Source organism: Diadema antillarum, unplaced genomic scaffold, assembly GCF_040938485.1.
Source record: "Diadema antillarum isolate AM-2024a unplaced genomic scaffold, OU_Dant_1.0 seq00000876_RagTag, whole genome shotgun sequence".
NCBI classification, from domain to species: Eukaryota; Metazoa; Echinodermata; class Echinoidea; order Diadematoida; family Diadematidae; genus Diadema; species Diadema antillarum.
In genome coordinates, this window is record NW_027271740.1 from 312,215 (window position 1) to 600,572 (window position 288,358).

The 288,358-nt window shown below is 37.8% G+C and overlaps 7 protein-coding genes across 8 annotated transcripts; 3 read left to right on the top strand and 4 right to left on the bottom strand.

Annotated features, from left to right (window-relative positions):
* Positions 1-3,509: 3,509 nt before the first annotated feature.
* LOC139740703 (uncharacterized) lies at positions 3,510-90,194 on the bottom strand. The gene is made up of 34 exons (XM_071651271.1): positions 89,930-90,194; positions 86,961-87,052; positions 69,098-69,160; positions 64,162-64,219; positions 60,218-60,310; positions 58,013-58,129; positions 45,352-45,444; positions 44,642-44,824; positions 43,927-44,087; positions 43,472-43,547; positions 42,752-43,009; positions 41,750-41,916; positions 40,596-40,702; positions 39,863-39,988; positions 38,917-39,106; positions 38,128-38,315; positions 37,046-37,109; positions 36,396-36,506; positions 35,309-35,466; positions 34,525-34,595; positions 33,923-34,076; positions 26,392-26,462; positions 19,935-19,964; positions 19,094-19,180; positions 17,920-18,164; positions 17,296-17,447; positions 16,642-16,816; positions 15,353-15,511; positions 13,666-13,723; positions 10,463-10,528; positions 7,454-8,186; positions 5,739-6,821; positions 4,959-5,053; positions 3,510-4,523 (listed from the first exon to the last, which is right to left on the bottom strand). Exons 1-34 carry the CDS (start codon positions 90,038-90,040, stop codon positions 4,101-4,103), a joined length of 6,018 nt encoding a protein of 2,005 aa, XP_071507372.1. The 5' UTR covers positions 90,041-90,194; the 3' UTR covers positions 3,510-4,100.
* Positions 90,195-90,900: 706 nt separating this feature from the next.
* Positions 90,901-102,137, top strand: LOC139740728 (serine racemase-like). Its single transcript, XM_071651296.1, has 9 exons — positions 90,901-91,188; positions 94,905-94,946; positions 95,330-95,496; positions 97,396-97,480; positions 98,107-98,233; positions 99,599-99,649; positions 100,017-100,144; positions 101,229-101,279; positions 101,861-102,137. The coding sequence occupies exons 1-9, from the start codon at positions 91,000-91,002 to the stop codon at positions 101,996-101,998; spliced, it is 978 nt and encodes a 325-aa protein (XP_071507397.1). The 5' UTR covers positions 90,901-90,999; the 3' UTR covers positions 101,999-102,137.
* Positions 102,138-105,584: 3,447 nt separating this feature from the next.
* Positions 105,585-130,225, bottom strand: LOC139740730 (tetratricopeptide repeat protein 7B-like). Its single transcript, XM_071651297.1, has 20 exons — positions 130,017-130,225; positions 129,117-129,262; positions 128,327-128,495; positions 127,682-127,797; positions 126,975-127,105; positions 126,337-126,609; positions 121,432-121,495; positions 117,137-117,274; positions 116,482-116,565; positions 115,850-115,954; positions 115,313-115,427; positions 114,410-114,540; positions 113,764-113,924; positions 113,262-113,378; positions 112,611-112,708; positions 111,184-111,210; positions 108,275-108,412; positions 107,541-107,638; positions 106,551-106,747; positions 105,585-105,996 (listed from the first exon to the last, which is right to left on the bottom strand). The coding sequence occupies exons 1-20, from the start codon at positions 130,138-130,140 to the stop codon at positions 105,867-105,869; spliced, it is 2,562 nt and encodes an 853-aa protein (XP_071507398.1). The 5' UTR covers positions 130,141-130,225; the 3' UTR covers positions 105,585-105,866.
* Positions 130,226-133,707: 3,482 nt separating this feature from the next.
* LOC139740731 (intraflagellar transport protein 43 homolog A-like) lies at positions 133,708-161,380 on the top strand. Its single transcript, XM_071651298.1, has 6 exons — positions 133,708-133,847; positions 150,726-150,851; positions 153,480-153,565; positions 158,382-158,428; positions 159,489-159,637; positions 160,264-161,380. The coding sequence occupies exons 1-6, from the start codon at positions 133,749-133,751 to the stop codon at positions 160,441-160,443; spliced, it is 687 nt and encodes a 228-aa protein (XP_071507399.1). The 5' UTR covers positions 133,708-133,748; the 3' UTR covers positions 160,444-161,380.
* Positions 161,381-170,906: 9,526 nt separating this feature from the next.
* LOC139740717 (F-box only protein 11-like) lies at positions 170,907-238,579 on the bottom strand. Of its 2 annotated transcripts, none has more exons than XM_071651283.1 (19): positions 238,376-238,579; positions 200,802-200,914; positions 191,243-191,324; positions 189,084-189,231; positions 188,483-188,612; positions 187,070-187,280; positions 186,115-186,221; positions 183,908-184,019; positions 180,071-180,177; positions 179,262-179,399; positions 178,354-178,571; positions 177,789-177,969; positions 176,964-177,086; positions 176,408-176,570; positions 175,308-175,451; positions 173,867-174,085; positions 173,106-173,214; positions 172,020-172,118; positions 170,907-171,307 (listed from the first exon to the last, which is right to left on the bottom strand). In XM_071651283.1, the coding sequence occupies exons 1-19, from the start codon at positions 238,464-238,466 to the stop codon at positions 171,178-171,180; spliced, it is 2,625 nt and encodes an 874-aa protein (XP_071507384.1). In that variant the 5' UTR covers positions 238,467-238,579; the 3' UTR covers positions 170,907-171,177. The 2 variants fall into 2 exon arrangements, with proteins under 2 accessions (XP_071507384.1, XP_071507385.1); XM_071651284.1 differs by lacking the exon at positions 238,376-238,579 and adding an exon at positions 203,379-203,619.
* A 9,096-nt stretch (positions 238,580-247,675) lies between these two features.
* LOC139740704 (EF-hand calcium-binding domain-containing protein 11-like) lies at positions 247,676-254,789 on the top strand. Its single transcript, XM_071651272.1, has 6 exons — positions 247,676-247,732; positions 250,571-250,666; positions 251,319-251,358; positions 252,674-252,775; positions 253,704-253,794; positions 254,698-254,789. The coding sequence occupies exons 1-6, from the start codon at positions 247,676-247,678 to the stop codon at positions 254,780-254,782; spliced, it is 471 nt and encodes a 156-aa protein (XP_071507373.1). The 3' UTR covers positions 254,783-254,789.
* An 18,990-nt stretch (positions 254,790-273,779) lies between these two features.
* On the bottom strand, positions 273,780-274,331 carry LOC139740705 (paraneoplastic antigen Ma1 homolog). Its single transcript, XM_071651273.1, has one exon. It carries the CDS (start codon positions 274,329-274,331, stop codon positions 273,780-273,782), a length of 552 nt encoding a protein of 183 aa, XP_071507374.1.
* Between the last annotated feature and the right edge of the window lie 14,027 nt (positions 274,332-288,358).

Below are 288,358 nucleotides of genomic sequence, written 5' to 3' on the forward strand. Positions count from 1 at the left end.
TGATTACTAGGCTCTGTGGATTTTGCACATATGAGATATTAAGTGATCATGTGCCGACATTTGTTCCCACTTTGATTCAGGTATTACGAATAGAAAGAGCAAGGAATTTAATGATGCAATGCATAAAACACTGTGCAGTAAAGATTACTTCACAGAAACTGAGAGCTCAGAAGGTTGATTATCAGAAAAGATGTTTTACAAGTTTTGAAATATAATAACTGTAGTTCAAATACTAAAGAATTGCAACAGTCAACAATCTTTATATGCAAATTTGCTAAATCTTCCGTCATTATGACAATTAATCAATGTTACCCAACTGTCGTATGAAGCTGGTGAGTGCTATCTCCAGCAGACCAGTTTTACACAACTTTTCATTATACATGTACCACCAAGAATTACATCTAAATTGCCTTGCGGTAATTATGACACATGCATAAAATCTCTGAATATCAATTCTGTTTGGACTCATAACCACTTCTTCATTTACAAATTCTTGGAAGAAAAGTGAGGGGAAGCACAATACACAATTGTTCTGAAAAGAATAAAAAATCATATACATGTATTTTAGTATCAAACACCAACCATTGGGTAGGTCACATTTTCATTAAATTGTTATATGCCAAATTTCCTGTTTTCCTTGATACATCTTTCAGAAATAGAATCTGTGGCTTCAATTGAGTGCATATTTGCTCTCTCCACTAAGAAGAACTGCTCCATGATAACAATCATTTGTTAGCAAGCCCATTCCTAATGCCTGAATTCAAAATAAAAGAGATACACTTTTGATGACAAAATTGTGGGATCTTTTACACTCACCAGGTCAGTATCTTTGTGTATTTCACTTACACCACGAAACCACAATATTCTTGTACTATCAAAACAGTCAGCTGTGATTACTAAAATTGTTAACCTTAGCTATTAACCATAAAACAGAACAAGCAAGGTGCTAAAGCCTGTGATATTTCAAGAACATTGGAAGCTGTGGAGTAAGTGTATGTTTACATTACCAAATGGATACTAGCTAGGTCATATTTCAGAGAATTCCCTCATTCATGTATAAACTGTTAAAGGACATTTCATTGATTTCAAAACTACCATTTCTGGATAGCACGTTAGGGTATTTGGCTCAGGTGTGACTTTTGCAAACAATGCAAATGAATGCAAAATGTGGAAGCACATACTTAGAAAACATGAACATTGTGCAATACTGTGCCAATTTTTGAACATGAACAATACTATGAAAAAACAAAAACATCATTGAATATCAACAACCAGTTAAACATGATTGAAAGGAGAGTAATCTGTGTCAAGTAGAAAAAGACTTGAATATGACAGGACAACCCCAAAAGGAGTGTGTATTTAGACCACTTCACCATTTACACAAACTGGGTTTATTTTCAGCCACACATTGAACTTGCTGAGAAGCAGTTACATACATCTAGGAGCTTGTAGCTTACCTCCTTCACACAAATAAAATACATGCACAAATACATGGTTCTGAAAACATCTCGAAACAGTACGTATACTATAATATCAGACTCCTCTTAAAAGACTTGTATGCTCTCACACTCTTTGCTCTGGTGCATTATGATATTTTCCAGCATGAAATGCAATTCCAAGAAATGTATCATATCTGACAGAAAACAAACCCTATTTTCAATCTGTACATACAATAAATTAGAAGATTTTAGTCAGCTTTTTTGGTTTTTTGTTTGTTTGTTTTGTTTAACATTGCTCACTCTTTTTTGTGAGAGGAGGATGTAGCATATAATAAATTTTCAATCGGAGGAAAAACAATGGAATTGACTATCTGGCATGTGGACAACACTATACCATGCCTGTACACTTTGGTATGCATCATATTCCTCTATCACAAAATTCTTTGCATTTTACAAATAATTCCAAAGGCAATACTATGATTTGAGCTCCTAACACTAAGCTCCTAACTGTTGAAGGCTGGTAAGAGTAAACAGCATCTCCGCACAAGCTTATCTGCAATCATGCCCTTGTGTATGAAATCTAGGTCTGAAATATCTCTCCATGACGCAAACCCATGCATTCAACACACCAGTAGCATAGACAGACGACACAGATCACGGCACAATAGCAACAAAATAAAGGATCTGATCTGACTTTCCAAATATATATCTAAATATTTACAATTTCCATAGAATCACTGCTTATCACAATGAATGAAATACATCACCTGGGTTTGGCAGGTTAATCATCTCAAGCTAAATATACATATATCACATCCCTCCATCTCTTTATTATTCTTTCTTCTCAGCGAGATATCAAGCAAGATGGTGAGAACGCACAAAATAATACTGCTTTTTAATTTTTTTCTCAAAAAAATATATCAGTGATTGTATGTACAGTGCGATATTTTGTGAATAGTACTAGCAAAAAGAAGTCTGCTTGGCAGCTTTTGTACAAGAGAGGGTGCACTTGATCTGGAATGTAGACAAGACATAAAATGCTGTGATAGACAAACTATGCAAGCTTGGTACTTTGTCACCTGCTATCAATAGTGATGTCCAGTGATGAGACTGTGGACATCACTGACTCAACAGGTACACACAAACAGTGCATTATGCAGCTACACATACACACATACATACACAATTGTAGGTCTGCAAACATGTGTATAAAAGACAATACTAATTGTGACTTCAGATTCTTTGTAATAATGGAGCTTCTGCCCAATTCGTCTTTTATAGTTCTTTCCAAATAATTTTAGGATCTCATAAACATTACATGTGGTATTCACAGTCATTGAACCAACTTGCCATCTTTGCATCTCATATAAACCTCATACTGCTTTAGGAATACATCACAGCCGAAGTATGAATGATGTTGGTTTGAGGACCATTCCAGGCATGGTGTCAAGCCCAAATTTCAGTGACCTCTTACACACCGAATGATTTTCCCTTAGAATACATGTATGTGAAAATATGCCCCTTTGTCACAGCTGTTGTTTGTATGTAATGCTTTGATGCACCTAGAATAATTACACCAAAATTGGCACCAAAAAAGAAAGTTCACATGAATCTAAGATGACTGATGAAAAAAAAATGCTCACACCCAAAACTCCAAAGTTCTACTTTTTTATTATTATATACACATAATCACTAATTTTTGCTTTTCATGCCCCCCAACAATTTTCTAGACACAAGTACTCACATGGATATCATCTGCGACAAGAGTTATGTAACAGTTTTTTTTGCCCTTTCTGCTTACTTTTTACAAATATCCACCCATACTGACCCTGCATTATGGCTGCGTTGAATTGAAATATAATTTCAATAATAATAATAAACAATTTACATTGTTACATCAACTTCTAATTTCACAATTTTTTTTTTGTATCTACAGCCTGATACATCATGTAACATACTTATACACACACACACACACACGTGAAACACTGGCATATTTTGACCTGCGAAAATCTATACCGTCTTTTACGCATTTTTGGTGCTATAAACACATTACAATCTGCTTTCTTATCGAATATTAGTAATCACTCTTTACCCCAGCATTATACCATTATCATATTGTTTGTGATGAAAGATAACACTGTGTTTTTCAATCTGACTTTTAGTTCTAATGGGACTACAATAACAGCTTGTGGTAGGTTACTGGTCTGAAGGTCACTAGTGTAGCTTGCTATCTACTCTGTAGTAGTAAACTGAAGTGGGTTTTTCACTCATGTCTTGGCTTACAGCAACAAAACCTATGAAATGCTGCCTCATCCATTATCATGTGTATATACTCTATGATCCTAAATTGGGACCAAGACTAATGTGTAGGCAGATGGAATGATTATTCAAGGTGGGTTCAAGTCTATCTGTATGCTACACAAGAGATACTCATTTCTGTTTGCACATCATCTCACTTTTCAAACAATCAAATTCAAAAACAAAATCGTATATTTCTGCCAGCAGGAGAGTGTACATGAATCTACAACAACAAAATCAAATGTGGTCTTGTTGATACTTTTCCTAACTACTAAAGTTTGGCAGTGCTGAGAAAGTGGGAAGTCCCCTGGAGTTCCTTCCCTTCCAGATGGGGACAAGGAATCCCTCCTGGAAGACTCCTTAAACCTCAGGCTCTAGGTCTGCTGATGAGGCTCTGCTTCGCCCCGTCAAGAGGAGGTCATCCCCATCCTCCATCTTGGTCCTCACCATGGAGACCAACATGTCTGAGTAATGCTGGAGTAAGGCCAGGGCTTGGGGGGATGAGGCATCCAGCGACCCCGCCCGGTCTGGCCTCCTTCCTCGTGAAGTGGCTCCACCCTGGCTGGACAGCAGGTCGGACAGTGACGGCATGCTGCGGGAAGTCTGTGACCCATGACCCTGAAGGGCGCCCTCGCTAACGTCGGATAGAGTGTTTTCTGGAGAGTGGGAGTCACTGATACTTTGGGTCAGAGGATGCACCCTTGCCGTGTAGGTCTTATCAATGGTGGAGAATGCAGACTGGAAGAAGCGGAGGTCTTCCAGGTGGTTGCCAGTCTTTTCAATCTTTATGCGAACAAATTAAAGACAGACATTAGTCTTCTTTCAAGACTGCTAATACAAATCTGTAAATGACGGTACTTCACGATAATCATGGTAAAAGTTGCCCCATCTACTGTCAAAGCAAACATTTAAATGTGTCCCTCTTAAACCAAAACTTGGTGGAAAAAAGTAAGAATACTTCATAAGCAGCCATCAGATGTCACATTAGCTGTCATCATTCCTCCAAGATTGAGAAATTTTAATATTCATTGCTCAATGAAACAAAAAGAGTGAGATAATTTTGCTGAATGTCTGTCCAAATTCTGCAATAACATTTTTGTCATTTACACACTAGTGAAGTTGCAATCAGGAGCATGGTAAAACATAAAAGTCAAAACGAGTTACATCACAAAACAATCTGATAAATCAAGGTTTGGGGGGTCCTAGAAAAACACTTACCACTGAGACATACTGAAGACACTGGTCAAAGGCAGTCTTCATAGCCTCCACACTCCGCCTTAGACCCGCCCCAGGATCTTCCTCTGCACCTGTAACTACAACCAGGGCAACACAAGACATTCTGAGCATTCTCTCACACTTGCGCAGTATCTGAGCAATTAGCCAAGTAGTGTTGGAAAGGGCATGACAAAAAAATGCCTCCATTTTTTTTTTCCAGCACATGTATTTCTTATACTGAACAATAAAAGATGTTGCCAAAGCATGAAACTTGCAGCCACTCCTATACCACAATTCTTTCAGGCAAATTGATGATGTATTACTATTTGTTACAACTAGCTGAAAACTGTTGATGTTGTACTTTCTGAATATTTTGGATATTGGATGTTTAAGATTGGGACTGATCAAAACATGACTATATGCTATAGGCATGATCAGTGCTATCTTTCACTGTTTGAACAGACCACATCTAACCTTTCCTAGAAACCTTTAATCTTGGTCTAATAATCTAAAGAATCAAACTTCTGCTCTTCATATGCTGTATTACTTAGCATGGGTTCATAGCATTGCATTTTAATTTTCTTCATCTTTCAACATCAGCATAATCTCAGATTTGTAGTTAGATACATCAGTAACTCTTCACCTGCATAAAGGAAGAATCATCATGACAGTGTTCACTTGGCTCTACTTCAGTTTTTGAGTCTTTGTAAGTGACACCTGTGAAAGCATGTGTTGAGAAGGGTACATGGTTGACAAGAGGTATTTAATCAACGGTGTTCTCACCTGTGATATCATCCAGGTCAATCCTGAGATCTGCCCGCATGGCTTTCTCCTCTTCTGATGTTGCCCCTTCACTGGTATAATTGCTATCAGCTGCTTTCTCTGACTCTACACCCCTCAGATCACCGTCCTGCCCTGCCCCCTTCTTGGAGTCTAACACCATGGTGTCCTCACTGCTGCTACTAGCCTCATCCTTTCTATCATTTATTTGAAGACTACCTGCATCTTTCTTGACATCATCCACTGGCTCACTCCTCGGTGACTTTGCTCTTCCTAAGTCCTTCGACTCTTTAGCAGCTTTCTGTACCTTTGATGCATCATCTGCTTTTGACCCACTTCCTTTTTCACCTCTCCCTGCCACATTAGAAACTTTTCCTATTGCACTTGAACTTGTAGCTTTGTTCTCAGCATTACTGTTCTTTTTGCTCTCAGCAGCAGCACCCTTTGGTCTTTGGTTTGAAGGCTTGGCTTTGCTCTCTGAGGAGTCTGGGGGTAGAGATGACGTGGATGCTCGCCGAGCCCGACCCGACGCTGAAGACGATGTTGACTGGCTCCTCCTCCGGCCCCTGTCAGACATCTTACTGGCAGAATTCTTCTTGGAGGGCTTTGTCTTGCTGACATGGGTTGATGCTGGTGGTGGCATGGCCAACTTATCGGCCGCATCCTTGGAGGTGGGTTTGGCTCCAACATCTTCTCCAGTCCTCGTACTCTCCACAGAGTCTTCACTGTTCAGGTCATCATTCACATCAGCTGCTGCTGTAAAGCTAGGATCTATGGCCTTCATAGGACCCAGCTTAGGACTTCCTGTGTTGGTATTGACGCTACGCTTCCTCAAGGTGTTAGGGGATGGTGGAGGAGACTCACTGATCCTCCTCACTACCTTGGCCATGGAGCTCTCCGTCCTCGCCTCATACGATTTGGTCTTAGGCATTGGGAGAAGGGGTAGCATACGGTCCACTGCTCGATCCCGCCTCTTCTGCCTCGCTGGACTATCCCTGCTTGGTTTCCTCTCCCGCTCAGTGCTGGAGCTCCTCCCACTGGGCTGACTTGGAGCTGTCAGGACTGGAGATGATTCATTCTTGTCCACTGGAAGGTGTATGAAAATAATTTGACCAAAGACAGAAACATTAGTCTAGATTAGAGAAAATTGAAAACCTGAGACAAACAAGTTTACAAACATCTTTCTTTTTACAACACACTTTACGCTCATAAGATGCATGAGGGTTGGTAAAATTTGACTGCTGTATGAGCACAATATACTTTCTTTTTTTTTGGGGGGGGGGGGGGGGGGGGGGGAAGGGGTAGAGATTAATCCACTAAGGACAGACTGATGTTGCTGTAACACGTAATTCCCATAAACACCTGGATGAGTATTCTTGGGACTTGTCTTCAATGGATTACCGTATACGCCGAATATTTCGCGAGGTTTTTATTTTCGCAAATTTAGCAAGTCAGATGCTATTCACCAAATTAAAAACACACAAAGATATTGATTCTGATCCCGATGTGGATCCTGATGTGGATATGACGTATGTGTGTGTACATTATCTCCGTTTAGTACAGGACTCCACGATCGCGAATTTAACCACTCACGAAATCGTCAAGAATTCCCGATTCGCGAAAATTTAGACTTGCGAAATATATGCCGTATACAGTAAGTAAAGCTTTGAACATTTTATTATTCTGCCATCGTTATCCTCTAAGCTACTGATACTTACGACTCTCCTTCCTGAGATCATTGAGAGAGGCCACCCTCCTCATGTTACTCTTCTTGCCAGCAGGTTTAGACCTCTCTCCACCACTCTGGGATTTAGTACCAGCCCCACCACCGCTAATCTCAGCTGTCTTCTTGTTCAGCAGGGACACACTGCTCAGATTCTCCTTATTAGAATCCAGCTCAGCATCATTATCACAGCTCTGGGTCTCCTCGGAAGAGAAGGAAGCCTGCCGCTTTAGACTCTCAGGAGTTTTGGGATCAATGGCTGGTCTGTTGACTTCATCAAGCACAGTGTTCTTGGGACCTGCCTTAGAGTCTGTGATCTTTGCTGCTTTGGTGCTGCTGTTTTTATTGTTCTTGCCCGTATCTGGACTGGAGTCCTGAGAATTCTCCTTGCTGGCAAACCTATTCTTGTCTGCATGAACCTCAGAACATTTTTCCTCTTCTTCAGTCACTTTGACAGCACCATCCTCGGATGTACCACTACTCTCTGCTGCTGGTGATTCGATGCTGACATTATCCGTCGATTCCTTTGGAATGGGGGATGCGGCTCGGGTGTCATTGTTATTGGTTTCACTAGTACTGGCAGAAGACTTTGGAGCGGAGTCTGCCTGGTGTGTTGGGGAAGCTACAGTGGGTGGCTCGGTGGGCTTCGTAGCCATGACACCTGTTAGAGATGATGCCTTGGCTGAAGGATTGAGTCCAAGTTTCTTTTCTCCCACGTTCCATCCAAGCTAGAATGGAAGAAGGAAAGAAAATTATCTAGTATCATTTCCTATTCGAGATGGTGTCATTGGACTACACACAATGTCATAAATGTATTTCTGTGAGTTTGTTCTTGGTAAACTATCTTGGTCGTTAGATGACAACACGGTAAAATACGGAAAACTTTAGCCTTTTAACAAGAACATTCATACGAACAAATGTTCCCCTCATCAAATATGGGTCTAGATTGTAGATTTTCGTGGACTATGCAGGAACAAAATGTTGATTCTTACGATGGACATTGACCAGAATTGCTCCAGTTATTACAGATTTAGTTCTGCTCTTCCAAATTATTTCTGTCCCAAAAATGAGAGAAAAGCAGAGACAAACATAAAGACATGAAAATAAGCACAACCACATCTCTTAAAGGTAGGGGATACCTTTTACAGACCTCCCAAAATGCAGCAAAACATTAAATATGAACCTCAGGGGACTTGTTTAGGCCACTGCTGAGAAATTTGGAAGTCAACAGTTATCTACAATTTGAATAATGCACAAAACTCAACTACTCAGTAGTTCTTTGTGTCAGCCACACTTCAGCCTTTTTGTTGCAGTCTTCTGTATGTTTTTATCTATAAACACAAATCTAAAAGTATAAGAGCTGATGTAATAACATATAGAGTGTGTGGCAAGAATGTATATAGAAATTTTTGTAAGTTTTGATGAACTTTCTTCGCAAAATATACATGATGGACACACATGCAGTGCATGGGTCTGCAAAGGTAGCCTAGTAATGTACTGGAATTTACGGTGAGCCCCGAAAAAAATTCAATTCAAAATCTAACGGTCAATAAAAGTGTACTAAATGTTACCCTCCACTTTCAATACTTTATGGGAGTTTCTAAAATGATACTCTCTTCAACATACCATTGTATTTGTACAACTCTTCATTTAAGGCATGCAAATGGGATTCCCTACCTTTAACTCTGATTATATGTTTGATTTTTGGCTGATCACTGGTGTTGGATTATTGCTCAGCAAACTTATTTGCATGCATTATCTCTTAGCTAGACATGGCAAGAGAGGTAGTGATCATACAAACTTTCAATACTGATGGTAAAACCCTCATCCTTGCAGATTTCCAAACTATGATAATAACATTCACAAGAAAGACTCCAACCCAAGATCTTTTCTGATATAATTATTAATGTCCCTCAGCTAGAAAATTATGACTGAATTTGAGTGCTTGAGGACTACTCTGGGGCTGAAATTGATAGAACTTTGTCACAAGTTTTGGGTAATAGTGGCAATATGTTTTGCATCAGAAATTTCCACATGAAGTTCAAGAAAATTTGCTATTCTCTTTAAACCATTTCTTCAACAAAGGTAGCTGAAACAGAAAACAGGAAATGAATAATATCGAATATCTGATGTGAGGTAGTTAAAAATATGCTGACCCATATTCAAGAAGTATTTGGTAATATGCACCTTTGAGCCATATTATGATAGTAGTCAAGAAGCAAGTGAGTATTATTGCTGTACATGGTTGGTGAAAAAAGCTCCTTGGTTTTTCAACTGCAGATAAACCATTGAAGTATGCTAAACTGTATATCTGGGATATTTCTCATGATATTAAAACAACTAGAAATCAGAATAAAATTGACAAACATCATTTGAGGAGCTGCATGTGCTATAGTGTTAGACTTTGTACAGTGTGCATGCCATTTTGCTTCTAAAAAGATAATTTAATAGAGGACAGACCAAAGATCTTGTAGGTGAAGACAGAGTATCATACTGTTTCTATTAGTCAAAGAAGGTAAAAGTGCGCTGGCAATTTGCCTGTTAGCAAACTTACAATCAATGCTGACTTGCCCAAATCATTGGTAATGCTATGGTATGCAACTTTACCACTAGCCTCTGGACCTTCTTTGTAAGCAGATTTACAATAAGTGGGAAGACAATCGTCAAACTGGAAAGAATAATTCATATTCATTGTAAATATTTCAATAAAAAAAAACAACAACAACAACAAACCCGAACACAATTTGGGCTAATATTTTTTTGGATTTCCTTTTCATTTGTGTAAAATGCAGAACAAGAAAGGAAAAATGTACCAGGACAATGGAAAAAAAAAAAAGGGGAATGAAAGAAGAAAGACCACCTGAGATTTCATGCTTCAAAGCAGCCTTTTTTTTTTTTTTTTTTTTTTTTTTGCTTGTTTGATGTCAGACTTAATAGCACTGATTTGGACAATCAAGAATTGAGAGTAAGTGTAGGAGTTTCTCACTGAACCATGCAATCTTACTGAGGTTAGCCTCTTTCTCGTTTCCTCCACTGCTCTGGCCACCTCTTCTTTACGTCGTCTCAGGTACTACAAAGCAATACACCAGAAGGAAGTGTAAGCAATACACCAGAGGGAAGTGTAAGGAATACACCAGAGGGAAGTGTACGCAATACACCAGAGGGAAGTGTAAGGAATACACAAGAGGGAAGTGTAAGCAATACACCAGAGGGAAGTGTAAGGAATACCCTAAGCTCTGTAAGAGTGTGAATCTAACTGAATACACCAAGTGTAAAGCCAGCTCCCATTTTCATGCTGGAGTAAGTGATGCTGCATGCTGTCTGGGTTTAACCCTAACTAGGCCGGGGGGGGGGGGGGGGCCTCCGAGGCCCCCCCCTCGACGTTCCGCGCGATGTATTGCAATCGCAAAAAGCTATCACCGCGACGTTTCATGACTTTTTTCTATCGAGTCTCCCGCATCTTTTGACACCAAATTTGCGACACCCGGGAGCGCGGTTCCGAAGTTACGCATAAATATGTACATGCATGTCAGACCAAAAATTGCTCAAAAACGTGAATTCGTGTACAATTTCAATGCAAACTGTGCTTACTGGCAAATTTCATAAAAGCATGATTATTTGGGTGTTTTATTGGTTAAAATCAATGAATAACATATTTTCTTGTTCGGAACGATGTCGCGGACAAATTTCATTGAAAAAACAATGAAAAACATAAAGTCGAAAAAACAAGGAAATACATAAGAAATTCAAAAAAACAATAAAATACTTAAGAATTTTTTCTGATATCACAATTTTTTTTAATTACATTTGCTAAGGACACTAAAAAGAATATTTACACAAAAAATGTGCCTGTTTTGAGCTTATTTTTGTGATTTATACCAAATAGTCTGATTTTATGCATCATCATGCATAAATTAGCATAATTTAGCATAAATTATGATTTTTTTTTTGAAAAATTAACTTCATGGTATTTTAGATTACATCATAAGCAGTGTGTGTGCCAATTTTCGTCGCGATCGCGCGGTCGACGGCCGAGATCTGGAGGGGGGGGGGGGGGTCTAGGAGCACCCCCCCCCCCCCCCCCGGCTCTATCAATCAACTACCTAAATAGCCCGGCCTAGTTAGGGTTAAAACAATGCACAGCCAGCCTTCCATCTGTCAATACACGGTCTCGACTGCTATATGACCATACATTGACTTTGGTTTCACATGAACATAGTACAAGTCAAAGCTGCATCTTCTTTTTATTTTGTAACAGAATTCACTCAGGCCAGGCTGACTGTACGTCACTGTACAGTGCACTCCTACCACAAAGAACATGGTTACACCAAAATTTGGGTCTAAAAATTACTATCTATATGGATCTATACACATTATTTGTTTGGCTTTAACAAAATTTTGATATCATTAAAGAAAACCGTTGTTCCTAAGGATTTTGTTACAACAGGAGTCAAATGTACTAATATGCTCAATGTGAAAGAACATACCGTTCGCACAATGTATATACCAAAGTAGGAGAATACATCTGTATATCGGTAAACTACCTAAAATTGTGAGTAAGCAAATATAAAGCATGACATTTGTGTAAACTGGATGGAGTAGTAAATGCGCTGGGATAATCACTATCATGATTAGGTTCCCCTGTCTGGCATTTTGTGCCTCTTTCAAAGGGCAAAGACAGGATGTAAATAATAGTAAATAAACTTTATATTACACAGTTAAACTGTCTTCGTTTAAATGTTACCCCTTGGCTCCAGCTTCATATTGCAATCAATACATAGAGAACATTTGACAGGAACTCATAGAGATTTTTCTGTGGTGAACGGGTAATTTTTCAGTCATACTTAATGATCTCTGTCAGGCATGACTAAGTAGCCATACTGTTGGTGAGAATGAAAAGTAACTTTGGGAGGGCATCTAATTTGTTCTGCATTTGAAAATCCAAATGTTCAATTAATCTGCGTTTAAAAATCCAAATGTTTAATTATGTCTGTAAACGCTCCCCCCCAAAAAAAAAAAAAAATCAAAAATCAATTTAATCTTTCAAACAAAATTAGTGAAACAACACTTGTTTTTTATTTGTGCGCATGTGTGTCTGTGTGTGTCGTAACACATACATTGTAATTACAACAAAAATTACTTTATGATCAAGAGTATGACGTCAAGTTTTATCTGTTAATTGGATACCTTGATAAGTCACCATCTAAAATTCTATCAATGTTTTCATACTGCTAGTAAAACATCACAAAACTCTTTGCTAATCCAGCACTCCTATACTACTGCTTTCATTTGATCTATTTTCCAAGAGTTAATCTTACTCAATGCAATGAATATTTATTTGTGCTTAATATCCTTATCACCAGTGTTAGTGTATTTCATAACTGTGAATAATATATCATTGAAGGAAGAATAGGCAATTAGGTTTACGAGTATTTATAGTATGCTTACTATCTTAAATTGAGCAAGGCAACAGTACAGGCATATGATGTTGCAAATGGCATTGTACACAAAGAATAATGGAGCACGGCATTGCAATATAACTATAATAAGGTGCATGCATGACACATCATCAATAATATTGCATATAATTTTTCCAATAATGCATCTTATTACAACTCTTTGAAAGGGTTATCAAATGTGCTGAATTCATATTGATATTGAATATACAATAAAAAATACTTTTTGTCAGATTAGATTCAATGAATAAATACAAAATTTTCATCTAAATAACATTATTTTGTAGGAAAAAGTGAAATTAGAGCAACATAGTAGAAAATTAACATAAAACATGGACGAGAGTATTGAAAATCACAATGGTTTGGGTGCCTGGTTGGTAAGTTATGATATCTGGTATTCGAAGAAAACTTCAAAACAGTTAAAGAAACAGTTGCTAACATATGACTATGACTAATGACAAACAATGTTCACAGACATGAACATCTTATTAGGCATAAGTTTCTTTTGATATGTCATAATTTTCCTCAAATTGTTGTTAATAATACGTTGCCTTTATTTCACTTTGTTCACGCAATATGAATACTACTCACAAAAAATGTGTATATAAAAATACAGACTTGACTTTCTATCGTAATTGACGTACAATAAAAAACAAGTGACTCTTTTAAATTTGTGCATTTCAGAATGAACTTGCCATATCAACGACAGGAAGGTGAATGTTTGCACAAAGAAAGTTGTTCATTAGCTTACCTCTTCTGCACTCATACTCGGAGTTGAAGTACAACTTTGTGAGGAAACTGCAGGAAGTCTATAACACACAATTCAAGGAAGATACCAAGCATGAATTCTCAGGAGAAAAGTATCGCTACTAATCACGCTATCAGACATGGCCCATTCTCCATATTGGTTCACATATACATACACACATTGCACTGTCTATCTCCTCTAGCATCAGTCAGTCTCACAGAATTTTTTCTAAAGTTGGTTACTTGCAGCTTCCCTGCCAACATTTGCCAATCAATAAATGATGGTTGAGAATGATCTGAAGCTAAAATCAGCTTTCCTTGTGCACAGAGTAGGTCTCTTTAACGGAAGGTCTATCTAGCAGAAACATTTCTCTGTTATCAGGAGTATATGACTGAAACTAATGCGTCGAGGTGTGAGAAAGAAATCGTGTCACATGACTCTACTGCTTAGACTACCTTCTGTGCAGGAAACATCAATTTGTAAGGACTTCTTTATATGCCATGTGATAAGGGCCTCGCACTCTGATGCAAGACATGATATGAGTCATCACAGAATCTTGATCGCATCAAACCATCCACAAGCATGTCATTAAAATATGACCTGAAATGTCGTGGACAACCTTCACTTTCACTAACTTCTTATTTTCAATTACATTACAGATATTAAACACTTGGCTTGCTCTGTAAATGGCTTGCTTTAATCTTATCAATCTAACTCTTGCTGAAATCCAGTCTTGGCAAATTTTTAGTTGTATCAGTGTAATGGCTCAAATTCAAGTTGAAACTTTGACGTTGGGATCAAATGGCAAAAATGCAAACTTAATAAATGCAGGTGTAAGTGAAGCTCAAACAGTGTAAGCATAGTTCTTTTGAACTTCAGAAATATACTTCTATACTTTTCATACAAGTTTGAATAAAAACGTTCAACTGCTTCTCATTGTTTCATATTTTGCCATCATGCTCATGCGATCATTGATCTGCTCTCTGTGATCATTAAAGACACCTTATATCCTTAATATGTCTCTTGTATCTCATTGTGGAATGGGACAAGCTACAATTGTTAAATCATATTAACCCGTTGAGGACGAACTGATTTTGCTATAATACACATTTCCCATAGACACCTGCCCGAGTATACTCGGGACTAGTCTTAAATGGGTTAATAATCAAAGACACAGATCACATTTCCTCTCTTGTTGACAGTCTACATCATTCCAGCAAATGACACAGAGAAGCTAGTATGGTGTGCATTGGTTAGGACTATGATTGGATATGTAGCACTGTATGGCAGTCAGAAATTATATATTTGATCTTCAAGTACATTGTAAAAACAAAATTGCGTAAATATTCACATGACAAAACAAAACTTAAAGAATGGTTGCAAAAAATATAATAAAACCAATCCCTATAAAAACTGTGAATAACGAAAAGCATCTCATCGTCATACTGACTGGGATACAATCACTCTTTATCATCTTATGTCTCTTCTAGAAGCTACCTGTATAATAACTTTTTGATATGCCTGATAAGAAGTTGACTATACTTATTTGGGAAAATCAAAAATTTGTGTAGATTACGAAGGGAAACACACAGGAATGGCTTGCCAGCATGCCGTTAAGTTCACGTCACATCAAGAGAGAATGAGAGGAAGCAAAAGAAAGCTGAGAGACTCGTGAGCTGAGGCTAGTCACCTGCTGATCGATTGCTGAGATCGTGACAGGAATCGAGAGGAGATGCTCAGTCTCCCACAGCTGACGTCCGCCGACGCAAAGCGGGACTGCAGCTGCTCCAGACACCGGCCAAACTTCTCCTGCTCCGTGAAATCCCCAATTTTCTCCTTTTCAGCAAAACTACATGCAAAATGGAGGGTGGGTGGGGCCATTATTAATTGAGGGCAGGGGGATTGAGGGTGGGGAAATTGGTGGAACATGGGGGAAGGGGGTAGGTATAGTGGATGACATTGGGTCAGGTAGAAAACTGTGTGTGAAGTGATAGGCAGCTACCAGCATCTCACAAAAGTAAATCTATCGATTGCTGTGACTAAACTCCCTTCTCAATGTAAACTACACTTGATTAGACACAATACAGACAATGCATACACAGAATTTTGGGTGTAACATTTACTCAGCAACCCTATGATAATGCAGCACTATCAGGATTTCAACTGGAGTTCTGGAATTCAACAGACGTTATTAAAATCCAAACACCAATGTAAAAAGCTTATGGGTCAGCCGAAATACCTGTAATGTTTCTTCTATAGCACTCTGTGTTGACATAACTGTCAGATACTTTCCATACAAACCCCGTTGTTTGTAGCTTGCTCTCAAATGAATTACATTCACTTAGTCATTCATATTTTGAATAAACACCATCAAAGTCTGATACAAAAAGAGGGAAAACGCCTGCACTGGTTTTCCGCCATCCACTTTTTCTTACATCTTTACAACTTTCTTCATTAGCTAATCAGCTTAGCCCAAATCATATGAAACGTTGAATGGAAGAGCAACACATCAAATCAAAACAGAACATCCTAAACATGCTGTAAATGTCAATCAAATACATTGTAATGCAACAAAACAAATCCTGTATACCAGTAAATGTTTTGAATACAGTGTCATGCATGTGAACTGATTTCTGAATGAGTTAATTCTAACAAATGCAAGATTAGTGATCAAATGCGTACACACAATATACACGCTGTCATCTCAAATCTATGTCACAGGACTGTGCAACAAACGATACATTCCTCATCTTCAGCACACACTGGGAACACATACAAGTAACCTCAGTAATCTCAGAGCAGATTTTGACTGAAAGTGAAATAGATTCACTTTGCAGTCAGCATCTTTTTTCTTTCAAAAAAAAAAGCAATTTCTGCAACAAGATTTGTGGAAGGTTCTTCCACAGTAAATACAGAATATAGGCTCTAAGAAATCACACCCCTCCCCCCCCCATAAAAAAAATAGTAAGAAATTCTTACCTGAAGTTAGTGTGAAGAAACTTCTCTTCATCTGGTGTGGTGGTTGGTGATGGAGGCTCCATGGGATGAAGCTTTCGGGTTGGAGACCCTGATGGGGTGATGTTCTCAACCTCCTCCTCATCCTCCTCATCATCCTCATCACTTTCATCTTCCCCCCGATCATCCTCGGTATTGCCTGGATATGGTTTAAAGTATAACAAGCTGAGTGTCTGATCCAGGCTTTTGTTGATATACTGTAATATTTTTTTACACATATCACAGAAGTACATTCTAAGTTGCAAATCACAACAAAGACACATTTCTCTGCAGAAATGTAATTTAATGTCTCTTTACACACCAATTGATGACTTTCTATGTGGTAGATTACATACATAAAGCATAAAATACAAAACATCAAGAACTTGCATACATGAATCCATAAATCAAATAAATACAAGCCAAAGAACTTGTATACTGGTACATAAATCCATGAATCAATCAATATACTAGTAAGCCACAGAATCAGGTTATACACATAAATAATGAACAATTGAAAAGTCAAAGAAAGCTTGATTATTTCACTCTACCTGTGCTGGTTATTGGTAAATACTGGTAGTCTTGATATGTATTCACAAGTAAATAACACTCCACTCCTATGATAAGACAGGTACTCACTAGTACTGGTGTCTGTGTGTGTTCCTTCGTCTTTCTTCTCATCTCTCAAACTTGCTAAATTCTCTCTGCTGCCATCTTTTGACCGGTGTCTGCTATGTCGCTTGGCCAGTTCCTCATGACTCTGTGTAGACTCTGTCACTTGGAATTTCAAGCTTGATAGTGAAGGGAAGAAAAAGTCAGGTGAGGATTACAATATACCAACAAACCTCTTTTCTCCCTCCCCCCCCCCCAACAAACAAAGGATGGAGCACTCCTGCATATATCATACATTACAATTGTGAGCATTTCTGCATTTACTGAAACCTACAATCATATACAAGTCACATATACCAAAACTTGCAGATTTTAAAGGCTGCGAATTGATCTCATGTCTATGGAAATTGTGAGAAATTAAAACTTCAAATCTAAAAGCAAACTTCCTGCACATCCAATAAATCTCTGTAATCAATGTCTTCCTGTAGAGATAAATACATGCACACAAATTTAACTATAAAATGTTAAGTATATTTTGTGGAAATGACTTACTACTATAATTACTGTAACACTTCACACATGGGATTCTTTAATCAAGTAAAGAATTCTCCACGATAGAGCTATCAGCATCACTCTGTAGGGGGTTAATACCTCTCTGGTGAGGATGATGCCTCCTCCTCCGGTGGGTAAAAGATAATCTGCTTCTCCTCTGCATCATCATCCTTCTCCTCTTCTTCCTCCTCCTCATCTTCCTCATCATCTCCTTCAATGTCCTCCACAACAGCCCCATCTCCCACATCATGGTTGCCATCGGTGACGGTGGCACCTTGAGCTCTTAGGGACATTGGTGGGACAAATGGGTCACTTCCCCGAGCGGTGGTCACAAAGCCTGTCATCTGTTTGTGAGGTACAATAAAAAGAGCTCGTCCATTCTACATTGTAAGGTTACATTTCATGAGTCTTGAGAGTAAAATGCAAAGGATTACCCTATATCTTAATTTTCCAAACCACGACAAAATGACACATTCTTCTATCATTCAGTGGGCACTGTGTGTTCCTGTATTGGTGAAAAAATCAGCAGATCGAAGCCACTTCTGATACAAATCAAACATAAGTAAATTTTGAATCCTTCTGTACACTAATGCTTACAGGTGCATTAAAGGGATGGTACAGTTTCGGTTGAGACCTAATTTCAGGTTTCTAACATTTTTTTGTGAGATAATGAGAAACCTCTTACAAAATATGAAAGAGCATGTAATTCTATGAGGAATTCAACATTTATTTCATGAAAATTGGTTTTGAAATGGCTGAGATATCCAATAAAGAGCATTTGTAATAAAGTGTGGGACCCACACTTTATTACCATCGCTTTGTTTTACTTTGTTTTTGGATGTTTCAGTCATCCCAAACCCGATTTTCATCAAATAAACTTTGAATTCCTCTTAAAATGGTATGCTCTGTACTATATCATGAGTGTTTTCTTGGTATCTCGCAAAAAGTTAAAAGCCCAATTCTCATCTCCACCAATACTGTACTATCCCTTTAAACTGTAAAAACGCAAGGTTGACATACAACACGCAGGGCATACAAGATACAGTGAATTGTAATAGTCAAATAATTAATTTTGTAATAACTGACATGAGAGCAGAGATCTCAGCAATTAGCAGTGCTCAATTGTCTAGACTGCATCACAAGAGAAAAAAGGAAAATGATTTCATATGAGATAGTGCCTTGGTATAATCATGATCTTTTGCGCGTCATTGCTTCTATGATATCACACTGACTTGGAGATGCACTGTCAAACAATGAGCTTTTCATTCTGTACCTTTTCATCACCATCAAACTGATCTTGTGCTTGCAGGCCAAACTTCTGGGATGCAGGAACAAATTCATCACCACAAATCTTGGCAATCTATTCAACACACACACAAACATAGAAACATAGAAATAGATATAAACAGACATTGACATATTTTCAGAATAGCTTAGAAATGGGAAAGACTTTGGTTCTCTTTCCAACGTCCTGATAAATGAAAGAGTAGAAAACATTCCTGCTAACCAAGAAACAGGTGAAACCTATGTTATAAACACTTACAAGGTAACAGCATATAGTCTGTGAGAGTTATTGTGAGAGTTAGAATCAGCTCTCTTACTTCTATTTAGCTGAAATGATAGCATGGACACTCCTAATGGAGTAGTTTGCATCAGAACAGGTATTGACTTAAAAGAGTTGCAATGGCATACCACTATCACTATCACAATCACTGATATCTGACAACGTATAGTTTTAAGAGGTAAAAGGTCATCAATGCTCTTTCTGACTTTAGTGTATCAGTTAAGTACTTTGTTAAGTAATATTATTCATTACAAGGCCCTTGAAGCATTTCTTACTTCTTATTAAAAAAGTTCAACATGGAAATAGAGAATTTATCATCTATTTCATTAGTATCACATGAGCCTTTTTTTTTTTTTTGCATGGAGAAATATGAAAGATATGCAAGTACCCTTAGTTGCTTATTTTCCTGAAATCTACACAAAATGACAAAACAGAATAATTTCAACAGGTATATAGATTCCTTGACTATCATGACTTAGTTTTGGAACAGATGAAATATCACCCCTCAGCACTGTTCGCATCAAGAAGAATGATTACTTGATATTCTCACCTCTTCAGCATCCATCCCAGCAAATGGACCCTGAGGAAGAAAAATCAAATCAAACTAACGTTAATCTTTTACAAAAAAAAGTATGTACAATGTACATACTAACAAATCCATGATATCTACACAAATGTATGTCACACTTACCTGACAAGCAATAATGTTCTCTCTTTTTTTCAGATAGTTTCATTTTGATTATAAACCATAGTTGGTGTGAATGGCAAGTCATTATAAAACACTCAGAAATCAAACAATGGTATTCATAAATGAAATGATACAATAGCAAAGGAATTCCTTAACGTTCTCACAAGAATGTGAGTAGTTCACAAATGCTGCCCAAGGTTATCAATGCTTGTAGAATGTCAGCTTACCCAAAATTGTCACAACACATCAAAATTTGCATAAAAAACAAGATACTCCAAAGTATAAACAAGAAAATCATCTCCCAAAGTCAAACTATCATCAACACATTATCTATGGCTGCTTTGACATTTATCAACATCTGAAGCTGCAAACAGAAAAGTCTTCCAAGAATAAGTATCAAATGCAGACAGAATGGTTAAATCTGTTTAAGCAAACCTTGTCAGCATAGAAGCAGTTGGCCGATTAGTAAAGAGATACCATAATCTACATTATAGTGTAGTTTCTATACTATCTTGACATATTAAAATCTTCATCAGCATTAATGACATAAGCAGTTACAGTTAACATTATGTAATGTCACATTTGAGAATACTAAATGTACATATTTTCGAATTGGGCTTTGTAATGAATACATAAATTGTAATCATTAAATTTATATTTCATATTGGGAACTGACCATCATAATAAGAATATTAGTCATTAATGAAATATTTATTCTTTGTTAATAAATGTACAATTTAAGTTGTCATGTTAGCAAACAACATTCAGAACACTCAAAGTTTGAAAATTATTACATAAATAAAATGACCACAAAGTAATTACGATTTATTCACTCTTCAAAATCAGATATGCATTCATAAAGTGGTGAAAATTAGATGAAATGAAATCGGTTCCTCCAGATTCAAATCATAGAAACAAAAAACCCCAAAACAAAAACAAAAACAAAAAACCACCACCAACAACAAAAAACCACCACCAACAACAAAAAACCCCAGCATGTTCAAATATAACTCCATGAAAACAGAATGCCATTACAAATTGAATATTGATAAGACATGTTTTATACACTTTCATACGTTGCAATCCCAACCCACCCTTCCTCAAAGTATTTTTATTGATGATATAAACATTGCTGAGAAACATTCAACCAAGTTCCTTGGAGTAACCCTAGATAGCAATCTAACTTGGAATACTCATGTTCAGAATATTACAACAGCAATATCTAAAGCAACTGGTGTTTTAAGAAGAATAAAATATTTAATTAATGATCAAACTTTAATTATGTTATACAACATTTTATTTTTACCATATGTAATGTACTGTAATATTGTATGGGGCAACAGTAGCAAAACAAAATTGAACACAATTTTTCTTCTCCAGAAAAAGGCTCTTCGTATACGCACACATTCAAATTTTTTGGCTCACACTGATCCCATATTTTATCGCCTAAAAACTTTGAAGGCCCATGATATACATCTATACCTAACTGCCATATTTATGTATAAACACACTCGAAATTTATTACCATTTTTTCATAATGACCATATTCACTCATACCCTACCCGTCGTTCCCAAGATTTTCACTTAAGTAATCCGAAGCTTTTACTTGCTCAAAAGTCGATTAGACATCAAGGTCCGGATACATGGAACACTCTTCCTGAGGAGTTGAAACAGTGTGCCTCCTTGTTTTCATTTAAAGCAAACTTAAAGAAGTACATTTTATTACAGTATACTTCAAATATGAACTAAAAAACAAATAAATTATATAACTAATGTTGGTCTCCTGATAGCAACAGCGCATATCGTCCCCTCTTTCAGTAAACCAATTTCATTATACTAAATTCCAGCCTATCTGCTATTGTGCACCCTCAAGCACCTGCACACACATTCACCACCACCACCATCACACACCAGAGTTTATTTTCCCCTGCTACCTTCGCAGCAGAATTTATATTGTTACGAATTTAGTACGTCCTTATCTTTTCCTCGGGCCGGCCATCTTTTCGAGCAATGCTTATAATGGCGGCCCTCTGCATAATAATTTCTTAACTATAAATGTTATTCTTATCACTGCTGCATAGACATGCATACTGTATATTAAATTTCTTTCATATCGTTGTTTATGCAAGTCAAAAGACTGTGTTAAATTTATTTTACATATTTCCTACATGTTCATGATTATGTACTTATATGTATTGTGGTTTATGCAAGTCAAACGACTCTGCGTTGAATTTACTTTGTATATTTCCTGCATTTCCATGATTATGTAACTTATGTATATTGATTTGCAGAAAATAAAGTATCTATCAAACAAACTCAGCTGCTCTCAATACGAAAATTATCATGAGGATCACAGATACAATTCTTGGGATCTCTGAGGTCACTGCACTTTTATATTGGAATAGTTCTGTACTAAAGAATAAAGGGGAGGATCCTTTGCACTTCAAGTGAGAATGTCAGGTTATCTCTCACATTACTGAAATGAATGGTGCCAGTATTCTTACGAAATTAATCATCTTGGAATTAAAATCTCAATATTAATATCACTTACAGATGGTATCAGTTACTAGTAATGCTCTGCAATAGGATTATAATAATTAGGACATTATGATAATTAGAACATGCAATTATCAACACGCAGAAAGTAGACTGCAGTGAATAATGATGTGACTAATCAATGCAGCATGGATGTTGTGGGGAGGCTTTCTGTCACTGCATCATTCCATGGCTCCCAGTGCACGTAGGATGTTCTTGCGCTCAAACAAGTCACATGAGATTGACTTTGAGGGGAAACTGACACATACACAGTACATATAACAGATCACATTTCTGGTGTCTGTCTTACTTAAGACATCTGGCATAAGTTACTGCACAGACATCTACAACATGTAAAACATCAATTAAGTGCATGTTACTCAAACTTGTGTGATTAATGTTGTGACAGTGCAAGTGACCCTATCTTACTGTTAGAGAATTAGCAATGATGTCCACAGCAAGTTTACCAAGACTAGTATATACATATAAGTACTACAAAATCCATCAAAAACATATGTGTCAGTCATATTATAGGAGATCAAACATTCAGTGTTTTGCTATTCATCATATGACATCCAGCAACTCATGTCATATTATCCAGATAAATTAGGTATGGCACAAGTTTGGGTTGGAAAAGAAATTGTTCCATTTCTTTGCACAGAGGAAATGTTTCTCTATTCATTTCATCTCACACAGTTTATATGAAATGCAAACAACATGGCTAGTCAATACCCCTATATCTAAATATGTTCTACAGTAAAACATTCTCATCAAAGGTTAATTTAGTTTCCTAAACCTACTTCATATTTTTCACATGTCTCTTGTACTGTCAACAGAATGTATTACAAGCCACTTTTCATCTAATGAATTATTCAGGTCTGAAAGCAGCAAGACCAATTTTCCATGGCACCAATTATAATAAACAGAGTCATTTTGAGCACTCCTCTCAAACCAACACAATTACCTCTAACCAACACATATCTATCAGCTGTTACAATGAGAATTGAGAACATTTGCTTCCTTATCTTGCAAGATTCTACAGTGAGTTTAAAACAAGCAAGGCATACATCTTGAATGCTGGAAAGAAGGCAAATTCTTAAAGTGTTAACCCTATTCTAACTGGGGGGGTCAAATTGACCCCCCCCTCGACATTTCGCGCCACGATTCCGCAACGCATAAAAATTTTGCCGCGGCGTTTCATGACTTTTTTCATTGAAGTCTCCCGCATATTTTGAGACCAAATTTGCGACGTCCAGGTGCACCGTTCTGAAGTTACGCAATGTTTTGCATATGCATGTCAACCCAAAAACAGCTCAAATTCATGATTTTGTGTGCAAATCCAATGCAAATTGTGTTTTTTTGTTTAATTGATATAAATCAGATTATTTCAACTTTTAACCATTGAAATTAATCAATTCTAATGTAGATCAGCTTGGAAAAGTGTCTGCAAGAAATTTTGGCAAAAAAACAATAGAAAACAAAAGGTCGAAAAAACAATAAAATACATAAGAAATTAACAAAACAATACAAAACAAAAGAAACTGATTTTGATTGCGCTATTTTTTTGTAAGAAAATTGTTTGATATGTCTTGAGGAACTCTGACACAAAAATTTAGCAATCTTTCAATCTTTTTAATGGAGTTATAGGTGAAAATATGATTTCATGCGTAAATTTGCATAATTAATTTATTAAAAAATATAAAATCACATTTTTTCTATTGTATGACCATACAATCTTGTAGTTGACATCCGGCTCTATGTACAGGCAAAATTTTGCGGCGATCGCGCAATCGGCGGCCGAGATTTGAAGGGGGGGTCAAATTGACCCCCCCCCCCCCCCCCCAGTAAAAACTAGGTCTCAAATAGCCCAGTTAGAATAGGGTTAAAGGAAGTAGCCCTCTACATAGCTTTTCACAAATTTCTTCATATAATATCTAATACTATTACAAACATTTCAAATCAAATTGCTTTTTGATTTGGTAATGATGAATGTTAGTATTTCTGAAACGTAATACTTTTAAAATTGATTCTCTTGTGTTAGACACAGATGTTTACATTTAGTTGTTGCACGAAGAAGGCAATTAAAGGCACATGCAGGTGTTTAATAATGACTGAGAAATAGATACTGCTAGAGCTTTCTTTTAACCCCGTACAATTCCAACACACAATATAAGTATTTTGTTTGAGGACTGTAGAATGCCCTGCAAAAGCCTGTTATAAGGTTTATATTTGGAGAAATTCGTGATTAGGTAGTCAAGGTTTTCAGAGAGCTTTTTAGAGAATTTGCATTAATTGTTGATACTTGCCACGCGACCTTGCCATCGTTTTCTGAGGGATTTGTGCTTTTGGCAGGAAAAAAAACCACAGATATCATTGACGAGAAAGGCATTAGAATAGGGTGCATGGAAGAGGGCTTGTGCTAGATTGTACTTCACACTTGATGTGCTTTTGAAAACTGGTACCTCACAGCACTCCAAGAGGAAAACACACAAAATTTATGATTCCATAGAAGAAAAAAAGAGAAGCAGGAATGGGCTGAAAGAAGATGACAGAGTGGAGCTGGAAACTCAGGAACAGTGAAAAGGTTGACAGCTGCAGAGAAGGAGGCTGGAAAATATCTCTAGAATCAGAACTTGATTTGGTAGAACATAATGAGAGAAAGTTCACACTGAAGATAGAAGGATAGTATTCTGCTGTACAGCAATAATTTTCACTTCAACTGTGCACAAAGTATCAATGAAAGTATACCTACTGTCTTCAAACCGAACATTTTTTGGACAAGGCGTCTCTTTGTAACGCAAGGTAGCAGGAGAAGTGGAAGCAAAGGACAAAATGAGATTTAAAGAAAAGGTTTTGTTTGGCAAATTAGATCGTAGTTTGGCGCAGAAAGCTGCTTGCAATCAAATCTTGAGTAATACCTGAAACATTGGGCTGAATCCATTATCCATAAAGGAAAAGGTCTACAGTGAGGTGACAGGGAGACAGTGTATTAGGTGGTCTGGGAGACATTTACCATTATCGAATTCTCTGCATTCATACATACATGTTGTTTGATTTAGAGCCATACACACCAATAGTCAGAGCTGTGTGGAGCTAGGGAAAGTTTAAGTTGTCATTTGTGTGTAGACAGGATTTGAGTGCATACAAGAGATGCATTCAGTGCTCTCTGCTGAACTGAATGCAAATTATACTGCATTATACCATTTTTGGTCTGTGAGGTGATGAGGTATAAGAAGAGGTGATGAGGTATAAGAAAAGATGAATGATACTTAAATTTGACATATTGTAAAACATTTTCATGAATGTCTGAATTACCTGGTGATTTCTATCTAAAGCACATATTCCATGCTTTATAATTACACCAGTAAATCATTTCATTCTAAGGTCAGAAGAGTCTTAGTTATGCTCTTCCTTTCTCAACATATGAGTGATTGTAGTGTTAAGCTTTTTGTACTGCTATCTGGGGAAACCACAACATGACAACTTACATTACAATAAAACAAAAAACATGACACCAGATCAAATGTTTACCAAACTAAACAGCCACACAGCCACAGTACTTACTGTGTTATGAACCAACCATGACTACATCCAAATACAGATGGCTATATATCAAATGCACACCATGCTTTGAATTTAGATGTGTTATTCCCATGTAGCCATGGTGACGGGTAAGTTGTGAGTCATGGAGCAGCAGAGGATCACATGCGGCTGGTTATCAGATGGCTTTTGATCATGAGCTCTTCATGGTGTGGTGGGAAAAATCTGAAAGAAAGGTACTTACTCGAGAACGACTAGCAAATGGTCTTACTTGCTCTAGGAGGACGTCTGGCTCAACCGTGTAGCGCCTTCGATCTGACAGAAAGACAAAAATCACCACAGGTAAGTGCTAATGTGATTTCAATAATTCTGCAATATATCCTGATATTCATAAATATTTCATTTAACAAATGACTGTCACACCAATACCATTACTACTAAATCTTTGAAGGTTTCTGTGGGGGTAGAATGTTGGGTGGTAGAAGGTTGAACAGTGCACCACATATTCTTTCTAGGGTATGTGTTGTAAGTTACATGTACAAAATGCATGTGCGAGACTCATCTGCAACTCTTCTAAATTTTCACATGTAAGTCCATTACTATATGAATTGCACTGGCTCCCAGTACGTCAGAGAATTAAGTTTAAGCTACTTCTTATTACATACAAAGTTATTCATGGTTTGGCTCCCACTTATCTCAGTGAACTTCTCACCATAAAAACAACCCAGTTTTACAGACTGCTTTTGTTAGTGCTGCACCAAGATTCTGGAATAACCTCTCTTCCTCAATCACAAATACATCATCAATCGACAGCTTAAAAAATCTTCTTAAAACACATCTATTTCAAGAAAGTTTCCCATAGTCACAGTTCAGTACATTATCTGCATGATTCCAAGATATCAGATATCCTTTATGAATTATGATTATGCAATTACTAGTCATTTAATTCCATAATTTCAATATATTGTATGATCTTCAATTAAGAATGGGATTGTGTTACTTTCTTATTAATCTATTTGTTGTTTTTCTTTTGATTATATCATATTGTTATGCGCAGTTGAGTATATATATATATGCTTCATAGAAACTGCGTGATGTAAATTCTCAATTATTATTATTACTATCATTAGGTGATACGCTATCAGCGTATCACCTATTGTGATTGCCAAAATTTCTCTTTTTTTTTATTCTTCTTTCTTTCTGCCACATTTTGTGTCGTCAATATCTCAACAATGACATTACGGAATAACATGACATTTTCAGTCAACATGTCTCATAACAATATCTAGCCACAATAAGGTTTTCATGACAGTAACATATCTATGACGTCATCTAGGCGCCATTTTGTGATTTTCGGACCTTGTCACATGATCGATCATAACTTCATAACTAGATATCATTTCTGTATCATTTTCGGTGGACACAAAGTTCAGGTCACGCTCTATCTTACATTTTAACGCTAGTTACCAAGGTCATCATTACGCGCGCGTTTGCGCGCGTCAAAATTTTAAAAGGCTCAAAACGACTTCCCAATGGGAAATCTCGAAGTTTCAGACAATTTTAAGCGTTTCAAACATTTTCTCGCGTTCGCGTCCGTCCGCGCAATTTCGCGCGCAGAGGGCGTAACTAACATGAAAATGCAATTTTTTTGACTGATTTGGATTTCTGATACTTTGAGTAACAATATCCATTGATTTCCGATCGATTTTGACCTATAACAAAGGAATGCACTGGCGTCAAAGTTGAAATTCCGCGCGCGCGTCTTTCTGCAAATATAGTGAAAAAACATGTTTTTGTTTATGTCGCCATAGCTCTTTAAATCGTCCATTGACCCTATATTTGTATTGCATATTACAAAAGCATATGAATTGGAAATAACGTTTCAAGTACCAATATTGCCAGGAAAACTCATGACGTCATCATATCATCATCTGAAATCAAAAAAGTGGAATTAATTTTTTTGAGGTACTCTTTCTGACATTCATTTACTCGTATCTCTATTGTTTAAGCTTAATATCACCCCAAATTCAGATATGTTTTACTTTGAACATTTGCCTTTCAAGTCCATGTCATGGTTTTGAAATTTGATGACGTCATCATACTTTAAATTGTGTTTAAAGGTAAAGACGCAAAATCGGACAAGTTTACGTGTTATGTCTATGGGAGGTGATTTTTTTAAAAACCATACATTGACTTGACAACGTTTAAGCACCTTTATCTCAGATGATTTTGCTTCATTTCCTCTGAAAATTAAGTATATTGTAGCTGTGACAATAAGCTGCAGTAATCATGCATTTTATTCTTTGAAATCTCCTCATCAGGTTGACAATTTTGCAATTTAAAACTGAAAATGAGAATGGAATGCGGACGAAACGATTCCTGATTCATCTTTCACGTACATAAGTTTACGTTCCTCTAATTTTCTCGTCGAGACGTATGGCCGAGTGGTTAGAGGTGTCGTCACAGAAACGTGAGGTTGCACACGTACGGGTTCGAACCTCACAAGAGCACGAAAGAAAATAATAATTTTTTTTTTACTTTTTTTCTTCAATGGAGTACTACACCTTCGTCCATGTAGAAGTCACGTTCGCATGTAAACACACCTATACGCACACACTCCCACAGTATCCCTTTGTTTATCGTTGGAGACTGCATTGCTTCGACTGCTGCAAAATATTGCAGGCTGGGCTTTTCAAGCTGATCATGGTATATTGTAACAAAATGAAATTTGTTCATATCAATTCAGTAACACAATGAAGTCGTGGTTACTTTGTGCTGATTTTATACATGTAAGAAGCTATACATTGTAAAAAAAGGTATTTGAATTGTTCCTTTAAGTCAGTCTTCTGTATTGATGATTATTTGTCAATTAGTGGTTTTTGTGGAGTTTCAGATAATGATAAAAAGTATGTATGATAAGTGCAGCGATACTTTCTACAGTTAGTTCAAAGTTGTGTTACAGAGGTTTGATACATACATTTAGCATTGTGTTTGTGTGTCCACGTGTGTATACAGGTTGGCCATATGGCACATTCTAGACAATAAATCTTAATTAATTAGCAAACGCGATCAGCTATGGAACTGAATATGGTACTAATGTATGATGTTCATGATTCTCATTAAACTGTGACGAGTTTAAAGAGATAGCTTAACTGTGTGTAAAAATAAAGCAATAATAAGGAAATTTTACGGGAATTTGATAACCATGCCTATAATAATTTCATACAGGTACTAATAGCTGCCTCATATTCATGTGACTGATCGTCATGTCAATAGCAAACTGACAACGTACGGTTAATATATTATACATTAAACAACTGTCTTTCAAATCCATATCGATGTTTTCTAGTTTGATGACGTCATCATACTTTAAATTGTGATAAAAGTAAAGACACAAAATCGGACAAGTTTACGTGTTATGTCTATGGGAGGTGATTTTTTTTAAAACCATGCATTGACTTGACAACGTTTAAGCACCTCTATCTCAGCTGATTTTGCTTCATTTCCTCTGAAACTTTAGTATGTTGTAGCTGAGACAATAAGCTGCAGTAATCATGCATTTTATTCTTTGAAATCTCCTCATCAGATTGACAATTTTGCAGTTTAAAACTGAAAATGAAAATGGAATGTGGACAAAACGATTCCTCATGTATCTTTCACATACATAAGTTTACGTTCCCCATATTTTCTCGTCGAGACGTATGGCCGAGTGGCTAAAGGCGACGTCTCAGAGACGTAAGGTTGCGGGTTGGAACCCCACAAGATCACGAAACAAAATACTTAGCTATTTTACTTTTTTTTCTTCAATTTTGTATTACATATTCGTCCATGTAGAAATCACGTACGTATATAAACGCACCTATACACACACACAGACACACACACACACGCCATATCCCTCTTTTTTGTGTGTTGGAGACCACATTGCTTCGACTGCAGCACAATTTTGCAGGTTGACTTTGTCAAACCGATCATAGTATGTAATGACGACGACTGAGGTGTTGTACTTTGAACAATTGTCTTTCAAGACGATGTCATTGTTTTGTAATTTGATGACGTCATTACACTGAAAATTGTGATTAAAGGCAAGGTATCAAAACCAGCCGATTATAGGTTTTATGTCTGCGGGACGTATTTTTCCCAAGTTGCCAGAAATGGCATAGCGACCTCAGTCGTTACAAGGCCGCTTTTCCGTCTAGCAATGCAATAGATGTTCACACGGCCACGTTGGTTGAGTGGGCATTGACTTTCCCCCTGTTATATCTATACATTGTTTTTTTTTGTCTTACCATTTCCGTGGATGACCCGTGGCCGAGTGGTTACAGAAACGGTTTCGCATGTACGCTCAATATAACTTCAAGGTGCCTATATCACATTCTTTTCTTTGTCGATCACAGATGACTGTCATCTGATGACCACAAGCGTATCACCTAACTCGTCCTCAATGTGACGAGTTTTCATGTCTCGTTTTTTATTCTTCTTTCTTTCTGCCACATTTTGTGTCGTCAATATCTCAACAATGACATTACGGAATAACATGACATTTTCAGTCAACATGTCTCATAACAATATCTAGCCACAATAAGGTTTTCATGACAGTAACATATCTATGACGTCATCTAGGCGCCATTTTGTGATTTTCGGACCTTGTCACATGATCGATCATAACTTCATAACTAGATATCATTTCTGTATCATTTTCGGTGGACATAAAGTTCAGGTCACGCTCTATCTTACTTTTTAACGCTAGTTACCCAGGTCTTCATTACGCGCGCGTTTGCGCGCGTCAAAATTTTAAAAGGCTCAAAACGACTTCCCAATGGGAAATCTCGAAGTTTCAGACAATTTTAAGCGTTTCAAACATTTTCTCGCGTGCGCGTCCGTCCGCGCAATTTCGCGCGCAGAGGGCGTAAGCAACATGAAAATGCATTTTTTTTTGACTGATTTGGATTCCTGATACTTTGAGTAACAATATCCATTGATTTCCGATCGATGTTGACCTATAACAAAGAAATGCACTGGCGTCAAAGTTGAAATTCCGCGCGCGCGTCTTTCTGCAAATATAGTGAAAAAACATGTCTTTGTTTATTTCGGCATAGCTCTTTAAATCGTCCATTGACCCTATATTTGTATTGCATATTACAAAAGCATATGAATTGGAAATAACGTTTCAAGTACCAATATTGCCAGGAAAACTCATGACGTCATCATATCATCATCTGAAATCAAAAAAGTGGAATTAATTTTTTTGAGGTACTGTTTCTGTCATTCATTTACTCGTATCTCTGTTGTTTAAGCTCAATATTATCCCAAATTCAGATATGTTGTACTTTGAACATTTGCCTTTTAAGTCCATATCATGCTTTTGATATTTGATGATGTCATCATACCTTAAATTGTGATTAAAGGTAAAGACGCAAAATCGGACAAGTTTACGTGTATTGTCTATGGGAGGTGAGTTTTTTTAAAACCATGCATTGACTTAACAACGTTTAAGCACCTTTATCTCAGCTGATTTTGTTTCATTTCCTCGGAAACTTAAGTATGTTGTAGCTGTGACAATAAGCTGCAGTAATCATGCATTTTATTCTTTGAAATCTCCTCATGAGGTTGACAATTTTGCAATTTAAAACTGAAAATGAGAATGGAATGTGGACGAAACGATTCCTGATTCATCTTTCACGTACATAAATCTACGTTCCTCTAATTTTCTCGTCGAGACGTATGGCCGAGTGGTTAGAGGCGTCGTCTCAGAAACGTGAGGTTGCACACGTACGGGTTCGAACCTCACAAGAGCACGAAAGAAAATAATTATTTTTTTAATTTGTTTTTTCTTCAATGGAGTACTACACCTTCGTCCATGTAGAAATCACGTTCGCATGTAAACACAACTATACGCTCACACTCACATAGTATCCCTTTGTTTTGCGTTGGAGACTGCATTACTTCGACTGCTGCAAAATTTTGCAGGCTGGGCTTTTTAAACTGATTTAAAATATTGTAATAAAATGAAATTTGTTCATATCAATTCAGTAACACAATGTAGTCGTGGTTACTTTGTGCTGATTTATACATGGAACAAGCTATACATTGTAAAAAAGGTATTTGAATTGTTCCTTTAAGTCAGTCTTCTGTATTGATGATTATTTGTCAATTAGTGGTTTTTGTGGAGTTTCAGATAGTGATAAAAAGTATAGATGATAAGTACAGCGATAATTCCTACAGTTAGTTCAAAGTTGTGTTACAGAGGTTTGATACATACATTTAGCATTGTGTGTGTGTGTACGTGTGTATACAGGTTGGCCATATGACACATTCTAGACAATTAATCTTAATTAATTAGCAAACGTGATGAGCTATGGAACTGAATATGGTACTAATGTATGATGTTAATGATTCTAATTAAACTGTGACGAGTTTAAAGGGATAGCTTAACTGTGTGTAAAAATAAAGCAATTATAAGGAAATTTTAGGGGAATTTGATAACCATGCCTATAATAATTTCATACAGGTACTAATAGCTGCCTCATGTTCATGTAATCGATCGTCATGTCAATAGCAAACTGACAACGTACGATGAATATGTTATACATTGAACAACTTTCAAGTCCATATCGTTATTTTCTAATTTGATGACGTCATCATGCTAGAAGGTATGGTTAAAGGCGAGATATCGAAATCAGCGAAGATTGTACGTTATGTCTATGAAAGGGGATTTTTGTTTTTTATCCATGCATTGACTCGATAACGCTCGAGCACCTTTACCTCACTTGATTTTGATTTCCTCTGAAACTTAAGTATGTTGTAGCTGAGACAATAAGCTGCAGTAATCATACATTTTATTATTTTTTTTTTTATCTTCTCACCAGGTTGAGTATTTTGCAGCATAAAACTGAAAATGAGAATGGAAGATGGACGAAACGATTCCTGAGTCATCTTTCACATATAAGTTTACGTTCCTCATATTTTCTCGTCGAGACGTATGACTGAGAGGTTAAAGGCGACGTCTCAGAGACGTAAGGTTGCACACGTGCGTGATTAAAGGCAAGGTATCAAAAACCAGCCGATTATAGGTTTTATGTCTGCGGGACGTATTTTTCCCAAGTTGCCAGAAATGGCATAGCGACCTCAGTCGTTACAAGGCCGCTTTTCCGTCTAGCAATGCAATAGATGTTCACACGGCCACGTTTAATAGTTGAGTGGGCATTGACTTTCCCCCTGTTATATCTATACATTGTTGTGTGTATTTTTTTTTTGTCTTACCATTTCCGTGGATGACCCGTGGCCGAGTGGTTACAGAAACGGTTTGGCATGCACGCTCAATATATTTTCAAGGTGCCTATATCACATTCTTTTCTTTGTCGATCGCAGATGACCGTCATCTGATGACCACAAGCGTATCACCTAACTCGTCCTCAATGTGACGAGTTTTCATGTCTCGTTATTATTATGTGTTTGGCCCTGAAAAGGGCCTATCCAGTCCTAGGGTCCTAGGGACTGGGTAGGCCCTTTCCAGGGCCAAACACATACCCTAGAAAGAATATGTGGTGCACTGTTAAGCCTTCTACCACTCAACATTACTACTAACACTATCAATATCACTCCTGCAAATTTATTGCTGCTGCTGTCACTACTATTATTACTACTGCTACTGCTATTACTACTACTTCTAATTCTACAAGATATGCTGTCAAATATTTCTCAGAGTTGTGGTATCATAAATTGAGGGGGAAAAGGGAGATATATCCTTGAACTGATGCATCCATCCAACCCACCAAAGCAGTCCTCAAGTCTGAGCTCAATGCTCTGATTCATCTCCATCTGAGATTTGACTTTGATTGGTCCATCGTTGATGTTTTGGGCCCAGCGCCCTCTAGGGTGGGTGGGACTGCTGTAGTTGGTGGGACTAGGGGCCTCGTTTGTTGTCTCCTACACAGAACAGACAGAGAGAATAAGATGACTTAATGCAGGTATTAGCCTATCTGTGTCTATGCAATATATTCCCAAACACATGACTTATCACAAATTCATGATTTGAAGAATGATGCATGTATGTATTGGTATACATGTCTGCCCCAAAACAACAACAATCACCAAATCGAAGTACACCTGGTCAATGATTTTACATTCTTCTAAGCTTCTAGAGCAGTTTTCTGACACAAATTGACAAATATCTCTGATATCATGAAAGGGATATCTTAACTACATTCTCGAATTCTTGTTCAGCAACTCTGGCAAAACATAATGACAACATATAACACAAACATGGATATAGATTATTGCAAACAATTGATAATCAGCTCTTATATATTTCTTAAAGCGTGTTTATCTGGTAACAAAGCATGTAAAGGGTAACAGAGACATAAACTCTGCATACCTGGTTGACTTGCTTCTGAGCCCAGAGAGGTAATAATCCAGCATCAAAATTGCATTCCTCAGGGGAAGAACCTGAAATGAAGTGAGATAAAATACTGCGTAAAACAGAAACCAGATGGTGAATGATTGTAGTGGTTCACTTGAGTCTTAAGCTCAGGTGAGCTAAAAAAAGACCCCGAAAGGACTCACTTGCACTTTATACAGCAGGCTCTTAATATTCATTTGGTTGGTATACAGAAACATACTGTGTTGCAGTTCTAATAAATTCAACATGAACAATATGCATGCCCCACTGAAACAAAGTAGAGGGAAATCATAAAAATCTTTCAGTCTACTTCACTGTTATTGCAGTAGCGTTGCCCTTTTGATATTGGATATGGAACTTCTAATAGTACAGTAAAACTCAATCACAATATACAACTGTATAAATCAATATGAATTATTGTGAAAGAAATTATTCCACATGATGAACACACAAAGAAACAAGCAAAAAAACACATAAAAAAGGAACAATAGCTACATAGAAAGAAAAAGTCTGAATGACATCTAGTTGGAACAGTCTATTACTTGAGAAGAGTTTTTTAACTTTGTGAGATATACTGAAATCTAAATATACGAAAGTAGTGTGCTATACATGGAGATTGATATGGAGATCATATGAATACACTGTTCTTGTACAGGTAATACATAAAATGCTTTCCCGTACAATTGAAAACAACGACATTCAACTGCAGCCTTCTGTTCACAGTGATGCACAAAACTACTTCCATCAGCCCAGTTCTCACCTTCATCTGGTTGTCTTTCTTCCATCTCATCCTCCGTGTCCGGTCTCGACTGCATGGCTGGCTTGAATTCCGTCCCAGCATGCATTGCCTGCCAGGCGTTGATGATGGCTGCCTTGGGTTCTGGGGTTAAGTCTGGTGGGACGACGTACGTGCCTCTCCTACCAAATAGGATTCAGTGGAAGTAGTCAGATCTCTGCATATCATGAACACACTACGTTTGGGCAGTGCTCATAATGACCGTGCCTGATTTCCTGTTACCATTGAACAATCCTTGATTGCATGGACTCTATAAACAGGATGTCGTTCCATCAATCTCAGGTGTTTCCATTAAAGGGATTGTATACACTTGTAGTATTGGTTGAGGTGAGGATTCAGCCTAAAACTTTTTGTGAGATACCTTGGAAACCACTTCATGAAATGTTAAAGAGCATTCAATTCTAAGAGGAATTCAAACTTTATTTGATGAAAATCGTTTTTGAAATGGATGTGATATCCAAAAACAAAGTAAAATAAAGTGAACCTAATAAAAGGGGGGTCTCACCTTTCATTAGGATCACTTTGTATGGGATTTCTCAGCCATTTCAAAACCAATTTTCATCAAATCATCTTTTAATTCCTTTAATACTTATAATCAAATGCTCTTTCATTCTCATTATCTAAAAAATCATCATGAAAAACATTTGAAATGTGAAGCCCCAGCTAAACCAAAACTATATCACCCCTTTAAGGCCATGGTACAAGGGTAATACATTACTAACATCACATACTATCATGTGCAACTTGGTCTGGGTATTAAAAAGTTTTGACAGGAAACTGATAGTTGGATTTGAAAATCGTAGCAAGATGCTAAAGCTATCATGATAATCAAAACGATTGTGCTACTGTGTAAGGGATCCATGTTCATCCATGTGGAATCAGTTTGAATCGATGGAGAACTGAATGATTACTGTAAAAGCTCTTATTTTCGCGTACAGATATTTTTGCACATGAGGAGGTAACAGACATTTTCCCAAGGTGTTGTGTTTGTGATTTGACACTTTGGCTGTTGTAACTGCACTAAACGCATCATGTTTCCTGGTGTACTCACCTGAGGATGTTGTACTCTGGTGGTGGCTCCACCACCTTCTCTCCCATCTCTCTCAGTCTCTCCTTCATATTGTGTGTCAGCTCCCAGGGTAGCTTCCACACAAAGATGCACCTGTTAAGGGTGTGAGGTGGACACAGGGGGTGTATGACAGGTTTAGGGGGTCTTTCATGTGTCACGGCAGGCATGCTTTAATCAAGTAGTATGTGTGTTTTCCATCTATGTCAATTGTGCATGTGAATGGCCCCACCTATAGAAGACCGATCATGTGTATGCAACTCAAAACATACTAGCAAGAATGACTGTAGCAAGAATGACTGTACATTGCTAACCTTTTTGTAAAGCATCACGTTTTAGGACATGGAAACATATTATATAGCGGTCAATGATATCACTTTGGTCATGTGTAACAAGTCTTTCATAGAAAGACACCACTCTCAGCAACAGACACTGGTTAATCCTTCTCATTCTCACCAGTTTATAAACTTGAACTGAGTTATCACCACATGGCTATTAGAAATCACAATTATTATTGTTGTGATGATAACTGAAACATGCTAACTGAGAGTCTTCCTCAATGCAGCTACAATTACAGAAAAAAAATCCCTAGATATGCAAATAGGAATGAATCTTTGAACTACTACAAAACTCACCCATCCCCTGACACTGAAATCAGCTGCTTGCAGTCACTTGTAAACTTGATTCCTGTTACCAGCTCTGTTTAACATGAACAATTCAAAATATCTATTGAGAGTGTATGATTATGAAAACATTCAAACACAACATTAGAATCATGTACATCATTATTGATCTGACTCCCATAACATGACTGACCTCGTATCTCTATTGTTTCTATTGAAACAATGTGTTTAGGAATAAAGGCAAGTGATATCCTCCGTTACAATCCAACACTTCTTGCAGTTAGAAACAGGATGACATGAGGTGGTTATGGAACAAAGACACACATTTAGGTACAAGATTATCTGATTCAATAAGCACTCTACTGATTAGGGGATTTTCACATTGTGCAGGAGTTTGTCACTGTAATGATGTTACTGTAAGACCAGAATTTTTCATGCGCATTAAACTTTTGCAAATTTTGCAAGGAGCCAAGATTTGCAAAAGTAAAATGCACATGAAAGGATTTGTTTACACAGTGCACTAAATGCCAGTGGCAATTTGCAAAAGCTACATGCCATGAGGGAGGTCGTCGGCTCCAATTTGTTGAAGTTTAATGCTATGAATGTTTCTGGCTTTACAGTATGTGGGTAGCATTGTTGTATTGTAGTGTGACTACTCAATAGTGATTTGACTACCAGGACATACCAGGCACAGGATTAAACTTATGCAAAGTCCTCATTTGTAAGTGTTGTATATTATCTACTCTACACACAGATAATGTGCAACATGCAATCAGGGTAGTGAGCCTTTCTTAAATAGCTTTGAGTAGTGAAGTACAGACAACCAACCAGATAAATTTGTACACAGTGTGACTTCAACATCTCAGCCCAACTTTCATAAATGCCTAGTCATTGTTGCCAAATACTCTATGAAGTTATTCCTCAAATAGATCATCAAATTGGCAACATACTGTAGGTGACTACTCAGTATTTGGTGAGGGAATGATTTTCCCATCATTGCATAGCAATAGCGACTAAAATTGTTATCAAATTTCAGGAAGGGAAATTATTATCATTATTATTTTTTTGTACTACAGACAACACTGCCATCTTACCTGAGTGGCCCATCATGGTGGCCACACACTCCCCTGAGTAGAAGTCATAGATGGAAAGACTCTTGTCAGAGCAGCTGGTAGCAGCATAGATCCCTGAAGGATCTAACTCTACCCTGATGAGTGTTCCTTCATCACTCTGGGCTCCTTTGTATGTCCTCTTTAACTTCCCACTCACCACATTGTAGATCCTGACACAGACAAGGACACATAAACAATACATGAAGACATTCAGGATACAGTCTGTCTGTTCTAACAAGTCCAATTCTTGACTTGAATTGCATGTCCCAACTTGTTACTGTACACCAAAGAATTAAATTGGGTGGGTAAAGTGAATGTGGATAAAAAATTGTTGGCTTTTCAACTTTTGTTCTCAATATACAATATATTCTGCATTCTGATCAAACTGAATGCACATTACATTCTTACAATTTTACTTACATTCTTAAAGAAATTAAATATTTGTATTGGCCTGCAATTCATTTGTAATCATGAGGTATGACCATTATTGTTGCTTATGCTAATTAGGTAAATAAACTAAAAAAACCCACAAACAAACCAAGATATTTCACAAATCAAATTACACATATGAAAGACTCTTACACTGTGCCAGATGTAAGCCAAGCACAAGTTGGATTGCTATTTTGATAAATGCTATCCATCATAGATGTACACATATTTAACATCAGAATATAGTTTGACTAAAAGTGACATTATGTTGATACAGTACCTATACAGGACTTTTGATCATTCCATGTAGTAATATGAAATCTCAGAGCTTAGAATACATACCTGAGACTTCTATCCTGACACGCAGTGGTGATGTATTTCTGTGTGGTGTCTATAGCCAGGTCATAGAGGGTAGTCTTGCTCACAACATGGTGGTTGCGGACAAACTGAAGGTCTGGGTTGAAGACGGCCATCCTAAACATGAGAGCCTTGTCGGCTCCACAGCTGATCATCTGGAGTTGCTCTCCATTTTCTGAAAGGGAAAAATGAGCCATGATTAATTCCCTACCAACTCATCCATTCATAAATAATATTGGGGCTTGACATTATTCTTTGAATTGGACATTTTGGTGGCCCTAATAAGAAATGTAATGGTGTGAAATAACATTTTGAAATCTAGCTTCCTCATTGGGTCACCAAAAGATAGTCTTTTTGAAGATTTGATGGCCAGACATCATTTCTTTTTTTGTTTTTGTTTAAATTTTGTGGCCCCGGACCACTGCTAATGTCAAGCCATGCATAAACCTATATGCATGTCAAATTTATACTTTTTTTTTGTATATTCTGTCGAAAGAAGTGAAAATAAAACCTTTGAATTGAATTGAATTGAATGTATAGCATTGTATAGGCCTTTGGGTTAAATGTCAGACTATGACTTCAGCATTGTTGAGTTTGTGCCGATACAGGGATGCAAAATTTTCCCAAGTGATACACAAACCACATCACTAACCTCCATCAAGATGTAGAAGGGTATCAGGCGATGCTAGGGGTTCATCTGTGATGGGGTCAGTCTCACAACCTCCTACATACATGTATATTCTAAGCCACAGGACACTAAATATTCCCTAACACTGATTTCAAGAGTGTCCTAATCTCCCTCAACTCTGGACAAACAGAAACAAACAAATCACAATGAACCAAAGCAATTTTACAATAAACAAATGCCAAAATGAAGATATAGCAAATGTATGGAATTGGTCTGAAAATAAAAGTTGAAGGCAAAACTCACTGTTAAACTTGACTGATGTGATGGAGGATGAGTGGTCATCCAGGGTCTGAACAAGAGAACAATTCTTGTCCATGTCAAAGACATGGATCAATCTGTCCCTACTGGCTGATGCTAAAAGATTGTAGCCTGTCATTGGGAGACAGAGGAAACAAAGAGGGTCATCAGGAAACCTATTTACATGTATCTTTGCATTACTATGCTGATGAACATCAATACTAGGAATATGATTGCCTGCAGAATACAACAAATTCATGAGTTGACTATTAGTAATACTCTTATGCACAACTATATCTCTCAAGTCATAAAAGTGCATTAATCTAGACTTTGTGCAATTTCAATTTACTTAACTCAACGACAAAAGGGAGATTATGTTTTCAAAATTGTATGCTAAATTTAAAACAATGTTAATCCAGGTCAAGAATAGATAAGAATAAATAAAAAAACTACATAAAATGAAATTCATTACAGAAATAAAAATTATTTGCTGGTACATTATATGTGCTTGTGTGTGTCTCCGTCAGCGCTTGTGTTTGTCTGTCTGTGTGTCTGTTGTATCTGGGTAATGTGTATGAATATTTTAACTCTTGGTTCAACTCTTGGGTAAACTCTTGGCATTACGGACATGGTGGCAAACCCTTGATTCTTAAATTAGATATGGATGTAATAAATGAAGAATGCAGGACCCGTTGGTAAACTCCACTGTGGGGTAATAAGTATGGCAAAACCTGCTCACCAGTACTTGGCTGTGTGTATTCCAGACACAGGACCTCCGAGTCATGAGCCTCTATCTCATGCACCTTATCCCAGAATTGGAGGTCATGAACTCTCACGTTGCCAGATCTGTGGAGAGGTCATATCAAGGCTACAGTGAGATAACTCAAAGTAATCCATTTATAATTAGTACATGTAGTCTATGGTACGCGTCCTTCCTTGAGGTCTAAATACACCATTGTGTGTTAATGATGTACACTGAGAATTGTATAGGGATTAAGGTATGGTGTACAGAAAAGCACATTTAACATACTCCAGTGTACATTAAACTCTATTGCTCTGTGTGTTTGTTTTGAAGGTGGGGGTTAGATATAGATGAAGTCTAGAACTATAAAATTATAATATCATACCTATCATGCAAATGAGATATTCATAAGATCTAATCTGTCACATGCAGAAAAAGTTGCCTATTGTAAATCTTATCAGGCACTGTTCTCTAAACAATGTGTTCACATACCTTCTTGGTACATCGATCACATTTTATCGTGTTCTATTCTTTGGACCCTTGACAATAACAAGCCAAAGGTCTGACGGCTTGTGAAGTGTATAGACATGAACTATGTACATATCAATACTTCAATACTCAGAAGGGATGGCAAACTACATGTTTTTATTGCAAAGAACTCATGATTTTATTTCAATCATTTACATGTTAGGCAGCCAAGCATATAACATATAAGGCTATGACAGGTAGTACAGAGGAAATAAAATTCTCTGTAGGTAGATCATCCTAGGCCATTGTCTCTGACATGGGGTATCATCTATACATTTCTTTATCATTCATAACAGAAAAAAACAACAACAATGAAAGGCATAGAGAATTTATGTACATGAGTTAAAGGGAGGGAATAGGTTTAAATTTCTTGCTATATATATATATATATATTAAAAATGAATAGTCATACCATAATAACTTTGAATTGATGTTCTGACAAATCATATGATCAACATACTTAAATTCTTAATCAGATATTCTGTGGCAAATATGATAGCTGTTTCCCATAGTGTTATGCACTGTATGTAGTGTATGGTGGAAGTGCCCCCAGATGGCAGCAAGGCATGCCATGACCATATATGCGTATGAAAGGACATGAGGATGGTCAATGGTCATCTCACCTGTCACCAGAGGCCAGTGTCTGACCGTCAGGACTGACCCTCACACATCTGATGCCCGTCTTGCCCTTCTCTGTATCCACCTTATCAGTGTTTCCTGCTTGGCTTGGTTCTCCATCCTGGAGGCTCTCCAAGGAATCCTCACCCACATAGAGCACTTTGAGGAGCTCCTGGACATGGGGTGACATCAAATGTCATGAATTCTCTGAGACTATTCAGTATCATTCATGCACATCATAATTAAAATCATTACATTATTATCTTCTAATCTGATCAAATCTATACCTCATTTGCACACCTACTAATTGTGCCTATTTACGAAGTTCATTTATTTCATTCATTCATTATTTTTCCATTAAGGAAAGTACTACATCATCCATGAAGTATTACATCATTTGAGCAATTAATTATAAACTAAAACTCTGAACACAATAAATTGTGGTATGCATTTGTGAATTTCAATAAGACTATATTGCACAAAACACAGGTGTCGAAAACAAGTTCTCTATTTTGCAGTAGAAGCACTAGTACAGGGAAACCCTGTTGTAAAGAGCTAGCTTACAAGGAGTAACTACTTTTTATAAGGTGAATTCACAAGACCGAGCTTACCATTGCTGTGTTTCAGCTAGTCTCTTTGTTACTACATTCACAAGCTAAAATTGGGGCAGCTAGTGACCTCGCTATATAGTGGTTTCCCTGTTGCAGCAGCAGTAGAAGTAGTAGTAGTAGTTGTAGTAGTAGTAGCAGTAGTAGTAGCAGTAGCAGTAGTAGTAGTAGTAGTTGTTGTTGTTGCAGTAGAAGTATTGTTCGTAGTAGTTGTAGTAGTAGTAGTTATAGTAGTTGCCATAGTAGTAGGAGTTGTTGCTGCTGTTGTTGTAGCAGTGGCAGTAGTAGTAGTAGTCGTAGTAGTAGTTGTTGTTGTTGTTGTTGTAGGAGTAGCAGCAGTAGAAGTAGTAGTAGCAGTGTTTGTTTTAGCTGCATCCCTCTTCGATTTCTGTGACTCACATGACTGTATATGTTGCGTTTGTAGATGTTAGTATTCATGGTGGGATCAACGTTCCAAATCCGAATGGTGCAATCAGAGGAGCAGGTGAGGAAAGACCCAGCTGGGAGAGCCGCCCGGTTACCGTCGCTAAGCTCTGGGTACATATCCAGATCAAAGATGCAGGCCGAGTGGTAGAGGAAAGACCACTGCTTGCCAATCTTCCTCAGGTCATGGAGGTCCCACATGTACAGACTGTGATCATTGTACACACAGGTCAACTGCGAGGGAGACAAACATTGACTCCATTCACTGCTAAGACATCAAAAGACCATTTAAGAGTTCTATGGAGAGTACAGATCAGCTCTCTGTCAAATTATTTCCATAATACATCTCTTTTTCAAAATTTGTATCCATGTTAGTTCCTTACTGAGATGAGGACAAATAAATACTAACATCTTGATATAGAGGAAAACAAAATACCTTGTACATGTACCAATATTGACCAATATGCAATAAAATGAGAGCGACATTATGAGCAAATACAATTTGTGACTTAGCAGTACTCCTATTTTTGTGCCAATAACAAAATACAAAATGATAAATAGCAACACAAGGAAAGAAAGCACAAGATAAATAAAGGAAATATACCATTTAATATAATAAACTCTCCACTCTTCAAGTGCAGGCAATAGCAAAGGCTGAAACTGAATAGATGTACATGTATAGTGTGCTGTACTCACCTTCTTGTTGATGTCATCAAATGTTATGGCTATGGCATCAGGGTACTTGGCATTGTCCTTGTGTGCTAGCATGTGGCTGGGGAGATTACCAAATGAAGAGGACCAAAATCATTTTCAGAACAATTATGGAATTACAAAGGGTCAATTAGACAAATATGATGAGGTGGGTAAGATGAATGGCTGTGTGGATATGAGTAGAGACAGCTCGTAAAATGAGAAATATATGGTTAAGAGTGTAATGTACTTGTCTCCCTGTTCTCACAGAAAGAGTGCAGTGTCAATGTACTTTGATATTTGAATGGCAGAGCAATGTCTTTTGACATTCTGAGGATCAACTTAGCATTTGTGTGCAATGCCATATGAAAATTATGACTTGGCAAACTTTGGAATAACAACCTGTTTTTGAGCTCAATCATAATTCACTATATCTGGGGTGGCTGATAAGCTGCCTGTACCTTGCATCGATGCCAGCACTAACATTGACCCCTAGATAGTGAGGCCTGGGTAGAGTGGCGATGAAGTGTAGTGTGGAGGCATTGAATAGACGGATGACTCCAGAGTCACAGGCAACAAAGACATACTCCTCAGTGGCCACTATGCCATGTGCACCAGTTGTCTGAAAGTGAACACAAAAAATAGTTTTATATTCATCATGCCATAAATCATTGGTCTTCTCTTTTAGGATGTTCTGGATCAGGGTTTGAAATTAAGAGGCATGGTGGACAAATCTTGCAAATTTGTTAACTGCATGGCAGACTTATTAAAGCTGACTGTATATTTAGGCTCTATGACATTTGCTTCTGCAACAATTACTCCCATGAAATATCTGCAAGCTAAGCCAAACATAAATTCTACCCTCAAACATAATCCAAATCCTAATACTAATTCTCAAATCAAACTAGACAAATACCCTATCACAACCCTAACCCTAACCCTATTTCTCAGAGAAAATAAGACCAGAGCAACTGTCGGAGGAGCAAATGTCATGTCACTGTATATTTAACAGCCCATGTGTTTGGAAAAGACAAATTATAAATTAATGCAACCACTGCACATGATAAAGATTATAGTACTTCTTCACTGTATTCAAATCATTTTATGATATTATTTGTTCACTTTCTTTTTTTCTTCAGTAATAAACACTGTTGATATTCTTCTCTATGCACTCACCCTGACTTCCACCCATTTGTCTAGGAGTCTCTTGCTGTTGATTTCACAGAGGAAGCCAGACTTAGTGATGACGTACACCTTGTCCCTGTTCTCTCCTCGTCCATGCGCTATGCTGCAGAAGAAGTTGTTCCTCTGTTCTCCCAGGATTCCTGATCTACCGCTAAGGGCGTGGATCTGTCTTGTCTGAACAGACAAAGGAACAAACATCTATATCAATTTTTGTTTTTCCCACACAGAAGTTATCAGGAGGTATAATGTGAGTTACAAGTACACATGCAGAGTATTGTCTAGATCTGGTATGGAATTAATGACTTTTAGAGACAGTCATTTAAGAGTTACGTAAAAAATAATACAAAGGTGACATTATGCAAAATGAAATACTAGTAATCTGCACTTACAGTATGTGCATGCATTGTACATCTATACATCTATCCAAATCTATCTATGTATCTGTCTATCTATCTATCTATCTATCTAGCCATCTATCTATCTATCCATCCATCCATCTATCTATCTAGCCATCTATCTATCTATCTATCTATATATCCATCTATCTTCAGCCATGAATATTATCATAGCTCTGTATGCATTAAACATTTTTTGTCCCTTTTCAGAAGATATCATCCGCTTAAATTCATAGAAAGAAGGCATACATATTCCCCTTAACATTTCAATTATGGCATTTATATATTTTATCACACAAAACTTACTTTGCTCTTGGCTGCAAGATACCAGAACTTGACACATCTGTTGCCAACAGCAACAAAGGAGCTTCCATCTTCAGAGAAGGAAAGTCCAGTTATCTGTGTGCACATAAATGATGATGAAAAGGAGAAAGAAAATATACTTATTAAGAACATTCCTCCCAGAAAACAAGAAAACTAATGGCACATTCACATTGATTCTGAATGTTGAATTGGCTGAAGAAAAAAAAAAGATGAAAGACAAATTTGATAAATTTCAAAATTCAAAATACTGACAAGATTTAGGTAGTTTGGTGACTTGCAAAGTCAGATTATTTATGACAGGTGGAAAGTCTGGATAGGAATCAATGCAACAGGTAAATTAGATTTAATTGATCAAATACAGGTGCTAAGGGTATGTCATTTTATTCAGCCAATGTAAAACACTATCACCATGATGTGGCAATCGAGAACCAGAGTGCCCGGAATGAGAAATAGGTATTTCCAGTTGAGTTTTGTTCAGACAGCTCCAGGTCCATGCTTGCCAAGTGTGACCCTTGACCTCACAGTACATGCCTCTTACAGCAGTCACATGTCACTCAATATCCACAGAACACTGGACAACACAGCATGGTCTATGCCAACTGAGAAAAGTTCATACAATCTGTGAGCCAGATGGGAGGGAAGATTGACTGATGGACATACAGAATGACAGACATACATGCACTGACATGTATTCAATGCGTTTGGATAGCAAACGATTTCACATCATTCACGATGAAATGCATCCCAAACTATCTTGTATTGAGTTGTAAAATGTGTGGAATATAATTTATTTCATTTAATTCATCATGATTTTATATGCAATACAAATTTCACTTGATACTTCTGGTAAAAAAATCTAGTTTTCTCCTGCCAAGAAGATACCTCTATTGACAGATTTCAAGACCTAAAGAAGTTCTAAGGAAGCTGCAGAAGACAGATAAGGTTATCCCAAAGACAGGAGATTGAGGGAGCCATAGGCCTCAGGCAATGAGACAGAGATTGTATCTGCAAGCAAAATTGATCCCATGATTCGAAACTTGGGAGGGACAACTCTCGCCTCCTTTGTAGGTCAAAGAGTTATATTTTAAGTGAGGGGATATTGATCATAAACAAAGTGTTTTCCCTCGGGAACTTGGGCACACCACTAAATTTTGCTACAAGCTGACGGTTTTGACTATGCTGTTTTGTTATGATCTAGTTGTTGTACACTTGTATAAGGAGAGAAATATGATATGTCCATAAGTCATAAGTTGTCTATGAGCTTTACTGGAAAACATACTTTTTTTTTGTTCAAAATTGAACTAATTATAATTAAGAGTGTTATTTTCTAGACAGCCCCCACCATCTCCTCAAAAAAACAACAACAAACACATACACCACCAACCAAACAAAACGAAACAAAAAAAATCCAAAGAATAATTTCAAATTGAAAAGCCTTTATTTGCATGGAATCATGGTACAAGTACCTAGATTTGTCAGTCAGTAAATAAAGAAAGACTACTGGTGGCCATAAGTAATAGCTCAGTGGCAAACTTATCTTACTTAGAGTCCCTAGTCACAGCTTGTGAATTCCCAGTCATAAATCAGTGACCCAAGATAAGCAAGAAATTAGCATTTTAGGGTGACTAGAAGATGTCTACAGATGTCAAAATAATAGAAAAAAAAATTTGAATGCTTCTATTTCCCCATACAAAACTCACTGGTAGTTTAAGATGATCGCACTGAGAGCATTTTCCTACCATGGAAGCTTGAGAACACTGAAATAACCTATAGAAACATTGAACTTCAATTGCGAACTTGATATAAAAATACACACAAACATATGCTTCCACATAAGATGGATAAAAATGACAAATTCTGTTGTGAGAGAAACTGATATATACTACACAGTGACTTATAATCAGAGTAGGAGAGTAATTCTCCTTGCTGACCCCAAAGAGGCTGGCATGTGACAGTGCACTGAACTCTATCTTTATACTGTACACTGTACTTCCTGCAGGAGTCTATGTGGGATAATTTCCATCCCTAAAAACAATCAAATTTGCTCTTCAAAAGCAGACAAAGACCAAAAAGAAAAAAAGAGAAGTCACTTTGTAACTTCGCATGTTTATACTCAAGGTTTTAAGAGCACTGAATACCTACTACCAGCTGCAACAATTCAAATGCCATCCCTGATATCAATAGGAAAAGCCTATGTTCCAGCTGATGGACTTGATAAGTTTGGATCATATCACAAAAATGCAAATGTCATGCATTGTCCAACAGCTTCAAAAGCATTCCAATCTATTCTATCCATTCCATTTTTAGATGCCACACTGATTGGTTGTCTTGATGGGGAAAGGGTTGTGAGTAACCATAGCAACGATTACATCTCTTGAGATCATTATCCTATTGAGGACTTTTCAATCTCAAGGGTGAGACAACACCTCATTATCAAGAACATCCATTCACGGAACCTTAGAGAGGAACTTTGTCTGAGCACAAATCTCTTGATCCTTCCCTCTTATATCTTTACTGGAATGAATTTCTCCCGCCGTATTCCCTCATCTTCGATAACCATCATCATGAGAAATGATACTAACAGTTTGCAAAAAAAAAAAAAAAAAAAAAACCAGGTTGCAGGCAAAAGACCAATCAAACTTTTTTTATTTTTAAAAATATTATATTATTTCTTCTTAATTCTTGCTATTGTAATTGTATTGTATTGAATTGTATTGTATTGTTTTATAGTTACCTGTATCTTTTCAATTTTCTATTTAATATGATATGTTATAGGAGTTTTTAAAATTTGTTTTTCCCCTAGTTAGGTTTGTTAGAAATATTTTTTGCTTAATATCAACATGCTGGAGAGAGCTGCAAGTGCTCTGAGTAGTTTGTAATAGTGCTATATAGGAAATTACTTACTACCACTAATAGTAAAAACAAAAAACAAAACAAAAATAAAACAAGTTAACCACATTTTGCATGTTTCTCATGAAAAAAAGGATGCATATTTAATGTCATTTAGGAGGGAATGCAAATTGCCACTTGATGAAATCACAGCTTGCATGATGTCATTGTTTAGTTTCTCACTTCTTATGCGTTTAGTTGATTGATAGATCATACAAATCATATACACAACTGCAGCTTCAAAATATTTTTGCTTTGCAGTTGAACAGCCACAGATTATGGATACCATTTGTTTAGTTTTACTAAATATAATTCTATCAGTGGAAAAATATGTGCAGAATATGGACATCATCTGTTTATTTTACCGCAGAATCAAACCCTTGAAAGCAGCCATATGTAACCTTTAATGTCTTTATGAGATCACAACAGAATTCGTGATCATGATTCTAGAAAGCACTTGACAAGAATATAATCCCTACATGAGCAGTCTACAGTGTTAACTCCCAGTTTAATGCCAACTCAAAACAGAACTCAGCAATTGATATGAACAATTGTATCATCCTTTAATTTGACACCTCTTGTCTTAATTACAAGCAAGGAACAAAACCACCTTTAAGGTTATTACAAAGCTAATCACATCAACTGTTCACAGACAATAACAACATGGTTATCCTGTCCTATATCAATATTAAAAGCCACTGAAAGATGACTTTGACATTGCAATGTATTTATAGCCACTGTACACAATGCTCTCATTAAATATCTAATCCTTATATCTAACTGACCTGATCTCATCGAAACCCAGACTGGCTACACGCATGGACCTCAGATCATCATCTACAGCTCAGCTCAAACTTGGCCCTCACACCCACAACTGTTATGGTGACTTTACTTTCTCTGTTTGTGCCCCCTTCTTTGGAACAACCTCCCTACTCATATTCATTACTCTCCCTCCATTGACATTTTCAAAACGAAACTTAAAACCCATTTATTTTTAGAACAGAACTGATGATTATGTATAGTTGATTACTTGTATTTGAGCTGATTTATATGTTTGTTTGTTTGTTTGTTTGTTTTGATAATTGTAAAGCACTTCGGAACATACTTTATTAAGCACTATATAAATATTTCATATTATTACTATTATTCTTATATGGCTCTTTATACTCTCATCTGTTACTGAATGATCTGTTAAAACTAAAATACCCATACAATTCACTGAGAAGAGAGGTACACATCATACAAATTAAGTACACTGCCCTAAAATGGATTTGGAGTTCATTTTTGTAATGTACATGATATTGATCATGTTTGACTTTACTGTCTCATGGTAGCCCCAATAAACCTCCATCATCACTAAGTACTCTCAATACCTCTCTGACAATTAATGCCTGAATTCGTGCATTTTTTTTTCTTTTCAATGCCGCCATAAAAATGAAGTTTCAATTTATGCAATTTAATCTTCTCCCACAGGTGGAATAAAACAAGGGATAAGAAGTGAAACTAGAAATAACATAGTTATGGATGCCTCTATGTACATGTAGCTGCTTTCCACACGCTCCTTAATAATCTCTCTGCACTGGGATATCTTTTTGTCTTCTCAAATTCTTTCGTAGTTATGTGTGACCAAATGATCTATGCTTCTTCTCCCTATCTCAAACAAAGAGAAAATACATGTAATCATGATTTTAAAAAAGCTTCTATAGGATGTTACAATGTACTGTGAAACCAGAAATTTTCATGTGAATGAAACTTTCACGAGATGTCAAGATTTGTGAAAGTGAGATGTATGCGAAAGGTTTTGTCTACACAGTGCACTGAATGCAGAGTAATGCTGCTACACCACACAAGTACTCATATTAGTACACATAGAAGTAGTGCAAATCCTTTTTTTGGGCTTTATTTCTAACTTCACATTTAGTAGTACACATTCCGTTTTATTCTGCGTTTTATATTATCCAGCAGTGTGTGCTTAAAAAATCCATGTAAATAATACTAGTACATGAAGTATACTCATAATTTTATCATGGTCTACAAGTCACAAAAGTTTCATGCCGCAAAAATGGCCATTGGCTACAATTTGCACAAGCTTTATGCCAATATTTGCTTTGGTTTTACAGTACTCTTTAATATTCAAAGTACAGGCTTATATAATTATATTTATACGAAAAAAAAAGGTATGTATTGAAAAAGAAAGAAAACTGAAAAATGGGGCAGGGGAAAGCATATTTCATGCATAAAGCGGGTAGATAGCATTGTGCATAAAGAATGAATTACTCACTGTGTGATACATAGAAAATATTATGTGCCTAGATGGTATCATGGCTGCTCCTGCTATTTACAAAGGCTAGGATTTCCATTCCCAGGTTTGTATGTCTACACAGTCTGATGCACAGCTTGGGGAAAGGCATGCATTATTTCTCCATGGTAGTCTGACTTCCAGGCTTACATTGTGTACGCATCTGAAATCATTTTTAATATTTCCGAGCACCAATAAACTGCACGGTACAAAGAGGAGAATTTTAAATTACATAAAGCAGAGTACCTCAGAAAGCTCATTATACACAATGTGCAGGCTGGACTTTGCTTTCTTTTTTTCAATCTATTACTGAAGTGAGCAGTAGGTATTTTATGAATTTTACATGAATTTTATGTGTGGATAATATCGTAGGCACCTCGACATGGATTGTCCACTCATTTGGCCTTGGTCATGGGCCATTAGCCCTGCATCAGACCTTGAGGTTTAGGGAGGAAGACAATTATAATACAGAGTATCCTAATCACGTCCAGCTGGTGCTCCTGGTATGGGACAGCCCCAGCTGTCTAAAGGCTCGTCTAGACACACACATGGGTAAATGAGACTAGGCGTGGGTGATGAGAAATGCAAGTTTGTACTTTCTTTGAGTCCATAGCATACACAGGGTATGAAAACAGGTTCAACATCTAAAAATGGACAGGCATAAATGTAGGCCCTGGCATACTACAGACAGAGGCTGCTGGTATCTCCAACAGGCCTTCCTTTCCTGTGATTACAAACAGACCAGTTTTAAAGGTGCACACCCATTATTTTCATATATCGTGACTTCTTTCAGAGTAGCATAATTATAAACTGTGTCTTTTAGTCCATGAAAATTATTATCTTATTGACCCAAAGTTGGCAATTAGCAAAAACAAATGTACCAACATAAGTAATTTTTAGTAAAATTTATTTTTACACCTCTAAGACGAGACAAACCAATGGGACCTACTTGCCAGCTGAAACGATAATTCATCGGGGGGGGGGGGGGGGGATAAATGCATTTGCACAACTTGGCAATTACTGTAAAACATGATATATTCGCGGCATGAAATTTTCGCGAATTGGAGCCGACAGCCTTTTTCGTGGCATGAAATTTTCGCGAATTGCCACTGGCATTCAATGCATGTAGTGTAGAAAAAAACTTTCGCATGCATTTTAATTTCGCGAATTTTGGCGCTCGCGAAATTCGCGAAATTAAAATGCACGCGAAAATTCCTCATTTTACAGTATCACTTTCCTGTAATGTACTCTTATCTAAAGTGAGCTAAATAGAAGATATTTGATTTCAGGCAAAAAGAACAAAAAGAAACAAATATATAGTTTTAAAATACAAGCATAAAAAAAAGGATCACTTCAGCAAGTGACTGAGCATGTACAATATCCAGCATACAACTAGTATATTTGCAATATCATGTTTATGATTTGATTTCTGTTCAATTTCATTCCATTCTATCAAGCCTATGGCTTTTACTGAATTGCACCTGTTACACTATCAACAACTTTATATTGTATTTCCAAATGATTATCATTGCTAAATTAACACTGAATTGAACTGAAATGAGATAAAGACATTTTCAGAAGCTTAACTTTTAGGGCAAATTCCTTTCATACAGTACAGTACACACTAGCTTTCCTGATCCTGCTAAGACTACCCTTGCATACATTCTTAAAACAAAGATTGCTCTGATGACCATAGAGCTTGCATGAGGCTTGCCCAATGTAGCAACAACTTAATGTACGCCATTACCAGCATTAAAATGCATTAGCTATAAATGTCTGTACAGATGGATGGGAAAGGTTTTTGCTATGTCCTCACAAGAAAAAATATCCTTTAATTTGAATGTATTTGTAGACTGGCTAATTCATGAATCCATGTGCACATAATATATAATGTACATTTTGTATATATCCATTTTCAAAACAACCCCCAATTATGCAAGGGATGATGATTAATGTGGCATAAGAGTCAAACTATCAGATTATAGATTTTAGCATAGGAGTTGACAATTCACAACATCTTTAGTCATCTAAAATATTATGGACGGAAGTGGCCTGTTGAAAGATAACATCATAGAGACATTGGAGGCAGGAAGAATTCACTTCCTGTATGATGCCTGTCAAAATAATTCACAATCATCACATTCTGTCAGCATTTTTTTTTATTCCTCACTCCAGAAACATTCAATGTGTTCCATGTACATGGAAGCCTTGGAAAAACTGCTAACAAAGCAATACTGGTATTCATTGATAACTTTCTTGTCTAAACTTTGTTAAATGGTATCATTACCATACTGAGTTTTCCAATTCCCCTCCCCCCCCCCCCCCAAACTAGGTTGCCAAAAATACAATTCAGACTGTCAGACTGCTTCCACAGAAGATTGGCTGACAAACCATTGCCAGTACTAGAGGTATAATGAAGACACAGTACATGTGTATATTAAGCAGCTGAAGCTACAACTGTCATTATACACGCCAAGCAACCGTGTTGACAAGCATGTAGTCCTGCTCAACAGTGCATGGTCTGTCAAAATAGACCCCAGTATTATGCCACAGAAAATGTTCAAGGTAGTTTAACGATGCTAATCTCCGTTACAAAGCTTCTGTTGTACTGCCTTGCTCTATGAAAGAGTCCTGAAAGGCTTGAAGACCTTTAGATAGCATTTATAAGAAAAGGGTTCGCCAACCAACAGAGAGCTAATATGTCTCTTTCCCAAGCAAGGTTTTAAAGACTTCAACAGCTTGTTTTAAAGAGCCAACCCAGTCTTTGCTGTAATGGCATACTTTCGTGACAAGCAATTCTGTGGTAATTTATTTGGCAAGGTTTCACTCTCCTATAGTGCTCAGTTCTTTTCTCTTTTTTTTTCCAAACAGAAGTTTCGAATCACAAAATTAAACAACCGTAAATTCTTCCAATATTTCGTCCCCTCCCCTCCCATTAGAGACTTGAACCCATGCCCTACCGTAAACCTTCACATTCATGGCGCTTCTAAACACAATCCAAATTTTGATAAAACCTCTGTTCTATTCTAAATCTTTGTTTTCGGACAATTACTATCTGACCGAAGTACACTGGCCCCTTGTTATCATCCAGGACCACTGTCTGAACATGTAAACTTTGCCTGCAGGGGACGCAGTGAGAGTGAGGAAATGAATCAAATGGCAGCTTATCTTTTGGTCTCTCTCTATGAAGCCATGACTACATGGAAAGCGTGAAGCCTGCAGTTGGGTTTATGTAATGACGACTGGCAATGTGTAACAGAAAGGAGCTTGAAGCTCCTTGGTACAAGCTCCTTGGTAACACCAGTACTGACATTGTTATCAAGTGAGCCTCTCTTTTGTGCAACGCATTCCTCTTACATATTCCTGGGAGGCTGAGAAACTGTCTGAAATCCCCCAAAACTCATCTCATTTGGAGTATCCTACCACATTTTGAATGATGTAGCTTGAATATGCCGCAGTTGTTATTGTTGTGGTCCTGATTGTATCAGAAGGTAAATGTGATTTGATTTATCCTTCTACCAGTGCATGACCCCTAAAAAATGTCAATAGATTGGAAAAAAAGAAGAAGAAAAATCCGGATTTCATGCTTCTTTGAGTCAGATAGCTAGCACTGATTTACTGACATTCCTGACAAGGGCACTGAACACAGAATATCATAACACAGGCCACCCTTTGACCGAGTAACAGTAGCTGCCTACTTGAACAGAACAATGGAAACAAAGATTAAAAAAGCTTGAGAGAAAAACAAAAACACAAACCACTCCTCTCACCAAGGATATGGATTTGTTAGTTTGTACTCTCAGGGTTTTTGGGTAAAAATCTTGGTATTCATCCAAAATATAATAATTGAGGTGGTTATGGCTATGATATGCTGACAGAGCATGGTTTAAGCATTAGGTCTATACACTGTGAATACGGTAAACAGATGCAGTTTGAGAGCATCAGCATTTCACAAGGAGCTCATTTCTACAGTATGCTGATCTTACCTTCAAATATTTCGAAAGTTATGATTCATTATTTAATGTGCATCATGTAGCACATGATACAGGGAAAAAAATCCAGTGTATCATGATGTAATCCTTTTCCAAAATTCTGTACCTGAAGGAATGAAATTGGCTTACTTTGTGTAAAATGCATGAGGATGAGTGTGTAATTCCATACACAGGCTGTATACGCATCATTCTACCCTGCATACATAAACATATATCACACATGGTCAGCTGAAAGCTGTCACATCTCTGATATCAGAATGCCATTAGCCTGTGTCCATATCTCCCTAAGCCTTGAGTGATAGCTTGCAATCCCGGACAAGACATTGGGCAAGAAGTTTTCCATGTGTTGGTCTCTATTTGATACAGTGCCTCTGGGAGCTGGCCTGTGCAAATACTCAGCTATTAGGTTTACTGACTGACCTGCCTGGGTAGGTAGGACAGCTAACAAACATCCATGGAGATGGCTGCAAGAAGTACATTGACCTTCAAGAGTTGGGCACAGACCCCAGAGGACTGGAACTGTAATCACAGACTTGACTGGCATGGGGAAAGTCACTCAAGTAATTAGTCTTCATCTCAGTCACAGCATCTTATTAGGACAGCTTCTTTTAAAGGCCATGTTCAGCAGTGGTAGTAAAACTATTGTGTCATAAGTAGGAGTATATTAATTTGAATGATTGAGTAGTCAATGAATTCTCATCTATTCATTGATCATTAAATGCTTCAACAACAAAAAATCAAGCTAAAAGCATCTAGCACAATTTAGGATTGCTGCATAATTTGTCATCAATGGAAAACAGCTTATCTTAGATGTGATGAACTAAAGAGGTATGGTACAAATAATAATATTCCAATTAGCTTCATTCATTTGGGGTTGTCCATTCTTATTGGCATTATCTATTCTTCAAGTGAATTGACTATACCTTTAAATGCCAATATAAATATAAGAAGAAATAACAAGAATCATGACTTTTCCTTTCTAGAGTGAAAGATTTCTAAAATGCAAAATGAGGGCATAGTAAATGATATGATTTTTTTTTTTTCAAATAAAAATGAACTGTACCATTAAAAGATTTCTGCTCAAGTTTTGTAGGCTTAGAACTGACATTCAAGTCAGTTTGTCTCTTAATGAATTCCTTGACAATAATCTGATTACCGGTAACATACACAAAGATTCAAGGCATATCATTTCTCCTTGATTCCATGGCTGGCATATCACCTTTCAAGAACTGGTAAACAACTTTCAGATGGTTGGTTAGATCAGTATTATATCAAGAGTATTGTCCATTAAGATAATCCTGGCTATTGATAAGGGTATTTCTCAGTCTGGGTAACTTCTCAGTAAATGCAGTTGTGTGTGACGGTGCAGATTATAACACACTCGAAGGACCATGCAATTATCTAGCCGCTCAGCAAATGAGGGCACACGTCCCATTCACACTGAAGTTTTTAGCAGTATTAGACTCATGTAAATTTTACTTGTAATAATTTACGACATCTTCATGAAAGTACATCTGTAACACTCAAACCCAAGCTTGCAAATTATTAAAGTGACAGAAGAAATGATTGTGAAACAGAATTTCACTGTTTTTAATTTTTTTCATGTTTTGGTGAAGCCATTATGCTTATCCTAGTTGTGATCGAAGGCTACAAAAACTAGAGTTTGATTCTGACAGTAACTGGATTCTGAAGTTGTCTATCAACTGCATCCTTGAAATCAGTCCAATGGAATGTTGATCTCACATCTGACATTAATTAATGTACCATTCATCCAATATGAAGAAGTTACATTCAGAATTAATAATGGATAGAAGTCATCAAGTGAAGTCATCAAGTGAAGCTATGGTGTATCTAGCATGTTTGAAGGGAAGCTGCCTTGGTCAGTTCTCAAGGCCTCCAGTTTACATGTCTGTGTCCAAGTATTGAGTGGATTGTGACCCAGTGACAGATTGGCTATAACACTCGCACAGTAAAATGCTATTCAGCTATCTAGCCTTGGTCAAGGCTGAATCAACAATTACTTCAAGGCAAATATACCTGAATAGCTTGACGTGGTGATAGGACTCTTATCCCAATGAGATTGCAATGATAAATTAATGCGCCTGGCTTAATCTGACCGCCTGATGATCTGAGAAGCTAGGGGGAAAGGGCATTAACACTACTGCCTGTAGTAATCACACAAATAGTTGTTGCATGTTGGTTATCAACATAAACTTGCTATTACAGAAATACTTTAATATTGTTCACTTCTACGTTTACATCCAACACATTATCAAGCTCACTCAGATACATTCAAATGACATATTATACTTTCTGAATCTGACAAAAACTTGGAGGGTTTTTGATCATATACTGATGGTTCAATGTGCATACAGGTACAATATGTATGACATATATTCTAATGCCTTGATACAATCAAATGAATACACAATGCAATTAGCTGTGGTAACAGCTAATTTTGAAATTAATGTAATTAATCTGTGATTGTCACAAGTTAGGATGCAAAGAAAACAAACAAACCCAATAACAAGAATGAAACACTGTGAAAGGTTTGGTTGGTAATCTAAATACACAGTAAATGCCAGGATTACTCAATTAACATTCTCAAAAATGCTATGCTAATCATTTGTGTTTCATCAAAACATGTTCATTCCCTTTATTTGCCCATCACCCTTCAGCCATGCCTAGTGTGAAGCACTTTCTGAGGGGTCAGACTGCAGTGTGTGTGATAGACTGATTATTCTCACAGCAATGCATTCAACAACACAAATAACTGATAGTGGTTTCCTGATATGCACCACTTGTCATCCAACAAGTGTAAAAAACAACCTATTTACAGTCACCCAAATACTGAGAATGTACAGATATTTAAAGGGATACATCAGCCATGGTACAGTTTGGATACAAATCCAACAATCTAGTATATCGCCACTCTGTTTAAGATATAAAAGCAACAAGTATACAGCTGATGTTGCTGTGTGTTACACCAACTAGAAAAGATATATGAGCATTTTCTACATGATTTGTTATTCAAATTTTGGCCATTTGCAGGAGGTAAGTCAAGGCATGTCACATCTGTGCATCAAATTAAATGTGGGGATATATGTGCCAGACTAGTCAATATAGGAGATTTATTCATGATACATGCTGCAACACTGACTGCTTTTTACTGCATCGCTCATGATAAAATTTGTGGTTATTGCATTTACATGAAAATATAATCACACAATCTCTATCAGATTTCATGTCTCTAAATCATGTGATGGTTCGCAGCCAGATTTTTAAATAGTCATTACACTGCTTTACTTGCGATTAATTCATAACAGCCTTGGATAAACTTTGGCATGGATCATTGGATCTTTGCCTTCATACTATATCAAACCTACCAGTCCCTTACGACAAAAAGGCAGACGAAGGCAAAACAAACAGAAGAAGAGGAAGAAAATGAAGATGCTGTAATTACCTTGGAGGCAACCTTTCCAGATGAGTGTTTGGTGTTTTTCTTCCAGTCCCACACATTGACAACCATGTCATGCTGTTCTCCAATGGACACCACATATCGCATATCTGGAGAAAAGGCCTGGAGGCACATCAGATGGGGAATTATTGCATGGAAAGTGACACAATGAAAGATATATTTGCTAAAATAAGGATATAGGAACTAGCCTGAATATATCATTGTAGCAGTGTTCATGCTAGTGATTGATTTTGCATTATTTATAAAAACATGAAAGTAGAGAACCAAAATGGCATCAACATTTTAGATCATGTATTACAGCTCTACACTCCTTTTAAAAGTAAGGAGATCTAAAAATGGCATGACACCAAAAGATGTTATTCACTTTTCTTATGCATGTGTGTCAATTATAACTTAACTAGGGTGACACCAGGCTAAAACCACAAAACAGATATCTTTTATATCATTACATGATGAGAGTGTAAGGCTTAGATGCACTGATATCTGATAAGAAACAAAGAGAGCTTAGAAAGGAGGTCATCCTTGGCACCACGTGATGATGTGGATGAGCTACATATATGGGATTTGGCTATGCAAATATTCTGATATGGAACTTACACTAAATGACTGAATACACACACACAAAAAAAAAAAAAAATAGGCAAGGTCCTTTCTTGTATGTTACCTCTGGTCAAACCATTTCATTCATGGTTTAGGACTTAAAAGCAAGAGTTTCGTTAGTCTAGCAAGGTCTTTAGATGATAAGCCGGCAGATTCTGAGGGTAATCCGCTTTCATCTCCCCTCCTTAATCTACCCTAATGATGCGTCATTTCAATTATGTGCTGCCTCTTCTTAGGAAGGTAGTCTTCACTGCTGCTATCTTTTGAGCTAGCTACATTGCAGCGGGGCATGAATTCATGATTCACATCAAATATTCCCATCATCCAAAGAACATACAATGTATGTAGAAAACATTACCAACTTCATCTATTCTAAAATTTTAAAGGGATTCTTGAAAGTTTCTATCTTTGCTTGAAACACATACATCTTCATTCAAACATTAATTCATGATAAATCACTTATCATACAATCATTTGGTGACAACTACTAAACATTCTTACAAACATAATTTATGATTAATCACTTACCATAAAATCATTTTGTGACCATTACTTTACTTTCCTACAATTTTAGAAAAAGGATCATATTTCATGGAAACTTTTCACAAATTTCATAACACCAACACTGAAGCACATAATAACTTGCATGTATATATCACATATCATGTGGTTTGAAAACAAAGTCATTAGCGCACCAAAGCACTTAATGGGTGAAAACCAAAACTTGGTGTTAAAAGTGACAGTAACCAAATGCCATGTCCTCAATGGTATTCAAACTAACCTCCTATGTTTCCTTCCTTCACTTCTTTCTTTGTATGAGTCAATGTGATGGGTTTATTACTGGCCATATTTTCTCTCATATGTATAAAAGCAGGGCAATGCCACAGCCATCACTGTTTACAAATCCTTTTTCTGTTGATGACGAGCTGATTTTTTTTATAACACACATTTCCCATAGACACCTGCCCAAGTATACTTGGGACCAGTCTTCATTTGGTTAAGTCACAATCCTTTTGGACTATTTTGATGACTTAAAACATTCAGAAGCAGAAAGATGCATATCATCATAGAAAACATACAATTCATAAATATCTGAGAGCATCTTAACATAGAAAGGAAAATGTACAATGATCTGTCAATTTAATTAAAAAGTCTTTTACCAGTATTTGTCAAACAATACACTATTAAGATTTGATACCAGAGTCACTTTATGACCGTGACGTTATGCAGTGATATGATAACTAAATGTACAATGTAGCCAGCTTATACTGTATACGCCATAAATTTAGCGAGTCTAAATTCTCGTAAATCGGGACTTCCCGACTATTTCGCGAGTGGTTAAATTCGCGATTGTGGAGTACTATACTGAATGCAGAAATGTATACATGTGCATCACATTCGTTCATATCGGGATCAGAGTCATTATTTTCGCTATTGTCTTTAATTTTGCGAATAGCACCTACAATAAAAACCTCGCAAAATATTCGGCATATACAGCACCTTACAATCAGCCTGCTTCTCATCAATAGATTCAGTTGTAACACTTTTTTTCCTACACTGCAGCCACAATGAGTCAAAACCTTTACTTACCACACATGCGATGCCAAATTTGTGTCCAACTAGTTCAGTCACCTGGGTCCTTTCCTGAACATCCCATATCCTGACAGCTGGGTTGTGACCACACTGGGAGAATACAAACAAAATCATTTCCACTAAAAACACAGAATACACGAAGGAATTCCCATGCTACTAACACTGCCACGAAATATTGATTTGGCTAGTACTTCTGTAATCTTTAAGAGACTACATCCCTTGCAGAAATCTACTTTGCATGAATGCATCAGAAACATAGGTATTACACAATCAGAAAAAAAAAAACACAAACATAAATATTAATAGGAATTCTGTTTTTTTTTCTGGATACAATTATTATTTCCATAAGTGATATAAGTGTACATGCAAGGTGACCAATGTCAGGTACCATGTTGTAGACTTCTTAAAATGCCAAAGGTGTAACATAACATTTGTTTCATTCAAACTTTTGCTGATCTTCCGTGTTGATTTTGTTCAAATATCATTGTACAGTTATTGCAGTCATGTAGAAGTAAGGGTGCCTAACATAGAATCCCAACATCATATTGGTATGGTATCACTGTCATTCAAGAAACAGCTTGTCATAAATGCATGGATTAGATTGCATCTGTCTTACAACAATCCATATTTCACATGTCATCCCATATTACAAAAAGAGTTGTACAATTGCACATTTCAAACAGTTGTTGTCATTGGACATTACTTGAGGCCATTATTTAAGTGATCTAACAACTAAAATGTTTATTGGTTGTTGTCACGCTGTCATTATATTAACCCAATTACTGAAGGTCACAATTCTATACATAGTGCTTCATGAACAGGGTCCAGAAATATAAGACAATTACAATGCACTGTATATACATCCATTATATCATACCTTAATCAATATCTACTACCTAACAGCCTCCACGCAGACATATATGAATATTTATTGTACACTGTAAGTGGCTGCCGACACGCTGCATCTCAATTTCAGAGGCTAATTGACTCAATGAGTAGACATATTAATTTCTTTGTCACTAACTCTGATTCATGACTGTTATGATATGGTTCCATCCAATTATCACAAGAGTTCTGTGCCATACAATATTCAAGTGTAGTTCATACCACTGTGCCACTGGTTGATTTGTATTCATTCATGGACTTGTCTGGCCAATCAATGAAAAAGAACTTGAGTGATACAATTACCTTTGAATCTTTTGATAAGTAATCTATATCAAATTACATGTACTACCACCATTTTCATACACACACTCACACACACACACAAGAATTGCAAGTTCCTAATTAGATGACCGAAATAATCAATTTGTCATAAATTTTTCATCAGATTTATTATGAAAGTGACCTTGTGAGATATAAATGCACTTCACTGAGTTCCCACAAAAAAACTCTCACAGGCACAACCCCAAATGCATCTCCAACGCTGGCACTCATTTCATTAACATTATTAGCCACAGCTATAAATGTGACGGTAGAGGTGGCTGGGGTGCCGGGGATGCCCAATGCCCGTTAGATCCAGCGATGGCAGATGAGTCACCATGCTAGCCATAACAGGCTTGAAACTATCACATCTAGCTTTGAAAAGCCTGTGATTGTTCCAAGGAACAACCTAAGGCAAATAACAGGGTACTAAAATAGCATCTTGCCAGTAACACGGAGGTGGAAATAAGTGCCTCGGTTTGCCTTGCTATGCAGGGCTGCAATGGAAGTAAGAAGGGGATGGTGTTTGGGACACAGTGATATTGAATTCCTCAGAGGCGATTGAAGAGAGACAGAATCTGATTATGTTCAACAGCTAGCTGCTCTCCTCCTCCACTTCCTCCTTGATATTGGTTCTGACTTGATCTTAGTGGGAAAGCTATTCTAGCAAATTGAGTGTGACTTATGACCCCTTCTATACCATGCAATATTCGGGTGTTGACAATCACGCCCATGTGATAGGATGAGTAATGACATAAAATGGTTTTATTGCCTGAACAAATGGCTCTCCCAATAAACAAAGTGATCACGTGCTCGAACCCATTCTGGTAAAATGATACATTTCTCTCTGTGTATCAGTTTATACCATGTACAATCTACCATGTACAATCTACCAGGAATGTCTAAGGCTATCTATGCGATAGAATTTTGCAAATGCAAAAAAAAACAACAAAAACAACAAAAACAAAAACAAAAACAAAAACAAAAACAAACAAACAAACAAAACATAACAAATAAAAAAATAAACAAACCCAATAATGCCTCCGGCACCACTTCTTGGCAGAGGCATAAAAAACAACAACAAAAAGCAAGATAAAACAACTGAACAAAAATGATAACCCTAACGATATTTTTTTTTCTAAAACTGTTCCTTGCTCAAAAGCATGATGAATAAAATGCATCAGGAGTGTGCTACTGACTCTGGTACTATGTGACAAGTCTCTACAGCAATGGATTCTATATTCTCTTGTACTCATAAAATAAATCAGACACAAACTTTCACCTGGCAAACTATACTATACAGATGAACATTACATCACAGAATTTAAACAATGTTTTCCCTCAGACTAACTGGAAGCACTGATCATAGTGTATTTCCATAGTTATACATAAGACAGAAAAACATCATCATATGTATTTTGTTTCATATTATCTTTGAGAATTCAGTTTTGCTACGCTCTAGGTATGTTTTGCTGACTACTACTGTCTGTGTGAATGCACTCACAGAGGAAAATATCACATCAGTTAGTCTTTATATCGTGGGACAGTGGATCATCAGAGACATCTAATTGGTATATAATGCTCACAAAGGTATGTCAAACGATTTTACGACATGGAAATGGATGACTAATATTAGTACGAGCATATTAGTGACATTCTATAAATTGAATAATAACTGACTTGAAGTAAAGTCACAAATTGAACCATGTGGCATTATATTTTGACCAAATGTGAAATAAGAAGCACCTCCAGCTGTTACGTCCTTTTCTATCTTGTTTGTATTATTCAACTTATACCCGAGACATATCACTGAATTTCTGACGTATAGCAGATAGTAACTCAACATGTTCCTGCCTATTGGTGTGGCTGCTCACACAAACATTTCCTGCCTTCCTTATGATAGTGACTTCAGCTTCAACATACACTTAACCACAAACATGGTTGTGATTCAGTATGACTGATTTGAAGAATGAAGATTCTTAGACTCACAAAGTGTGATACAATTGGGATGTCCAAATAAGGTCATCAAGCTCGACAGATGCTAGTACTTCAAGTAGGTTCTCATATTAGGGCAATGACTGATAAATCAGTGATTTGGGGGCACCTGTCTTCCTATTAATACATGAATAATTGTTGAAAGCATAGTAAGTAAAAAATAATACCAGAGACAACACCTGAACTGCAAAGGTTACAAGTTTCATCTAATCTTTTATCATGTAGACAAATTTTCCATTCAAAGAGCATTATAGTACACTGAATGATTGAAGCATGATTAGATCTTCCACTTAGAGACTGATAGTATTAAATAAATCAATTTGATTTATCGAAGATTAGTAATCACTTTATGAATGATCATCGGAAACAGAACTGACATTACAATGTAATATAAACAAGCTATTTCTGTGAGCAAATCTTAAGTGTGTGTGTGGCAGGCTTTGGATACAAAACGACTGGTGACAGATTTGATGATCACCTCCTTAGAGGATATGTCATCCAGACACTGAAACCATGGAGACATCAAAGTGTCTCTCGGTGTACATACATATTATAATCCCTTTTTATAGCGGGAGCTTCCTTCCCCCATGGGACGGCATAGTTCCACATCAAAGATGATCGTCAATTTTACGCTCCACCTATGCTACGCTGCCCCTGATGATTCCACCTGCTGTAGGATGAAGATACTCCCTCTCTCCGCATCACTCCCTCTCCCCGCATCACTCATCCTCTCTCTGACTCACCTCTCCTGATGCAAGGTATCTCCCGTCTCCAGAAAATGCGAGAGCAGTCAGTGTTTTCCTGAGGGCACAAGACAAGGATGCAAAGAGTATAAAAAAGGGTTGAATAAAGCACGCATCACCTTGATACCACAAAATACATTCTTCCATGATTTTGGATGCATACATCTCATATGTATTCCACTCCTTGATTAATTGATATGAACTCTGCCACAGAAACAAAATACCCGACATGTTTTGGATTGAAGAAATAATATCAAAATTGGTGACAACACATTTGCTTCTGTGACAATTGCTCCGGTCTTATTTTCTCCAAGGACTTAGGGTTAGGGTTAGGGTTGTGATAGGGTTTTAGGTTTAGTTTGACATGTGGACTAGGGTTATGTTTGTGGATAGAAATGATGTCTGGCTTAGTGTGCAGATATTCAGTGGGAGCAATTGTCGCAGGAGCAAATGTCATGGAACCATCAACATTACATGACAAAGGCAATAATTAAAAATTAGTCCCCCTTCGCCACTTTGCATTCTTCATGCTAAACTTTTATTTACTATCTTTGTATCTAGATTTTATGATTTAAGACTGCACTTGTAGCATAAAATCACTTCATTAAGGGAGGCAATACCTACAGGTCTGATAATAATAATTTTCAGATAGTCGATGAGATTGGTTGGAGAGTGGTATCTTACGGTTTAAAACTGTCCCTGACTGACGACATACACTGAAAAATGAACATGTGCACTTATTAGTCTCCATGTTGCATTCTTTTTCTATAACTACTTGTCAATCATATAATTACTGAAGAATGGCAAGATTCACATAGTTCTTTTTTTGTCTAGTCATCTAATTATCATACAACCATACAGAACGGTTTTCCAATTTCCAGATTACATACAAACTGCACTACATTTCAAACCAGTTCCTGTACAGCATAGATAAAGTGTACAGAGAGGTACCAGTACACAAAGAGGAAAAAGATATCAACAAGAAGACAAATACAACTAAAGACAGATGGAGAAATAGATAGAAAGACAGAGCAATGGGCAGATGCGTGATTGATAGACCTAAAAGATAGATGATCAGACAGACGGATAACAAGATTAATGGGAAGTTGATATACTGTATTGATGGTTAAACAGACAGACAGATAAATACAGATTCAGGTTCGTACAGCAAAAATGTGGGGGAAAGAATACAAGGCAATGTGCTGAAAAGCATGAATTGTAATGTCTGTGGAGAGCTTTTCAATACCACACATAGCAGACTCCAGACAAGCACACTGGTGTCTGATAGCGGGAGGGAATAAGCGTCATTTCATATCACAAGGGATTTCCTGAGAGATTTCTTCCTAATGTCATCCAATCTGCAGTCAACAAACATCAAATTTAATAATACAGCCAGGAAGGCTTGCAATAATGGTTTCATGAATTTTTTAAAATCGGCTTTCCGAAAATGTGGTTTTAACAGGAATGAAATGTGCTTTTTATGTCAATAGGAAACGTGAAGATGATGTCAAAAGAGAATTAACCTGTTGAGGACGGTTTGATTTTGCTACAACATGCATTTCCAATAGACACTTGCCCGGGTATACTCGGTACTCGTCCTCAACGGGTTAATGACAGTAATGAAGGCCACAATATAGAGAGAGTTCTATTTTTGTCCCTGAACTCACTCTTTGTTTGATATAGACACTCAGTAATGAACAACGAATGTGCAACGTTTGATATTACAATGAAAGAGATTCATCTCGTGATTTGTACAGTATGAATGACTTCAACTAGAAAGCCTGTACTGACTTAGCAATGACTGCATTAAATATTCCAATGCTGGATGTACAACTATATTATGTGTATACTATAGCTCTTTAGCTATGCATTGACTGCTGTTGACTCTGAAGTCTACCAGTCAGTAAGGAAGAACTGAAGATCTACAATTTTTCAGTTCAACCCATATGTGTCATGAGTAAGTCTGCGCCTGTTAATATGATGTTTCTGAAGTTACAACATGTTAGGATCAGTTGATGCTGATCTATTACAATTCTTTTCATATTCATATATAGATTTGCACTCCTTAATTCTCCCACATAATTCCATCATAAAAACAATGTGATAGAAAATGTTTTCTACGTTTATAAAAGTTCATAACTCTTTATTCATAGACATACTACAAGCAGAAAACTGATAACTTTTCTACAGAGCATTCATCAAGGGTACAATAATTCATAGACACTGTGTCAATTTCTTTCGAAAGACTTCCTCAAGCATCGGGTAATGTGGTCAACAGTCCAGTCCATAGTCACATCTCCGTTATTTGTTTTTCTTCACAGCTGACATATTTGAGTTGGCTAATGTCTATTTGCTTTCATCTTCCAAATCGAGCTGTGTTAACACATTCAAAGTTGAATGACCTCAGGCATGCTAAATATTGTTCAGTTACCCTTGGCACAAACAGGGAAATAAAGAGGTCTTTACAATGAAGTAACTGGTGACAGAGTGACAGAGGTTGGAACACACAATAGCACCATTCTAGGCATCCATCATTGTTGACTAAACTTCACCTCTGAAGAGGAATCGCCCACTTACATGTACCCCTGCCTCATTGCCTGGCAACCGCAATCAGAGGTTCCTGCGTAACAATTCCGACAATTTATCAGGCTGAATTCAATTGACTTATTTCTTGCATAAAAGGCAAGGCACCCCTTGCAGCCATTTCAGGAACCCTTTCAGGAACCAGCTTTCCTCCACCCAGGAGCTCGAAGCCAAATTAGACCTAGTGGTTGACTGTTCTAACCAAAAAGGTGAAAGTATCAAATTCTCTTCTGCTTGGACAATTCTTGTGGTGAAACAAACTCACTCAGCATAAGACAGGGAAGAAATAAGTTTGCTTTCTGATTGACTTTAAGTCATTTTGTTGCTTACATTGCAAAGTTTGTGTTTGATGCAGTACATGTCCCAAATTACAGGCTAACCTTGTTTAACTGTAAAATACGTTTGTGGACATAAACTAAATGCATTTCTGGGGAAAAACGTAATTAAATCTAGCATAAAAGTGATAGTGACATTCATTTGTACAGGTCAATCTGTGAAATCATTAGGAAACATAGCCTTCCCCCCAAAAGTTTGACTTCAACACTACAAGTAGTCAGTATTTTATGTGGTACACAGTATAATGACAGAATATCAAAAACTAAAATTAAAAGATATCATTATATCTCTATGACCTTAGTTTTGGTTTCATGTAAATATTGTGAAAAAGTGGTGTTCAAATCATATGTTCTACTTAATGTGATAATGGAGCATTTCAGTGCAGGTTGGTTGAACCAATCCAAGTGACTCCTGATGTTTTGGCTGTAGTAAGAAGATGTTTTTGTGGCATGAAATTTTTGAGAATTGCCTCCGGCATTCGATGCATATAGTGTAGACAGAACTTTCACAAGCATTTTAGGTTTTTTTTTCTCATACATTCTCATTTTACAGTACATTACTTAGGGTCTGATGGTTTGGTCTGACCACACCTTACTAGCCTATTTATAATAGAAACTTTACTATACCACATTTGAAGGCAAAAACAGATACCTCCAATAACAGAAAGTGATAAAAACATAGCCAAGGAAATGCTCTTTAAAATAGTTCTATTTCTTTCTTGACTGAAAAGTTACGTAGATTTACTGCTTATTCATGGGTGTATGTGAAATACTTTATCAACACAATATTTCAGATAACATGATCATTCTTTTTTCACTAACAATTAACGATAAAAAGGTCTGTCTGCATATACTTCTGAGGTGTTTTGGAGCTAACTCAAGGTCACTGCACATTCACAGATATAGCATCGCAGTGGCTAGGGCCATGCTTGATATACCACAATCAGATGCCATTACAGTGCTAGGTGGTGAAATGCGATAGTCAAGATTAAAAGAGTCAGTTTAATCAAGAATGTCTGAACCACTTTTCTTTTCTCTCCTTGTCCTTGTATGAAAATATATGGACTGCTAATGGACAAAGAATATATCTTAGCTTAGCCACTCTTATGTCTGAAAAACAATGTAAGGCCAAGAAATATGCACACATAAAAACAGATCATTTCAATCCACAGCGATGTTTCATTAGAAGGAATACCATAATGCAAACCCATGACCACAATGTGCAAATGTAATATTCATGAGCACATGTACTTGGTTACTCTCAGGCATTAAAGACATTATCTTACAGGATAAATGCATGCAAAAGAGAGTTTTGGCTCAACGACATGAAGAGAAAGTGATTACTGTTAAAGGGAATTTATGGAAAAGCTGCATGAATTCAATCAATAAATCTGAGTAAATGATGAAGAAAATCTAAGCAGATTCCCCCCCCCCCCAAAAAAAAAAAAAAAAAAAATAAAAATAACCACCCGCGTCATGACCACAGAATCTCAGTACATTTTGGCATGGAGTCTATTGGACACTGCAAAACAGTTGTGTATTTGTCACATACTGGAGTATTAACAAAATACTAATCATTTATTGCATACATGTATGAAAGATTAAACATAGTATTTTTATCAAATTTGTGTGCTTGAGTATTAACTTTCTCAGTCTCAGAGGTTGCGAAAGATATGTTCTTGACACACCTTGAGTACAAAAGTCTTTATGCCAGAAAATATGAAACTGCACATTTGATTTTATAAAGAACTATTAAATGATAAAGTGTACTGTGTAAGAGATATCAAGGTTATATGATCGAGACTGCTTCTTAATGATGCCATACCACACACACTGAATATTCTTGAAATGGTCATGACTTTCCTTCAAGGCTTAAAATCAAACTTTGCTCATATTTCCATAGATCTGTCGGACTGCATCTGGCTAGCACTTTCTCTCACACGAAGATACCCCAACCTTTGAGAGTTCTAGCTCCATTAGCTAAGTGAATAATCAGAGTATGTGAAATGTGCACTTACTTTGAGTGGTTCAAGATGTGAAACTGCTTGTTCTTCCTGGGGTTGAAAACCACTATAGCACACCTGTCAATGGAAAAGAAAAGAAAGGCCTCATTTAATGAATATTGACATGTGAAGCTAATGTCATTTGATGGGAATGGAGAGGGGAAGGGCTGCATGTTGGAATGTGCTCTTGACAAATGGTATTGCTACAATAAGAAACCCCAAACGTATCATATGAAAAACACAACATCATATACATTACAGTTAAAGTTAGCCATGTAAAGAGTGAATAATTTTACACAGCTCCATGTAGTACCGTATACAGTGTTTCTTGACAGAGTCATGTGACCAGCTTGTGACTGCAGAAAGCCCTGTTGGCTACTCATTTTAATACATCTGCTAAATGTAGCAAAACATTATCACATTTATTACAATTTACAGGCCTTCTAATTCTCTGAGTCTCCCTACATTCTCAATCTAACTAATCCTTTTCTCTTTGTGCTCCACTGCTTGACTACCCCCTCTACCCAAAGTGCTCTCTCCTTTCTTCTTCTCTTTCTTCTGTCTCTCTCCTGTCATTTAAGCTGAACTTAATTCACACAACAAAAACAAAATAAGATTTATGCATGCAAACTATATAAAAATATTGTGGGTTGTTATTACTACGAGTCTAACAATTTAAACTTTACTGACCTCAAAGACATGCAAAATAGCAACAATAAAACTATAATTGCTAGCTGCCAGTATTAACACATCAAAACCAGGAAAATACCAAAGAGCAATCAGGGAGGCTGATTTCTTCCATTAGGACATGATACAAGTCATTTTCAGGAAGCTCCCCTCACAATTAGGGAGGATTGGTAAATCTGTTATTATGGCACATCTTTTGCATCACTTTTTGGGGGTGGACTGGGTTTTAAACATGAACAGTGGCACAAATAAAATAGCGGTGAGAACCTTTACCACCCTTCCCCCCCCCCCCCAAAAAAAAAAGGAGAAAGATATAAGAAGAAATCTGGAGAACTCCTGATACAATCACAACTACACATGTAGCCTACTGTATACCAATACACTTTTCTCCTGCCATGTAGATGTCCCTCCTGTGTGCACAATACATTATTCAGTGAGATATTTACTGTTACAGAGCCATGGCATCAGAATGCAAGAAACTAGACCAGCTGCAGTATAGTGTGCCAGTGCACGGCGGTTCTCTATGTCATCACAAGTAAGAACCCTTTACAACTGAGCTGAGGAGTAACCATCCTATGCAGTTCTATAATAGACATGCTGCATACAATGTAGAACCTGCTTGATTTGTTTCACCAGAGTACCGCATATCATTGCAGCATTCTCATAATGCAAGATCGGAAAGGACTGTTTATGCATGCAACCATGGTGAAAACCTTGGTGCTAGATCTGGGCAAACATTTTTGACCTGCATACTTTTTAATAATAATGGATTTTCCTGCAATAATCATCAAGATATGAATTAGCTTTAACATTCACCTGCATCTTCTGGTTCTTAATCATTGGACTGCATTTTTGATAAAGAATAGGATATAGCAATGCTGTATAGGATTACCGTGAAGACAAGCTCCTGTAACCTGGCTCTATTGTGCATGGGAAACATTATTATGAGATGAAAAAAATATGTTCTAAATTTGATATAAGAGTAGTGACCTGGTATACGGTACATTGAAATTGAAATATCAAATCAAAACATCATCTCTTCTTGTCTGTTTGATCTGGCTGGCTCCTCTCTAATCTTTTATTGACATCTTCTAGATGCATGATCCCTTTCCACGGATAATCGCAATTACATGTTCATTGGAAAGAAAGTAGGCATGGACACATAAGGATTCCAGTGCTTTCAATGAGCCTCTGCACATGTGAATACAATTTAATGATTATGTGTACACGAGGGATGAATATCAAAAATACATGCAATGTATCATGAGGGTTAACTGCAATTTGATGTGACTTGCATTTTTTTCTCATCTTTTGAAACTCATACACTTGCATTTCACATGGAGGAAACAGGGGTATTGAAGCAGGTATCTTGTCAATAGTAAACCTTGAAAAACAAAGTGATGTATTGTCACATGTTGACACTCAACAAAAGAGCTATTGTACTATATTGATTACCGTAAAGTCATGTCATTGAGGATTTGGAGGTCCTTATAAAACAAAGGTCACTATCTACAATACTGGCAGGTGATTATATTGCTTTAGCAGAGATAGTATGTGACATCAAATGATGGCTCAGTAAGTTAGTCATAAACTGACATAAATCGTAATTGAAATTCCATGCCTTCAGACACATACTCCCCATGTGTGGCTATACAGCAGCTCCTTCCTACTGAGTGCTAACCCTCATAATCTGTTGGCTAGCCCCACAGGCTATGCCTCCCTCTGGCTACTGCCTAATGACCAGTTGATGAAAGTCATTAAGCCAGATTGCACTGAAGTTTCAAGGATTACTATTTCATGCCTTCAAGTAAAGCCATCTGAGAAGGTTGCAGAGCTTTACTTTAATACAGTCCAGGCCATAGGAAGCATGTTGATTAATGAACTACAATCATTTCATGCCTTAATTAAACAGAAGATGATGGTCACAATCATTCACCATTGTGCACTGACCACCAGTGAATCATACCTTGACCAACTAATTAAACTTCTGCCACTCTTTTATCCGGTGAAGGAATGTATGTGTAACCTTTGTTTGCATGTAATTTTCTACATGTATGAAAAGGAAATCTCACACAAAATAATTAAGATAATCATTTACACTTTATGAAACTGATTACATCAGAAAATTACATTTTCCCACTCTACAATGTTTTTTTGAAATGATTTATCTAAAACATGACGCAGAAAACTTATCTTTTATAAAATTAAAGCCATTTAAATGGAATGCATACTACAGGCAGTACAGAAAGGCATTGTTACACATTCAACAACTTTGCATACATGACACATTTAAAGTTATAGTATACCATCATCTTCAGCTGTGAGAAATATACGGCTTTTTCTTCACAGAAATAGAAGCAGCTCATGACTGAATGATGAACTTTGTACCTCATTTTAGCATCGATCATTGAGATACATTGTCAGTTTTCCTGTTAACATCATATCTTAAGCAACAAACTTGATGATATGCAGCCTTCAAACTTGCTTTCCGAAGAAGAGGTTGAACTTTGGCATATGATGAGAGGCTGGCCAGTAAAGCCGGAGGAAACAAGGTCATCCCTCTCTCCTCCTGCATAGATCTACATCTTTCTCATAGCAGAAGAGTGGTTACATCTCATCATGACTGATTATTCCCTTGTATTGGTCAATCAACGAAGACAAATCTCCCATCCATAAAAACATTGATGGACAGCTGCACTACTCTCTTGAGCGATATAACTAAAATGATATGTACCTTGCATCTCCATGTACCCTCCCATTTATCTCCATTATGATCTCTTAAGTACAAATTGCATGGTCTTTAGAAAAGCAGTCGATCATGATAAGACTAGCAAGTATTCATAAAATCAAATGAAAGAGGAATTCTAAATGACCATTCCAGGATATTCGAACATCCCACAAGTCAACCTTGCATGGGGCAAGATAAAGCTGGAAGCCTTTAGTTTCACTGGTGAACAGCAGAGAACAGTAATATCTTCCTATCATACAAACCTCGTATTGCAATTCATTTCTGTACATGTGACAGAATTCTGAATCTGAGTTGTACCTTAGGACTAGTACAGTGACTCAAATCTAAACAATAAGCAGTAACATAACTTAGGATGACCTCTTTCAGTTGTGTCACAAGTGGATGTGCTATATCAAGACATCCAGTAGCTTGTTTTGTTACTAAATTGTGAACCTGTGACTAGAAGTTGTAAAAATATTATAGCAAATAAAGCAAGTCCAGATAAAAGAAAGTGTGGGAGAGCAGAAATGTCATCTATCCACGATCAATCTCAGATCTTAACTGGTGCACAAAGTTTGATAAACATGATGCACTTCCCACATACTGACCCACCCATACTGAAAATGTATGTGTAGTATTTGTGACTATTGGCATCCCTTCTGTAGCTAGCCAGTTTTCTTCCCGTTACCTTGCCTGTTTATTTCAAGCTATTCTGAAGACAATAGAATACTGTATCACAGAATGTCTAAATGAATCTGCATGATACAATGTATCTGCCCAAGATATGGGCTCATGTCAGTACTTGTATAAACATCACACATCTCTCAAGGTAAACATCACAAATAAGCATTACACAACAAAATGGTTGAGTAACCAACCATAAAAATGATACACACAATTGACACAACCCTCCCCCTCAAAAAAAAAAAAAGGACAAAATTTTGCTGCTTTTCAGCTGCGGGCACCAAATACAAGGGAGAAGTCATCTAACCTGTTGGTGTTGATATGGAAACATGTTGATCTTTGATCTGCAGCAAAGAGTAAAGTGAGTAGCTAGGAAACCTAATTCCACTGTAACAGACAGTTGGTGATTTATAGCAAAAATAACGATGCATATATACACTGATTCACTGAGCTGTATTTCCTGTCCCACAATCAGACTATCCACAGTCAAATATTTTATAAGGCAAATCCTGTGATTTGCCTTATAAGATACTTTTCCCCCTTTTAGTCACTGTGAATTGAACTGGATCCAGTGAACCAAAAAGGTCTTAATTTCCTGCATGTTTGTGTGAAATTGGTCAAACTTTCAATGATTCGTATCTATCATGCTAAAAAAGAATTCATCTTGGCAATATTCAGTTCTTAACTATTAATTGGTTGGAGCCGTAGCATTGCAAACATGTTCATTCATGCTTGTAGTATAGAGGTGTGTGTAAATGTATAGTATATACCTGTACATTGCGTTCTGCAGTGCGAAAATGCTGGGAATCAAAACTTATTTTTGTTGTTAACTTGTAACCTAAAGACAGAAGGTCTATATTGACAGTCTCACCATGAAACCAGGTCCCTTGGTGACACACACTGCCTGCTTACTTCCTATATTGACTGTTTGAACAGAGAGAGGGTAAGAGTCAAAGCTATAATGTGGTGGAGATAAATAGCCTATCAAAACAAGGTGGCCACCATTAGAAACTCACTGACCTCAACCACTCTTGACACTGTGGTGTGAGAGTAGGAACACACATTTATTGGTAAGTCGGTAAAGAAGAAAGGAGACTGGTGTGAAAGTCAGTGACAAGCTCTGATTGCATTCTATACAGACCAATCTAAAAGAAAAGATGCCAGAATGAAAAATGCAATATATGTAATTAATGGCCGTACAAATCCCTACTGAAACTGAACTTCAGAGAGGGTCGCTTGGTCTGATTTAAGTGCAATTCCCACTTTGATGACACAACTGCATGGAATTCCTCTAAAAGCCTAACCCATGATGGTCTAGCATTAGAGCTATAGTACAGCAAGCTTCAAGAGTGGTTTACACCATGCCATGTAGAAACACAAGCACTGTCATACAAACACAGTTCAATATCATATTGTGCACCATGTGAAATTGATTGGTAGGCAGCACCACTGGGAGTCAGGTCCACAATGATTTCCAAATGCTCACAAAGATATTGATGTTGTACTTTACACTATTCTCACATCAAGTGTGTTAAGTCTGACCGTGGTTTCATGCAGTATGTGTAAATGTGAAACAAATAAAGCATACAACTGAAAAAATGTTCGCACATTTGCATTACCCTCATTTGATGCCATGTCTGTGGGATTGTCAAGAGTATGAATTACTCCAATTACTGGATAGAGGAAATATTCAATCAGCAGCAATAATTCTAGTGCATAACATCATCCTGAGGGAACAGCATTCTGTTTTTGCATGACTGTGACATTGAGGCTTATAATACTTATATTCGGATGGTGCTTTAAAATAAATGTAAAACTATCCCTTCCCACATAAATTTGTCAAGATGGATATCCCAGATCACTTGTGACAATATGGTGAAAAGGAACAGAGAGAGAGAGAGACTCATATGCAGCAAATGTGACAGCAAGACATGTCAGGTACAAAGAAAAAAATGTGATACAAAGATGAAAATGAGGAGAGAGTGAAAAATACAGACTGAAATAAAGAGAGGTACATAGAGAGAGAGATGGAAAGAATAGAGGGATAGAGGGAGAGAGGAAGGGGTAAAAAGATGGAAGAGAGAAGAGAGAGAGAGGGAGGGGAAGGAGGGAGGAAGAGAGGGAGAGAGAGCAAGAGTCAAGTGGAAGGACAGAGTGCACAGAAATACCAGAGCCGTGAGGAATATAAACAACACCAAAATTTAGCCATCACGATGGCCTTGATCATGCTACCAAGAGGAAATACTTCGCAGAAAGGCTAATCACTACATTGAAGTTAGGAGTTCTCTTTGCCCTGTTCTCTAAATTTCCAAAGTCTCTGTCTGAAGATGACATCTGTAGTAGTATTTGTGAGTAATGGTATTTAATTAACAGCACTATCAATCAAATCTGAGGTCACTTCATCTCTCAGTTTCCAGATGAAAACTTGGGAGCATCATCCCAGTGTGTGTCTTTAAATGCTCATAGTATTATGAGTCACACAAGCAAAACAAATATCATGCGTGCTACAGCTGGGCAATTCCACGGTAAATGGGTAGTTTTATGCACTCTAGACATAGAGCAATTTTATTTGAATATATTTGTTTTAATCATCTTTTTTTGTTTATTTCGTGAATAAATGTGGCAAGGTGAAATAAAATATTCAACCTCGTTGAGTCTTTTTGTCATTTTTTTGTGATGTGCTGGTTTGTTTGTTTTTATTTAATATTGTTGATAATGTGCAAATTTGAAATAAAAATTGACATAAATTGTAACTTGTATAAAATAAATTTTCTTCGAAGACACGCACCCTGGATGGATTATAATTCAAAATTTATCGCCAATGCACCGAGAAATCATTTTCTTGCTCGCCCTGAACGATTACACGAGTTTTGAGAGAGTGGAAAGCAAGCTGGACCAAAAAGGTCGGCGTTCTGTCCTACTTCAGTTACGTACGTTCGGCCTCAATTTCGTTTGGTTTCCAGGCGTCAGAGTGCAGTTATTTTGTGTTAAATACACTTTGCTGACCACAGTTTCAAGTTAGGTTTCACTAATTCAACAGAAAATTAAATCAAATATTTAATATCCGTATTCAAAGTTACCAAATTCAATTTTCTGTCCACGCCGCGAACGTACGTAACTGCTAGTTGAGACACTCCAGAGTCGTTCGATTTAACACGGAAACGCCGACACTACCCTGAAGTTAGACATCTGCTTTCGGTTTCGCGCCATAAGCATAGCTGTCTTTTCAGAACATTTAGTTATCTAGCTTCAGCTTCCGTTTCTAATTCTGTCCAGTATGTTACGTGCGTTCAGTGGGTACGCTCCGCTTGGTGGGACGCACGAACGGTGGACAGAATCTACAATCGGTCTTCGTTACGTGTGTTCGCACGCGCGTAAACTCAGACAGATCGTTCCCATGTCTTGCTTACCTCCTTGTTTCGCGCCGTTCTGTCCGAGGTTGCGTATCGTTCGCATGAAATTTCCCGTGTTATGTCTGCATTGCGTACAATCCAGCATCGACTGCTCAGATCTGAATATGACGGAGGTGATTACGACTCTCACTGACAAAAGGTAAATTTTGCATTCTAGAGTAGAATCTTCCGTATTTTTAGGATTAATGGCCCTGCTGGCATTATTAGAAATTCTTTTGAGATTCTCTGTATGCTAGCTTTCACTACTCGTTTTCGAGTTCACACGGACGATAACTGAGCCAAGTCCCACATGTGTTATTTTTTGTTAGTAAATTCTTCGTTGCTTCCAGCTTCAAATAATCTTTCTTTTCATCTTTTCGTAATATTTTTTCCTCAAAATAAAACCAAACTGACAGTGACAGAACAGCAATGATCGAAAGCTAAGCCAAGAGTGGTACTTAGAATGGCTGAATATACAAGTTTAACTCCACTGTCCATCGTGAGCTGACGCACTGTAACCGTGTTAACGTTAACTCGCTATTCAGTTTACGAAACGTAAACGAGTGTAACTGTAACATTTTAATATTGAATTTCGAAAGCCAGGCTAGCGCTACGCTAGTGACATGAGTCCTAAGTGCAAGTGTAACCACACGATATCGTTTGTGTATGTAGACACCCATGATCAAACAAGTTTCGAAAAGAAAATTTACCAGGCCTACATCGGGATTTGACTTGATTTATTTCTGCCTAAGCAAAGTGCAAACTCGACTTCTAACGTTGTTAATGTTGTCCTTCAGCCACATGAGCTCATGGATTGCAGTTCTCTCATGATATGATTTATTTATTTAGATTCTATTTCTATGTTTTGATGTAGACTAGACAACTAGCAACTGTTATGTGAGAAGCTGTGCTGCCCTGTTCTGCACCTTTTAGTGGTGATTCAATCTGTGTTGTGAGTGACCAGAGCGTCCCTTCGATCATCATGCTGGTGCCCAGCCTGTCTGCTTACCAGTGTTACGGTGAGGTGTATATACATATTTTTGTGATTTTGCGGGAGGGCTCGTTGGAGCTAAGTGACCCTGAATCAATGTACAATATGTCCATAACACCCTGTCTTTTGTGGCCTGGACAGTTATCTGTGCAGAGCCTCATTCCAGCTGTCGCACCATCCACCATGTTCTCTCTTTGCTGGCCTGTGTCGTGTCCTAAAAACGATCCCTGTCATGAAATCAGCCCCAAATCTTTCTGCTCTAATAAATGTATGACATGACCAAAGTTCCGCAACTTCACTTTGCAGAAATTCTGCGATGTTATGTTTATTTACAGAACTATTTTGTATTTATTTAATGAAGATTATAAATTTGTATTGCATACATGAATTAATGACCACTAAGCAAATTGTGTAGGAGATATTAAATCTCTTTCTACAGTGGAAAACAAACATTACAAGTAACAGTAATACCTTTCAAAGAAGCCATGACCTCCATATTTTTAATGCGATGCTATTATGTATTGTAAATATTTTATTTGTAGATGTCATAGAACTGGTACATAACTAGTCTTCATTTTGTTGTCTTCCATGATATTTTGGTCCATTGTCATGTAGCCACATGTGTGCATATTTGGGGTTTTCTTCTGATACGATTATCACTATAGAAGCTGCGTGGCCCTGTTCTACAGCTTGCAGTGGAGATTTTCTGAGTGCCCAGAGCATCCCTTCATCATGACTAGCCTGTCTGCTTTTCAGTGATAAGGTGTGAATGCATATTTTCATTTCATTATGTAATCTTCCTTTTTTTTTTGTCCAAAAAGGCTGCTACATTGGCACTCTTAAATATATTAAGGGTGCATAATATATATATATATATATATTTTTTTTTTTTTCAGACCATGACAAAAATAAAGAAGTTCCTTTTATGTACAGGACTATTTCTTATTCATTTTTAAAGTATATAAATTTATAGTGCATACATGAATAAATGATTGCAGAGCAGTTTGTGTAGGATGTTTGTAGGAGATATTGAATTGCTTTCTACAGTGTGAAACAAACAGTGATTGTTACCCTTCAAAGATAGAAGCCATGGCCTCCATATTTTTTGACACTATGGCATATTCTTCTTTATTATAAAGATTTTATCATAGATATCTTTTTGAATGATTATGTACAATTGTAGTTAGCCCTCCTTTTGTTGTTTTTGGTAATATCTTTATCCGTTGTCGTGTAGCCATATCTGTGGTTATCAGGGTTTTCACCAGATGTTATTATCATTTTATTTATAGAAGCTGCATTGCCGTGTTCTACAGCTTTTGATGGAAATTTTTTAAATCTCTTGAGTGCCCAGAGCATCTCTTCATCACGCCAAGCATGTTTGCTTTCCAGTGATAAGGTATGTACAATGTATGCATATTTTCATGAAGTTGCAATCAATTCTTGGTATCGCCAGTGCGCAAAAAACTTCTGTGCATGCTGAAGAGCTCTGTCACAGATACACTTTGGGATTCTTTTGTGCCCTTGTTCTCTTCTGGTTGTCTCACGCTAAGTAGAGGTCACAGTTCCCATATGATTCAATGGAGTTAATTGTCTGCTTTTCCATTGCCATCCCTTTTTTCTTGGTTAAAATTCAGCTTAAAAGAGTTGGAAGTTTTTAAGTTTTACTGATTTGCGGTCACTAGAGTCCTGGTTCACTACTGCAAGGCTTCAATGTGCTGGTCACATGATGGAAAGCGAAGAAATCTTCAACAAAAATACCTCTGGATAAAGATAGAGCATGATCTGAGTGCATGAGCAGCCAAAACCAGGTCAAGTTTGTCCTGTAAGCTATCTCATAATGCATCTAGAACACTGCTCTCCGCACGGCAACTAGGTATTGGCGATACCAAGAATTACACCTATCCTTCTTTTTTTTTAAACTTTGGCCAGGAAAGGTTGCTAGGTGGGTTGATAGATTGGAGGTCAACTTTTATTTTTCTATGACAAACATACATTGCTTTTATGTACAGAAGTATTCTTTATTTATTTCCCAAAATCTATAAATATTGCATACATTACTAAATAATCAAACAGAAAAGAAATTCAAGAGGGCAAACATTGTGCAGAGGTGTTGATACTCAATTGCTGTCTGCAGCAAAAAATAAATATTACACATTACCTTTCGAAGATAGCGATAACTCACGGCCTCCTCCAAATTTCTATAATCCTATACAAGTGTATTCAAAACTTATTGGAAATGTTTTATTATTAGATGTCTTTGAATGAAGATTGTTAGATAAAACACAGCTCTTCTAATTGGATGGCTACACATACTTTTGTTTCTACAGTAACAGTTTTTTTTTTCTAAAATTCCATTTTTTTTTTTAAATAAGAGTCTACTGTATTTGTAGTTTGTGTATTTTATTGCTTGGTTTATGGAATAACTATGCAGCAAAATGTTTAACTATGATTATTTCAATTGCGGGTGACATGTACATGGCTTTTGAATAATCTTTTATCTGCACTCAGTATGTAGGAATATTCCAAACTTTCAAAAATTGTGATAAAATGAACTCAATATATGTATTTGTTGATTATGTATGTATAATTTTTTTTTTTTTTGACAGGTAAAAGACATCCTGGATGATGACTTGATGGGGAAACCAAGGCATGGAGTTTTCAAGTGGTCGTTCAAAGATGACATCTCCAGAGAATCTACAAACAATATCCTGTGCAGAATGCCTGATCCCATTCTCTTGGAGGAGCAAAGCACCACAAGACAGCAGTTGTTGTTTTTCCTTCAAGTTGTAAACCATATCAGATATGACTTGAGCTTTTAATTTTTTGCAAGATACAATGTAATAAGAAACCACTTATGAAATTTTTATGAGCATACAATTCTACAAGGAATTCAAAGTTTAGCTTATGAAACATGGTCTTCAAATGGCTGAGGTATGAAACCACAAAGTAAACCAATGTTATTGAAATAGAAGATCTGGGTTTCAACTTTTATGAGGATCACTTTGTTCAACTTTCTTTTTGGATATATCAGCCTTTTCAAAACTGATTTTCACTTAAGTAAACTTTCAATGCCTTTAAAGGACAAGTTCACCTTCATAAACATAAGGATTGAGAAAATGCAACAATATTAGTAGAACACATCAGTGAAAGTTTGAGGAAAATTGCACAATCGATGCAAAAGTTATGAATTTTCTAAATTTTTGTGTTGGAACCGCTGGATGAGGAGACTACTACAGCTTGTGAGTCATATGCGTACAACAGTATAAAGAAAATGTAAAAGAAAATTCAACATATTTTCACTTTTTTGGCATAATAAAAGTGCACTTGACTTGCCTCTTTCTAAAGGCAGGCGGAATAATATTACCCATAACATTTGTCGGTAACGAGTCAGGGGAATGTGTACTTTTTTCAAAAGATGGAATTTTGTGAAATTCTCTTTATATTTTCCTTATATTGTTGTACGCATGTGACATCTAAGTTATTCATACACTGCAGTAGTCTTCTCATCCAGCGGGTACTGCACAAAAACTTCAAAAATTCATAACTTTTGAACGGATTGTCTGATTTTCCTCAAACTTTCAATGATGTGTTCTACTAATATTGCTACATTCTCTCAATCCTTATGTTTATGAAGGTGAACTTGTCCTTTAAGAGAACCTACCTGGTATATGCTATTTCAAAAAGTTAAAAGCTGAGCCATCACCTAAATCAATACTTACCATCCCTTTTGTTGTAAAGCAAGATATAAACAGGGATACAACTGAATAAAAAAAGTTGTTACATTAGCTGCTTTGTTTCTTACTGTGGCTGATGAACATTAAGGCGATACAAGAACGAACAATGTCAATTTTTATTGTGTTCAGAGCCTGTATGTTGATTGAGTTTGGAATATGATGACTGAAATTCCAGGATGGGCCTTATACACCATTTGAATGCATATGTATCGAATGGGCGGGCACATAAAAAGGGTGGGGGGTTTTTTTGTGCGTGTGTTTTTTTTTTTTTTGGTCTAATTTACAAATCAACTCATAGATTGTAAAGTTAAGAGTTCTCTGACAGTACCTGAACATTTCGGAAAGTGTTATTCTTCGAAAACAGTTGATGGCACATTAACTTTTTTATGTTTCTTACTGTGACTGATTTACATTAAAGGTCCAGTTTACCTTTGGGAGCAGTGATTTGAAATATGTTCAAGATATCACATTTGATGCATATGTGTCGGTCTGTTGTATCACAATATCCTACCATTTAAAATGTTTGCAATAAAGCCGAAAGTATAAGGAGATATCAGTATTATTCTTGATAAACCATATGTTTCTTAACTATGGCTGATGGACATTAAGGCGATAGAAGAGTGAACAATGCAAGTTTAATTCTTGTTTATGGAGCCTGTATGAGCCTAGATACACCATACTGCATTGAAATGGCAGGCAAAGAAAAGGGCGCTTTCAAATTCATGGAATTTTTCTGTCAAGATGTTTTCATTGCTGTCAGGCAGAAGCTCTGTGGTCTAGTGGAGATGACGCCTGTCCGGAGATCAGGGGGTCGTAGGTTCAAATCCTGCTCGAGTATGTACGTCCATGATTTATTAATTTTTTTTCTGCTGTCAGGCAGAAGCTCGATGGTCTAGTGGAGATGACGCCTGTCCGGAGATCAGGGGGTCGTAGGTTCAAATCCTGCTCGAGTATGTACGTCCATGATTTTTTATATCATGGCTACTATAGAAACACTGAACAATTCAGAAAGTGTCATTCTTTGTGTATTGATTTCCTATTAGGATTATTTCCTTAATGAATGTTACAACTATTCATTTTTAAATGAATGTAAATTGAAATGAACAGATTTAACTGTTGCACTATCAAATGACAGTTTCTTTTCACATTGAAATCAGCTACATGTATTGGTACATTAACTGCTTTATGTTTCTGACTGTGGCTGATGGACATTAAATGCAATAGAAAAATGAACAATGCAAGTTTTAATTCTTGTTTCCAGAGCCTGTGTGTTGATTGAGTTTGGGATGTGATGACTGAAATTCTAGTTAATTCCTTATAAACTGTATCTTAACATTTGTATGTAATTTTGTATCAGTAAAAAAACAAATCACTTTAGTTTTAAATTTGGACAGGCAATATACAATCCACTTGATTTACATGTATGTGTATATAGGAATATCAATTCAAGGTGTAATGGACACGAAATGGTAACTGCTGACCCAATGACAACAGCAAAATGCTCCTTTGCATACAATATTTCAATATTTCAGCCTTTGTATATACTGCACATTGCGGTTTAAAATGAACTACACAATATACTGGAGAATGGGAGTGTATTGTATACCTTGGAAATTAAAAAACTGTAGAGTTCAAGTTTCTGTCCTACTCTTGTGTTACATACGTTCACCACTAATGCAGTGATACATGTCATATCATGTACTTTGGAATTTCAAGAAACTCCATGCCAATGAAGCTTTGGCTTTTCCTCACACACACATGCACCCATACAGATATTGAATATGACAACAGTTTGCCCGATTATGGAGGAACTTAGTACAAACATGATCTCACCTTTCGGATATGATGCACAAATTTTCAGGCATTAATCATGAATGCACACTTCAAAATGACACAAATAATGAATGTTTTCACAAATATGGACACCCTAAATTGTTCTTATCATAATGTATCAGCACAATAAATAGTGTCAGATGATTTCAAATCAATATTTGTATTCTTTGTATGAGGAATCCATCATTCCAATATTTCTGTCCTACTCTATGTGTTACACGCGTTCGCCCCATAGCTATTACACATGTCTTACTTACATACCCACTCAAGCTCTATTTGAATACAAAGTTATCTTTTCCTACTTAAAAATATTTAATATAGGTATTAGGCAACCAAACTCTGAAATATGGATACTCTGAAGACAATTTTAATTTTTCATGTTTTTGCAACCTAAAACTACCCATTTACTGTGGAAATGCCCAGCTGTATAGGCCTACACAATTGCCATACACTTCATGATCCCATATAATGATCATACACACTATCATTTTAAAGAGAGATTCTCTCTTTTGCTACACCTGTACATAGGCTTACAGGAGAAATCCAGTCCAAATCACCTATAAGTTAGTCTGATAAAAATGAGTAAAATCTTACGAGTCCAATGGTAAAAATTTGACTGAAATCAGATGAAAAATAAGGAAGTTATGACATTTTGAAGTTTTGCTCCAATATTTTGCTCCAAACATTCTATGGAATTAAAGAAGTCGAGAGAATATTCACATTCCTAATGTTCAAAATATGCCTCCAGTAGTTTGAAGTGAATTTCAACACATACTTCGAGTCATCTTACAGAAAAAAATACAACTTTGAATCACCTGCACTAGACTAGAGAGCAATATAATTCAGCTACTAACAATATAAAACTTTAAAGAACCCTGCCTTCTCCACAAACACGCACCCATGGACGCACTACATATTTATATGCATGAGACATTTTGCTCGTCATTGTATGCTACCTTTAACCTTCCCAGAAGCAGTAACTCATGTCCCCAAGATTACGCACTTCACTTATGACAGGAAAGTGTCCTACATGTCCTTCTGTATACACAAACAAAACAACCAAGGCAGGGTAGAACCAGATGAATTATACACCAGCTGCTCCCAATCTGACTACTATCCAACCTCTTGTCATATGGCTTTAAATAGTACACATAAGAAATTCTGACTTGTTGCACCATATGGAAGAGAGAGGGGTGGGGGATGGGGAGGGAGAGCAACCTACACATTGTAGGGTGAATGATAGTGCTGTTTGGCAGCTCAGAAGTTCATTGGGTAGGCCCTATCTAAATGAGCAATCAATGAAATGAGATACAGCGTTATACATTGTATAGAGAGACTGATTAAACACAGATTTATAAAGAGGGAGATTATCAAATATGGGGGGGGGGGGGGGGGAAATGAGGGAGAAACTCAACTGGAGTATTAAGGAACTGGTGTACAATGTGACTGGTGACAAGTGGATTAAGATTTACTAATTAACAACCCAATGAACAAACAAAGCTTGCATTACAACATCTCATGTAAGCACAAACACTTATGAGCATAGAAAATGCATACCATCAATTACTATTAAATATTAAATGATGAAGATGAATTACCACAAAATACATAGTAGGCCTACTTATACCCATATCTTTCATATGGTGCAAATTATCTCTGTTCTATTGGTTGACAGTGAAAATCATGAAAAACAAAGCCCAACAAAATATCATATTGCTCCAAACACTTGAAATTGAAGCACTGAATGCAGGTCAGACCTACATGCTCTGTATGACTACTGAAAATACATGAAGAAATAGGTCACATGGCGAAAGATGAGGGAAATGGAAGGCATTCTTTTTTTTTTCTTTTTAACTGTGAGAGCAGAAGGAAACAGAAAAATATCACATGCATGGCAGGACAGAGTGTTCGCTTTGACCATCTGTGAAAGCTACAGAGCTGCTCACATTGCTTGACCACAGTCAGACAGACTGAATACTTGGTTCAATGAAGTTGTCGTACAAAGTACCAGTAGTTTACATGCATACATCCCAAGTGGTAATCAATGCATATTGATGAATAGAGATTGAGCTGTGAGATGACACTCTTGACTGCACAAGTGACAAAGACATTGAAAGACCATAGAGCTACTAACGTCAGTCGCTCCTTGGAAAGACCCAGGACACTGTCATGTACAACTATAATACGACAATCCTTGAAACCTAACAACAAACATAATAATGGCCTCATACACATTCCACAGTAACCAGGAGTGTGTGTGGTGTTTTTCTTTGGTACAGTTGGAAAGTTAAAACTTAAGTAACTATCATAGTCAACCTGGTGACAGCTATGGCCATTGCTGACTGGGGACACCCATTTAAAATGCTTTGAACAACACATTTTAACACAGTTTGTGCACTTAACATACAATGTATTGTCATGGTGTAGAGGTGTAGGCTCCTACATTTGTGACTGATTCAAACAACAGCAAGCTACAATTGGTTTCCTCTAGACAATGTAAGATCTGAATTACTAGTAGTGTACTGTCTCTATTATTTTCACAAGGGTTAAATTTTTGCGAATTTCGCAAATTATAGCTGGACCAGGATAGCGAATTTAACAGCATGTGAAAATGTCTCCATGCACTAGGGTAATAGTGCATAATACGTTAGCATTGGCATCTATTTGCGGAAACAACATCTCGCTAAAATAACATCGTATGAGTTGATACAGTAATTCATCATGACATTATTGAATGAAAATGCAAGAATAAGCAGTGATTTACGATTTAATAGGAAGAAAACATGTGTGCAGCGCATCCTTGGTACGGAAGTATACCGTACATATCCTGAGCATGAAGTTATTCAAATTGAATATTTTAATATGCATTTAAATGATGTTGTTATCATTATGATAAAATGATGCCAGTTATTGAAATAATATGCATTAAGAAATAAAATCAAATTACAGAAATGATACTGTTTGAACTAATTCCTTAAAGCAAAAGCTGATACTAGTAGAATGTGAACATGGCTGGCCAAATTTAGATGAACATATTTGTCCTCTTCATATGTACTGTTAACTGAATGGGTGTTACAGATGTGGACCTAGCTGTGATTTCATTTTCCATGGGTCACTGCAATATAATAACTCTAGCAGGCAAGTAATACCACCTACTTACTGGCATTACACATTCCAAATTGCACAGGAGTTCACTGTTGTTGATTGCCAAGGTAGAGGGTGGAGTGATTCTGCAGTACAGTGATGACAAGTCCTCAGATTTTCCAGAGTGACTCTTATTGACTGTCAGGACAATTTTGGATCATGGGGAGATGTTGTGCTTTGTAGACATTGTGTATGTGTGAAATGCAATCTCCTGCACTCACAGTACCAAAGTACCTCAGGGAATATGCTGATGATTGTACTTCTATCACATTGTCAAACAACAAACAAACAAAACGTGACAGATTCTGTTATCCAGTATCATCTTTCTCTAATGTTTCAAGTATTAAATTTTCATTTTAATATGGCAGTTTCTCCTAGAACAGGTGATGGAAAATGAATATGAAATCTAAACAAATGGAAATATGCTGCCAAAGTGTCACAAGATAGAGACACGATGCTGGAATTCCCTTTTGATAACCCAAGATGAAGTGATTTTCCAACATGAATGACTAGACTACATTTAATTATGACCAGTTTTGTTATGTTACTTATGATATAAAATCACAAGAATGTGCTAACTCAATATAATCTTATTTCATTTCATAAATTGAAATAAGATTAAATTGAGTACCGGTATTAAAGATAGTGTTTCTGCAAGAAATGTAACTGACAAATTCTTTCTTACCCAGCAGGATATGCCACATAGCCAGTGTTGGGATCACATGTCAATGCAGAATTGTCCTTGACGGTCAAACCAAGTACCCTGTCCAACGCGACCTGTCATGGAAACATTTATAAAACAATAATCTATAACTTCTATTTATCTTTTATCATACAAGAGAATAAAAAAGAACAGAAATCAATAATCTTGCCATTGCTTTGACTAGATGAATAAAAAATTTCTGATCTTTGCTACAAGAAATCCTCAAGCTACAACTGGACAGGAATGACTCACTATTATAGTCACATCCTGAGTAAAGATCATTCTACATTTTGTGTAGTAGTGAGTACATGTGTGTGTGCGTGTGTGTGTGCGTGTGGGGGGGGGGGGGGGGTGTTCAATGAATACAAATTTTTGTTATTCAGTGTGGTGCATCAATTCACAAACTGACATGACTGTAATCATTATTCAAATTTCTTGTGTGCAATAATTTACCTCCTTTTTGCACTAGTAATAAATTCAATATGAAAAATGCATGCCCATACTGACACAAATGATAAAGAATGTAATGTAAGTCTTAACAGAATTCAGTGAGAAAGACAGAATTGTACCTTACTGGCGACAGGGTACCTATGTTCATGTGGATTTAACCATATCTCTATTTACAAACCATGAGGGAATCAAACTTTACTCTGTTCTAAATTCATGTTCTGACATGTCATTTGCCAAATGTAAGACATGCACTAGACTCATGTAATCCCTGAGCAATAAAATTTTAATCATCCAACAATGTCTATATCATTACTATGTACATGTAATTTATACCATTTTCTGACATACTTCGTTACATGAATTTGAACGAGTTGTGGTCATTCTTGATGTTCAGTTATAAATACATAGGTATAGTATCACACCAGTATTCTTTTTTTCCCCAGATTTATTTCAGATTACGGGTGTTTTATAAACCATTTAGTTAATCTTCCCCACAAGTTTTCATCACATCTATTATCATAATGTACCATAGCTGGAATAGGTCCTACACTAAGCAATTATACACAAGAAGATGGACAGTACAACCTACACCTGACAAGAATAGTTAATTTATCTGCCAATTTATGAAGACTGCCACACGATTTTAGATTGATAAAATACAAATTTTGAAAAATATAAGACTCGAGTACACTTGGAAGAGATGTACAGTGTCAAAGAGGAATGCATTCACTGGCTGAATTGTATTGTACAACTCAAATATAGGGTAGCTGTAGTGTAGGTATTACTCTAACAAACGAAACAAAAAAGAATGATAAAAAAAATTTCACTTCATATTGATGATGGTACTCCTATGCCAATATTCAACATGCAAAAGCAGCACTTACTCAGAAATATGACATCAAGCGCTTTATAAATTTATGTTATACTAGTTATGAAAAGCATAGGTTTTACATGTAGCCTGTGGTTGAATTTTTGACAGCGTTATGGTCAAATTATATGGACGGCTTGCTTTACAAAAATTACAAATATATTTTTTAGATCTAATAATGATTGCACGGAATTCCAGACATTGATACATGACATAAATAAAATAGGCACATTTCGTGTTATGTTGGATTTAGGCCTAGTGTATAGCAAACTGAAAGTAAGTGTGTGCAAAGACTAAGTTCTACTTCTAGTGTTCTACATCTATTTCCAGATCAGTACATTAAATATCTACTACTATTGGAATTGCCTTGATTAAATGTTGAGTTATAAAAGACAAGACGGGCTGAAATTCGTCTTTCCCGTCGTCTGGGGCCCCCAAAAAGGCCAGAAACGGAACAGCCATCAAAAAGTAGGTTGACCATGTGCACAATTTTTTTGAAAATCGAGTGGTTTCTAAGGAAAACTGCTCTAAATCAAGATAACTCGAGTAAATCGACGATAAAGAAAATCAAGCCGATTTTGACGGAACTACTTTAAACCTGATGACGTCATCACAGCTGACATCCTTCTTGCTTCACCTCTTTTTCAACACAAGTCATTCACGATCAATCACACTACACTAGTTTGGCAAAGGCAGCGCGTATACGCGTATTGTCAAGAGACAATTGCGCGCTCAACCGCTATGCCTGTACACTACTATACTAGTAAACATGCGCACGTTTTGTAGACTCAATACGCGCTACCACTGCCAAACGTACGCATAAGCTGTATGTCATATACTTGTGCACTGTATGCTGCATTGAGTCAACATGGTGGGCTGTCAAGCGCACCCACACAGTGCGTACAAGCTAGCACCAGCAATTAGATAAGTCAGGGCTCGACACTAACGGTGGCCCAGTGGCCTGGGGCCACCAAAAACACACGTCGGGCCACCAAAATTTCAGAAATGAAGAATTTGGTGGCCTGATCGGGCCACCAAAAAAGGTTCGATGTATGCCTTTGGGCCACCAAAAATAAAAGTTAGTGTGGAGCCCTGGACAAGTGATTGCTTTGTAGTCTCACCTAAATTTCTATAGTTTTCTATACATGGATACGGACTATCCTCAGCTCTAAAAAACGCGAGTATACATCGTAAATTTAGCGGCAACTCTAACGTTAGACTAGGATCGTAAGAATCTAGAACTACATTATTCGGGGGACACCCCCGAGAACAACGTAAATACCACACTTCTCACCGCACAGATCAAATTTATAAGAAAACACACCTAAACAAACGCAATCGTTGACAAACGAATCACTGACCATATCGCAGATCAGATTGATATTTTAATGGTTGCTATCGGCAAGCGTAATTACGCTCTTTTCAGAGCGATTTGCGCTCTCCATGATTGGCTGCCGGTATTCTGTAATTTAAATTTACCCCATAGAGAATCCCCACCTCAACCAGTACTGCATACTGTACAGCTTGGCTTTATAAATTATAACCTCTATCTGCTCTAACGACTATTTAGACTAGATATCTGCAGTAATGGCCAGTAATTAATGCAGTATCATGCGCAATTTCATGTCCGCACCTTTTTACTGAGCGGTACACCTCCTTTCCTTCTTTTCATGCCCGCTGTTCCACGAACCACACGATTCTTCCGATCCCCAACGGCCAGTGAAGATGGACGCTGATTATTCATGATGACAAATTCTTATTAAATCTATTCTTCCATGTTTGCACAAGAATCTCCGGAGCACAAATGTGACAATGTAATGATAGTTTCATAAATTCCAAGGCTCGCCAGATCAAATCATCCTGCGGCAAATAATGGGACACGTCGTCTTGCAAGTTAAAATGCGCCTCATGTAGATGATAGATCTCTTTCTATGCAGTTTTCTCCCTGAGCTGAGAACAGTGAGCGTGACAGCCTCGCTACTGCTACCCGTGCAGTACCGGGGCGAATCGGCTGCACTCCGCTGGAGAGATACCAGTCACGCTGAATACATCATGCAACGCGACACTTCTCTTCCCTGCTGCTTGCTCAGAAGCTGGCGACGAGCTATTTTATCGGTGTACAAAATAGCAGATTTAGATGAAAAGAAGCCTTAAAAGAAACAAACAAAGGGTATAATCCATTCGTTTTTTCTTCTCTGAAGCATCCCGGTGTGTGCTCTCGTTGTTTTCTATCAGAAGAGCTGAGGGAGGGCGAGCTGTGAAATCAATTCATTTGTGGTGTCGGTCTTCGGTAGACGAATTTTGCCTTCGATCAGCTTGATTGGTTATCGGTTATACGCAGGTCACCAATGGACCAATAACAACAAACTCCGCCCAGATGACCGCGGAAGTTCTTCCTGCCACTACCGGCGTCTGCTGCTCTACGGATCCCGCATTATTCTCCCTACAGCACATTATGCATTACTAGTGGTATGTGGTGCATGATGCAGTTGGGGTCTGGCTACGGTGCTGTGTACTTGTACTGTTGTAGTACGATCCATGCATTATTTACTATGGGTATGGGCTTTGTAGGATTTTCACGTCGGATAGAGTGATTAGTAACGTGACACACTCTCTTTTAAAAAACAGTCACTCAGAAAGTGTGTTACCCATGACATGTTGATGTTGTGGGTATGATGCCCAATGTTTTTCAGCTAGAAATTTATGATGAATTGTAATGAGATGTCACTTGAACATGTAATCAGAGCTGCAAGGAGAATTGGGGCCCACATTCACAAAACACCTATCTTCACCAGCGGCACTGTGGACAAGATCACAGGCAGGCATGTGTATTTCAAGGCAGAAAACATGCAGAAGACTGGTTCCTTCAAAATCCGTGGTGCGCTGAATGCTGTGAGTATGTTTCAACCAACCTTCTCTTTGCTAGCCAGATGACAGGAGTCAAAAACTGGAAACAAACACTGTCTGAATACAAAGTCTAATGATTGATATTTATTTATTCATTTATTAGTCTTGTTTTCACAGTGAGTTGAACACTGTTATTTGTGGAGGCCCTGCATAGTATGGACAGTACACACATGTATTCATAAACATCAAAACAGCATGACAGTTTAAACGATGTAACATAAATGATTTAACATATCCCTGTTATAATAACTGTTCTATCAACTGTTACAATACAATGATCCAGGAAATCTAATTTAGTTGAGCAGAGTAGTAATGCAGAGTATCTGTATAGTCTGTATCAAGTATAGATTATGAAACACAATTCCTTGTATTGTAACAGAAAAGATGTATGTATGTTGATATGAGTTAGTTTCATTCGTATTAATTCTGTGATATGTGGTGTACCTGTGATGTATTTAATGTTCATTTTGTTGTGATTTCCAATGTACAAAGAATTTCCCGAGTGGACAATAAAGTAATCAATCAATCAATCAGTCAATCAATCAATCAATCAATCAATCAATCAACATCATTCTGACATATTGCCTAGGATTGTGTAGGCTCCCTACAGTTCTTAAAATGTACTACCTTGGTATACAATGTTTACCACCACAAAAAAGGAAACAAAACAAAACAAAACAAAACAAAACCCAATAGAGACTCGGGTCACATCACAGTGTGTCGGTGTATTTCTGCATTTTGATCTTTTCCATCAACTCCATCATTTCCAATTAATTGTTGTCCTGATGTAATGCAAATCATCCTTTGCAAAATGACCAGCAGTTCATTGAATAAATTCCTGTATATAACGCTTTTAGCCATCACCTTTGTTGTCTGTTAACCTGCCATTGCATTCAAAAGTATTGTCAGATAGATGTCCTGTAAACAGTCTATGATTATATATGGGTTTTTTTTTTTTGGTTTTTTTTTGGCTCAAAGTCCAGTACATGCACATCAGACATCTTTTTCTGGGGGGGGGGGGGGGGGGGGGAAGAGAGAGACAATATGTGCATGTGAGTGAATACAACTTGGTTCATTAAATATTTCTGAAGGTACGGAAAGCAAATACAACCTGTATTTTTAAATCAGAGCTGTCATTATAGTGCAAAATTGTATCACATATTTGTTGATTATTGAACTTTGTGCCTTATTGTGATTCAAAGAATCAGGCTCTAGATAATATAAAAATGTGTAAACATAACCACTAACACACACTCATATTCTTACATGGTAATGATGTTTTGAAGACTGTCAATGGTACCCTATTGAGGGCAGTCAATAAATGCTTTCAATAAAAATCCTTTGTTTTGATCCAGAGTTGTTATGTTGAAGGATATTAATTGAGGTCATTTATACTGTCTTAGGTCAAATTCATTCTTTGTTTTTCTTCCATGAAATAAGTTTCCTAATACTGTATACGCCAAATATTTCGCGAGTTTTTTACTTTCGTGAGTCAGGTGCTATTCGCAAAATTATAGACACGCAAAAATATTAACTCTGATCCCGATGTGGATGTGACGTACGCATGTACATTTCTCGGTTCAGTACAGGACTCCACGATCACGAATTTAACCACTCGCGAAATTGTCAGGAATTCCCGGTTTGCGAAAATGTAGACTCGCGAAATATATGGCACATACGGTAGTAAATTAGTAATGTTCCATCTGTCATAATGGCAGAGGCTCTATCAATGAGTTTCATTACACTTGACTACATGTATACACAAACCATATATTTAATGATGTTTTTGATTTTGCAAATTTCCCAAGTTTACTAGTATTCATAAAAAGAGCAAATCAACTCTCAATATTTTCTTTCAAGTCCAGATTTGGAAATATTGTGAAAATGAATATGGCAGGTATGGCACGCCCCTATACTATTTCCCAGCTTTTGTTGTTCTATTTTTTGTTTGTTTGTTTTTTGGAGAGGACCATATACTTCAAAGGAGTCTCAGAGCCTGAAATTTTCATCACAATAAAATCATGAAAGCGTCACAACCAGTGATAACTGTACTGCATTGCACCCCTCTGATTCTCAGCAGCTATTCTTGCATTCTGGCAATTTTGTTAGACCATATGGCCACTGAGATGTTGTTGATTTCTTACTTCACATGTTTGTAGTTTCTGTTATGTATCTTTACATGGTTCCTCTTGTCCTCACTCTTTTCAATTTTCACATCCACTGTACTTTAAGATTTTACACACTTTCCTTTCAAGGTATACTGTTTTGTCATTAATTACTGTAGGACCTATAATTTTCTTTAAACCCTTTTGAAATTGTCTCCATATTGCATTTGATCTATATGACAAACAGAAAATATGATAGATGAATTTATATGTATGTGGTATTCAGACTTCCTTTATACCAGTAATTGCTTTAAATAGAGCTTGTCATAATTTGAAATGTCCTCACTTCTAGTCAAATTAATGTGAAAAAAGAAGAGATCATATCCTCAAAGCAAATATTTTTCATAGTCCATATGTATCAATTAAGTTTCCTGAATCCATTTGGAACTTTTTAAATCAAGAGAGGAAGAGAGAATAGTCCACTGGTGTCAGAAGGAAGTGAGTCAACGTCATCTGCCATGAGAAGTAAAAACCTTGCTCTAAATCTCAACCTTGAAACATTGTGTCACATTTAGTCTTCTTGCAGTCGGACATTTGATAGGATCCTATACCATGTCGATTCTTTGAGGTTAGATTGTAATATAACTTATTAGTTTGACATTTGATATGATATAACATAGTTTCTTTGACATTTGATATAACATGTAGATTCGTTGACATTGCCATGTATCTATAAAATACAGTTCGACCTCGATTATCCGGCCTCCTTTTATCCGGAAATCTCTATTATCCGGACGCGTTCATGCAGTGAAGGACTTTTTTTTTTCATCCAAAAATTGAGAAAAAACAGTGACTTTAAACTCAATTAAAATTTCTACAAAACTCACAAGATTTACCTACAATATTCTAACATAAATTCACACCACATTATCATCGTAAAAGTGAGCAGTCATCACCACCGTTGCGGGGTACGCTACCTGCCTAGCTGCCAGTGCACTGGGACGGCAGCTTGGACGGCAGCTATACATTAACATTGTGTCTCCCATATCCGGCCAATTCGCTTATCCGGATGAGCGCCGGTCCCGACATGGCTGGATAATCGAGGTCAAACTGTAAGATGAGTAACCTGAAGAAATCTTTTGTAAGTCCAATGTCCCTTGGAAGATATTTTTCATTTTCTCTTCACATTGATAACATAGCTTTTGTTTAGTTATTTTCATCACCTTCATTCTCACCCTCCCTTTTGTACTCCTTCACTCCCACTAACATCTAAATACACAAGCATATTACACCTAACACTATTAACCATATGATTGCACACAACTATCTAAACATATGATGCACACACATGTGGTTTTGCAATTATGTGGCCTATTCATGTGATTGCTTTCCTCAATGAGTAATCAGGCACTGTGAGCCATTCTATAATTTGTTTCAGTACCAATCTCCGTCACAATGATGCTTGCAACAAATGAATAAAATACCTTCATCATACATTATGTTTGTCTGAGTGATGATGGTTTAAAAACAGCCAAAAAGATATATATATGTATATATATATTAGATTAATTGTTCTTTTTTTTACATTCCCTGCAGGTTATGTGCTTGAAAGAAAGTGACAATGCGACTCAAGGTGTGGTGAGTAATTGAAACTTTTGATCTATGCATCAATTGTAAATCAGAAAAGATTGTACAATGCTTACGTAGGAAGTCATCACAAAAAAATAACATAGCATTTATTTCTTAATTATCATATGTTGAAACATCACATGACAGTGTATGCAAGTAAGGTTCACATGAAATAGCAACTTTATTACCAAGTATGGACTTGCTAAAGTACTGAAATACTGTTTTCAAAATGATTTATTGCACAAGATGTGCATTCTTGGACATGGTCTTCAGCACAGTTTGTAAATATGTTACTGATGTTCATAATTTATTATGTGCATTGCAAATAAATTACATTTAGAGTGGGTATGTCCATTTATTAGATTAATTATCTCTCCTGAAACTTGACCTAGGTGACCCACAGCACTGGAAATCACGGTCAAGCCTTGGCCTGTGCAGCCCAGCTTGCTGCCATGCCATGCTCTGTGGTCATTCCTCGAGGAACACCATCGGTCAAGGTGGAGGCCATCAGGGGCTATGGCGCTGAGGTAGTCTTTTGTGAGGCCACACAGCAGTCCAGGTCAGCACACAGTGCACCCCACAGGATGGAGAGGGGTGCAAAAGAAGATGAAAGTTCTTCCCAGTGGGAAGGGAAAGGGTGTTCTTGGAGGCTTGTAGGGTTCAGTTAAGTGATGGATAAGTTCTTCAGTTTATCATTTTTTCTCTTCAGAGTTAGTTAAAAACAAACAAACAAACAACAAATTACCTGGGTAAGTCTTTAGACCATGCATGGATAGGTGTCTCCCACTATAACAAAGTCCTTAGGACTAGCAGTTTTCTTTTGTTGTATAAAAATTTTGTTATAGCCAAACAAATAAAGCATGTAAAGATACATATGATCATTTTGGGACCTATTTTTTTTTTTACTTTTTCGTAAAGAAATGTTGTTTATAACCACATTCATCCCCTTTGACAGAAGTGCATGGTATCAATGAACGGTTATTATCAAAGCATGCAAGGTTTCACAACTCCAATGTTACAAGCAACCGGAACTGAGCATTAAGATGCTTGAAAGTTTGGAAGGAAAGAATGAAGTCTATTTTATATGAGCTTTAGCTTAATTCTTGTGAGAGAAAAAAGGGAGAGAAAGAGAGAGAGAGAGAGAGAGAGAGAGAAAGAGACAACTGAGTCAGAATAGGCATACAACATTTGTAATCCTCTGCAACTCAAGATTATAGATAGACTTGATATTTACATACAAACACTCTTGATCACAGTTAAACTATTTGCATTAAATATAGTAAGGATATATATATATATATATATATATACAGGGCTCGACACTAACGGTGGCCCGGTGGCCCGGGGCCACCAAAATTGAAAGTCGGGCCACCAAATTCCAAAAAAAGGGCAAATTTGGTGGCCCGCCTCGGGCCACCAAATTTTTTTGAAAAGTACGTCAATTAATTCGTAACTGTTTGCGCCGGAAATTAGCAGTTATATTTGTTTAAAGGATGGATGAAAAGGACTGAATGAGTGCCTGAGAGTGAGTGTTGCGAGTTTGTTGAGGTTTATTTATGAGTAGATGTATGTCCAACTTCCAATTCTTACTATGACTGGATAAAACTTAGATATTTGACTCATTAAAAAAAACAGGACTTTTAATGTTTTTGTATTGTTTTTTTTTTTGGGGGGGGGGGGGCCACCCACCAAATTTTTCTCTCGGGCCACCAAAAATTTGAAATTGTGGATTTTGGTGGCCCCATTGGGCCACCAAACAAAAAAGTTAGTGTCGAGCCCTGATATATATATATATATATATATATATATATATATATATATATATATATATAAACTTCTCAATCAAATCAAAGTCTTCATGCCCAATGGAATACAGTATTTCAGATGTAATATCAGTGTGTACCTATTCCTCTTGTATGATCCTGGTTAAAGTATGATTCAGCACTACAGAATCAACTATTTGATGTCAAATTGTATTTGCATCAAATTGGCTTATTCATCAAGAAGGGTGTGTTCACTAATTCACCGACAAGGTAGCAGCCAAATACTCCCTGAGTATTTGAATCACAGCACATTAATAGCACAGGTACCACACCCCTCTACACATAAAAAAATTACCTTTATAGTTGATAATAAGGGAGAGTTGAAGTAGGGATTATGTCTACTGAAGGGTCTGAAAGACATAGGACAAACAAATGTGAGAGGAATATCAATAAGTGTTTATATTTGGATTTCATCGAAACATGCGCCAAGTGGGGACACTAAATGTCAGCAACAGAGAACAATGAGATGTCAAGTGGTGACAGGAGCTTGAATGCTTATAAGGATTTGAACTTTAAGTGACCTTAAATATGCCAACAAGCAAAAGTTCTGCGAATTGTTGGGACATGTTACTGCAATGCATGTTGTTGGACTTGTCATGACCTGTATATTTCGTGGTATGCGTTATCTGTGGCAGGAAGGAAACGTGTGCCAGGGTAGCGGAGGAGCGCGGCTTGATTCACGTCCCTGCCTACGACCACTATGACGTCATGGCGGGTCAGGTTGGTTTCCAAGGGAAAGGACGCCCTTCCACCCACACCCGGCTCTCTGGCATGGGTGGTTGGTGACAAATCACATCCACTTTATGACTTGTCAGATTGAGAGAGAAATAGTGACTCCAGAGTCCCAGATTTGGTGCAGTGATCTTGTTTTCCTTCTTCTTTTTTTTTTTTTTTGGTATTCTTAGAATTCTTGTAACACCTAAAATTAGCTCTCTTAGTGTGGAATGACTTAGGTAGGACAGGATGACTTGCACAATTTAAAGGTGACAGCATGAGACACAATTACACTTTGTTGGCATCATCAAATTCAGTTGCAATCACAGTTATTTAAGGTCAGTTATGTCATTATAGTCAGTGAATCCCATCAAATATTAGGGTTCCATAAGTAATTTTAAAAACACTTAAAAGCGATATTCCTTTTTAAGCCAAGTAGCTCACATTGACTTTTGTTGTACACAAAATATGGCTCTTTCTCTGTGTATGTACAATACATTATTCAGGGAACCACATAGAACATTTAAAAGAGAAATCATAAAATATTTCCATGTATAGATTATATAAGTTTATTTCTTAGTAATCATGTTTATACATTGTTTGTGTGGTCCACATTCTCTTCTCTTACACAGGGGACAATTGGGCTAGAGATCTGTGAACAGGTTCCAGACCTTGATGCAGTATTTGTCATGACAAGTGGGGGTGGTCTGATAGCAGGCATTGCTACGGCTGTGAAGGGACTCCAGCCAGATGTCAAGGGTGAGACCACTTAGACCACTTCATTAGGTATTTATCACTGATGTCATGGAGAGAGGGTTATTTCCACCAATTGACTGTTTGAAAGACTGGGATAACATTGACACATTGAGTTAACGTGATATCTAAAACAAAAACAAAAAACAAACAAACAAACCTCTGCCATATCTATTACAGTGCACTCCCGTTATAACGAGCATGGTTATAACGAAATTCCAGTTACAACGAAGTAAAAATTAGGGCCGCAACGTTATCCACTCTCTGTATTTTTATTGCTTATTTGTTCTGTTATAACGAAATTTCAATACAGTGCACTCCCATTATAACGAAATGCTCGGGACCGGCAGTTTTCTTTCGTTATAACGAAATTTCGTAATAACCGAACAAATACAATATATAACGAAAACAAGGAAGACACGCATATATGATATTCTGTTTGTTGAATACTCGTCATACACTGGAAAGCTATGTGAACAATAAAACAAATAGTTAATCAATTTCAGATTATTGTATTACAATAACGCAAGTTCCTCTCGGAAACTGTGCGTGACACACCAAGTGAACACACAGTGATGTGACGCGTTTGCCCATGCAGAGACGCTGTAAATGCCTTGTTCCGCTACGTATTTTCGAAAGCGATCCGCATTTCATTATAACGGAGCACATTAAGGGCGATAATTTTAGGACCAGAAGTTTTACTTCGTTATAACGAAATTTCGTTATAACCGTGTTCGTTGTAACGGGAGTGCACTGTATAACGAAAGAAACTGCCAGTCCCAAGGACTTTAAAGTTATAATGGGAGTCCACTGTATTGTCAAAACAGTTGAGTACCTTTGTCTAAACTTTCCCCTTATGTTATCAATGACTAATGTATTAATTTCTCTAGGTCTTATCTGACTGGGCATTGATACACTAATGGTCATTTCATCCTGTAGAATATGTCATGGAATGACAGGAAATCAAAGCACATAGATTGAAAAAGAAAATTATCATATCTAAACTCAGTGCACTTTGGTGTAGAGTGGAAAACACTTTACTTATTTGGTAAAGTTCACTATGTCATGTTTTGAATGAAGTTTGAAAAAAACAAGGTGTTAAGTAGAATGTTTCACTGTTATAAGATGAAATAATTGATGAAATTGTATTGATTGTTTAGGTAAGATATCAATTTAAATAATGTTGTTTCATATTGTTCAGTAGGGAAACTTCAAAATTGAATTTCAGTTGAGATATTTGTCTGGTTTTGGCCATGGGCATTAAAACATATTGAACAACCAAGGGTATATGTTGCTATTTATATTCGAAAGTCACCTGCCCACTATAATAACCCACTAACTTCATCTATTTATTTGTCTGTCTGTCTGCAGTATTTGCTGTTGAAGTCGAGGGAAAAGATTTGCAGAGATGTCTGGAAGCAGGTAATATATGTTTGAAGAACAGGAACATGATGTGGGTAGCTTTTGACTTATGGTGATGGCTAATTGATAACATTCAGTTACGATCAATACACTGTTATAAGCACGCCTCTCACTGTTATTTGACAGATGAAATACGATAACACTGTGTACTTCATTAGAATATTACATTTGACAAGTGAGTTGATAAATATAATTGTGTGTTTGACATCTTTCAGTTTCTGTAAGGGTATTACTGTAATCTCTTCTCTCTCTCACACACACACACACACATACTCTCTCATTCTTTCTTTGTGAAGAAAACCGATGCATTCTCTCATTTAACTGTTTTTTACATCACTCCATGGACATCACCCCTTGTCTCTACTAGGTGAGAGGTTATGGCCAAACCCACCACAGACCTTGAAGACAGTGGCTGATGCCACCCCAACACAGCAGATTGGACAGCTGCCATGGCCCATAGTCCGGGATCTTGTAGAGAAACAGGTCTTCACCGTGGTAGGTTAATTGCCACTGCATATCAGGGACACGTGATGCCTTCACATTCAAACGATCAGCATTTTGTGTGACCTCAAAGAAAACGTAACATGAAGAGACTATGTATTGAAAATGTTGGCCAGTGAAATATATTCTGCTTTGGAAAATACTTGCACAACAGACTGCTGCTAGTGAAGAACACTGTTATGAAGATTGATTTCAGTTGAAAAACTAATATTTTTGCCGATTTCTTCCCTTTATGTGTTGTTTGAAAGTTTGGTTCCCTATAATGCCGTTCCTTTGCAATGTCGATAAATTCAGTATATCTTCAATTCAGATCATTCTGTCACTAAATTAAACAGTAAAATGCAAGCAGTGAAACAATCAAAGTTCAGACATGTTGCAGATCCTGTACATTGCTGGAAAAAAGCTTCAAGCCAACATTTGTTTTTACCTCCGCCAAGGGGGGAGGTTATGTTTTCGTTACCGTTGGTTTGTTCGTTCGTTTGTTCGTTCGTTTGTCCGTGTGCAAAATAACTCAAAAAGTGGTTAACGGATTGGGATGAAACTTGCAGGAAAGGTTGAGAATGACACAAGTACCAAAACAATTAACTTTTGGTAGTGATCCGAGAATTTTGGGGGAATTTATGAAGGATTTTGATATTTTGGCAGGTAGGGTCAATGAACTTGAGTTCAGGCTGCGCGTATTTGAGGTTTGCATGCGCGCACTAAAGTGCATGCTCTAGTTTCTGCTGGGGAGAGACGCACCGCGCATCTGAGGGTTTATGACATTACAAAGGCTTCTATATTGGGAAATCGGGCAATTTTTCAGCGGGTGAAAATCACTCATCTCTATGGAAGAGCAAGATCATTTGTGGATAAGTAACTGCTTGGCGGAGGTCTGCGCTCTCGGAATGCTTTTCTAGTTTTTGTTTTTAGCAAGTTTTTTTTATTTTTTTCTTTTTTTACAGTAGTTGTGTTTACTAAGATGTTGTCAGAGAGAGAGCATGAATTGAATTGTCATTTTTGTGTGCTATGATATGAAGTGTGGGCACAGAGCATGAGGATCTATCAATGAAAAAACATTTATGTAATCTTCTTTCAGAGTGATGAGGAGATAATTGCTGCCATGAAGTTTACATGGACAAGATTAAAGGTAATGGAATTCAAGATATGTGACAATGTTGCAAGTCTGCTGGGCCTCTAACTCACTGAGCTTGGCATGAGCATGTTCCTTACTTCTAAACTTGAGATATAGCTAGTCTCATGGTGTTCACTTCTATCTCCATACCCGTATGTTCATTGACACAGGGAACATGTAATTATTAGTATCTCACATCAAAATACACACACCTGTCGTTGTATACTAGAGATCTTCCAGAAGTAGGATGACATAGTGGCTCAGCCTGTGCACTCTTTCATTGTTGACATACATCATGTCCATGCCTTTCTTTAAAACCCTCTAATGAAGCTAAATCTATTTGATATGTCAAATAGATGTCATGATAACATCGTGACATCTATATATCAAAAGCATGTCATTACTGCATGCCACGCTGCAGGGATTAGTGTGTCAAATGTAAGCATTTCCACATCACAAATATCTCACAGGTATAGATTCAGTCAGCATGAAGTTGCCACAACACTTATCAATTGCAATTCATCTATTTCTTTGATACACTTATCCATTTGTCAATTTAGTCCTAAAATGCAGGATCATTTTTCTCTCTTATTCAGACTGTGGTCGAAGCAGCAGGAGCCGCACCGATGGCAGCCATACTCTCCAAACAACTTCAGACGTTGGATCCAAGCATTCAAAGAATTTGTGTGGTGCTGTGTGGAGGTAATGTGGATGTGGATAACTTACCATGGTGACCAATGACACTAAGATTGAGTCTGTGATGAAATCTTATTCATTGAGAAGTGATGAATAGTTCTGGTATCATGTGTAATTATCTGGCTGGTACACCTTACTCTTACATTCTTGTGATGAAGAGAATATGCTAATATAATTTTCTACTAATGCCTGGAAATGATTGGAGTGAGTGAACTATGCAAGGAAAATGACTCATGAGTTGAACAGCAAAATCAAAAAGGAATGAAAACACTGATTGCAAGTGTTGGGTCATATTAAATTTATTATTAACATATGAAACATTATGAGATTTCTTTTCCACATTTCCAGTGAAAGTAACATGAACAAAGGTCAGGTAGACTATCAATAAAACTTTGATGGAATGGACCTCAGTTGAAGGAAAGCCAGAGACACAATAATCCGTATTCACAAAGGTGGCTTAAATTTAGTCCATAGTTACGCAAATTTTTTCTGTGTAAATGCGTGTGACAGATCACCAGAAATGCAATGATAGCCACACGTTGATACTTGTGTGTGTAAGGTACACCTTTTTCACGCTTATTTTAGTCCATGGACTAAATTTGGACCATGGTTTTGACTTAAACCACTTCATGAATGTGGGCTAATGTGGTTATTTCCACCTGTTTGATTGAGTTTGTAGCCCTTGATAGCAAGGCATAAGTGGAGATTGCAAACAAGAATAGCTGCTTTGTTACTTTCAGTGATGAGCCAGGAAGTATGCATATCAATTAAACTCATGATCATATTCTACACTATGGGGATTTCATTATTTTTCCTGGTGAGCATGAGGCACCTATCCAGCAAATACTGCATTAGACAAAGAAATAATTATCAACTAGAAAAGAAAAGTGATTTGGAATTCAGATATTGGTAACTACTCAAATTCATATTCTTGCAACCAATTTACAATCAATAATGTCATGTTTATGAAAAAAGGACTTTGTGTGAATTAAGCTCTAATTCAGTCCTCTTTCGGCAAAATAATTGGACATGAGTCACTATTACTCATATCTTATCATATGAAAATCATGTAACTTGCAATTTAAATGTATATTTTCTATATTAAAGTAATGCAAATAGTAATAAATTACATGCAATTTTTATAAAACAAACCACTCTTGCGTACACTTTCTTCAACTTTTCGTAGCAAAATCTTGACTAAAAGTTAAGTGTGCTTGTTTCTAAACAATTTGTGATTAGAAGAAATAGTCTTTGTACAGTTAGACTCGTTTCCAGCTGACCATTTGTACACAATATACACAGAAATAAATAACACATATTGCACCTCATTTACATTAGTTCAAATTCTACATAAAACTAACACTGCAATCTGTGCACACAATTGAAGAAACTTGGTTCATTGTAAATCCATTTTGGTCCTCAGTTATATATTATATTCACCATTACAAGATCACCCTGCTGTAAAAGCGTTGCACAGCACAACCTCTTTCTTTCATTTTTAGGAAGGGCAGGGACTCTAGATCTTCAGATGTAGCTTTCCCAGACACCTATCTGTAGTCTGGTGGAGGTACACAACATATCCCATCAGTGTAGAGATGGTCTTTAAATCCATGTTATATCATAATCCATTGAAGTCTTGGCCGCAGAATCTTGGTTATGACATTTCAGGAACATTACACAAAGATAAAGGAGAAGTTCTTGTTACGCATCAAGTATCTCTGTGTATAAGGCATTAATGCAGGTTTAATGGAGATTTGCCACTAAACCATGGGGTTCATTAACAACCATTCTCTCACCCAGGTCAGAAAAAGATGTGTTACTAATCGTAAAAGGGTAACATAAGCTCATTTAGCATTCTGACAGGAATTAAGGAGAAAGTGTTGAAAGCACACAATGTGGCAAGGATAGAAGGAGCTGTGGAAACACTGATTGACATGCAGATACTTGTTCAAAGAAAAGAAAGGGATAGACAGTTTGGAGAAGGTCTGGTGGGATGCAGTCATCTGTTGAAAAGGTTATCCTTAATTCCCTATCAAGTTGACACACATGAGTAAATATCTTTATCCTCATGCACTATAAAACACAGTGAGGAGAGATTAGATGCTGGGAGGAGTGGAGATAATAGAACACAAGGCAACTTAATGGTAGTCCAGCAGTAGATGAATGCATCATTAGCCCCAGGTCTAATCCATTTAAAGCAGGGTTGATAAGATACTATCCAGCTTCCTTTTACACCATTTCTTAAACCATTCACTCTTAAGTAACCTGTTGGATTGGCCAAGACAATCACATAAACTTGACAAATACAAACAAAACCACCACCCCCCCCCCCCCCAAAAAAAAAAGCATCTTGGATAAAAAGATGTCTTTCATATACTTTTATATATTTCCAGAAGACACTCAAGTCAAAAGTACTACCATACCATCAACTTCACTTTAAATAACAAGAATGGGTTATATCTGTTAAGGTTTTACTCCCTGTGAAGACAAAATTTCTTCCAAAAATATAGATTTATCACTTCTGTATAAAGATAATCTAAATGTTGCATGAATGACTGAAGTTACAACTATATTTTCCTTTGACTAATTTGAAGAATTACTTTCTTGTTTCAAATGATTCTAAATTAAAACTTATTAGTGAAAAAATAGAGCAGAAAAAAAAAAAAGGATTCCATCAGGTTTCAAACCTGGGACCTCTGGATTGCTAGCCCGGTGCTCTACCAGCTGAGCTATAGAAAGCCCTAGTACAGTGTTTGTCCAAGAAACCCTTAATTTTCAATGCTTGTGTGGTCAGAAGATATCGTAATGTGTGCGTGTGTGTATGTGTGTTGAGAGACACACACACATACTGTATATACACGTTAACCTAAAATAAACCAGAAGGACGTAAATCAACTTGGGGATAAATGCAAGGGATCACCAAAGTGATGCAGCTCTTTGAATAAACGCAAACAGGGAAACTGACCAGAAATGAATAACTTATTAGTGAAAAATTCAGCAAAGAAAGAGGGATTCCATCGGGATTCGAACCTGAGACCTACGGATTGCTAGCTTGGTGCTCTATCTTGTTCAGTTCTAAAACCTGACAAAGAATGAACATTCCTTTGTTTTCTCAAAGCAATGTCCAGGAATGTAGAAACATGATTTTTTTTTAAACCCTGTGTTAAAAGAGTTTGAGCACACCTCATAATATTAATATGAGAGGAAAATATAAATAAAACTACCTTTGATTGCCCTTTGCAGCAAGGCAGCCAAGAATCTACCATGCAAACTGTTACAATAACATTGATAGAAAGTACATTGCAGACGCTCAAGAAAGAAGCTGATTTAAGCCTAGATGTTAGAGTAGCTAAATGTGCAGAAACAGCTTAGTTTTTCTGCATCACAATTACTCCTTAAGCAAGCATTCTAGCCTAAACAGTAAAAAAAGGAACAAAACAAAGAAACAGAAACAATTTGTAGCTAAAACAGCAGTGCACATTGTTGTACTACCTTGATTTTATATGTTCTGGTACATGTAGAAAAAATATCTAAAATTGCCAATGAAAATACTAGTCTTACAATGAAGATATCAATACACCAGTACAAACAACTTGACATATTTTATTCACAACTCTTTGTCCTATGCATGCTTCTCATTTACACAGTGCCAGTTGGATTATGTCAACTCTGATGTAAGCCAACAAATTTAACTTGTTGCTTCTAGGATTTTTAAACCTCTATAAGGCTAGAACATGGCACATCCCATTCCCATACACTATGGGTTAACTGTACAACTGTGATGTCTCCACCATGATGGCTTGACCCCGCTGGAAGGGCAAGTCTACCAACCAAGGCAATGACACATACAGCATGTAGAACACAGCGCCCCCTTGAGTTGAGATGTGTTGAGAGGCGAGTTGACGATCACAGTGCCCTGGGTATGGTGGAGAAGGGCAGGATGGGGCTAGTGGACTCCAGCTGCAGGCCGGTCTGCATGCACTCTCCAGCTGCCTCACACTGACCGGAGGCCTGTAGGACCTTGCCAAGTGATATCCTACAAAGAATTCGGGAAACAAATCAGAATAAAGCTGACAATGCTGCTACCGTCCACTTGACTTAAAAAATTCAAATTCTTCAGAAGTTTTCACATAGATCCTAAACTTCAACCTTCATGCATACATCCAAAACATTTTGACAATCAGAACTTGTCTTCATTGGCATGCTACAGTTTGTATCACAGATATTAGATATATTTACCCTCTATTTTTACAAGTAATGGTAAAACAAAAGAGGTCAAAATATAGCATACTATTATATACATTCTTAAAAAGAGACACTAAAAGTGGTCAAGAAACTCTTTTTTTTTTCCCTGTGGACTTCGATAATTAATTGATATTGTAAAGTTTCGTATACAGAGCCTGCAATGATGAACATGAAGAATTTCATGTCTTGAGTTTCATACCGTATACCTGATTGTCAAGACTTTGGTACAAAAACAAAATCCCCCGTTGTATCTCTTCCCATACAGTCCAACCTTTGGAACATAGACACACACAAATGGTACAGAGGAGAGGCATGGCTGGCATGCAGAGTGTTAAAAGATCTCACCAAGCATGGTGTGAGGTGGGGTCAATGTTGACTGCCTCCCTCAAGATACGTTCAGCCATGAGCAGGTTTCCTTGCTGGGTGTACACCTGACCCAGGTTCTGTAGGCTGGTGATGTGGGAGGGGTTGATGGCAAGGGCGCTGTCATAGCACTTCTTGGCCTCGGTCCACTCCCCGTTGTGCTCATGTATGCAGCCTCGCTGTGATCGTACACAAGAATCTACATGACTACATGCCAGCAACTTCATCACTCTTCATTTGTAATAACAATACTTGACCCTTCCAGGCCCGCCATCTCATTAAACCATTTGGATTGTACACAAAAAGTTGCCTTTGTTCCTGATAGAGTTCACTGAATCTAAAATCTAGCACACTGGGATCCCTAAACACCTTTTGAAATGAATATCACAACCTACAGATGTGCATTCAATGCTTTGCACAAACAGAAAGCGTAGGATTTTGTAACAAGCCCAACAACAGCAAGGGGGGTGGGGGGTGCATTCCATCTATTTGCTCTTAGCCAATCAGATGCAAGAATTTCAGTAGCCTACAACACGTGACATTTACCCCTGATACGAGGTGTCCTAAAATCTCTCTCTCTCTCTCTCTCTTCATTCATTTTGCATGTTGGACACTAGACATATTGTCATCTCTGATAATTCTAGAGAAGTAATTACAGCTCATTATTATTATCATTATTACTATTATTATCATCATCATTATCAATTACAGCTTGTGTAGACTTTTTTTCAAGGCTTCTGAACTTTCCATACACTTTCATTTCTCAGTTGATGTGATTCAGCCTTAGAATAAAATAGCAGTTTGTTACACCTTGTAAATCTGCCGGATCTGGCATTGTAGTTTACACTCAAATACATGATGCACAAAAAGGAAGACATTTATTGAGATCTGTCCTAGAATCAGTACACATCACATATACCTGATTTCTATTACTCAGAGTATGATAGTTCTGACAGAGAGGTGTGTTCTCACCGTGTGCATGACCTGATGAGAGAGAGGGAAGATGGATGAAGCCTCCTGAACACATCCCTTGGCCTCTCCTGGTCTATCAAGACTTAAGTACAGCTCAGCTGGGGAGAAAATTCATGTGACAGGGTGATGAACCTCAAAATGATTGATAGTCACCAGGGAGATCACACATTAAAGACAAAATAAATCCTTAAAAGAAAAGAAAAGATTATCCTAAACTATTTCAGATTAAGTCACATCATTAGAGATCAGGTTGAACAAGTGCTGATGAATCTATGACGGGGATGCTGTTCATCACCAGTAGGTGCCATTTACCTGTAGGATCAACCAGATACAAACTCACTGCACTCATAGTGTCATAACAAGAGACAGTATTAAAATACCAACTACCGGTACCTATTAACATACTTAATTCTCCATGTATAAATTGTTTTACATGGTATAATATATCATATCACATGAGCCAAAGAGCATATCTGCACTTAAGTCTATTCCATGTAAACAAGAGACCTAGGATAAGACAAGGCAGCTGAAACAAAACTATACATTACCCTGCATTATAAACCTTTTTGTTGATAAATATTTCTCTAGCTATTCTCTCGCCATCTTTTCAGTAATAAGGAAACAATGCACAAATAAATGGAAAAGATCATTTCCTTTGAAATATGCAAATTGAAGATGGAATGACAAAAAGGGCTCTTCAGGTCCATGGAACAGTCAGAGCTCTGGCTTCTCACCAATTGCCAGCCAGATGTGTGCTTGAACCATCCAGAGATGCTGGGAACCAGTTTTGGGGATGAAGCTACCGGTGGAGGAGGCGACTTCTGAGAGGGCGTGCTCCACCCGGGATGCAGCCAGAGAGTTGTGGATGGAACCTGGAAGAGAGAACAACGGGTTAAGTGTGCTTGTCCAGAGTTACACAACTACAGGCGCCACATTCACTGACACACAAATATGCTTCACGAAAAGAGATAAGCTGTTAAAGTGTTAAGTTAAGATTAACCCAGAGGTTTGAATTGTAATCCTCTAATTACTTACACCCTGAGAATAATAATTAATCGTGAGAAATCCAACAATGTTCTCGAGCAAGAAATATTGTTGCTGTGCACTCCTATTATAATTAACACTGTTATAGCTAAGTACAATTCAGGTCCCAAAATTATCATCTATATAAATTCATATACTTTGTTGCTTGGCTCTTAACAAAATTTGATGTAATGACAGGAAACTGCCAGTCTTAAGGACTTGTTCTAACGGAAGTCCCCTATATATCTATCTACATTTTCCCACCTTGAAGGTGATTGACGGAGAATTAAGAAAAAAAAAAGTAATCATTACTTGATAACAAGTATGGTTTCAATTAATGAGTGTCACTCTTCATTATTGGATTATTTCTATTATGCATTGGCCAGAGATGATTTCTACTCTTATTTTGTCTTTAAAACTAAACTGCAATGAGAAAGAACACTTTCTCAGTTACCATTTTTAGATACATATACTACATTCACTTTCTTTCAATTAAAATTTCTCTTAGACTACAATAATTGTACAATTTCTCTGCACTTATGCAGTTTGAAAGTAAATGCAACAGAAGAAGAATCCACAATATACCATCTTCTAAATGTTTAATTCCTGTATATACTTGTATATGTATGTAAATGTTTACGAGACATGCTTCACTGCAAATCACAAATGAGCAAATTAAAATAAGCATACAATCAATGGTATCTTTTAGCACACCAAATGAAAATAAAAATGGGAAGAACTTTTTTTAAACATTGTCAGAACATATGCTAACCTTTGATCTACCCAAAGAGAAAGATTGCATGTGATGCTAAATTCATGTCATGTATAATATGGTTAGCTAATTATGATTCTCTACAAAAGTGATCTCAAGAGAGACTCCAATATATTTTTGAAAAAACTTTTCAGAAATCAATAAAAGATTGAGTTGGGTTCTGTAAGGCAAACTTAGTTAAGTGTGTAAGCCAACTACCTCAGCACACATAACACCTTAACATTTATATGCAGGATTTCTAAAGTTGAAGGGCAGAACTGTTTGAGATTGTCAACTCACGGATTTAATCTGAATATATGGATGTAGTGATATACATTTTTTTTTCTGCACTGAGTAATTCAAAGTACAAGGAATAAATATCCCGCCAACAATGTTTAAAACTTTTTCTAAATGTTTCCATTGCTTTGCTACATATGCTGGGTGCATTGGCTATCTGTATAAATGGATGTAGCATTAGATTTCCATAACATTCAATACATGGGCGTAATTAGGAAAAAAAAAAGTTAATTAGATATTACAGTACCCAGTAATGTGTGTCCAGATGAATTACATGAATGCACTGAATTGGTGGCATATCTGATGCTGAAGGGCACTGGGTCAAAGGGTATCATAAACTTCTGAAATTTTGTTATTCTTGCAGTTATCCCAAAAAGTAAGTAAACTAGAATACTTTTATCGAGTTGGTATGTGCATTGTTCCTTGCAGGGCTTGGCTTTTGGAAGGTCATTAACTTGTTCTGTACGGGAACCTGGTGGCCTGCCTATTAAGTCTATGGGCATTTCAGAATTCAGTATGGAATGGGTTAATTGATGATAGTTTGATCAAAACATGTGAGTCGATATGGTATACACCTTGTTGTACCCGAATTGATAGTACGGTATAGCATGTGGATGCATACACATTGATATTGAGACATTGATGTTTTAATTTTTTTGATTGTCATAAATTGAAAGTTATCAATCCAATGACACTCATGTCTGGCTGAAATACTAACTACAGTTTTTAAAACATTGTTTTCATGATGAAATATTTTCTCTTAATCACGATGACAAAACTAATGTTATCTATCAGTAGAAGAATCACAAAATGACTATGGCAACTCCTTAGGGAAAGCAACTGAAATAAATAAAGAAGGAACCTAAAAATGCAGCATTGACAGCCAACATAAGCTTCACTACATTGAAACTAACTTCAGAATCTAGATATGAGAATATTCACACAGGATAAGCCGTAGCACTGTCTAGAAAGCAGTGATGAATAGGATTTACTGCAGTGTCAAAGGATGTTATAAGGTGATGCGGTATTGTAGAAATATCTTCCAAATGAAATGAAAGAAAGACATTGAGACACAGATCAGACACAAAAACTGAAAATCAAGGCACAATCATGATACATGAGACAAATCTTGAGATCAGACTGAGAAGGCGAAGATAGAAGACTATCTGGGAAGAATATAACGTAAAAAAACAGAAAGAGACACAGACTTGACAACGATACACATTGAAATTAGAAGCAATCGGCAAAACAGCAGATGATTAAACTAAAATTCTAATCATGATCAATAAAATAAAAAGAATTCTGCAGTGTAATCATGATCAATCTCAATATTCTAGATAACTGAATACACCATCATATCATACCATGGTCAGACTAATTCATCCTACAAGCACAAACAAACCAAGACATGATATATCCCATGTCAACGTGTAATGAACGTCCCATTATGTGCTATCTCGCGTGAAAATATCGGCACATACTTCCCAGGCTATCAAACAATAGCATGTAATACAGCAATACCTCATATTTAATGCATCATGCTGCATACAGGGAATAACAAGAAATACTTACACTTTGCTCCCCTTTCGCTTCTAATGTCTTTAATTTATCATTTCATGACAGAAACAATCAGAAGCATAAAGACACAAAATGAATGAATGAAAAGTTACAGCAGATGAATATCAAAAGCAAAAGTTGATTGTTGGAATGCAAGTAAGGATATGCAGAAAGCACTGGCAAAAAAAAAAGAAAAGAAAAAAAAGAAATATTCACACTTGCTATAAAAATCAACTGCAGTCAGAAATGGTAGTTGGAGAATTACTCCTCCAGTGAAAAGTTAAGAAGAAAAAAATGTTTCTGATCTTATTGTTGGTAAAAACAGATGAGATAAGCTATAATTAGTCAGAAAGAACACAAATGACAAAAACATTGAAATACTAGTTAGAAAAATCCCACTCCTCAACACATCTAATACAACATTAATAATATTTCAGCATGTTATGTCACAAGAAATGTTGGCCTGTAGTCTGTGTAAAGAATAACATGTTCCTCATGTATGGGTGTAGATACAGGTCCAATGTAACCAAAAACAAATTCCTTTGGTATTGTGAGCACAGACATTGCACAATAATAATTAAAAAAAAAAAGAATTAAAGAGTGAATGCTATGAGGATAATCATCTACAGTCTAGAATAATTGGAAAGCAATTCAGTATGATGTCTAGTAGTGCTGTCACTTTAGGATGTTAACCCGTTTAGGATGAGTCCGGAGAATACTTAGGCAGGTGTCTATGGGAAATGCTTGCTAAAGGAACAATACAACAACATCAGTCCATCCTCAACGGGTTAATGCAAGCTTCCAATTGGTAATACTGCATAAAATCTTTAGTACCAGTACGAATGAAAACAGTCTCAGTGTAAGAATTACAGTGTCTGTGCCTTACAAATGGATTTATACTATGTGCAATAGGAAACCAAGATGGCATATATATATATATGTATATTTTTTCCCTATTTTTTCTTGCTGGCTTAAGAACAATTCTTCTCTTTTTTGCTTAACATAATGATATATGAGAGCAAAAATGAATGAAAGAAAAATTTTGATAAAGCTGTTGCACATGATGATATTAAAAAAACATTCATGACAAGAAAATTTTTCTCTCTCGTTAGATGTGCTTCTTGTCAAAGTGACAAAATCTTCTTTGAAACTCTGAAATTACATATCTCAGGTCTCAGTATCAATTTTTGAGATGAGAAATGATTTATGAATGTCAACTTAGCCACAAGACAACACTCTATAAAAGCAATCCAACTTGAAAAAAAGTATCCAAAGACCAATCACAGTAAAGCTTTAAGATAAATGTAAATGTTCAAGAATTTGAGCATGTTCAGCAGGAATTGATGCAAATTGATGAAAACGACCAATATCACAATGAATTCCACCAAGACATACAAACACATAGAAACACAGAGGGAATAAACCTATTGCTTCTGACATACCTGAGTCCCTGTCACTGTATTCTGAGAGATGCATCTGTACCAGACTGCGGCGGTCTGAGGTCACTCGTTCCAGGAGACCCGTCCCTCTACTAGACTCACTGTCACAGACGAGACGACAGAGTGAACGATACCCTCTTTCATCCTTTTGTTTTAAATGATTTCTGCTGCACTTATTCTCTAATGTCCTGGTACTCTCTTTGCTCCTTTTTAGTATGATTATTTCTGCTGCATGGATTTCTTAGTGTCTACTGCTTTTGCCACAATTATTAAATGACACGTTATCTATTTGAACAAAAATACTTCTTGAGTTTCATCTTCCCATAGAGAAATCATCGAATACCAGAATCAATGGCTCACAAAGTTACACTTGAAGTCACTGTTTTAGTCCTTTATAGCTTATATGATGTATATCAACTTCAAACTTAGAATGTTTTATCATTTTCTGGAGTCTTTTTTTTTTAATGAATAGTGATGTCTATTTCTTCTGAGGATTACTCAGTATTCAATCAAATCTTGAATAGAGCAGAAACTTTTGAGCACTAAACTCTCGTCTGGAAGTGTGTACCTGATTGCGACTTTTTGTTGTCATGACTTACATGAGGAAAATAAAGAATGTTCATTTCTACAAAGGATGCACTCTAAAGATTGTACCTTTGCTGTGTTGCTTCATAACCCCCTCTCCAGTGCTCTAGCATCTGTTTACAGGTCACCAAAGCCTCCTCTGGACCCAGATGGACCTCTTCTAGCTTGGCCTTGGTAAACTGGAGACTGAAATAATACAAACAAGGGGAAATGCCTTCTTAAAAAATACACTTCATGGCACCACTCACATTCCTGTACACTCCATTTACTGCATTCCACTTCAATCTACTCCTTGACCTTCCAATGATAATAAACACAATGCTTTGTGCATCTTCATAAATTATTCTATCCTCAACTTCATTATCATACCCATTGACTCCATCATGACTAGGTTTCATCTCTTAAAGACATCATCACCATCACCACTGTCACTCACATCATGATCATCAGTATTATTGTGTCATTTACATTATCATCAATTTTAATCAATACTATTACTCCTACATATACTGCTCTTGTCTTCAGCCACATACATCAACACGTGAATCATTGCCATGACAACGAAACCCACTTGAAGTCATCCGGGTACTGGTGTACAGCAGCCTCCAGGATGGCCAGAGCCTCAGTGTATTGTTTCTGAGCTGAGAGGAGTAGAGCCAGGAGATGGAGGGACTGTAGGTGGTCAGCACACAGCTGGAGGGAGATACGCACCCTCTGCAAGGCTTCGGGGATCTGCAGGGTAAACCAGATGATGAGGTTTCACTCAATATTGCATGAAGCCCCAATACCACCATGATACTGTACCTCTGACTGACCTACAGCCTATGAAAACCTTACAAACACCATTCATAAATCCTTTCTTGTGAAATGTTCTTAATTAGTCTTAAGGATATTTTATTTTGTTGGGGGGCGGGGGGAGTTTGCTTTAAAAAATCAGCAAGTGCTGCAAGTATAAGGGTACAAGTGCACGCGTCATCAACACCATACTTGCCTCTTTTTTTCCTCTCGTGTCTTTTTCATTCACATTCTGGTTGGTCTACTTGTTGGTCTTTACCATTAGAAGTTTCTCTTTATTTCTGATACAAACTTTGTGCATTATATCGCACCAATATATACTTGTGATTTCCATATGACAAACGCTTGCCTTTTTACTAATAATGGTATGCAAAGATAACATATATTCCTAAACCGGCACAAGCTCATTTGAATGACCATACCTGTCTTGATAACGCTAATTGCATGGCCATCTGAAATTGGGTCATGTGGTCATCAGGGTCCAATGAGGTGGCAGATTTGAGGCAGGCAAGGGACTTGCGTTGAAGCTCACAACGCTGCTCCTGAATGGTGGCTAAAAAAGAAAGAAAGAAAAAAATGTTAATACAACCTTATTCAAAACTCCAAATGAATTTTAGTGTCTCTATTTCAATGCCATGTATGTGTAGATCTGGCCCTGCACAGACTGATATACTGATTCTGTTCATCACAAATGGATTGCCATCACTGAGGTTTTAGTGTTCTACATTATGCAGCAGAGGTATGAATAAGGATTCTTTTGATATGAAGTGTAGAGTTCCATTGATAAAAGTATCAAACTACCGGGTACATAAAAAATTACATTCATCAGTGGTGTTTAATAAATGGCTTTGAATACACTTCAGTGGCTAACTCATCTAACATTGGTAGTGGAAACATCACTTACATCTTCAGTCAAGAAACAAATTTTCAGCAGGTATATATAACATAGGAGGGTCTGTGTGAAGGAAGGCAACGGTATATTTCCAATCATCTACACCAGCAGCAAATTCTATATGAATATCAAACCCAAAATCTACTTTTCCATCACATTACTCTGTCATTGATGAGTAAAATGACCTACACAAAACCATTAAAATGACTTATAATTTGTCATCAGGTGTCCTTTAAATCAACTATTAACAAAAATTGGTATACCAGGTATATATGAGTGACTACATTTATGAGACTTTGGCATCCCAACGGTATTAACCCGTTGAGGATGAGTCCCGATTATACTCGGGCAAGTGTCTATGGGAAATGTGTGTCGTAGCAAAATCAGCCTGTCCTCAACGGTGCTGAGCAAGGCCTCCAGGTCCTGGACCTACCTTCTAGGGCCATCATGCCATAGGCCAGTCCCTGCATCATGTGACAGCGAGGAGCCTGGGGCTGGTTGCTGCTGTGTTCTACTGCCAAGCTGGCAAACTCCAAACCCTCCTCCAACTGGGCACAACAGGAAAACCATGAAATATACTATGACAAAACTCTATCCGACTCCATCAAGATAGAAATTGAAATACATATTTCTACTACGCAGAAAGTATACTGATAAATTCAACTATCCTTCATGATTGCCTGATGCACTGGATATCATAAATTATAAATACATAATATCAGCTGGAATAAGAAAAAAAAATAGGAAAAAAAGTGGAAATTATAGAACTTGAAAGGATAAACAATAGACACAGCAATTAACAGTGATCTAAATGTATTCATTCTAATGTCATTCCTGAATGTTGCAATACAAATGTTGCTCATATGGAATAGAATTCAAGAAAACAAACAAAAGCATATGCACTCCTGCAGCAGATATTTAGATTAAACATGATTTGAAGATGAATGAGAGACAAGGCCTGTCAACATACCAAGTTGAGATTTTGCAAGCAGACCTTAGCGGCCAGAAGAAGAACTGTGATGTTGTTTGGCTGCATGTTGCTACATCGACGCAGAACCTGAAGGGCTCTGTCATACTGTGTGACAAGAATGGTATTCAAGATGGAGAGGAAGGTTGGTTAATTACGATTGAATAATGGTTCTCATGGAGAAGCTGGGAGAATACTTTCTCATGATTGGAAATACAATCATATTTGAGTAACAACCAAAGAAACTAACAAAAGCATCTACAGGTATTTTTGTCTTCCTTCTACACTTATATAATTCTGACAAAATATATCTACATGAGTAAGATTTATGTCAAGAAAAATAAAACTGCAATGAACAAGACAGGAAACAAAGCTGACAGAAATATCTGCAAAGATCCTACCAATTCTGGTCCTTAGGTAGTAAAACGAACACATGCATGCTCTCATCATGACTATCTCATGTGTGTTCAAAAGCACCTTTGCCATACTTCCAATAAGTCCAGCAATATCATTGGCATCAATATGTTTTAAACAACACTTTAAATGCCTAATGCAGGCACTTCACGCGAGTTAAAGCTGGTGTGGTGATGAATAAAAAGATGAATTAAATAACAGTACTATGACAGAAGCCTAACCTTTTCACTGCTGATGAGGGACAGAGCAAACTGCATCCAGAGGTGGAACTCCTCAAAAGAGAATCGCATGGTCCTGTCCAGGGTCTGGGATAAAGAATAACAAAAAAAAAAAAAAAAAACAGCTCAGAACCATTGACACACTACTTTACGTTTGACACCAGGCTAAAAATTAAAGTGGTACTCCTAGTTTGTTAGGCATCAGAATCAGAGGTAGAGAATTAACTCAGCGTAGCCTTTACTCTCAAGGTGAACATGAAGCATTTCATCACATTTATCACGTGTCATTTACATGATATAATTCTGTCAGAGGCAACCAGAAAATTCATCAAATTCACCAGATGCTGAAATACCTTTACTTCAAATGATAGCTGATATGAAGAACATGTTTCTAAATTCACTTCTCTTTCTTTTCAAGCCAAGTTGGAGGTGGCGCAGAGACTTGGCACATGCTATTTGATATAGAGAGCTGTCATGATGTTGCAACTGCTGAAAAATGAGAGAACTTACACCAAGGAATCATCTCTTGTCCATCTACCCTCATTTCATTGACTGAAGCCATTGGGGCTGCTATTTAAAGGGTACTAAGCGAGCCCATCGCTGGATTCTTCGAAAGGCACGTAAGGCAAAGAAAAGGAAAGCAAACACTCTATCTTACATCTGAGAGCATCTGGTACTGAGCCCTGCGTGTGAGGGCAATGGTGAGGAGGTCATAGACAGCTGTGGCATTGAAGAAGGTGTGTTGGCGACTTTGACTGTACTCCTTGGACCGACTCAGCACAACATCTCTATTGACCTTTGACACATAACAAGTACAAAGTTTGTAAATTACATTGAGCACAAAGGATTGAAGACTTTTATCACATGTCATCAAAGGGTGAAAAGACTCATTTTCCTTGAGCTATAGATTTTATGAATTTATCTACAAAATGTAAACACAATGTATCTTGTGTTGCATTCAAATTACACACAAAGAAGACAATAACATAGTAAGAGGCTATACTTTGAAAATATCCATAATTCAGGGACAGACGTCAAATTCCTCACAGAGAAATGCATGTTTTGGAGTCTTGTTCAAAAAAATCAGTTTTTAATGCAAACATTACATCTGGTTACGAAAGCTCTACAATGTCTGGTTTAGGTATCATGAGCAAAGAATGACTTTCTAAGACAGAAAATTAATTTACCCATATAATAATACAACCCTGCTGAATTCAATGATGGCACACTAAGATATATACGATGTCATGAAATGTATCATGAGCAACAATAACTCTAGAATGGATGAGAATCAAACGTAATTCTCTAGATCCATGAGAAGTAGTGATTCATTCTATGAGATAGATACAATGTATGCTAGTGAATACAACATTCAATTTTGGAAACTGTGAGCAAATTGCATGATTACATGTCACTATTAAAAAACAGATACTTGCCACTAAATTCTCTTAATCAAATGTTTTTCGGATGGAATGGAAGACTGTGCCTACTCAGATGGATTGACAGTACATTTGAACATGATACACACAAATTTAGGCATTTACAGCTGGATGACAGTTCTATATGCAGGATACTAATAAATGTCGCTTTTTGACTATACAGCATGATCAGAGCTTGGCTTGGATGCATTGAAGTATTCCAACTTAGGTTTAAGACCAACATATTGTAATTATAAACCACTTGGAAAGCACAATAAAGACCTACTAAATATGACATAAAAACTAAGAATATAAACATTCATCACTATTACACCGCTGATGACAATTTTAATTTTGTTGCCCGCAGAAAATCATAACAAGCTGTCTATTCCCATAACAACCATGTTTGAAAAAAACAAGTAAAACCATCGATGAGATACGGTTGTATGAGAAAACATTACTGTAAAATAAGGAATGTTCACATGCATTTTAATTTCGCAAAATTCATGAGAGCCAAGATTTGTGAAATTAAAATGCACCCGAAAATTCTTGTCTACACTATATGCATTGAATGTTAGAGGCAACTCACAAAAATTTCATGCCGCAAAAAAGGCTGTTGGCTCCAATTCGCGAAAATTTCATGCCACGAAAATATCATGTTTTACAGTATATTTTTTGAGGCTCTTCAAATCCACTGTATGATGCAAAGACTCAAGCTTCCCACACTGAAACACTTTTGATAGCTGCTTTCATTCATTCATTTTTTTTTTTTTACCCCTCTTTAGAGATTTGGTTAATCTTCTCCTCACTGAATTTAACAACACTGAAGTAATTTACAGGGAAAATCTCCACTGAATTTTGAAAACATTCAAGCAGGATTGAATCAATGAGTTTGAGCTCATACATATCCACTCACTTCACCATGAAGAATGAGTCAATCTTGCCAGAAAAAAGTAGGCATAAATTTTATGCAATCGTAAATCAGGTGATAGTCTTCTGACAAAGACAACTCTTTAACATTCACTTAGTACTTGTAAATAAATGTCTCTTGAGAAAAAGTGTATCTGCTTGAGAGTGAGACTATCATATAAAATGTTTTGAATGCAATGTTGACGCACATTGTGGTGAATGGTAAATACAGTATTCATCGCATAATCGGGCATCTGATAATCGGGATCCTCGCTTAAATGATATACGTTTCCCAGAAACATTTCCAACGCACGTTATTTTCACTGGATAATCGGGCTGGGACCTCTGATAAACGGGACAATTTTTCTTCAAGCGATCTTTGATTTTGTTAATATTTTACACAAAAAATCTACCAAAATACCACAACAATATTTCAAAGATTCCGTATCAGTTGTCGTTTACAACAAACTTACAAAGCAAGCTTCGGATTGGTGTGTTTTGACCTCCGTCCATCCAGTACATGTACATGCATAGCCACGAAAGCGCCGTGTATAAGTATCCATGCCATTGCAAAGCACATGCCTTCGCGAACATTCTTCTCCCCTACATAAGCAAAGCCATGTGCTCGCTTGCAATTCCTACTCGACTCACAGCCAATAAAAAAACATGCCTCGCTCATATACAGCCCAGGCTGTGTGCGTTGTTTAATCTCAGTCATACACTCTGAGGGCAAAGTCCATTGTTATCGCGCGCCTTCGTATCTTGTTATCTACTGTCTTTGGTTTCAACTTTCAATACAGCTGTACACTGTGATCTGTGTGTACGTCACAATCTTCCTCAGTTGTGACTGGGCAAAAGTTACGTGATTGAAATGAGGGCTATGAACAGTTACGTATTCAGTGAAATGGGGGAGAGAGTGGGAGGGAGAGCGTGAAAGATGAGAAGGGTTCAATGTATGTGCGAATACGTAACGTTTTATGAATCTAGACTATGCGAGCTGACATTGATTACGTGTACACGCGTGTTTGACAGAAGAATCGAACCCGGTTGCGATTACTCTACATCATTGCGAGAATGCAGGGAGAGCTGGAGGGTCGCGCCGAGGGGTAGCGTGTTGTGTATTCATGTACATGTACAGTACGTCAGTATGCATGTGTGTGTGTGTGTGTGTGTGTGTGCACTACATGTACATGTCGTATGCCGTTAGTGTATGGTGAGTACTCATCGCGAAATCGGGCACCTCGCTTAAAGGGGCCGTGTTTGCTACTCCCAACCTGTCCCGATTATGCGATGAATACTGTACCATATTTTCCTGTGTATTAACTGCACCCATAATCTGGCCCAGAGGAAAAGTAAAACAGATAAAATATGTGGTGGTGGTCTAACACTAACATTTTTATATGAAAGTCCCAGGGTTATTTGACAAATAAGACTTAATATTCTTGACAATATGTATACCACTACTGAGGTCATAGTACACACATGTGATCATGATCAGCTCAAGTCTAGTTGGACAATGTGATCTTTTCACATTGTGAGTGTGATCAAGCAGTACACTGTACTACTTGGTAATCAAGATCTTGCCAATTGAAATATCCGGTATAATATGCCAAAAAGACAAAACTATCCACTGACTTTGCTCGAAAATCATCTGCTACAACTGTATGTACTTCATTTATCCATTTTGGTCAGTCAGTAGAGTGGATCTAAATGTGGGTCAAGCCTAGTGAAAGGATACAAGTGATCAGGCCTAGGTGGTGGGTTTAGTAGCAGTTCAGCTTTTCACACAATCCTCCTCTTTTATGTTAGTTTAGTGCTACTTAATATAGCTGGAATGTTCAGGAGCTCAAGTGGGAAGTGAAAGGTGACTTGCCATTCTAAGCCTCTAAAATTTAGAAATATGATTTGATATAGCACCTAGCAAGGTCCCAAAACCATTTGCATTTCCACCATCAAAACATCCTTCCCACCCACACACACAAATTGTTTTTATGTGCATAACATTTCCCTATTTTCAGGATTTTCCCAATGGTAAAATGTGCAGGTAATACTCTAGAAAATATGGCACATTATCTAATGTAGTGAATAGATATTGGTAAAAGAAACTTTGACAGTACCGCAATTGGGATATAGGTCTATAAGGAGAAAATAAAGAGAAACAGAAAACAAGAAATTTTTACAGTCACATCAACATGAACAAGCTGATCATCGTGAAAGAGAAAAAAAGTGTGAATCAAGGACAGGTATCACTTTGCAAGCAGGAAGGTATAATAACACCAAAGCTTAAGCACAAAGCAAAATTTAAACCTCCACTTGGCTCTGTTTTCAAAATAATGAACTTGAGCCCTGCTGGGAATTCATGTATTATATTTAGAATCACAGTCTTCATAATAACTGATGTTACAGAACCGAGTCATGAAGCATTTACTCTAAGATTGGATTGATCAGAAAGTACCGTATAAGATTTATTAGAAAGTATTGGATTTAGTAGAAAATATACACACTCACAGTCTTGAATACCAATCAATTTACAATTTCCTTCATACTGAGTTTTTACTAACTGTTAGTTTGCTTGTGTGTAATTTTAGCTGGTCCCTATAAACAACACGTGCAATGAAGATCTTACCTGCATTTCACTGATGAGGAGGAGCAGCAAAGCCTCCTCTCCAACAGTCTTTGGGACAAACAACCTGTGGACAGACACAAGATATTACATACAGCAAATCAGATAGTCTATTTCTTTTCATTCATCTCATTCAATCACACAGAACTAATATTCATAAATGATATTACCCTAGACATTATTTGTACATGCGTACTATTTCATGTAGCCCAAATGTTGATTGACAGAAATTGAACAAGAAAGTGATAAATTAATTTCTGAATTTACAAAACAGAACAACCTTTCATGTATCCAAGTGTCCATGCAGTCTTACATGATGTGAAAGAACAAGTCACTAAATGGCTCAAGTGAATGTGCCGCCCATGAAAACTCCCTAGTTTACACAAGAAAATGATTTTGTTTTCGTTATGTATACACTACAATGAACAGTAAAAAATATGAAATAAAAGGATGCTTAACAAATGAGAACCAGAGCATGATAGATATGATACTCCTACTAAGTCTGACTTTGTCTTATTTCTATGAATGAACGACAGGTACTTGGAAAAGGGTCAAAAGATGTTAGAAGTAAGATACCATTCATTCTTTCATTCATTTATTTGGCAAAGTATGCATGTAAAGTCTTTGTATTGCTTCCAAGCAAATTTCATGAACTGGGACTTACTACATGTACATGCAAAAGAGACCCAACAAAAGTATTAAGAATGAACTAAACATCCCTACTCTTTTTAAGTTTCATGCATTCTGGATGCATCACACATTTGTGTTTTACTAACAAATTACCAATGGTTATCACTAAAAAAAAAGGAGATAACTAAAAAATATATACAAAATTTAAAAAAAATGCTTTACAGAACTTCTGCCCAACACAAAAATGCATTTTCACCCCTGTAAATATTGCTTTTCTCTGACATTAAGGTATGTTTGCAATGAAAATCAGTTTTGACTTCTTCACATTATTTCAGTCAGCAGAGCAGTAAGTCTGACCTTCTTTCTCCCAATAGGAATTGAATTTATCTCTGACGCTCTGTGGATTTTTAATCACTTGGAAGTGAGAAGGCCAAAGGCAACTTCTCTCAAAGGCTTGTAGCAAACACATCGCTTTGATTCTATGCTGTTATTAAACAGCAGGCAACAATCACATCAGGTCACAACAAACAGAGACCTGGTAACCGTAGGAACAAACTTTGTATTTTGTAGTTTGTTAAGACGAAACCAAGATGGGGGTATTACTTTTTGGGGAAGCATCACAACAGAAATCTTGCACTAGGATGCTTTACTTCCACTATTTAAACACACTGCTGTATGTTATGTCATATCAAGGGTAAGCTTAAAGTTGAACGACATGCAAAGATGACACACTGCGGCTACTTTCACTGTTCATCTTTATCTATCGGTGTAATGGTTAGCCTCCTACAAGGCATAACAAAGATATTAGTTGGGGAATTTAGAAGAAACACAAACCATAATGAAAGCCAGAAGACTGATGACTTGTTCTAGTCTACATGCCCTTCTGATTCCATCACTGTTTTGGGTTTTTTTTTTTGACGGTTTACATTTCTCCAATTACACTTCAACTTCAGATTTGCTAGCATACTACACAACATCCAGATTATGGCCACTATGCATTAAATGCAGCTGATGCTTCGAATATAACACAATTTGCTATGAAGAATTTTTCACATCAAAAATATAATGCAAATATAAGCTGCCGCCTTTTAATAATTACTCAGAAATATTCAAGCATAGTGCAGCATTCCATACTTCTGTTCCTGTATGGGTCAGTCATGCCATATATACACCCATCCCAGTTACTATCAACAAAGAGAATTATTTCATAAATGAATATATTGGATACTTTAGAGCTAATGTCCACTCTTAGAATACCATCCGAAAGTCCTTTTTTTTTCTTTTTTCAGTTCGTAATAGTCATGAAGAAAGCATCACAAACAAACAAAAACACCACCCTACATTGGTAATAAAATAATCGATAAGAAATATACCTCTAAGTTAACATATAAAGGAAAAGTTTTGAAAAAAGTGCCGCAAAGAAAAAGTAGTTAATTCATAATATGCTGTCCAGTGTAATTACACATATACTGTATGTATTAGTAAGACTGGGAATAGTGGTCTCATATGCATTTTGTAGAACTTTTGTGAATCTACACCAGGTTAAATGAGTCAAATATATAGTATTGTATAATCACTTATATGTGCATTAATAAATACATGATGTATGGTGACTAAAACATTACATTATATATTTGAATAACAAGTATTAATTAGTACTGTAAAACCATTTATGGTCTTAAACATAAATATGAAGTGAAACCTTATTGTGTACCCTTATTCACTGTGCACTGGGGCTGAATAGTAAACATACATCAACAATTTCCCAGAGGACACAACCCTGTCTGGTAGTGTAATAATCTGAAAACAAGCAGGGTGCTACATAACATTTTTTTTTTTTTTTTTTATCCCTTGCCCGGTTGGGCGAGCAGATTTTCAATTTGTTGTAGAACGCTTGCCCAAACATGAACATGAATTTCACTTGCCCAAGAACAAAGTGAGAAAAAATATAAGAAAATGATATACGTGAAGAAATCACTTGTAAGTCAAGGGCATGATGAAACAATCATTTCAAGGAAACAGCACATGTTGATTGACACGATTAAATACATACTGGAGTAACAAACTTGGTTTGATCGAGTGTTGGTGTTGCATTGCAAGGGGGCATTTTATGTAATTGTTGGAAAGTTGCTGAAATGAAATTAATGTGCATTGCATCACTAAACAGTCACTATCTTTTGGATTCTGTATAGTGGACTTTGTGGGTTTGAAGAGAGGAGAAGTGAAAAAAGGTGGCCCTTAAAAACTTTTTGCTTGCCCAATTCAGGCGAGAATTTTTTCTCATCATTCCAAAACACTTGCCCGTCTTTGATTTTCACTTGCCCAAGGCAATTGGGCACGATCTTATGTAGCACCTTGAAACAAGATGTCACACATGATACTATATAGGTATTCTTTCTGTATGTCCACTACTTGGGTCAGAACTGAAAGATGCTGACTTCTCCATACTAAGATGTCACTACCACCCTTATCCATATCTGGCAGGAAAGATGAAAGGCCAATGTACTATTACCTACCCATTCTCCATAAGAAGAAGGCCTAAAGCAATCAAAAAATTCTAAACAACTTGTGGGAGTTAAGCCCTTCATATCAAAATATTACTGCCTCGAAAGTAGGCTGGTGAGAAAAAACATCAAACTCACAGATTATTTCATTTGCAAAGAAGAAGCTCATACTATTTTAGTAGGAACCTACTTTAAAGCCAAACACTGTCATACTATCCTCATCATTCCTTGTAATCACAAAAGTCACTGCATTTCACATCTGTGGTTCTATTGCTACTGCATTAGTGAGTACAGTGCTCTACATATGAATCCATCTACATCTATCTTATGTGCTTCACTGTCAGTCACTTCCTTGAGTTTGACCCACAGCAAGATTACTCTCTGCAAGTTGTTGGGATTTAAGTTTGGTAATCCACAGTAAAGATTACTGACAAGAACATGCAAGTTGTGCATGCAGCAGTAACAAACTTGATATATGATATACTGAGAAGTCAACTTGGTCATTATTAGGAAAGATACAAGTCAAGCAAAGAGCCTCTCAAAATTGAGACAATGCTCACACACTTTTGTTTGGATCATATTTATTCATACTGTGAAGGCATGCATGATGGTGATATTAAACTATCATTGTGTCCAATTTGAGGAGCTTCCCAAAGTTTGTGGGATTGACTCTTCCAGTAAATGAGCCAACTCTGACAGCAAAGAAGGAAAGAGACACCAAATCATTCCTTTAAGAGATGTACATAGTGCCAAATGTCTATAAAGAGATGTGCATACTGATGATGACCCTATAGCATGCAGCCCATCACTTACTGGTCATCTGAACAATGACTTGGTCGACTACAGCGAGAGGTACAATGATGGAATACACAGACATAGGAAAGAAACAACATGATGATAAGCGGAATAGTCAGGAGATGTATACAATTATATCAGATAACACTATGTTCTCTTGGGTCAGGTTGCCTAATTTTTTAACATTTTTGATTTTTGTTTTATTTCAAGAAAATTCACCCATTTGTTGCAATAGTAATACACTTGTAACTCATATGTCCATTCTGAATCATTACAGAATACATTCTCATTTCTTCAGTTATATCACTCTATCATATGGAGATATTGTTTCAGAATCCTTCTTGTCAACGTGAGTAACTTCTTGTTATTCAAGAATACTGAAAATGTGGTGGCAAATAATTTCAAAGGAAGTAAACAACAGTAAATGTTTTAGGCTTTCAGATTAACAACAAGGTTTGCAAGTCAAACTCCTTGTACTTTCTCTGGAAGAAAAAAGAAGAAAAGAAATACTTGTACTCTGGTATGAAACCACAATTTCCTTTGCCAGCTACACATCATTACAGGAACATAGATATTCTTAAATACTATGTGCTCTGCACACAAACACACACACATACAGCCAAAAAAAAAACAACAACAACTATGGAAACTCTACCAAATAATTTTCTATATAAACAATCACAAAATATGGTATAATCACACATTCTCAGTGATTATTTTAAAAGCATAAAGGAAATTTAAGGCTGGAAATGAGGCAATTAATGGGATAAAAGCATGAATGGCACTAGCAAATCATAGGAACAATATTGTCCGAATCATATCAAGCCTCTTCTCCATATAACTGATATAAAAAAAAATAAGTATATATTCATAAACTGAATGCAATTCATGAAGACATTTATGCTTGACACTGCAGAAGATAGAATGGAGGTGGAGTTGTCTATCAAACAAATGCTTCTCTGGATGATGAATCTCTTACCTATCCATGGTGTACAGCTTGGGTTTAAGGGACCCTCTGGAACCTGCTGGACGAAGAGATCCAGCCGAGCCTCCACTGGCCGACGACCGGCTGAGACTGCCAAATCTTTCCTCGCGACCGTCACTAGAGGGCGGAGTATAGCGGTGCTCACAGACACCCCGCAGAAGCACCTCAGCCAGCTCACGGGCAAGCGTCGTGCGAATATTTTGAGACGTTCGCGTCTCCACAGCCTTGAGGATGTGACGGAATCGGTTGATGCCCTGGTCCAATTTACTGCACAAACAAGATAATGGTGGTTACTTCTTACAAGTGTACATTCAGGTACCTGCAAAATACAAAAGACTGCCCCCTCACTGTGACATCAAGAGTTTTTAGTAACAATGTCAATGTGGCAAACACAATTTGTTTGAATTTAGTAGCCCTGCAATCACACATTGACAATGTAGTAGGAACAACTGAATGCTGTTACTTTGCAGCTTTTCAATAGGCCATTTATTGTCAGCAGAAGATATCAGTTCCTAACAGATAACAATGTATACAACTGAGACTCCCATTTACCTTATTTCCAATTTCCCATCACATGCAATTATACTGTGTAAGTAGAAGGGCCTCTGTGATTCAAGAGATGCAATGCTCACCCGAGTTGGATGTAGAGGAGAGGCGCTCTTTGCACAGCTGTCTCCAAGACTGGTCCCACAATGTGACTGCCAGAACCAAGGCTGCTAGAGCTTGAAGAAGTTGCATTGCCTTGGTGACCCTTCTCTACCTCCTACAAATCCAATGAAGTCAGAAGAATCACATCATTAAGTCCATGTCAGAGGCATGATGTTTCTTTAAATATTCTACATCATAATCATCACAAAATATTTTTTCCGACTGATGATTACACAAACATATCTGCATCAATTCATTATCATTCAAGGGTTCTTTATTAAAGGTCCTGTTTACCTTTGGGAGCAGTGATTTTAAAAATGTTCAAGATATCACATTTGATGCATAGTGTAGGTCAGTTATCACAAAACATCCTACCATATACAAATTTTTGCAACAAAGCCTAAAATATATGGAGATATCACTACTTTTCTCATTAAACTATAACTGTAGACGGTTCAGTCTGGCAATATTTTTATGATAACAATTGTTCACTTTTTGTCTATTTATCAATACTTAACAATGATTATACGGATTAAAATTTTTACAGTGTAGTGGTTGTTTGTACCCAAAACTCACATTTTTGAACTATTTCAAAGCACTAATATTTTTGTTTCATCTGCAAATGGCAAATAATGCCTTTAACTTGTCCATAAACCAGGAAGGATGCAGACTGGATGACAGAGCTTGATACCTGTAAATAGCACAGAGCCAGGTCTCCAGCTCTCTCGTAGTTACTGATGATCTCATCCTCCTTCTCACTCTTGGCTTCTTCTCCTTGCTTGGCTGCCAGTTTTTCCATGCACAGACCTGTTAATGCAATAGGCATACAAGTTGTTAATGTATCAGCACAAACTTAAAAGGCAGTGGTACGAAATACAGTGCACTCCCGTTATAACAAACATGGTTACAACGAAATTCCGGTTACACCGAAGTAAAAATTCAGGTCGCAAAATTATCCACTCTATGTATTTTTATTGTTTATTTGTTTGATATAACGAAAATTCAATATAACGAAAGAAAACTGCCAGTCCCGAGGACTTTGTTATAACGGGAGTCCACTGTACATATTTTAATGAATGTATACACATACAAACAGAAATTTTCAGAATTGAATTGAATTAAGCATTATTATGTAAATTATAGCATGGCAAAACAAAGTATCAGGAATGTGCTGCATTTGTCTGCTGGTTGGTACTATTGATATTGTCACATTGCCTTTTTAATTGCCAACCAGAATATTCAGCATATTTTCTCTCTTCTTTTTCCTTTGTTTTTCTATTCAAAATGCAGTAATTCTTTTGGTTCTCCTTCCCACGACATGGATGTGTTTGCCTACCTCTAACAGCGAAGGCTTCAGCCATGAGCTTGAGCCTGGATGAAGGGACTTCCTGGCTGTTCATATCGTCCAGCTTGGCCTTGTCTAAACTCTTAATGGCCTCCTCGTACTCCCCCATGGCCAGGTGTACCTTGGCCAGTAACAAGTGAGACTCTGCATACAAGATGTGCTGTGGGGAAGGAATGCATCATTTCCACTACTTCTCAAAGCGCACTGTGAACACACAGTATCAACAGCATTGAAAGGGAGCTATCATTACATCTAGAATGTGCCCCAGAAATACATGAAAAACCCATACAATTAATCTATACTTTTGCTCTCAACAACATCATCTTCAATCTGTAATATAATCAACAAAGTGAAAAAAGAGAAACCAGCTAACAGTTTACTGTGCAGGGGCACTTCCAGCTGAACCGAAGCTATTCAGGTTGTTCATGGCAGTGACATGCAGTCCTTGGGTCAAATAACCTACTGCCTTAACTTTTCATTCTTTTTGGTCTCAATATTGATTCCCAAGTCTCAAAGGTGACAACATGTAGCATCAATAAAGAAAACCTTTTATTCATGGAAATTTCGAGTATTTACATTCATTCTCCTTCCCCCCCTTTTTTACACTATAAAAATAGTGTGAAAGATGTTCGCTGGGTACAATGTTGCATGAACAGAAAGGATTATTTCCCTTACTTGTGACATGAATTAGATCATAATTCTCCTCTTTTTTTTTTCTAAAACTTGGTGTTCCCAAAGTTGTGTCAGTGGGAAGAAAGGAGCATGCGATGCTTGGTCATACCTTGGCCCCCTTGGCAGCAAGAAGGAGGTGTGACTTGGCCGATGACAGCTCTCGCTTGGCCTTTTCAGCCGTTTCATGGTTGGGAGGATTCTTGATGAGATACAGCTCTAACTCACACTCACCAGTAGCAAGGTGAAGCACAACCTCTACAAAAACAACAAATGCATAAAAATGTCAACTATGGATGTTGTGTGACATGAAGAACGCATGTAATAAAAAATATAAGCTCACCAAACTTATTCAAATTCATTTTTACCAATGTAGTAATAATAGAGTAGGCCTAGTAGTATGAAGTTGTGAAAAAATTGCTCTTCTGTTCCATACTGTTTCAGCTGCCCGTAACTGTATGAACTTTGGCAAAGAATATTGCATTGAAAGATTAATGATTTCTATCAATTTACTGCTTGGTCTTATTTGTTCATATAATTTCAAGATCAAAAGTCTTTTTACACACTTTTTAAACAAATCTACTGGCTTTCTTTGCTGGTAAATATTAAAAAATCTCACAATTCATCTCACGCTTGCTCTCATCCCTTGTGCATGGATAGATTACCAGTAAACTAAAAGTGTAAATTTATTGTCATTGTGACACAATTAGCATAAAGACACAGAATCTCTGTGTGTGTGGGCAATACATGGTCATGGTACAAGCAGGAAAGCATGTTTATCCTCAACATGTCACATACACTTGTGTACAGCGACCGGGCTGTGTATAAGTTAGTTACTAACTTTCTAGAGCTAACATTGTTTAGATCTAGTAAATAGAAGGAAGGCAATACGAACATACAAATTACTGATTGGGTGGGACTAGCGAAACTAAGGTGGGCGTTCACACGCACATATACTAACAATGTTACAGCTACTGACAGCTGTATGATACATAAATACATTGGTTCTTACCAAGTTGCGGGCTTTTTACTTTGTTTTGTTTGACTATTTCACCAATACGTTCCCAATTACACTCTGCCCTATACTTATCGATCTCTTGCTCGATTCGCGAAGCGGCTTTACGATTAGCGGCCATCTCGGTTGGTGTCCACTGGGCTGATTTGGCACCAGGTATATTGTATCAAAGATCGGATCTTTGATCGTATCAAGGAGCTTGCGAAGCTCCTTGATCGTATGCATACCTCACCTATACCAAATTCTCGGAGATCCTACACTCCGTACATAAACAGCGGAGAGTAGGATCTTTGTTGTTGCTGTGTTTTTTTTTTTGTTTTTTTTTTTGTTTAGCTTATATTCTAAGGACATCTTTTTAAATTCGTGAAGTTCATTAATTCCATTTTTTGTGGTGTTAATGGGTATGGGTGATCCTAGTGTTGAATGAAATGAGGGATGTCGCGGTAGGGAAATTTCGTTTTGGTAATTCTTATTTCCACTTCTATCTATTCATCCAATATATTTCTTTCCTTCCTTTATCATCTTAAGATTAGAAAAAGATTAAAAAGAAATGTTAATTATATAATTTCTTAAACAGTCATTCGTGTATAGTAGCATAGAAATTCCGGTTTATAGATTAAAGTTTTCCGAACTTGTATATTAAATGGCATGTTTTGTACAGAGAGAGTAATAAATAAAAACAATTAATTCTCACATAGGCCTAGAATGTGACAGGATTACGACTGTGGATATTAGGCGGCTTCAAGCCTGTAGCTACGAAAAAGAATAGAAGCCAAAATTGGGTCAACCAGTGATGACCAAGAGGTCCTAAAAAATTAGCTGTAGGCCTAATTATCGAATTTCGGATCTGTTACAATTCTGTCTTTATGATGAAGGTTGCAATTATGTTTTGATGTATTAACAAAAGTGTTGTTTTTGTTTGTTTGTTGTTGTTGTTGTTGTTGTTGTTTTTTTTGGGGGGTAGGGTATTGAAAAGGTACTAGGGATGTAGTGTAATATAACTAACTTCGAAAAAAAAAAAGTTGCCAATGATAGAGATACTGAAATACTCCCAGTTTGTTGGTTGACCTGGATTGACCTCTTGAGTTGGAATTGAGCCAGGATCTTTGTGCATACACAACAACAAGAGTGTAGAAGCGCTAGCTTCTACCAGGGAGGCAGTTTTTTGCACAACACAACCACTGTAAGTTGGTTGATCACAGGATCACTCATGGCTCACAGAATGTGTACGGTATTTCTGTGGTATGGCTATGTGAACTAAGTATACGGTTATCTTTCTACATGTATTGCCAATCTAAGAATAGGCTTACAAAGTAGGAAATAACAGCACTATACACCAGCAAAAAAAAAATGACAACGGTTAACCTTGGCATAGTGGGAAAAATAATGGCCAAAATGACAATAATGGCTATGATAATATTTTTGTCATAATGATGATGACCGTAAAATATCAATGAAATGAAGGCCAAATATCCAGGACTGTAAACCATGATGATACTTATAAAACAACACTGGGGGGGGGGGGGGGTCTTCTTCTTCCTCCTCCTCCTCCTCCTCTTCTTCTTCTTCTTCTTCTTCTTCTTCTTTGTAGTAGCTCTGTTGTGATAGAAAATATTTAGATGGTACACTTGTATGTAAATATTAACTGGTTTGAGGGGTATGTTTGAAAAGCCAATGTACCCTCAGTGATTTCTCAAAAATGGTGTTCGAAAAATTACTATGAAATAAAATTTTTAATTTTGGCCCAAAAACAAACTGTCAATATTTGTTTTATAACTGCATCACATTTACCTCAAGATATTCATGCTAAATTAAGGCACTGAAATGAAATTGTCGTTCAAAGAGGCTGGTCAGGGAATTTACATAAAACACAATTTCGAAATGTGTAAAGATAGATATGGCTGCAAGATGTATTGATATGCATCTCACAATAAGTCACAATGATATATATTATGCAGCATTTTCATTTTCTATATATGATAAAATTAGGTACTGTAAAACATGATATATTCGCGGCATGAAATTTTTGCGAATTGTAGCCGACAGCCTTTTTCGTGGCATGAAATTTTCTCGAATTGCTACTGGCATTCAATGCATGTAGTGCAGACAAAAGCTTTCGCGTACATTTTAATTTCGTGAATTTTGGCGCTCGCGAAATTCGCGAAATTAAAATGCACGCGAAAATTCCTCGTTTTACAGTAAATAAATAAGGTGACATATTTTTCGAGTTCAACACTCGTCAAATATTGTATGCTGAGGTAAAACTTATACCTAGTCACTAGTTTTCACTGTAGCTATTACCTGGCGGCCTGGCAGGTTTCCATGACTTCATCACCTTTGATCACAATCAAGGATTCATCTATTCATTCAAACGAGGTATACAATATAGACCTTGCATTTATATATTCATATATTTATATGTTTATATATTTATATATTCATATATTTATACATTCATATATTTATATACTTATATATCTATATATTTATATATTCATATATCTATATATTTATATATTTATATATTCATATATCTATATATTCATATATTCATATATTTATATATTTATATATTCATATATCTATATACTTGTATTTTTATATATTCATGTATCTATATATTCATATATTTATATATTTATATATTTATATATTGATATATTTATATATTCATATATCTATATACTTATATTTTTATATATTCATGTATCTATATATTCATATATTTATATATTAATATACTTATATATTTCTATGGTTACTCAGTACTGGCATGCATTACCACCAAAAGGCTCCCTATTGTGATCATGATACTGACAATCATCCTAATTGCCACTACAATGATCAAAACAGTGGCGGATCTAGATGGGGGCGCACTGGGCGTGCTCCCCCTCTTTATATTTTGTGAAAACAAAAGAAATAGAAAGGAAAAATAGGGGCACGTGCGCCCCCCTTAATTTTGTAAAGGCGCCTCCCCTATACAGAATTCCTGAATCTGCCCCTGCAATATGAGGGCTAATAAGGTTTGATTTTAGCAAAATTTCCATTAAAAAATTGTAATGCAGTTTTGAATGTGGCAACAACAACTTAGTTGACAAGCTCATTTTCTAGCTCGTTAAAGGGATCATATAGTTTGGTTGAGATTGGGGATTCATATCTAAACTATTTGTGAGATAATTAAAAATCTCTTATGAAATATCAAAGACCAAAATTATGATACAAGAGAAATTCAAATCAAGTTGATGAAAGTCAGTTTTGAAATGGCTGAGATATCAAAAAACAAGGTACTAGTAAAACAAAGAGGTCCTGATAAAAGCTGTTTCACACCTTCTTCTTCTTCTTCTTCTGTTCATTCTGCATTTCAAAATCGATTTTATAAAATAAACTTTGAATTCCACTTAGAATTGTATGCTTTTCAATATTTCATATCATTCAGGTAGCGTTAATGTTGAAACCGCAATCCCCATTTGAGTACAGTACTGTGTATTCATCCCTTTAACGCGAGGACGTGCGTTCTTTACACAACACTTGATTGGACAATTATATCACTCGCCCAACTTTTAGTGCAATTGAAATGATCGACACATTACATGGAAGGTTGCTAGCCAAAAGCTCGATCGACGATCGCACATTTTTCGCTAGAGCGCCACACCAGAATCCGGTGCCGACGATTAGATGTTTACAAACCAACTGAAGGCGACAATTCTTTAGCTCGTAACGAGCTTATGTATGTCGAATTTACACAGACATTTCTTGTTAGGATTTCGATTTGACCTTGAAGAAAAGATAACAATGGACGAAGATTTAACGTTTACGGGTCGAAAGAGGGTAAGTGAGTTTGAAATGGAAGCAAACTTTGTCCGTTTTCGATTTTCGATGCTCGCTTGGTGTGTTTCCAAGGTTTTCGTATTGTGGTCCCGTGTACCAATTTTGGGGTAGGGTTTCTGTGGCGCTGTGGAGTGATGCCATATTGATGGAGTGAGCTGAGCTAGCTACAGTAGTACTGTTGTAGAAGAGAAATACAAATCAGTGGTTAAATTCTGTTAAAGGACAAGTTCACCTTGATATACATGTGGATTGAGTGAATGCAGCAATATCAGTAAAACACATAACATGTTAGGTAAAAGTTTGTGGAAGATTGGCAATCTGTTTCTGTAACGTTATATGATTAATTAACTAGGGTACTAGATCTGTTCTTCACTACCCACCCATCTTTAGTGAAGAGCATCCATCCCCACCCAGGTTTCTCTGACCACAGCATTGTTATGGTGGAAATCAATACTAGAGCACCCTTACCCGCCAGACCCCCAAGACAGATTCATCAGTGGAATAAGATGGATGAAGACAAGCTTAAAGCAGATGCACAAATATTTTGTGAAAATTTTCTGAGTTTAAACCCCATCAGTAAAACAGTTGAAGAAAATTGGTGTAACTTCAGAGATAAGATGCATGACCTGATCAACCAGCATGTACCTTCAAAAGTCACGTCCGGTAAACCACATGTTCCTTGGCTTACATTTAAGCTTAAGAGACTGTGTCGTAAAAAGGAGAAACGTTATTTAAAGGCAAAAAAATTTGGAGGGCAAGATAGATGGGACAAATACAAGCAGATGAAGAGGATAGTCAATAAGAAACTCAGAAACGCACAACGGGCATACATATCCAAGCTCTCTGAGGCAGGTAGTAAGCAGTTTTGGAAGTATATTAAAACTAGACGGAAGGATAACATAGGAATCCGAAGTCTTAGATCTGGAAACCGCACTGTCACTGATGATCAAGGGAAAGCAGACATACTGGCCGAACAATTCCAAAGTGTCTTCACTAAGGACAGTAAAGAAGTACCCAATCTTTCACCAAGTAATGTACCAGAGATGCCTGAAGTTGATATTACCGTCAGTGGTATTATCAAGTTGATGAATAAATTGGATGTTTCAAAAGCAGCAGGCCCGGATAATATCCCAATGCCTACAGATCAAGTAGGTCATGTGAAACCCAACTGGTAGCTACTATCCATGATCTTGCCTCAAACTATAACAATAAAGATACATGTGACATTGCCGTCCTTGACTTCAGTAAAGCTTTTGACGTCGTTCCACATCAGAAACTACTACAGAAGCTTCACATGTACGGTATCCGCAACAAGAACCTTGCCTGGATGAAATCCTTCCTGACATGCCGTCACCAAAGGACAGTCGTCAACGGTAAATCATCTGACTGGAAGCCAGTACTGAGTGGTATACCACAAGGCACTGTGCTCGGCCCCCACTTGTTCATCTTATATGTCAACGACCTCCCAGAAGCAGCCAACAGCACAGTGAGGTTGTTTGCAGATGACTGCATAGTCTACCGTACAATATCTAACCCCTCAGACGAAAAATCCTTGCAAGAAGATCTCGACAATCTAGTCACATGGGCAAACACATGGGGAATGAAATTCAATGCAACGAAATGCTCCATCATGAGAATCTCCAGAAAACGCAACCCAGGGCATGCCAAGTATACTCTCCTTGGCGAACACCTCCAAGAAGTCGACAATCACCAGTACCTAGGGATCTACATAGAAAATAATCTGAAATGGGATAAACAGACCCAACACTCCGTCAATAAGGGTACAAGGGCTTTAAACTTCATAAGAAGGAATTTCCATCACTGCTCCAAAGCAGTTAAAGAACGACTTTATCACACCTTAGTAAGACCCCATCTTGAGTACGCATCCATAGCATGGCACCCCGGCACCGCCAAGAACACCAAATCACTTGAAATGGTACAGAGGCGTGCAGCCCGTTTCATAACTGGAACCTACTCCAGAGAGTCTAGTGTCACTAACATGATGACCACACTCGGCTGGATCCCCCTGGAAGACAGAAGACAACATCTACGCCTCATCAGCTTTTACAAGCTCATCCATGGTGAACTTGATCTAGATCTCCACAAATACGCCTCAAAGAAAGTAACCAGGCTACGGCGGACACACGAAAAGCAGTATGACCCCGTATCGACCTTCATTTCTACAAGCCAGCTAGCACACTCATTCTTCCCAGATGTAATTTCCCTTTGGAATAACCTCCCAAAAGAAATAATATTATCCAAGAGCACAGAAGTCTTTAAAACCAAACTAAAAAAGTCAAAGCTTTCATAAAACAAAAGAAACTTGTGTTACCACTCTCGTCAGCCCTGAGTTACCCTTCCTAGTGGAGGCTTTCGGGGATAACAACTACAAGGTAACAACTACAAGGGTCTACACGCAGCGCTGTCGCGAAGCGACAGCGCTGCACCTCTATTCCTTCGCGGACGTTGTTATCGTTCACTGTTTCCTTCATGAATATCTTTATTAATCGTGGAAAACTAAAATATAAGGAATTATCGTAATCTATGACCATCATTCAATAACCGGTATGCGATTTTTTGTTTAATTACGTCTAAAACTTACCGAAATCTATGGCTGAAATCAGGTCTGTAAACGTCCTTACTGCTTCACTCCTCATCTGCGTGTTATATGAATGGCATTCACTCTCGTATACTACAACGTAGGTAGTCGGGGCGGAAGTGATGAGATAGTCGGATGACCCCGACTAAAAAAGTTCAAATCATTGCCGGTGCAGCACGCGCGGATCTACTACAAGCTTTACGTACTGTAACACATGAAACGCAAGGGCGCACGGGCGTATGTAAAAAGCAACCACTTCTGAATGCGCATGCGTGGTAGTTTGTTGCTTTTGTGAAGCTCTCGAAGGAAAAGATGCCACCGCACGATCTACTCCGAAAAATTCAACAATAAGGTCTGGATACCAACAAAACGCCGAATTCAACTCAACCATCAGGAAAATACGCTGTAGGTAAGTGTCGCAAATTATATTACTCTTAAAATCATACAAAATAAAAGGTATTTTATGTGATTTTGCCGTCAATAGTGACGGTCGTTTACAACGTTGAAACACTAACACATGTCAGACCCTGTGCTCAGCACAGTGTCTGGTCAGGCTAATGATTAATATGAATTTTCAATTTTTGTGTGTGTGTGCAGTCATGAGTGCTGCGCTGGAGTCGGAGCATGAGCAGTTGATGTTGATTGTCGATTGTTGACCGAAAGATCGGTCTGTATATCTGGTCGTCAGGGATTTGTTCCATGGAGACTGCGTCTGGCTGCACAGAATCCCTGGCCTCCTTTACATACCAAAGGCTATCCCACTGGCTCGTGATCCTGTAAACTTACGATGCTCTGCGGTCTGTCATGCCAGCGGTGGTCACGCACAGATATGTAAACGTTGTACAACTTGTACGATATATTATTAAACCCAGTTTCATACAGTTTTATTTCATTCAAACAAGTTTGACATGACTTAACACTTTATGCAGCAATATTTGGGGTAACTTTTTCACATTGTGCAATCAAAATACTCTCAGTATTTAATATTTAATAATAACTAGGTTAGATCACAGAAATTTGTATCCATATCGCAACATCGTCGTTCGCTAGTTGTAAGTCGCCATTTAAAATGTGTACCTCACATGTGATTGGCTAGCAGATTCATATGTTGAGGAGCTGTTACGACCGTATCGACAGGCTGGTAGTTTTGTCTTTTTTCATGAAAATTCTACCAAAATGTTGGATAATTCATTAATCAGGTGAGGGCAATGCATTCTTGAAATGTTGATTTTGCTATAAAAGTTTAAATTTGCCAATCCAGGGCTGTGAATTAGAGGCGATCGAGAAGGGTAAGGTACAGATGGTGCAGTGCAGTAGCTCACTCAATTCTCCATAGAGACAGTGGTTAAGAGCTTCAATACAGCGAGGCATGGGACAACCTTCCGTCTGTCTCTGGAGGAGAGCTGTAACATCAACAAAATAAAAGACTCCTCCGGACAGACGGATCTTTCCGTCTATGCTGGATGACAAGATCAAGACTAATCTAACTGGGCAATTGTGCACTTTACAGCCCTACAATGTATGTACATTGTACAGGATTGGTACCTCATTCCCAGTACGCCAAGGTGATATCCCATGAACCACCCCCACTGAGCAGCTGGCGAACTTCTCTTGCTGTATGGAATGCCGTTTGACAAGTGATAAGGTCACTAAAAGCCCACCTCACTCACTGTGCTTCTAGCTGCATAGCCGACACATCGAACACTGTGCAATCGCGATATCGCATGCCTTTGCTCTCCCCTGCTGGATTACTGGTATCGAGCTTTACATACTAAATGTAATGTTACATTTCAGAAAATTGGCATGATCATGGCGCAAAATGTGAGAAAGTTGGCTTGTTTCTTTGATACACAGCCGTGTCGCTGTACACAAGTGTGTGCTTCGCATGGAGTCTGGTTGGGGCCAATCGGGCAGGTAAATCGGCAACTGTGAAGACAATATAAAGACAACAAAGTGACGAATTGGGATAAGATTTTGGATTTTCTTTCATCATTTCACAAAATAATTTGGCCAAGGCAGTGGACATATTAATTTCCTCTGCGATAGGTTAAATATTGATCCCCTGCTTGAGATAACAACACAGTGTCCGCTCATTTAAAATCATGAATGAAGGACTAAAGTTTACCACTGGTTGCGTTCCGTTGTGTGCCAGTGCACAGCACCCTGTTTGTCTCTTCTCAATCACACCATGAGAGCAACCATGTGGTGTACCATAAGTGCTTTCATCACACACACTTACGTTGACACATACACACACTGCATCCCCACGCAAAATGTCGCACACATGCACACAGCACAGTACTGGAACACATGCTGTCGAACCAGTGGTGCCTGATACATGCTTGTAGGTACTTGAATTCGCACGCACTGCTCGATTAGGGTAGAATCTCGTGCTGACAATATAGGGCCGTAAATTGCACAAATGCCCCTAAATGTAAACAACAGTTAAGGCTAAGTGCTGCAGTTTATGAATATGATTTCACATGCATAAAACCATTTACCCCCAGTATTCGGTCATTTAAGCTTTCCTGCTATATTTTTAGACTAAAATAATACATACATGTACAGCAATGTATGATAGATATATATATACATTGTATCACATTTCTGTAATTTCAATTTTCATTTTGTTAAATGTATGATAGAATTTCACAAAATTCCTCCAAAAAATCATCACCTTGAAAATCCCCCAGAATATGGTCACTGCGATCAGAATTTGGTCAGGTGATATGCGCATTCAAAATCATTGTGCGTTCAAGGTTGCTGAAAAATATGCTGCACAATACCTTGTTGGTGCAAAATTGCATCGGGGACGTTACGTTGCGGTGCTCGGTTGTGACCGAATACTGGCAAGTGGGCTGCACTTGCATTCAACCCTTGTACATAAGTATTAAACTGCATTGGCTCATACAGCAATATTGTTTTTCTTTTTGCGTTTTTGCAGATACCATCACACTCTGAGCTTGCGATAAGCAAAAAACTCGCTAGAGAACAGCATATTTCTTGATTTTTAGCACTTTCTCAGCGATTCACGTGGGCTTCAGAAAAGTTGCGCAGATTCTGTATTTTTGGCTGTGAATTTGGGATTTTGGATGGATTTTTGGAGGGGACTAAGGGACTTTCCTGTTGTGAATGACAGTGCCAGTATGTGAAATGATGTGATTAGTGTGTGTTGTGGCGGTATAACTTGCTGACTCGTGATTAGTGATAAGTGACCGAATACTGGTAGGCTTACCCTAAAGAGAATGCCACAAAATATAATTTTTGCAAACAAGTGCAAATTACCTTGACTTGTACTGATGTAAGTTTAGGGTAAGTATTCACCCTGCCTTCTAAAAGAAGCAAGTCAAGTGCAGTGTAAATCTATAGCATCTAGGCTACAACTACATGCATGTGTCTTTCATTATCCAGCCACACATGTGCAATTGTTTCCATATTTTGAGTTGCTGGATACAGCCACACGCGTGTCACAATGTATGTATCCATACACACGGAGGAAGAAGCTGGGTATCGCCGAATGTGTGAAAGAGAAGCTTGCTGTGGATTCAAAATCAATAGCAAAATGATTTGGAGACTTCCAATGGTGTATCAGTCGCAATGTTACCATTTGCAGATGAAGCAAAAATCCAGCTTTAGTGCTTCAAAATAGTTCTAAAATGTGAGTTACGGATAGAAACAACCAGTGTAGAAAAGTTACTCAATATAATCATTGTGAGAATTGTTAGATACAAAATGTGAACAATAGTTATAATAAAATTGTTTCTAGACTAGACCATCTACAGTTATGGTTTAGTGAGAAAAATAGTTATATAATCTCCTTATATTTTAGGCTATATTACAAAATCTTTATATGGTAGGGTGTTTTGTGATGTTTTACAACTGACCTACGAATCTGTATGCATCAAATGTGATAACTTGAATGTTTTTAGAACCACTGCTTCCAATGGTAGAGAGTACCTTTGAGATAGAGTATTGGTACTCATACATCTTCTTGCTTTGACTTTGGCTGCTCACTAGCACTGCCCTGAAAATAACCTACAATTTTATTCTTTCTTACATGTACATTCTAGACAACTTTGTTTTCTTCAAATGGTTTCCATATATCTTTCTCATCGTCTTTTCTCCTCACTTATTCATTTATTTATTCATTTTTTTGACTTTGGTCTTGCCACAAACATTCATCTGTTTTAATTTAAGTTTTCTCGAAGATTATTCCTAACTAAAGCCCTCTGGTTTGGTGCACTCTGATTCTACAATTGTATGATTGACAACCAGGAGTGCGCAGCATAGAAGCAATTGCTTACAAGCAGTTGCTTCAAGCAAAAGATCTAGCTCAAGCAAATGCTTAAATCCATATGCATTTAAACCTTTTGCTTGTGCTTATACCTTTCGCTTGTCCCGCATAAGCAATTGCTTGCGTTTTCAACAAAAAGGACGTCACGCCTGTGCGAACTCAAAAACAAAGGCGAGTGTGACAGCATGTATTTTAAAGGGCATGTCTGTGCGGAAACACTTCTTGACATAGCAAAGGAACTATGAAATAACACTCATAAATGCACACACAGATGCACACACACATCTATACACGCACATGTACTGGCTGATTCCTATCCCTGCTTATAGCAGCCCGGATGTGCCAGATCGCATGTGGAGAGAGGTCTCTTTGCTCTCCACCGAAGTCAGACATCCTACCTGTTTTTCATCACATTTCGCTTGCTAACCACTGGACATTCCCTTTGTCGAAACGAAAAAGTTTCTTACACTACTTAGGAGGAATTTCTTGTAGATTTATACAAATGTACCACTCCTGCAAAAGTGTGGTCTTTCTTTTATGAATATGGAAATGCTACTCAAGATAATATAAAGTTTTGGTACCTCAAAAGTTTCCCTGAATTTCCTTGTCTTAGTTGGTGTTTCAGGTTAAAGTACCTTTCATATAACTAACACTGTGAGACTTACTCGCCCCAAAGTGCTCTCGTGTCTTAGTAATCATGCAATAATGGTTTCGTACCAGAGCCGCCGCCGTACGGCGGTGAGGTAGTACATGTATTGTACGAAACCATTATTGCATGATAACTGCGACCAGCAGCGTGCAGCCCCATACAAAACATGTGTACGCATAGCTAACTGCGACCAGCAGCTCCATACGCATAGCGTAATGGGGCTTCGCATTGTAGCATCCAGGATCATGACAGATTTAGTATCACTGGTAAATATCAACTTAAAATCCAAAAATTTCTTCAATTTGAAGACTTACAAATTAAGTTGAAGTATTGAGAACAGGCTTCGGGCAACGTTTGGTTCTGCCAATAGTCCCTTTTTGTTCAAATTGATGACTGAATGTGACTCGGTCGAGAGGACCTTGGGAGAGCTACAGTGTACATACACTGAATACTACGGCCAGCGCATGTGCACACATCACATGCGCACAAATTTCAAATCCATGAACGGATAAGATGTTTGTGTGCCCATGCGCTGGCCGTAGTATTCAGTGTATGTAGCTCTCCCAAGGTCCTCTCAACCGAGTCACATTCAATGTTTTTTTTTTTTTTTTTTTTTTAAGCAAATGCTTGGTCTCTAAGCAATTGCTTGTGGGCAGCAAGCAATTCTTGTGCTTGCTAGCAAAAGCTTCAGCTTGCAAGCAATAGGTTGTTTACATGCATACAGATTCAAGTAAAAGGCTAGCAAAAGCAATTGCTAGCATTTATGCATTGGCCCAATGTCAAGTGACAACCCCAGAACTTTGCGCATGCGTCAGACTAGGTAACAACCAGGTCGACGGACTCCACAACAAAATTGATTATTTGACTAATTTAAACCTGCTGAGCTGTAACATTTAGCAAACTGGAGAGATATCTAATAATGCCGGGTTCAGGTAAGAATCTTGGAGATTCCCAGGCTAAACGGAAATCGAGTAGAATTCAAGAAAAGAATTCAGCAGCTAGAGAAGACGTGAATCCACCGCAAAACTCTATGGATGGGACTGAAAAAAATGTTTCTGCGGGAGAGTGCACGGGCGGATGTGTAGGAGGTATGCCGGAGGCACGGGATCGCGACCGGGACCTGGGAGGAAAGAGCGAAGAACACGACCACGCCCACGACACAGGCTCGGCGGGGAAGGTGGGTAGCGTGCATGAGAAGCTGGATCGTATCATGGCAATGCTGGAAGGAGTAGTTGGTCGGCTAGATATCATGGAAGCCAAGCTGAATGGACTGGAAGCAGATTATAACGTGAGTAAAGGAAAGATTGAGAAGGTAGAGGAGAGTTTGAATTTTGTTACGAGAGAAGTCAGTGATCTGAAAGAGAGTTGCATCCAGGAGAACAAAGTCACGAGGGAAGCTCTCGAAAAGAGATGTGATGACTTAGAAAATCGTTCCAAAAGAAAGAATTTGGTGTTCTGGAATATCCCTGAAGGAAGCGAGGATCGCTTTGAGAATTGCGCGGAATTTGTATTGGACCTGTTGGAAAATACTATGAAGTTGGAGAGAGTGGATGAAGTAGAAATTGAGCGTGCGCATAGGAGCCCAGCAGGAAAGAAAGCTAGAGCACAATTCGAGAAAACTGCACCCAGACCCATACATGTCGCATTTCTTCGTTTTCAAGATAGAGAGCACATTCTTCGATCAGCTGCAGCTGCCTTGAAAGGAAAGAAAGTAAATGGGAAAAGTGTGTACATTACTGACGACGTCTCAAAGTCCATCAGAGCAGATCGCAAAAAGTTGATACCAAAGAGGAATGAGTTGAGGGAGCAAGGCCTCTATGCAGTCATCCCATACAGCATACCAGCATGTGTCCTCTACAAGACAAGCGATGGAAATTTCAAGAAGATATCCGCTAAAGACCTGAGGAGTCCAGCTAGATCTTAGATGATAACCCTAAACTCCAAAAATATGATAAGAGATGTTTCAGCAGAAAAGTTTTGGATCATTTTGATATAATTGTGTGGAGACCGAAGTGGATAAACCATGCAGACATTTGTACAAGACGTTTTGGAGCGGAACAATAGGCCAGGGCCTCTGAACATTGTTCGACATGTTTTGATGTATCGCCTTTGGGTAGAGTGTGTCAACTTATTTTTTTTTTATAGCAGGGAATTAGATTTTTGGATTGATAAGCTAATGATGTTATTGTATGGTCAGAATGGAGAATGATATCAAAGTGAATATGATGTCTTTAAATGTTAGGGGGTTACAAAATGTAATAAAAAGGCGAAGTATTTTTAGTTGGGTTAGAAGCCTCAAGATGGATATCGTTATGTTACAAGAAAGTCATAGCTCTCCAAAGGATGAGTCAATTTGGGCAAATGAATGGGGTAATAAAGCCTTGTTTTCACATGGATCTACAAATAGTAAAGGAGTTTTAATTTTATTTGATAGTAGAGTAAATTTGAATATGCATAAAATATATAGTGATGAATCGGGGAGGATTATATGTGTTCATGTGGATATCGAAAATAATCCTTTTCTTATTTTGAATTTATGTGCTCCAAATGTAGAAAATTTACAAGTACAATTTTATGAGGATTTATTAAAGATATTGGAAACAGAATGGGATGGTAAGGAAAATATTATTATTGGTGGGGACTTCAATTGTATTTTGGACCCACAACTGGACAAAATGGGTGGAACGCAATTGCTGAAGAAAAAAGTAGTGCAAAAGATTAGAGACATTATGGTTCCTTTTGAATTGATGGATATTTGGCGTAGTATGAATGGTAACAAAAAACAATTTACTTGGAGACAAAACTCCCCGCTGGTTCAGTGCCGGCTTGATTATTTTTTAGTAAATGAGGACTTAAAACATCAGATCAAAAGGGTGAATATTGTTAGAGCCTTACGAACAGACCATTCAGCTGTGTGTTTGGAAATACTTATGAATAAGAATAAGCGAGGGAAAGGATATTGGAAGCTAAATGCCTCACTACTCCAAGATGAGGAATATGTTAGGGTTATGAGAGAAAATATTCATGCCTGGAAAAAGGAGTATTCCTTTTTGGAACCAAGAACTAAATGGGACTGGATTAAGTATAAGATAAGATGTTTCAGTGTGGAGTATTCTAGAATAGTACAGAAGCAAATAACTGATATTGAGCAACAGTTAAGAAGTAAATTGAATGTATTTGAAAATAAGCTTGCAATTACGGGAGAGGAAGATGTTATTGCTGAAATAGAAAAGATAAAGGAGGAGTTAATGGAAATAGATAACAAAAGAGTTGCTGGGCTCATGGTCAGGTCAAGGAGCCGATGGTATGAGAAAGGTGAAAAAAGTAATGATTATTTTTTAGGTCTGGAAAAGAGAAATTATACAAGAAAGTTGTGTTATGAATTAAAAGTGGATGGCCAGTTAGTCACGGAATTTAGAGATATTCTGTTTGCCCAAATGCAATACTATGAGAAGTTATATGCTTCAAAATTGGAAGCTGGTTTTGAAAATCGATGTAATGCCTTTCTAGAAAAAACTAATGTTCCCACTTTAACGGTGGAAGAAAGAGAGGAGCTGGAAAAACTCATATCTAAAAAAGAATGTAGAGAGGTATTGAATGATTTGGCTAAAAACAAGAGTCCTGGAAATGACGGTATTCCAGTGGAATTCTACCAGACCTTTTGGAATGATTTAGAAGATATTTTTATGGACTCGGTATTAGATAGTTTTGATAAAGGAGAAATGTCTACCTCACAAAGGCAAGCAATTCTCATTCTGATTAAAAAAGAAGGGAAAGATGAAAGGGAGTTGAAGAATTGGAGACCGATATCTCTGTTGAATGTGGATGTGAAAATTGTAACTAAAGTTTTTGCTAAACGAATGTGTAAGTTTATAGATAAATTGATTAGTGTTTGTCAGACCGGTTTTGTCAAGGGAAGATATATAGGTGAATCCATTAGAGTTATTATAGACATTATGTTTTATACTAAAATGCATAATATACCAGGATTATTATTTTTTCTAGATTATGAAAAAGCCTTTGATTCTTTAGAGTGGGATTTTATGATGAAAGTATTAGGTAAATTTGGGTTTGGACCCAAGTTCCAGAGTTATATTCAGACATTCTACAAGAATATAAGCAGTTGCGTTTGCAGTAATGGTCATACCTCTGGTTATTTTGGTCTGAGTCGAGGAGTAAGACAGGGAGACCCTATATCTCCATACTTGTTTATACTTTGTGTAGAAATACTTTCAAGTGCTATACGTCAAAATAAACAAATTAGAGGTATAGAAATTGATGGGCATGCAGTAAACATAGTACAATATGCAGATGATACCACTTTGGTTTTGGCTGATTTAGAATCCGCAAAGGAAGCGTTTGGTATAATTGAAGATTTTGCTTTTTTTTCAGATCTTAGAATTAATAAAAGCAAAACGAATGCTATGTGGTTGGGATCAAAAAGAAATTGTAAACTTAAACCTTTTGATATTAATTTGCCATCTGAACCATTTCGGGAATTGGGCATATTATTGTCTTCCGATATGGAACAGATGATATCATTAAATTTTGAAAAATGTTTAGTAGATGTGAAAGTTATACTTAATGTTTGGAGAAAAAGGAATTTGAGTTTGATAGGGAAAATACAAATAGTAAAAACATTTGCTATATCAAAATTTGTTTATTGTGGGTCCGTTTTGCCAATACCAAGTCATATACTGAAACAATTAGAGAGTGTTATTAAAGATTTTGTATGGAATGGGAAAAATAGATATGTTAAAAAATTAACCCTAATTGGTTCGTATGAACAAGGTGGTTTAAATATGATACATATCCCTTCCTTTTTCAATGCATTGAAGGTAAAATGGATTTCAAGGTTTTTGAATGAAAGTAGCTCTCTGTGGTCAGTTATCTTTAGATACTTCATGAAGAAATTTGGAGGTCATTTTATTTTATTTTGCAACATGTCCAAAAAGAGTTGTAAAACAATGGGCCAGTGCCCAAGTTTTTACAGGGATATACTGAGTGCCTATTTTGATTTTCGACTTTTAGATTCAAAACATACAGAAAAAAGTGAGATTATTGTATGGAATAATGAATATGTTAGAGTAAATGGTAGAACGGTGTTTTTTGCAGAATTTTTTAGGGCTGGTTTATGGTATATTTCAGATCTGTTTGATGAAGAAGGCAGATTGATAGATTTCAACACATGGGTGAGGAGGGGAGTTGAAAAGCAAATGTATTTGAAATGGTGCTCGATTGTTTCTGCTATTCCAAAAGAATTGAATTTGAGATGCCTTTCCAATCGGGAAACAATACCAGCCTTAAAACTCAGTTGTGTTTTTAAGGGCAATGAAGTAAACTTTGAGAAGCTAACAACGCAGATTATTAATTGTATTTTGAAAGGCAAACATTTTGAGACTCCAACATCGGAAATCTACTGGAGTAATAAATATGCGATAGATGATATTACATGGAAGCTTATATACAAAATGCCTTTTGTGTGTTTAGTTGATATTAAGAGCAGAACATTTCAGTATAAAATTAATACAAGAACACTTCTTTTGAACAAAAGATTACACAAAATGAAAATTGTTGACTCTGAATTGTGTACCTTTTGTAAGCAAGTGGAGGAAACGCCAGAACATATATTCACTGAATGTCAACATGCATGTGATTTTTGGGAAGAGTTTTTGAAATGGTGGCATACAAAGTTTGATATAAATCTACAATTGAAGGAAGAAGAGATCTTGTTCGGTGTATTTGGTGGAAGCCAGCATAGGCCCCTTTTGAATCACTGTATAGTTATAGCCAAACAGATGATATATGTATGTAGACATTTGGGTATTTTGCCAACATTTAAACTGTTCTGGTCAAAGTTAAAAATTATATATATGACTGAGAGGCAAATTGGTTTTCAAAATAGACAACTAAGTAAATTTGAAAGGAAGTGGATAAGTCTGCATGCCTCCTTGACATGACATTCTGGCCGTTACTTTTCTGTGGTACATGTATGAGATATTGATAGCATAATTCAATATGTTATCTATGCGAAATTTAAATAAGTGCAAGCTTGTGTGCACCTGCTAATTTTTTCCTCTTTTTGTCTGTTTTTGGTTTTTGGTATGTATAATTATGTACGATGATTATTATTGTTTTTGTGAAAGGATGGAAATAAAAAAAAAATGAAAGATAAAAAAAAAAAGTGACAACCCCAAGTTGTCGGGCACTGTGACTTTGAGTGTCATTTATAAAAAGAAAGATAAAAAGATGCAGTTAACATTAGTCACAAAATCATGACATAAGTCAGGTATCAGCCAATCAGAATTGTATTTGAGTATTCAGGGAATTATGTTTTTGATATCAACTTTTATGCAAAAGGCCCCTGATCTCGGAAATAAAGTTGTCATTTGCATTGTCGAACAGGCAGCTACTCCTGTAGGTACACTATAAAATACACTTCTAAGTTCCAATAGATTTGGGAGGTCTAAGTGGTAGCCAGAGGTATGAAACAGTCTGTGTATCTCATCACATTAGGTCTTCATCTGTCTAGGTAAATCTATATGTGTGTTGCATTGTTTGCAGTGATATCTTTGCATCAGACAGAAAGCTGTGCACAGCTTTATGCCAAATGTGACATTTTAATGGCTCTAAAGAAAGAAATAGTTGGTGGGAACACTGGCTGTATACACATACAATGTACAATTTGAAACATTTTGTGCAAATGTACAAGTGTAACAATGTGGTATGCATGTTTTATCATTTCTTGAGATAGCATGTACATTGTATTTGAAACCAAACTGTAGGCCATTGTGTCTTCTAAAAGGTCAATGTTAACCAGCCTCTACAAAATACAGAGTTCAGGAAGCAAAGTAATGATAAGCTTTGGAAATTGGTCATTGCTTTTTATGTTAACATCAATTGCATGGGAACCTACAATGTAATCCTTCATGTGTCAGCATGGCAGGACAATTTTTCTTATTTTTAGGTGTATGCATGTGTGTGTGTGTGTGTGTGTGTGTGTGTGAGTGTGTGTGTGTGTGTAGGCTTATTATTGTCACATTATCATCATGTAGAATGGTTGATTTACCAGGTAGTCTATGCGATGCCCATGTTGAGATTCACCAAACTCTATGCATGTGTTTTTGAATATCATGTGAAGAATTTAAAACGTCCATCCCATGGCTGTATCCTCCTGCAAAGACAATTCAAACCATGTATTAAGATGAAGGTTCTATTAAAGGAAACCCAAACCCAAAGAGAAATGTGGATTGAGTGAAAGCAGCAATGTTAGTAGAACACATTAGTGCAAGTTTGAGGAAAATTGGATAATTGATGCAAAAGTTATGAATTTTTAAAATTTTGGTGTTGGGACCACTGGATGAGGAGACTACTGAAGTTTGTGACATACAAAGGATGTGTGGACAACAATTATAAGTAAAGAAAATTCAACATGCTTTTACTTTTCTAGCATAATGAAAGAGCACCTGACTTGACTAATTGCTTTCAGAAAACAGGGGGAATGATTACTACTCTTAACATAATGTCAGTATCAAATTGATGGAATGTGTAATTTTTACGAAAAATGTGTGTTTTTTTTGCGGAATTCCCTTTCTTTATATTGTTGTCCACAATGATGTCATAATCTCTAACATGCTCAATAAACAAACCGTTTTTGCATGCGCTCAACAGTTAGAAGCCCGCATTCTATCACTCATTTTACTGTAAACAACTCAGTTTAGTGTACGACTGACTGTGACTTAATATGCTACTCGTTCGCCTTTCATGAAGAAATGGTTGCTATTTCTGTACTGAACTCAAGACTCTTTGTGAACCACATATAAATGTGGATGTCTGAGGTATATTTAGACAAATAGTGTATGGTCTTTACTCGTGCCATGGAACAGCATTTCACACTACATGTAGGTGAAATATGAGGTGCGCTACTCAACATGGCTTTGCCTTGTTAAATAGAGTGCCTGCATCTTTCACCTTGAGCGAAATCGATTGCCATCATGATCATACTACTTTCGTATATTGCATACCTCAAGCAAACTCCAAAAGGAATCTGTGAGATGCATGTAACCTATAAGAATCTCAAACTCGGTAAATATTTCACCAACTAAAATATTATCTCTGCACCCTGTGTCATCCTACTACAGGGAATGACAGCTTTAGCTCTTATTTGATCCAAGATTTTGTGGTAGTTTACGGCCTATAAAGTTCAGTAATGTACTGTCATGTGACTTGTGTCTATGAGAATATAACAGCCTGTGATATACAGTGTACATGTGTAATTGTACCGTGTAAATGAGTGGATGGATACGTGTAGTCTTCCTCTGTCTACACTAAGGGCTGAGAGTGGCCACAGTGGAAAAATGTCAAGTTTATTTGTATGAGTGCAATAAAGTGCAGATCGTTTTCAGAGGGTCAAATATGATGAGAAAATTGAAGTTTACAATATGCAGTTAGTAACTGGGAACAGTAACCATGCTCTACAAACATTGTATTGGAATGAACTATTGTCCAAAGTTCAAGTGTGTCAAACACAGAATATAAAAACAAATGCACCTGTAGATGTTTCTGCTGCTTGCCTATGTGACTGTTTGTTGATACAAAGTGTAGAGTTTGGTAGACTTCACCATTACCTTTGCATCTCTTAAGTCTCATACTGAAACCTTTATCTCTATTTCTTGACACTTCGTTTTTCTTCTTTAAATCAGTGTACAACAGTAGTGTTTGGTCTACAGTTCTAAGCAAACAGAATTAAGTCTCATGATTGATTAAACGCAGCTATGTTTCAAGTCTGAATATTGGTATGGACTGGAATACCAGGTCTACAATGCCGGGCAAACTCTAGTTCTGTGTCAAAAGTACAATATACTGTATACGCTATTATTTTCGCGTACAGATATTTTCGCGAATGAAGAGGTCACAGACATTTTTGCGAGATGTTGTTTTTGCGAATTGACACAGAGGCATACATAAGCGCACTACTACCTTAGCGTATGGTGACATTTTCGCATGTTGTTAAATTTGCGGTCCAACTGAGATTTGCGAAATTCGCGAAAATTAAACCCTCGCGAAAATAACAGCTTATACAGTAAACATGTTTGAAATGGACGTTTTTTTATGCAGTTTTCTAATTTTTTAAAACCATGATATGATTTCCACCTCCCAAATGTTTTGTTTGTTTTTTATTTCTTTTTTTTTCTTATTTTTGTCTAGCTGCCCTGCACAATGTCACTTAATCTTAATGACATGACTTCATAATAATGTCAATCTATATGTAAATGTTGTGCAATCATTCTGGTACACATTGTCACTGCATACATGCATCTGTGTTTGTTCTGTCAGAGCGCCAAGCAAGGACGAAGAGCCCGCAAAGCAGCGGAGGCAAACAGCAACCAGGCTAACGGTGACATAGGAGGAGATGAGTCAGCTGATAGCATCAGACCGCCCTCTCCCTCTGGGGTGGAGCAGGTAAGCCTCTGGATACCATAGTGCAGTCACTATATCACCGCAACTATTCCTTCTGTTTCTCTTGAGTCTGATCAATGCTGGTTAAGTCTTTATGTCCTTTATTCAAAACCGCCTGGTATCCAAATAGTTCTTTCTTCTTCTTTTTTTTTTTGGGGGGGGGGGGGGGGGGTGAATATTGATAATATTTTAGAAGAAGCAAAGTGAAAGCCATAGAAACACAGTAAAAATCTGTGTTAGGATGCAAGCTCATTCTGCTGATCTGCAATATTTATAATGTACATTGTTTGATTATTACATCTTGACAATAACAAAGATAATGTGTGAAATATATACCAAAAATATATATTGTGCATTTTTATAACCATGAGAATTGAGAGATATCAGTATGCTTTACAGACTGAATAAACCTGTCAGGAAGGTAGGCCTACTATGTTTCCAAAATTCTGCAATACTATCTCCAGTAATTAGGAACCATAAATGAGATCATCAGGGAGGTGGCATCCACCTCCCTGGTAAGATCAATCTGCTGACCTACAATTATATTTCTAAGTAAGCCTATCCTTTGATACTTGACCATAGCACAAATGGTAATGTTTGTCTTGTACAGTTGATCATAGCTGGACTGGACCAGAAGAACTACAAAAATATTGGATTTTTCTACCTTATTTAGATTTATAAATACATATTTTAACAGAATCCTTTGCTACTTCAACCACATCTGGTATGAACAAAGACCAGAAACCCCATATCTGCCTCCCAGGTAATGCTTCTTCGCAACCATGGCAACTGCAAGATCTAGATAAAGTGAAGTCTGTGACCACTGTGTTTGCACACCCCCTTCCAAGAGGTGTGCTTGTAGAGGCCATAGAATACACAGGAGGCGGAAGGATGTGTGTGTATGTGTGTGTGTGTGTGTGTGTGTGTGTTTGTGGCTGTGTATGTGTGTGTCAGCCAGTGTGTGCTGTCTGTGTATGCTTCTCAAAGGATGAACAGGGCATTCCCTAGCTGCACTATTGCTAGGATTAGGCACGGGGTATATGTATCGCACGTAGAGCAGACGGCTTTCAGTGCAATAGCAGACTACGCCTGAGACAAAACGTGATATGGAGCTGGGCTTTTAGTTCAGGAATCTGTTGAAGATGTGCCAGCCGGAATGGCAGCGATTGACTTTTTCTTCCAGAAGGAGTTGGCAAAATTATCAAAACCTGCCAGATACGATGTAAGAGTTTTCTCTTCAGCTGGTGGTAATGTAAACTACTTGCTTAATAGAACACAAGCTGTTATCTAACTCACTGGGTTTATGACTGTGTGGGAGATGGTGAAACTACTGTAGTACCGTTTTATGTATTCTCAGTGGCAACAAATGTATTCTGACATTATTGATTGACTTATTTTTGTAGACACTTTTATTGGAAAGCATCCCTATGCATAAAAAAAAAATATATATATGTGTTTTCATCTTTCTACAACTTTAAACAATGAAGAGTTTGGTAGAATGACTATAATAGTGATGCATATTGTTAGGTGTACGGTACTTGAGATATTTGTCTTTTTCATGTTTCATTTTCGTTGCATACCTACGTTATATTATTGTGTACTTAAGCATTTGAAATATTTTTGCTACAAGTGCTTGATTTATTTCTAACCAAAGGTGATAAGAGCAGTGGTACAACTAGAACGCTTCCTTCGTCACCACATCTAATAGGGCAAGAAAAAAATGCTCTTACATCAGTTACATGTGCACTTACAATTACCGGTATTTCATCATACCTGGTATTCTGTAGTACAGTGTGTGTTGGCCATAATGTATGAGTTAAAATTTTGAAAGACAGAATTCAAAAGGGATTATGCTGACTGTGTTTTAAAAAGAGCCATGCAGTCTGATCTGTGTGTCTTGTTCACAACTTTGATAGAGAATGGTGCTCTTTTTTCTTAAAGTGCAAAGAAATCAACCTCAAAGACTGGCTTTATAAAACAAAGAGATGAAAACCAAAGTTTCTCCATCTGTTAGGAAGGAGTTGAAGTGTGCAGATTGAATGGTAGGGATGAAGTTATTATTCCATCATGCTCTGTGAATGTGTACCATGCTTCAATCATTATTCATTTATCTAATTTATTTGTTTATTTTTTTGGCTTATGGTTGTTCAAAACAAAATTACTGTAACTTGCCTAGAAGAAAGAGATTAGATGGAGCTAAGCAACAGAAAGTAGGGTTTGAGAGCATTTGTAAGAAATGATGCTATTAAATTTTCCTGAAAATCAAACAAGTGATGTCTCAAAGGTGGATGGACTGTGGATACTGAATCCTTCAATTCTATTCTGGTATCCTTTAAAACATCAGTTCAGTGTACTCCTTTTGTGAAAAGTTCTATGGCACTTTTTGGTATTAGAATGAAAAATGAAATCTCTGAGGAGATGATTGTCCTTGATTTGAATTCATCTGTTAACTCTGTCTGGTGTAGCATATGTACAGTGTAGACTCTTTATTGTTTTTCATATCAATTTACACTTTTCTTAAAACTTCTTTTTTTTTTTCAAGGTTTGAAATTTTGTGTGCCTTGTGACATGAATCCTATGAAGTGATTGGCTGGTAATCCAACCAATCTCCTGTCTTGATGTCTCCCACAGGCTGACTCTGAAGATGCCCCTCCATCTCGTCCTCCGAGGAGACAGACGGGATGGGGAGACGACTCCTCCAAGCCTGCCAAGAGACGGTAAGTTTTCCTCCAGGGCTGTCTCTTCTTCATGGTCCACTTGTCATCTGAGTCATTCTCAGATTTGTCAATCTATTTTCAGGATGATGTGTAAGCATATTTCAATATTTTGCCTCACAGTGCTTATTGAGGTTTGGTGTTGTTTGGTAAGCATGCTTTTTACTAATTTCAATCCAAAGTTGAAATATTGATAATTTGATTGGTTATGGTTCATGAGGAAATACATGCACTTTGCAAATAGGCATGTGATGCATTGTACATTCAAATGTGCACAGTTCATGTGTCCAGCCTAACTGGGTGGCTGCTATGCTATTTTAAGATCAATTATTCATTCAGTGTATGCCTGAATAGCAGTTTGCTGACACAAGCATTAATCTCTCATCACATAACAATTGACCCATTCTTCAGCACAGTTTGTCTATGTTTCAAAGTTGAATAGAATTTTTTCTTGAATAGTGACTTGTTGAACTCGTTCAAAAGCATGACGTGCAGTCTACGGAGAGGAGCGGTGGATGTTATATAATGAACATTGTACACCTTATACATGTACTTTGGACCTTTGGTCAGTCTAATCTTTGTTTGATGGTGTTGGTTACTGTGCAGCCTCAGTGAATTAGTTGTATGTGCATTTGGGATTTCCACTGCTCAAATGCCCTAAATCCCATGAAACAAATTTATTGAGCATGATTATCAGTCTAAAATGATGACTACAAATGAATGTAATATCTGGATCTATAGAGCTGTAGATTGTATTCAAAGATAAGAAAGGTAATAATCTTTGAGAGTCATGTGTAATCAGAACCATACCGTGTTGTATTTGCATTGCTTGGCAGTTACCACTGTAGTGTGCCGGGCTTTAATACATACGTAATTCCCTGTATCCCTTGACAACACCTGCCATGATCATATCATTAACTAACGGTTATGACGGCACGGTCTCCACCGTTCAGTTTCAGCAGCTGCTTCTCTTCAGAGATGCAGAAATTGGCTTCAGAGCTGTTTTATTCTCAGATCACGGCCTTCTCACAGACAAAATAAATAAACAAATAGATAAATTAATTAATTCATTAATTCATTAAATAAATCCAGATGTGTTTAGCTGTATCATTGTCATCGAGAGACTTTCATTCCTTTCAATTGACCATTGAAGAATGTATTATGGGCACAACTGGCAAGAAACGTACTGTGCAGAGGGGTTGTTGTTGAATAGTATCAGGGCAATTAACCCCCCCCCCCCCCCAAAAAAAAAAAAAAAAATGGTTAGTGAAGGTTAGAGTAAAGATTAGGGTTAGGGTTAGGATCAGGTTCAGGATTAGGGTTAGGATCAGGGGAAAGTGCGGGTGATTGCCAAGTGGGTAATTGCCCTAGATCCATTTAATAGCATGTGAACTTGTTGTTGAGTATAATTATAGAAATTCATCAGGAATGTAAATCTAAGTCATAAAGGTATTTTTTGAAGACAGTTGTACCTTTAGTAGTGTATCAATTAAAGTAGGCACAAGTATGAGTTTACAATCAAGTCATTCACAGATGATACTTCATGGAATGTTAATCCTGAAATGCATAAAATGTCTGACTTTTGATTAATGAAACCAGTGGAAGTTTAGATGATGATCTGGAGCCATTTTCAGCAAAGTAAGTTTGGCTAGAAAACCTGTCTCTGACTTGGGTAGCTTTACCTTTTGTGTGGTTGACTGTTTGCAGTGCCAAGTGCTTCATAACAACAGCAATTCTCTTTGGTATTCTGCTGTCACCTTTGTTTTCTTTTACTGTCTCCTACAGTGAATTTAGCCAGGTACTTTTTTGACATGCACCTGTTGTGTTCGACATTCTTTCTCTTTTGCATTTTTTTTTTTTTTGGATGGTACATGTATTGATAATAAATTGCTGCACTCGTTCCTTTTCTTTTGACTTAAATTGTTCTTCCCTATTTCTGGCTGTTTCAAGAGACGATCCCCTGTGAGCAGTATCAGGTTTTTGTTTGAATAGCCTCATGCCTACAGTGGTCAGGGATGCCAGTTTTCGGGCAATAGCCGGAATTCCGGCTTTTTCATATTTTGGTGTAAAATTTCCGGCTTCGTGATATTATTTCCGTCTGTGTGGGAAAGCCGGAAAACACGAGAAAGAAACAAAGAAAGAAAGAAAGAAAAATGAAAAAATATGATCATCTAAACTTACGGGACATTCACTTTCATGATTTCCGTAGTACACTCTCTGTTTCGCATACTTGGACATTAGAATATCACAAAACGACTGTCATGCAAAACTAGCGCGATGTTGCTGCTGCTGGCTGGGACATGCAACACGTGCGATGATAGCGATCGAACAGTGTGTGGTGTTTCTATGCGATGTACTATGTGCGGTCGCGGTGCATGAAGGTAACTGCGCTCTCGCTATAGCTACAGCGCTGAGACAGTGTGGTGAGTCGATTGAGTCAGCTGAACAAAGCAAAACTACGGATTTTACGGCACTAGGACTTCTTTATTTTTGCTACAAATTCCTTTTTTTTTTCCAGAATACGACCACATTATTGTCTGGAAAGCTTTATACCAGCACGTGCGATCGCGATCGAACAACGTGTGGTGTTTCTAGGCGATGTACTATATGTGCGGTGCATGGATCATGCTGCGCTCTCGCTATAGCTACAGCGCCGAGAGAGTATGGTGAGTCGATCGAGTCAGCTGAACGAAGCAAAACTATGGAGTTTACGGCACTAGGACTTCTTTATTTTTGCTACAAATTCATTTCTCTGGATTAGATTTGAGGGAAGAAGAGCCCTCAGAAATGCTCAGATTGCACCAGAGAGCATCTAGGAACCCCAGAGCTTCCAGGGCCCTTGAGCGGGCCCTGGACCCTGGCCGAAGTGACTTCGCGCTTCGCGCTCGTGATGTGCGCTTCGCGCACATCAGTTTCGTTCACAAAAAAAAAATTTCCGGCCCAAGAGCAATTTGCCACTGGCATCCCTGAGTGGTGTATTGATTGTACACATTATTCTTTCTCTTCTAAACCAGTTTGATATCATTTAGTTGCTGATAGCTCACAGTGGTCATAATAAGAAAGGAAATTTCTTCAATATGATCTTCATCATGTACCACGATCAGTGATTATAGATCTTTCATAGTCAAGTGGTTATGATATGAACCTTTCTAGAAAGAGTTTAAAAACATATCATGAAGCCTGTCTGCACAAGTCTATCAGTGCTTTGTTTCTCATGCTAAAACTTAGTTTGCACCAGTCTGTGATTGTTCTGTGCTTTCATATGGTGCAAAATTCAAGTGTTACAATCTATCTCTCTCTCTGCATTATCTTTTCACTAATCTATGCTCACAATTGCTTCTTACTGTAACATTTACTTTTCTGCAGTTTTCATTTTACTTTCCTTATAGGTTGAAAACTTAAAAGGAAAAGGAAAGAATCCCCTTTGCCAGTGGTTGTCCTGAAGCAAGTGCATGAATTTATAGACAATGCGTTTCCAACTAAACAGAAGCTTTTGTGACATTTAGGTAGCTCTTCTCAATGTAAAGAGTTTTTTAGATAGGTAGGAGAATAAAGGAGACTGAAGCTCACTTTAGTGTGAATCAAGTTGATGTGATAAACTATTAAGTCTCGAGTGATATTGATGCCAGAAGCTTGGTCTGTGATAGTACCTTCAGAGGTTGAAGATTGAGTTTTATTGTTCCTTTCTTGGCCACCACTTTCTCTCATTCTCTTACTTTCAAGATATGATTTATTTGTGCTATATGTACATGTACGTGAATGTTGTCGTCACACTTTCACTAGCAATGCAAACTTTAAGCTGATATTTCCTTTGTTATATTTTAAATGCGTGTGACGGAAATTACAAGATGCTTTCTTCTCACCAGTTGTTTTTTGTGTATCACTCTCTTGTTCAAAGGAAACTGGTATAGTGTTTGTATTGTCCTATAATACTACAGAAAGGTACATGTAATTAATGCCAAGCATCATTAGTGCATAAAAAACAAAGAAACAACAACAACAACAACAAAGGAAATTAAGGGTGGCCATGTGGGGAATTTTATCATCATTATTTGTTTTTTCTCCCCTGGCCTCGTTGGAAACAGGTTTGCCTTTGTTGCCAATGTTAAGTTGCATCTTTTATGTTTCAAAGTTTTTTTGCAGCTACAGTTGTAGGACATCACTGCTACTGACATGTCTCAACAGCTGGTTTAAAAACTGCAGTCCAGCTGAACAATTGTTCCACCTCATATGCTAGTATTGTTTTGATGATGGAGGTGGTGGGATATTTTGTGTGCTACAGGATCAGCCATTTGTATATCTTTCAAAAAGTAGAAAATCAATACAAAATAATGCTTGTTTAGTCGGATAGTCAAGTACCACCAGTAAAACGTTACAGAAGTTACAGTGAACCTTTATGATTTCACAGTCATTTCTTGGCTAGAAACATGTTTTTGTCCAGCAGTTTTAAAAATCAGCTCATTGAACAAATTTATTAGTAAATTGCTTTGGAGTTGCAACCATGTCTAACAATTGTTGAAGTGGAAGGTTCAAATCTGGACCATAGCCCTTTCATACACCATGTGTGTGTTTGCATGTCATCAATCTACTTTGCAAAAGGAGTCATACTGTTTTAATTTTCTTTCAGTAATGTCATGCATCATTACAACATGTGGTACAATTTACTTTGAAATTGAGTTGAAATTAAATTGTGAGAGCCATTTCTCAACATGCCAAATCTGAAATTTCCATTCTCTCTTTCTCCCTGCACACCTGTCTGCATGTATACCTGTCTGTCTGTCTGTCTGTCATCTGTCAATGGAACACCGTGTGCTTACAGTGACAGACCAGAAGTAACCACTTCAAACAAGCAGGACTCAGATGATGGTGAGTGTACAATCCTACGTCCTTCAGACTTCAGTGTACAATCCTACGTCCTTCAGACTTCAGTGTACAATCCTACGTCCTTCAGACTTCAAGTCAAAATTTCTTCATTGTCTGCCTTTCTCTCAGGAGTTCGTTGTTCATAACTGAACTGTATCAATTTCTTTGTACCAATAAGATCTATTAGTATGGGTATGCCATTATAGCATCTCCCCTCCCCCATGCTACTCGACAAGAAGCATTTGTATGCAGAACATGCCATCTCCACAGCGTACATGTACTTATTTACTGCACCCTTACTGTACCCTGTCTGCATTCAGTGTTACAAGTCCCCTAGTCCAGTAGAGTCTGCATTTAATGCATTGGCAACCAAAGAGATCCTACATAGAGTTATAAAGAAATTATTACACAAATTAAGATTAAGTCTTATTTCCTCCATCTCTCTCAATATACATTTAACATTTTCCCATGTTCAGAATACATACATAATATACCAACCTCTTCCATTTTCTCCTTGCCCCCCCCCCCCCTTTTATTTGGCCTAAATCTCTCAGACATATTCCCTGACAGAATTTCCCCACCAATCCTGACATACTACTGTCTGTATAATTATGTCTATAAAAATTACATTGCAAAGTTGATCATTGAAGATTTTTTTTTTGTACTGTCCAGTGACATCCATATGAATACTTTGCAATCTATGATACTTTCCTAAATTCTCTTACTGCCATAACTTATAAATAAATTCTTCAACACAAGCCTACATGCACACACATACTAACACATGCACCTTCATACACCCAAATACAAGCACACACACACACACACACACACACACACACACACACAAACACGCAGAGGTAATACACCAGTGTATACAGTGATAAGCTCCTTAAATCAACATGCTGTGCTTATTGACGTGCCTTTGGAAATGGGATAAGTTGTCGTTTTAAGGGTCTCTACTCATTTTCAAGTAGACTTGCTCAGTGTATGCTTAGAGTAATCTGTTGCCAAGGCTAAGCAAGATAAAAGTTTTATTTCTGGACCACCGTGCTCTTGACAGACATTCCAGTTATTCCTGACTTGGATGACGTCCAAGAGGAGGACCTGGCCACTCAGATTGCAGCTCCACCCAGTGTGCAGGTCAACAGGGTCATCACATACCGGGAGCTGGACAATGACCTCTTGAAGCACTCTCAACTCCTCACCCTGGTCAGTCTTTCTTATTATGGCATCCATGTACTTTGTGATTATATATCCTTCAACTGTTGAGGACGGGCTGATTTTGCTACAACACGCATTTCCCATAGACACCTGCCCGAGTATACTCAGGACTCGTTTCCAGTGGGTTAAAGATGGTTTTATGATGTTCCAAAATTATGATAAATTTGGCAAAATGCATCATGGATTGAAGTTTTCTTATTTCAAGTAAATCAACTTGTTTCATGCCAGACCTGACTTTAATTAACTTCAATTTTCTGCAGTTGTGCTATTTTTTTATTTCTACCTCTGATGAGGGAGTACCCATGTTGTGCATGTTTCTATAAGAAAGTCAAAATGGTACACAACATTCGCAAGATTATGTTGATACTTATGAAATAACATTAACACAAACACATTGATTCATATATTTTGAGATGAAGAGTCAAATTGATAAGTGCTTGATGCCTTGTAGCTATGAGCTGATATGTCATGCTTGATGTTGTGATAGTAGATACCAGTTTTTGACAGTAAGGTGTCCAAACAATCCACATGAACTGCGTACAGGCTTAATTGTAAGACCTCTTCAGTGCCTACTGGTTAGTCTAAACTCTTGAAATGATTTGATACATCCACAGGACAATGAGATAGACCTGAAGCTGCTGAGTAAAGGACTAGCAGCTGAGTCTGAGGTGATGGAAGAAGACAAGCCGTGGGACTGGGATCATCTCTTTACTGAAGTTTCCTCTGAGCTCCAGACAGAGTGGGACCAGGCCAACAATCAGACTTCTGATACTAGTATTGCTGGCACAGCCTGAAGGAGTCACCCAGTGGTAGGACCACATCAATCTTAACTCGGACTCCTCCCAGCTAAAGACAGCAATTCACAGGACAGTGTAGATTTATCCCCTACTTGAACCTTTTTCCCAAGCTATGACTATTTTGACCCCTATCAAAATATTCCAAGGGTGACTGGAGTCAAGATGAAAGTAAGCATTCTGTTGTTTCAGACAGGCAGCTGTGCCTGTCAGCTGTGCCTGTCTTGAACACCTGCTGAACAGATACTGAGTGAGAGACTTACTATGTCATAAACCTGTGCTTCTCAACTCATGGGCTGTGAATCTCTCGCAAGTCGGCCGCGATGTCAGCCAAAATTCAGATAGACAAGATTCGTAAACAATTGAACTGTGCCTCTAAAAATTTATTGAAGCCGAAGTGGGCCTCAGGTTCAAAAAATGGTTGAGAAGCACAGTCAAAACCAACGATTTCTATGTTGTCCATATGACTGTACGGTAGCTTGTCTGTCGAGTATACATGCAGAGCATACATAGGCAGATACAGTGCACTCCCGTTATAACGAACATGGTTACAACGAAATAAAAATTCAGGCTGTAACATTATTGGCTCTATGTATTTTTATTGTTTATTTGTTCGGTTATAGCAAAATTTCGATATAATGAAAGAAAACTGCCGGTCCCGAGGACTTCGTTACAACGGGAGTCCGCTGTAATATTGTTTGACACTGAAGTAGGTAGGAAAAGAAATCTTGCTGCTGAATCTCCTGCCTGTCAGTGTGCTGTTAGTGATCTGTGTCTATGTTTGGCCCAGAGGTGCTGTATCAGGCTATTGGAAAGTGTTGCTTTACTGCTGTTTTGCAGATTTCTGATTGGTTTACCATCTGCAATAGCTCCTAGCTCAATTGTTGTATGTATGTCCAAGACTGGTTAAACTGGTTAAACCCCATTCACAAGCAGACTTTGGGCTAGTGTCTATTGTACATTCGTCAGTCATCATACATTATGCGTAGTAATGAAAACTAGTTTAGTTATGCAGTGGTTAATGGGAATGCGAAGAACCAAATATCTGTGTCCTTACATGAGTAACAAACTTACATAAAGATTGTCAAATTAATTGAACGGATGAGTCATGCTGTGTTAGATTTGATGTGTGTTAGCAAGATGGCTCACGATCCATGATTTCGATTATTTTCAGTGAAAAGTACTATCAAGTTTAACTGCAAAACTTATTTTCGAAAAGCATATGATTCCGTCCTGTTACTCCGCACCTTGAAAAAAAAAAATTAATCATTCTTAAGTTGGGAATATACCTGTGTGTAAAAACAAATATATGAAAAGAGAGAACTTTTTTCTCTGGCCAGAACCAGTGACTATGATAATATTCTGCAACTTCACATTGTAGTTTTGTTTTTGAAAGAGAGAATTTTGAATTGTCTTCTGATTAATGTCTGCTTTCAGGAATGTGCATCATTTGCATTCCCTTCGTCTGCTCTGTAGCTGTTGTGGATTTTTCATGTTGTAACCCATGTCTAAACCAATTTGCATCCATAAGTCGTGTGGTAGGTCAAGAAGTTTTGGTCCTAAAGATCACAGTTCTTTCTCAGGTTATAGTATTCAGATAAGTATGTTGAAACTCCCTTAATTGGTATGTGGATGAATAGGAGGAAGGATCATCCTGAAGAGGTATGTTTAACACAAACATAAATCACTTATTTCACAGTCTGAATCTACCCCACATTAAAATATGCTTTTGATTTTAGACTGAACATAAAAAATCATGCAGAATATTCAAGTTTAACATGTTTTCATGGAAGAGTGACATTGGTTGCAACTATGTGCAAATCACTCACTGGCGTGTGCACAAACGTTCTATTATATACCCAGTTTTACTCAGTGATTTCATAGCATCAACCCCTTTTCTCTGAAAATTGTCACAAGTTTTTCACAACATACAAACAAATGTGTTATGAAGTATTTAAGTTTTTCTCTTTCATTTCATGACAAGAAAGGATAGTTTTGACAATTTGATGATAGTGGAAGATGCATGATGTGGTACCAATGACATGATCTCGTTGTCTAATTTGTATATGTGGTTATGACATACAAGATCGCCGTTTCATTCAAGCATTGGAAACTTTGAAATCCCTTTACATACATGTCCGATACTGATGTTGGCCATTGATACTGTTTTATTTTGTACTGCTTATAAAGGACAAACTTGAATATGGAGTGAAATAACTGTAGGTGATGAAAATGAGCAGACAAGCTTTCAATGTCCAGGACACATGTGGCTGCTCAGTCTGCATGAGATTGTAATTCCACCTAGGATAGGACTTTTTAACAAGCCATGCTGGTCATGAAGGTATACTGCCCTCTTTTGGTGAACCCCTGTTTAATCTTGTGATGCTTACACACTAAGAATCACCGTATAAATTCCTTACATTGTCCAATCAGCAGACTACTGGAAGAGTGAATATCCCTTGTATTCATGGTCAAGTTTGACTAAAAACGTATCTTTATTTATGTAATTATGTACATTTAGTACTTTGACATGTGTAAGATATGTAAAATTGAAGGTTTCTATCTGATGTGAATATGTGTGAAATACATAAAGGTCTATATAAAACTACTGTGTGATCTGTATCATTTTCCGTGCATTGTATTACCATATGGTAATTTCATAATAATCGTTAAAACACATACTGGACATGATATTGTGCATTACACTGAAAACACTTACTACAGATATTGTATTTCACAGTTAATCAAAGTGCAAATATTTGTCAAAAGAAATCAGCTTCTGTGCCAGACCTGAACACCTGTAGATGAATTAATGTCTATCTAGGAAAGCAATGTGAAAAGAAGTGGCTCCATGAAAATTTGAAGCAAAATAAGATGATTTGAGGAAAAAGACAAACTACTGTATATGCTGAATATTTGTGAGGTTTTATTTCATTTTTGCAAATTTTGTGAGTCGGGTGCTATTCGCGAATTTAAAAACACGCAAAAATATTGACTGATCCCGACATGAATGTGCCATGCATACAGTAAACCTCGCATGAGTCGAAGCTCTCGGGACTGACAAAAATGCGTCGACTTAAGTGAAATTCGACTCTCGCGAGAGTCGATTTTTTTTCGACTCACAGTTATGTACATGTATTATAGTACATTTGCATGCATGTGTGTGTGTGTGTGTGCGTGCGTGTGTGTGTTTGCATTCAAATTTGTCTGTTCTTGAAGATAATGTTCTTATTTTGTTCTAAATTGAACATGGAATTTGTATCAATACTAGTAGAACGTAGTTCTGAGAATGTCTGCGCTAATGTGGCAATGTGCATGTGCTATGTCTATGGTGCAACATAGGTAGCCATCTCTGTCAACCTACCCTGAGATAAACACTCTCCCAGGCCCATCCCACCTCCGTCGAACAAAACTATACAGCCAGCCGGGCAAGCACAAACAAGCTCCGCCCACTTGGCCTGTCACTAAAATATTAAAGCAGCGATTGGTTGACCAAGGAGTTCTGGCTTGACATGGATTAAGTATGGATGTGCTGTGTGTATGGATAAAGTATATGGATCGATGTGCTGTGTGTATACATGTATACATGTGTATGTATTCGACATGCGTGCAGAGCGGTACGGTGAGTGTGCATGCTTACCTGCAGCAGGGAGGTGAGAGAAATCACCACCCTGCCTGCAGCAAGCCAGGGACAGGGTTCTGCGACATGCCGATTTTTTTGTTCTCCTCTAAATGTAATGAGAATGCCAGACAAATCTTCTTCGGCTCAAGTGATGTAAACTACGTGTATTTTGTACAAAAGGGACTGAATGTTTTACTTCGACACAGCCGAAATTCGACTCTCGTACTTCGGCTTATCCAAATATTTCTTAGAGAAAATACATAGGGAAAAATCGGGACTTTTTATTTTGCTTCGAGTTAAGTGATTTTCGACTCACTCGACGTCGACTTATCCGAGGTTTACTGTACATTCCTCCATTCAGTACAATGTATTGTACTCCTTGATCGTGAATTCAACCACTTGCGAACTTGTCGGGAAGTCCCAATTCGCATAAATTTAAACTCACTAAATATGTGGCATATACAGTACTTCCTGTCTGAATTGTAGACTATAGGAATATTAAATTGGGAGCTTTTAGTCTATATGAAGTATGTTTCTTTGGTGTTATGAATTAACCATTATATAAATGTCTTGTCAAGAGCTGCCAACTGCTGTAATATGTTTTTATGCTGTTAGTTTCTTGTTCATCGAAAATAGGAAAATATGCTGTCTTAGGTGAAAAATGTTTTCCGGATATTTATTTAGCATTTTAAAATAGACACTTCTTTTCAATTCAGTGGATGTTAACAAAAAAGGGAAGAAAATATCTTGACCAAAGAAATTATAATGGGATCTATGGGTGTGAAGTGTATTCGCAACACTTGACAAAATAATAGAGCAGTGATATCGATTTCCTCTCTTTCTTCCATCCCCCATCCCTATACTTTCTCTCTCTCTCTCCCTCGCTCTCTCTCTCTGCATAAAAGATTAAATGGGCAAGAGTACACACTAAACACTAGAGAAGCACTCTGAGAGCGCAGACTTCCACCAAGCATGCAGCTCATTTCCACCACTGATCTTGTTCTTCCATAGAGATCAGTGATTTCTACCCATACATATGCATGCTGAAAATTGCCCAATTTCCCAATATTTAAGCCTTTTGTACGTCATCAACTTTCAGCTGTGCGGAGCGCCTCACCCTTGCAGAAACTAAAGAATGCACTTAAGAGCGTGTATGCAAGCCTCAAAAGTGTGCAGCTTGAACTCCAAAGTTCATTGACTCTAAAAATATCCTTTGTAAAATCCATAGAAAAATCCTCTGATCACTACCAAAATTTAATCATCTGTTCCTGAGTCATTCTCAAACTCTCCTGTAAGTTTCACCCCAATCTGTTCTCAACTTTTTGAGTTACATTATGTATTTTGCACACAGACAAACAAACAGGATCAACCAACCAACAAACAAACCAATGCTGATGAACACAACCTCCTCCCTTGGCGGAGGTACAGTAAATATGATTGAGAATCAGTCATGCATCACACTGTACAACAGAGAAGACGTTGAGAGCTGTGATTTGAAAGGCATGAGGCAGCCAGATTTTATTTGGTGCTGCTCCAAACAGTGAGTTCACGACACCTGGCCGCCCATATTTTTTGTTGTTTTTTCATCAAATGATGTGTATGATACAATGTGAGTGAGACTTGAATCTTCAGGTAGTATGAATATCACATTCTACAAATTAAAAATAACAATAATCCAAGAACATTTGACACAAGTGAATGAAAAGAGTAAAACATAAATCAATGGCCCATAAATAGAAACTATATTGCATATTGATCTTTGATGATGGCTCTAAGAAAAACTGATGATGCCAGCAACTGCTTGTTTCTACATTCGACAGTCTTCGCTGGCAACACCTAATTTATGTGCTTCCATAATAACACAGGAATAATCAACAAAATGAGGACACTTAAGGGGGGCTGTCGTCCTAGATCAAAGAAATAACACCGTTACTCGATGGGAAATCAAATATAACAAGAAAACGAACCAAAAGAAGTCAAGAGGGATCTGTTGACATTGAATTTTTGTAAACAATGTGATGGACATAGAGGGTGCCCTCCATACACATCTCACTCTGAGCAAACTACTCACAAGTTATGTACCACAGACAAAAGCTATGGACCAAATATCATGTCTTTGAAATCATTCTTCATTTTTTTGAAGAGGACAGGGCCATAAAGTAAATATCAAGAGTGCACTGAGTTGAAACTAATTGTGAGAAATCCATGGTGAATACTGCCACCAGTAGCGTGGAGTGGGTAGAAAGGGTAGGTAGGTAGGTAAGTAGAAAAGTAGTATTGTATACCACCTTCACACATAACTTTCTCTACGTATCTTCCCATCCCAAATGAAGAATTCCATCATAACATATATAAAAATGAGAAAATGGGTAGTTAATCCCTCACAGAGAGGGTGCAATCTTTTCCTTTTGCTTTTCTTGGCAGATAACTTGCCCAAAGGATGTTATCATGAGCAGGACTGAGAGTGGGTCCATGCCTCTGTATCATCAATGACACGTCACTGAAGTCGGTAAAGTCTGAATGGCCCTGTCTTGTCACTACAAGTGAGTCAGATGTGACAGAGAGCACCCCAATGATTGATGAGTGGAACGAGTCACATGACCAACTCATCCTAGTCATGTGACGTGCTTATTGCTCAAGCTTCTGGAACAGATCCAAATCATTTGAATGAATAATCATTACTGGAACATACAATAGTGAATCACTGAGTCAAAGGCCCTGCCTCATTATCTGGGTCAACTTTCTTATGATGTCACGGGCAGTGTTATTAAACTACGCTCCTGAGGGGATGAAAAAGACAATGACATGCAAACACTTTGAATGTTAAAAAACTTAAAAAGAGAAGCGAGAAACTAATTAACACACAAAGTTTGAGTGAGTGTTGTAATTACCTCCCTCTCTCCCTCTCTCTCTCTCTCTCCTTCTCTCTCTTTCTCTCTCTCACAACATTCGATGATAGCAAAAGAAAAACACTACACAGAACCAACAGTCACATAAACTTTGTTCAACCTGTTGTGGCAAAGCCGAGTTCCTTGACTGTAAGCTTCATTTCACAGACAAGCCACTTCTATTAATGGACATGACACCTTCTGGGTGAACTAGCAATCTGTTCTCACTACATCTACAGCCATTCCATTCCTTCAGTTTGAGGTACAACCATTTGGCCAAGAAAATTTCAAATATATAAACTGATGTACAACTATAAATAAAAACAAGAAAAAAAATGACAATCTCATCAGCAGACGTAACAATTTCAACATCCAACACAGCTACCGATCAATCTACCAACACTATTTCACTAAACATTTCATGTTACCAAAAGATTTCATTTCCATACCATCACAAGATACACAAACAAGGCTTTTTCAGTGTCAAGTCAAACCGTCACATTTCAAAGAAAAGATTTACTTTCTTAAAAAAAAAAAATGCATTCACATATAAAAGTTAACACAATACAACAATCCGATTGGATCTGTCAAAACAGGACTAAATTGAGAAAGAGAAAAGAAAATGCTGTACATACACCTCTTCTTCCCTTTGAATGATGGAATGCCTCTATAAGATGCCTTGCTATTCACAAAAGACTTGTAGCACCATTACAAATAATCCCAATAGCTAAAGCAATAAATAAAACACTGGCAACAAATTTGGGAAAGCAGCAAAATTTTGAAATTCATGGGTTTCACAAAAGATCAAATCAGACTGGTTCAAAAATTGATCATCTGAATTAGTTTTTTTAATCTTTATTTTTGTTGTCGTTGTTGCAAATATCACATTTCGATTTCCAATGAGATTATTTTAAATGTATCTTGGAAGCATTAAAAAATATCTGTGACTTCTCCGCATTTAGGTCAGACCGTTGCTGAATAAACATTGTGCTGGTACAGACACAGAATTATCTTAGGCACAAGTCAACCACAGAGCAAATCAAGCATGTCAAGAGACAATTAATTGTAAGACAAGACAGTGGAAATCAGTGGAAGCTGCTCATAGGACCAATCACAATCTTGACAGTGTGCATTAAACATGATTGTATCTCCAGAAGAGTGGTGACTGCCCCTCACTGTGATTACTATCCTCACAGATTACACAACACAGTGAGAATCTAGCATCAATGAACAGTATGGATTGTTTCACTTCATACTGTCGAGAAAGAATGAATATCATACAGACTCTAATGGGACAATTTCTTGCAGAGAGAGAAAATAGAGATCATACATGTGTACATCATTTAGGAACCTGAGCTACAGTAGGGACAATTATTTACAGAGATGATCCCACTGAAAATGAGGGACAGAAAAAGATGACTTTCAGATGACCAATTTTACCAACATAAAAACGGTTAAAGAACAAATAACAATTATTGAGATGCTTTATTATCAATACATAGATCACTGAAAAGAACAGTGATTACTTTCCATGCAGTGGGCAACACAAAACATACATCTTGCACATCCTCACCACTGCCATTACAGGCTGACTACACATAGCCAGCTCTTCATCTATCAAACCCTCATGAGTTGCTTCTGACAGTAACAAAATGGAAACTGATACTCCCCACCATCTCTCGCATTGAAGAAAACAAACTGCACCCTCACCGGGGTGCTATGGGTTTTCTCCCAAAGACTTCAAAGAAAACTCGGCCAATATCAACACCTGGCCGTAAAAAGAGAACAGTATTTTCAACTCATTCACATCACCAAATTAATGCTTTGGCCCTTTCATACAACAGCAGATAACTTGCTCTTGTAAATATTATGGACACAATCTGAGTTTGTTCACATTTGAGGTATATTAACCATGATTGTCTAAGTGCCACAACACCCCCCCCCCCCCTAAAAAAAAGAATAAAAGAATAATAACACAGAAAAAAGAACCCCTGATGCAATGAGTAATGCAGTAGCCTACTGGTCAAGTTGGTCAGTATGGTACACAATATTGACTCTATATGACATTTTGCAAATTGAATATTTAAAAAAATGTTTGAATGAAAAACAAATACTCTTTACCCCCATCCCTTTTCCCGAACAAAATATCCAGATGCTCAGCCAATACGCTGATCTCATTCAAAGCCACGGATTTAATAAATGCACAAATATGAATGGAACTTGAATGATTTGAGGCTTCCAAGGCTTGGTTCAGTGTTTATAATCTTCTTTGAGAAGTATATCACCTGGTGCTGACAAATAACTTATCAGTCTACGGCTGAATCTACCACTTATGAGGTGCACAAATGCACATTGTAAAACTGACTTGTTTGAAATTGAGACAAAGCTTGATGCCTGATATTACAATGCTCATTGATCTGTTGATAGCCACTTGTTTCAACATTCAAAAATGTTGTCAGAGGTGCTGGAAAGAAAAAAAAAAAACATCAACCCACAAACCAGCATTAAACTACTTTCATGGACAAACAAGTTGCTGTACTTCCCCCCCCCCCCCCCCCCAAAAAAAAAAAAAGAATAAAACCCCCAAAACGAGATCTCCTTGAGGTCTAGGAAGGAAGTGTCTTCACAGGTGAAAAGGGAAAACTTCTCCAATATCACATGTCCTTGATTCTTTCCACTTTAAAAAGACCAGACCACTTTCCATCTCTATCTCACCCCTAATTTCTCCATCCTATCTCCTCTGCTGTCTTTTCATGATTCTGTTGTTTGGCAGTTCATCTCTGCAGCATAAATATGCATAAATATATATTCATACAAATATAGCATTTCCCAGTGTCACATTGTGTTGCCATGTCTTTGCATGGCCTTTCACAATCTATCCTTTACCTGATGGGCTCCGAAAGATACTCTCCTAGCAAAATATACATTCTTTTGGCAGAAACAAAAAATAGGCGTGAGCTCTAACCCTACGTAAAATGTTAGTAATCCAAATGACAAAACTTGTTAATGTTCTACCTTTAAAACTAAATGCAAATGAATGTATCATGCAAATATATGCATACTTTTTTCCTCCATTAAACAAACTTTTCTTTACAGTGAAGAAACATCCACAACCTTACACACACGCCATACCTTTGACATGGCTTGCCTTACCGTACCACTTTCACAGCATGTGTGCTTAGCAATATTGAAAATCGTCGCCTCCACAGAACGAAAACAACTGCAATGTAGTGGATATATTCAAGAAGTGGAAGGAATTCTATAAAATTGACTGTACACAAACATTCGCACAGTATGCACCCTCATTCTAGTCATTTTCCATCGGTGCCCATATGGATACACACAAGATAATGCATGAGGCATTCAGTCAGATACACAACTTGATCGTCATGGCAACTTGTCCTCCCAGCTGCATCTTGGGGGAATATGAGCATGGAACACAAACAATGAGTTGTATTATGACGATCCACATACATTGTGATCCAGGAGACAAGACAGCCACCAGAAGATTCTGTGTACCGTCTCATCTCAACAGTTCACCAATACACTATGAATAATGTCAATAGTGCTTTCCTTTCTTCTTTTCCACACATGTAATGATCCAGTGTGCTTATTTCCAAAACTAATATGATCTCCCTACATTGCATCACGAACTTCTATGCTCCTAACAGAATCTTGTGACCAATGCTTGAGCAGGCTTCCATCATATACAAATTCAGCTGTTTCACATTGATGACAAAAAACTGTTGATCTCCATAGACTGATCACAGCCCAGTGGAGGCATAGCTGACCGACTGTCCACAACTCTGGCAGTAGAGGGCTCCTTCTTCCTGCAGCTATCCTCCAATAGCTGCATACAGTAGGATGGACACATCAATATTGGGATCATTGTAGGATATCGCTGTGGTCATCAAACCAATCTTGTGTACGCTAATCAACCAGACTATTCCTGGAGGTGTTCTTCAGTCTGTTGGCATGCTGTCTGGATCCTTGTTGTCCTATCACTCCAGCCTAGTTATGGGAGACCTTCCAATAACATTGTAGGAAATACTTTGGCATGATATCAACGCTGGTTAAATTAAAGGTATGGGCAACAAAACACACGACAGTCCTGGAAGTGTTTGGCTTTATTGAGATTATTTAAGTAAGTTCTCCTATTGGACTCGTAGTCAATATTATTTTGCTTCTTGCTGCACTGCAGTCCCTGCTGAATGTATCTTTGTGTCAGTTGACCATGAGGGTGTGTGATTCAATGGGTGCGGCTGAGTCATACAGTGTGTCCGTATCCTTGGTTGGTTCTCCAGCCAGTTGGCACTGCAGTGATAAGGTACCAGCTCCACAGTCACAGAAAAACCTGGTGCATATCAAACAGATGTTGAAGACAATGTTTAGGGACATGTGTAGTTTTTAAAGCCATTCTAAAAAATGAACCTCAGCGTAATGCAAACTACAAAACATGTGAAATTACATTCCACACATACAACAAATTTTCAGTCATCTAAGATAATGTCCCCGACACAGAAGTCATTGGGTGTAAAGATTACAATGCAATGTAATCTTGAGAGAATGTTTGCCTTATCATTTTTGTTTAATTCCTGGCTGGTCCTCCACGATCCTACATATTATCAATGAAATCAATGTATAATTCAACCCTTACAATACACATCTTTTTACATTTTCCTCTTTATTTTTAGCTGGAGTTAGAATGGAAAAGTGGTCATCTGTACTTTATTCACTATTCATCTCATATAAATGTGTCCTATGAAAACTCACAAAGACAAGCAATCATCAAATATTACACTTCACGTCATTCTTGGACAGCCACTGTTATTTCACACACAATATTTTGTACAGTTGATGTAATCTGTGTTGGGCATGTGGTCGTGCTATTATATAGCAAACAAATACAAAAAGGAAACTTTGTTTACATTCACCGAGTGATCCTTTCTATGGCCCTGTGACTACAAGGCACCAAGAGGAGATAAAAGGTACTAGAAGGAAAAGGCGGAGGGAAGGAAAGGAGAAAAGAGGATGGGGCAAAAAAGATAATGCCTTTTGTTTCTCACCTATCGTGTGTAACAAACTCTACATCATGTCCAGCATGACATCTCCTGATACAGTTGACACAAATTGCATTCCTGTCTGTTGTGTTACATGTCTTACACCTGTGAAAAAAAGGCAAAGAGAACAATAAATCCATTACATGCCACTCTCCAATAGGAGTGGGAACTCTACAGAAAAATACTTTCAGAATGCTCTCACACACTTTCCCATCGCTTTTGTCCAAAAGCTTGTTTGTTTGTGTGTGTGTGTGTGTGTGTGTGTGTGTGTGTGTGTGTGTGTGTTTTTACAGACAACTTGCAAGGTGAACTCTCCAATCTGTCAGTTCCCTAGTTATTTGACGGCTATTTGCCAAAAGTAGCAGATTTTGCTGGTTGCTGATATCTCTTAATCAGTTTACTATCTCCCACATGTCTTCATTGCAGAGTATCACTGATTATCTCCTACTATCCACAAGACCTGTACAATAATCTCTTCTCAGCCACACAGATCTTTAAATGACTTGTCATGATATAGGAGAGATTGAAATCATATAACATCGTGGCATAACCTTGGGTTGATGCCATAATACATGGTGACAGAAATAAAAAGCTTGCGAATCTACTATTGTATACTTGGCTCTCGCAAAATTAGTGAAATTAAAATGCACACGAAAAATTCTGGTTTTACAGTAAATTCTTTAAAAGCAATGCAAATAAATGATGCAAATATGACTATCTATCCTGTAGAAAACAGAACACAAGATGCCTCTCATACAATGTCATCAAATGAATCTCATGTGACAACACATGGATAGTTAAGATCAATAGTTTGCCCCCTATGAAAATATAAAATGCACAATTCCTTGATTACATAAATACATTGTAGTGGCAGGGGATTTGAAAATATGGTAAGTGTTGTTTTTCTTTTTAACTTTTTTTCTCTATCGAAGGCCATGCTTCATTATACTGGAAAAAACGAACAAATAAATGGCAGGGGGTAATTTCATCTGGCATGACAACAATTCACAGCTTGCTTAGCTCATGATAGATGATCATGGATTTTCTTAAAGAGGCTTTGTTTGACTAATTGCAATCTATGCTAGTGTTTACCTGTAGAAGTCGTGCATGGGGTAGCTTGTGTAACTGGAAATCTTGTACAGGCACCTCCCACACTTAACTGCCTTCTCAATGGCATTCTTATTGCCGTACACCTTATTGTCTGCAAGAGGATATATAACAGAAAAGAAAGAGATCATTATATAGCAATGCATTGTGTATACTAACTGTTAGATAACTCCCAATAATGAAAGGGAAAATGGAATGAGCATTACTACAGACGTCACAATCAGATTGTATGGCACTGAATTTTCACTGCAGCTTTACTTTTTGAGCTGTGTACATATTGCGCTGAGTGAAAAATATGAATTTTGCATTTTTCTGTGCTCAAGTACATGACCAATAAGATAAACAAATACTTGCTGATGAAAATGAACTTTTGTAAACTTTTGAAGCTGGGTGTGGTTAACTCGGGACACATCTCAAACACTGCAAATGTAAAAAATGACAGGGGAGAGGGGGGACTGGGGGATGGGGATATGATAGACCCCTGATTCCCCTAAAAAAACATTCTGTGGCCCCCAAAGGGATCAATCACAGTAAGAGGGATGAAAACAAGTGTTTCAACCCTGAGATATTGACACTGTGATTAACACACACCAGATGGTAGAAATATCACATCTTTTCTTATCACTGCTGAACACTTGTTATCCCTAATCATATTTCAATGCTACGTTTCATGACATCTGATATATATGTATATGAAAGAGAGAGAGAGACAACCAAGATGACTAGCAGACAAAGCAGACCACTACCTTTCATCTCTGGGTTGACTCCAGTAGCAAGGCAGATCCCAGCAAACTTGTTATTGAAGACATGGTTCCCCTCCAGGTAAGCATTGGCATTGTTGGTGATCTCAATGCCTGCAGCCAGTCCGTCATAGATCTTGTTTCGCTTCAGCCTCGGATGACTCTGGGAACTGATCAGCACACCAGCCTGTGTGTTGCGGAAGATCTCATTCTCCTCCAGGATACCTACAAGGGGTTCCAGACAGCAACCATGGGCAAGATAATTTACTGTGTCATCACCATTAACACTGCCATATGGACAAGGGGGAAGAATGGTGAAGGGGACTGAAGGGATGATTTTGTGAATTAATGATGACTTTTCTACGGCATGCATTCAGTGTACGTGTAGTGAAGCCAAGGTGAAATAGGAAGCCTAATAATACACTCCAAAACTTCACTACACATAAGACATACTATTCAGCAATCCGAACAGTTGTAATGAAAGGAATGTGTATTGCATTATGCAAATGTCCTCATGAAAATGTAACTAATAACAGCACTTTAACCTCATGAAATTTAAGATCTCTTTTTTTTTTAATACAGTTACTTAAATCAGCAAATCTGAACCTGTCTCTACATGGTGGATCTACATCTCTATCAGATGCCAAGACTATCAAAGTGACAATAAGTGAAGCACACTGTGCTGCCATCTTTAGTGTGTGAGTAAAGAGACTGTCACATCTCTGATCTCTTTGGATGTGGTAGGGAAAGATGGGTATAGGGCTGGTAGCTTGATCTCCTACAGAGATAGGCAACTGGACACATAGTGTTTTAATTAACCTGTTGAGGATAAATCCTGATTATACTCGGGCAGGTGTCTATGGGAAATGCGTGTTATAGCAAAATCAGTCCGTCCTCAACGGGTTAAACTGTTCACACATTATATCATGAATGTTTCAAGAACATGATGAAAATACTTCTATTCATGATGGTAGAAGTGAAATTGTGCCAAAAACATTGTGAAAGAGGTTTGTGTTGCAGCAATCAGCCCTGGGAGGTACAGGGCATGGTGCTGTGTGGGTGTTCTCTGAACAAACAATATGCCTTCATACATGCAAACAAGTTACCTCAGTAGACAGGTATTAGCTCTCTTGATAAGGTCTGAAAAGAGATAAATGTTTCTTGTGCTGGGCCGGCAGCCAAAGATTGTCTCACTATGCAAAAGTGAGAACTCCTAAATCTGTTCAGTCTCTTTGTAATGATTGATAAATCTCAAGCTGTAATACATCTAGGTCCTACTACAAAATGATGTCATATGCACTGGCGGTGTATTCAATACCATAATTTCTGTGCATCTGTATTCTTTGAGCTTCCTTGCTTTATAGCAATTACAGGTTGAGCTGTAGGGAGATGCCTTACTCCATGAAGATCTCATCAATGACCACTGCATCTCTGTGATCTATCTCACCTCTTCCTCCATTGAATATACAGATGCCTCCATCTCTCCCGTCATGAATCTTGTTATGGCGCAGGTGAGGATTGCTGTCCGTCTTGATCCACACACCAGCCATTGCATTGTCAAATATTTCATTCCGCTCAAGGACGCCAAGACCTAGTTTGCATTGAAGCATGAAAAGGAATAACATCAAACCTTGTACATGGAACTAGGTGAACAAAGAGAGGTATATCTATTAAGTCATATGAATAAGTGCATTATGATATTCTAATGAACATTTTCAGTCTCCATTTGCCAACACAATCTTTAATAGTCTTTTACTGATATCATCTCTGTCATATGATGCAATAAACTCTTCCATACATGAAGTTTAATATACGGAAGATATGTCCACAACTGGGCACAAGACTGCCATGACAGTAGACCAATCAGACTTTACTTGCAAACTGCACACCATGGTACCTCACTATCAAAAGCAAACTCACTGAATGATTGCACAACTTCAGGCTGTCTCTCAAATCGACAACTCTTTTAAGACATAATTCAGAGAGTGAGAGTGAGGTCTGTCATGTATGGAGTAACAGGGCTCTTTAGAAATGTGTTTCCCATCCTAAGTATTCCACTCCAAGACCTAATGTCGACATCAGGCTTGTCATACATGGTGGTTATTGGTCTGTACTTCATATCATCTCAATAATCTTTCGAATTCACTTCCTGGACGTGGACGCCAATGAACGACGTCATTTCAAGGAACTGCGCATGCTCCAAGTTCTGCAGCACATCCAATGCGAGAATCACGAATGTGTCTACTAAGGACTTCACGTCCTCCTAGATTCAGGACTTGCATGACGTCATCGCTTTGCATGCCAATCAAATAGCCAGCCTGCTGGTGCGGACGGGACCATGACATCATAACAGTATGTTGTGAACGGTATGCACACAAATCAAAATGGGTGAAAATACTGTGAACGTAACAAATGGACTGCAGCAATTTGGAACCGCTTTTGTACGAGAGAGGCGTCCACATCCACACAATCAAAAAGTCCCCAATAAAACATCAGCACAAACAAGCAAAAGGAGACCCCATGGTACTGATAGCTATAATAACCTACCTCCATTGTAGACGAGAATACCGCCATTTTGGCCACCCCAAATCTTATTCCTCTTGATGATGGGGTTACTGCCTGTTCTGATCTGTACACCAGAGTACATGTGGTTGAATATGTCATTCTCCTCCAAGGTACCATGGCCGTTGTCATAGAAATACACTCCAACCTGATGACAACATAAACATACATCATTGTGAATATTCTAAGAAGACACTGCACTGTGCACATAAATCTGCCACTTTAAAGCTTTGTACTTTTTGACACCTCACGCAAATCCACTGTTGTTTTTATTGTTTAAAAAAAATGACATCACATTTCCTTTGGAAGCAGATAAAAAGATGTGGTAGAACTTTGGAATGGAATAAAAAGAGGGGAAAAAGTAGTGTAAAAAGCATTAAAAAAATATTTAATTTTTTAAATCTTTTAAGTTCCATGTTGATTAAAATAACAGCTTTTCGTTTACTATTCCATAAAAAAAAAACATGATTTTTTTCTAATCTCATTACAGTGATTGTAAGCAATCAAACATCCATGACTCTTGACCCAAATGGTATCTGACCTGTTTGCCGCTGTGAATCCGATTTCTCCTGAGCTCTGGACAGCTTCCCGTTGTGACCCAGACCCCAGCCAGAGTGTTGCTGTACACCTCATTCTCTATGATCAGACCTTTGCCTTTCTCATGCTACATAGAGATGGTAGGAGACAAATAGACAAGGCTATACAAGACTTCACTGAACTAACTTACTGTATACGCTGAATATTTCGTGAGGTTTTTATTTTTCGCGAATTTCGCGAGTCAGCTGCTATTCGCAAAATTAAAGACACGCAAAAATATTATGTCTGATCCTGCTATAAATGTGACGTACTGTACGAGTATACATTTTTCTGTTCAGTACAGGACTCCATGATTGCGAATTTAACCACCTGCGAAATCGTCGGGAAGTCTCAATTCGCAAAAATTTAGACTCGCTAAATATATGGCATGTACAGTATGTGGTCTCGGTCTTTTGCAAAACCATTTTGAAACATAAAAGATATATTCATGGCACTTCCAAGCAGTTTACTAGCTTACAAGGTTCAATTTCAATATCAATTTTAATACTGATAATAATACTTCTTTGAAACGATAAAAGAGGAAACATGTCTAGTCTTCAAATGGAATCCTGTGAATGACAGCATGAAAAACTAAAAAAGAAAAACACACAGCAAAACAAAAACAATTTCTCTTCTTCCTGAGGGAGGTCATAATAAATGAAACACTCACAGAAGTCCCAAGTAAAAGAGCAAACTACACTGAGTCTATCAATGACGAATTCAATACAGTCATATCTGGTTTGCACCTTTAACAGACCCTACCCAGTATCTAGTTCTATGGCACACATACCACATAGATTCCTCCATGTTGTCCATCGTGAATACGGTTGTTCCTGATGATGGGATTGCTGTTGGTGCGGATCTGGATGCCAGCCAGTGCATTGCTGTGAATGTCGTTGTGTTCAATCAGGCCCCGCCCCTCACCAAATATGTACACGCCCCCTTGGTGGCCATTGAAGATTTCATTGCCCCTGTGAATAACATGCAGCCAATGGACACAAGCTTTGTCATTCTCTGTGATCCTCATTCCTATAAAATTGCAGGTCTTTATTTACTAGGGCTATTTCACATAGTCTATTTTGAATAGCTGACAAATTGCAATGTTTTTCATTGTGCCTCTGCTAACAAATACCTCCAAAAAGTTTTGTCTTGAAAGGTGTAAGACATAATTTTCCACATCAAATAATTGAATAAATCAATAGTAAAGAGGGAAATTCATTGTTATTCTCAACACACACACAAAAAGTTGGGTTAGAGATTTCAGAAAATGAGTGACTTGAAACCTTGTGAGTCGAGTCAAAATATGTGGACAAAGGTGAATACTGGATTCAGAGTCACATATCAACTGCTCTTACCGTATTGTTGGATCACTGTTTGATGTTACCCAGACTCCTGCAAAAGTGTTGGAATGGATCTTGTTCTCGATGAACTCGCCTCGACCGTTTTCGTGTACGTAGATGCCCCCCGTCTGACCATGGTGGATCTCACAGTGTACCACCGTTGGGTTGGCCCCAGCTTTCACCTCAAAACCAGCAATGCGATTGTGATGGATGTCACAGCGGTCAAAGTTACCCTACGAAAGAAATGAAATAGAAATATTTATAAACATATATATATAAACATATATGTGGGATATGAAATAGGAAAGAAAGTTTGAGAACAATCAACTTTCTCAACTTGGACGTAACAGCCACTAAAATGTAGTACATAAGTATATTCTATCAATACTTCAAAGGTAATCGCACACCTTATTAGAGTCTCCTGAATATTGTGACAACCTTAGGTTTTCACTGTAAAATAGTACAATACCTATATTCAAGATCTCTAGAGGTATTTTCATAGATCACCACTATCCTCTGTGAAGAATATGAATAAAAAGTACTGACTCCTGATCAGCAAAGGAGCTATCAAATGCACAGTCAGTGAACAAAAAGGGCACAAACTGCATTTAAGTGTGTAATCTACACATCATCAAATTTATTGAATTGAAAGTATATGTATTTGCAGAGTGTGCATGAAGTCCTGTAACTACATCAACTAATCAGGCAGATTGACTGGCATATAAAAAAGAATATCTAAGAGGAGTAAAGTATTTTTTCTTTTCTCTTCTGAAAAAAGAAGGAAAAAATTCACTGATTTTATACATTTGATTGAAAAAGAAAAAGAGAAGAAAGAAGCAAATGACTCAAAGGATTCAATAGACTATAAGCTTTGGTTTAGGAAATCTGAAGATGAGAGAAAAAGTTGATGAGAAGTGGATTACCATGCCATTGTCAAATGTGAAGACTCCTACATCTCTACCATGGTGGATATGACTTCGTCTAATGATGGGATTGGCATAGTTCTTGACCCAGATGCCTGCCAGTGCATTACCACTGATCTCATTGTCCAGGTAAAAGCCCTGTTGGTCAGAAGAGAAAGTTATCTCATGTTAAAGGCATAATTTACCATTTGCAGATGAAACAAAATTCCAGCTTTAGTGATTCAAAACAGTTCTAAAATGTGACTTAGGGACAGAAACGACTGATGTAAACATTTGAATCAGTATAATCAATGTTAAGTATTGATAAATATACAAAATGTGAACAATACTTATAATAAAGATTCTTCTTGACTAAACCACCTATAGTTATGGTTTACTGAGAAAAACAGTGATATCTCCTTATATTTCAGGCTTTATTGAAATATTTTTACATGATAGGATGTTTTGTGATACAACTGACCTACACATATGCAACCAATGTGATAACTTGAACATTTTTTAAATCACTGCTCCCAATGGTAAAACGTACCTTTAAACCAATAAAAGGTTCCAGTAAACAATTCATCAAACATTTCCACAAACTAATTGGAAATAAAATGTCTATTAGACAATGTTTATGGTCCTGACAGTGATGAACTTGTTTCAAGTGGTAAACTGACAGTACAATTAGCAAAGCAGAAACAACATTCATCATCATTTGGCACATACATAAAGAATAATGATGAAAAAACAGACATACATAAACAACAAGAATGATAGTTAAGTAAAACTCCTGTAGTTCAGACTGATCACAGGCAAAGTATTCTTACCTCAGCATGGTCATTGATGAACAGTCCTACATTCTCACAGTCACTGATCACACAGTTCTTGATTGTCGGCGTCGCTTTCCTACCACTCACGCTTACTGCAGCACCAACTGCACATTTGGAGAAGACACACAAATAAAGTCAAGGAGAAAGTTACATATGAATATATGCACAAACTTTAACATTACTTCAGCTACTTCATGCATCATAATGCCTGTACAAGGGAGAACCCATTCAAACTCAGGTTTGCATGATCTCCTGTCTCTCACACCTACTTAGGAACATATAAATATCCATGGTAATACCATGTCTAGTTAGTCAGTTAGTGTGTATTGCTGGAACAGTTTAAATTCGACTGTACTCATAATACAGACACACAAACATAAACAAACAAAGACACACACAAACACACATACAAGAAAACAAACACACACACAAAAAAAAGAACTATGCTTGCCACTATATCTCTAGATCCCTGTAAGGAGCACAGCTTTATAGTAATAGGATACCATGTAGTACATATAGCTAACATCCTGACAGGTGGAATCTACTGATACCCAATAAACACAGTTTTGCCTTCCACCTTCCACCTCAGTATTCCAGCTGCCAATACATATCATACACGATTAGGAATCTTAACGTAGGTTGAACTGTTTTCATTCTGCAAGACAGCATGTGATGCTGTGATGTATCCAATGCAATCCAATACAATCACACAGTAAACTGACCACGTTCTTGCAACAGCCCTAAAAGACATACTTTTTGTTTTTAAACCATAAAACTGACTTATTTGGACACAAACATATGATTCTTCCTGATAATTCCTTTTATCATAATTATCAGGCTGTGTTGCTTTGCAGTTGACATCTTTATTTCTTATGTTTGAGGAAAAAGATTTTGGAGAAAAGCAAGAGTATTTATAACTACTTGTAAGGCATATATTTTTCCAAATCTCCACTTATGATCAACATTCTTCATTTCAATACAACTGTTCTATTCTGGCTTTGAATGATAATCAAGTATTTCAAGTTTCTCTAAGTAGTCACAGCCATCTCATTCGACAGATTAACAGAATCAACTGAATTCAACTGCAGTGAACTAAATGTGCAAACAGTAATATCATTAGAACTACAAGTTTAACAGTGAATGAAATGCTTTTGATTTAATTCTACAAATAATTAATAAGGAGACAAAACAAAGAGGAATCTGCTGCTGCTATGCATACTTTTGTACTAGGCTCATGTATACAATGCACGCACACTGGCGCATTACTGGGCTGACATACCAAGACCTAATGGCCAGTGACATGCACAGCCCTGGCAGCCGTAAGGAGACCTATGTCTTGACTAATATTCCCACAGCAGCTGATGGTGACTTGGCAAATTTTGACTAGGAGACTGTAGCACTACGGAAGGCAGAAGGCAAGGTGGGGTAGTGTGACGGGGTAGAATGAGGAAGGAGCTGCCAGCACAAGGATACAGCACTAGTTTACCATTAGTCTCAAGTGAGGGGAGGTTATAGGCCACCAATATCTTCATGCTCCTCTTTTCCTTATATGCGTACATTAAATAGAGAGGTCAAACAATACATTATATGTTCCTTGATGGAGGCAGTTTGAAAACATTATATTATCATTGTTTACAAATAACATCTATTTCTAATGTTTCACAATTACTGTCCTTCAGGCAAAAACAAGGGACTTCCTAGCAAGAAATGGCAATGAAGGTTTCTTTAATGAGCCAAAAGCCTTCCTTGGTGGTAACCATTCCCTTGTATTACTCATGTGGTATGAGATCACTTCTCTATTTACAAATGGCTAAATAGAAGCATTAATGCCTCAGCATGTATCCACACAGAATATCTTGTGTTTTCTCAATGGATAGAACATGTGCAGTCTGACACTAAAGATGACCACAACAGAATTTAAAAGATACAGGTGTCTGTTAATCTGGTCTTATACTGTGGAGGTATTAGGAAATGGTCATGATCACTGTAAGCAAGTGACCACAATATAAGCAGGTGGCACTTGAATCCCACTTGACTGTTTCACCATAAGCAAAAAATGAAGAACATGTATCAGCTTTGTATGTGATACCAGGTAATGCTTGTAAAGGGAACCTGTTGCTTACAATACACTAACTCTTTTTTTTTTTTGTGCAAACCATAATAAATGCAACATAACATCTGAAGGCCACATCTAGTATGTAGTTTTAGGGGACAATGATAACCCAATAGATACATGGATTGAGTTAATGCAGCAATATCAGTACAATACTTCATTGAAGTTAGAGGAAAATCAGACATTCTATTCATAAGTTATTAATTTGTACAGTTTTGGTGCCACCATAAGAATTAAGCAGTTTGTGCCATCACTGCAGGGTAATGATGTAAAGGATACATACAGATTATTCACATATCTTTATCTCTTTATATATATCTTTTTAAATCCACAACACTTTCTACTTTTGATTGGTGTTCATGTTAGCATGTTACATGACTGTGAATCAAAGTCAAAAGTGTACAGGGGTTGCAATCTAATTACCTTATTAACACAGGATGCACACCTGCTTAAACCCCCACACAAAGTTGCACAGGCAGACTTATTACACTTTTTATCTGGCAAATACATATATTTTTCCTATTTGCCAAAAGACCTCTTGGTACAACAGAAGAGTCACAATGATAACATCAAAACATTGCTTGTAAAACGGGGCCCTCTACAAGCCTTGCTATACACACTTAGATTGTTTGCGGCAATTCAGCATAGTTAATCCCAGTCCGTAGTGACACTTGATAAGTTAGTAAGCCACACATATATCCTTTTAGTCACATTCTGGTAAATTTTACAGACAGCAAACACCAACGACAGGAAGAGTGAATTTAAGGGAGGAATATGTGTATGAGTGATAAATGAATGAATTAATCCCACTATACAAGATCTAGATGATAACAAGCTCCTTATATCTCTATTATTCGTCTCATGAATCAGTCATACAGTAACTTCCCAGCAGCATGCTCCTATTATGGGATCATACAACATTTGACTCCCAAACTAGAATTGCCTCACTGAACTAAGATTTGTAACTGTAGACTTGTTTCTCCCAGTGGATGCCTTAGTTTAAGAGAAGACTGACATGAGAAACTGCTGGAAAACTTAGAAATGAATGTGAAGGAGAGTCTTGAGATTGTTCAACCTTCATGAAGAAAATTAAGGCTACATACGGTTTGTACCACTGCTACAAAATTTGTTGTAACATTCACAAGATCTTGTACAGTATACTTGATTCTTTTCTTTTTAAAGTGACATGATGTAAACATGTAAATGACCATTGTAACATCTATAACTGTCAATTTATTTCCATGATTCTACATTTAGCCATTGATACAATACCTTTGTGACACTGTTATGAGAAATGTTTTATGCACATGTAATGAAATCCTATTAAGATTTGATGGTCGGACAACATAAAACACACTTGAGGTAGGGGAAATGATTCTGAAGGCAGGGATCTCAAGAATGCTCCTCATCGAAAGTTATCTAAAGAAACCCCCACACCCCAAATAAGATGAATTATTTTTTATATTTCATTCTTTATAACAATCAAGACTATAAATCAAAGATCACATAAATGTAGAGTTTGTTTCATAGAAATGCACTGTGAAGGAAGTAATAGGCAAAGGCATTTCTGGTTAATCAAGTGTGGAGATGTTCTGAAACTTTCTACAGATTATCATTTTGTATCATTTTGTACAAATTATCTAAGGCAGATTGCACTTAACTGACATTCAGGTGGTGTAAAGACATCGTGATGAATGGCAAACATGTTAAAATTGACTCACCTTGTGATCTACTCCTTATATTACAGCTATCAATTGTTGGCGAGCAGTTGGCATCTACCTCAATACAGGAGTGTTTGTGATGAGGTTGATTGGAGTTGCTTTCTGGGTTAAACTGTGTAGTGGAAGTAAAAACATGACAAAAATGGAAACACAAATTGAACAACCACCCTGAATTCACTATGGTGAAAACCTGATAACTATGATATCCATTCGCATGCTTTTGAGATCATACATAAAGGTAAATTTTCATTATGGGCATTGCATTTCTTTTCTTTTTTTCAAGATGTTGAAAACAGAAACTTATGTGAAAATTTAAACCTTTCATTTCCTATGAACCAATCAGTGATATGCACCTACTATCCATGTTGAACAAGGAACTGTCTAACAGTTCTTGCAGTTGCTCAATTACGAATATCAAGCTGCCACAAGTTTGTATAAGGAATAACATTTTGAAATATCCCCTTTCAATTCATTTTGCAACTACATTGTAGGAATGGATATGCACATGCTGAGGGTATATTCATAACAAAACAAAATGTAATTTGCTCAAGTCATTGGAAGTCATAAACTTTAGAAACATGAGACACATCTAAAGTTGACATGCTCGTAGCTTCTGTCGCCCAAGGGTATATCATAATGACACCATTTTCTAAAGAATGTACATGTATCCCTAAACACAGTGGCTACCTGTGTTTCACTATTTTGCACACCCTACTGATTCACTATACTGTGACCTCTACAAGATATCACAATCAATCAAATCACATATTTTCATATCAATGGGGAACATTCCTTAGCATGACAGACAGTTCAAGATTTATGCCATAAATGTCACAAACAACATTTTCATAAATTTCAGATGAAACAACATTACTGACATCCTGGGAACTGTATGTACTGACAGGATACATTAGATTTGATCGATCTCACAAAGTGGAGATGGATCAATGAACTTCTCAGTTTGATTGCATGTTTGAACACAATGTCAAAGGAATCTTCAGGTTCAGGTTGTAAGAGGATTAACTAATACACTATATTTCATCAGCAAATCAGCTCACAACACAGAAGGAATAGTTATACGTGCACATATTTAAAAAAGAAAAATTAAGATGTCAGATCAGTTGATAAATATGCTGCAGCCTAAAACAAACACTTGTAATTCCTTACCCAACACCCCCCCCCCATCTATTGTAAAAGCATGGGATCAAATAATGGTGTCAAGACACATGTACAATGGAAGTGTAGTGAAATCACCCGTGACGTGCAATACCATTAGCAGATCATATACTGTAAACGTCAATATTTTCGCGCGATTAATTTTTCGCGCTGAGCGGCTCGAAAACGTATTCGCGGGTTCTTAAATTCGCGCTCCGCAGCAGGTTACTTTACTGTAGTACACATTCACTGCTTTCATCCAAAGCCTCTGCTACATAGCTTGCTATGCCAGCGTACGACAAGCGACGTAGCGAGCGGCTCGACTGCGAGTACAAGCACTCAAATACGTAGTACAGCTGTGACTGTAGTACCGTAGTCACGGGGGAATGTAGCATCGGTGCGCGCGGTGCACACTGCATGCTACAGTACACAGCAATCTATCGTCTCTTCGCACAGTACTAGTAGCGTAAACATGCCTGTACATTGTACTACGTAGCAGTATCATCGATGAAGCGCACACAATTCATCCCGTTCAAAATGTGCATAGAAAATTGTGAAGATATATTCGCGCGTTTTTGAATTCGCGCTAGCCGAACGTAGCGCGAAATCCACGAAAATTAATGTACCGCGAAAATTTCCACGTTTACAGTAGTTCAATTTCTTACATGGACATTTCCAGGTGATAGCAATGTGATTAGCATGTAGGTAAAGATGGATATCTCAGTCAGATCACAGTGTTTTCTCAACAACTTCAGTTTGCTGTCTGTGCGTGAAAACACACATGCATATTCCTAATAGCATGCATGGCTCGACATCACACAAATATCCAAAAATATTCCCAAATCAGTTGGCTTTGGGATTTGCTTGTTTGTTTTAGCTTGTTTGTTTGTTCCTTCTTATCATTTTTTTTTTCTAAATCAGACCATGCTTTTCTAACTATCAAGGCAATACATCTTTGGGTCAACTTGAGTATAATTACTGCCAGTGCTTGCCTCATAAACCAGTTAATCAAATAAGACAAACAGAAAACATAAGAGAGCAGACTGCCTCACCCGTATACTAATGTAGCCTAGGTAGGCATCCTCACATCCTTCAATGAACCTAAACGTTGATTCCTTGGAGTTTTCTACAATCACACTGTCTGGAATGTGGCCTGGGGCTGCAAAATTAACGAATGAAGAATGGGCAAATTAAATATCCACTCTGGGGGGAAAAAAGGCATGAAAGATCAATGGAAAAAGGAAGGAACAAAAGTTGGTGAGTCAAAACGAAGATTGAACTGACACTCTGTCATTGTAGCTGTCAGAAGAATTATCTGTTGCAACGATTACCTCTCACGCTATCATAGGAACTTATTTAGTGTGCTGAAATTGACATTGCATTAGAAAGCTACTGTTGAGGATTTATTGAAGTTGGATTAAGATTTCATAACCAATCTGCTCATTTCACTTATTCCTGCATAGATTTTCACTAAATGTAACTTACATCCTCTCAGAAATTACAAATTTCATTTTCTATTGCATTAATATTTACATTCAAATTTGGCCTTAGCAAGCATGAAAGATATTCACATTTATAATATATATTTTTATACTCACTCCAATCAACTAGAGCACTCAGTATTTAAAAACCTGCCTTATGTGGAATTGTAAAGAAATACTCCCTTGATCATTTGTTTTGTCATTGATCCATTAGCTCATTTATCAACTTTTATGCTAACAACATGATCAGATTTACTTTCAAGGCAGTGTAGTTCATTACATCTTTACTACTTTTTTAATCAGTCAGAATTAGGTCAATCCATGCATCACTCGTGAGTAAACAGATTGCAAAATCATTTGTATGATATTCATTATTTTACAATCATGGTCTCTTGTACAATCATCAACTGGTCATTGACCTGCTGACAAGAAACTTTAAACCTTTATCAAATTGTGTCCTTGCAGGGAAATCAGTGGGTCAGCTAATAGATGAACTGAGAGCTCAAAGGTTGAAAACGAGTCATACCAGCTCCTAGAATGCAGACAGGGGTGTCTATGTACAGCCACTCGCCCGTATAGACCCCTTCATGCACAAGGATGAGTGTGTATTCATTGCCTTCCACTGACGAGAGGGCCTCATCTATGGTGTCATAGTACTGGATGTCGCGCCCCTTGAACAGCTCAGGATTGTCATGTACATAGGACGCATACCCTGGTTTGACGTGAACAGCCGTATACTGCAAGAAGCAAAACAAGCAAACACATCATTTCATTTCATGGCAAATTTGTCTGGATATGATGAAAATTATGTCAATTTTTTTTCCTAAAACTAATGATTTTAATTGAACTAAGTAATTCATATGACACAATATTTTTGTCATATATAAAGGTGTGAGTACGGAAATTGGTGGGAATGTTTTCACGAAACTCACACACAAAAAAACAGTCTGATCAAAATGCTTAAGTATTATTAACAAACAATGAAAGATTAGCAACAATTTGCATACATCACGTCACATAAAGACGCATAAGAATATATTTCTTTCTGAACTGACCAGTCAGACGATTATGAGTTGATATACTATTACTGAGCAACATAACAGTCTACACATTCATCATAAGCTATGTAGTTACAAAAAGGGAATTCATACTATATTGGAAATAATTGAAACAAAAAAGTTTATCTTTTTAATTCATATTTTGGCCACTTGCAAGGCATTGTCTATTTGTCTCACTTAACCTTAAGTGTTCATACACTTGCACTATCTTACGATGATCCTTGACAAAATTTTCATCACAAGACACAACATACAGTTTCCCCGATTCCAGTGTTGCACCTTTAAGTCTTAAAGGTGAACCCACATTCTGAAAGCACCAAACAACCTGGATCTGATGTCAACAAACCCTGCCAAGGAGAAATCACAGACAGACACACGGCCTGTGCCCTGACTACTAGGCACAGCTGTATGACTAGGCAAGAACTCTGCTATGCCCCCCTGAGGGCTCTCACTCAAATGTATCTTATCGAAACCCTCTCTCTCTGTCACTCCACTCCCTGGCATCGCGCAATTTTCCTGATGAAATCCACACAGTGAGTAACTTGAGAAGGAAACTAACATTCATTGTTGATTTCCAGAGAATCTTGGTGTTACAGGAGGGAACTCTGTTTAGAAGCACTGAGTCAGGGACTACACAGAACGACAGCAAACTCTACAGAAGAGTCGTGTAGTAAACATTTGGTCCAAAGTTGAAAATCCTGTCCCCCATGAAGAGTATTTATTACTACTAGTAAAACTTACACTGATATAAAAACATTTATTGATTCTTGTCATTTTGTCTTTTAAATGCATGTGTCTGCAGAATGTCTCATAAGAAAAATTCAAAAAGGTTATCATCTAACCTGTGAAAATGAAAAATGTTTTAAAAGCGCATAACTCACCAGAGTTTTGAAACTCTCCTTCCATATGTTTGGCACATCTAGCTTGTCGGGTTGGACAAATTTGAACTTGGTTGGTGCAGGTCGCAGGAGGGGAAGGGACAGCTCATACACAGATTGATACAGGCGTTTCCTGTTCATTACCAACAGGGGGAAGAATCATAATACAATGTAATAACAAGTGGGGCAACGCGGACTTTGTAAACATATACGTCATGTATGATTTGGCCACTGCAAACTTCTTGAAGGCAGTAACCGCAACTAGCTAGACATCAGAAAGAGTCTGCAGCAGACATATAGTATGCAGTCTTGGAAGGTTGCTATCTTTATACAAACAAATGAAGGTAACAAAAATACATTGTACAAATCATAATGTAACCAGCTTTAATAAGAAAATGTTGTCTAAGGCTGTCCTGGGAAAATTCTTCTGAGAATCTGTATGTGATTGTTAGAGTTTTAAAAAAAAAATGCATTATACAAGTTAGATTTTTTGCTTTCTCAACATCTTTTCATCCTGAATATGAAAAACATTTGGACAAAATTTCTAGTACAGAGCACATACAGAAGAAAGATTGGTAATAATTGATGTAAACTGCTTACTTACCATAATGTGAGGTCATTGGCAAGTGTGTTGAACCTCTTACAGACACAAGCTACATTGCATAGATCCTTCTCCAGCAGGTATGACAGGATTTTGATGAGGATTTCATCTGGCATCAAAAACTCCAGGAAATTGTCATCTCCTGCCGGGGCTGCCACAAAACAAGAATCAGACACTTTCAGTACCAATGCATCATCAGCAAGTCTGATGATGATAACAAGAATAGGAGGCATTTGTGTCAGGTCATAATCTTCGGATTGACACTCCTGGTACTGACAATGGAGATACTGTGAAACAAGATATTTTCGCCGCATTAAATTTTTGCAAATTGGAGCTGACGACCTTTTTCGTGGCATGAAATTTTTGTGAGTTGCCTCTAACATTCAATGCATACAGCGTAGACAAAAACTTTTGTTTGCATTTTAATTTCGCAAATCTTGGCTCTCGCGAAATTACAATGGACGCGATTATTCCTTGTTTTACAGTATGCCTAATTTACTATCCCTATGTTGGAATGTTAGCAGTTTTGTCAGTACTGGAAATGCCAATAAGTTCTTTAAGAAAAAAAAGGACAAACATAAATTTGGTTGTGCCAACAAACAGTATGCCTCTAAAGCTACCATATCCCTTATTCTCAAACAGAACTCTATGAATATTTAATAAAAAACCTCTTATCCTTTCATTCTCAGTAAAAATATATAAAATTTATGAACTCTCACAAAGAGTGCATCGACTCAAGCTAAACATTAATCATTGACAAGCACCAATGATTTACACAAAGTTTGTTGACTGGTCACTGAAGGTCTTTGTACTAGAATTAATTTTTCCTTGAGACCTCTTAAAAGGCTTACTCCTTTGATACTGCTAGAAAGATCTTTGTCACAGCCTTTGTTTGATGCCATAACGGTGTACTTTGTACAAAAGTTGTTTTGGTCATGCTCTGGTTACGACGTCCAACCAAAGGCAAAACCAAAGCTTAGTCCCTTTCAAAACTTCAGAAGCCCACATCAAATTTAACAAATGGATAATGAAAATACTAATTTTGATCATACTTTGAATACAAAATGGATTTACAGTGACTCTATGCCTCACATTACTGTCAGTCTTTCAATGCCATTCAACATGTGTACTTTGCAGGGAGTGATAGAACATTGGTGATATCTTTGCATTGCATGAATGTTCCTCATCAAACTCAGCATATTTTAATTTCAAACGATCTTGGCTCCACTCCAGCATTGACAAGATATCTCTCCCATCAGACTCAGCTTCCTTTTACAGACTCACATTTGTGAGCCAAGACCAGAAAGTCATGACAAGATGAATAAAGCATTTATTTCACCTGAGTAAGCACTTTCAATTGCATACAAATCCATGCAAAATCAAAAACATCCCATATCTTGGGGATTGTACATTAGAACATCACCAGGAACCTCGCACAATTCATCTTACAGTAGAAACAGTGTGCTGCCCTGGAGCAGAAATTAATGTCATGCACTCTGTGCATTCATTCTAATAGCTTCAATTCCTTCATATCTGCAAGACTTGCCACCATTAAAAAAAACAAAAACAAAAACAAAACAGAGACTATTGTGGCTGCAAAGGAAAATGTGCAACTATAGGCAAAAATATGAAATAACTGCATTTACTATTACCAAATTCAACTGTCATTCACATTGTCATAAAATTGAGTTCGTAATTCCTACATACATGTAGATTATATGAAAAGGTTGAATGACATCTTGCTTGTCCCCCTCCCCCCCCCCCCCCCCCCCATCTAAAATTTAGCATAATATCTTCTCATCCCTTCCACATTACAAGACTCCATCTCACTATCATGGTGATATTAATCAATGAGAAATTGGGGTTCATCACCCAAGCTTTGACATAATGAAACTGACAACTTGTGAGTGAGACCTACAGTGTGCATTGATTATTACGCCAAGGAAGAGTTGCTTCTATTGTCCCAAGTAAGAGAACCTGAGAGAGAGAAAGAGGAGAAATTGAAAGTGCAGGATTGATGAATAAAGAGAAGAAAGAAGACATACAAAGAATGTGATGAGGGTAGTGACGGGAAGAGACAGGAGAGAGCAGATGAGGCAGCTGATGAAGGAGGAGGAGGAGGAGGAGGAGGAGGAAGAGGAGGAGGATCTCTCTTTGCTTACCTCCTGATCCGTGAGTCTCGGTGCGAGTGGAAAGCCTTGATCGCTTGGCTCTCGTCATGGGAGATGACCCGGGTGATGAACTCTGAGGGGAGGAGAAGGAAGTGAGGAGATAACAAGCATGCCATCCTTCACTTGACTTTAATACAATGCAGCAGGCACCTGGGCTGTCAACGTTATGGAGATTAGCAACACAGTGAATGTGACTCTTGAAAGTCATTAGCCTCATATTACACACACTGAAAGGAACATGGTATTACATACCGTACCACTCTAGAGAGAGTAATTTCTATGCATAAGGAAGGATGAGCTGGGCATACATTTGCTATGTATGTGAAAGTGCAAATAATGTGTATTGATGTTTGTAATGTACATCACAGATCTGTCTTTACATATGTAGTTACTTTATACCATTTAAATGCAGGTAAGTTTTCTGTAACATGGAAATGCACATGTAATTTTGTATCTTTACTGTATGTAATACACCTGTACTGATCGAAATATACATGTATATAGAAAAATGGCATAGAAGACATTTTTCTACTCAATACTCACAGACCGACTGTATATCTGTACCAAAGTCAGTATATTAGCAAGAGAATATGCCTTCCCAAATTACTATTTCAAAGCACATACTGTATTAAATGCAGTCATGTAAAAATTGAAGACTTTGAAATCTGATATGTGCAATCAAATCAGTTTACAAAACTTGACAAAATAACAGACGAATTATTACAATCGATGTGAAGAATTGATACTGTTTACTTTGAAAGCTAAGCAGCGATCTACATATTTTGCCAAGGTCCACATTCTGCAGACTTTAAAATCTGATTTGTGCAATCAAATCGGTTTAGAAAACTTGACAAAATAACAAATAAACTGGGTAGTCAAAACTGGGCCTTGTTAAGTAACAAAATATAATAGAACGAAAACAAAAATACTGGACGTGATACCGATACCACTATTTAACAACTTGCACTTATTGCCATGACAACCGCCACAACCACAACCAGAAATCCTTTACGAAAATAAGCTATGAAAGTAATGAGGCAGTGGCATCTACAACTGGTTATACTAAGAGCACAGACAACATGATCTACAATACTAGTGGCTTTTCAACTATTTACTTAATCTGATTAATTTCTGCAATGATTTTTTTTTTCAATGTACAATTGCTACTACCTATGAAAATGTGCAGAGTAGATTTGTTATTTAATACCTGCGACAATGGTCGCTACAATTATTGTCAACTGCTGAAGTTCATCTTGACAGAACCAAAGTATAATAGTGGTTTAGTGGTAATGGTACAAATGTGGTTCTTGATAGTGTCCGGAGTTCCTGACAAATTTCCTGTAGGCAGTTGAATTTGCTACTAATGTGCTCTTTGAATTATTGAATTCTACCTTTAAGATTGAAAATTTAAATTTGTGTCAAAACAGAATAGCACAGTGATGTAACACTTCCCCCTGTAACCATCTGCTGAACATCATAAAATACATAGAAGACAGAACTTTAGCACCTGCAACATTTCTTTTTTTCCTCTTAACCTTTCTTCTGTTTAATAGTACTATGGCTCTGAACAACAGAGATTATAAAAGGTGTGTTGTACTGCCATAAAGGAGCCAGAAAGGACAAGTACTACTGTATAAGTGGTTTCTTTCGCGGTGGTTTTATTTTCGCGCTTTTCGCGCTTTGAGGTTGAACCGCGAATTTAACACCACGCGAAAATGTTTTGAACTCGTGGATTGTTACAACGCTATCATTACCGACCGCGAATTTAAACACACGCGAAAAAGTCGGCACCGATGGAAACCGCGAAAGTTTCTGTACGCGAAAGAAACCACTTTTACAGTACATGCAATCACAGCACCTTTAGCCAAAGAAAGACATAAGAATGCTGAAGTATTCACTCTGGAGCCTCCAACAGCTATGACTGATACTTCCATCCTATGTGCCATTTGATAGTGATCACAGGCTTTCCTGTAAGTGCTTCCCTGCCAGCTAGGCATCCAGCAGGTGCCTCTCAACCAGACAACCTTCCCGCTATCACCCACGTGAGGGAGCCACACAGTCTGGCAAACTCCTTGCCTCCCTCTACCATCATACAGACAAAACTGGGATACTGTGGGAAAAGAATGGTTGGAGTAGACATTCTACAAAGACATATCAAATATTAACACAAGGAGTGAACACCCATGACCGATTTAGTGTGCTTGCTTGACGTATTACAAAACTTCACTGTTGATAATACCCAACAAAATGAGGGTCAAGTTTAAGTACTAGTATTAGTTTTACTATCTAGCATGTGTAGAACATGCAGGTACGGACTACAAGTTTTTCAGGACAATTTAAAAGGTTTCTGTGCAGATAAAAACTAAAAGAGATGGTTGACAATATGTAGACTGCTCTGCGTGTTCATATGATGACATTATTTCATACCATTTTCAATTATGTGATTATGATGCCATGGTGCATTGCATGTCAGTCTGTACACCATGAATGCATCTTTCTGTTCAGAAAGTATTACCTTTGAAGTTACTCACCAAATTCTTGATTACTGTGGACATCTTTTCGATTGAAAATATGTTATTAAGATATTTCTGAATTTTCTTCTCAGAAATCTTTCTATCTCCACTTCTCTACATCTGTATATAACATGAGTCAATTATGTCAATTATTCTTTACCATATCAATTCACAACACAATACAATGCAATGCTGTTATACGACACTGCATCAGACAAGAGTTTATACACCGTAGATTTGACACTGATGGACTAACAACTTTAAGTATCATAGTTCATATTTCTATCCCTACAAACATGAGAAACATACAGTGTATACACGTATTAAACAATCATAACATGTTATTAGATGGTACACATAGCCTGTATCATTGACATCCTGAAACTGTTACACTTGGACCTGTCATATTTCCTCCACAGCATGTCCTCCATAAACACATAAACAGTCCTGTGTTGTCTTTCTTTTCCTGTATCGTATACTTAATTTTCTAAAGCAACATACTCGGGATATGGAGAAACAATCAAAATGACTGGTCAGCTTTACTGTACAGAGTCTATGTACCACATTTGACATTCTTTTGAAACCTTGTCAATGGTAGATCGAAGGGTATAATTTCTAAATGAACTATCCAGTATACTGTACGAGCTGAAATTTTTGCGTACAGATATTTTCGCGAATTGCTACTTGGAGGACATTTTCGCGTGTTGTTAATTTCGCGGTTGCGAGGGTCTAACTGAACTTAGCTATTCGCGCGTTGTTATTTTCGCGGTTCAAAGGCGATTCACGAAATTCACGAAAATAAAATCACTGCGAAAATTCCAGCTCGTACAGTACATACTTTGTATGTAGTGTATCTAGTACTTTTGAGTTTATAAACATCATTCTTTACATACTATTCTTTATGCATATCATTTTCATAATTTTTGTACAATGGACTAAGAAGCTTCTTAAAGAACTTTCTACATGTAGAATAGGGATAATGAGAAATTTTCTAATGGACTTGTAAAATACTCTCATCTTCCTTAAAATTCAACTCTTATTTAAAAATATATACTTTGATATTTCTTTTCATTAACAAGCACAATAATGCTTCTTTCCTGAGCACAATACCACAGCATTACAGGCACATTTGTACAGTGTATGTCAACTTTAAGATTTTTACTTGGCTTGGAAACCTGTGCTATAGCAGGTATATACTCTCAATGTTTACACTGTCAATAAAATTTGGTGAGTTACAGTATGTACAACTACTAAACAGCAGACACTTTATCAGTGATAACTAACAGAATGAGTAACCCTCCGAAGCAAAGCTATGTACATCAAAATGGTTGCAACGCCTTCCCTTGTGTACACATGAGTGTGACACTGACATCAAGGAAAAAATTCAGCCCCATTAGATTTTGCTCAGCTCTGTATATTATTTCTAGTATCAGCAAATGAGAAAGTGGAAGGAGGTTGATTGTAGCCTCCCCTCCTGAACTCTAGAAACTTGTGAGTCACACGGAAGGCAGTGTTTGCCCAGTCAAATCTCGTTATCATGAAACACTCAGATCACGACTAGACAAAGCCTTCTTGTATACCTTCTGACCATACATTTGTGCAAGTGGTCACTGTCTACATCAAGATGAGAGTGCTGCATATTTTCTATGAGTACATGTCAGGGCCAAACCAGGAGATTCTCATTTGTGGAATCAACCTACTACATAAACTTAAACAATTCCCCATGTTTTATAAGATATGAGTGCAAGTTTGTTGTTTTCTGAAATTGAGAAGTTGGCATTTCTGACAAATTATAGTGCCGTTCTAACTGCAAAAAATTTGGAAATTTGGGTTACAATTAGGGTTACACCTTTTTTAATTCAACGTTTTCACTGTAAAAAAAAAAAAAAAATTGGGTCGCGATTATTTGCGAAGAGCTGACCTGCGCATGTTACGAATGGCCAATTCAATATACTGCCCCATGCCACAGCATGGTAAAAGTAGCAAGGAGCGACACACACAGTGCATTGTGGGATATAAAATCTCGAAATTTTTGACATTCATCGTTCTCACAGCACAACTTCATGTGCGATTTGGATCATGCCCAAAATTGCACGAAAAACCACATCATTTCTGTTTTCACTGTAAAAATTTCGAATTTTGGGCACAACCCCCCCAAAAAAAACAACACAAAAATGAACAAACAAACAAAAACAAAAAACTTATTGTTTTGAGTGCCATGAGAATGGCACTTAAGATTTTGACCTCTTCAGGATATATCAAAGCCAAGGAATTGCATTATTAATATTATTCAATATCCTGATAAGATATGTTAGATTTTACATCTCACATGCTATGTAGATTACAGCACTGTAGAAATAAAAAATAAAGTGGTCTCTGTCTAAGGCTGTCATTCAGGAACGAGAGAATAGAAGGCCCTGGGGTGAAGTTTTTGAAGTTTGTGCACAATTTTCACCATAACACCAAAGCGTGACCCAGACCTTCTAAGTTCTATGACAAAATAACGCACTTCCTCTCCCAGTACACTTTTTATCAAATCATACTACGGAAAACTGCATGACTGACTGATGACAGGAAAAAAAAAAAAAAATCTACGCATCATGAACCCTACAAAGGTGAGTTTCCTTTCTGAATGTCCACCCCTCCCCCCCCCCCCCCCCACAAAAAAAGAAAAAGAAAAAAGAGGAGGGGGTGGGTGGAGTAGAATGATACAGCATTTGTGGAATGTAAGAGGAAATTCACTTTTAATCTATGAGTGTGAGTCCTTTTCTGGCAATTCTACTTTATGTTCTCACATTTCAGGTATAAAGAATAAAATTCAAACGGAGTGGTAAAAATTCACCAAATCTGACAAGAGTTTGGAACACTGGGGATTTTAAAGTTGTGCATGTTCATAGGAGCCATTGATGGCAGTCACAACCATACATATTATACAGGGCCATGATATCACAGCATCCAAGTCTACCATAGACCTCCACACATACGTTGTATCTTTGCTATATTTCCTTGTTTTGAAACAAAATCATTAAAAATAAAAAGTATGTATTCTTTACTGCAAATTAACGTTGCATTGTATTACCTGAATGAATGTTGACTTCTAAGGGAGTAAGTTGTAATTGTATTGGATGAAATGGTATACTTCTCACATACATTGCGGGTACTAGAGAAGTTGGTTTACTTTAACAATACATCAGCACATCATTAAACTGAATTTGAGATTTCTATCACAACAACATGCTTTTCATGTATAAACCAGTCCTGTCAAGGCAATGTACGTCATCAGCAGTTCTTGTCAAAACAGAGCATCCATTCAGCAGTTCAGACTGTGTTCCAGACATTGTGCTTGATAAAAATATACATGCATTGTTTAATTATAATTAGCATAACAATGATTGACATCTTTATGCTAGACAGCAGCAGCACACTAGTAATGCATGACTGAAATTACATTGGTAGATTCACATGAAGTCAGACCAGTGACTATTTTAGCACATAGTACACCATTCATTACCTTGGAGCCTACAGGGTAAATAAACTACTCGACATGATCACTACTTGTCATAACATTTGCATAAAAAACACATCTCACTTAAGACTGCACTTCTAGGTTCACTTTTGTTTTGAAAGCAGCATGTTCTCGGTTACTCTTGTAAATGGAATATTAATAAAATGTCCTGACAACTTCTGAAAGCCACAGTTTGTGCTTTTAAAAGCAATTACAGTCATTAATCAGGTATAAAAAAAACCCTACATAATACTCAATTTGAGTTCACTGAACATCTTAACTTTGAGACAGGAAAACCTCACGAATGATATGTAAACAGACTAGCTGGTAATTTCTAAGCTATTACAACATTCAGGGATAACATTTATAAAAAAATGTTTGATATTAACATGCAATACTACAGTAAAACCAGAAATGTTCAGGTCTATTTTAATTTTGTACACTTTGTGAAAGCTAAGATTTGCAAAATTAAAATGCAAGCAAAAGTTATTGTTTGTAAAGTACTACATGTTGAGATGCATTTACTGCCAGTGGCAATTTACCCAAATTTCATACGAAAAAAAAAAACAAGGCCGCTGGCTCCAATTTGTGAAAATTTAATACCGCATATATCTTGCTTCACAGTATGTGAATATAGGAGAAAATTAATTTTGAAAACTGTTTTCCAGGAAAGACCAAAATGCTGAAACATCAGCTTTTTAATTTATGGGTCATCAACCATACAAGGCATGGCAATCTATAAACCCAATTGTCCTGAAATGATTTCCAAATTAAAAAAAAAAAAAAAACAATTTAGTTACAACTACACTGAGCCTTAAAGAGCAACTTGCAGTAAAGAGCAAATTTTTCATGAGTTGTACTGTGACATATGTCTGAGGCATGCTGTGCCAAGAACCATGTACATGTATTGATTAAATATGATTCATCCCTTCAGACTATCTTCCCTATGTCTCCATGCAGGCTTCCTCCATTACCACTACTCTACGACACTACTGGTAGAACAAACACTGAATTAGAGGCTACCCAGGATAAAGAAGACCATATTAGTATTATTACAATATGACTGCGTAACACAGGCATTCAAACAACAATCTTACCCTGCTTCGCTGAAACCTCTCTCTTTTTTTGTGTTCCTATAAAATGCTACTCCTTGTTCAAGTTTTCTTTCATAAATAGAGATCAATGAGTTGATGCACTTGATTGAGGAAAGTTTCAATAAACTTGGATATAAAATAAGAAAGTAGTGGAATATGAAGTTTTACTTGTTTTTTGTTTGTTTAATGATTTTAATAATAATAATAATAATAATAATAATAATAATAATAATAATAATAATAATAATAATAATAATAATAATAATAATAATAATAATAATAATAATAATGATAATAGTACTACTACTACTACTTCTACTACAACTACTACTACTACTAATAATAATGATAATAAAATAACAGTGGCTACTTGTGTGAAGCAGTATAGTATACAGTAGTATAGTGTATACATATAGGCCTATTATATATCATTAAACATATATGATTACATATTCTTTAACAGAACATTGATACCAGTCACTACTCTGAATGCCACAAGAGATAAGGTGATGGCATCAGTGCCTCAACTCTACCAGTCTGAATGTAAACTTGCTGTAATGAAGAAAGTAAATTTTGCAAAGAGTTCAGCTTTCCTTTAAACTCTAAATTAAACAATATGTTTCTTCAAAGAGAGGAAGCTTTCTGGAAGAGACATTGTAATCTACTCATAATTGTCTCTTTCAGAAGTCATGTTTGTCAAGGACCCAATGCCACCCCCTCCATCAATATACACAACCACATCATAATACATACATATATGCCTACTTTGCCCTCCTCCATGATATTGAAGACTATCCAACCATACAAGCCAAATATGTTTTGAGACTTTGTATCACCCATGGTATAGTATGGCTGCCTTGGCATAAGGTCAAGTCCCTGTAATGTATCATGAGATCTCTGAAGGCATTCTAACCCCTGAACCATGTACACTGTACATAGGCAGACTCCAGGTGTCTCAAGATCTCCCAGGGCTTGTGTAGAACCATACGATACACATTAAAGGACAAGTTCACCTTCATAGACATGTGGGTTGAGTGAATGCAGCAATATTAGTAGAACACATCAGTGAGAGTTTGAGCAAAATCAGACAATCCGTTAAAAAGTTATGAATTTTTGAAGTTTCTGCTCAGTCACGGCTGGATGAAAAGACTACTATAGCTTGTGATGTCACATGAGTACAACGATATAAAGAAAGAATAAAGAAAATTCAACATATTTCCATTTTTCTTGCATGACAAAAGAACACTCGACTTCTCTCTTTCAGAAGGCAGGGGAAATAATATTACCCTTAACATACGTCAGTAGCAAGTCGAAGAAATGTGCACTTTATTCAAAAAGTAAAGTTTTGTGAAATTCTCTTCTTATTTTCCTTATATAGTTGTACGCATGTGACATCATACACTGTAGTAGTCTTTTCTTCCAGCAGTGACTGCGCAGATACTTAAAATATCCGTAACTTTTGAACGGATTGTCCAATTTCCCTCAAACTTTCACTGATGTGTTCTACTAATATTGCTGCATTCTCTCAATCCTTATGTATATGAAGGTGAACTTGTCCTTTAAAGATCAAGGAGCATGGGGACACCATGGGGTGGGAAGGTGGGCCTGGTTCAGAAACAGTCAAGAATCCCTGTAACGAATTGTGTACAGCTTTATCACTTATTTCTATGCAAGTACATACACAGCTGAAGAATCTGGACTGGAGTCCACCATAAACTTATGTCTGTATGCTTCAATGCACATATTCACTGATTGGGGCTATTTATGTTTTTCAAATGTACCCCCGTGGGCAGTGAATGAAAACTGATTCAACTGGACCTCTACAGAATCGCCAAACTACCTCGTCTTCACAACAGTTTGCTCTCTGTAAGCTAAAGTACACTTTGTATGGCCAAAGTGGAGGCAACGTGCATTGTGATCATAGGTCCTTTACATGGAAGCTTTGGGACAAGTCATATAGAGTGGTATAAAACATGGACTTCCAATAGTTCACAAAGTTGGCAAAATTACACGTAATAGAGGGGATAGCAGTCATCACTTTGCAATCTTGAAATATTTTACATTAAATAGCTACAACTCTATGACAATGACTATTGATTGGTTGACGAGACAAGTTAACCCTATCAATTGGTACTCAGACCTACAATATGTTATTTCAGAGTACACACATGTTAACAAATATTTGACCAATGATCAACACCTAGTTGGCCGTTTTTGACCTTGGCTTCAAAACACACCACTAATTTCATATCAATATTAACAGAAGTAAACATACACATGAACATGCGTAGTACCAGGACAGACAGCAATATACAGTGTACAGTAATTATATGATATTCTCCTGATGCCAATGATAGGGTAGGTATAGGAAAAACCAAAGCTGCTGTAGCTGTAGATATTGAGGTCCCTATCACAAGGAAGATGGCAGCTTCACTTACCAAGTCCCATCTGTCAGAGCACAGAGTCGGCGCTTTCCGCCTCAGGCCGTACGGCCGATGTGACTGGTCGTGATGCGAGCAAGACGTACGGATTTTAGAGTTGGTGCCTAAATCTGAACAGAAGTGAAGAGCGATAAAAACGATTTGATTAGTAAATGTTGTATCACGGAAACAGCTCAGCAACCAAACATGCATGCACAATGTACGTATATACTGTATACTGATATATCACCAACATTTCATAGTCAAAAGACATACACTGAGTAATATTCGTATCATGAAATCTGAACAAGTAGAAAGGTATTATGCTGTTGAAAATGTCATGCACGGATGACATTTGAAGAATAATGAGATAACGATTGCATGGCTGATATCTTCGTAACACGAGATACCTACAGTACCACATGTTTAACTCCATAAAATTCATGTATTTTTAAGTAGAGACACTTACAACGCATAAGTAGCCATGCACACCACAAATAACCCCTAAAACCATCTATGCTGTATTCCGGAATAAACATCAATGCCCATGAATTTATTAAAGCATTAGTATCCCAGCAACATATGTACTGTAATATTCTCACAATTTCCTGAGCAAAGGTCATAACAGTTTTGTACTTGAGGACATGATAAAGAAAGCACAGAGAGCAGGAACCATACATGGGATAAAAACTTGGCACATCAGGAAAATTAGTTTGAATACAGTCAGTACCAGTATTATGAAATATAGCTATGATTAATAAAAAGAATTGCTGCTCTTTCATTTTCAGCTATGTTACCCACATTCTGGGAATTACAGTGCAATCACTGTTAATGGTGTGAAAAAGGAAAGCTCAAATGGATCACTAATTTTACGTCTGGAGTGAATGGTTAGAAGAGCTCCCATGTCATCATTAGTACCATTCTTAATGCGTTCAAAATATCACACTCTTTCAGGGCTTGCTCAGGATTGCTGCCTAAATTTTGAAATTTTTAGAGTGTGACCCCAAATAATGTGTTAGTTCTTGGGATTTGGGTTGCCATCCGAATCTTAATAATATGTGTGATTTTTTTTTTTTTTTCAAAAGATGTGAGGTTGTTCAGTGTGAACTGCGACTGAAAAAAAAAAATTGAGATTTTACACCCAACAATGTATAGCATATAAATGTCTGCTACTTCTGATTTTACCAGCTGTGGCAGTCAACAGTATACTGAATTGGCACATACAAACGTATGTGTAGTCTTATACCATATTCATGTACTACAAAGTTGTGTGCAATAATTTTGAACACTCGTTTTTATCGTTGACGTTTGTTAAATTTGACTCAGATTTGGTTTGGTTATATGTACAGTTGTATATATTTTTTAGTATTTCTTTTTTTTTTAATTTGATGCATTTGGAGGGATGAAGAGATTTTGAAGGAGGTGGAAAGAAATACTGTAAACGTGGAAATTTTCGCGGTACATTAATTTTCGCGGATTTCGCGCTACGTTCGGCTAGCGCGAATTCAAAAACGCGCGAATATATCTTCGCAATTTTCTATGCACATTTTGAACGGCCTGGTGCACTTCATCGATGATACTGCTACGTAGTACAGACATGTTTACGCATATAGCAGTATCATCGCACGCACCGCACGCACCGAGCCCACGGCCGATTGGTGTGCTACATCCCCGCGACTACAGTACTAGTCCTACAGAACATGTATCGAGTAAAATACATGTACTACGTAGTTGAGCGCTTGTACTCGCACTCGCGCCACTCGCTACGTCGCTTATCGTACGCTGGCATCGCTGGATGAAGACAGCAACTGTGTATTAACCCGCTGCCGAGCGCGAATTTAAGAACCCGCGAATATGTTTTCGAGCCGCTCAGCGCGAAAAATTAATCGCGCGAAAATATTGACGTTTACAGTAATACTGAACCACTTGGTCTCACTCAAAATTTGAAAGGGGGTACAAGGTTGACCTTGGGTCAAATTTTGCTACAACGCACAGGTAAGCTCTTTGCAAATGATTGTGACCCAAGTTTCATTTTTTTTTTACCTTGAGAATGATGGATCAATAAGACGCAACCTTCGTCACAACCTTTTACAATGAGAACGTACCTATTGTCATGTGCAGCCACATATCCTATCAGTTTGGAATTCCTGTTCATAACCTTGAACAGATTGCAACTCAACGATGCTTTACTTTGTTATTATAGGTTATAAACTTTCACTGTTGGAACTAATATCATAGTCTGGAGACCAAAGTCTGAGGCATGGCATCAACACTTATTACATCATAATTTAGCAGGCACTTGAAAGGTGTAGAACATGATCTTATAAGTTTGGATTCAAATCACAAAGGATGTCATTCCACCTTAAAATACTCCACAGCAAATCCTCATTCAATACAAACTACTGAGAATTAATCTAGGCCTGCATGAAGAAGATGTCAATCACCAATGACAAAGCAAACAAATCTGTAGCATAATCAAGTGGATCTTGCTGTCTCTCATGTACATGAAATCACTGAATGTTCCTGGGTAACAGCGGTCACTTCTTAAAACGTCTGGGAAATATGACTATATCGAGCTAAAAATATAAAACTTACAACAGGAGCTGATGTGGTACAGTACAATACGCTAGGCTTACTAGCATACTACCACAGACACTTTCATGGCCCACCACAGCAACCTGGAACACACCAGAACCTCCCCTCTAGACTGCACCGCTGGCCCTCAGGTAACCAATCTGGGTAACTTTGACCCTGGCAGGGTGACTTAGTATGTGGATCACACATTCAAATGCCAGCCTTGACAGTGCATTGATTGCTGTACCAACCAACCGCTCACAGCATATTCCAGACACCTACCTGGAGAATTTGGTTTCCTGTTGCCACAATACTTGGCAGTGGAACCAATCCTATTTTATACTTTGTATGGTCGCTTACTTTCATGCAAAAGTGACACAGGCAGCAGTAACATAATACAAACTAAAGTCTGCGTCGGCATCCAAGAGATCACACTACATCACACTATAATCAGATCAATCATCAAAATGACTCAAGATGATGTAGTCTACTGGTCAAACTTGGGTCAGTTAGTCAAAGGACATTCCCATGCCATTTGAATTAACCTTTCAGACAAAGTTCCTTCTCAATGAAAGATCAATGCAATATAGGTGAAAATTTGACAGTAGATGGACATTAGCAATGCTTTAGTAATTTAAGCATGATTTCAGATATAAGATAAAAAAACAAAGAGAATCTTCGTGATGTACTGTACATGTATACTACAGTACAGATGAGCTACATAACATATGTAGTGTATGGTGTGCTATCATATGATGAATTGATATGAATTCACAAGATCATTATGTAGGCAGCCTACTCTTTTCATTCATTCTCTTTCATATTTTCAATATGATCCAAGAACTTTACAAATATGTTTTTAAATTTCATTCAACCAACATTCCTCTGGGGCAAATTTGTAGGAAGAGACAATCCTTAATATCATCCCCCTCCCCCTTCTACCACTTGTAGATCATGCTCTCAGTAGGTGATCGCAGACATCAATGTTGCCCTGTGGGGTTTCACACGCATTTCTTGAAGTGTGCCCTCCATTTCGGTAACCAGTGACATGACAATCATAAAGTTTCAGCAAAGATTTTTCCACCAAACCAACAGCAGTCTTCATTTGAATCTGATTGGCACACAAGGCAACACCACACAGAGATACATACTAGTAGACCAATGACAATGCACACACATTACATGTCACCATTTCTCAGCCCATATACCAGTAGTGTTTTCCAGTAGCTTGTGAGAAACAGACATCATGATGTAAAAGCTACAATACTGCAAGAATTGTTGCATCTAAAATCAACCCATTTCTGGTAAAAACCCCTTGATGGTTTTCACATATTGTCATTGTCATGATACCACTGTAACATTTACTGAGAAATGTACTACTTGCATATGGTGAGAAACAGAAGTCAATGAGGGAGAAAAGCATACATGTACAATTATCATTTTTCTTTCTAAAATGTCTGAATAATATCCAGCTGAACTGTCGTCTTTCCCTGCCCATCATGACTTTGGAGTGGGAAAGTTATGACTAATTCTGAGCAAACACCATGCAGTCAACCACAAAAATCAAAGAAATCACAGGATTACTGAAGCAGACAAATATCAATATTTGCGGCAAGTTGTTAAAAGGCTTTGAATCTGAATATTTGACACTGGGTGACTTCTTTTGCTGTTCCAAGCCGAGAACTTTTTTCTGAATTAATGACATATTGCAAAGAAAACACAGCTTGACATAGATATCTTTAACAGACTTTATAGAATACTGTTGAGAATGTACATAGCACAGTATTTTCTCCCACAGATATGATATCACATTACAGTTAGAAAGTTAAGTTCAGACAATTACTGTAAAACGAGGAATTTTCGCGTGCATTTTAATTTCGCGAATTTCGCGAGCGCCAAAAATCGCGAAATTAAAATGCATGCGAAAGTTTTTGTCTACACTACATGCATTGAACGCCAGTGGCAATTCGCGAAAATTTCATGCCGCGAAAAAGGCTGTCGGCTCCAATTCGCGAAAATTTCATGCCGCGAATATATCATGTTTTACAGTAGATTGAAACTCAAATTTTGGCAGTAAAGTCTTAAAGGTAGGGGATACCTTTTACAGACCTCCCAAAATGCAGCAAAACATTAAATATGAACCTCAGGGGACTTGCTTAGGCCACTGCTTAGAAATTTGAAAGTCAACAGTTATCTAAAATTTGAATAATGCACAAAACTCAACTACTCAGTAGTTCTGTGTGTCAGCCACACTTAAGCCTTTTTGTTGCATTCTTCTGTATTTGTGATCTATAAACACAAATCTAAAAGTACAAGAGCTGATGTAATAACATATAGAGTGTGTGGTAAGAATGTATATAGAAATGTTTGTAAGTGTTGATGAACTTTCTTCACAAAATATACATGATGGACACACATGCAGTACATGGGTCTGCAAAGGTAGCCTAGTAATGTACTGGAATTTACGGTGAGCCCCGAAAACAATTCAAATCTAACCGTCAAAAAAATGAACTAAATGTTACCTTCCACTTTCAATACTTCATGGGAGTTTCTAAAATGATATTCTCTTCAACATACCACTGTATTTATACAACTCTTCATTTAAGGTGTGCAAATGGGATTCCCTACCTTTAACATGTTTATTTTTTCCATAGTATAGCTTATACCAAAAATCATCAAACTTAAATCTAAAATTCTTATATCATGTTGCCATTTCCTCGTGACAGAATTCAGAATGCCTTACAAGTTTTCAACCGAATTTGCTTTTCCACATGATGAATAAAATATATCACAAAAATTCAAAATGATATGACATCTAAAACAAAAATCGACAAATAAAAACATACTATTGAATGACACATGATATACAGGGCATCACTACTTGGTTATTTTAGAAGCCTAGATATGTACAAATCGTCTTGCAAACAAAGGATTGAAATATTCAACTTCATGAAATTCTTCTATCGAGATGTTTTCATTGCAACTGATTTACGTTGATATAGGATAAGTTGTCAGTTGGGGGGGGGGGGGGATAAGAGATCCCCCTTCCCTTTAGAGTTCTCTGGTCGTCCAGCAGAAGGTCAGCATACGTTTAGTTTCTCCAAGAGGGAGGCAGGCAGTTTCTCTTGCACACATATGCGCACTCTGCCATTAACAGTGCAGGTCATCAAAAGTGTGTACCGCGTTCACGGCGAGACCCTTTAGAGTCCCCCCCCCCCCCCCCATCTAGCACAATTCTAACGCGATCTTTAATTCAAGACTTACACCAGACTCATCCCAGACACCTGCTTTATGCTTTGTGCCATGACCGTTCAGAGTCCCCATCATCTGAGGTAAACACTGCACAACGTCCTAAGGTTGTGCCATGTTTTGGGGGACTCTTAACGAGGTATTACACAAGTGAATTATAAATTTTCATCAACACTCAATAGGGAGCTGTAGATTTGCAGCGCGGACGCTTGAGACGACGCTTGAGCTGGACGTTCTCCTCTCCCCTGCGTCGTGCTGAAAAGTAGCTTTAGATACACTGGGATGCAACGTATAAAAAATAAAATGGCGCCCTCGTATGATCGGTGCATCAAGTAACTCTCTACATCGTGAATTGAGCGGACGTAAAAATAGCCCAGAACATGTAGTGAAAAACTTAAGGCGAGGCGAGCTAAAAATAGATCGACTTGATGCACGCTTTTGAGCATGCTCAAGAATAGGTTTTTTTCCTCTGAACGTCCCTGTCGCGAAAATCTAAAGCTCCCTATTGTCTCTGCATTTTCTAACACACATTTGTAAATGCCTCCTAGAAGCTCATGTGTATCTTGACTGAGAACAGTCGGCTTGTGTTGGATCTCACATTGGTACAAACTGAGAGGGCAACTTGCAACTGGAAACAGGGAACAAAAAGACAAACTGCTCGTGGCCTGTGAAATGGCACATAAACTCGAGACTAGTTCAATATATGAGCCCCATGCAGCAAAAACCCAGTTCAGTGGAGAAACTGAGGAAGCAGCAGCCTGCGTCCATGCCATAAAACATATCCAGCTTCTTTGTATTATGCATGAGTCTTGCTCTGTGTGAAATATTCATGGCTAGGAGATTGATATGGAGAAAATGCTTGGACATCACCAATTAATAACAGGCAGGGAGAGTGTTGCATGGCGTGTAGAGTAGGTCTGGTATGCATGCTGAGATTGTGGTCAATTCTTCTTTTTTCCTGTACTGCATTTTCTCTTTTGTAAACAATGAGAAGGGAAGACATTCTGGTAGTACACTCCACATCATGACTGCTATTGTTGTGCTTTACTGCATGGTATGCTTTTACTGTCTTGGTAGCAGTACCTATGTGTAGCTATCGTCTCTACCTGGGGGCAGCTTGCCTGGGATATTAATATGTGCTATTACACAAAGGACTTGCAGCCATGCTCTCTTAATATGCAGCTCAGTGAATAGGTAGGTTTTGGGCAAGTGAAAACAGAAACTGAAAACAAAAATCTCAACAGCATCTCTTAATAATAAGTCTTAAAACCAATAAAACATAAAAAAAAGAAAAAGTAGAAGCAGTAAACAACTGCGACACAAAGGGTATTGACTTGCCACATCACGCAAAATCAATAATAGAATATATTACTGTCTTTATCGTTACCTCTGCTTTGTTTGCTTGGAAGATTAGCAGAAATAGCACAAAAGTATTGGATTCATGGCAATACTACTAGTACATTTAACAACTGTCCACACAGCATCATTGTTGCTCTCCATCTAAAGGGAGTATTCAACTTGAAGTTGAGGGAATACGGTATGCAAATATTGACAGCTTAAGGGTCAGAGTTCATATGACTGATGTAGGGTGATTGACACAAGCAACTTACAACTTGAGCAAGACATGAGAGTCATAGCACAAGTGTGATAATCATGGCACATCAACAATTTGCACTCCCACCTGAATGATACAGTGATCAATATTTGTTTTGAAGACTGCAAAACCACCACAGATATAACATGGCAAGCCACGGATCCCAATGCATTTCAATCATACTGTTTTATTGCAAATCATGCTAAATTAAAGCCCATTATGGGCAATGGAGCTTTTTTCACTGTATTTTTAAATTTTGGATGGTGGTAGTGGTTACAGAATATGTGATAATGTTTGTGACAGTCTCTCAACCACTATAACTTTTTCTCTTACACTAGGCGCTGCATCAGACATTTCAATACTGAAGAGGAAGCTCCACAAAGATACCTTCAAAGCAAATGAATGCAGACCCCCCCCCCCCCCCCCCAAATCATCAGCATCACACAGAGAGGATTCAGAGTGCTGCCAAGGTATTCTGAATTCTGTGAGACACAGATGACTAGTAGTAGTGCATTTCTATGAATCAAATTTACAATCCTCTTCTCTCTGTGCTTGAGTGTGAAAATCATATAAATCAAACTCCAAAGTACATGGACAGACTCATAACTCATGAGAGTACTGTACTTTTCTCTATCTCTGCAGCTGGCAGAAAATCCTTCTTGGAGGCTTTCCAGCCCAGTATTACAGTCAAAATGAAAATGCATGTGGAGAAAAACTGACCAAACATTAAGAGTAGTTGCATTTACGAGCTGAGATTTAATGAGTATTGATAATGGAAAACCGTCCAAATCTGAACAAAATTCAAAATACTTGCTAATGGCCATTTACTCTAAAGCAGCTGCACTACTAACACCTATACAGGTGTAAAGTACATTGGACATTGTAATTGTTGTTGTTTTTTCACACAAAATGGTATTTTACTTGCTTGATTAGTACACCCTTGTGTTAAAGTTCTATGTGTCAAAGTTCACTAGCAGACTATTTCAATAATTCCATACATCTATCAGAAAAAAGTACCTAATATACAAATAACTCTTTTGAGTATGAGAAAGCAAACAACAAAAAAATTGCAATCTATCAATACAATAAAAAAAACAATTAGAACGAGATATGAAACTCGTCACGCTGACGAGTTAGGTGATACGCTTGGGGTCATCAGGTGTCGGTCATCTGTGATCGACAAAGAAAAGAATGTGATATAGGCACCTTGAAGTTATATTGAGCGTGCATGCAAAACCGTTTCTCTAACCACTCGGCCACGGGACATCCCCGGAAATGGTAAGGCAAAAAAGAAATGTATAGATATTACAGGGGGAAAAAGTCAATGCCCACTCAACAATCGTGGCCGCGTGAACATGTATTGCATTGCTAGACGGAAAAGCGGCCTTGTAACGACTGAGGTCGCTATGCCATTTCTGGCAACTTGGGAAAAATACGTCCCGCAGACATAAAACCTATAATCGGCTGGTTTTGATACCTTGCCTTTAATCACAATTTTCAGTGTAATGACGTCATCAAATTACAAAACAATGACATCGTCTTGAAAGACAATTGTTCAAAGTACAACACCTCAGTCGTCGTCATTACATACTATGATCGGTTTGACAAAGTCAACCTGCAAAATTTGCTGCAGTCGAAGCAATGTGGTCTCCAACACACAAAAAAAGAGGGATATGGCGTGTGTGTGTGTCTGTGTGTGTGTATAGGTGCGTTTATATACGAACGTGATTTCTACATGGACGAATATGTAATACAAAATTGAAGAAAAAAAACAGTAAAGTAGCTAAGTATTTTGTTTCGTGATCTTGTGGGGTTCGAACCCGCAACCTCACGTCTCTGAGACGTCGCCTTTAACTACTCGGCCACACGTCTCGACGGGAAAATATGAGGAACGTTATGGACTTGAAAGACAGTTGTTCAATGTATAACACATTCATCGTACGTTGTCAGTTTGCTATTGACATGACAATCTATCACACGAATATGAGGCAGGCATTAGTACCTGTATGAAATTATTATAGGCATGGTTATCAAATTGCCCTAAAATTTCCTTATAGTTGCCTTATTTTTACACACAGTTATGCTATCCCTTTAAACTCGTCACAGTTTAATTAGAATCATTAACATCATACATTAGTACCATATTCAATTCCATAGCTGATAACGTTTGCTAATCAATTAAGATTAATTGTCTAGAATGTGTCATATGGCCAACCTGTATACACACGTATATATACACACACAATGCTAAATGTATGTATCAAACATCTGTAACACAACTTTGAACTAACTGTAGGAAGTATCGCTGCACTTATCATCCATACTTTTTATCACTATCTGAAACTCCACAAAAACCACTAATTGACAAATAATCATCAATACAGAAGACTGAATACCTTTTTTACAATGTATAGCTTGTTACATGTATAAATCAGCACAAAGTAACCACGACTACATTGTGTTACTGAATTGATATGAACAAATTTCATTTTATTACAATATACTATATCAGTTTGAAAGCCCAGCCTGCAAAGTTTTGCAGCAGTCGAAGTAATGCAGTCTCCAACGCAAAACAAAGGTATACTGTGTGAGTGTGTGCGTATAGGTGTGTTTACATGCAAACGTGATTTCTACATGGACGAAGGTGTAGTACTCTATTGAAGAAAAAAAGTAAAAAAAATATATTATTTTCTTTCGTGCTCTTGTGAGGATCGAACCCGTACGTGTGCAACCTCACGTTTCTAAGACGACGCCTCTAACCACTCGGCCATACGTCTCGACGAGAAAATTAGAGGAACGTAAGCTTATGTACGTGAAAGATGAATCAGGAATCGTTTGGTCCGCATTCCATTCTCATTTTCAGTTTTAAATTGCAAAATTGTCAACCTCATGAGGAGATTTCAAAGAATAAAATGCATGATTACTGCAGCTTATTGTCACAGCTACAACATAAATAAGTTTCAAAGGAAATGAAGCAAAATCAGCTGAGATAAAGGTGCTTAAACGTTGTCAAGTCAATGCATGGTTTCTAAAAAAATCACCTCCCATAGACATAACACGTAAACTTGTACGATTTTGCATCTTTACCTTTAAACACAATTTAAAGCATGATGACGTCATCAAATTTCAAAACTATGACATGGACTTGAAAGGCAAATGTTCAAAGTACAACATATCTGAATTTGGGATAATATTTAGCTTAAACAACAGAGATACGAGCAAATGAATGTCAGAAACAGTACCTCAAAAAAATTAATTCCACTTTTTTGATTTCAGATGACGATATGATGACGTCATAATGTAATTATGGAAATAATGATACTTGAAACGTCATGTCCAATTTATATGCTTTTGTAATATGCAATAAAAACATAGGGTCACCTGACGTTTTAAAGAGCTATGGCGAAATAAACAAAGACATGTTTTTTCACTATATTTGCACATAGACGCGCACGCGAAATTTGAACTTTGACGCAAGTGCATTGCTTTGTTATTTGTAGGAATCGATTAGAAATCAATGGATATTGTTGCTCAAAGTATCAGGAATCCAAATCTGTCAAAAAAAGTGTATTTTCATGTTGCTGACGCGCTGTGCGCGCGAAAATGCGCGGACGGACGCGCACGCGCAAAATTGTTTGAAACGCATAAAATTGTCTGAAACTTCGAGATTTCCCATTGGAAAGTTGTTTTGAGCCTTTTAAAATTTTGACGCGCGCTTACGCGCACTTAATGATGTCCTAGGTAATTAGCATCAAAAGAAGTAAGATAGAACGTGACCTGAACTTTATGTCCACAAAAAATGATACAGAAATGACCTTTAGTTATGAAGTTATGATCGATCATGTAACATGGTCCAAAAATCACAAAATGGCGCCTAGACGACGTCATAGATATGTTACTGTCATGAAAACCTTATTGTGGCTAGATATTGTCATGAGACATGTTCCCTGAAAATGTCATGTTATTCCGTAATGTCATTCTTGAGATATTGATGACACAAAATTGTCCAGAAAGAAAGAAGAATAAAAAGAAATAAAGAGAGATTTTGACAATCACAATACGTGATACGCTGATAGCGTATCACCTAAAAATCTGTGAAAATCCTAGCAAATTTGGAGATAGAGAGTATAGTGATAATGACCGCTACCACACTAGAAAATCATCAAACGTCATGATACTGAATGCGCAAGTCAGTCCTTGTATACAATGTAGTCGGGTGAAGTGTCAACAATACCTGTGATGTTAAATAGTGGGCCTATATCATTCCATGGTTGAAAAATCTGAATGCAACATTGTGTCACAGGGCACTGCATAAGCAAATGAAAACCACTGCTGTTATTAATATTATTTTCATTTCTCATTCTATATATATCATGCATGAACAAAAATATTTTTATGGAATTGCCATTATTTTGGCACAAATATACTCATCTACTCATAACAGAACACTAAGTTTGGTTGATTTTATACCAACTATACCAGTGCATGTGATTTCTTGGTACCTATTAGACACAAAAAACAGAACTTATTTTACACAAAGAATGAATGCTCCACAACATCACACATGCACATGTACCATGCCCTGTACGTTGTTGTGAACTGGCAACTACTGTATTTGTTTACACAATTCCCAACATGCACAGTGGAATATTATTCTTGCCGAACACATTCAATAGAACAAGCCATTATGGATTTGATCACATTGCCTGTATGATGCATTATAACTTAAACACCTGGTACAATGGTGTGATAGGAAGTCAGTCCATAGACCCTTCACACAGCTGAGGATAAAAGAAATCCTTATTTCAGAGTATTTCAAGGGGAAAATACATGTAGATGTATTTACCACAGAATCATGACCTGACTTTATACAGTACCTGCACCCACAGAAGTTGGTCTCTGCATGGTAGGGACATTAAATATGCCTTCCCCATTATCAGCATCAGAGGCAGTTTCCAACACAGCACCTTTATGGAAAATGAGCACGGGTGCTGGCAGGGGATCAACTTTGTCCACTCAAAGGCGAGTACACAATCCAATCAGATAGTACAGGCACATGTAGAGAAACTGCCGGAGGATGACATACATGCAGCTCACTGTGTGCCAACATGGAAACCCCTAGTGATTACTGTGGCACATTGCCTACACAGGGCTGAGTTAGCACAAAGAGATAGATAGAAAGGCAGAAATGAGGGAAAGAAAGAGACTGTGAGTGTGACCTCCCCTGTGTGACAGCAATGGGAACAGCAAGCTAAAAGGACGGCAAGCATTTTATACACACATCTTGCCGAGTAGATGTACACTGTGCCCTGACAGGTCAACCAGTGCAGACTGGCTATGGAAGGCAATTTCTCACTCACATTTTTCTCTTTTTACTCGGTTCTCTTTTTCCCTCCAAAGGAAAGTTGTTTTGATTTCCGTGAGGAGAGGACCAATGGTGCAGGAGAAAGGCTAAAGCCTTGAACCCGTGTGCACTTGAGGGTGATCAAGAACATTCCATTGCCTAGCCACTTACCCTGTTCAACAACCAAATACACATGTTCTTGAACAACCTGCCTTCCTTGCTGTTTTCAGTGCTGATGCCTGATTTGAGGGGACATACTGGTGTCCCCTTAATGACCAATTTATACAATGTATAATCAGATGTGATCATGTGATAATGCAATCTCTCAATAGTCCAAAGTGAGTAGCTATCTGCATATTTCTAATAGTTTTATGTTTATTTAATGTTTAAATCAATGCTCAAAACTCACTTATTCAATCAATCATATTTTTTCTCTCTTTTGCTTTATACAAAAGTAGGCCTACATATCACAACATCGCAATCATATTCTGCATCTTAATTAAATTTTTTAGTTCCGTATCAATGCCCTTACAAATGTCTGTATGAAGTGCTAAACAAATGTAATCTATCATTGATTGTACTTTTTTCTGTAGCATAGTATATAAATGATCAATACCTGCATGGTGATGCTACTGAATACCTGATAGGCTGTTTACAAGGCAACCAACCCTATTTCCTAGATGTACTACTGTATTCGCCAAATATTTCGTGAGATTTTTATTTTCACAAATTTTGCGAATTGGGTGCTATTCGTGATTTTAAAAACACAAGAAAATATTAACTCTGTTCCTGACATCAATGTGCATGCATAGACATTTTCTGTTTAGTCCTGTACTCTACAATCGCAAATTCAACCACTCACAAAATTTTCAGGAAGTCCCGATTCGCGCAAAATAAGACTTACTAAATATATGGTGTATACAGTATTTTGCTTGAAATATGATGAAATAATCTATACAGTGCTAAAATCTGTCACATCCCAAATAACAATAGTGGCATGTTTTGAATGCAGTGGCATGGTTAATGTGTGTTTGGGATGGAAGAAGGATAAATTACAGCATGATTCCTGTTACTCCTGTTTCATGATGAGATCAAGACATCTCTTCCTCTCCCTTGAAATCCTTTGCTGGCTCGTGGTAGTAACCAAATCTTTGCAAGCCATACAAATCTTTGTTGGGTTTGTCACCAAAAAAAAAATTGTTTTCACCAAAAAATGGCAGTTCGTATCAGAGTAGCAAAACAGGTGTTCCATTTCAGTTCAAACTCCAAAGGTGTCCAGCAGCAGTAAAGGAGAGTTCTTTAGAATCACCTTTGACCTTGCCTCAATGAATAGATTATCATCCACTACCCCTGTTCTCATTTTCATAGAAATGTGGTCATGCTCCAATGTAACCATGTGCTGAATGATGCAATATGTTTACCACAAAGGTCATGACTACCATACACTGAGAATGGAGAAGACATGACTCGTGCCACTGTCTATCACATATTATCTCTGGATAACAACACTGTCACAATTTTGTCATGCACAAGTCCTGCTCAACTCTATGAAGAAAAAAAAAAGAGGAAAGGATGAGTGTACTACACTGTAAAAGAGGCACACATGGTACCGGTAAGACACAGAAAGAGTGTGGTACAGGCAGGAATCTGTAGCACACAGTGACCCCACGAGGGTAGAACTCTGTGAAAGATTTGCATGTCATGATGAGTCAAAGGTTTCACCCTACCCCCAGCCCTACTGTATGAATGTACCCAAAACTCAAGCCTTGCTCCCTCCCTCCGTCACTCAATTGCTAAGAGAAGAAAGAGGTCGGCATACATTCTGCATCAAATGTAAATTAACTGCCCTGCTGCCGTGTAGCGCTCCCTTCCAAACCCTCTGTAACATACTCATGATTTCATGACTGAAGCTACTGTATCTCTGTCTGATATTGCTCATAAAATCCTATTATTACAATCCTGAAGTGTGACATGTAAAGTGCAATATTAGAACAAGCATGAATTAGAACTTTAATCCAGAAAGGCTACCAAGTCTAGGGCATCATTATAAATTCGACCTTTTAACCAATTACAAGCGATGAATATATATATATTTTTTCTAAATCACCCTGCCAAAGTGTCTATGCATGTACAATTTAGCAAACTACCAAGCTTCCTTTATGAGCTCTGGCACTGAATGAGTAATGTTACAATACATATCATTTCTACACCTCTGACCTTATAAAGATTTACAGTAGGTACTTTACTTTACTAAGAAGACATACAGTGTAGTAATTTTCTGTAAAGAAATAGCCATACACCAGTCAGTTTCCACACATGACATGCTCTCTTTCTTTTATTTAGATTTGGACAGTCATGATATGCCAACTACACTACTTGTGAACTTGTGTACATGACATATAAACTTAATAGTGAAAGGCAAGGAGGAAATAACTGATTAGGATAGATAACAAAAAAAAAAAAGAGGTAAAAGCAGAAGTTACACAGAAATCGTAACATCAACAAGGATGATGCTGATATTGTTACCAGCTGGTCTGTTAAATCCGACATGTATACATACAGAAAACTCTCTCAGCAAACAATATACACACTGCAAAAGGTAAATTCCCCAAAAAAATATATTCTCTGATTCTATCTTTGAAAATGAATAAAACATACAAAAAAATATATATCTGAGTTTAAATGTGAAGAGAAATACATGGATATATGACAAAAAGATTTTTTTGTAAAAAGATATTGGTACTTTATTCCAATTGATTTTTTTTTTTTTTTTTTTGCTGTTTGATAAATAAAGCACTAAAAATCAAAACTGCAGCTCAATTGAAATTCTAGCATAATAATAATATACAATGTAATAGACAAGAAATTGATTCCACTTTATCCATACCAAATATATTTCAGCTTAGTAACACATGGGTACACTCTAAAATAGAGCCCATCACTGGAATATGTTTATGCACACAAATGTCTATAATTTGGTCATTTTTTACGGCACTGTCCCTCTCAATCCGTAAGAGAGTCTAATAAAACAAAATACAACAAAGCCCACTTTTGCTCCATGCAAATTGAGGCATCTTTTTTTTTCCATATGAGATGTACTGCAGAAGAGATGACTAAAGTTGCATCGGGGGGGGGGGGGGGGGGGGGGGCTATTTTTTCGTAGTCCATGAGATACCCTACCGGTTTATATGTGGATATTCAAGAAAACATTAAAATGAAATGATTATTTGCTTGACTTCACTCAAATTTCCATTCAGCTACTGATTTAGTCAAACTGCATTCACTGGTAACTTTTACTGTGGGTCAACATTTTTCTCTAAACAACATTACAGTCAACCAAGGTGCTGTGATCTAGAGGAATAGCTGCTCCATATCTTTGTCATTAGGTTCTGCATGCCTGCTTTCAGTTTTACAGTGAGATGGGTAAGTCACACTCCTGAAGGATTTGTTTGGCATGAACTCATATGGGGGGGGGGGGGGGTTGAGATTGGTGGATGGGGCGCAAGTTTACCAATTGGAAAAACAGTATTCTACAGAATATCATGTAATGCCTTAAAATAAAAATCATGATAGACAACTGAAAGATACCAGATACATGGAGATCAATAACAATACAAAAGGAAAAATGCACTTGAAAAAAATTAGACAAGCGGCAAAATATCAAGTGATATAAATGAAAGTTTGAGAGAATATGGTAATATTGAAAATGCTTAAATGCTAGTCATTATACACAGCACTTAGTTAGTATTATGTTTCTAATCTGATTTGATAGCAACATATCAGCCAGATCTTATTTTCTTGTAGGATTTATACTATTTTATAAGTGATTCTGTTCAAAGGCAAAGGATACTGAATCCTTCCAACCTATTCCAGGAAAATCACAATATGATTTGGTTTTCAAATGCAACAGATAGAACAGATTTGTTATGCTTGGGATATCTTGGTCATGTTACCAACATATCCATTCCAATGTCTTAGGCCATCAAACTAAATGACATTCAAATTTGCCCAAATGTGCTGCTTTATTGATTTCAGTTAGAATCACTTCCTCTTTGAGACAGCTTTCCCTTTTTGGTAATCCATTCCACTGGAAAAAAAAGAGCACATTTTAAGATAGGGAGACATGAATACACTTTGTCTTACCAGGATGATAAATATGCATGATGGTGAGGATTGCTAGGGACAGCCTGGCTCAAGTGATTGACTAACCCATAAGGCCCAGAGGGAGGCATTAGCCTAACTTCAAGTCACCAGAGTCTTCAGAGTAGTGAGAGGAAACATGAAGTGGTATTTGGAGCAGTGATAAGGCCTCCCTAAATCATTCCAAGCATGATAAAGAAGACTTGTACACCCACACTCCCCTACTACCTATTACGTCACACGGTCTAATCCTAGTTTGAGGGGGTTTTCATTACTCCCTCAATCAAGCCACTCCAGGATAAATTGTATCAGATACCTACCTTGATTATCACTGAAGCCCGATGTATGCCTCCTACACATTTCATTGATTGCCCTCTACTGACAGGTTGTGCATTACAAATTACTTACGGCTGCACCTAACATGTCATTATGGCATTACCTTGTGTGTATCAAATAAGTGTAGTCCTTTAAACACATTATACAGCAAGCTATGTTCACAGTTATACTACAAACAGCCGATTGGTTTTTACTTTCTGAATGTATAGCTATGTTAACATAATGCAATTGCCGAAAAAATTCCACAAAAAAATTTCATGCAGTATTATTACATTCTTATTCATCAAGATTATGCATTAAAACAAGAAATAGCCCTTTTTCAAAAACATTGATACATTTCTAAGTACATGTAAGTCCTAACCTTTTCACACTGAGTGAGGTTTAACTTATTTCATACCATCTTACATGTAATTGTATCTGTTGACACTCGTTATGACACACCTACTGGTCAAGCCTTGGACACCTTCCATATTATATTTGTCTCGGGCCTCAAACCATGCTACCAGAAGGCAGTGAGTCTTATTTCAGAGAAGGCTGCACTGCAAATTGCTGAGGATATCATATGCGGGCACCAATCTAGGTAGTTTCCTGCCAGCTCACAAGGAATCACTGCATGCTTTCATCCCTTGTCAAACTAGACATTTTTGTCACCCCATATAGAGCAAGAAAGGAACCTTGCAGCAAAGTTTCACAGGCAAAGTTAGCTCATAAATGTAAAAAAGAAGAAAAGCAGTTGCTGAACAGCTACAAAGTTTTTTGTTTTTTTTAATGTGCACTCTAATGACTTACTCACAAACTGCATATGTACTGCTATCCCAAAGCTCACAATGTGTTGCATCTATAATAATAATAGTTATTATTATTATCATCATAATAAAAAAATATAAAAAATTATTATTTGAAGTAATCAAATCATATGCATGTCACCTCAAGAATGCAACCCCATTGCATGGTTTGCAAAATCTGAGACTCCTACAATTGTAGATATGAAGGTAATCACTTGTGTGTTATATTACTTCTTTATTGTCAGAATAATGGGATGGACCCCAAATATAGATGCATATTGAGTGAATGTAGCAGTGGCAGATCCAGAGGGGGGCGCATCGGGCGTACGCCCCCTCTTTATTTGTTGTTTAAACAAAAGAAATAAAAAGGAAAAAATGAGATGAAACCCGGAAGTAGCACCAGAAATATTGTTTGTGCCCCCCTTTACGGAATTCCTGGATCTGCCCCGTGTAGCAACATTCCTAGCTACATATCCGCACCGTTTGAGGGAAATCAGACAATTTGTTGAAAAGAAATGAATTCTTTGGCCCGAATTCATGAAGGTGATACAAATGAAATCATGGTTTAAACCATGGACAAAAACCATGGAGCGCCAAGTGTCGCACGGAATATTTCGAAACGAAATTGGTCATTTCGTCGACAAAATGACTGTTTCGTTAACGAAATTATCATTTCATGGATGAAATGTTCATTTAGCTACAAAATGTTGTCATTTCGTTACAAAATCATCATTTCATCGACGAAATGACTGATTTCGTAACGAAATATTCCATGCAACACTTGGCGCTCCATGGTTTTTTGTACCACCTTCATGAATTCGGGCCTTAAGTTTCGGTACAGCCATCACTGACTGAAAAGACTACTACAGTTTATGACATCATGCATGTAGAACGATACAAACAAAATATCATGTAGAGAATTTCACAAAATGTCATTATTTATGAAAAGTACACATAGCCTCAACTTGTTACCGACGTATCGTCAGCTGAGAGCCAGAAGGGTGCTATCGCAATTTGGGGGGTATTGAGTTATTGGTATCAGATTGTAGAGCTTGATCACCTTCTTTAAACTTTTAATTTCATGAAAGTTGATTATTTCATCTCTATTTATGCTCAAATCTTTAACATAGAATGTGATAGCACCCTTCTGGTTTTCAGCTGATGATATGTTGAGGGAAGTATCATTCTTCCTGCTTGCTTTCTGGTAAGTCAAGTGCTCTTTCATAATGCTAGAAAAGTGAAAATATTTTGCATTTTCTATATGTTTTCTTTATACTAATGTCCATACATGACGTCACAAAGTGTTGTAGTTTTCTCATCTAGCTACGGCTGCACCAAAACTTTAACACTTCATAACTTTTAAACATGTTGTCTGATTTTCCTCAAACTTTCTACTAGTATTGCTTTATTCCCTCAATTTACATATTTGGGTTTCATTCTCATTTAAGCAATGCAGGTTTCATTTTGGTTTGTTTTTTGTTTTGTTTTGTTTTTTTGTTTCAGATACATTTAAGTGCGATTTTTTTTTTTCCAAATCAGAAAGTCCACACGTACACTGTATGTCCATGAACTCTGTAAAATTAACTGGTCAGAGGTAAATCAGGCAATACTCATGGCATACTAAGCAATCAAACAAAGACAAAAAGCTTTAAAAATCTGATGCTTTGACTGCATAGTTGCAATTAGGATAGCAGCATATCTCCGCACAGCTATTCACGAAGACTAGTATGCATGTATTATTCTCAACACCTACTGTAGATTTGCCATTGATCGAGAATGGCAAGATCATGCTATTCAGAATTGAGAGGATTTTCTGAACCATTTCAGAGGTATTTAGACTAGTTGGTAGGCAGGAGACCATTTGTGAAACAGGGTTCCTCTCTCAGGGGGAAACGAGAGGGAGGTGAGGTCAATGTATTGTAATTGTATGCAAACATGAAGAATGCCTGAGGCCCACAAACCCTGGAATACAGCCTGTCATTCTCAGCTAATAGGTGAGTAGGTGAGACTAGAGGTGACTGAAGTCTGGCTTGAGTGTACGTCATATACAGTATTCACCGAGCCTTTTACTTTTAGTACATTCTATAACTTTAAGCCATAGTTTTTCTTTTTACTTAGAGAAACTTACACGAATATAAAACTCAAAATAATGTCTTCTCTGACACTTACGGTGTAGTGTAGAACACAAACAGTAAGTTTGAGCTTTTACAGTGGCCAAGAATGGACAAAAATGAATTTCAGAAACCAATATGTCAAACGTGAGAAAATTGTGTGTGAAATAGCTGATAAAAAACTGCAAATTCATACATGTGCAATGTATCTCTATTTGGTACGTGACCCCACATGCAGTCTACATCTCCCCAGTGTATGTACAGACATTCATCTCTGCATGTTCTCACAGAATTGAAAGCATAGCTAAATTGTCTCAAAGGAACCGTGACCTGCACACATTGAACAGCAAGCATGCATGGCATGCTAGCTGACTGACTCTCTGCTTTCTGTCTGGTATCCAGTGGTATAGAAGTCACCATATTCAGCTCTCTTGCAACTTCACATTTAATAAAATGCACAAAGTTCAGTTGTGCGATTAGACGACCAAATGAATGATGAATGTAGAGCTCTCATAGTCAAAGCCACACTCATCAAAGGAAAGATTCATTTTGTAACACTGAACATGGCTAGAAAACAAAGTACTATTAAAATTGTGATAGATACTCTCACAACTATCTGTCCCATATAACAGACAGATGCATATAAAGCTAACAGTAAAAGAATCACCAAAGGTTATCAATAGTAGGGTGCATAGGACAAAAGAATGAGAGATAAACTTGAGTATTACTCCTACAGTGATCCATGAGGGTTGAACGTGTCACAGAAACAACATTTTTAGCACTGCATAATACAGGTAACATGTCATACTTAACACAGACATCATTTCCAAAACACCTGGAACTTGCAACTCTCAGGCTAATTTGACCACAGCATTGCAGACCTGACTAATACCTTATTATCACAAGAAAGTTTTGCTCAAAACTTTCCCTTCCACTTATACAATATTTATTCCAAATTGAACATAATATTCTGCTGTTAACAACATACTTTGTATGTTACAGTATTTTCTGCATATCAGCTTCCAATTAGTCAGAAGACCAAAGCCACACAAATCTTGAAAAGGGTGACTATCAACATGCTGCAATGTAAGTTCTTGATAGAAAGATGTGCCATTAAATCTATCACCTATTAAAGCTTTTTAGCCTCTTTTCATAATGGCTAAATACAGTGTTTAGTCTCTAATACCAAATTTCACCAGCAGAACACATCATACTTTCATAATGTCAATGTTCATTTCAATATACCATTTTATCACTACCGGGAATAGTGACATTCAGATTTGCCATGATTTGGTGACCTCCGGTGTGATTCAGCATCAGGGGAAAAGTTTGTGAAGGTGTTAGATGTCTGTGCACACATAAGGCTGGCAACTGCCGATGGCAGTGTAGGGACTGAATGGCTGGCAAGTCATAAAGCTGCTTCATGCAGATATATGCAGCACAGCTCCCTGCATTCTGTCTGCTGCAGTAACTGTGTGCATCAGAAACTGTATGCGCCGCTACTTCAGAGGGTTTCAATTTTTGCCAATTTCGCAAGATGGGTGCGATTTGCAAATTTAACAACAGGCAAAACTCCGATCTTGACATAAATGCAAACATGCAGGTGAATATTTCTTTGTTCATTACTGTACTCTATGATCGCAAATTAAACCACTCACAAAATTATCTAGCACAATGACAGAGCACTTGATTAACAGTACCTCTTTCGGAGAAGGGAAAGTCAAGAGAATACATACTTTTTATTAAAAATGTCATGTTATGGAATTCTCTTTATATTTTCTTTATATTGTTGTACATGTGTGACATTACAAACTGTGGTAGTCTTCTCATCCAGCCATGACTGCACCAAAACTATAAAAATTCAGAATTTTTCAATGGATTGTCAAATTTTCCTCAAACTTTGCTGAAAATGTAACCACTGTATATTGCTGCATTCACTCAATGTACATGAATGGGTTTCATTCCCTTTGATGTACATGTACATGTAAGACTTAAAAATGTACATTGTAGAAAGAGGGGGAGGAAAGGGAAGGGTACTAGTGCTCAGTGTAAACACATCCAGATGGAACATAGACCAACTGAAATCTGATGTTTGGAAACAAAACATTAGTGACACTGAAGAATTCAAATTATTTCTAGGTTGGGTTGATTTCAAAGACATGCTTTCTTGGCCACACACAGAAACAAAGCAAACCATTCCTGTCTTCTGTAACATGAGGAATGTTCGCGTGCATTTTCACTTCGCCAATTTTGTGAGAGCCAAGATTTGCGAAATTAAAATGCATGCGAAAGCTCTTGTCTACACTATATGCATTGAGTGCCAGAGGCACTTTGCGAAAATTTCATGCAGTTGAAAAGGCCGGCGGCTCCAATTCACGAAAATTTCATGCTACTAAAATAACATGTTTTACAGTAAATCCCTGAGCTAGTAAACATAGCTCACATACAAGATTGTACAGTGAATTTTGCATACCCTTAGAATCCTCGCAGTTAAAAACATGTCATGCAGAACAGGCACAATCTTTTAAATCCTGTGTTGTATGCTGAGTATGAAACTGCACCTGCTTTAAAGGACAAGTTCACCTTCATAAACATAAGGATTGAGAGAATGTAGCAATATTAGTAGAACACATCATTGAAAGTTTGAGGAAAATCAGACAATCCGTTCAAAAGTTATGAATTTTTGAAGTTTTTGTGCAGTACCCGCTGGATGAGAAGACTACTGCAGTGTATGAATAACTTAGATGTCACATGCGTACAACAATATAAGGAAAATATAAAGAAAATTTCACAAAATTCCATCTTTTGAAAAAAGTACACATTCCCCTGACTCGTTACCGACAAATGTTATGGGTAATATTATTCCCCCTGCCTTTAGAAAGAGGCAAGTCAAGTGCTCTTTTATTATGCGAAAAAAGTGAAAATATGTTGAATTTTCTTTTACATTTTCTTTATACTGTTCTACGCATATGACTCACAAGCTGTAGTAGTCTCCTCATCCAGCGGTTCCAACACAAAAATTTAAAAAATTCATAACTTCTGCATCGATTGTCCAATTTTCCTCAAACTTTCACTGATGTGTTCTACTAATATTGTTGCATTTTCTCAATCCGTATGTTTATGAAGGTAAACTTGTCCTTTAAGCTTTGAGTAGACTATCTTTATAGGCCCTACACAAAAGTATGGATACATGTGTTTTCATGCAGAACAAAGAACTATTTAAATGCAAATACAATTAGTTACCCCCTGCTTGTTCACAAAATACGGGCAAATATCTACGGTCTGGTGCCATATTCCATGAGGCCGGAGGCCGAATGGAATATGGCACCAGACAGTAGATATTTCCCGTATTTCGTGAGAACAAGCAGGGGGTAACGATTTTATCTTTTAGTGTAAGTACTAACCTTCTTCTCGCTTATTTCCCTTAGTGAATAATGTTGAAATCGCCAGCTGTCAGCCATGACCATGTTGACTTAGGCCTACGTCTCGTGAGCTGATTATTGTATGCGCGCATACAAATACGTACACGCCATAAGTGCAGTAGCCAGATATAAAGGCAAAGACAGCGCGTCTAGCTAGCTCAGGCAAAGACGCACATCACCTGAGACGCACTGTCTTTGAAGTTGCTGTTGTTGTCGTTTATCAAGCGTCTTGTGGTCTCAGGTTATGTGCGTAATACGCTTGAGGACCGCACGCTGTCCATTTGTTTTGTACAGGATTAGCATGCACTTTCCTATAAGCGTCTTTGGCAGACGCGCAGCTAGCTGTGTAATATTATGACGTCATATCACGGAATACGAAATATATTCAGTGGTGGATTTAGCGCATGCGCACAATATGACCTTATCACGGAATACGGGATATATTCAGTGGTTGATTGACCAATGAGATTACAGAATTCACGATCACTAAAAGACAAAGTTATTTACCCTGTATTCAGCTCACCTTAATATCTAAACAAATCATTTGACATAATTCACAAAAAATATTTCTACAAAGTAATTTTCTCTAGGCCCATTCTCATTGAAAATAGATAATGTCTTTAAAGACTAGGCTCTTTTACTTCTCTATTCACATTGCAACAAGACTTGCAAGGTTACATCACAAGAGAAATATGATGAGATTTGCCACACAATAAATGTACTCAAAGTGCACTGGATTCAGCAATTCCCTAGCTTCACAACAGATGAAACAATAGCCTAGATCCAAATACATGTAGGAGCACATTTTAATAGCTAGTGACTGACTGTGGGGAGTACTGAAGTCCCTTGGTAAGAACAAAGAGCTTCTCCTTGGTGAGAATCACATGTTTTCTGCAGTGCAGGTTCACACTGCAAATCATGGCAGCAAACTTGATGTGCATTAGTACAATCATACTCCTGTGTGTGACTTTTCTGGCAATGTACCAGTAGTACTCAGTAGTGGCTTTTTGCATGATTGCATAGCAACTTTCACTGTAACATCATGAGTTTTCATATATATGCCACTATTTTCACAGTCAGTATGGATGGCGGTCTAGTTTGATATCGAATCATAAATGTGTACTGTAAAACAAGGAATTTTCGTGTGCATTTTAATGTCACAAATTTTGCGAGCGGCAACATTCACAAAATTAAAATGCACGCGAAAGTTCTTGCCTACACAATGTGCATTGGATGCCAGTGGTAAGCCGCAAAAATTTCATGCTGCGAGAAAGGACGCCGGCTCCAATTCGCGAAATTTTCATGCCGCGAATATATCGTGTTTTACAGTATGTGGGCAGTGTCCATATACTTGGAGAGGGTGTTGGACATCAAAGCTTTTCAATGACTGATGGGAGAGTAGCCACAGAAACCATGAGGTCAACAGATCATCATTTGAAAGATCATTGTGTTGCTTCTCAGTGCTTGTCTAGTTGCATACAGCTCTGTAGAACATAAAGACTATCCAAAATGATTTATTTGCAGTTAATGACAACTGAATGCAAGAAAGACAATTTTCCTTTTCTTCCACGGGAAAATTTGCTTTGGTGTAATAAGGGCTTTTTACACTTGTATTTCTTAACCCCGGACTTTCTCTGACCCAGGACTATCGTTAGTCCCGTACCAATTTTTTCAGCTTTTTATACTGGCCAATTAGTCCCGTACTATCTCTTGTCCGGGGCTAAGGAGAAAACTGACCTTTTTACACTCGTATTTCTTAGCCCCGGACTTTCCAAACCACATGAATATTCATGATTACGCTGTGTACTGTACACGTACACGCACGCACCGGCAGCACTTAATTACCTCGTTTCTGATTGGTCAGTGAGGGTTGGACTTCGTCTCCGTCGCTTAGCCAAGGACTATTTTTTCGTTCTGTTTACACTCACTTGCTTGGCACCGCAATTGCAGTGCTAACCCTGCTATTTTGCAGGGCCAGATAGTACCAGACTATCGGTGGGGCTAGCCCACTTTGGCAAAAACGAGTGTAAACAGAAAGTGGGCTAAGGATAGTCCCGTACCAACGGTGGGGCTAAGGCCCCCCCTTAGCCCCACTGTTGGTACGGGACTAAGCAAAAATTTACAAGTGTAAAAAGCCCTATAATCACACGACTTTGCATTTTTCTTATAAATATCACAATGAAGTCATATCAAATTGACTATCATGAAGGCCATTAAAAATGCTTTTTTAATCTCAATAATGCTGCTTACCTGAATAGGGCAGTGGTCCTGATATATACAGTGTGTAATCCGATACACCTTCCTTAGAAAATTAGATTTGATTTACAGCCACATACACTGCCCCTACCTCTGGAGAGATGCACCCATGAGTAAAGGTACTATCACTTATTCAGTACTGTGTATCATAATCATTAATCAACTGGAGTAATCTACTTCAAAACTGAATCAGACTGTTATCGAGTGTTAGAGACAAAGAGAGGATACCTGACTGCTACCCTTTGTACAAATTTAAAGATTTTGTGACTTTGAAACAAATTTCTCTAATATACTGTTCAAGTGTGCATTCATGATGCCTGTTTGTATTTCATGCCTACAGGCAGCTTTCACACCTACACCTACAAATTGTATCATTACATTCTCTATCAAACAAAACATGCTATAAGTGGCATACCAAATATGCAATACCTTGCATGTTACTGACCAATAGTCTACTGATTGGGATCATAATGTGCTTGGAATGGGGCAAAATGTCTCTTCTCCTTCCCATGTGAGATTGCAGTGAACTGTGAAGTAAACAAAGACTTCTCAGCTTTTCAGGTTGGCAGCTGCTGATTACTCAAGCTTGATCATCTTCAAGCCGGCCACCACAATTTGCATTCACATGCCAAGTGTACACGGCTCCTCTGCCTACTCGTGTATGCATACAAAGAGAAGTGCAGGGCAAATGTATACTACGTAATAAAGGACTGCCCTGTAGCTCCTTTCTTCTTCACTTCTGTACTTCTTTGTGTACCATCTGTGGTTTGGTCACTTGGGGATACCCTACACTACATGCTGCATTTTCAGTGTGCTGTTCAGCACATTCCCAGTGCATGTAAGGTTTAGCAGGACTGCAACTGCAACTTTCATGGTAATGAATTAGACTGAGAAATTACCAATTTCAAGCACTGCCTCAGAGTAATATGTACAGATATGGGGCAACAAATTGAATAGTAAGAGTTTCCACATTTATACTAATCAAAATGCTTATTTGCACAGATAATGGCTAACTACACAATCCTATGGGAAATAGTAAATTTAAGGATACCATACAGTATATCATATCTTTTTTTACTGCTTGCTCATTTCATTTTCATGGTTTGATGCAATTGTGACATTTTTTAGTTTGTATGTAAAATGTGAACAACTGTGCCTATGAGATACACACACTGTATATCACCTGGAATGCAATCAAAGCATGCAAAAATCCTAAAACTTTATACCGATGGAAGGAACTTAAGAATGATACATCAATCTTTGAAATAAATACTGTTTATAAATACCAGCTACATTTTGCTCAAAATGGTACACTCTTTCTTATTCTGTAGCATGATACCTCCCAAATTTCCCATATTCACTCAATAATAGTGTTCATACTATTACTTGCATTTTGCACTTCATGTGTAGGCTTTACGTGTACGTCAGACCAAAGCACAACTGCAATCTATAATCATATCACAAAGGAACAGGCATAATTGCTCAGTGCAGTGATCTAAAGTCTAGTGACACACTCATGCTTTGCTGAACCTATTCACTGCAGTCACAGACTTTGATGGTTCTTACAATACACTGTGTATACCAATTTGCCTCTGGCAACAGAGTAAATACTGAACTGCAGTAGGAATTAACCTCACAGACCTATGGCTCTCTAACCTCTGCTCTCAGGAAATTTATCTTTAGTATAGAGACTTACTCTGTGTGGGTGTGGGTGTGTGGGTTTGTGTATGTGGGTGCGGGTTTATGTGTGTCTGTATGCATGAATGCATGTTGGTATTGATATGAAGGTGTTTCTGTGTATGTCTTGTTTTGTTTGCATGTTTGTGTGTGTACAACTGTATGTGTACACAACTTGTATATATGTACGTATGCATCATTACAAATTTAATAAAGTTGTACAGATTAAGGAATTTCCGTGATCCATATGACACTCCTTGACAGAATGTGCAATGAGAAGAAGATTTATCCTGTTTCACAGAAAAAAAAAAAAACTCTTCCTCCTTTTCCTGTACATGTGATTGATTGGCAAATCATTATCAAACAAAGGCAGCATGCTTCTACAGTACATCTGAATTTTACAAAAATTAAATCATATGTGATACCAACTCTAGAGCTTAGCAAATTTCTATGCCTGATGGCATCTTTACAGGTGTTTATATATAGGCCATAAAAGATTATAATGAAAAAAGAAAATATGACGATGATGAAATAATAATAATAATAATAATAATAATAATAATAATAATAATAATAATAACAATAACAATAACAATAATAATAATAATAATAATATGAATAACAATAATGATAATGAGGATGACAATGATAATAATAATAATGATGATAACAATGACTAAATGAATGTACAAACACAAATATATGAAGCTTTTTTACCATTTTTATTCATCTATCATTATCCCCATTTTATTATTCTTCAAACAGGCTGATGATAAACAACCACTTGTCAAAACTCGAGAGATGAAACTACCAAAGTCCTGTACAATTACAATATACATTCTTGTAATCTTCATCATGCACATACATGTATGCTAAACTGTGTGCTGAGTGACAAACTATAGCCATCTGTCCAAAGCATGTGCCCATTGTGAAACTACCACCCACACAAACTACAGCTTTAGTTCTCGATGTGATTTTAGGCATCAGTGACCCATGAGTGGGCCCACATACAGAATGATTCTGTGAAGAAGCAATGACAAAGCCTCCCACACAGTTTCATAGGGGGACCCTTCTCCTTTACTTCTGGACACATGCTGGCAGTAGAGCTTTGGGGAAGACAAGTGAACTTGGAGACTGAGGCAAGGAGAGGACAGGGAAAGAGGGATTGAAGTTCATCAAAGGGACATCCCCTTGAGCTTTAGATGTGTGTTTCCTGTTGCAAATCTGAGCTAATTACATTTAGCTCTGCCACAGGATAATGTCAGGTCATTTACCATAGGGGCAGAAAGACCATTTGAGGGAACTGAACAAGGCTGCAATGGCTTTCTTGCACATCTGAGCCATATCCACTTCCATGAGATACATCATCCAAACACTTTCTATGTAGTGTATGTATACCTCAGACATTTTTTATTACCGGTAAAGTGTTTGTGTCTAGATATAGAAGTAAATAATAAAACGGTTCAGTGAAGAATTGTGTGCTATTCCCTCATGAGTCTTGCACATGTCCAATTGATATACAACTGTTGTATAGAATGGCTCTTCCACATATGTCAGAACAGCAAATGAAGTACTTTAGTAAAGTCTTTTTGGTAAAATTGATTGAAATGCTACAAAATTAGTGTTGGCATGCCAACATTGTGTACATTTGAGTTACTGTATATCAGCATTCAACAAACTACATGTGCAGCAAACAGAAATGAAAAATTTGCCACAATCTATCCACCACTATCACATGTAATACTGTAAAAGCGGATATTTTCGCAGCATTGAAATTTTTGTGCATTTCGCACTACCAGAAGCTAGTGCGAAAATAAAAGCACACAAATATTTTTGCTTGCTATATGGTCCAGTAGCTCATGTGATTCGACAGAATTAAAAATACATGAAACTCATCTTACCCACCGAGCATGAAAAATCACTCAAACAAAAATATCCACTTTTACAGTATGGAATAACAATAAAACACACTTGTAAAATGAAACAGACGCATACTAGATTCCTAAGGGAGGGGGAAAAAAGTATACTAGCAGATCATGTGCTGAGGCAGAGACAATGTTCATACATACAGAACCATAAACAATAACCTAACATTTCATGCCACTATGAGGCCACCTCAGGAGACTTAAAACATGCATCATTCAGCTAAATAGACACCGTTGGCAAGGGTACAGTAAATGGTGTGTCTGCTTAGCTCTGATTATTTGTTATATCTCCTGGATAACAACAAAACAATGGAGAGTATCTTTGTAATTTGGCAATATGTTATCAGCATACAAATGTAGGTACAACACTGAACATTCCCTGCTGGCATAAGCCCTGCCTTGATTATGCCATGCCAGGCTTTAGTGCTATGCTGGCTGCCACTGTGTGCTGAACAGACTGAGAGCTGCTAAAGACTAATGAATGCTGCATGCATTATTCGCGCACGTTTGCCCAGCGTAATGTCTGGCAGTGGGCTATGCTCGGTGCATGCCATGTCCGTCCCTACCTTCTCATTATGCAGCCTATTTGCTGTAGGCCTATTGTATCTGCGATATTTTCCTACATGTGTTAGCCACATTAAATGTAGGAGTGTTGCTGTAACTGGGTTGTGACAATGTGTTTTGTATTACCTTCAACTGGATACCATACCACAGTATCCTCTTGCTTTTTATTATAATATGATCAGGGAGTTACAATGTACTTGTATATATTATGCACCGTTCTGCAAGGTATACACAGCGGTTCAGTATAACAATAACATGATGTCATCTCATTTTTTTTTTTTTTCTGTTCATTTATGACCAAGAGCAGTGCAGGAGTAGGGCATACCTGCAGGTTTACCATTTACAGTTCCCTTATCTCAGTGCACAGTTTGTAGACTAAAATAGACAAGTACACAATCTTTTGAAAGAACACAGAGCTGCTATTCACCAGTAGGAATTCTGGAGTCTAAGTGTGAATGTGGGGACAATAGACCAGAGTTTGTTTACAGGAGATAATTGAGCACAGCTTCCCCCATGTCTGCCTAACTCCAGTGTTGAAGACTCCTATAGCTGCATAGGCTCTACACGTACATGTATGTGCAGTATACATATGTACAAATTTTGTAAACACTTTGTGTGTGTGTGTGTATGTGTGTGTGTGTGTGTGTGTGTGTGTGTGTGTGTGTGTTCAATGGATACTGTATGTGACATTAAGTGGCTACATTGTACATCACAAATTGGTGCTATGCATGAAAAATTGAATGGATTTATGGGTTCTATTATTGTTACTTTTCACATCGATATGGCATTAAAGGGACTATACAGTTCTGGTTGAGGCAAGGATTTAGCTCTTAACGTTTTGCGAGATATTCAGAAACCACTCTATGAGATGTCAAAGAGCATGCAATGCTAAGGGGAATCAAAAGTTTATTTGATGAAAATTGGTTTTGAAATGGCTGAGATATCCAAAAACAAGGTGACACAAAGAGATCCTAATAAAAGGCGTGGCCTGTCGCCTTCTATTATTATCACTTTTTTTTGGATATCTCAGCCATTTGAAAACCAATTTTCATCAAATAAACGTTGAATCCTTCTTAAAATTACATGCTTACAAAGATATTATTCAGAGGGGTTAAGGTTCAGGTGTGAGTTTCTTCAGTTTGTCTCCTTCTACAAATTAAATTTGTTAAGATCACAACTGCTGATCTGTAAATTAACAAACATGTCGGAAAAAAGCAGTAGATGACAGGTTCGAGTCCCACTGGTTTCTTTTTTCCGACATGTTTGTTAATTTACAGATCAGCAGTTGCGATCTTAACAACTTCAATTTGTAGAGGGAGGTTTCTCATTATCTCACTTAGGAATGTTATAAACCTGAATCCTCACCTCAACCAGTACTGTACAGTCCCTTTAAAGCTGTGTGTAGCAGTCATAATAATTACTCGTAAGGGGAATACAACACATTGGAAAAACAGCACTGAACCCATCAAAACTCCTCTGTACAAACCACTGAAAGTGAGGCAGTGGTATTGTACACAAAGTAAGCAAAGCACGACAAAAATTAAAGAGTAGTTCATATACCTAACATCTTAGGACATTGAATGCAAGAGAAATTTCCTTGATTTTACATATTCCCTAGGATGTACAGTAATACACATCAAACTGACTGATTTCTCGACCAGAGATACATTGTACATGAATGTATGATCACTAATCATACTGTAAGTATTCGAACTCCTACAATTATAACAAGTTTGCTATATGACACCGTACAATTTACATGTGTGTTTACTGGGACTAGAAACATCAATTATGCAAGTTTCCATTTGCTTTGGTTTGATACAATGACAAAATAACATTGTGTAATTGAAAAGGTTTGTTTTCATGCCACAGATTCATCTGTATTCAGGTTGTACAAAAAGTGCACAACAGGTATTGATGCTTAAGACACATTTTTTTTCTTTTTTTTACAGTCTGAACAAACATAAAACTTAGTAACATTGCAATTTTGCAAAGTCTTTTCCCCAGTCTTTCCTTTAATAGCACAAAGTGACATAATTATACACTCTGTTATGCACTATATACATGTAAGCATTGTGTATTATTGTTGTTATTGTTATCATTATTATTATCATCATCATCATTATCATTACTATTATCATCATCATCATTATTATTTTAATTATTATTATTATCATTATTATCATTGTTATCATTATTATTATTATTATTATCATTATTATTATTATTATTATTATCAAATATCAATTACCTTAACATCCAGGCCTTATCCTGTGAATACAATGGTACAGACACCTACAATTGTATCTTCACATTGATTTACACAGGAGTGTGTCAAGTATGTCACGTTGAACTACATTGTCATCCGTTTTGACTATCTCAATAGTCATTCAAATTCTCAGAAATGTTCATTTCACTGTTGACTGAGCCCACTGCTGAAATTACACATCATACAGTGTACATATTTGTACATTATACCTCATAATAAAGAAGTGTCCTTATCTGAGCTATACACTGACTTTCTTGTCACTAGCAATGTGTTAGGGTGTATGAATACTGATACCTTATACCTTATATATTTTGTGTTTTGCCTGTATAGCACAATCAATGCTTTCAGGAAAGTTACCTGAACTGTGTATACCATTCCCTGCTCACATTTTTTTCCCCTAAAAAATAGCAGTAATGACAAAAGAAAAGGAGGGTAATCAAACCACTTGTAGTGGTCAGAACAACAGGTTTGTAATCTCTATAAACTAGGGGTGATTTCTTGTGAAAATTACTCACAAATCCAGCCTAACCATGTTTTATGAGGTAAACTACGAATATAAGATTATTTGATATGAATCTTGAAATGAGATTAAATTATCACTGATCCTGCATGCAATTGCCTCCATAGTGGGGATATGCGCTTTAAGTTTTCCTGCGATATCAATACACATTGCACATGCTCAATTTCACGCTAGCAATTACAGATTCACAATCCCATGATGTTATCACTTTGGGCTTACATACATTTGTACATACAGTAATGAAGCCATTAACTCTCTTGCTCTCTCCTCAACTCATGAATTCCTTAATCATTACTTGGATTTGTACTCCATTATCTAAATTCTTCTACTACTCCTTTACCATACCAGAAAATTACTTGAAAATATAATTGTAGGAGACCCAAAAAAATAAATAAATGAAATAAAGGATCAAATATGACAAATCTTAACAAACTAAATTTCATGGCAAGGATGCTCAAGATAACAAAAGGAATATCTGTGAAAATTCATTCCAACTTGTGCAGAAGATGAGATTCCAAAAAAGGCACCTGTTTTCATGTTATGAGTGATAGTCTTATACGTGTAGGATGGTATTGCCACTTGTATTGTTTTGTTTCGTGTTGTTGTTGTTGGGGTTTTTTGTGGGGGGGGGGGGTTGAGGAAATACTGATAAATGCCTAAGTTCAGCATGCTACAAGACCAGGTATGACCACTAGTCTACTGAACTGGATTGCAAAATTTAGAAGGGAATTGAGCCCAAATGATGTGTATACAATGTACAATACCTTGGTACACTGTATGTGGATTGATAGGATGCAGCCTAACTCTGTAGTAGAACATACGAGTAAAGATTGGGAAAAATTGGACAATCCTTTCAAGAGTTTTGAATCTTTTATTCAGTGCCGCCATTGCTGGATTAGACCCAAGTTTGTTCGGTCACATGCGCACAACTATGTAAAGAATATAAAGAGAATTTCACAAAATGTCATATTTAATAAAAAGTACAGATTCCCTTGACTTGTTACATATTCACTTAGTAATATTATTTCTTCTGCTTTTTGACAGACATGAGTCAAGTGCTTTTTTCATTATGCTGGAAAAGTGAAAACACGTTGAATTTAATTTGTATTTTCTTTATTTGGTTAAGTCTATACAAGATGCCACAAAGTATTGTAGACTTCTCATCCAGCGATGGCTACACCAAAAACTTCAACTGATTGTTTGATTTTCCTCAAACTTCACTGTTCTTCTACAAATTTATAATATTGCTGCATTCTCTCAATTCATATACAGTATAGGGTTTTATTCTCCTTTATCGTCAATGAGTCTGTTGTACATGCAATCTAATAGAATATAACCTTTGTATATTAAAAATTTTTACCATTTCACTATACAGGTAGATACTATGCACATGATAGGAAGATCAACACATAAGCTGAACGGCCACCACACACTCAATGTACAGACTACAATACCTGGGGCATCAATTCAGATGAAAACATTCTGAATGTTATTATTTAACATGATCATTCTAAATTAATGCAAGTCATTCATTAAGCCAACACATTGCCCCACCCACTTTGTTGCTGTGAATAATGAGAAAAGGGAGATAGCTTGATAAAAGAACCTATCCTCCTGACATGATAATGGTGATTCACTGAAAAGGTATACTGCTTGAATGTGATGTGAATTATCTAGATAAGACATGAATTGTATCATTATGGCAAAGTATCAACACTATGAGAGACTATCACAGCCGAAAGTGAAGGTCACAGCCAGGAAAAGTGTTCAAGACCTAAAAAAGATGAATTGGTATATCAGCACTGCAAAGGAGTTCCTTATCAATGAAAACACTGCAACCAATAATTAAAGGGCTTTAAGAATTTCTATTTCTAAGCTACTGATAAACAGCAAACTGGTCAGATCAAACACGACTACAGAAAATAGAGACCATATTTCACTCATTATGATAGTAATAGCGTAGTGAGCTTTGTACCACCTTTTGTGATCTTTCATTGATATACTGTACAAGTGGATATTTTCGCACTCAACAGGGTAATAAGATGAAGTTTGCATGCTTTTAAAAAATTCTGCGGAATCAAGACATTCATTAGTGGAACGTACACGTATGACGTGTAAAAGTATTCGAGTATTTTTAATTTTATGCGGGTTTCCAGTCTTGCGAAAGGCAAAAAAAAAATTCTACTTTAACAAGTAGTCCTGCTTTGCAAACAAATGTTAGCAAAGATGCTAACCTTGTCATGATACCTACATTGTAAAACATCACAACTCACATTTATGTTTGCTTGTAATAAGAAAGTCATGAAAACCCTTTAAACCACCATTTTCTACCACCCCCCTAATTTGTCATCATGAAATGGGAGAGATCCGAGTCTGATGATTTAGGTATATCAAAACCATACCTACAACTATACATTGTAATATCACATGCAAAAAGGAAATTTTGTATTTCTGCATCATACATGGTAGCAGGCAGGCAGCATCCATCCAGTCCCAGCCAAAGACAAGATCCAAAATTGTGACACTTGGTATCCGTCATCTAGTACACATGTACAATGTACATGTTGTAATGATATTGATAAGGACTACTTAGAAAAAAATATTACAGAAAAGCTTATTGATACTGATATTGGTCTCTATTTCAGCCAGTGTATCAGCGCCTGATCACTACATTTGATGCTTTGATCCTTTGTATGACTACACTAAGACATTGTATCCAGGCCTCAACACTAGCAGTGGCCCGGTGGACCAGGGCCACCCAAAATTGATGTCGCATGTCAGGCCACCAAATTTCCAACAAGGCTATCTTCATTTGGTGACCCGATCGGACACTTAAGATGCAAAATGGACTATTATGTTTCCATTTATTTTGGGGCCACTTACAGCACATTTCTTTATCTGGCCACCAAATTTTCAGATATTTCTAAAGATTTCAGTGGCCCAAATGGGCCACTAGAGAAAAAAAAGTTAGTGTTGAGCCCTGATGTCTCTTGAAATTTGAGCATCTACATTGCAGGATTGCAAACGATTTAATCTGGCTACATATCTCTACTGAAAATGATGTGAATTATTATGCTATGTACCAAGTACTTTTCTGTGTAACAACCATTTTATGTTCATTTCTGACAAGTTCATCAAAAGCTTCTTTACTGCCAGACAAGCTTGAGGATATTTTGAAAATTTTGAATGGAAATCTGCAAAATCAATGAAAGAGAGCAGCCCAAGTTTGAATGGGAAAGACTTCAATGTGTCTCCCATCAACTCTGCCATACCACTCTACACCACTCTACCATTCCAAGCGTACGCATGGACACATGCATGCACACACACTTGGCAAGTGATGGGTGTTAAAGGGGGACATAAGTAAGTCTTGCCTTTAAATGAATTGGAGATCAAATCATTTGTGTGATTTTGCTCAAACTGTCAACTGTCACTGATAGTAGAACTAGATAACATTGTATCTCAGTGTTCGTTCTGTTCATCCATCTCAAACACTTGAATTATAGACGGATACAATACTACAGACTAAACCTCAAACATTTATAACAGACATCTACATCTTTGATTGATACGTACTGTTGTAAGCTTCGAATTTCAATTTTTTTTTTAATTTCTCACAATTTCAATGCAAAAAGAAGTTACTTTTAATGCGCATATGTGAACTCTATTAACCTACACTGTAAACTTAAACCAAACCATACATGAATCTAATGCATTTTTCTAACTCAATCAAGAGAGATAATCATGTTTCAAAATGCATTTGGAATGACATTTGCGAACATGGTTTGAAACAAGATTTTCAAGGTGCCGCGCTTATCTAACCATCACTGAAACGCGATTCGAGAGTTGTCACTGCGCAGCTGCTTTGCGCAGCTTGACCTGGGAAGCAGAGGTCAACTGAGGCCCATGTTGAAACCTACGGGTTGTATACTGGATGGAAGCTGACCGTGGCAGCTCGGAGATATCATGATAATATGTAACATGTTTCAAAACAGCACTGCGTTTATCTACTCTCAGAAGAAAAGCGATTGTGGTCTCAAACGCGTTTCAAAAACACCCTTTGAATAGCGTTTCAAACCAGCGTTTCCATACGCGTTTGAAAACACGGTTACGTTGATCTATCCCCCGAAAATGCCTAAAACATGTTTAGGATCATGATTCTGCCTCAGAAGATTTTTTAAACACTTAGCGTGTCTAGTGTTGACTGTTAATCGTGAGTGTTAATTTACTTTAGCACGTTGTTGACATTATCATTGGTGACATCACAAGTGTTAACATTAGACTGTGTTTGAGAGTCAAAGTAAGAATAAGATATTGGACAAATTAGATTGATGTCTGCCTTGACATTGATACCAAGAGAAAATCAATGTCAACGTCAATGAGACAAACAGAGACAACACTTTGACTCTTTTTTTTTTTCGATTTATTCAACAGCATTGTTAGTAGACAAGGTTATACACTCATCCTGTAACAACGTAAGACTTATTTAAAGAGTCCTACATTCTAGATCTAACGTTAATTTACACAGTATTTTACTGGACGTGTTTTAGGGGTGAAAATATCCTGAATGAGTAGCACTACTTCCGTCTATACGGTATATCGTTTGCCTCGCTTGGTGACATGCATGAAATAAATGGACAATGCTTTCCTGCAGCTTTGGAGTCAAATTGCAAATGCATTCCACCCTGCCTGCCGACTGGGAGAACGATGGATATGGATTGGCCTAGGAATCGAAAGCCTCTGCTGCACCGAGCTGCATGCAGCGATGTGGGTAAATCGCTCTACGAAATGTACGGCATAAATTGAGGTCAAACAAAGGCTCTCACCATTCGACAAAGAACTGCTTGGTTTTCTCTCGATTAATCGTGCTGATCTTCTCAAAGTAGTTCCAGTCGATCTTTTTTCAGTCGTCGACATCGTCAGAAGGAAGAAAACTTTCTTAATTCTGGCGAAATTGTGGAAAATGTTCCTCCCCGTCAGGCAGTTCCTATAGGAACATCTAGCGGAAGGTCATCCTATTCGCCTGCTCGATAAACTACTAATTTTCCCATAGCACTACTGTACCTGTACCATTCGCAACGTACATGTACGTACAGTACGTACGATATATGGCCGCTTCTACCCCGAACATACAGCGACGACAGAGCTGGGTGCATACATTCGTCTACGGCACACACACGCACAAGAGTACCCGGTATTTTCTGCCAGAGCAGCCCGGCCTCTAATCTGAACGAGCCATTCGTATTTTCTTTGTGGTGCCCGTGTGGTGTGTTAGCGTGTGTGTGTATGGATATTTAACGTGTGTGTCATTGTGTGGGTATATTAGTGAGTGCGCAAGTGAAGCCTACCGAGTGACCGTACCAAACGCTTGGACCGAGTGCGGTATGTAGGTATACGGAGCGCTCAAAGGGTAAAATGTGATTTTTCAAGACCAAGTTTAATCTCTCCATGCGAAGACAAGAAGAAAAAGAGAAGAAAGTTCTAAGAAGAAGACCAAAAATAAAAAAAAAGTATACAAATGGTGTACAGTTGATCTCCATAGATTTCTGCTCGTCTTTTGCATTCTCGCTGGCTGATGTCCTTCTCTAGACAAGATTCAAACATCATCGATCTTTACATGGGATGCTGACTTTCACATCACACTGTCTATAATGATTTTTTTTTTACTCTGCAACTCTTGTTTCTAATGTGTTGTTTTCCAGTCGCTTCTGTTGCTCGTTTTATATAGGGTTTACAATAGTTGTAAGTTGCTTAGATTACATTTTCATGGTAATGACTAAAATACTCACATATATGAATGATTGTTTACTGCATGGTCGCTGCCACTTAGCAACTGCAATAATTAGCGTGTTTTTAAGAATTTTATGATAATGAATGAAAGTCAGCTTGTTGGTTTAAAAAAAAAAAACAATCGAAGGGACAGCCAAAAGACTGACATTATTGTTTGTACATGGATAGATATCACGACAATACATCATGTAAATACTTCAACAACAACAAAAACCCCAACAACTATATTAAAAAAAGAAGAGCTTGCGGGAAATGAACATCGAAAACAACCCTCTGTGGTGAAATTACTGTAATCATGCAAAGTAATTCACTTTTTAAAACGAAACTTCGGACGGAATTTGAAACTTTAAAAATTCATGTATGCAATGATACTGAATTTAGTATCATTCTATGAGAAGACAGACTTGCAAAATTGGCATTAAAATGTCCATGTTTTCAGCCTTTCACTGGAGATTTCGCTATATTTCCAGGATCGCCGGGGGACGCGGTGTACGATTAAAGTCCCGCCAAATTTTTTTGGAGTACGGTGTCATTTTTTTTCTTCTGAAACTAGATTTCAGCTCGAAGTTCATGTTACAATAGTTCTTATTCACCGAGAGGGAAAGGTTGCACGTTCAGTATTCAACAGGTATAGTGTTCTTAACAGTTCTGAGTCCTCTGCACCGAGTGCACATCCTTCTATTTTAGATCCCTCCGTGCGCGAACCTCACCTCTGTTGCATATGCGCTAGCGACAACATCTTGCCGATTACCGATTTCTCGAGAGGGAATGGTACTGAAAGGAACTCATGAAGTTGGAGAGCTTGTGTATTTATAACTTCTGTATGAATAAGATAGACATACGAATGACATAATCCACATTGCATCATGTTGAATGCGAAACTTTAAGTGTATAATAGGGGAGAGTGGGGTGAACTGGGACGCGGGAGAAGTGGGACACCTCTCATATCTCAAAAAGTTTTGAACTACTCAGAGTAATCAGATTTCAAGTCTTATTGCCTATTAGTCATTTGGCATCAGAGTACAAGCACATGGTAACTGCTCTGCAACAACTCTGCTGGAAAGTTTAATTTCATTTGAATCATTTTTTCGGACACCTTTTTGTGTTTGTTTGTTTGTTTGTTTGTTTTTTGCATTCAGTGTGAAATGCTTTCTGAATTCATCGTTACGGTTTTAGCAGGCACTTAGCATCCCAGCAAACACAACGTTTTCAGAACGTTTCCTAAACGTTTTTTTTTTTTTTAGGTTCCGTACGTCTTCGTATAAAATGGACGTTTTTAAAACGTACATACAACGTCAAAGTTGGGACTTAGCATTTACCGCGAAGCACAGGTATTTTGGAAAACGTTTTAAAAACGTCAATGGACGTTACAAAACGTTTTTATTTTGTCTACTACGTCTTCGTCCTTTATAAACGTCCACAAAACGTTTTTATTAGGTCTGCTACGTCGATTTCGTCTTTAATGAACGTTTAACAAACGTTTTTATTTGGTCCGCTACGTGTTCGTCATTGGTTTCTTTATCATGAATATTCATGCCTATTTATGAATATTCAAATAAGGTAATATAAGATTTGAAAACTAGTGGAAATAGATAAAAGACATTGGAATCTAAAGATTTATGCTGGGTTCAAACTTTCTCTGTTATTAATAAACTAACCTACGTTATTGTTCAGTTATTCACAATTTCAAATTTTGTTATGAAGAGGTATTTTCATATGTTAATAGGCCTAATTAAGGTGTGTGTGTGCACGATCTAATTTTAGTAACCATGTCTTCATGCATTACAACATTTTGCTGGTATATAAAAGAATGTGATACAGAGTCATCAATGAACGGCGTAACCCTGCATTTCTCTCGATGCAGGAGTAGGCAGATGACATCATTTCCGGAACCCTGCCCCCTTCCTTCCGATGTATATATATCATTGTAAATATAAAAATAAATGTAATTTGGTGTTTTGTAAATAATTTAAAGTATTTTAGGTTTTTATAATTAAATTTCAGGCATATCTGAATAACTATATTTTTTGGAGCAAATTGCCCACCCGGCAGAGAGCTCCACAATCTAAAACAACAACAACAACAGTCATCAATTCAATCATCAGAACCATGATACCAGACTCGACAAGCCAACCCATACAACCGCCTCAGCCCAGCCAGTGTGCAGAAGCTAATTAAACAAAAGAAAAGGAATAATAAACCAACAACGAAAGACCAGGCGGTGCCGATCAGGCCACTGTACAAGCGCAACAAACGCACCGTACAGAGTGGCGTAAATAGTCAAATTTGACTGAAAAGCGCCAAAAAAACTCAACAACAACAACAACAACAACAGTCATCAATTGGGAATAGGATGTATAAGTATAGGTATAGGTGGTAGGACATTAGGAACAGATTAGGATAGGATTGTATAGGATTAGGGCACATTAATCCCAGATTGTACCTGTATAATCTCATAACTATAATTTTTTTTAAATACCCAATAAACATTAGACGTTTTTAAAAGGTTTTCCGGACGTAAATATTAGACGTTCTTAAAAATTTTTCTGGACGTTCTAGACGGATATGAAAGGTTCTCTAAACGTGGAACGGGTCAAAAGACTTTTTAGAGTTATCAAAACGTTTTTTGAACGTTCTAGACGGTTTTCAAAGGTTTTCTGGACGTCCGCAGAACGTCCACAGAACGTTTTGAATATTCTTAAAAGGTTTTACTGACGTCTATAACGTCCACGAGGTTTTCTGCAGGTCCTTAAAAATTCCGAAAGGTTTTTTATTGGGTTTTTAAACGTTTAAAAAACGTTTTTATAACGTCCATTTGAAACGTTTTGAATAAGTCGAAAACCTTCCACAAAAAGACGTTCTGAAAACGTTTTGACAAAACGTCCAAATAACGAACTTGGAACGTTTCAAGAACGTTCAGAAAACGTCCAAATGTTAGCTGGGATACTAGTAGGCCTTACATGAGTTCCAATAATTTGCACTAAAAGATTTTGCAAAAGTTAGCTAAATTGTGATGTTAGCCGCCATTTTGATTTTTTTTTTTGGGGGGGGGGTGCTGGGGTGAACTGGGACAGCATCACTGTCCCACTTCTCCCAGTATTCAAAGTTATGATTAAAATATCAAAGATTTTCTAATTATTTTCATTAAGTTTTGGATGCTTTTAAAATACAACTTTCTCTGATGGACCAAAATGGATATTCGAATCACGCTTAGCGATGAAACTCTTCATGTGTAAATATTCAAACACACACACATATGGGGCTTACTTTTTTTGTTTTTCAACGATGTTTATTTTGTTCCATTCAAAGTAATAGAAAAAAATAACAATTTTCATTTGCTACAATTGAAATGACGAAAATATACATTTGTGATCATATTAGAAAAATTTGCTATTGCTGTACATAATGACATAACAAAAATTACATTTTCATGAACAATTATCAATTTACATACAGTCACTTCCTTCCCCTATGCTCTCGAAAAAATTGCTTAAATTTAACAGTGTTAATTCAATTCTTCTAGCATTAATCTTAATAATCATCCAAATGAATTATGCAGCAAAATGTCAGTAATAAATAATGGAACCATATTATTCATCAACCAATACCCGCCCACCTACTAACTCATATCCCTTACGCGCGCGCGCGCACACACACACACACACACACACACACACATTATTATATTATATGGTTGTATTGTGTCTAGCCTATAGTTACTCTTTGTCCCACTTCACCCGAACCAATGTCCCACTTCTCCCAAGGGGTGGCCCACTTCTCCCCGTTCAGAAGCCTTTTAAAATTAATTAGGGCCTATGGCACAGATACCAGACTGTTAGGAATATGAAGTACAACCCATCATGTGGCCTATATCAGTAGTCTTTGACGGGTCCGAGTCATGAGTGCCCCATTCTAAATATCAGAAAAGTTATACGAGAAAATTCATCAAATCACAATTTTTGGGTGCGCGTCACGAGACCGACATCCATGAGTCATACACCCATCAGTTCGACTGCTTCGACACTAAGCTAACAAGGCCCACGAAACCCGTGTTGTATCTGTCGAACTCGTGGGCTGTTTTTACCTATAGGCCTATATTGTCGAACTCATGGGCTGTATGACTCATGGACCTGTTTTCAATGTCGAATTCGTGGGCTGAATGACTCGTGGGTGTCGGTCTAGTGGGATGACCCCCAATTTTTATCCCACTTCTCCCCACTCTCCCTACCAATTAACAACAAAGTGTGTTCTTTCATGACTCTCTTCACAGCGGTATAGGGGGTATAGTAGTTTGCAGGCACAAACCCTTGTTGGTCGTAAAGGAGTCTGCGCCAAGACTACTACATGCACCACTTTGGCACTGTCCCATAGGCCCTGTGTTGAAGCTTCTCCCAACAAGGAGAGGCTGCAGTGTAGTGGTGCGTGTGTTAGTCTTGGCGCATGCAGACTCCTATACGACCAACAAGGGTTTGTGCCTGCAAACTAGGGGTATAGCGTGTGACACACTAACAAATACTGAACAGTGAACAAGTTGGAATAGGCCTACAACCAGTTTTGGTGACTGACAAAATTATTTCCCAAAAATCTAATTAATTACCGTACATTTTCCCAGTATTACATTTCTAATTGTTTGAGTGTCAATCCAACTAAAATTTGTGCATCTATCCAGAAAACATATTACATAATTTTAAATGTTTAAGTGTCAATAACCGGCAAATCATTTTATCATTTGTTCCGGACATATTACATTCTCTCAATGTCTAAAATACCAGTCCAATAAGTCAGTATGTTAGTCCGGGATATTACATGTCCGAATGTTTAAGTGTCAATCTAATCGCTAATTTATCCTTTTTTTTATGATATGTGTTACCCAGTTTTTAAGCGTTGAAGTGTCAAAACAATTAATCATTATAGTTGAGCAGGATACATATTACATTTATGTTTTTCTAAAGAGAGCGGGCGAATGAAATACTTCGTTTATAGGCTGTAGTGAAAGAAACGTCCATTGGTTGCAAAAAAGGTCTACCGCGTGTCACTTTGCACCGGTGTATTATACTATATACATGACCAATGGGAAGACTGAGACTCTTTGAGAATGTAGTAAATGTATTGCAATATGTTGTTGTGTCTCCATTCGTACCTTTCTAAAAATGCCAGACAGTTTGAAAAAATGGTATGACGGAGAGCCTATATTGGCAAAATATGCATTTGTTTGCCAACATTTGCCCATCTTGTCAAACTCGTGCTTGCAAAGTATACATTGCTGTTCTTGGTTGCTCTACTTAATTGCACATGTATTTTGTTATGTACAGTGCACTCCCACCATAATGAACACGGTTATAAGTGAATTCTCATTACACGGAAGTAAAAATTCTTGTCCAAAGATTATCATCTATATCTCTACATACTTTTCTGTTCAGCTATAACAAACTCTCGATACCGAGTATGACGAAACAAAAAAATTGACGGTCATAAGGACTCTGTTAAAATGGGATTCGCCTTTACCTTCGGGGGGGGGGGGGGGGGGGGGGGGGGGGGCAGGGGCTCGCCCCCCCCCCCTCACTTTTTGTGCACCATAAGGAAAGTGTCATCACTTTGGGCCTGCCCCCCCCCCCACACTTTTTTTTTTAAAACTCGGAAGTACATAAGTGGCACTAAAAAAAGAAATAGATAGAGATCTTGAAATATGAGCACGGTAAGGTTAATTTTTTCCACTGAAGATCTTTTTGTTGTTGTTGTTGTTTTGCTCGTCAGCTGAAGAAACCCGGAAGTGGAAGGAGAAAGATGAGCTGAAGACCTTTTATTTTCTTTTTTTGCTTGTCAGCTCAAGAAACCAGGACGTGGAAGGGGAGATATGAGCCGAGGACTTTTTTTTTTTTTTTTTTTTTTTTTTTTTTTGCTTGTTAGCTCATGAAATCCGTGAAAGGCAGCCCCCCCCCCCCCACACACACACACACTTTTGATCCGTGAGTCTGGATCTGGATCTGGATCTGTATGTTTACGATGCAGGGCCCTACTGGGCATAACGCATCGGATGAGAGAGGGCGCAGGGGTGATTAGAAAGTTCTATCGATGGCCTTTCTGAATGAGGCGATTGATGGCGAGTTAAAGGGACACTCCATACGATTTTCATAATTTCACATCATGTAGTACATAAATCGACAACTCCATGTATAGATTTGTGGAATTTATTGTGGTTCTTGAACAGAGAAACAATACTTTGAAAAGCCTTAAAGGCTGCGTTCACATAGAAGTATACTATTCGGGTATTCAGGCTCGTTTTTCGAGGGCACGCGAATAGCTTGAATCGAACGATAGGATTTCCTCACACCGGTTCACATAGGAGGGCACTATTCGAAAGTACCGAATAGCTGCGAAAAGTATAGCAAAGTGGGAATCGAGCTTGTTCGATTTTCTTGCAGCGTATACCGTCCCTCGTTTATGAAATAATGACAATTTTGGTCTGGATTTGCCCATTATCAAAAATAAGCATGTAGACTGACATTCTGACGCAGTTTAGAAATTGTTAATAAGATTTGCTGCGATGTAGGAGGAAGAAATCCTCACTACATGGGATGGTGAGTTGACGGTGCGGGTGATGGTGTATTCGGTGCTCAAATAGCGAATAGCGAATAGCGAATACCGAATACTTCTATGTGAACGCAGCCTAAACAAATTACACTGAACAAGGATGATGACATAGGAGGTTCACATATTTCAGAAATGTAGCGGTGTAATTTCATTACAATACCGCTTGCTTACGAGTTCACCTGTGTATAATCAATGCATGCCTTCTTCTTTTGTTCTGCTTCCTTGAGCCCCAACTCACGCATTCTTATGGTGACTCTGCCATGTCATCATCCTTGTTCATTGCAGTTTGTTCTAAATTTTGAAAATGTTCTTAGTCTTCATCCCAATTATCACAAATTCTGAAACACTGTCCTCATTATAACTAATTTGTAGTTGTTCAAATGTAAAAATCTAAAAATCATATGGAGGTCTCCTTTAATAGTGGCATCACTCAGGTGGTTCCACTCGATGACAGTAGACGGGAAGAATGAGTTTCTGAATTGTTCTGTTTGTGCTCTTATTTGATTAAAGCGCTTACTGTTATTTGTCACTTGTCTGTCTAAGATATTTACAGTATCGCAGTTTGTGAATTGCATGACACGGATACGTCGTCTAAATTTTTTAGGTTGAGCATTTCAATTCTTCTTCTTCTATAATCTTCAAAGGGCTATAAAATGCAGCCTATCACGAAGATGAATACAACTTGTGTGCACGATGAGAGGAGGGGTGTGGGCTTAATCACAAGATGTGATTTTGAGGTGGGTCATTAAGAGCTCCTTGAACTGCTCAGGTGAGACTGCACAAACTACAGAGCTTGGAAGTTTGTTATTTGTTCCAATGATTTGTGTAATGTATATTGCGTTTCACCCTCTTGTTGGACGACACACTCCAATAAAGTGATGATGTATTGCATTTATTAATTTTTACCCTTTGGCCACTCCATAGTAAAGTTGCCCTCACTGGCGCTGATTTGAATACTGCAGTGTGCAAAGACACTATGGGAGACTAGTTTCGTCGGCCTGCGCCTGAGAGAGTGGGGGCTTCTCACGCAAACACCACCCGGCCGGCTAGCGGCCGCAAGCCGCTTGCACTCGTTCGCTCGGTACTGGAGTTCGACTCGGGTCGCTACACACTCCATGACACTGACCGATGATGAAGTGGTGCCGAAGTCAAGAAGGTAAAATATCTACCGGGTACCAGAAGGGCAAAGAAAGCACTGCAAACAGTTAGCAAGATATTTCGGATCAGCGTTTGTGAGCACTGGAAAACGACGGGAAAGATAGTTTTTTAGACTCGAGCCTCCGTCGTCGTCGGGTCGACTCGACATCGTCCGTACCCAGTGCAGTGACAGTGTGATACCAACCCCAGATCCTACGTCCCACGTTCCGCCTGTCTGAGTTGATTTTGCAATTCCCAGTTGCCAGTACAGTAGCCTAGAAAACATCAACTGATCATACCAGACGCGATTTCAACATCATGGATGTGCCACTGGAAACTGTAAGTTTCAGATGCCATTGACACAATTCACTAGTAGTAGTAGGTAGTGTAGTAGTAGAACAAGTAAGAAGGTTGACCGAAAGATCGGTCTGTATCTGTCCGTCGGGGAATGTTCCGCGGAGACTGCGTCTGGCTTCACGGATCCCCTCCGAGGACAGCGTTAATGGCAAAATATAAAAAGAGTCCTCCGGACAGACGGATCTTTCTGTCTAGTAAGAAGGCTAAAGTGGGAGTAGTGCATAGACATAGCGTCCACTTTACAGCGTAAGATGCTTACTGACTACGCCATCGGCTTGATGCGCCTGATTTCACGGGATCTTCAGGAGGTTTGTGTAGTTTCCCATCCGTGAAGTTCCAGTCCAAATCATCAAGCTATAAGTCAAGGTTATGGGGGTCAATTGTCACCTGATAGAGTTGGATGTGTCAGTCAGGCTGCGCTCACATAGAAGTATACTATTCGGATATTCGGGCTCGTTTTTCGAGGGCACGCGAATAGCTTGAATCAAACGATAGGATTTCCTCACACCGGTTCACATAGGAGGGCACTATTCGAAAGTACCGAATAGCTGCGAAAAGTATAGCAAAGTGGGAATCGAACTTGTTCGATTTTCTTGCAGCGTATACCGTCTCTCGTTTATGAAATAATGACACTTTTGGTCTGGATTTGCCCTTTAGCAAAAATAAGCATGTAGACTGACATTCTGATGCAGTTTAGAAATTGTTAATAAGATTTGCTGGGATGTAGGAGGAAGAAATCCTCACTGCATGGGATGGTGAGTTGACGGTGCAGGTGATGGTGTATTGGGTGCTCGAATAGCGAATACCGAACACCGAATACCGAATACCGAATACCAAATACTTCTATGTGAACGCAGCCTTCGGTGACCCCGTACGCCCTAGTCAGGTTAAAGTCACAGTCCGGGTCTGGTTAAGGTCGTGAGGTACAGTATAGGAGGGGAAGTCAATGCTGACCATCCCCCAAAACCAAAGCCAATCCCACTACAAGGCTATCCTGGGTTTTAGGGGGCTTGCCAAACAAGAAATCTATGACTAAAATTTATATTTTTCTATCTAGACTCAGACTAAGTCCTAAACCGTTACAAATGGTATTTCTAGAGAGTTAAGTGCAACTTTTACTACAAAAGGAACTCTTTCCGAGAACTCTTCACTAGTCAAGGCAGTCCTACATTCTATTCATTTAAAAAACAAAGACTTGTCTTGATATTCATCTAGAGCCTACCGTTGACTGAAAGATCGGTCTGTATCTTGTCATCGGGGATATGTTCTGCGGAGACTGCGTCTGGCTTCACGGCTCCCCTCCTATACACGTCTACGGAGGAGAGCGATAACGTCAAAGAAATAAAAGACTCCTCCAGACAGACGGATCTTTCTGTCAAAGCCTACTGGTACCGGTACTACCGATACAGCAAGATGCAAACTTGAATAAATTTACATGTTATGAATGATGTAAATGATGCAGTGTTGAGTTTGTAGGGTTTGTAACTTAGTGCTTTGTGTTTATACAAGCAATACGACAATGTAATTTGAATGAAGTTATTATCCAAATATACAAGTTCATTGCAACTGATTGACAAATTGCCCCACAGTGACGTAATAAAAATAAAGCACTGAATTGATCAGTCTTTTAGTAGTAGCCATGATAAAAGAAATCATGGGTGTGCGTACTTGAGCAGGATTCGAACCTATGACCTCCTTATCTCTGGACAGGCGTCATCTTCACTAGACCACCAAGCTTCTGCCCGACAGCAAGTGTCGTTTCTAATCCTATAATAGCATGCAGTGGGTACTGCCTGATTATTCAGATTCATGAAATTCTTCCAACGGAAGAATTTCATAAATGTGAATGTATACAACTTGTTTTGAACAAGGAGTTTTAGAGTCTGTGAGATTATTTACTATTTCCTCACAGAATTGAGTAGACTAGATCTGCTCATGATTTTGCAATATGGACATGATGTATGTGTGTTAGGAGCTGGCTGTTGTGTTCAAGGCTGCTTTGAGTATGTCAGCTGTCCCTACCAATTCACAGGCATCTTTTAAAAAAAACAAAAAACAAAAAATAAAAAAATCCCCCTAAAAAAAAACAGAGATTTCCAACCACTGGCAAAAGTTACATTTTGGGACAGTCTTTTTTTTTTTTTCAATCAGAATAAGTCAAAATATTAGTACACACCAGATCACACAATTCAAAATGTTATAGATCCTAAACATGATGGAGGAGGGATAAGTCATAGAGCCATCTCTCAAACTGAGAAGACTTCTCACAGAAGCTGCTAGAATGTCTGCTGAGGATGTCCTGGTGACGTCCCCATGACTTCGCGATGAATAAGTTGCCACCTTGTTTAAGACATCTCGAATGTTGCTCTGGAGTGGCCTTTGTGGTGCAAGTGCAAGCCATTCTTTGATCTTTCCAGTTGCACAAGTTGCTGCGACTAATCATTTGCATCAGTTGTGCAGATGTCTCCTTCAGCAAGGTGCTGCAAGGGCTAGCTTGATTGCCCAGGGCAAGTGAAAATCAAGGTTGGACAAGTGTTTTGGCACTATAAGGAAAAATGCTAGCCTGAATTGGGCAAGCAAAATGTTTTGAAGTTACCTTTTTTACCCTTTTTCCTTCTTCAAACCTCTTGACTTTCAAGTGATTTTCTGTATTATTTTCTCGTATCTTTGAACTTTCTTTTTGAGCAAGTGAAATTCATGTTCAGGCAAATTTTATTTAACAATTTGAAAATCTACTTGCCCGACTAGGCAAGTGGTGAAAAAAAAGTTTGGTAGCACCCTGCATTCAGTGAGATACAGAGTACATGTAAGCCATCTAGAAGCTATTCAGGTTACTAGTATGTCACCTGTCAACAGAATGCATCAATTTAGAGTGAGTAATGAGCATTATGTCACTTGCATTCTGATAGCATGACACTTCAGCTGCTTTAACGTCTGTAGCTTCTCATTGAATTTTATATTTCAGTTTAACCCATTGAAGACCCTAGTCCCAAGTATATTCAGGCAAGTGTCTATGTGAAATGGGCATTTTAACAAAATCAGCTCATCCTTATGCAGGCAGATGCATGGTTGATAAAATAAGACATGCTGTAAGGTCACCATTTGATGACTTTTGTTTTCCATTATTGTTGTGTCTCTCTGGACAGGTCTATCATGAGAGTGATGTCAATAGTAAGGGCTGGCTATCCAGGGAGGATCTAAAGGTTGCAGTTGTGAGACTCTTTGGATACAAACCATCAAAGGTAACTCCTCATCTTTAATCACATCCTGTCTTGAATCAAAAGGATGTTCGCATACCCTAAAAAGCAGCAAAAGCTGTTACTACAGTCTAAGGAAAACAGTGGAACTTTGAACTATAATTATGCTTCATCAGCATGGAATTTAGTCACAATTGTCACACAGTGTAGAAAGCTGATTCTTTTGAATACATTTGATTTTTTTTTAATATACACTTGAAGAGTTTAAATGGAAGAACTGATAGATCCAATTTAATCAACTTGAGATATTTGAGAGTGAAGCTGCTGAAAAATAAAATAATGAAAACATATGTGATAATTTCATAATATCTTTAAAAATATATCTTGTTATGGAAGGAATGCATTATCATTGAAAGATATAATTTTTCTCTATCTGATGACATTACTTAAGAAAAAAAAACCTTGATGATGATGTTATTTTCATTATTTTGTTCTTGTATAAAACAAATTCAATAGTACCCATATAAAATCATGGAAACAGAGATTTCCTTCAGGAGGAATTTGCTTGTAGATTATGCAAAAAAAAACAACAACCCAATTAGACTATTTGTATAAGCTAAGTGACAAACATTTAAAGGAATGTGTATTATCATTTTACTCCCTCTCTTTGCATATCCTGGTTTTATTTCATGTACAGTTTGAAGTGGACGATCTGATGAAAGATGTCCAAGAGCCAGGTAACAAGTTTGAGAGCTATCTGAGTTCTCGATCAGCTTTAATACAATTGTGGAAGCAGCTCAAATCACTAATGATAATAATAATGATAATGATAAAATGATGATAATAATGATGATGATGATAATAATAATAATAATAATAATAATAATAATAATAATAATAATTCACAATATTTATATAGTGCACTATCACATGAAATGTCACTAAGCTAACATTGCCTTTGTGAATTTCTAATTAAGATTTTGTTGCAGCTGTGTACATTTTTTTTTTCTTGATGTTCTTGCGACAAGTTGTAGGTTTGGTAGATGTAGTTATTGATTGGGTTAATGATAGTGTTTTGACTAGAAATATGTGTGAAGTGTACAGAGTCTTTAGCTATCTTCACCAAATCATCTGTAAAAGGGGAGGGGGGGGGGGGGGTTCTCTACTAGCAAGTCATAAGAGCGACCCAATCTGTGTGCCCAGAAACAGCAAATTGTCTGGTGAAACTACAAAATATGAAGAAAACATGAAGATTTATGATGTCTTTTGTAGCACAATAATAGCAGTGTAGAAAATTAAAGACCCTACCACACACATTATGTGAAAGTTTATTTGTACAATTCTTCCCAGCATATCTAATGTGTTTCCTTTTTTGTTTGTATCAGTGTTATGAAGTTTACCTTGATAACCACAGTGCTATTTGCTTTTATATTCAATTGAGCAAGAAAGTCTTGATGTTGTTACAGAAATTGTCATATACCTACTTTAACTCAGGGCCTGAAATTTAAACTTATGATACCAGGGTAGTAAGTATCTTAAAAAAGAAACTGTAACTTCTGGTAGGAACAAATAGTGTGATTGTCTTTGCTTAGATATACAATGGAAAGTAATATTTCTTCTCATGAGGAACATGTACATTTTTTTTCTTAATGCTAGGTTTCGATGTTATGATATCAATACCTCATTGCATACGTAACAGGCATTGATTCTCAAGAAGACTTACATTGAATCTTAGTGGGTGTGCAGAGGATGGTTGCAATTTGTGATAGAGTAGGTTGATGGGGACGTGGGAAAGACATACAATGTACTCTAGGAATAGTTCAGCATTGTAGCTGTAGCCATAGAATAACTGGACTTCTATCATTTGTTTGAAATTGTGACACTGTATTTGTGGCATATATGTTAGAAAGTTGACACATTGAAGATTTGTGAAAATGATCATTGTTACTAAAGTACTGGTGACATTCTGTGACCAAGATTTCATGTTAACTGAGGCAACAATAACAATGTACCAATGTGTCTGTCCTGCTGCATGCTCTATTTTTTCCCAAGGTATGACAAAGACAGAGTTTATCTCCACCATGAGATGCAAGCTGAAGGCACATGACATGGATGAACACATTCGACAAATCTTCCTGGCATTTGACAGCAAATGTGAGGATTTATGTTTTTGTTTATAATTTTTCTAGTAACACAACTTCGAACCATCGTTCATCAATTAACTCTTTTGTTGTTTAAAGAAGCCATTGTTTGCATAATATATTATAGTCTTAGATTTAGCATTGTAATTTGACATTTGTGAGAAATTATAATATGCCATTTCTATGTAAGGCAGCTGTAAGGAGCTGTGAATGTTTATAGAAACTAAGAAAAGCTCACAACTCAGAGGATATCCTATTTCAAGAAAAATATATAGAATCAACTCGCAAGATGAAAGCAGGAGCAATCAGTGAAACACAAATCTGAAAAGAAGAGTTAAAGAAGAAAGTTGTTTAAACAGCAGTTACATGGCTAACAAAGCATATTTTAATAGTAAGGAACTTTTCTTGAATAAACCAAGTGCGGGGTAATATGCAAGCTACCTCATCCTCATGTCACGCAGATGACTGTTTAGGAATGTCAAAGGTCACTGTGCCACATTTTATGAACTCATGGTCTTGGCTATCTTACTTCCTGGCTGATATTACTGAAAAATTCTACTCTGTTTGTGTCCTGTGAGTAACAGCTTTCAGTGAAAAGTTCCTGTGTAGAGGTAGTTCTCCTTCAGAAAACATTAATCACATGACCATGAAGTATTTAAATCAAAAATACAAAAAAAAAAATCTGCTCTATGGACAGTTTTTTTTTGTGTGTGTGTGTGTGTGATGGAAAGATTGCTTTATTGTTTCGAGGATACAGAAATGTTATTTTTTCCTTATGAGATGTTGATGAATGCTGACAATCATTTGCTCTAAAAAGTGTGAAGCTCTGAGATACGACAGGTTCAAGTTTGAGGAACTTGCTGTAGATACAGCTGTTATATCATCCTATTGCTTGAGTACAACATGTTCTGGATCTTTATTTACATCTTTCTGCATCATAGGTAAAGGATTTCTGACTTATGAGGAGCTTGAGAAGGCATGTGAGCAGGTAGCTCCAGGAATCAAGCCATTGAGATTACAAGCAGCATTCAGGTTTGTGGACTAGGGTGACCTGGGCCCCATTTCATAAAAAGTTGCTATGATAGCAACTCTTGCTGGAACAGCAATTGTCATGATAATGACATCAATCCAGCTTCCTGATTGGCTGTTGCTATGAGAAGTTGCTATTCTAGCAAGAGTTGCCATCCTAACTTTTTGTATGAAATGGGGCCCTGATCAGCGCCCTTTGTACAGAGTTTGGATTCGGGCCTACTGTAAATCCAGAAATGTTTGTGTGCATTTTTATTTCACAAATTTTGCGAGAGCCAAGATTCCACAAATTAAAATGCACACAAAAGTTCTTGTCTACACTGTGCATTGAAGCCAGTGGCAATTTGCGGAAATGTCATGCCGCAAAAAATTCTTGCTTTACAGTACTTATCAAGAGAGAGCTGGTTCATTCCACTGTATGCATATATAGATTAAAAGAACCTCCTACATATTATTTGCTTTGTGTGTGAACATAAAAGATTGAAATCAGTCTGAAATGAGCTTTTGAAACTGGTTTGATCTGATAGAGAATGCAGGTTTTGTTCAATTTGTTGGATTGTAAAAGGTCACAGAGGTCATCTGGCACATTTCTACAGATGTTTCAGATTTCCCAGATGAGATCGGAAATTAATTTTCAGTAGATGTGTAGATCTGTTGTTAGCTTGCCATGGGGTTATTTTAGCACACAGTGTTCTATATAGAGCTACACTTGTTTGTTACTGATATTCGATGCAATTCATGCAAAAGTAACATTTGCTAATCGACAACAAAGGCTAGGCAATTCTGTTTGGACATGTCAAAAAGGCATGACGGGATATGATGTAGTCAATGTGATGGCTATTATAAAATGATATCTCTACCAGCGAAGTGAATTAATCCTTTCTTTGTGTTTGTTTTGTGTGGTAGAGAGTTAGACAGAGATGGAGATGGGCGTGTCAGCTACCGAGACTTTGAGTTTATGATGAAGTATAGCCTGCTGGATGGCAGCTGACTCACAGGGAGGACTACAGACTACAAACACACCCATCTCTGTAGCTGACAGCTTCTTGTGAGGAGATCAGAATGGTAAATCTCCCTTTCACATGATGTTTTATTAAGTTTCAGAGATTGATTACGTATTAAAATGTATAAAACTAGAGCACTCGGCCAGGGGACCCGATCGAGCACATGAAACACTGGTTCGGAACACGGATTTGAAACACGGTTTTGTCAGGAGAGCGTTTATAAAATTTTTTCCCCGAGCGTGTTGGGGCTCTCGCTCAGACTGTGCCATTGTGCAACTCACTCTGCGCAGTTTGTTCCTCAGCAAAAGGTCAAACAGGGCGCGCGCAAGGCATTGTGATGTCATTTAAACAGTGTTTGCGATCGCGGTTGCGTTTATAAGATTTTTGAAACACTGTTTCTACAGAAACACTTTTGAAACGCACTATTTTGTGCATTTCAAAACAGTGTTTCAAAACACTGTTTCAAATCACGTTTAGCGTTTATAAGATTTTTTTTTTTTCTTGATAGAAACATTGTTTCAAAACACTGTTTCTGGCCAGAAGAAAAATTCTGTAAACGCACCCTTAGTTGAAACTTGTGTAGAGTTTTATCTTGAGGGCCATTCTCATGGACTTGTAAACTCATAAACTTAGGGTAAATGTTGCGTAACAACTGTACCAAATTCCTCCAGACACTTCGCATGAAACTAGCAGGTCAGAGTGCAAAGTTTCTGACTTTGCACAAAACTTGGCAAGGTGTTATGTTATGACAATGCATACCACAGAAAAATGTTTCATTTATTCACATGACTTCTGCATCCGCTCTTCCTTTAACGAGTGTTGAATGTGAGTACAGTGGGTTTAACAGCAGTTCTTCCAGAAACTTCACAATTTATTCATTGGAACTAACATCGCAAGCTTTTGGAGTAGTGAAGACATGCAGGGTAAAACAGTGCAAGTTTTCATGTCGCAATTTTGTGTAATGAGAATGACCCTTTGGTCAACGTGAGGGCATCTTTTGTGAGGTCTACTGGAATGTATCATTAAAGGGGAAATCCAGTCCAAATATAAGTCAGTCTGATAAAAAAGAGCAAAATCTTACGAGTTGAGCAGTAAATAAAAATTGACTGAAATCAGATGAAAAATAAGGAAATTATGAAATTGTGGAGTTTTGCTAGTTTCTGTAAACAGTTATTGTACATGTACAGTTGATATGAATATGCAAATGAGTGAGCTGACCATGTCATAACCTCACAATTTTCCATTGATCGTGTGCAAAAAAATGACAAAAATTCAATGTTTCTGTCATTGAAGTCTGAAACATGTTGTTATTCCTGGTTGAATAACTTCAGAATAGTGATCAGTTAGATATACCAGAATTTTACCCTTGGCCATAATTGTGTTTGGATGAAAAATTGAAAATTTCAAAATTTTATGTACAAACTATATGGCAAATTATGATGGGATGACATGCTCACTTTGCCATTTGCATATTCATATTGACCATTCAAGAACTGTTTTTTTCAAAAAGTGGCAAAACTTCAAAATGTCATAATTTCCTTATTTTTCATCCAATTTCAATCAAAATTTTACTGTTAAGCTCGTGATATTTTACCATTTCTTATCAGACTAACTTCTATTTGGACTGGATTTCCCTTTAAAAGCATTTGACATGAAATCTTTGGAGTCAATGCCTCATTATGCTGTGTTTTAGGTTTAGTTGCCCCAGCTCAGATAGTGTAGGTAGGCCACGGACAGACAGGTACATGAAGAGGGCATGCACATGTTGAATGTGCTTTACACAGCACGACGGCCCATATAAACATTTGGAACATACATTTCCATGACACCCTGAAGTTATTTTTCATTGGTGCTGTTATGCTTTTCATGTTTTTGTGTTTGTCGTGACTAAATGATAAATGTTTATGATTAAATTAGAAGGATGTATCTACTGACCTGAAGTCATATTTTATTTGAAGGTCTCTGGAAATGACAAAGGAAATGAAAGTTGTTTCTAAAAATATAGATTTCAAAAACATAATCTGTGTATTCAGATATATAGTGACGCATTTCTACATTGTGTTTTTGCAAATCAAATGAAACCATTGATGATTATACATACAATCTGTTTTTTAGTTGCTATTGTAGTTATACATCACTGACTGCTGTTTTTCTTTCTCTTCTTTCCAGTCTGCTCATTTTATCAAATCAACTCAGAGAAGCCATAGTCCCATCTCATCTTGTTGGTCATCGCTAACATCCAACTTGTGACGTGGAGAGAAAGCATTCTGGAAGGAGTCTAGCTGATTACCTGGTATTTGCTGTTGTCTTGCCACGGTGACTACATGCATGTCAGAATATCTGTTGATAGTGATGGTAATATTCCTGTTTATAGTACAAGGATGGTTGCAAAACTTCCGGAAGCCTTATGTCAAATGAGATTCAGGGTTTGTACTGTGTCACTGTAAGTTTTTACGGTACCTCATGACATCATCAATAATCAGTTTCAACCAATTTTGTTACTATCGGCAACCCTTCTGGTCTCTGATGCACTCATTGCTCCATAGCGTGGTAAGGCTTTACTCACACATGAGAATGTGACAAGCTACATTCTTCTGTAACCTATGACCTGGTATAAGGGTAGAGGTCAGTGGATGACATGTTGTGTATGCACTTGGATAGCCTCACTAGGAGGACATATTAACATCAAGCTGTTAGCAAAGTAAGAGGCAAAGAGATGTATCCAGGTGGGGCAAGCAGTCACCGACCTGACAAGTGACCTTGTATGATTGACCGTTTGACCTTCATAGTTTGCTTGTAAGTGAATGACTCAATGGTGTAAGGACACAACAGATTGCACAGTATCTGTGACCAATCTTGCTGTCTAGTGCAGCCGTTTGCATGGTGGATCCATGGCAGGTGGGCCTCGGGTTTGTGACATATGAAGCCATGTCTGGTTATAAAAAATCTAATATAGATATCCATTATTGATCATCATAAATGTTGTATCAAGAACAACATGGACAGAATCCCTTGACAAGAGCAAAGTTAGCATTTCTCTACCTTGGAGATGATGCACAGAGCATGTCTGTTATGGAAGCTGATATTTTTCGTGGGTAATTAATTTCACAAATATCAGTCGATTTGTTCAATTCACTAAAAGGAAAATACAGGGAGATATGCTATGTATACAGCACATGCTATACCCATGTCCCATAAGGGTGATTTTTACTAAAGGAGGCTTAGCTGTGACTACGGCGACTGATCAGTCGCCGCGACTTGTGCCACTCGCGAAACAAAAAATGGCTTGCGCCCTCACTAAAGGGCCTGTCACGCCTTGCTGGGCAAGCCATGCTTGTGACTTGCGGGGAACAATTTTTGCTACCTGGAGGTCCCCGCAGATGGCCCACATATGACAGTACTGTCGTGGGTGGTATAATAAGAGTCTTCAGGAAGTGGTGGTGTTTGTAATTGCTGCTCCTTTATTAATTAAAGGTCTTGTTTACCTTTGGGAGCAGTCATTTAAAAAATGTTCAATATATCATTTTTTATGCATAGTGTAGGTCAGTTGTATCACAAAACATCCTACCATATAAAATCTTTGCAATAAAGCCTAGAATATAAGGAGATATCAGTGTTTTTCTCATTAAACCATAACTGTAGACGGTTTAGTCTGGAAACATTTTTATTATAACTATTATTCACATTTTGTATATTTAACAATACTTAACATCGATTTTACTGTCTCAAATTTGTACGTTGGTTGTTTCTATTCTTAACTCACATTTTAAATCTATTTTGAAGCACTAATGCTGGGTTTTTGTTTCATCTGCCAAAGGTAAATTATGCCTTTAAGCAGGGAAAAGAGCCCCGGGCTCAACAGCCGTCTTTTACGAATTCTGCACGCCACATCAGTCTCACGGAAACAGGCGGCTGTAGGCAGGCGCAGGCCAATGGCTGCCAAGTCACAATCACTCCTAGGCTGATAGGACAGAACTCCCGACCAGTGACTTCACCCGCTCACAGGTTACTGCAGACTGCTCAAGCAATCTTTCTACCCTTTACATTTCTAACCCTACAAAATAGTCTTTAATTATTCTTGGGCGTAGCCTCACGCATTCAAACCTTATAACACAATGAAGACAATTCACTCTATAGTCTACAACTGCTGAGGTCTCTGTAATGTACGGTTGTGTACACTTGACAAACTCAGATCGTATTCAGGAATTATAGAACTCAACTTTATTGTCAGGCATCTTAGAGCGAGACTGGCGGTTGCACTTTCGCCATGATAACAACATCCTATTGCCGTAGGTGGCGGCATACATGTGTACATATAACTGCGGGATACTACATCCCTCCCTTTCTTTAGATTTGTTTTGTTCACAGAACACAATCAATTTGCTATGACTGTATGATTTGCTATTTCTTGAATATTTCAATAAAACCAGAAAACATTTACAAACATTTTTAAGTTGTTTCATTCGCATACATATCTGCTTCTAACTGTATATTATTTAACTGCTAAATAATAATGGGTAACTGAATATACTTCAGAACTGAATTAGCCAAATGGTGGTTTGTGTTACAAACTTATAATATCACAAAACTGACTTAAATTATCCTATATGACATTATGTGGAGTATAAAACCACTTGGTAAAGCCATATTTACATGAAATGGAACTTTCACAATGCAAGACTTAAAACGGAACTTTCACGATTACATGACATGGGACTTTCATAATACGAACTGTCTCAATATACTTCACAGGCCTACGTACGTGTATAAACTATCAAAACATCTTTTGTATAATGTTTTATAAAAAAACACAGCTTGAGTGAGTAATTTGTTGTACCGAAAATACAGTAACGTTCATTTCACATATTTTAAACAACAATCATGTATATGACAAAATTCTTGTCTGGTTTCATATTCTTCAAACACTTCCAGTTTAACATGTTGTATGCTGCTACAGTAAAGCTACTGTATGACAATTTATCTCTTCATTTTCACTTTTTGTAACTTCTCATTTTCCAAAATTTCCTACCTAATTACAACAAAATTTCTTGTATGTGTGATACAAATACAACATTTGAGTATCCCTCCTGTTTTCTTTAATGTGAGTGTTAATAAAAAAAACTGTTACACAGTATACATCATGTATACATGTATGTGTTTAAAACCACAATACATGATTATAATTATAATCAAACAATTATCTTCTGAACGAAAAAAATTTATAAGCTTCTTATCTCCTGTCATCAGTACACCTCTTCACGTTTTTGAGGAGTCATTTTAGTTTATACATAAGCCTGTTTGAATTTTGCTTTGAAATCACTTTACATAACCCTCAAGTAAGAAGGTGGATTTCTGGTGCGGCGTGTAACCGCAGGTTCCACATGCTCTTCATGCTGGTTAGAGATGTTAGAGTTTTGAGCGAGCTGTGACTGAGAGGGTGATCGCTTAAAGAAGGATACATTGCGTGTGATCCTCCTGGATGTGGACTGACATTCAGCTGTAACCATATTTCCCTTTCTCGCGATAATCACCAATGGCGTAGGATCATATGGAGAGTCGAATTTGTCGCGTTGTGCATTTTTGTGCACAATGACGGTATCACCAAATTTGAAGTCACATTTTGCTGTGCGGAGTCGCTTGTCGGCATAGGATTTCTGCTTTGCTTTCGCGTCACGATCATTTACTCTCGCTTTTGTATGGCTAGCCGCGTTTTCGTCATTCGAGTTGTCGCGAGTACCTTCGTCTACGTCAGGGAGGCGTGTGACTGGTTCGCGATTGAACATCAAACAAAATGGGCTAACACCTGTTGAGGAATGTGGCGTGGCGCGATACTGGCGGAGGTACGTGTAGAGCTCCTGCTTCCAATTTTTCCCTTGAAGATGAGCAGCACGAATAGCTAAGATGAGTGGCTTGTTGAATGCTTCCGCTTGGGCATTCGCTCGAGCGGTGCTTGAATCCACAGTGAGACGCGTATTCTGCGAATGAGCTAGAGTTGAATGGGCTTCCATTGTTGCTCTTGATGACTTTTGGACATCCAAACACAGACAAGACTTTGTCAAGATCTGGTATCACAGCTCTTGCGGACACTGAACTCACAATTTCCACTACTGGGTATCTTGAATACTCATCGATCAATACCATCAGATATTCCCCTGTGGGAAATGGCCCGCATAAATTGATACTCAGATTCTGCCATTGCCCACTTGGCATTTCTGACATTTTCAGCGGTTCCAAAGGTGTGCGATTTTCACGGGTTGTTTGACATGTTGGACACTCGCTAACAAGAGCTTCTACTTTTCTATCCATTGTCGCGAACCACACCTTTGAGCGGAGCAAGGCTTTTGTACGCGTCATTCCTGGATGACTCTCATGTGCGATATCTATGACACGCGAATGGAGGGATTCTGGTATGACGATACGCTTATCCCTCAGGAAAACACCATCGCTAGTGACTGCGATCTCTTTTCGGACATTCCACATTGCGCGATCAGTGCTTTTGATTTTTTCCCACTTTCCATCGCGATACGCTTTGATAGTGGCTTGGAGTGCAGGATCACAAGCTGTTTCCTTGCGAATATCATTGAGACTGACAGCTTTAGGTGTTGCGTGATGGGCCACAAAGTTGACGTAAGTTTCGACGTCAGGCAGTGATGCAGAAGGGTTGTTGTTACATGGATGCCGCGAAATGTAGTACGCTGGGTTTTCCTTTCCAGGGGCGTGAATAACATCCATGTCGTAGTGCTGGAGTTTCAACATCCAGTTGGCAATGCGTGCTGATGGTACAATCTTTGGCTTCCCAAAGATAGGGATCAGTGGTTTGTGATCCATTACCAATGTGAAGTTACGACCAAAAAGGTATGTATGAAAGCGGTGAACACCCCATGCTATGGCCAGGGCTTCTCTTTCGATTTGGCTGTACTGCTGTTCTGTAGGGGTGAGGGAACGGCTGGCATAGATGATTGTTTGCCCCTCTTGTGTTAGCATAGCACCTAATCCCACTGGACTGGCATCGACATGTATAGTCATGTGCTTCGCTGTGTCAAAGTATGCTGAGACTGTGCTCTTCGATATGGAACCTTTCAATGCGTTCCAGGCTGCTTCATGCTCCTGGTTCCATTCAAATTTTGCACCCTTTGTCATGAGGCTACGTAGCAGTGCAGTGATCGTCGAGAGATTTTGAATGAAACGCGAGCTGTAGCTTGCCATGCCAAGAAGACTTCTCACTTCCTGAGCATTCGTAGGACGTGCAGCTTTGTGGATAGCATCGACTTTGTCGGGATCAGGCGATACCCCTTCCACTGAAAAGACAAGGCCAAAGAAGGAGATCGTGGACTTGCAGAATTGGCATTTCTGCTTGTTCAAAGTAAGTCCTCGTTCATGTAGACGCTTGAAGAGCGCGTTCAGCCTCTCGTCATGTGATGCTTTTTCAGGTGCATGGACAAGGATGTCATCAGAGACATTGAGGACTCCTGGTGTGCCCTCTATTGACGAATTGTGTTTTGGAACACTTCACCCGCTGATGAGATACCAAAATTCAGTCTTTTGTATCGTTTCAGGCCGACATGTGTTGCAAACGTGGTGATGTATCTGCTCTCAGTTTCAAGCTCCAGCTGATGATACCCACATTTCAAATCAAGCTTTGAGAATACTCGCGATCTATTGAGCTCAGCAATGATTTCGTCCGTTGTGGGTATAGGATGACGTTCTCTGATGATGGCTTTGTTAGCCGCTCTCATGTCCACACAGATGCGAACATTGTCAGGATCATTTTGTTTGGGGACTGCTACAATAGGTGATACCCATGGGGTAGGACCCACAGCATCCTCTATGATGTCAGCTTCTTGAAGCTCTGCAAGCTGCTTTTCGATTTGTTTTCGCAAATGAAATGGTGTGTTGCGATAACGCTGTACAACTGGAGGAACCGATGTGTCAATGTGAAGTTTCGCCTTCTTGTCTTTCAACTTCCCCACACCTGACCACAGGTTTGGGTACTCAGCTTCGTAGTCATTGGTGACAGCATTGGCAGTGTCATGAATTGTGATCAGGTTCAGCTCCTGTGCAGTGCTGAGTCCTAGAAGACATCCTGCTGAGCCTTGAACCACACAGATGTCCGCCACAGTGGTTTTCCTGTGCGTTTCAATGAGACCAGTAAAAGTGCCAAGCATTATTAGTGGTTTGCTTGCACCATATGGAAATAGTTTGATGGAAGTCTTCCTGAGTTTCATGTTCAGTTTCTTGAACGTGTTCTCGTCGATAATGTTTTGCGAACACCCAGTGTCGATGATCATGGAACATAGTATGCCATTTATATCCATGTGTGTCAGTGGCTTGTTCATGGATACAGAGAACACATAGTCCTGCATGAAATCAACAGAACTCCGTGGGTTAGTGCTGTCAGCATTTTGAGGTTCAGCATTGTCATCACTGTCTATATACTGAACTGGTTTTCCACTATGGCACACTGAAGCAAATGGTTGAGTTTATTGCATGTGTTACAGCGTTTTCCCTCGGCAGGACATTCCTCCTGGATGAGGATTAGCATATCCACAGTGTCCACACTGTTTTGATTTTTTCTTTCTCGTTGCCTTGTCACCCTACTTCTGCTTCTGGCGTGCTGGTGTCTTACCACTACCAGACTGGATGCCTGTGTGATTTGAGCGCTTCTTTTTGTGTTGTGTAGAAACACGATGAACCTGTGATGACGTATCAGCTTTGACGCCATCTGCACGCTCCTGTGACAGTTCAATGGATCGAGCAAGGTCAAGAAGTTCTTTTAGAGAAATCTGCTTCTCCAGAGCTCGTCTTCGCAGCTGTCCAGGTCGACAACCAGTGATGATCTGTGTCAGCAGTTCACGCTCGACGTCAGCAAACTGACATTTCTCTATCTCTTTCCGAAGTCGTGTGCAGAACTGTGCTACATTTTCATCCGGCTGTTGGGTAAGGCGGCCAAACAAAATTGTCTCGTAGACAATGTTCTTTTGTGGTAAGAAATGGGCTTTCAGAGCGTCCTGTGCCTTTTCGTAATCATTTTCAGTTCCAGTGTCGGGCAGTGTGTCGAACACATTCTGCAGAAGTTCACCTCCGTAGTGTAGGTGTAAGGCTCTCTTCCGTTTCGGTGTAGTGATATTAAACCCAACCATAGCCCCCTCGAATCTTTTGATATATTGCTCCCTTCTCTGACTCAGGGATGCACTGTCACCGTGTGGATCAAACGGCGGAAGAACTGGCATAGACATATTGACGATACGTAAATGTCAGTGTGTGGGGCTAATCTTGGTACTCACAACCGTGGGCAGACATGAAGCTGGTAGAAGTCAGATATCTCACATACTGGATGAAGTCAGAACTTGAACTGAGGATCCCATCCTCGTCGCCATTGTAATGTATGGTTGTGTACACTTGACAAACTCAGATCGTATTCAGGAATTATAGAACTCAACTTTATTGTCAGGCATCTTAGAGCGAGACTGGCGGTTGCACTTTCGCCATGATAACAACATCCTATTGCCGTAGGTGGCGGCATACATGTGTACATATAACTGCGGGATACTACAGTCTCAACCACTAAACTTTATTATAAAACAGACAGTACTACATCACAAGTCTTATCATTTTCCTAAATTATACCAGGTTGCACTACCAGTGCATGCCAACCCAGAAAGAGAGACCACCACCTGTTTCAAACAATATAGCAAGTCACCCAAGGGGACCAGCAGCTTGCCACACCCCATTCTCGCCCTACATTTTCTCAATACATGTTTATAACTAAAGATGCTTCAAAGAGCACTGCACTGGGGAGCCATTAAGTAATCTTACTTATCCCCTCCTACAAATCAATTACACCAGCAAAAACCTGTTCCCCGATATTTTCCCTGTGTCTAATATAGTCGTCCCGACTATAAAACAATCATCATAGAAAATTAAATCTGCGTATGATGACATAAATGGTATCCCGGGGTACCAAATGAAAATCAGCCATTTTGTTGAATTATTTATTTTTTTAAAAAGGTTGTACCCTGGGTTGCCAAAAGGTGGAAATTATTTTGGTGCTGGAGCTAGCGGCGCTAGCCACTACACTGCAGTGCACTGAAGCACACGCTATTGCTAGCACAACGTGCCATGCATGCATCGTATAACATGCAGTGGCATGGGAGTGACTATGTACACGCACACACAGTGCATGCATTTCTCTGCGGCTGTCCTCGAGTGGACGTTAGGTGGCGCTACACAACGCGGTAACCCGGGGTACTACGGTACCCCGGGGTAACGTGTGATATGATGCATCATGTGCTACCCTGGGGTACCACTTTGTGTAGCGCCACCTTATGTCCACTCGAGGACAGCCGCAGAGAAATGCATGCACTGTGTGTGCGTGTACATAGTCATTCCCATGCCACTGCATCTTATACTATGCATGCATGGTACGCTGTGCTAGCAATAGAGTGTGCTTCAGTGCAGTGCAGTGCAGTGCAGTGGCTAGCGCACGCTAGATCCAGCTAGCTATCATGGGTGGCTTAATTTGGGCTTCAAACTTGATTGTACAATGTATTCCACTTTTTGGCAATCCAAGGTACAACCTTAAGAAAAATAAATACTTCAACAACATGGCTGATGTTCATATGGTACCCCAGGGTACCATTTATGTCATCATATAACAAATTTTCGAATACATTTTGTACATTACTGAACTAGACTGAAGCCCCTCCGCGGCGTCCGTGATTACTTGTACCGTATAGAATACCGTGAAAACAACAGACGCCGAAATAGATGGACACCTAATAATGATATGTGTAGATAAGACTTTCCAAGAAATATCATTTACAATTTTTACTTTTACCGGGTGAAAATATACCATTACCAACTCATACATTCAGTGTTGACTGTATTCTTCCAAATCAAATCCATAACTGTTCACAACTGCACATCTACTGATTCTTTAAGCATTTTTCTCTGATGTTTACGCCTCCAAATTCAAGAAGACATATACATTTACAAAGAATATACACTAAAGAACAACACTCTAAGACTAGAGTAAAAATTAAAGCAAAAATAAACTTCATTGATTCACACTTTGCTGCTGACAGTGGCTATTGTATTTCCTTGAAATCACCTGGAAAAAAAATCACCCAAATTTAAACACTGGGGCGTATTGCCATCCAAATTTTACAAAAGGTAATATTGTTTCAGCACCTCGCTGAGAACCAAAAGCTTTTTTCCTTCTTCCATTCACTTTACATAACAGATAGGTGTAATACAAATAAACATTTCATATATATACAACCGGGTCAGATGTTCTATCTGAACAAATATTCTCTCTTAGTCTACATTGAAAAAAATCAGATTTTGCCTGTCACTTCACGACACAAAAAAGTATGATTCAAGTAAACATTTCGTATACAACTGGGTCAGATGTTCTATCTGAAGAAATGATCTCTCTTAATCTACATTGAGAAAATCGGCGCCATGGACTTGACATGCATGCTTTCTCTACCAGGGGAACCACAAAGGCATTGTGTCGCGACAGCCAGTCTCTTATTTTAATAATTTTCTTCTTCAATTTACATATGGAGTGACTACACAGGGAGGCCATTGACTGCTGACATTGGTAATCGATATGGATTACGATTTACTCCCGAGTAGCTCTAGTGAAACGCCTCACCAGCGGGACTACCTCTGGTTCTGCCACCATCTCAGACTTCTTAGTGAGGTAGAACCAGTTCAGAATATCTTCACTCTCACTACCATCAGAGCTACTATTACTTTTGCTGATATCCCCGTCACTGCTACCATCATCATGAAGAGGAACCGGAAATGCATTGTGAAAGGATCCTTCCACTTGACATGGATCCAAAACTAAGCGACGCCTATTCACCCATCGGGTAATCCCGCCAAGTACTGGACGGATTTAGAGCACATCGCCCTCGTCCTTCTGAGCAGTAACAACATATGGCTTCTCATCAAACTTATTCTGAAGTTTATGCCTCCCAGCAAACGCATCTTGACGAAATAGTTCTCTATCCCGTACTGTGATGACGGGGATTTCCTTTCCCCTCAATATTTGCCTTTCCTCTTCTTTCACAGCTGCTGCACTCTGTCTTTGAGAGACAATTTTGTATGCTCCCTCAATCAACACTTTCTACTCCTCTACATAGTCTTGACTCCACTGAGCTGGCAGCTTGTTCAGTAAATGTCAATAGGCAGTGCATTTGGGATGCTGGTCAATGGCGAGTGTGATTTCTGACTTTTTATTACCAAACGCCAGTAAATAGAATGTATTCTGTATGATTAGAATGAATAATAAATGCCATTAAAGTCTAAAGAAGCACCAAAGTTGTCTTGTTTCTGATCTACCTTTGTCTTGTGACTTGTGTATTTTTAAATTTTAGTTATTTTATTTTGTTCTGAATGCATCCCCTTTCCTCTTAAAACTTTGTAATTGATTTTAGCGATCAGCCACTTGTATACAAAATGAAGGTAAATGAAGTCTAACGTTAGGAGATCTTACAAAGTAGCACCCACAATCCATATTGTATTGGTTATTGATAAATGCTCTTTAGACTTTACCAAAGAAAATCTGAAGTACTGTTAAGTCTGTATAGTCTAGTCTACCATAAATTCATACGGTCCCTCTCTCTATCTAGATAGATATTTCAATGGTTTAAAGTAATAATCTACCTGCATTTGTGATCAACAGCAGCTTGCAGAATGATTGAATATAAGCCCTTCCGATTAAAATAATCTGCTGGGCTCTCCTTTGGGGCTTTAATGGGGATATGTGTGCCATCGATTGCCCCTATGGCTTGTGGCATCCCCATAGCGGCAAAACCTTGTTTAACATCTTCAATATTGTCAGTAGGAAATTTTATAAACCTCAGAAGAAGAGTTCTAACAATGACTTTATACATATCATGCGTGATTTGCCATGCGGTGGCTTTACCGACGCCGAACAGATGGCTAATACAACGATATGAGTTTGGTGTAGCTAGCCACCAGATTGTAATTGCCACCCTCTTTTCAACAGTCACTGGTCGATAACTGTCCATCTTCTCGATCTCCCCCCGCAGTTCCTCCAGAAGGTAAGTGAAGCTCTCCTTCGTCAGGCGGAAATTTTCCTTCCACTGTGCATTTGAAAATGAAGTAGTGGCATGTTTCCACCATTCCCCTGGCCTGTGGAGACGTCCAATGGTGCGTCGGTGCACCATTAGGTCTGCATTTATAAACATTAAGGCTGCACTGAGCCTGCTACAAAAATGTATGTCACAGGTTTTACTTAAAAAAACCTGGCCCAGTTCGAGTTTAGTTTAGACAGAAGATTTTATAATGATACAAAAAAAAAAGAAGAATATTAAAACAGAAAGGTATAAATTTGATGGAACCTTTATTTGTTTACATCAGTCTGTTAATCAGAGACTGAGTTCAAAACAAAGTTTCCAATACTCTCATTAAGCAAAACAATCCGAGTTGGTATACATTACAATTGCATAGTAACCAAACACAAGTTGCAAACAAATGAGGCAACGTACACAATACTATCTTTTTAGACTCGAATCAATATTAAGAGAAACAATAGTACAAAGGGACATTTTTACAAAGAATATTATGAATTTATCTACCTGGGGCTTATAGAAGGTTATTGTTGAATAGAATTATATCTTGACTAAGAGAAATCATCAGCCTTGTGTGTATATCTGTCTTGCTTCCAGCACCAGGGGGAGAGCGTTGCCTTGGTAACCGAGAATGGGGCCTCTACAAACAGTATCACGGGGATGACCTCAAAAGATGGGCTGGAATTCTGAAAGACCGGAAAGGGGCATCTTGATCAAAATCAGGCAAACTGAAACATTAAGTATCTAGCTGAAACTCAAGTATAACACAGGCATGTCTTGTCCCTTTGCCGTCACAATTTTCTCTCCTCTCTTAAATTCCATCTAAGAATTAAGGACTCAACGTCGACATTTTCTATACATAATAGTAACATCTAAGTATGTATGTACTAAACACTCATAAGAATAAATCCTACATAATATATAAAAGCTTATATTCTTCACAGATTATACCAAGAATAAAGTTAATCCTGATTAAGCTTTAGTGTGAACAAATCCATAATGAATATCTCTCTGTACCACAACTTAACCTACAGAGTTATACAGCACTTAATATGAACACGCCTGGGGGGCATGTTGTAACCTCAGCAAGATTAACTCTTTCAGTGCTGAAATAGCTCCCAACACAGTCAAGCTAGACATGTACATCAGAATGTCCATCATAAATCTGTCTACACATTTTGTACAGCGCTCTTACTGCACTGAGTCATAAACCAATTCGGACTACCAGTGACCATGGTGACCATGCCAGAGTGAAAGGACAGAAGACAGAGTGCGGAGAGTGGGGAAGAGAGGAAAGGAGAGAAGGGGAAAGAAAGGAGGAAAGAGAGAATGAGGAATGGGCGATGGTTGACCAATGTATCAAAACTCATTCACACATCTGGAATAACTTTTCCATAAAAGTCTTCATGGCTAGAGTGAGAAATATTAACTCACAAGAAATCTAAATACAAACTTGTTCTGCTGTATGGTGAACTGGTATTATAAACTTAGAGCATACAATAATTTCAATACATCTTAAAGATGTATCAGATGACCCTAAAACAACTGGATATTTGAATATTGACGTATCCAATAGCACTATTAGCCTATAACTAAATCATTGCAATTACAAAAGTACGCATATGACAATACATTCATCACATCATGAACACAAGTGTTCTGTCTCAGTGGTTCTTAACTTCACTGCCATAAAAAGCCAACAGCTTCATGAAGTTAACTCTACTATATCAAAAGTCTTTCAAAAGTGAATTTGTAATTAATGGCTCAACTAGGTGAAATAATAAACATAATAATTATGAACCTCATAATACTTTGTATTTTGTTATTCTCCTACTTCTGTGCCAATTGTATCTGCAAGCCATAACTGATGGAGACATAATTTGAAAATACAATAGAAGTTGAGAACCGCTGGTCAAGACCAACAAAAGTTATATTTACAAGAGGTTACAATCAAAATAAATCAGATTATATAAAAATTACATCATTGAAATGTAAAAGGAGTGAGTGTCAGCTTACCTGAAAGACCGGAAAGGGACGCAGGCATGTCTTGTCCCTTTACCGTCACAATTTGCTCTCACCAAAGATAGCTGAAACCAGCTTGGGCGAGGCACTTCCAGAAGGTCCATTGATGTATTAGATGAGGTGTTGGTTTTCCTAAACAAACTGGAGTTGTGTGGGGCCTTTGTCTTAACCACATGTTTTTTTCTGTAAAAGCTCTAGTCTTGACCCTCTCACTACCATGAAACAGTAACCCTATGTTAATTCTAGTGTATTTAGTCAGTAGTGGAACTAAATGGGATAAGCATCAAGTGTGGTGCAGACTGCATGGCTCAGTATTTACGCTGAACGCACCTCTCACACGACTGGCACTTCAGAAGCACATCGGCATCCATACGTGGCCAGTAGAACCAGTTTGTAACAAGGTCGAGGGTCCTCTCTACTCCAAGATATCCCGTTTCATCATGAAGAAGGCGTAGAGCTTCTTTCCTGTGGCTCTAGGGGAGCACCAGTTGCTCCACGTCACGACCATCCGCTAGTGTCTTTGATTTGAAGAGGACACTGTCAGCTGCGTGCTGTCACTTCTGGTGGCGGAGTATGATCTTGTTGTCATCGGGTAACTCTGAACGTAGCTTCTTAGTCAGTTGGGTCTTGCTCTCAAGGAGTGCTACGACTGGTCTGATTGTGTCATCCTCTAGTTGCAGTTTACGCCAGTCCGCCATGCTTATGCAGGTAGGGAAGATGGATCAGGTGGTGATATCAGCTCCGCTGGGACTGCACCATCATTGTCAGTAATCGATTCAACCATCGGGATATGGTTCTCTCTTCATGTTGGGTGTGGTCTTCGGGGCTATCAAGGTCATACACAAGGTGTGCCTCACAGACTGCCTGGAAGGCATCCTGGGAACAGACACTGTCCTTGGGATCCAGTAGGCGTTTGCGCAGCTGATCGATCATCGCCTGGGTCTTGGTCGACTTATCATCCTCCCCAAGGGTAGTTGTGGGTATTCAAGAAAGACCATCGGCGTCCGCATTATTCCTGCCTGCCCTGTATTTGATTTCAAAGTCAAAGTTGGCTAAGGCTGCCAACCAACGGTGACCTCTGCGTCGAGTTTTGCTGTGGTTAACACATATGTCAATGGGTTGTTGTCCGTCAGCACGACAAATTTGTTTCGGTGTAGGTAATCGACGAACTTCTCTGTAACAGCCCACTTTAAGGCGAGAAACTCTAGTTTGTGGGCAGGGTAGTTTGCTTCACTCTTTATAGAGCCCTCGGCTGGCGTAGGCAATTGGTCTTTCTCTGCCATCAACTTGTTGGTAGAGTGCTGCACCGATGCCACAAGTACTGGCGTCTGTGTGTAGGATGAATGGTGCAGAGTAATCAGCAAAGGCCAGTATGGGCGCTGAGGTTAGCATGTCCCTCAACTTCTGAAATGCAGCTTGGCACTCAACACCCCAATTGTTGCCAAAGGGTGTTGTGGGTTAGGGTCTGCTGGGCTTCTCTTGACCACCAGATGGTTTCCTCCCTTGCTTCCGGACTGGTTCATACAACTTCATCACATCATGGAGGGGTTTTGCAACTCTGCTGTAGTGTGGAATGAAGCGTCGGTAGTAGCCAGTAAAGCCCAGAATGTTTTCAGTTCCTTGGCAGAGTTAGGCTGTGGCCATTGCTGGACTGCAGACACTTTGCTTGGATCGGTGCTAACCTCATCTTGTGATACCACATGCCCAAGACACTTGACAGATGTCTGGGCAAAACAACACTGTTCTGGGTTCAGCTTCAGTCCGAAATCCTTCAGTCTAGTCAGGACCTTGTCTGGTTGTTGGAGGTGTTCCTCAAATGAAGAAGAAAAGACCAAGAGGTCATCCAGGTACACCAATACATCAGTCATGCTCATCTCCCCCATGCACTTTTCCATCAGGCGTTGGAAGGTAGCAGGAGCATTGGTTATCCCTGGGGGAATCCTGTTTCCACCTGGTAGTATCCAGATTTGAGATCCAGAGTGGAGAACCAGGCGGCTCCAGACAAGGTGTGTAGGGTGTCTTCAATCTTGGGTATATTGTATTGGTCTCGTACAGTCCGCTGATTTAACTTCCGATAGTCTATGCAGAGCCGGAGGTCGCCATTTTTCTTTCTCGCCAATACAATCGGAGATGCGTATGGGCTCTGCGAGTCGCGGATGATCCCTTTGTCCTCCAGCTCCTGAAGGTGGTGACGGATATCCTCATAGTCGGCCGGGGGTATGCATCGGCAACTCTCACGGAATGGTGTCTCATCGGTCAGCTGAATTCGGTGCTTAACAGCGGATGTGCACCCAATATCAAGGTCTTCGGTAGAGAAAACATCTCGATGGGAATGAAGTAGGCTGCTCAATCTCTGTTTGTCTTCCTTAGATTACGAAGAGCCCTCAATCTGACTCTGGAACAGGACATCATTTGGTGAGGTCCTACTGCCCTCTGTAGTGTGGCACTGGGCATGCCACGATGGAGGGTGGGATCCTAGGTGATCACTGGTCACTATTGGCATTAAGTCGTCGGCCGCGTATGCCTTTGCTATCACTGCTCCAGGAGGGAGCTCTACATCGTGATTAGACACGTTTGTCACAATTAATTCATACGCATTTGTAGATGTCCTTGACAGGTTGGTGAAGGTCCTCCCTATCATCAGACCTCCTGCGGAGAAACAGTCCTCTTCTCTCTCAATGAGTACTGCAGCTGGATTGTGGGGTGAACATTCAATAGAGGCGGGCAGCATCCTTGTTTCTCCACTTTTCAACTGCACTGATGTAGTCTTAGGTAGACGGACATCCAGGGCTTGCTCATCTAAAGTGAGGTCAGCATTCAACGATTCCAAGTGTTGAAAAGCTGAGATGAGGGGGCTCTTAACCTTCATAGTCTGGAGGAAGTTGGTCCCATTCTCCTGCTTGCAATTGTCCAGCATTCGTCTTACAACACTGGTGTTGGTGCCGATAAGGAGGGGAGCCCTATCTCGGCCATTTCTGGTGGGTGTTATGAGTGTGAGGGTGGTCGTCTCTGCTTCCACGACGGCTTTTTTGGAGGGAAACCGCAGATGTATCTCTATGTACCCAATGTAAGGTACCTTGCTACCGCTCGCACCGACAACCAGCAAATCCTCTAATGGCTCCAGGGGACGATGTTTCAGATGCTGTCTGTAGAACGCTTCTGATAAACATGTTACCTGGGAGCCAGTATCCACAAGGCATTCACACAGGGTGCCATCAACCAAGGCCACAACTGTGGATTGGTTACCCACAAGAGAGCTTTGCGGAACTTTGTAGGGTCCCGTCTTGGCTCTAGATTCATGGAACTCTGTGTGAAGAGTTGCACTCTGTCTTATGGGACTTTCCTTTCCCTGTGTGGCCACCTGTTGTCCCGTTACTGATGGCCGCCTCCATTTCCCGCTGACTTGATTTACGACACCATCTTGGATTGCACAAGGGTGGCATTAGTCTCTCCCTCGCACTGTTCCATTCGGTGCCCATCCTCGCCACACTCGTAACAAAACATTGTCCGCCTTCTTCTTTGATTGCGTGGGGGGGGGGGGGGGGGGCCTTGAAAGTGAGTTGGTAGGTGCTGCCAGGTGCTGTTGGAGTGACATGACTTGTTTCTGCAGCTCAGCAATGCATTCATCAGAAGGGGAGGCTGCAGTTTGTTCGGCCGAAAGAGCCTTTTTCTTGCCCATGTGCCCTCCCTTCTGGGGCTCCGCCTTGTCAAGCTGCTTCTGCTCCTCCTGTCTAACCTCCTGAAGAAGGGCAACGAAAGTGTGTGGTGTAGGCCGCCGTTTGAGGTCGAGTGCCACCAGAAGAGGATCTTTGTAAAGGCAACCTCTCAAAAACCGTAGCACTCTAACATTGTCTCCTCATTCTGGGGCAACTCTGTCGGCATCAAGGGCTCGAGAAAGGTGACTTTGCAGACGAAGGAGATATTCAGCTGCCGTTTCATGCTCCTGCTGGTAGCATTCACTAAATTTCAAATAAAGTTCATCCCCATCAGTCGTCCACCCGTATGCCTTCTCAAGACCTTCAAGACACTGGGCTGCGATAACATCCTTCCCCAGTGCCCAAATGATGTCACTGGCAGGTGGGGGTAGCGATTCAGCAATCCTGTTGTACTTTTCGGAGTCTGACAGATCTCTATCCTCCACGAGCTGCTGGGCAGGACGCCCCCAACTTTCAAACTCCCCACTTGGCACAGGGAAACGTCTAGAGAAGAGTCTTCTTCGCTGGATGGAAGATGACGTCACGATGTGTTTGACTGTGGTCTCTTGGACAGCTTTTAGTATGGTTACCTCTGGGTTTGACTGGGAGGATACAGGGGGATCTAAAGACAAGTCTGCAAGGGTTTTACCATGTTCTCCAAGCAGCTTAGCCAGGGCAGCTTGGAAATCAAATTTCTCCTCTACCCGGGACATGATTGCAAGATATTTGTTAACTCAACAGGAATGAAAATATTGCAGAGCAAAAAGAATTAGAAATGAACAAGAGGGCACCAAAATTTCAATATTCAGATGTTATGGAAAATTTGTGTCAAAACTACAAAGTGTTCACAACATTTAAAATAAAGTTAACAATTGTTTGAAGTTTATAGATAGACACCTGTCAGTAGTAGGCCACTACTGGACAAATGACTTTAAATTAAGGGTGATTATCGAAATGATCACACTTAAACATAAAAATATGCTATGTCCACTTGGGGTTACATAAATTGCAGTTAACTCATAGTATCACAATAAGGAACAAATATATTAAAGTTAACCCTTCAAATCAATTCTGTGTATGCAATTAGCATAAGATGCAAAAAAAAAAATCAATTGCTTTAAAAAGGTTATCAACAAATCTGAAAGAGTTTGAAGGTAATACAAAATTTCTCTTCGAAATTTTAATCGGGGCAGTGCCTCCATTTTGTGTCACAGGTTTTACTTTAAAAAACCTGGCCCAGTTTGGGTTTAGTTTAGACAAGAAATTTTATAATGATACAAAAAAAAAAGAATACTAAAACAGAAAGGTATAAATTTGATGGAACCTTTATTTGTTTACATCAGTCTATTAATCAGAGACTGAGTTCAAAGCACAGTTTCCAATATTCTTATTAAGCAAAACAATCCGAGTTGGTATACATCACAATTGCATAGTAACCAAACACAAGTTGCAAACAAATTAGACAACATACACAATACTATCTTTTTAGACTCGAATCAATATTAAGAGAAATGATAGTACAAAGGGTCATTATTACAAAGAATATTATGAACTTATCTAGCTGGGGCATATAGAAGGTTATTGTTGAATAGAATTATATCTTGGCTAGGAGAAATCATCAGCCTTGTGTGTATATCTGTCTTGCTTCCAGCAGGGGGAGAGCGTTGCCTTGGTAACCGAGAATGGGGTTTCTACAAACAGTATCACGGGGATGACCTCTAAAGATGGGCTGAAATTCTGAAAGACCGGAAAGGGGCATCTTGATCAAAATCAAGCAAACTGTAACATTGAGTATCTAGCTGAAACTCAAGTATAACACAGGCATGTCTTGTCCCTTTGCCGTCACAATTTGCTCTCCTCTCGTAAATTCCATCTAAGAATTAATTCAACTTGTTAAGGACTCAACGTCGACATTTTTTATACATAACAGTAACATCTAAGTATGTATGTACTAAACACTCATAAGAATAAATCCTGCATAATATATAAAAGTTTTTATTCTTCACAGATTACACCAAGAATGAAGTTAATCCTGATTAAGCTTTAGTGTGAACAAATCCATAATGAATATCTCTATGTACCACAACTTAACCTACAGAGTTATACAGCACTTAATATGAACACGCCTGGGGGCATGTTGTAACCTCAGCAAGATTAACTCTTTCAGTGCTGAAATAGCTCCCAACACAGTCAAGCTAGACATGTACATCAGAATGTCCATCATAAATCTGTCTACACATTTTGTACAGCGCTCTTGCTGCACTGAGTCGTAAACCAATTCGGACTACCAGTGACAATGGTGACCATGCCAGAGTGAAAGGACAGAAGACAGAGTGCGGAGAGTGGGGAAGAGAGGAAAGGAGAGAAGGGGAAAGAAAGGAGGAAAGAGAGAATGAGGAATGGGCGATGGCTGACCAATGTATCAAAACTCCTTCACACAACTGGAATAACTTTTCCAGAAAATCAAGAGAGGTATCAACTTGAATGTAGTTAGATGAGACATCTGCAGAACCTTGTGGAGTTACGTGGCCATGAAGGGACCATCCAAGGGTGGTACGCACTACGTACAGACCTGTATCTCCTGTACATATCTCAACTGGCATCAGGGCTCTGGGTGCATCTTGACCAATCAGGAGGCAGACTTCATTTTCTCCTGCTAGTGGAACATTGATGCCTTGAAAATGAGGCAGGTTGACAATATCCTCCTACTTGGCCATGAGCTTCAGCAACATGAGTATCAGGCGGAAGGCAAACCTCTTGCTCTGACTTATCCTGTAGCAGCGACTCCACAGAATTTCCTTCAACTACCCGGGACCCCTCTACCATATTGACCGTAGGATCAAGCTTCCTCAACACATCCCCCACTAGGACTTCCTTCCCCAGATCAGATGACGTACCTATTTCGCATACCACACGTCGTACCTGAAAAAGATGGAAGGACCTCTTCTTCGCTGGTCTTGATGTTGAACAAATCATATCTGACACTTTCCTGACACAAGGATCTCATCATTGGAGCCTCACCATCTATCATCCTAAGATCTAGCTTCCTTAGAAGGTTCATCCTATCAGGACAGGGTGGTCTGTATGGACTGTTTGATGTGTTGAATCCTCTGTTACCAAGAAGCTCCCATCCAATTCTTTACCACTGCTGACCACTGGCACTTCGAGATAGCCCTCAATAGGGACTTCAATTCCTCCTAACCCAATCACATTCATGAACAAACCATTCATTTGTTTCAAACTGCCAAGTTTCTCCTTCAGATGGGAATGGTAGATGGATGATGGAATAATTGAGGTCTCCGCACCAGCATAAAGCACGCATCCTAAATGAACACCTGCTATTTGGATTGTACTTTTTGGACTAGGTGAGACCAACTGGTGTGCCAACCCCCCATCCATGGAACTATCTATCTTACTTACTCGTGCTGCAGGGTTTTCAACTGGGGGGTTTGAGACGAGACAATCCTTTCTCAAATGTCCTCTTCCTCTACATCCTTAACAGAGGGACGGTTCAGTACAATTGGGTTTGATATGCCCTTTTTGTCCACAGTTGTAACAGGTGACTTCGCTCACTTTCTTTTGCGACTGAATTTGATTCACATAGTCGACTAACACCGCAACTTGTTTGGACAACTGAGCCAGACTACTTCTTAACTCATCTATTTCACTGGAATTTGAGGGCTTTTCTCTGGTCACAATGTCCATGCTTGGTACAGTACATCGGCTCTTATTTCCCTTCCCTGCGTCCCTACCTCCTGGGCCCCGTCTTGTAGAGACTTGTGATTGATTTAAATCAACCGCAACTTTACGATTGAATGCAAAACCATCTTATAAAAAAGTTATGATTGAAATTAAGACGAAGAACTGCAATAAATCAATCACAGATCGCGATTGATTGCAGCTTTCAAGAGATTTGTGATTGATTGATTTCTATCACATGATTTATAGGACAGGGCCCTCTAAAGAAGTCTAACACTTCTGCCCTCATTTCAAGGAAGCTAGCTTTTTTGGAAGACATCTTGATCCAACTCTCTCTTCACCCATGGCTCTTTCACGCCTCACACAAAGACCTCCTTCAGTGACTTGTTTCTCAGCACCTCAAGAGCTTCTTTTTTGCTCTTTGCAATCTCCTTGGTCAGATTTGGTATGAATTTGTGATAGTATCCCAGAAGACCCAGATATGCTTGCAGCTGACTCTGGTTCTGTGGTTTTGGTGTCTGCCTTACGGCTTCGGCCTTGTCTGTGAGTGGGCTGATTCCTTGTTGGTCCAGCTTGTGTCCAAAGAACTCCACTGAGTGCATTAGGAACTCACGCTTTTCCTTGTCAGTTGAAGTCCATTGTTCTTGAGATGATGCAGTACAGTTTGCAAGTTGGCAATGTGCTCTTCATCGCTCCTCCCACTTACGATGATAATGTCAAGGTACAGGTGACACATTTGGATATCAGCTAACAGAGACTCCATAACTCTTTGAAAGAGGGCTGGGGCTGTTACGATGCCAAAAGGTATCCCGGTGTATTTTAAAAGTCCTCTGTGCCTATTTATTGTGGTGAACTTCCTTGCTTTCTCATCAAGCTCTGTCTGATGATAGGCATCGACAAGTCAAGCTTGCTGAAACATTGACCACCGAAGTCCTGGAGCATATCCTTGAGTGAAAGGATTGGGTAATGTTCCACTTGGAATCGTCTTATTGGCAGTCAACTTGTAGTTGCCACAAATGTGTATTTTTTGTTTGTAGCGTGTAGGATGTGATAACTCATGCTACTCAGTTTTGTCAAGTATATTGCTCCTTTTTTTTTTCCATCATCAGACATACTGTTTGCATCACGATGCCTCTATCAGTTTCTAGACACTCATCAAAACTGTACCTGTCTCCCAACTTAGGGAAATTACTGATCTGATGGCTTGCCATACTATCTGAGTTTTGTTTAAAGGGTGTGTACAGTTCTGGTTGAGGTGAGGATTTAGCTTTTAAAGTTTTGCGAGATATTCAAAAACCATTCTATGTGGTGTCAAAGAGCATGCAATTCTAAGGGGTATCAAAAGTTTATTTGATGAAAATGGGTTTGAAATGGCTGAGATATCCAAAAACAAGGTGAAACAAAGAGATCCTAATAAAAGGCGTGGCCTGTCGCCTTTTATTACTACTAATTTTTGTGGATATCTCAGCCATTTGAAAACCAATTTTCATCAAATAAATGTTGAATCCTTCTTAAAATAACATGCTCTTTCATATTTCATAAAAGGTTTCTCATTATCTCACTTAGGAATGTTATAAACCTGTACCCCCACCTCAACCAGTACTGTACAATCCCTTTAAACCTGTACCAAATCAAACTCTCTCTTAGTATCTGACTGTGACTGTCATTTGTGCATATTCACTTGCATGTATACTGAACCAACCTGATATTGAAATATGATTTACTTCAGCACACGCGAAGCTTATTTGCTTGTTATAGTGTACAAGCATTATCCGCGTAGATCTATGACAAAAACATAGCTTGGACTAGATTCTAGTTGTAGTCCATTATTATATTACCACATGAAAACTCTATATGAGGGCTCCACTAAACAGTGTAGGCCCTACTAGGTATGGCTGCAACTACTCAGTGGAATGGCAACACAGGTTGTTTGTCCTGCTTACATAGGCCTGTTCCTAATTACGAGGGCTTGGACCAAGACCTGCAATCTGGCCCTGTGACTGCTTAGACCTGGACTTGCAACTTGGTCCTATGACTGCTTAGGCTTGGACCAGTTATCAATGTCCCAATTGTTTATAGGCTATATGATAAACTTGGCCTAGGCCTGCAGTAGGTCTAAGGCTATCTCAAACCAACATTTCCTGTGTGCTAAGTTATGGCTGCTCAGTGGCTGCTGTTTCACTATCCATGCCCAATTGTCCGGAGTGACAAACATTTAAAATATAGAATTGCAAACTAATCGCATTTTGATGAATCATATCCTCGTTCCCAAACTTATCACGTTCTTAAATCGTGGATTCTTGCGGGGACAAAATAATAATAGGATCTTGCATAGAGATATGAAGTAACCTCTCTACCGTTAGATAGATGCCGTCTGTAGCAGTTGATTGGAAAAGTTCTGCGTATATTCACACTGCTCTCTTGTGCTTGGTTGTTGGTATCTTCACCTTCAGGACATGGAACTTTTCAGTTTTGTGCACATCACTAGATTCATCTCCTGTATTGGCTCTACATGTGTGGGACTGACTCCCATCTATGCGTGCAGTCGTGTTGCACAGAAGTGAAATATTCCAGTGATAATGATAAATGATAATGTAGTCTTGTTGCACAGAAATTCGATAATCTACAGGTGCTAGTAGGTTTGCAAGCAAAGATTGGAGGTTGATGTGGATAGATACAAAACTTAACTTAAAGGACAAGTTCACCTTCATAAACATAAGGATTGAGAGAATGTAGCAATATTAGTAGAACACATCATTGAAAGTTTGAGGAAAATCAGACAATCCGTTCAAAAGTTATGAATTTTTGAAGTTTTTGTGCAGTACCCGCTGGATGAGAAGACTACTGCAGTGTATGAATAACTTAGATGTCACATGCGTACAACAATATAAGGAAAATATAAAGAGAATTTCACAAAATTCCATCTTTTGAAAAAAGTACACTTTCCCCTGACTCGTTACCGATAAATGTTATGGGTAATATTATTCCCCCTGCCTTTAGAAAGAGGCAAGTCAATTGCTCTTTTATTATGCGAAAAAAGTGAAAATATGTTGAATTTTCTTTTATATTTTCTTTATACTGTTGTACGCATATGACTCACAAGCTGTAGTAGTCTCCTCATCCAGCGGTTCCAACTCAAAAATTTAAAAAATTCATAACTTTTGCACCGATTGTCCAATTTTCTTCAAACTTTCACTGATGTGTTCTACTAATATTGTTGCATTTTCTCAATCCTTATGTTTATGAAGGTGAACTTGTCCTTTAATGATAAATGCAAGATGATTGTAGATGTTTGCAAAAACAGTTATAAGTGACATGGAATTTATGTCACAGTCTGTTTCATAGTGGGAAGCTTTTTTGAGGGGATGGTGGTGGTGAGTGAAGCTTTCATTTAATTGAAAAATGTTCATTTGGGGATTTTTTTATTTGTACGAGAAAAAAATCTACAATTATTTCGTAATTCATTTTATCTCCAAAACCCATAATTTTCAACATTATCATTAAAACAAAGTATGACACGTGCTTAGAACTTTCACATTTATGAATGTCATTCTTGGTGAACACTGAAACCAAATTAAGAGAATTCCATAAAATGACTGAAACCATACTCCAGATGAAACAAATCAAAGAACAAGCATTCATGTTTAGAGAAATTTTATTGTCGAATTTGTAGCACAAAAATGAAAAGTTAATACCGAGCAAAACAAACTACCTTTGTCAGATGAAAATAAGACAAAAACCACAGAGAAATAAGAACCTATTGCATCATCGGACGCCAGTGTTCCACACTGATATTTCACACTTTATCACACATGAGAAATGGCTTTACCTGATGTACACTGTATGATGTCATTTCTACTGCTTGTTTCCTAATTTGTGAAAGTGAACAGATATGATATTTACACTAATCTTCTGATCTACTGTTTTATAACGTAACCTATTCTTCTACCTGGTAAATCCATTCTTACAAATAACATTGGAATTGTATCAATTTCACATATTCAATTTAAGTATGTTTTATTTCAGTTTAGCCTTTTTTTTTCTCTCACCTGATGTGACCTGAAGATAATTCCTGTTTAATTAGGGCAAGTTTACATATTGAACAGAGTATAGAACAGTTGCAAACAAGTTTAAACAAGAAGTGATAATCAGGGTCAATAAAGGCATTTGTATTCCTTGTCTTTGCTTTACATGCTCTTCATTTTCAATAATTACAAGTCCATGTTCACATTGCAAAGATTAATGTGTTATGATGATAGTGGCCTTTTATAATGCGCTGAAGTCCATCAAGAATGATGCTCATGGCGCTCTTACATAACCAGCATGAACAGTACATAATACATGATTAGCACACGTTAGTAACAACAGCAATAAAACTGAAAGAATTTACAAATTGAACTAGTTATCATACAACTTGTAATATTTTGTATTACAGTGTTGAATACTTGTGATTTATACAATATTCAATGATATGTAAACTCAGATGAATTAGTTTCATAGAAAATAATGAACAAAGCCCTATAGTTATACTGTGCACATCAAAGAGAGATTTACAACTATATTTATGTTTTTGCATCCACCTGACAGGAAGGAAAAATAGGTAATGTGCTCTGGCAATAATAGCATTCAAGATTTGATCAAAGCATTGTTGTCAACAGAAGGGATCCTCAATCTATAAGAGTGGAGTTACTGTAAAGCAAGAAATGTTCACAGCATGAAATTTGCGAGAATTGGAGCTGACTGCCTTTTTTGTGGCAAGAAATTTTAGCAAATTACCAAGTCCCTGGCATCCAATGCATTGTGGTGTAGACAAGAACTTTCACATGCATTTTAATTTGGCGAATCTTGGCTCTCGCGAAATAAGCGAAATTAACCCGTTCCACACTGAATACTGAAATGCCCATACACTTGATACGCAGGCCACCAGGTTGCCGTACGGAATGGGTTAAAATGCATGCGAACATGTCTGGTTTTACAGTAGGTTTATCCTGTGATGTAAATTTACTATTTCTTCCATGGTTAAGACAGAACCAGACAAACAAAGTTAAGAATCAAGCATGAGAACTTGGGATAATGTGATGATATCAAGACTTCTTGACTGATACTATTTTGTCAGAAAAATGATTTTTTTTAAAACTAGTTACCGAGTACTACATTTATTACAAAATAGAGCAAAATATTATAGTTCTCATTGGCAATCATCCGTATTAGACCAATTTCACTAAAAGAAGCAGGTACATGTTTTTTTTTTTCTTCCAGAGGACAGTGTGAAAGACTAAATATCAATTCACTCATTTGATAATGCTATACTTTGTTCTGAGGACTGGTAATCAAGTTTCTTCAAAATGTAAATCAATATTTGTTTGCATTATATGTGAATAAAATCAACATCAAAACTTAATTTTCTGTTAAGTGTTTTTTATTTCCATTTCAGTGTAATATTTCAAAAACATTTCCCTCATTTCAAATATCATAGTCATTATCATTAAAAAAATGATAAAAGTATGTTGAATGATTCTTGTCAAAATGTTTTAGCGTAGTACACCATGTTAGAGATCACAAGAGCATGTGAGCACGAGTGTGCTTTATGTGGGAAATATTTGGTTTTACTTCTGAATGTGGTCAATATGACAATTGAAGCCTGTATGGCAAGTTCTTACAGGTCTTTTGAAGAACATAAAAGAACAGATGCAACATATTAGGTCTCAGTGCATAGTCAGAAATATTTTCGAATTCAAGTTTGTTTTAAAACTTCTGTCAGGTGTCACTAAATATGTTGCCAAATTTACTTTGAAAATTGAGAAAAGCTTACAAGTTTCAGTGTTGTTTCATAGAATTCTTTGAATGTACTAAGAATTGGAATAATATTAATAGAGAAATGATTGATCACATTTCATATTGTAACAGTTTGATGATTTTGGTTAAGAAATCATCTTATGAGAATAAATTCATTTCATGATATGGCTTCTTTGTTCATGATGTCCTACTTTAAATATTTGCATCTACTTTTGCATGTCTTAATTTATTTCAATGTTTGAGCATGAATATTCATATTGAAAAAAAAGGGGGGTTTGCATTGACTGATATGGCCTGCATTTAATGTGGTCTACTGCCCTCTATGTTATCTGATAGTGTAGGGGATTTGTAAGAAATGAGATACTGACTGAGGCAGTTTCCGCAACTGTGCACAGGCTTGATATATATCTGCTGCCACCTTGTGTTGAAATGTGAACAGTGACAACAAGCATCTTGAAAACCTCAGCAATCAAAAAAATGATAGACATGTATCATTGTACCATGGACTAGTAATCCATACACCAAACAATGTAAGAGATATGCAGAAAATATTAATACTTAGCTTTTAAACCTATTCTTTAGTAGTCAGTTACATTCATGGTTTCTAGAAGAGCTGGGAAAAATGAACAAAAATGTTTTGTAGTTCTTTATCTTGGCACTCTGCAATATGTAATTGTTTGTTGCAATTCCCTGTAGTGTGGTCAGGCCAAAGCAAAGCACAAAGATACAAATTATGTACTTATGACTATATGCACTAGAAATCATCAACATGTGTATATGAGTATGAAGGATTTATGAGTACCATAGTGATAATCAAGTTTTCATTAAAAATGTATTTCAGTGCAAACTCATCAAAGTTTTAGTACTAGTGCAACTTTGTCAATGACAAAGATCGTACATCTTTTAAATAGCATTTTTTTTCTCTTGTGCATGAGAATGTTATAATGCTCTGTTGTTGTTTGTTTGTGTGTGTGGTGGCTCAGTTGTAAAATATTGGGTGTTAGCATACTTCATTAAGAAGAAGCAGTGTATGATACTCATAAGTACGTCTGATAATTAGCCATAATGACAGCAGGTATTGTGTAATCATGCAATAATAGGGCGCTTTAGATTTGCGACACAGACGTTTGAGACGACAATTGTGTTGGCCATTCTCCTCTTTCCCTGCGTTGTGTTGCAAAGTAGCTTTAGATTACTATACAAGGACGCAAGCTGTGAAAAATGAAATAGAGCCCCGATATGATCAGTGCATTAGATAGCTCTCTGCACTGTGGACTGAGCGGACGCAAGTACGGTCCAGGATGCATAGTGAAAATTCAGGCAAGGCTAGATATAAGGAGATTGATTTTGATAAGCGATTTTGCGCATGCGCAGAACAGGATCTTTTGCTCTACACGTCCACGTCGCAAAGATCTAAAGCTCCCTATTATGTCACCAGGAGGACTTCGAGCTTGTGTGGGAGAGAAAGGGTGTACTGAAGGGATAGGGAATGATTAGTGCATAACTCCATGTGGAGTATTCCCTGTTAAATCCACACAAGTGATAGAACAAACTACATGTATGAAAGAAGATACAGTAATCATTTTTAATTTTTTTTTCAGCTCTACTTACAGTAGCTGTATCTGTGCAAACCTTTCTAATTATGCCCACAATAATTCATTCACTTATATTACAGGCTGGGCTTCAGAACATATTTTGACCACAAATATAGTAATTGTAAAATATTGATGATGCTAGTTATTATTGTTTTGCTGTTGTTGTTGTAGGTGGGTTATTTTGCTTTGTATTTTTTGCTTTGTAACCTTGTAGTGCTTAGGCAAGGATTTATTGTTGTCCTATTTTCATTTTATCTTTGTCAGTAGGTTTCAATAGCATCAGGAACATTCTTAATGTCATTAATTTTCTTCTTCAAAGCAAGGCCAAGATGTTATTCATATTTTCATTGGCAGCAGAACTCTGAAGGAATAACTTGTCTATTAATAACTCAAGGAAGGAGAATACTTTCTGATTTTCAACTTCAGCTGCAATAAGGAGTTGAATTTTACAATGTTGCATTCATATAAGTATAGGATCAAAACTGGATGTAAGATCCAAAAATCAAGTACCAGAAATGTCACTGTGACCTCGTACCACTCCAAAGCAGATTCAGCTAATGATAAGGCGTCTGCTCTGAAATGACAATTTGCCTGTCGTTGGTCCCTCTGTTGTTAGTATTAATCATGAGATATTTGATAGCCAAAGCGTATTCCTACTGAAAGTGAATCAGTGATGAGATCAACCAGGCAGAACAAATGAGCTGGACTCATCGCCCTCGCTCATTGGCTTGACAAGATGGAGGTTGCCGTAGGCAGCACTGGTACTGGGTCTACCACATACCAGACATTGATGACCTGTTAAAGTTGGCACTAAATCATGATAGCACCCATATAGAGCACAGTAGGTTATATACCTATGTCTGGACCTACAAAGGGCCCCCAATACCAGAGTATGTTCTCTTTCATGTTAAAGCCTCGGTTCTAGTCACACTAAGAAAAAAACATGTGAATGTAAGTAACAGATTTTTTTTTTTTCTGACCTTGTTCATGTCTGGCAATTATATGAATTCTTGAAGGGACTCAAGGTTCTGATTATGGAAAGGAAGACATTAAGCTGTGAAATTTTTGATATTCGATCTAAGAAAAAAAAAATATGTAAAAAACAGAAGGAAGTAAACCTATGCAGCAGAACCTGCTTTGTGTCGTGTGTCACACACCCAAATCCATTAAGTGTTCTATTGTCTCCAACAAAATTATTTAGCATGATTATTTGCCCCTCTGCACAATCCCATGACATATAGAAGACACAGATATAGGACATTATCAGTTATGCCACATAAAAAGAGTTTAATATTTTGTCTCAGTTCCATGTTGACCCTTTGTCTCTTGCTTTGTATTGTTTCACAATAACATAGGTTTACATCATCAGCCAAGAACGGATATTTTTGAGACGATTGCTAATAATGCTAGAAATGTACCTTTCTAACTTATGCTGTCTCTTCACCTAAAACTCAAACTAATGTTTCCTATCAGTGTGAAACATAACCAAATTAAGACATAACAATATGGTTGATTTAGATATTGTAAAGCATTTATTGTACCAATATTTCCTCTCCAAAAAGGAGATATTTTGATTTTTTTTTTCTTTAACATTTGAGTAGTTTTTACAACATATATTTATAGATGCTATCACTGATCACCTCATTCATGCTTCCACTGACCAAAGACACTGACCCAAGATGCTCTGTTGCCCCTTTCAGTAACTCTCTTGGCTCAGTTGTAAAATTTTGAGTTTATGATTGGGTCGAGCCAAAGTGGCCAGCGCCAGGCTTGGGCTATTTTGGCGCTGCTATAAGCTAGCACCAGGAGCGGGCCAGACGCGGGCCTGGTGCCGATCGAAGAGTTTATGAATGATAGCAGCGCCAGGCTTGGGCCAAAATTCCTTGCACAGTCAAAGGTCACAATTTTCTGGTTGTGCCTCCGCTGGAGCACGTGTTCAGTTACCATGGTAGTTATCCCTTACGTGGCCAAGTTTGTGAATGGGTCATCGTAAAAGTGCTGCGGCTCTGCTCATAACAAAAAGTGCGGTGACATCCTCCATAGGAAACGAGCATTTTTAAATGCACCGCGCAGAGCGCACAGTAAGGTATAGGACATTTACACGGACTCTCGACTTTACGAACTCTTACCTCCCAGAATATGTCTTTTTACTTAAATGCACCAGGTTTTTATGAAAATCTAGATTTCATGCTTGCTCTACATACCTCATTTGTAGAGTTTTGTGAAAATTTTACATCGGTACCTTTCAAGTTGAAAATTTGGTGTCATTTTCCACTCAAACGCAATCAGCTCTACGATAACACGCAATTTTACATTGACGGCGCGGTGTGCCAACTGCGAGCCTGAAGGCCATTTTGGAAGGGTTATTTTACTGTATACCTCTTGTTTTTGTACAATGCACCTGCCTAGTGAGTTGCAGCAAATACTCCCGTGTATTTATACTGAGTTTGGAGGAATTTTGTGAAACTTCGCCATCGGTACCTTTTCAATATTCATAAACCATGTCAGTTTAGCCCCGAGTGAGTAGCCCACCAATATGTTCATACACTGAAGCAATGGCACGTCCCTGCGTGCTTCTCACTTGAATACGCTACGCTGATTGGCTAAATGTCATTGGCCCTTACGAGGTCGCATCGGGTCAACGCGTGATCGTGACATAGCGCGTATGCAAAGTTGTGACGTGACAATAGGTGCGCGTGTCTTTATTACTAGATGTCATTAATACATTAGCTCAACGTAGCATTTGCGGCGCATGATTGCATCTTGATATGTATTATTCTTTAACGCTCAACGCACTGTGATTGGTAGTATGCAAATGACGGATTTACGTCATAGCTCATTATCTGTTTGTCACCGTTCGCGTGTAGACTTTTTGTAATGTATCGTTATTGAACGTAATTTTTACAGCTTGGCGCGGGCCAATTTAGCTTGGACCAGGTGGTGGCCAAAAATGTATGAGTTACTGAAAGGGGCATGAGTGCACCTTTCAAGTTAGTCACTTGAAGCATGCATGAATCTGATTTTTCCATTTTAAGGAAGTACTACCAACTTCACAAACAGTGGTATCACAGGTCTTATATGAGAACTTGATACTGTTACAGTGAATTACATGGGAGGAACACATTCTGAAAATATGACAGCAAGTCAAAGAAACAGAAAAGAAAAAGGATGTCGAAGAGAAAAGAGACGGACTTGGGATGGAAGTGCAAGTAGAAAGATAGAAGGCTTAAAGGGCAGGAGATAGAATGGAGACATAGTGAAGAAAAGTTTGCAGGTGATTAAACATAAGAAACATGAATTGAATAGTCCACTCAAATTATCATTTGTGCTGTTCTAAGTATGAACAGGCACCAAAATGTCCCTAGCAGTATTTATAAAAAAGAAATAAACTTGCCTGAAAAGTGACATAATATACATAACAATATGTGTCAAAACACATGTCACATCAAATTTTCCAAATGTGCTATTCACATGCACTTGTAGTAGATAGTCAATCACATGAGTCCCTATAGGTATTCATTTGAATGAATTACATGGTAAAGTTAAGTAGGGAACTACTCAATAGTATCAATAGAATGTCCTCTTGGTATAAAATGTTAAACTGCTTAAAACAGACATTTAATCCGTAAACAATGATTGGGATTGTTTGT

Bases quoted from the DNA above. Each gene is read 5' to 3' on its own strand.
- LOC139740703 (XM_071651271.1), bottom strand. From the start codon at position 90,040: ATGAATAATCAGCGTCCATCTTCACTGGCCGTTGGGGATCGGAAGAAT. The intron at 44,825-45,351 runs GTAAGTTTTGTG...TTGTCTGTTCAG, and splicing joins ATCTTGCAGCCAAGAGCAAA to ACAAGACAGATCCACGCCCT. The intron at 37,110-38,127 runs GTAAGATGGCAG...CATGTTAAACAG, and splicing joins CACCATGATGGGCCACTCAG to AGCTGGTAACAGGAATCAAG.
- LOC139740728 (XM_071651296.1), top strand. From the start codon at position 91,000: ATGATGAATTGTAATGAGATGTCACTTGAACATGTAATCAGAGCTGCA. The intron at 91,189-94,904 runs GTGAGTATGTTT...CATTCCCTGCAG, and splicing joins TCCGTGGTGCGCTGAATGCT to GTTATGTGCTTGAAAGAAAG. The intron at 97,481-98,106 runs GTTGGTTTCCAA...TCTCTTACACAG, and splicing joins ATGACGTCATGGCGGGTCAG to GGGACAATTGGGCTAGAGAT.
- LOC139740730 (XM_071651297.1), bottom strand. From the start codon at position 130,140: ATGGCCGCTAATCGTAAAGCCGCTTCGCGAATCGAGCAAGAGATCGAT. The intron at 114,541-115,312 runs GTAGGTCCAGGA...TTTCTTTTTTAG, and splicing joins TGGCATGATGGCCCTAGAAG to CCACCATTCAGGAGCAGCGT. The intron at 108,413-111,183 runs GTAAGTATTTCT...TCTCTCTTCCAG, and splicing joins AAGCGAAAGGGGAGCAAAGT to GTTCCATCCACAACTCTCTG.
- LOC139740731 (XM_071651298.1), top strand. From the start codon at position 133,749: ATGTCGAATTTACACAGACATTTCTTGTTAGGATTTCGATTTGACCTT. The intron at 153,566-158,381 runs GTAAGTTTTCCT...GTGTGCTTACAG, and splicing joins TCCAAGCCTGCCAAGAGACG to TGACAGACCAGAAGTAACCA. The intron at 159,638-160,263 runs GTCAGTCTTTCT...ATACATCCACAG, and splicing joins ACTCTCAACTCCTCACCCTG to GACAATGAGATAGACCTGAA.
- LOC139740717 (XM_071651283.1), bottom strand. From the start codon at position 238,466: ATGTCGACGACTGAAAAAAGATCGACTGGAACTACTTTGAGAAGATCA. The intron at 179,400-180,070 runs GTAAGAATACTT...TCTGACCAACAG, and splicing joins TCATCAATGACCATGCTGAG to GGCTTTTACCTGGACAATGA. The intron at 178,572-179,261 runs GTAATCCACTTC...TTTCTTTCGTAG, and splicing joins TCACATTTGACAATGGCATG to GGTAACTTTGACCGCTGTGA.
- LOC139740704 (XM_071651272.1), top strand. From the start codon at position 247,676: ATGCTTACTGACTACGCCATCGGCTTGATGCGCCTGATTTCACGGGAT. The intron at 247,733-250,570 runs GTTTGTGTAGTT...CTCTCTGGACAG, and splicing joins TTTCACGGGATCTTCAGGAG to GTCTATCATGAGAGTGATGT. The intron at 250,667-251,318 runs GTAACTCCTCAT...TTTCATGTACAG, and splicing joins TTGGATACAAACCATCAAAG to TTTGAAGTGGACGATCTGAT.
- LOC139740705 (XM_071651273.1), bottom strand. From the start codon at position 274,331: ATGTCCCGGGTAGAGGAGAAATTTGATTTCCAAGCTGCCCTGGCTAAG.